This window comes from Ahaetulla prasina, chromosome 5, assembly GCF_028640845.1.
Source record: "Ahaetulla prasina isolate Xishuangbanna chromosome 5, ASM2864084v1, whole genome shotgun sequence".
NCBI lineage: Eukaryota > Metazoa > Chordata > Lepidosauria > Squamata > Colubridae > Ahaetulla > Ahaetulla prasina.
The window spans coordinates 50,721,367-51,009,724 of record NC_080543.1 but is presented as its reverse complement, the minus strand read 5'-3'; the positions used below and the strand labels follow the sequence as shown (position 1 = coordinate 51,009,724).

Sequence of the window (288,358 nt, the reverse complement as noted above, 5' to 3'; positions counted from 1 at the left end):
AAGATATATATTGGAATGGAGAAGATGGATTGACTATATTCAAAATGGATGCCAGACTAAGAAATACCAAATAGCTTTTGAATGAACAGTTTTCAAGAATTATGTTTATGTTTTTTCTGTGTAAAAGGAGAGTTAAGATTGTAGGGGGAGGATGGGAGTTTACAGATAGTTAGCATAATTTAGCTTATGATTGTTAGATTTAATACCCTGTATTTTGTTCCGGGAAGTCCTGGGGGGGAAGGGGGTTTGGGAGAGGGAGGGAGGGGGGAAGAGGGAGGCTGGGGAGGGGGGAGGGGGGAGGGGGAAGGAGGGGTAAATCTTTGTAAAACTTTTTCAATAATTTTTTTTAAAAAAAAATATTACAGGAAGAGGATTTCAGTGAATTTATTCTAATTAATTTGTTAATAGCATGTTTGTTTCAACTCCTATCCTCAAAACGATGCTATAGAACACTGTATACCAAGACAACTAGATACAAGAATAGTTTTTTCCTGAACACCATCACTCTGCTAAACAAATAATTCCCTCAACACTGTCAAATTATTCACGTTAGGCTGCATTACTATTGCTATTGGTCTTCTCGTCGTTCCTGTCACCCATCTCCTCCCACTTATGACTGCATGACTGTAACTTTGTTGCTTGTATCCTTGTGATTTATATTTATATTGTTTTCTAGTATGATTTGATTGGTTATTGTACGGTATGACTGTCATTGGGTATTGTGACCTGTGATTCTTGACAAGTGTATCTTGTCTTTTTATGTACACTGAGAGCATGTGCACCAAAGACAAATTCCTTGTGTGTCTAATCACACAGAAAGACCAATAAAGAATTCTATTCTATTCTATAAAGAAGTGTATTCTATTCTGTATGTTTGTTTCAAGACAATATCTGATGTTTAATGACCTAAATAAATGATCAAGAATACTGTTAAGATAAAGCAGTTTTTGAGAAGAAAAAGAAAAATGAGAATGAAATAGGAGGACTCCTCCTCCTCTTCCTAAACTATGTTTATAACTCATATTGATATTTATGCTTTTGGGATTTTATGGTTACAGTACAGTGATACATTTTACCTGTGTTTACAAGCCAATTTTCCATTTTACATAACTGTAGATATATTTCACTTGATAAAAATGTATTTGGTTCCTAAAGAAGGATAAGCTACTGGATTTTTCTGCAAGAGCTAGAGGTCTCTGTATATAATAGGACTGTTGCTATCATGTATAATATGAACAAGAATAAGAAACACAATACAGATAGGGAAAGATTCTAGGGAAACATTTTACTATCTTTGACCTGCAGGATTTTGAACAGGACTGTTTGTACAGACTAAAATCTGATTACGTATATCAGTTGAAAGGATATCAGAAATAAGCATAAGCAAAAGATGATAACTATACACTGAAGGCCTTATCATATCCCTAGAAGTCCAGATAGTGAAAGGTTTAGGTAAGGTGGAATGGCATTAACTTTGTGTCAAAAGCAACAATTACACACAACCAATTTGTCATTACGCAGTTGTACATTCTTCATCTGCACTTAAAAGTCCCAATTTATTGTAGCAAACTGAATAAGGGATATCTCCAACGTTAATACTAAAACAGAAAAATATTATCCAATGTTTACATTGTCCAAAATCTGACTTAACTTTGAGCAAAATATCAGAAACTTAACCATATAATTTACTACTAATAATAATAACAACAGAGTTGAAAGGGACCTTGGAGGCCTTCTAGTCCAACCCCCTGCCCAGGCAGAAAACCCTACACCATCTCAGACAGATGGTTATCCAACATTTTCTTAAAAATTTCCAGTGTTGGAGTATTTACAACTTCTACAGGCAAGTTGTTGCACTTACTAATTGTTATAACTGTCAGGAAATTTCTCCTTAGTTCTAAGTTGCTTCTTTCCTTGATTAGTTTCCACCCATTGTTCTTGTTCTACCCTTGGGTGCTTTGGAGAATAGCCCGATTCCCTCTTCTTTGTGGCAACCTCTGAGATATTGGAACACTGCTATCATGTCTCCCCTAGTCCTTCTTTTCATTAAACTAGACATACCCAGTTCCTACAACCGTTCTTCATATGTTTTAACCTCCAGTCCCCTAATCATCTTTGTTGCTCTTCTCTGCACTCTTTCTAGAGTCTCAGCATCTTTCTATATAAGAGCTTTACAAACATTAACTACTAACTCTGTCTTACACATACAATTCTAAAATGATTCCAACTAGTAATCACAGGATAACTTTTTTAAAGGGGGACTTCAAATGTAATAAAGTCATTTATTGCTTCTTTACCTTAAAGAACAGTCTACACTTAAAAGTTTAATTAAAATCTTTTCATAAAATGGTCTCAGCTAAACCTTCAAGGCTTGTATTTAATTGAAATACTACAGCATATTTTATGCAAATAGCCAGAAGGCATAAAAAATATAGTTTTAAAACTTAAAAGTTAAAGTAGGATATTACCTTTTGTAATTCTTTATTTTTCAAAAACTTTTTAACTTTGTTTTAATATTGTTTTAACTATGCTTTAAATGGTTTTATTGTCACTTAGGAGAGATGGGTAATGTAGAAATTTGATAAATAAATAAACAAAATGTATTTGCTTACAGGAGACTCATATATGAGGGGAAAAAAGATAAAAATAAGAAGACCAGTGAAAGCATGTTAGATAAAATGAACTGACTATGAATCTTGTGGAGATGGCTTTGTTAATCTTCTTGATTAGAGAAAAAATAATATTTATATTTATTGCTACCTGGAAACCCCTTACTTACTTTATACTTTTTTGTATAAAACAGGAAAAAAATACACCTATAATTTGTGGTTTTGTGAACTATGAAAAAATACTGGATAATAGGGACAAATGAACTTTATTTTATGATCATAGTGTAAAAAATATTTTTGTAATTATATTTACATGTATATTTGCTTCAAAGAAAATTGGAAGCTTCTTTCTATTTTTTGTACTCTTTTTTAATTTATCTGTCTTTCTTTTATTTTCTGTTTTTATTCTTTCTTTTGTTTGTTTTTATGTTCCTTGTCAAACTTTTAATAAAAACTTATATATTTTGAGTGTGTTTTACTTGTAAGAGGCAGTTGTCTTATAACAGACAGATGAAGTGTTTTATAGCCAGTAAGGCATTTTTTCCAACCACACCCCAAAAAGAAATTCTCTTGGCAATGGGCATTGTTATTGAGACAGAAAACTTAATTTATATTTAAATATAGTATCTGTAAAGACCCCAGAAATTGAGCTTGTCTTCTATTAGGTAGCACTATAAATCAGTGATTTCAATATTTTGGGTTTTCCTGTGTTTGTGTGACTACTGATTTCAGTTACTTTTTAAAAAGTAAAAAAATTGGAAGATTTTTAGAAATCTTAAACGTAGAAAAATATAGGATAGGAAAGTGGGAAGATGGTCAAATGAGGATTTTTCTATCAGAGTCTTAATAGTATGCAACCATTTGTACATACAACTTGTTATGAGACAGCTCTGGAACAAATGAAAATAGCTTTATAGACGGTCCTATGTCAACTCATATGTTATGAAAGAAGCACAGAAAGTAATTAAAAATGTGTTTCATGCTTAATTCCTTAGTTCTACTGCATTGGATAAAGTGGACTTTTTAGATCTAATCTGTAGTCATTTAAGAAGCCTAGACAATTTTTGGATTGTAGCCAATGTGCAATAAATCACTACAAAAGCTAATCAAAAAGGCAAACAAGAAAATATTTTGTTGGACAATAAACTGCAAAGCTTATGAAGTTGTAACCTGAGTATTTAGAATCCATCATGTGAACTTTAATTAAATAACAAAGATTTACTTTACTAATTCTACACAATAAGGTAACAGCATAAATACATTTTAATGTTAAAAAAAATCTGTAGTTTCTGCACTGAGGTGGCAGAAATACATTATGCATTATAGTTTTATTAACTTTCACTTTTTGATATTAATGGTATTTGCTTCAGTATTCCCTGAAAACTGTTGGGACTTGAATAGTGCCTTCTGCATTCATTCTGGTAATTGTTTCTGTTCTTATAATGATAGCTTCTCTAATTAAGAATAAGTTACTGCCCAAAAGTTATTACTTAGGTAAGGTTTACTATTCTGAAAAAAACAATACATAGTGTTTGATTAACAAGATAATTTAAATCCTAATCTACATAATACTAACTACAGCATTTATTTATGTTTTGCAAATCTTTAATATGCCAATTCAACTGTATTAATGTAAGGCATGAAAAATAATTCTACAAATCAATTTAGTAGTAAACAAATAAAATCAGGAATAAAGGTTATTTAATTTTTCTCTGTTTTACATTTTTTCTGGAAACAGATACTTTCCATAAGAAAGGATTGGGAACTTGCTGAACATTTGGAATTTAGAATAATTGCTGCCTTATCAAAGGGTTTCCATCTCATAGAAAAACCAATTATATTTTGCTGGAAGAGTGAGAGAAAATTCTCCACAGTAATAAACTGATTTGATGTGCATGAGTTAATAACAGCATGGGAATATATGAAATATATGTTGCATTTAAGCTGATTTAATTACATTGAGTGAAGGGTTGATATACGATAATATAAATTATTCCTATTGGTTGTTTTCATTCATTATATCTTTACTGCCACACACGAGCGACCACATGCTTGGGAGCTAGTTAATCACTTCCCACTAAACTTTATTTTAGTCCACAAAAATGTCAAAAGCATTTGACTAAGGTCTATATTTATCATATAAAAATTTGGGATCTTGGATTTCATTTATATATTCCATGTTAATATTACATCTTCCACCCATAAACTGCCAGTTTCTATTTCTGATTTCAATTTACCCTGAACTAGGAAAATTTAGTTATTCAGATAATCTTCATACATTCAAGCATGAATGAACAATGCAGTTAGGTAACACCTTTTATTTTCATGTCCTCATGAATTAAACTTTCCAACATTAAAGGTTTGTAACACCTACAGTGGTGGCCAAAATTGTGGAAACCTTTTGGGAAAAGTATATTTTTGAAATTTGATGGCTTATAATACCACTTTTTTTGGAGTAGTATCTTAAAATTATATATCAATGGAAAGATAATTTAATCAAGTTTATAATGCAACAATGTTTGTTTAATTATCTGTGTTCTATGAAAAGTTATAGTCAAATAACCAGAAAAAGGAAGCACACCTTTCTTAGGTTAATATCAGGTAGCTTTCCTTCATCTGATTGTAGCCAATGAACATGAGCGTTTAGAGAGCCAATCAGATGTCATCTTGTTTTGACAATGAGCCAATCAGATCACAATAGGATTCAGTTATTGATGTCATGTATTGAAGCTGAGAGGAGGACATTTGTCAGTGTGTTATTTGATCGCTATCAAGTTGGTTGGGGTTTTTTGTGTTCTTTCGTTTAGTGAGCTTGTAAAACAATAAAATTAAAGTAATGGTGCAAAGAGTTAACTGGTCACCCAGAAAACGATGTAAAATAGTATTATTATGTGAACAAGTCTACAATTATAAAGAAATTAGAAGAAAAATTGGTGGAAACTTAACCAAAGGTGGCATTTCTAAGTTTTTGAAGAGGTATAAGGAAACTCAGTCACTACAAAACCACACTGGTAAAGGCAGGAAAAGATGCACAACAGCAAGTGATGATAGAAGAATTAAGAGACTGTGCCTACGTGACAGAAGAAAATCATCTGGGTGTATACAAGATGAAATGGCGCAATGCAATGTGAAGTTGAGTGCAAGGACTGTTCAGCGCAGACTGCAGGAATTTGGCCTAAAATCTAGAATTCCATGAAAAAAGCCATTTTTATCTCTCAAGTCTTAAAAAGACTAAACTGGGTTAAAACCCATGTTACCTGGACATAGGAACAATGGGACAGTGTTATTTGGAGTGATGAGACCAAGATCTCTCTGTTTGGTAGTGATGGCATAAAATACGTAAGGAGAAGAATCAGAGAAGATTTGCATCCTGATTGCATTACATGTACCATGAAACACCCAGTCAGTGTTATGATCTGGGGTTGTATGACATCAAAAGGTTTGGGCAGAATTTGTGTGATTAATGGGAATATAAATGGCCAAAAAAGATTAATGAAATACTTGAGCCCAAACTGAAGCTTTCTGCACATGATCTTTTCCAAGACAATGAAGCATTTATATTTCAAAAGGATTCAGCTCCATGTCATGTTGCTGCTTTGTGCAAAAAGTGGTTTCAAGATAATCATATTACCTGCTGGAATGGCTTGGGAATAGCCCAGACCTTAACCCAATTGAAAATCTATGGAGCCGACTAAAGAAACTTGTTAATCAGAAGTGATCCAGCAATAAAACCCAGTTAATAGAAGCAATCATTCAACCTTGGTTTCACATTATAACAGTTGCAGAACTAAAAGACTTGGTTCACTTCAAGGGAAGACGTTGTAAGGCTACATTTCATGCTAAAGGTTACCCAACTAAGTATTAACTGACATGGTGATAATTTTTCATATCTTGTTTTTTTCCATGGTGATAATTTTTGTATATCTCACTTTTTCTACATGTTTCACTTTTCTTCTTTATACTGTAACTGCTATCTAATAGCAAATCCTTCATAAAAGTTATTGCATTACATTCTTGATTAAATTATCTTTCCATTGATATATAATTTTATGGTAGTACTCCAAGTAAAAGTAGTGTTATTAGCCACCAAACCTCAAAAATACATTTTTTCCCAAAAGGTTTCCACAATTTTGGCTAGTACACAATTTTGGCCACTACACAATGTCGCTTCACTAAGTTGTTTTATCTGCTTTACTGTAAGTATACAGTATCTGTATATCTGTGGGTAAGCATGACCAGAATTTACAGTGCTGATCATCAGAACTAGCCCAAGATATTTTGTTTCTTAATTGAAGGACAAAATAGTGCCATCTCAAAAACCTTGTCACTGTGTCTTTAGGATTTGTCATGGAACTTTGAGGCAATGTACTAATTAAAGAGTGTACTATTTGTACAAGTACAATTTGCACAGCATATTTCTCCTGAAAAATCTTGTTTTTGCCCCTCAGAATCTGTCCCCTGAGGCAACTGGGTCAATTCATCCACAGTTTATTTGAAGCAGATAACTTCTACATTTCAAAAGAGAGAATGGTCCATGTTGATATTCTTTCACAGGGACTTAATATAAAAGAGGGTTTTTCTCTACAAGAAAATAGCAGTTGAGTATTGACAGTCCAGGCAGTGTTTCATTCAGACAGCCTCATTTCTGTTTTACTAATTATGTAATATAGAAGAAATTATGTCTTTTGTTCATAAGATTCAGTACAGAACATTTAAAATAAGAAATTAGATACTATCTTGATAAATTATTTAAATGTCTCAGTTGGGAGACTTCAACGTGTCACCATCAGATTTGGTGAGTTTCATGCAGACCCGTTATTTTAGTTGCTCTGCAAATAATAAAATACATTAAAATTGTCTGTGAATTTCCAGATAATATGTATTAATGCAACCACATAATTGCAATTTTTTTTCTTTGCAAGAAAACAAACCTTCTTTGATTAATTCATCACTATTTATGATTCAGGTAAGAAATCATTGATTGTTTTTCCTTGAGTTATTATTTTAAAAGTCGATTTTGCAGATATAACTGAATTCCTATATTTTTTCCCAGACATATGAAGAGCAGACACTATTGCAAATTAGGACTGTGATGACCATTCCTTGCCACATATTATTTATGTCCATGATATTAAGACAAAATTGTAAATTGTAACCAAGAAGCCTGCATATCATAACGAGAAAGTGTTGTCTTTATACCCTTGAAATAAATAAAATCTCCCAAATGTGTTGAACACATTGCATGCAGTATACTCTTCACTTGAATGTTTTATATCTCATAAACAGCACATAAGTAAATTTAAAACATGTATGAATATTGTTATTCTCCATAGACTACTGCCTTCATTATATTTATTTATTTTATTTATTTACTAGCTGGATATTTGTGCTTCACTACAGAACTATGTTATTAGGCTTGATAAATTGAACTAACCAGTTCTGGATTAACACCTGGGTAGATTCCACAATGGATGTCCCTCTCATTGTCATCATCATCAATAAAGTATATTTGGAGAAATGAAGGCTGCTGCTGAGGCTCTGCCATGATACTCCTATCCTGTGGTAGACCTGCCCCTGCACTTTGAATGTTGGCATAAATTTCCCTCCTTCACCACTCTGGTTCCAAAAGACATCATTTGAAAGCATCCGTTGTACTTCCGGGCAGTAGAAAGAAAGTACTCTGCCATTGGATGCTTGTGGATGAGAAGGCTGTGTAAGGGTTCAGGGTAGGGCTCAAGGGGAGGTAGCTGGACTTTACTGCCACTGCAGCACATCCCAGGAGTCTCATCCTTCCACTTCAGGGCACGGCACCAGGCACAGGGTAACCTTGGTCTGAGATCAACAATCTTTTCCCTGGATTAATCAATCTGAGCTTCATATTTAAAATCAGACAAATACTTTTTAGTCCAAGGCATTGATCTGATTTTTGATATATTTTCATTGTATTTAGCTGTAGCTGACTGATTAACATATGGGTTATTAGATGCATACTTTTTACAGCCTCTCTATTGACTTCAGGATGATTTTGGAAATACTTTTTTGCAGCTTCCCTTACTTGTGTTTTCCTAGTTGCATCTTTAAATCTTTTCTTGTATTTTTCTCTCTTTTCCCTTGGTGTCACAGTAGAAGGAACAGATTCATATGAACTGAGGAGGTCAGTGTAAGAAGTGATTTGTGGCTGGGACACTATGCAGGAGAAATTCAATTTATAATCCATTGGCACAGTGGTGGTCGGTGATTGAAACTTATAAGGGAATATCTCTCCCAATGTCTTGAGTTCGGAAGCAGTTTTATAGTTGGAAGGCGTAGACATTTTGGTGAAGTAGCAACGTTTAGTACTGTAAGGAGTTCTAGACCGCTCCTGAGTGAAGGAGTGGAACATCTACCAGTTTGAACTGAGGTAACAGAATGTGAGGCAACTGGCAGTTGGGACAGAGTTTCTTTCAAGTGGGGAGGAGGAGTAGAACTTCTAACTTCTTAGCATCAGAGTGTGTGAATATAATACTGTATACCAAATACTAATGATCTGATTGTCATTTCAAAAAATCCTTTCTTAGCGAGCACCTAGAAGCCAAGAGGAACATATGTGCCAAATTTCAAATTTGTAGGCTTTACTGTTCTGGTGATTTCGTGATGAGTGAGTGGTATTTGGCTTTTAGATAGATAGATAGATAGATAGATAGATAGATAGATAGATAGATAGATAGATAGATAGATAGATAGATAGATAGATAGATAGATAGCTATGTCAGATTTCTTAACATCTATCTCCCTCATAGAGGGACTCTGAATATTTCTGAAGAGTCTGAATGTTTATAATTCTAGTTTGCAGTATTTATGCTTTTCAATGTGGCTGTTTTCAATATTTCTGCAGACAATAGGCAAACAAGGGTAAAAAAACCATAAGCTATTTTTTTTCATGTTATTCCTATGTACTTCTGCCCTATAGCTTTGGTAACCTGCAAAAAAAATATGCTGCATTTTTTTTCTAGGGAACTGTGTAAAATATTGAGATAGCGGATAGCAATAAAGAAAACAAAGATAATAGTGTCCTCACTCATATATTGTACTGTCCTTGTTTTGATCTATATTTTCACTGTAGTTCATATCAACACATTTTAGTAGAGCAATATACATTTAAAAAAATGAGAAAATACTTGAACCTTGTCTAAGTATGACCAAAGCACCTTTCTGTTATTTATTAAAGCAGCTTCTCTTTCTTCAGGCAACAAACAAACACACAAAAAAGTGCAGCTGCACTGGAAAGTCAATAAATTACCATGAATGTGACCATTAAAGTATCTGCACCTTCAAATTCATTTGATATTTGGATAAGTCACATCAGAAAGCAAATTATTTGGCTATATATCAGATAATAGACTACAGCTGTCGTTCATTCTTTGATAATAACATTAGAAATGGAATTAGAGCTCTGAGCTGAATAGATCTTGAAAATAATATCTTGTCATAAGGCAAAGACAATATTGGTTTCCATGGCAGCTACAAGACCACAATGCTGATACCTCTAATGTCAGTATTCACCTTATTTTATTCCCCTTCCCAGAAACAAATTTTGCCATAACTGTGAAACTGTTAACATTTATTAATACTTCAGTCCATGCTAAGCAGTTTTTAAAAAGTAAATATAAATTACAAAAAACATAATATAAATTCTTACAAATTTTGGAACAAAATCACAAGTTCTCCTTGTAGAATTCACTCTTTGAACTGAGAATGGTGTGGGTGTGCCTGTATTTTAATCAGTTTTGACAGGCTCAGCTCTTCACACAATTCTTTATCTTTTCTAATAAACATTGATTCCAGTGGATCTTCTACATTACCTTAAAATACCAAGTGTAAGGAACCAACACGTCTGCTCTAGTCTGACTGCGATGAAATATATTCCACAGAGCAGGAATAGTAACTGACCTTTCACTTGAATGCTATTATTTGAAGACTTTTTTTCCCCCCATTAAAGCTGCTAACAGGAAGGAAGTGTTGTTGGAAGCTGAAAAGGTTATTTGCTAAGGCATGTGAGACCCATTCTGAACAATGCCAGAATTAGACAACTGATAGGGGAAATAAATTTCAGCTCACTCTTTATTTAGATACATACAAGTATTTTGTTTATATTGTCAATATTGCAGCTTTGCTGTCTTGTGACATGCCCCTTCTTAAGGATTTTATTTCTTTGACTTTAATCATCACAGAGCAATTAGTAGAAGTTTTGATTCAGCAATGTCAGCGGAATCTTATTTATTTTGGCAATAATGATGAAAAGAAACATTACATTGATGTATAAAAGCAATAATATTATGCATACATAAAAAGGTAGGACTTGCATTATAATGGTACAAGGATGGTTTCGTGGTTTTGTTTTTCTTTTCCATTTTTTCATCAAATACTTTTCACAATAGCATTATGCATGATTGTATATTGCAATGTAGAATATCCATGAGAATGGCTTGGATGAGTCCAGAATCTGGAGGGTAAAATAGGTAAATGTTTGGTGCATGCTGGATCATACTGTATAAGCAGAGCACATCAAGCTGAATGGTTATGTTCTTGTATTTTGTTTTGCTAAACTGAGAAATTGGCTAGAAATTCTCTTTCATTCATAAAGAGATTTAAACATCCAGATGATGCTCTGAGTCATCCGGGAGAAGTGTTCATCATCACAGAGGTCATTCAAGATTTACAAGATGGGGGATCAGACTAAATACTATCCATTGAATAAAAAATGGCAATCTATTCTGATATTCTGCCAAGAAAACCATCTGGACATGCACAATTAGGACAGTGTCAACAAGTTATTTGGAAAACAGTCACCCAAGTGGGAGGATAGAAGAAAAATGTTAGTAGCCTTGGTTTTTGTAATGGTACTAGAGTAAAACTGAAAAAAATGTCCAGTTGATTATTTGGCCAGAGGCAAAAGCAAATGTGTTGTCCCATTTATCTTAGGATCTGTGCAATGCAGAGCCTGTTAGAAGAATTTGCCCTACCTACCTGATGTATTTCAAGGGTTCCCAGAGAGTGTTTGGGAAATTTCCAGCTGACTTGACAAGCAGATTCCGGTATACGTTGACTTGGACTGTCAAGGAAATTGTACCTGAGTGGCCTCTTTCTATGTAAAAATGCCAGAGTGTGACTTGCTTTAGTGAAGGGCTCCAGGAGATGAACCATCAAAAACAATCCCTAGAGCTCTGACAGAGAATGACCAGAGATACAAGCTAAAGTCTGAGGTTACATCTCAAAAATAAGGAAAGCAATTATCACTACTTCCTTATTACACTGGCAGGTTTATAGCTAGAATCCTGATAATTACTTCTTAGGGAAGCTTTTTGGAAAGTCTCAGCCAGGACTCATAGTTAGTTCTCCACTTGACTTCTCCTCCTTGCCTGGCTAGATGTTTCCCAACAGAAGCATAAGTAAAATCACCTGCCTGGCCGTTTTATTTAGTCAACAAGTTTAATCTGATTGGCTGAATGCTTTAAAAATCTGTTTGGCTGATCTTCTTTTGGTCAGCAGGCTCCAAGGGAATTGATAGAATATTTTTAGTATGGTTCATTTCAGTTGCAATCTTGAACCATGTCCCTTTTGGTTTTATTGAAAAAGATTATTGCAGGTAGTGCCATTCAACCTTATGAAGCCCCATCTAGATCCACCCATTTTGTATAGCTTTAGTCTTACATTTTCTCAGTTTAGAGATGTTTGTCAAACGTATGATGGTGCATAATTTGCAGGACATTGTAAAGGATGTGAATTATCTGGTCTTTTCAACCAGAATATGAACAGTGACAAAGTTTTGTTCTAATGGATGGCCTTTGTTGGAACTTCAATGGGAATAATAAACTAATTTTGTATGCCATATTAGAACTTTCAGCATTCTGAAGTGCAGTGACCTCTGAACTCTCTCATTGGAACTTGGTTCTCTCTCCCTTGCTTTTTTTAAATATCTATATGAAGCTACTGGGAGAGATCATGGCTTTGTACCAAGTATGACAAAGCAATTTCAGGAAGACATTAGAAGATTAGATTAGCAATCCCATAAGTGCTTTTTCAAGAGGCAACTGGACTTTCTGGTTTTCCTTTGAAGACATTTCACTTCTTTTCCAAGAAGCTTCTTCAGCTTTGATTTGATGGTGGGGAATGGAAGGATTTATACCCCTTGCAGACAGCTGGTCATTTGCATTCTTTTACAGCAGGGGTGTCAAACTCACGTCATCACAGCATCGGTATGTGATGTATTGGAACTTTTTACCATTGTTTACCAAATGTCTTTCTCTGACATAAGAAGCATAGGTTACAACCTCATCAGCTTTAGCCTTACAGATATAATTTTGTAATCTTTCTGTAAACAGAAAGTCCCAACTGAACCATCAAAAAATTCTCATATATGGAACTACGATCTCTATCTTTAAGCAATTCAATATGATGGCTATTTTAGAATGACGAGCCTGTTGCCATTCAATATATAGATTTCTTTCAATGCCAACTGTTTAATCAAGAAATGATTATATATTAAAAGGTAACTTGTATCCAGAAAATATACTAACTGCATTCCAATGGAAAAATTATGAGTTTTAGGACAAATAAAATATTTCTTCCTTCTTTACTTCCAGAAAATGTAATGATAGCTGACAACTTTAAAATGTGCTTAGACAGCCAAGCCTTAGGCCTCATGCAGAGGCATAAATACTATAGAGAAAAACCATAAGATGAATTATGAAATACATTTCAGAGATATCTCATGGTATTTAACCATGAGAGAAAATTCATCAATTATTTTCAGTTCCTATAAAAGGAAGCAATGATTACAATATTTAAAATACAACATAATTAATAATAATAAAGATGTGTCTAACTCACTGTGCTGGCACTGAGAGTTTGTAGAGCCAATATTCAATTTTTGAATTACATTCCAGAAGTTAGCATCTTTTCTTTATTGTAAAATGAAATGAAAGGTGTAGAATGGGAAAAGGCAGAGGAAGGGTGACCTACCTACCTTCCTTCCTTCCTTCCTTTCTTCCTTCCTTCCTTCCTTCCTTCCTTCCTTCCTCCCTTTCTTCCTTCCTTCAACATCTACAAAATAAATAAATACATATAACAACTATGATGATTAATCATCTAATAATAAAGCCAAGTAAGGGGGCCCTTAATACATTCTGAGATCCAGGCCTAGGTATATAGCCAGGGTTTCAAAGCTTTGCAAAAGGCCAACAGGGTTAGAGACAATCTAATCTCTTAGGGGAGAATATTCTATAAGGAACTACAGCAAAGAAAGCCCGTCTTCTAGTTCCCACCAATATAGTAATGCTTGTGGTGGATTGTACCAAATATTCTATATGCATTGAGATTTTTGAACCACAAGGAACATTTGGATCAGTATTATTCAGGCAATGAATCAAAGCCAGGTTTAATGAAAGAGTTAGATGGACATATCCCATTTCTGAGTAGAAAATAGATTTAAAAATTTAATGCATGTGAAAAGGGAGCCTAAATGAATCTCATAGACCAATTGTGAAAGTGGGAGAAGACATACAGTAAGCCAATCTCTAGAATCTCTAACATTTATAGCATGTGAGATGGTTCATCTCTTTTTCCATATTCTTTTTAGTTCAAGCAATCGATGGACAAAGCCATATCTGTTCAGTCTTCCCATACATCAAAGGTATCAAAATTGCCGCGTCACATTGCTGTCATGTGACATTTCATGACATTTTTCCCATTCACAGAGCTGAGGTGGACATGGCCTGCATGTGACGCATCCGGTCCATGGGCTGCCAGTTTGACAACCTTGCTGTAGATTAAGGAATATATGTCAGACAGCTTAAAGATTTGTGTAGGTTTATCAAAAGTCTTTAAAATGCATATACATGTAATCTGACAAATTGACTGAAGACTTTCAAAGTAGTAATGCTTTTTTTAAAAAAGAAATAATAATATTCATCACCTCTACTGGGTATATTTGTGGTAAGCATCTGAGAAACATATATAACGGAAAGACTTAAATTTCAATTTAAATTTGGCCACTCATGTGAATTGTTATAGGAATATTCTGTTTAAGAAATAAAGTGCTGTAACTGTACATGCAATATAGCTGGTTTCATAAATTAAATATATTTTCCCCTTGGGTTAACTACCATTTGCTTGAATTTAATCAGTTTAATTAAATGAAATAGCATTAGAATACCCTCAGGAAAAGTGTTGCACTTAAGAAGCATGTAGAAATATTCAAAATCTAAGGGTATTTTTTTCTTGAGCTATGAAGATATATTCAGGGGTAATGTCCTTTTAGATTAAATAATTTAGAACAATATATAAATGAATGCCTGTATTCACAAAGCTCACTGATTATGTAAAAATAATTTCATTCTTAGGTAAATAGATTATCTAAAAATATTGAAAACATGGGGTCATGGGGAAAGAGTTCTTGTGACAGATATCTTAATAAGCGCTCTCTTACAATCTCTCATAAGATCTCTCTTATGAAAAATTAAGATCTACTTTAACAAAACTTGCTGCAAACTTAGGTCCTATTGCAGGTTGGTCCAGCAAAAGCAAAAATAATTTGTATAACATTCCACTTTGCCTTGGAAAACCAGATTAACATTTTTTAAAAATGATACACGCATTAAAAAATGATACACACATACATACACACCTCAAGACCCAAATTTTGAGAACATCTTTTCTAGCAAACAGAGGAGTATGTATAAGGCTAGAAGTTGAAAAAAAAATGCTAGAAAAGTTAATAGAAATCCATTTTCATATTATTGCCAGGTAAGCTAAATGGACATGTCCATGAATCACCAACAACTGAGTTTGACTGAAGGCAACTTTCATTTTTAAGGCTTCAAGATAACCCAATTCTCATACTCACAGATCATCAATTCAATGCATCAATAATTTAAAAGTTGATGCCACTATATAAGAATATACTAGCGGCATTTTTGTAACCCATCAGAGGGAAAATAACTGCTTAACCCGACTTTTTATTCTAGTACTTTACTTGTGATTTAAAAGAGCTTAGTCAACTATGCATAAAACGCAACGGTAGTCATATTTTACTACATTGTCCCCTTTCTTGCTTGATCAGTTTGCTAAAGAAATTTATTTTATTCATTTATTTATTTATTTTATTTTTGTCGCACAGTATATATAAGCATAAGCGTGACACAAATGTACAATACATAAGCATATATATGAGTATGAGTATGCAATTACTATATTAATTGGATATAACGAAGGAAAACAATAGGACAGGAACGGTAGGCATGTTTGTGTTCTTATGCACGCCCCTTACAGACCTCTTAGGAATGGGGTGAGGTCAATAGTAGGCAGTTTTTGGTTGAAGATTTTGGGATTTTGGGAAGAGACCACAGAGTCAGTTAGTGTATTTCAAGCATTAACAACTCTGTTACTGAAGTCATATTTTCTGCAATCAAGATTGGAGTGGTTAACATTAAGCTTAAACCTACTGTGTGCTCATGTATTGTTGCAATTGAAGCTGAAGTAGTCTTTGACAGGAAGGACATTGTAATAGATGATTCTATGAGTTAAACTCAGGTCATGTCGAAGGCAGCGTAGTTCTAAATTTTCTAAACCCAGGATTTCAAGTCTGGTGGCATAAGGTATTTTGTTGTATTCAGAGGAGTGGAGTACTCTTCTTGTAAAATATTTCTGGACACATTCAATTGTATTGATGTCAGAAATGTGGTATGGGTTCCAAACAGTCGAGCTGTATTAAAGAATTGGTCTAGCAAATGTTTTATATGCTCTGATTAATAGTGTAGTGTTTCTGGAGAAGAAGCTATGCAAAATTAGGTTTACAACTTTTAAAGCCTTTTTTATGATTTAGTTACAGTGGGCTTTGACACTTCGATCATTTGATATGAAAACTCAAAGATCTTTAACAGGGTGGGGGTCATCAGTACGGTAATGTCCATCAAGCTTGTACTTAGTGTTTAGGTTCTTTTTTCCAATATGTAAAACTGAGCATTTGCTGATTGAGATTTGGAGTTGCCAAGTTTTAGACCATTCAGATAAGAAGTCCAGGTCTTTTTGGAGGAGAGCCATATTGTTGATGGTGTTAAATAGTTTGACATTGTCAGCAAAGAGAACATAATTACTTGTAATATGGTCACAGAGATCAATAATAATAATAATAATAATAATAATAACAACAACAACAACAACAACAACAACAACAACAACAATAATAATAATAATAATAATAATAATAATAATAATAATATCAGAGTTGGAAGGGACCTTGGAAGTCTTCTAATCCAACCCCCTGCCCAGGCAGGAAACCCTACACCATTTCAGACAAATGGCTATCCAACATTTTCTTAAAAATTTCCAGTGTTGGAGCATTTACAACTTCTGCAAGCAAGTTGTTCCACTGATTAATTGTTCTAACTGTCAGGAAATTTCTCCTTAGTTCTAGGTTGCTTCTCTCCTTGATTAGTTTCCACCCATTGCTTCTTGTTCTACTCTCAGGTGCTTTGGAGAACAGCCCGACTCCCTCTTCTTTGTGGCAACCCCTGAGATATTGGAACACTGCTATCATGTCTCCCCTAGTCCTTTTCATTAAACTAGGCATATCGAGTTCCTGCAACCGTTCTTCATATGTTTTGGTTTCCTGTCCCCTAATCATCTTTGTTGCTCTTCTCTGCACTCTTTCTAGAGTTTCAACATTCTTTTTACATTGTGGTGACCAAAACTGAATGTAATATTCCAAGTGTGGCCTTATAAAGTGTGGCTTTATAAAGTGGTATTAACACTTCACGTGATCTTGATTCTATCCCTCTGTTTATGCAGCCCAGAACTGTGTTGGCTTTTTTGGTAGCTGCTGCACACTGCTGGCTCATATCTAAATGGTTGTCCACTAGGACTCCAAGATCCCTCTCACAGTTACTACTATTGAGCAAGGTACCACATATACGGTACCTGTGCATCTAAATGTAGAACCTTACTTTTTTCACTGTTGAATTTCATTTTGTTAGATAGTGCCCAATGTTCAAGTCTGTCAAGATCTTTCTGTATCTTGAGCCTATCTTCTGGAGTGTTGGCTATTCCTGCCAGTTTGGTGTCATCTGCAAATTTGATGAGTTCCACATCTATCCCCTTGTCCAAGTCATTGATGAAGATGTTGAAGAGTACTGGGCCTAAAACAGAGCCTTGGGGTACTCCACTGCATACTTCCCTCCATGTGGATGTAGTTCCATTGAGGACTACATGTTGAGTGCGGTTGGTCAGCCAGTTACGAATCCATCTGGTGGTGGTGCTGTCTAACCCACATTTTTCTACTTTATCTAGTAATAGGTTATGGTCTACTTTATCAAATGCTTTACTGAAGTCCAAGTAAATTAAAGTAAAATTGACAGCATTCCTCTGGTCCACTAATTTTGTCACTTTGTCAAAGAATGTATAATCTGTATAATATAATTAATGTATAATATGAAGAGTGTTGGTCCAAGAATGCTGCCTTGGGGAACACCACTTTTAACAGGAACAGGGTTTGATAAAGCATTGCCAATTTTGACCACTTGTTGTCTGTTTGATAGAAAAGCTGTTATCCAATTGTGGAGGGGTCCTGAGATGCCGTAGGATTTTAGTTTTAGGAGAAGTTTATCATGTACTACTGAGTCGAAGGCTTTACAGAAGTCTATGTATATTGCATCTATTGCTTTGCCCTGATCAAGATTTGTAGTCCATATGTTTTTGCAGTGAAGAAGTTGTAAATTACATGATAATTTTTTCTGAAACCAAATTATTTATTAGAGAGTAGGTTGTTGGTTTCTAGATGGAGATGGAGATCTAGATGATTGTTTGTTTCTATATATACAGTTCAGTAGTATTATTTACTTCTGTCTCATAAACTACAGCTATAGCTATGTCATAAAGCATGATCCTAAGCCTTGTTTTTATGTTAAATTGCTATGTTAAAGAACAGTGAAAAAGGGAAACCAAGTAGGCCACAGGTGCTGTGTGGTTTTAGGTGCTTAACCTAATGCCTGATCAAAGTCAACAAAATAAATCATGTTCCACTTTGTCATATTATATAAAATTTATAGATATTGTTCTGGTATAGATACCAGGGATGTGTTATAAAACACACCTACTATTTCTCAGTGTAGAACTATAAGCCCTATTAAATCATTGCCGATCACTGTAACATTCTATGAAAATAAGCCCACTAAGGCAGCTGTGTGCATGGGGCAAGACTATCATATCACAAACATCTAACAACTTAATCTGCTACCCATCTTCATTAGGTTTATATGGCCATCAGTTATTTCTCTTAATAGCTGTCCTTGTAATAAATGCATTTGTAATTCAGGATTGATGCTGAATATATATAAAACTATGCCCATAATTCTTGGGTTAATATCAAAACATGAGAAAAGCATTTAATAATTAAGCAAGTTGTCAGGAATTAAAGGAAAACCCACTCTTCTATTGATTGTATTTACCTAAATGATTATAAGGTAACCCAACTCACAAAAACTCAGAATTGCTAATGTAAGATTGAAAAACAAAATCAGATAAACATCCTAAATAAAAGGAAGGCCAACAAAGATTGGTGCAGGAAGGCACCATGGCAAAGAAGTGGACGTGTTAGGACTCATTAGGTGAGATACTGTATTTTCTTTCTTTCTTTCTTTCTTTTTTAGATTTTTTTTATTTTTTACACATAAACAACAACATACAATGTATCTTTCCTGAACAAAATATCAGTCAGGTACATGTTTACATCTACTTCAGTTTTTTCCAACACCTCTTATATGCTTTTATCAATATATTTTCCTTCCCTGCTTTTTTTTAATTTTCCTATTTTCATTTGTCTTGAAAATTCAAATCTAACCCTCAATCCCCAATTTTAATCTTTAGCCAAAACTGTCCCTCCCCCCCTTTTTTCTTTTTCTTTTCCCATTTTTGTTAAAACCCTATATTTCCATTTACTAATTTCTTTCTTTTCAGTCTCCATAGCATCAGCTTCATTCATCTCTTTAAATTTCAATGACAATTCATAATCTTATAAAGAAAATAAGAAAAACAAGCAGGCATTTCCATCATTTCAAAGAATCCAATATTTATATATTCCCATCTCATTAATATTTCAACCTTTAATTTATTTCAATTCCCTTCTTTTTTCCCCTTAAAATTCCTTGCTCCCTTTGCTTGTCCTATATTTCCATCCATTCTCCTTTTTTCCTTTTCCCCCATTTTTTGTTTCTATCTATTGGTCCCTATGTGGCCCTTTGACTTTGTATTTTTTCCCTTCCCTTCTTTCTTCCCTTGTTCATTCCTTCCTACCTTGTTCTTTCCCCCCCCCTTCTTGTTTTCAGTATATTTTCATTTACTTTCATCAGCTTCTATGTGCTATTTCTCTTTTTATTTTCTTCCTTTCTGGAGGTTTCGCCTCTCCCCTTAAACTGTTTCAAAATTACACAATCACTTAATAGTTCACATCAGTATTTTTTTCTTCCTCTTCCAACGCCCTTTCTAGCTTCATGGATTCTTTGTTTGCTGTCAGTTCTGGAGCAGCTCTTGTTTCTTCTGGATCCTGTTTTCTATACGGTCTTGTGATTATTTCTTTTATTTCTTGCTTAAAAGTCATATGCATCTTTTTCATCATTTCAATTATTCCCTGTGCCATTTTTTGGAGTTGTAGTTCTTATTATCAAAGTCAAACAGTTTATTGACAAAATCGTCCCTTTAAATAAAACTACCAAACAGTATATGTAAGTTTTAAAGTTTGCCATTTGTGTCCAGCCTTTCATATGGCCTTCAAACATCTTTAGAAATACTTAATCTATCTCATAAAATGTGTTTTCTAGTTTAAAGATATTTAAATCATGTTTTTTCTACTTGGGGGGGGGGGCTATCACCATGTAATATGTAATAATACCATAGCCTGTTAATTATGATATTTCTTTTTGCATGTTCTTTGTTGATAACATTGTTTTATTTGATGTTTCATTGTAGTTACATTCATTTGAAGATTATAGCTTTATTTCTTTCAAACTCTTATCTGCATCAACAGTATGATTAGATACTTGGAGCTGTACAGTGTACTGTGGATTTTTATAATCCCAAATAAATGAATGATTTTTCCAGGCAAAAAATTTTATGCAGCCTCAAGGCTGCATAATGTGTTCTGATTAAAGTGTTGGATAAATTTTCTATAGCAGTATTTTTCCAGATATTCCTTTTGAGAATATGTGTATTGCAATACTGTTATATTTCATATTCACTTTCTTCTTCTTTAAAAAAAAACCTAATTACCATAAGCATTCACAGGAGGGTTCAAAATCTGCATTATAAAGGAGGCCACCTTCATGTTATACATGTATGCAATGATGCTGAATATATAAAAAGAACAAGGCTTCTCTCTGAATACTGTATCTGTTGTTGTACAGATTTTCAATTGACACCTATAAACATCAGTACTAATTGCCACTAAATATAGACAAAAACTTTTTAATTGAATTAGGATTCTGTTTACATATTTTATTCTTGTTAGGGATCAAAGCAATATTGGCTTACTATCTGGGTTATGTCTGCAAAAACTGTCTACAGTTTTTATATTTCCACTTAAAGGAAAGAGGATTAAATATTGCATTGAGAAGGTAAGGAGAGATTGTCATCTTTGAAGAAGACCCATTAATACCCAGTTGGTCCTGTAGGGCACCTGGGGCAATTCATTCAAAGCAGCGTTGGAAATGTGTATGCAAATGAGATACAGCTAAGAAAATAACAGAATGTTTTGTTTTGTTTTTAACCTTAAAGGTTTGGGGGTGAACTGAGCCACTGTTCTTGCTGATGAATGTCCATGGGTATTTAAATGATTGAATTTGAGTCTGATCATAATTCTTTAGCTCATCAAATGCTGCAGTAAGTAGAGCAGGGGTCTCTAAACTTGGCAACTTTAAGACTTGTGGACTTCAACTTCTGGAAGTCCCCAAGTCTTAAAGTTACCAAAGTTGGAGACCCCTGGAGTAGAGCATCCAGGGACACCCATTAATATTTTATGAACTTATAACTTAAGATCCTTTTATCCAATAGTTAGAGAGACAGAGTCTTCACTAGTTATATAATGGATGAGTGTGCCTTGACTTTCTTTTGGTCTTTGATTGATGTAAGTTTTTGATAAAACTATGACTCATTGGCCACAATAACAGTTGTGTTTTCCTTCCTGAGTTAGGTGTGGTGGTGAGGTAATATTTTCAGAATGGAAAGGTAATTTTCTGTCTCTGAAACACAAATTAAAATTATTCTGAGAAGAAAACTTATTTTATACACAAACACACACATACACACACATACAAAGCATAATGAATTTATAATATTCAGTGTCACTTTTATGTTAGTGATTTTTATTGAAAGGATTGGCATTTCCAATTAGACAGTAGATAACATTGCTCAAAGAATTAATATTTACAATTACCATAACTTGGGGATCAAGGGGAAGAACAACAAAAGAATGAAATAATCAAGTAAATGAACATGGTTTTCTGCTATATATTAATAAAGTTTTCAATACATTTAGATCTATATATATATATTCCCAGAGATTCCAACCAGTATGGTTGAGATCATGCTATCAGAAATTTTAAATCTTGTAAGTGCAAACATAACGGAATAATTCCAGATGGATCACGCTGTTTTCACACTATTTTCCATCATTTATGAATGTCCACTGACTTAATAATATTAATGTTAAACAATAACATTAGGGTAATCTTTGTGTACAGTATATTGTAAGCCACAATACTTTTTCAAAAGAAAATGATGCTCAGTAGCATCTCTATAACAGTGCATGTTAGAATTGGAGTAGAATTGGAGTAGAATTGTGATGTAAGGAGCACTGCTCTAGAACTCGTAATGTGCATTGCACTTTTGTTTTTCAGAAAGCCATAGCAATTGATATGGATAAGAACTACTGTTGGAGTAGAGCATCCAGGGACACCCATTAATATTTTATGAACTTATAACTTAAGATCCTTTTATCCAATAGTTAGAGAGACAGAGTCTTCACTAGTTATATAATGGATGAGTGTGCCTTGACTTTCTTTTGGTCTTTGATTGATGTAAGTTTTTGATAAAACTATGACTCATTGGCCACAATAACAGTTGTGTTTTCCTTCCTGAGTTAGGTGTGGTGGTGAGGTAATATTTTCAGAATGGAAAGGTAATTTTCTGTCTCTGAAACACAAATTAAAATTATTCTGAGAAGAAAACTTATTTTATACACAAACACACACATACACACACATACAAAGCATAATGAATTTATAATATTCAGTGTCACTTTTATGTTAGTGATTTTTATTGAAAGGATTGGCATTTCCAATTAGACAGTAGATAACATTGCTCAAAGAATTAATATTTACAATTACCATAACTTGGGGATCAAGGGGAAGAACAACAAAAGAATGAAATAATCAAGTAAATGAACATGGTTTTCTGCTATATATTAATAAAGTTTTCAATACATTTAGATCTATATATATATATTCCCAGAGATTCCAACCAGTATGGTTGAGATCATGCTATCAGAAATTTTAAATCTTGTAAGTGCAAACATAACGGAATAATTCCAGATGGATCACGCTGTTTTCACACTATTTTCCATCATTTATGAATGTCCACTGACTTAATAATATTAATGTTAAACAATAACATTAGGGTAATCTTTGTGTACAGTATATTGTAAGCCACAATACTTTTTCAAAAGAAAATGATGCTCAGTAGCATCTCTATAACAGTGCATGTTAGAATTGGAGTAGAATTGGAGTAGAATTGTGATGTAAGGAGCACTGCTCTAGAACTCGTAATGTGCATTGCACTTTTGTTTTTCAGAAAGCCATAGCAATTGATATGGATAAGAACTACTGTTGGAGTAAACAGTCAATATTGTGTCTGTTTTGGCTTATTAAAATGTGATAGCCCTATAGTTCAATAAAGAATTTGAGATACATTGAATGAAATGCTATTATATTTAGTAGAAGTTTTTTAATGTAATGATATATTGTTTTCGTAATAGTGATATATTGACACACTGAAAGAAAGGAAATTAAAATGATCTACAGATATGAATACGATGGAAAGCACTATGGTTATGCAAGTCACAGTTGGCCAATACACCTGCGAGAAAGACATAGACATAGAATCAATATTTTGATGGAGAGGTGAAATACCTCATCCCCTATATCTTAGTGATTTTTTAAAAAATGAGGGTTTTTTTACAAAACAAAGGGAGAAATCAAAACATAAAACTGGAAAAGAAATCTTAGGAAAATAGTGAATACCAAGGTAAGCAAGAAACTGGGGTTCCGTCTATTTTCCTAGCACCTTCAGAATTAACCTACATATTAGAATCCCTAATAAGTCCAAGCACAATCGAGACTGAGGAAATGCCTGTTCAATAAACAGGAAAAAGAGACAAAAATGCTTAGCTAGGAATTATGATAAGTTTAATATTTTATTAGGCTATGCAAAATATTTTTTTAATTTCTCTGAATAACATAATGAATTGTGTATTGATGAAATGATACGTCTATGGAGATTCTCAGTCACCCAGATCATGATTGTCCCGAAGGTCCTTTTTTTTTTTTTTTTTGAAGAGGCAACTGGACTTCCTGTTTTTTTCTTTGAAGACGTTTTGCTTCCTATCCAAGAAGCTTCTTCAGCTCTGGTTGAATGGTGAAATTATATTTCTGTAGACTTCTGAACTAATAAATTTGTTTCTGTTTAGTTTCCTTAGAACAAAGGTGTCAAACCTGATCGCTTCCCAGGCTGCATTGTGACACATCAGGATGTTTTTTGCCTTTGCGGCGTTGGGGTGTGTTATGTCCTGCACCGGCAGTGGCGGCCCCTAGTGGTGGAGATGGGTTCTTGTTCTGTTCTGATTGGCTCCCGCTTTTGGGGCTGAATATAAAGAGGGCTGTCAAAGCAGGCCTGGTCTGCTGGTTGTTGCTGGTCTCTGTGAGTTAAAATAAACGTTATGTGTGAACATCTGTGGAGCCTCAATTATTACGGAACCCACAGAATATAATACTGGCGACGAGGACTGAGGAAAGTACGTGAGTTGCTGAGCTGCTGAGCGAGTAGGAGCTACCTGTGGTGGCCAGGACTAGATAAAGACATAGAGGCCTGTGTGTCGGCCTGTCACCGGTGTCAGGAGACAAGACCGCTGCCGCCTAAGTCTCCCCCTAGAGAGTGGGAGGAGCCTAGGGGTCCTTGGTCCATATAGATTTTGCGGGGCCATACCAGGGGCAAGTATTCTTAGTGGTCGTCGATGCTTTCTCGAAGTGGGTGGAAATCACACTAATGCATTCCATCACTTCAGAAGCCGTCATTAGAATTTTGCGACGGTTGTTTGTAACCCATGGGTTACCCGACCTTGTGGTCTCGGACAACGGGCCACAGCTAACGTCCGCCCACTTTGAGTCATTCTTAGCGGGCCTAGGAATACGCCATGCTCTCATTTCCCCGTTTCATCCGGCCAGTAATGGCCGGGCAGAACGAGCAGTCCGGTCAGTGAAAGAGGCATTGGCCAGGTCGGGCCCAGGGGGCTGGCAGGAGAGGTTGGATGAGTACCTCCTGGGGCAGCATTCCACACCGTGCCCACTTACGAATAAGAGCCCAGCAGAGTTACTCATGGGCAGGCGTTTGAGGACCACACTTGATAGATTGCACCCCCAATACTCACCTAGTCAGCCATTGGACTCCATGGGGGCAAACAGGAGATTTGATTTGGGAGGCGGTGTATGCCGGAATTACAGCGGCCACCCCCTATGGTTCCCAGGAAAGATCGTGGGAATCACCGGCCCGTGCTCATACAGGGTCGAGTTAGATGAGGGTAGAGTGTGGCGCAGACATTGTGACCAGCTCAGGGCCCGGCGTCAGGTTGGGGATGGGCAGCTGCCAGAGTGGGGCACTCAGGAAGAGCCAGGAGGTAGCCCAACCCAATCATCCCGGGCAGAGGAGCTAAGCTACAAGGGAATAAGACGCCCAGCCCCTGTACCTGATAACCGAGAGGAAGCCTTGTCTGCTCTGCCGGTGGAGGGGCTAGGGGTCCCTGGGCCGGAGACGTCCCCCACAGAAGAGGCTGAGGAGTTGGGTCAGCCAGTGACCATGGCTACAACGGAGCCACGAAGGTCCAGCCGAATCAAGCGGCGCCCAGCGTATCTCCAGGATTACGATTGTGCAAGTTAGGGGGAAAGAAGTGTTATGTCCTGCACCGGCAGTGGTGGCCCCTAGTGGTGGAGATGGGTTCTTGTTCTGTTCTGATTGGCTCCCGCTTTTGGGGCTGAATATAAAGAGGGCTGTCAAAGCAGGCCTGGTCTGCTGGTTGTTGCTGGTCTCTGTGAGTTAAAATAAACGTTATGTGTGAACATCTGTGGAGCCTCAATTATTATGGAACCCACAGAATATAATAGGGTGGGCCTGGCCTGTGTGGGCCATATCCAGCCTGTGGGCTGCCAGTTTGACAGGCCTAAGAGACAAGCTTTTGGGGTTGTTGGTTTTTTTGTATTTTGTTCTAGACAAGCCCTATCTTTTGTCACATTCATTTTACCCTTAATTCAGTGGTTCTCAACCTTTATAGTGCTGCGACCCCTTTAATACAATTCCCCACGAGGTGGCGACCCCAACCGTAAAATTATTTTCGTTTTGAATTTATCACGCCTGAAGCTAGTGATCTGAACTGCTTGCGATTGCCTTGAGGACGGAGGCATTAAAGCAGAGACTCCTACCCTATTAAGTTTATCGCGCCTGAAGCCAGATTAGGCTAGCGATTGGGAGTGATTGCAGCTGGCTTGAGAGGGAGACATCAGAGCAAAGATTTCTCTCTTTTTTAATTCATCGTGCCTGAAGCCGAATTCGAAGAGCCTGCAGCTGGCTTGTGGAGTCAACCATTGGAGCGCGATTCTTCGACTCACAAGTATACTTCCCATATTTCCGATGGTCTTAGGCGACCCCGGCAAATCATCATTCGACCCCCAATGGGGTCGCAACCACAACCACAACCCTCAATCAAGATAGAGGTAACTACCAGCTCACTAAAACAAAGCAGAAGGTGGGACTAGAACGTGAAAACTTAAAGGATAGAAAAATAAGATTTGATTTATCCCCTCTTCTACCTTGGAGGTTTAATCATTCTTCCAGAAGCACCCAAGGATAGCAGATTCCGTATCATCTTAATCATAATCATGCCCTTGATCATGTTACAAGTGTGAGGCAAGACTTAGACTTAGAATAACTTTATTATCACTTTGAATGTACACTACTCAGCATACATTAAAATGAAATTTCATTGCATACAGCTCTCAACGGGTCACCACCTCCAATATACACTACATAAACATGACAAAATAAAAAAAATAAATACAAAATTATGCATATACTCACATATATTATATGTCACAGAGAAACAACCAAGTCTAGTTAGGATGTATGCATGTACATGGTGAGAAAAATGAATCTTGCAAGTTTACTAGATGGTTGGCATAGGGAACAAAGCTGCTATAGAATCTTGTAGTCCTGCTAGAAATACTTTGAAACCTCCTCCCAGAGAGGAGCAAGAGAAACAAACTGTAAAGTGGGGGTGTGGGGTCTCTAACAATGCTTTGAAATGTAAGCACATAGTGTTTATAAGAAGTATCCTGAATAACGGAAAGCAAACTTCCTATAATCTTCCAAATAGTGATGCAGTTTCTTAAAATGCTCTCAATTGTGCCTCTGTAAAAAGTGTCCAAGACAGAAGGAAAAAGATGTGTTCTCCTCATCCGAAGCAGGAAATGCAGAAGCTGGTTTGCATGCTTCTCTAAGAAGGTTGTGTGGAGAGACCAATTCAGATTATCTGCACACCCACCTCTACAGCTGCATCGGTTAAATGAAAAAGTTAATACTGTTGACCACCTCTACAGCTGCATCCTTGATACTGAGTATAGAATGACTACTGGCTCTTTCTAAAATCTACAATCTACAATGATCTGTCTGGTTTGGTTCTGCAACCCAAAAGACAGACACAGACTTCAGAGGATAATTAGAACTGCAGAAAAAACAATTGCTACCAACCTGCCTTCCATTGAGGACCTGCATGAGTCAAAAGGAGGGCTCTGAAAATATTTACAGACCCCTCGGATCCTGGACATAAATTGTTTTAACTCCTACCCTCAAAATGATGCTATAGAGCACTGCACATCAGAACAACTAGAAACACAAACAGTTTCTTTCCAAACACCATCACTCTGCTAAACAAATAATTCCTTCAACAATGTCAAACTATTTACTAAATCTGCACTACTATTAATCTTCTCATCATTCCCATCACCCATCTCCTTCCACTTACGACTGTATGACTGTAACTTTGTTGCTTGTATCCTTACGATTTATATTGATATTATTTCCTGATTGCTTATTTGTGCCCTATGACTATCATTAAGTGTTGTACCTTATGATTCTTGATGAAGGTATCTTTTCTTTTATGTACACTGAGAGCATGTACACCAAGACAAATTCCTTGTATGTCCAATCACACTTGGCCAATAAAAAAAATTATTATTCTATTCTGTTCTGTTCTGTTCTGTTCTGTTCTATTCTATTCTATTCTATTCTATTCTATCTCAATAAATCAGTTTACTGAGTCAGCATAAATAACACATTGAAAAAAAGATCCATGACACGATCTATGTCAATGGCCGCTCTGTCCACTATGGCATTAATGTCATTATGGTCTATAATATCATACAAAACTAATAACTCTCAATATAACACCACTGCTTTGAAAGATTATCATATAGCACACTAGATAGGGGCATGTATTTCTGTTAAACATATGGCCTAGATAATTTTGGTAATGTATATAATATTTTCCACAGCTTAATTATTTTAAATATTTTGTTTAGTTTTCCCAAAGCAAATTTAAATAAACTGGCTACATTACACATGGGTATGTCCATCTTGGAATTTGAGATATACAGAACAAGGGCAGCCCATACTTGTAGAATTATTCAGCAGAAGTACTTCGGACTCATTGGAATGCCACATCTCTTTATACTTTTAAATAGATGTAACTTTTTTCAGTCTTCTACATGAGTTTGGTGGGGGGGAAGGAAAATAGAACTCCTTAACACAGTAATATTTTTGCCCTCAGGTCATTTGGATGCTGAAAAAAGCTAATAAAATTTAATAAATAGCAGAGAAGTGCTATACTCAGGGGAATCCAAAACATTTTTTTTTAACTCATTTAATGCTTGCATAACCTTAATGCTCTGGACTACTATAACTTATAGCACAGATTTCAGGAGTTTATGATTTCATACCAGGATATATCACTTATCTTTGTCTTACCAAATTCTAATCATCGGTGTCCTTTGCCTGTTAATTTCTGGCTCCTAGAATATGGGAAAGTTAAGAAGATAAAATAAACCCCAAGATATGTTATATATTTTAGGTGTAAACTATCTGAAAAGAAGGCAAGATTTATTTTCACATTTAGGTCAGATTTGAAATTGGTAGGCTTTGAGAACTATCACAGTCTAACTTTTCAAAAAAAGATGATGTTTTGTCAATATTGATTCAGCTTTCTCGGTGTCAGTGGAGTAAAAGCTAATAAACATTGGTTTCTGGGAGGACATGAAGAAAATGTGTTTGATTGATTCTTCCATTATCAAATGACAGCTATTATAAAGCAGGGAATAAAAAGGACAATTAGATTCTTACATTAATAGAGTAGGAGAGGACAAGAGCAAAGGAAGTAGGATAATTTAGCAAGTTGAAAATACAACAACACCTAAATGTACAAAATAAAAACCAGAATAATAATTTATCAATAATAATGTTCAGAAGTGCAAAAATATCCTTAATTATTGATGGATAATCAGATCTGCCATCTACCAGTATTTAACACTGGTATTATGTCTAAAAGAAGTATCCTTACTGGGTTAGGGTTAGGTATGGTATAATTTTGTATGTATGAATGCCAAGTTGATAAGAAAAATACTCAATTAATTAATTTTATTCTTCTGTTCAATTTCTTAAGCTAGGGATAAAAGGACATTTTATACTTTTATTTGCTCTTTTGTATATAGTTCATAGCTTTAAAGAATACAAATAACACCTTTCTTTAATTATTCTTATAGAATTGTAAAATGGAAGAACAGAGTAGTGAATCTACTATTATATTTGCAGTCCTTTTACTCAAATGTCTCAAGTGAAAAACAGAAAAATAGAACTGTTCTAGATCCATTACAATGCCAAACCTAGTTAGTACAACCCATTCTGCAAGAGCAGAATTCAAAAAATCTGCCAGATATTATCATAAAGGTGTCATTTTTCACTTATGGAGCTTTCTGTCACTTAGCCAGTTAATTCATCTTCAGTCTTTTTTGTATCACATTTTGTCCTTTCAGTTTTCTTTCTTCTTGAACTTTTTCAGAACAGGAAATGATTCTATTCTGTCTCTATGGCAGTTCATCATTTAAGTTTCATTCCTTATTATAATTTACAATTTTTGCCCATATTATTTCTGCTTATGTACCATATTTTTGGGTATAAGACCCAAAAGTTGAACTGGTATTCTACCAGTTCGCACTGGTTCGGGTGAACCATTAGCTCTGACTTTCAGCCATGACTGAACTGGTTCCCTCCAATTTTGAAGTGGGCCCACCCACCTGCCCCTATGTTATACTTACCTATATTTCCATTTTCTGAAGCCCAGCTGATCGGCACAGCAGAGTGGATTGCCGCACGTCAGCTGTTTTCCTTGCCAGCAGCAGTGCAGAAGGTGAGTTTTCTGGAAACTGCACACACATGCTCAGCGAACTGGTTGTTAAATCGGTAGGATCCCACCACTGCTCCCACCCACCAGCCCCCACCCTTTGGCCTCTGCCTCCCAGCAATTTGCCTCCTTGCAGAAAACAGACTAGTCAGCATCAGTACAGCCTGATTTAGCCTGAGCAGCTGATTGGTGGTTGGATCTGCCTCCCAGAATACCACCTATCAGCTGTTCCAGGCTCTGGGGATCACCACTGCCCATCACTGCCGCTGTCGCTTATCGCTGCCTCTGTGTGCCCCATTTTCAGCATGTTCCAGGCAGAGGGGATAGGTGGCACCAACAATCCTGTGGCCTGGAATGGGCTGAAAATGGGATGCACGAAGGCAAAAAATGTGGCACATAAAGGTGGCGATAGGCAGCAGCAGCAATGGGTGGCGATGGTGGCGATGGGTGGTGGCTATCCCTGTAGCCTGGAACAGCTGATAGGTGGTATTCCGGGAGGCAGATCCAACCACCAATCAGCTGCTCGTGCTAAATCAGGCTATGCTGAAACTGACCAGGCTGTTTACTGTTTGCTGCGAGGAGGCAAATTGCTGGGAAGCAGAGGCAGAGGCTGATTTTTTTTCTTGTTTTCCTCCCCAAAAGCCAGGTGCATCTTATAATCTTGAGCATCTTATAGTCCGAAAAATACGATATTTCTCTCTCATTGTTTTAATGAAAAGTTTCTTATTTTGTTTTTTCACCAACAGTGTGTTTTTTTTATTCATTTCCATGTGTCCAGTTACTGTCATCCATCTAAATATGACCAAAAAAAGGCTTATGTGTTTTTTATTCTAATATTAAATCTTTGTTTTAATATTGTCTATTTTGTGATTCATGTATTACTTAGGTTGCAAGTAGAATAAAAAGGATAGCAATGCTAATTATAGGCTTCTATGATAAATAACAATGAAAGCAAATAGGTTTCTAAATTTCTTGAGATGGAAGGAGAATTGAAATTGCCTCCATAGAAGCATGTGTGTGTGTGCTCAAGCATATATGCGCCAGTATACATACAGAATACTGCATTACAAATAGCAAAATTTTGAAACTATTTTAAAAGATTACAAATAATGCACAGAAAGTTTAAAAGAAGCAGTTCCCGTTTCATTACGACTGGACCTTGAAATCCACATGACAGTTATCATCACATTCCTGTACTGCTACATTGTCTATGACTCACAAACTTCTATTTCCCTGAAAGATCACTCATTATGTTGAACTGATTGCAATGAGAGAGCGGGGGAGGGGGGAAGAACATGAAGATATATTTTGAATCCTATTAACTTAACTTACTTATGCAACTGGCTGGCACTTTAGATTTCTTTCATTACAGAAGAACAAAGGGAATAGTTTTAATTTTCAGCTCTGGTGGACTTACATGTCAAGAATTCATATTCTCTGTTTCTAAGGTTACCATTGTCAGCTTGTGTATTAATCAACTGTGTACTTCTGGAGCAAAATAAGATAGAAGATTACCTGCAAATAAAACGAACTGCAATAGTGCTGAATTACATTCTTTTGATCCCAAATGATAGCTTCATTGCAAGACACTATCAATCATTTCTTCTTTCAAGAGTTGATCAAATATAGAAGCTAAGACAGTAACTTCTTTACAAAGCTAGCTGTTTTTATACTTATATTCATTTTCTGAGGTTAGGGGAGGGGAGCACATACTCTAAGAAATGTCAAAACGATACTGCATTTATAATCTTAAACATAACCTAGAAATTTTTACTTCCTTTAGCATCAAGTGGCATTTATTATCTAGGCAGAGGTAACAAGGTGAAAGCCTGTCAAAGTGTGTGAAAATTGCTTGACCTGTGCATAGCTTTCAACTCCCTGTTCTTTATGGCATCTGACTGTGCAGGTGGCAGATAACAATTGAAAAGAAAGCAACTAAAAGTTACAATCAGTAACCCTACTCAGTGAAAAGTGAGTACTAAAATATCACAACTTTGAACAGTCACTAAATGAACTGTTGCAAGTTAAGGCCTACCTGTATTATGTTAGGAATAATAAGTATATACTAGGCATTGTGTTCAAGTATATACTAGGTATTGTACACTTTGTTGTATTGTTTGTTTATACTTTTTCTATTCCCAAAGAACTCTAAATGAAGAACACCCAAAATTAATATTAAACCCCAAATTAAAATGAGTACATTAAATCATGAAGAAATATAAAAGCTATATACTACACCAAATCAACTCTGGTTGGAAACCCACTGAAAATACAAAGAGGGTAGGACAGTCATATTCCTCTGAGTGGTTGACAGTGAAGGCTAGGAGTGAGAAGACCTACCAAAAAAAGAAAGCAGATAATTTGCTACAGGAAACTCATCCTCTATAAAATGTGGGGTGGGGGAGGAATCTCACATTCCTGGTAGGCAGGAATGTGGAATGTTTGGTTTTAGAATCAGAAATTGCTAGGTATGATAGAAAAATCAAAAGATACTGCAACATTTAAGTGATAGGATCAAAAAAACACAATGACATGTTGCTGTGCCACTGAACCATAGAAATTCCAGAACTTCTAGTTACATTATTAAACAAATCATTGCTGGTCATTAAGTGAGGTTGCCATGTAGAGGTCATTGAAACCCTGCCAGTTCCTCCACAGATATTATTTAAAGGAAGAAAGCAAAAAGGTTGCAAATGATAATTGTACGGCCATGGGACTCTTCCACACCATAATTGGAAGGACAGGTCACAAGTATCATTTCTTCAGTGCCATCATAAGTTTAAACAATTGTTGAATAGACAGTTATTAAGGAAGGACCATCATGTAAGGATATTCAAGTAAGCTGAGTAATGTTAATGTTAATCATATAAAAGGGAACAAAATAACAAAACTATGAAATAAATTAAGATATTTTTGTCCTTTTTATTGGTTTTAATGTATGAACAAACAGAAAATAAGCATTAAGAAAACGCAGGGGAAAATCATAAGCACAGATGGGCAGAAAAGAAAGAGAAATTAAAAACAAAGTAAAGGTGCACTTTGAAATAGATGAATAGAAAATGAAAACCTCAGTTCTTAAACAACAGATTAAGCTGTTTAATAGCAAACAAAATAACATTGATCAGACTTTCTGGAATCTCAATAAAAAGCTTTGCTTTCCAATCAGGGTTCAAATAGGTGTAGCAGCATCTTTCCATCAAACAATCCTTTCAATAGTATATATGAACAATAATTTCATATTTCTATATTGTTAAATGAATAGTATCTAAAAATAGATACTAATACAAATTGACATTCATTAGAATAGAATAGAATAGAATAGAATAGAATAGAATAGAATAGAATAGAATAGAATAGAATAGAATAGAATTTTATTGGCCAAGTGTGATTGGACACACAAGAAATTTGTCTTGGTGCATATGCTCTCAGTGTACATAAAAGAAAAGATACGTTCATCAAGGTACAACATTACTAGACTACCTCATTTAATCTTGTGTAGACTATTGAAGAAAAACCATCAAATATGTCCATATAAAGTGGATATTAATGTTTTTAATATCACAGTGAACTTTTTTTGTCAATGTTATTCTTTTCCAATACATTGCATCCATTTAACTAATCCAATAATTTTTGCCTCTGAGATAATACATCAGGTTCAGCAGTAAAACTGACAGTGGTAAATCTAAAAATACTGTTAAGGCTAAGGGTTTTCATCTAGCACTTGAAATGAGTAAAGTTAGAGTAAGAGAAAACTTGTTAAGGAAATTAATTATATATTTTTAACTTGCAATAGGTTCAATTTAAAATTGCTAATTCGTAAGAAATATATTTACAAAAACTATATCTTACTAAAAAGGGACGCGGTGGCTCAGAGGCTAAGATGCTGAGCTTGTTGATCAAACAAGCAGCAGTTTGAATCCCTAGTGCCGTGTAACAAAATGAGCCCCCGTTACTTGTCCCAGCTTCTGCCAACCTAGCAGATCGAAGGCACATAAAAAATGCAAGTAGAAAAATAGGGACCACCTTTGGTGGGAAGGTAACAGCGTTCTTTGTGCCTTTAGCATTTAGTCATGCCGGCCACATGACCATGGAGACGTCTTCTGACAGCGCTGGCTCTTCGGCTTTGAAATGGAGATGAGCACCACCTCCTAGAGTCGGGAACAACTAGCACATAGAGTTTTTTAAGAAGAAAAAATGCTGTTTGACATTTTTCTGAGAGTGACATATTCCAGCAGGGATCTTTTGTAAACATTATGCTTTAGAAAAAAAATCAACGTGTATCTATGGCAGACAGAAACATTAGTCATCTAAAAACAATGACACTCTCAAATTCTTTCTAAAAATGATGGAAGAATGATTCTTCCAATGAACGTGAAAGTTGTGACTGATTAGATGGAAAATACTTTTTTTTTGCATATATTATATTATTGCCTTTAAACATTACTTTACCAAAGTATCTTCTATACTTTGAGAAGAAATTTTAATGTGTTCTAATCACAGTGTCAAGTGTAGCAATTATATAAATAGTGTGGAATAGTGATCCTGCCAAAAATTATTTAAGAAAAGTGGGAATAAGAACTTGACAGGTTCAAAACACTCACTTTAGTACAAAATAAGCATTAACCTCTCACCCATCTACCCACTCATCCCACCCAAGCATTTATTCTGAGAGTGACTGAATGTATAATTTTGCCACTTAAACACCTTACTAGCTTCATTTTCTTCTTTAATCGTGATTGTCACCAGAAATATGTGTATGTATCAGTGTTATCCCAGTTTGCACCCAAGTAAACCAGATGTTTAGCCTGGGTTTGGCATTTTTATCCACTTATTGATTGCTTCCTGGGGATTTGGGATTGGAAGATATTGTTGCTTAATAATATTAAGGATATTGTCACAGTATGTAAAGTTATTTATAAATAATGTTATTTTTTGCAATTGACCTATGGTGGTCTGTCAATGCCAAGGGTGTTCTAATGGTGTTCCAAATATTTTGTAATTGCTTCCAAGGCATATATTACTATTTATACTACCTTTGCTGTTTTGCCATATTCATTCTACTTCTAATTGCAGATTTTACTTTTTGTGTTTTTCTCAATTCTTTTATGTTCAGCTGTCTCTAGGTATTACATTGCCCACTATCCAGATATTTTTTATCAACAATTGCTAAGTCTGGGGTGTTGTATAGAAGACACTTGTATGTTTGAATTCTAAAGTTCTAGAGCACTTTAGCATCTTCATTTTCTGTTACTTTGTCTGCTTTGTCGTCTCACCAGTTCTTGCTTTCAGGTAAAAGCTACTTCTTGCAGATATTCCAATGCACCATTGTTGCTACTTCATTGTATCATTGTTTATTGTCAGTCTGTATGATCTTTATCATTTGTATAATCCCTTTGCAGCAACTAATTAGATAGCCCACTGTTTTTTCAGCTTTTGTTGCTATTGTCTCAGTTCCGCTTTTGTGTGCATTTGTTCTTAAAACTTGATTTTATGCAGCCAGAATTAGCTTCTCTGTCTCTTTCTTCAGCTCTCCTGCTCTTAGCCATTGCAAGGTCTTAGTGTTATCTGCTTTGCCTGCTAGGTGTTGTGGTCCGCCAGCAGCCTGCAGAGCTGGCAACGGAGTCGGACAGCGATGAGACTGAGGTGGGGCCAGGGCCATCGGGGAGTGAGGTGCCGACTCAGAGCCTCCAGAGATTGATAGTAGTGAGGTAGAAGAACAGGATAAGCCAGTTCCTAATGCATGCATGAGAAGAGCTCCAGAAGGTAGTAGCAGCTCAGGCAAAGAGGACAACTCGGGAGAAGGCCAAGAGATGATTGGCCCCTCCCATAAGGCTTAAAACAGACCAGCAATGATATTTGGGCTTTGTTGGAAAACAATGTTGAAAGCTTCGTCTTCTTGCATTTATTTTTGTATCGGTGTCTTCTGAACATTTGCCAAGAAAGGCCTTTGGCAGTTTGCCTAATTGGATCAAGGCTGGTGATAGGAATTTGTGTTGGGAGGAATTTGCTTTAATTTAGTTGAACTACACTGAGAAAGAAGTAATTCTCAGCTGTTCAAATAAAGTTTGTTTTTTTTCCCCACTGGCTGCGTTTCCTACTACCTACTTGGGCCTAGGTCATAAGACTGGGGGGGCGGGGAGAGAGAAAGACAGAGAAACAGAGAGAGAGACAGAGAGGGGGGAGAGAGAGGAGATAGATGCATACATGTACACACAGAACATATACATATTCATTCACACACACACATATTGACCATCAATTGAATGCATCTTTTCTTTTATGTACACTGAGAGCATATGCACCAAGACAAATTCCTTGTGTGTCCAATCACACTTGGCCAATAAAAAATTCTATTCTATTCTATTCTAATATTGGGCATGTAATAGTTTAGCTTGACATGTCTCTTTTCTATTGATAATGTGGTCTTTCTTGTACACCAGTTTGCTTTCTTTGGTATTCAGTAAGACTTTATGTTATACTAACTTCAGCACATATTCTTCACATCAATATCTTCACAATTTATATTTATTTATTTTATTCATTTAACAGGTTTACATAGCCACCCATCTTTTGTTAGGGTAGCTTACAGAAACATAAGCCAGCTATAAACCAACCCATTTGTAACTGATTTTTTTTCTATAATTTCTCACTGCTACTTGAATACTTGCATTTCTTGACTTATATTCTGAAATTTTGTTACAAACATTGTCTGAAATTTATTCTTAGTATGCAATGCAGCAACTGAGTTCCTTCCTGTATGACTACAAATGTAGAATTCATACATTTGTACTGAAATATCTGCACTCATTCCCAAGTAAATGTTCAGGGTATATTTAACCACAGATCTCTGTCAGGCTGTTGCATTTTATGTCTGTTACAATGTAATTCCTTCCAAAGGATGATCATCATCATCATCATCATCATGATGACGACGACTTAGTAGGTGACTTCTAAGGCCATCCACTCACAAAATTATTGTGAGCAGCTTAAAACAAAACAAACAAACAAACAAACAAACAAACAAACCACAAAAGCATCACATTTAAAAGGAAGCATGGTGAGGAGAAAATTGACCTCAAACTTCCATTTCTTTGAGATTAGTGGCCAAGATTCTACTCTAGCTCAGATTGATTTTCACTAGTAAAAATTTTCCAGGTCTAAAAATAAGGCAATTGTGACATTCTGATTAAAATAAAATTTAAGATACATTTAATTTTAGTTTAGTTTACTCTTATTTATTGCCTCTATCTTCTATTCTCCTACACAATTTGTATCATTCCTTGGAATTGAGAGCTAGTTCAGTTGTGAAATAAAGAAAATCTCTATCTGATTCATCTTTTCATAAGGGAGAACCTAAACAACTTGGCTTATTGTAAAATACTTATTTGTAAACAACAAAGATTCATTGTTTATCAGAATTTTCCACATCAATATGTGGGAAAATTCATACTCATTTCATATGGTATTCTGCTTTCATAACATGTTGGAGAAAATCTCATTTCATGTCATTTGTACTTCACAATGGTCATAGATTAAATATTACCTGTACTGCAGTGTATTCCACATAGTAATACTTTTCAAACATCATTAGAAAATGCAAAAATTTAGCCCTTTGCTGATAGACAATATTGTGTTCACAGAGTGTTCTTTGACAACTGTATTCTGAATATTGTTTAGTTTTGATTGCTAAACTTCTAAATAGATTAAAGCCGGAATATCTGAATGTCTATTTACAAGTTCCTTGGGACTTGCCTTTACTCCAGTAAAAAGCATCTTTTATTTTTGTTTAGGAAAAGAAAGAGAACCATAATACTCAACAGAAGTTTTGAACTGATGTAGTAATCATTTTCGTATTTGTTCCAATAGCTTTACTGTTTTTTTCTCCTTCTGTTCTTTATATTAAATTTCACACCACCAGCCTTCTTGATTGCCTGGAATACAATGATTGATTATAAACTGAACGAATGAACAAACAAAAAAATAACGACTACGATGTAAAATCAAGCACACAGTATAGAGAAAGTGTGCATACATTTCTAAGGCTAAATGAACCATGTTACTTTGCATTTGTGTAGAACTGTATTCTAATAGCATAATCTGTGAATCCAGAGAAAAATTAATGTAGCTTTTTAATTTATTTGAAGCAAGGCAGACACTTTACCCTTACATCAATTCAAATTCCTGAACGAAATCCTATCTATAAAACAGTTTTGTTAGTTTAGCAAATAAAAGAGGTTCATTTTTTATGTTTCTTTGAGGATTCTTTGGGGGGGGGTGTCCTTTATAATAATTTAAAAATATTGATAATGGAATAAAATATTTATTTACATCATGAAAAGCATAGTTATAATTACCATCATCTTTAGTATCTTGGATTACCATCATGACACAACAATTTCAATCATTTTCAGAAGCCAGCACTATGGGGGCCAACAATATTTAGAATGCCAGGGTGAATATGCTATTAGGGCATGTCATTTAATGGGGTGAAAAATAATTTTTACAATCTTTTTCAATGAGGGGTTTTAAAAATGTGTTGTTACACCAAGAGTTCAGATTTGCCATTAATTTTACAACTGCACAATGTTTAGCTTGGCATGGTGAATCCACGTCTGATCATATATCTCACAAATACTGTTAACTTTATCTTCTCAGAATTACACCTTGTAGTACAAAAATTAAAGTTTTTTCTTCATGAATTTTATCTAGCTAAGCAAAAAATAATCCATGCAATCATAAACTAACATCAGAAAACAATTAACTGAGTTACAAAAATGTTTAAGTGAGTTTCATCAAGTTTTCTTTTGATTTGTTTTTTGACATCAGCTGCTGACTTGCTTCTTGGCTTTTGATATAACCCTCACATTTCTCATGTGTATACACTCTGCCTCTGTGACCTGTTTCACAGATCTCTGTATTGATTGGGCATGATAAGGCCACTGTGGTACTTGCATTGGTTCATCAATGGTATCCTGCTGCGCCGGCTGGAGGGATTGGGAGTGGGAGGCACCGTTTATCGGTGGTTCTCCTCCTATCTCTCCGACCGGTCGCAGTCGGTGTTGACAGGGGGGCAGAGGTCGACCCCGAGGCGCCTCACTTGTGGGGTGCCGCAGGGGTCGATCCTCTCGCCCCTTCTGTTTAACATCTACATGAAACCGCTGGGTGAGATCATCAGTGGTTTCGGCGTGAGGTATCAGCTGTATGCGGATGACACCCAGCTGTACCTTTCCACGCCGGACCACCCCAACGAAGCTATCGAAGTGTTGTCCCGGTGTCTGGAGGCTGTACGGGTCTGGATGGGGAGAAACAGGCTCAAGCTCAATCCCTCCAAGACAGAGTGGCTGTGGATGCCGGCATCCCGGTACAGTCAGCTAAATCCGCGGCTGACCATCGGTGGCGAGTCATTGGCCCCGATGGAGGGGGTGCGCAACTTAGGCGTCCTCCTGGATGAACGGCTGTCTTTGGAAGATCATTTGACGGCCGTCTCCAGGAGAGCGTTTTACCAGGTCCGCCTGGTGCGCCAGTTGCGCCCCTTTCTGGACCGAGATGCCCTGTGCACAGTCACCCACGCACTCGTGACGTCTCGCCTGGATTACTGCAATGCTGTCTACATGGGGCTCCCCTTGAAGGGCATCCGGAGGCTGCAGTTAGTCCAGAATGCGGCTGCGCGGGTGATAGAGGGAGCCCCTCGTGGCTCCCGTATAACACCCATCCTGCGCAGACTGCACTGGCTGCCTGTGGCCTTCCGGGTGCGCTTCAAGGTTTTGGTGACCACCTTTAAAGCGCTCCATGGCATAGGGCCGGGTTATCTACGGGACCGCCTACTGCTACCGAATACCTCTCACCGACCCGTGCGCTCTCACAGAGAGGGACTCCTCAGGGTGCCGTCAGCGAGGCAATGTCGTCTGGCGACGCCCAGGGGAAGGGCCTTCTCTGTGGGGGCTCCCACCCTCTGGAATGAACTGCCCCCAGGACTTCGTCAGCTTCCGGACCTTCGGACCTTCCGCCGCGAGCTTAAAACTTACCTATTTAACTGCGCAGGACTGGGTTAGATTTTAGTTTGTGGGTTTTATCTTGGGTTTTAATTTTTATATTTTTAATTATTAGGCTTTTGAATAAGTTTTTTAATTGTTTTTAGAATTGTATTTATTGCTTTTAAATGCCTGTAAACCGCCCTGAGTCCTTTGGGAGATAGGGCGGTATATAAATATAAACAATAATAATAATAATAATAATCAATGAACTTCTTTATTGCCGCTGTAGTCAGTTTGCATATCAAAGATGGCTCATGTGTACCTTCAGACCAGGGGTGAAATGTAAAATTTGTTACTATCAATTCTGTGGGCGTGGCATGGTGGGGGGACTAATGTGACTGGGTGGGCATGGCCAACTATTTTTTTTACTTTTAAAAGCATTTTTTCTACAAACTCTTCGGCCAAAGAGATTGTAGAAAAAATGCTTTTAAAAGGCTCCTCTGATGATTCCAGCTGAGTTGCCTGATCATTGGAGGCTTTTCTTTTCTTTTAAAAGCATTTTTTTTGCCTTTAAAACAAAAAAAGCCTCTGATGATCAGGCAACTCAGCTGGGATCGCCAGAGGAGCCTTTTAAAAGCATTTTTTCTACAACCTCTTCAGCTGAGGTTGAAATGCTTTCAAAAGCCTCTGATGATCCCAGCTGAGCCACGTGATCATCAGAGGCTTTTTTTTTACTTTTAAAAGCATTTTTTCAGCCGGCTCAGTTGGGCTTGGTGGGGGGCAGTGATTTTTGCTACCGGTTCTCCGAACCACCCACTGCCATCGCTACTGGATCGGGTGATCTGGTCCAAACTGGGAGCATTTCACCCCTGCTTCAGCCCAGTCAATCAGCTCCAGCAAAGTGGATGACCTGGCTTGACCTCTACCTAGTGCATGACACCACCTTCATACCCAGTATTAACTTTTGTAGAATCTCTTCCAATGGCCTTCAAGCTTTTGTCAGTGCCTTTACTCATGAAATACAGCAGATTATCTGCAATCGCTTGAGCAGGTTTTCCTGTTTTTGAGCCTTTATGTGGAGTGAAATGATAAAGATATCTTCCACCTGGCTCACTTCACACAGAATAATGTTCTTCTTTGATGGTATTGGGGAAATTCTGGTCTGAATTGTTTGCTGGGGAATTGCTGGTCTGAAAAGTAATTATATTTATATAGTTACTAACAAAGCACATCTAAATTACATTAAAGTAACAGTAAATATCTGTACAATCCCAAAAGCATATCACAACTTTTGAGCACCCCAAATGCTTGGAAATTGAAAAAGCTGACACACCTTAATATGCTATTTCTAAGCTTCCATGGTATTTATCTTAAGAAAATAGGTGATTGGAAATAGTTTCTCCCAGAATAAGAGCCAGTCAGGCTGCTTCCAGCTAGGAAGGCACTCCTCCAGATACTTCAGCCTGAAGGCATATTTACTTACAAGCTAGTTTACATATAAACTAGCTTGTAAAAAAAAGGGAAATATTGAGTTCAGATCTAGTCTAATGTTGCTTATATAGGATCACTTTGTCCTCTTTATTTCTGTATATTTTGCTAAAAAGGACTCACTTAAGGACATTTAAGGACTCATTTAAATTCCACGTATAATTTGAAAACGTGCATCAATATCTAACATATCTGGCATCCTTCATCTCTCTTAACGTATAAGTCCTGTCAATTCCATGCAATATGGCTAAAAGAAAAAGAAAAAGGTACTTTAGACACAGCATGGTTCAAATATTTTTGTACCAATTTCTATCAAACTTAATTTGCACCCTTAAAATGTTCTAATATCCAGACAAAATTGACACAAACACTTATTTGTGTTTCCCTTGATGGATCTTTGCTTTTTCTGCCCATGCTTATTATCTACTTAGAAAGGAGTTGGCAGCCACTGATCAGATGGAAAGCTTGTAGGCCTATTTTCAAAGCCAGTGGGGTATTAATTATATAGTACATATACTGGTTTCTGGATTATCTCTATTCCTTCTGACTGTAGTTCAATATCTAATATGAAATGGAAAATAACAATTGTATTCTCATTCCTAATGCCCTCTATATGTGTTAAAAACTATTACAGTGCTCTGAGGTATAAAATTAAGTTATGAGAATGAAAGAAGGAAATTGTGGTGCAGCTGCTTTAAGGATTAGTTTTAAAAAAAATAGGTCAACTTGCTTTGTAATTATAATGATGATGCTGTAAATTTACATAAAAGGATAAACACTGGTTTTAATATGATTCTCAGTTGAAGATAGTTAACTGTTTTGGTGAAAAAAAGAATGTTGTTGGTAGAAAACAGATTTTAGGACCAACATTTTACTCAAGTACAGTTCATTTTATCTGACAAACTAAGTGTATGTATGTATGCATGTATGCATGTATGTATGTATGTATGTATGTATGTACGTATGTATGTATTTTAAAAGTTCAGTTTTGAATGACATTTAGCCATAGGAATTGAATTAATCCTACAGATCTTTTGTTCCAAGCATAGTACATACCAATTAAAGCATGTTTAATTAGAAAATCTGCTTATGTGGAAGATGGTTCCTTAGGGAGGTTATTCAAGCTTCATGATTTTTAATAGAAATAACTGTTTCTTAATGGAGGTGGTAGCCAGCTACTAGTAATGCTTTTTTGGAAAAATCTTCAAGTAACTGAGCCGAGCTTTGACTGAAAATGTGTTTCAGATTTATTCTGACCATCTGCTTTGATAACAACAGAAGGGTGAAAATATGCACAATGTTTATTAATGTTAAAGTAGTTCCTGTGTTTTTGTACCAAAACTGGAAAATCATTAAAACATAGTTATAATTCATCCAAGGAAACTAATGGCTAACAGCATTTCATGTATAAAAATATATCGGGATTTTCAAAAATTCTGATTACTCAGTCTATGGCCTTAGTATTTTGTGGATAAGGTGAACACTGAAATGTGATTAGGTAAGTATAGAAGGTCCATCCATCTGAGATCTTCCTGATTGAGATGTTTAAGTGCCTCCTAAGCAATTATTACAAAAGCTTTAATAGCACTCATTCTTTGGCTGAATTTACCCTGCAAGAGAGCTAGTTTGGTATTGAGGTTGAGGCATCAGGCTAGAAACCAAGAGACTTAGTTCTAGTTCTACTACTTCTTCAGTAACAGAGTTGTTAATACTTGGAATATACTACCGAAGTTTCAACCAAAAACTGTCTACTATTGACCTCACCCCATTCCTAAGAGGTCTATAAGGGGCATGCATAAGAGCACAAGCATGCCTACGGTTCCTGTCCTATTGTTACCTTTCATTATATCCAATTAATATAGTTATTATATATTCATGCTTATATATATATGCTTATATAGTGTTTAGTTATTTCATGTTTATATTTATATATACTGTGTGACAAAATAAATAAAATAAAAAAATAAATAGTCCAACCTTAGGCACAAAATCAGCTGAGTTACCTTATGCCAGTTATTGTCTCTCAACCCTAGAAGCAGGCAATGTCAAACCACTTCTAAAATATTGCCAAGACTTGTCTAGGTAGTCACCAGTCTACATTAACTTGGAGGTACATCCAAAAAAGTCCTCTAAGTAACTACTGTATATATGAGGTCCTGTACATTAAGTTGGTGGTAGAAATAAATTGATGGGGCTGTTGGCATATTGCCTACCCTCTGCCAGCAGCATTCTCTGCTAAAGTTAATCAACTTTATCTCCATTCTGTGACTGATTCATCCTAGCTGGTAGCGCTCCTTACTTTGGAATTGGAATCAGAGACAGCTTGGGATTTTGTTGCTTTTATGATAACCACAGATATAGCCAAAGTTATTATTGCCCGGATGCACCCAAGAAGTCATAATGTCAATCCAGTTTTCAACTTGGAGCAGCTGCCATGTGATCTATTCATCAGTCCATCATGGACTGAACAATGGCTGGTCACTATGATTTTGATTGCTACCATAAACTCTCACAAAAGAGAGGGACTAAGTAGAATAACAGAGTTGGAAGGAAACTTGAAACATCACTTCTTACTAGGAAACAATGAGTTAGAGGCATCCAAGGTCACAGAAGCAATCCTTGGAGGACCATATTAAATAATCACCATAAATCCAAACAATTGTATTATTTTGGTGTTTGACAAAAACATTTTAATTAAAACGTATTTTTTAAAAAATAAATAAAATTGCAAACAAATCACTTTAAGCTACAGTATCACTGCATATATGAAGAGAGAGAAAGAGAAAGATGGTTCATAAACATATTGTAAACCTGCTACAATATTTTTTCCATCATGATTAATGAGTTATGGACATGGAAAATGCAGGCACTAACAAGTAGCCTTGTGTGAGCTTGTGTCACTTTGTCTTCCAGAAGCAAACTGAGGTTGATTGAAGGAGAGATTCAGTTCCAAAGCAGGTCCTTGAATGGAGAAAATAAGGCGCTCCATTTCAGTTCCATTACTAAAAAAAAGTCATGTTCTTTTCAGTCAGATACTTTACCAGAATTCTGTCAAATGACTATATCCAAATGACTTTGCATACCAAATTTGGTAAGAATGAAGCACTTCTTTGTTTTATAGAGGAATATTTAAAGGGATTGAGTTTTCAGTCAAAGGGTCCTACTACACTTCATTCTGCCCACTGGTTATAAAGATGGTTTCACATGGATCAATTCTCTTTAGTATTTCTTGAAATAAGGAATTTAAGTTATTGATGACTAACTGTCCCAAAGATGTTAATGGGTCAATTTTATGATTATAGAAACTGAAGATGTATGTTACACAGGAGAGAGAACATTACAAATAAAAAATGCTACCAAAATGAAAATGTAGATGAATTTCTAAAGTCATTGCTTTGTTTATTATTGTTGATTGAATAAATATGTAAATTCAAAACTCTAGAATGTTGCATTTACAATAATAATTGAAGAATGAATAGTTAATGAAAAATTACATGTTCTGTGTCCTCACATAATTAATCTTACAGAAATGTATAGTTACAGTTGTAATTAATTAATTAATTCTCACAGTGTTTCTTAAAGAACAGTATAATTTGGGGGCAGGACAGATGGCTAAAATAATTGAAATGTATTCCTGATTTCCAAAAATCAATGACTGATTAGGGTTGTTTGTCAACACAGTATTTATTTTTTTAGAAACTAAATGGGGAACAAAGAAAAGGTTCAAGCAATGTAGTTACAGTTTTTGCTGTTGTTTACTTTGCCACATCATTTTGCATGTCTTTTTTCCTTATTTTTTTATTGCCTTTTAATTTTTAATTATTATTTTTATTTTTTACAGATTTTTGTAGATATTACTTTTTCTTCTGTTAAATAGTTAATGTAATAACACTTATTATTTGTGGTTGAAGAATCTATTTTCTATTACTAGCAGTTGTTTCACCTTGACTTTTTCAAAACATTGTTTAGCTTCATCAATGTAATAGCTATTTTAATTGCTAATTATATATAAATTATGGAAGGTAGATATGACAGTTGTGACCATAAATCTTTCTTCTGTATTACACTAATTATACTTTTAGTTCATGATAATAGAATATAAATTATGTTCAGGATTAATGTCTAGCATTTAATATGTTTAGTTAGGTTAACCCATTTTTCAAAGGCAAAGAACTGTTCAAAATCATTTACCTGAGCTGTGCCCAAATGTTTGTGACACATACATTTCAGTTCTTTGATTCTAAGAAGAATGGATTCTTTTTCCATTCTTAAGAAGTTTATATACTTTCACATTCTGTCACTGCAGTCCTTTCAAACATATAGTTATGATTCTTGTCTATTCTTAATGTGCCATTGCAAGTTGACACTGCAAAGTTTTGAAAAATATATTTCACAATGTATAGAGGCATGGGAATCTTGTAATTTCTGTTTAACTGTCTTTTCATAAAAACAAAACTGAAACCTGGCCATTTTTAACCATAAGGACTTGTGGAATTTCCTTTCTTCCCCTTCCTGTAAACTACAATTTTTTTAAAAAAGATCCTGTAAATATAATCCAACAAACAATTATCACATATATATTTAAAAGTAATATAGCTTGGGTTTAAATAACATATTGTACTTTAAGCAAGTAGAACTTTTTCCAATACTTCCATTGCATCCAAAATTGTTCATAAATATATTCCAAATTTAAGGAATATAATGGCTTTAAATCTAATCTTTCTTAGTAAAGCTTTATTGACCATATCCTTTTGGACAAGCAAATAGGAATTCTAAATCAAGTGTATATTTATTGCATTTTCAGCATAGAACCATAATCTAAACAGCCTTTTTTAAACATCAGTTTCCCAATGAAAGTGCACACTTTTGGACATATTTGATCTGTCTGGTGCTTTAGACCTCTTAAACCAGTGGTAGTCAACCTGGTCCCTACTGTCCACTAGTGGGCGTTCCAGCTTTCATAGTGGGCGGTAGGGGTTTTGTCCGATACTGAAGTATTTTCCTTTTTTTTAATTTAATTGACTTTTTAAAAAAATTTCATAGCATTATTTAAAAACATTTTCATTAGGTTTTCATAAAAATCCCCGTGACAATTTAAATTTCTGAAAATATACTATTTGTATCGCCCGCACATAAGTTTAGTTCATGTTATGTAAGTGAAACTAAATGGCGCTATAGTGCGACCGCAAACAAAAGAGCCTCATCCCAGAATAGCTTGTGCATCTACCCACACACTACCCAGCTGTAACAGACAAGCAGAGCCGGTAGCCAGTGCCCCCCCCCCAACCCCAGCCCCAACCCACGATGCGTGAGAGGCATGCGCAGACAATGATACATGGTGCATTACTGTGGAACCAGTGGGCAGTTAGAAAACTTTACTACTAACAGAGATACAAAAGTGGGCAGTAGGTATAAAAAGGTTGACTAACCCTGTCTTAAACTATTGATTATGTATTTTTCTGGATTAACTGCAAGGTTTGGAAATCAGAGGCACTATTTTATACTGGCTCCTTTCATATTTGAGCTAGTGCTTCTATCATTGATCATAAGAGAACAGTACTCAAATACATTTCTCCAGTCTATATTATTAAATATTGCTATGAATAAATATCCCTACCACGTAATTAATCTTGCTCATAATCTTATTATGTTTTCTATGTTTTTAATTATTTCTTTCTTGGTTACAAATTCTCACTCCTTGGTCATCTTGGCCTTCTGAAAAGGTACTTTACATGAGAAAAAAAAAAGATCAGAGACTGAACAAAATACAAGTCTGTTCAAACTCTGGTATGATGGGTGCTGGTGCTAGAATTATGCGAAAGAAATCCCCTTAGATCAGTATTGGGTTGCTACCGGTTCGCCCCGATTGGGAAAACCAGTAGCGGCGGGAGGCTCTGCCCACCCACCCAGACCGATGAGCAAACAGGTAGTGACTGGTTTTGAAACCCGCCCCTACCTTAGATCCTGTCTCTGCATCTGTATTCTGACTCTAGGGTAGAAATTTGACTACTCAAGCCAAAAAACTTAAAGTCAAAGAAATGGTATTGAACTAATATGGATATATACGTTGTATCTTTCTTAATCAGTTTCACTGACATTAGAGTCAAGAGAAGCCAATCATTTGAAAATTGAGCAAAGTCCAACTGCATATAAAGTTATAACTTGATAAAGAAGAAATGGTTTTGGTTTGATTTAATTTTCCTCATTTGGGACCTTCCAGATGTGTCAAATATAATTCATGCAATTGTTAGTAAGCATTGGAGAAGATCCTTCAGTTATAGGTGATCATTTGGAACAGAGGTGGGTTTCAGCAAGTTCCAATCAGTTCTGGAGAACCGGTAGTGGAAATTTTGAGTAGTTTGGAGAACTGGTAGTAAAAATTCTGACTGGCCCCGCCCCCATCTATTCTCTGCCTCCCAAGTCCCAGCTGATCAGGAGAAAATGGGGATTTTGCAGTAATCTTCCCCTGGATTTGGGAGGGAATGGAGATTTTACAGTATCCTTCCCCTGCCACGCCCACCAAGCCACACCACAGAACCGGTAGTAAAAAATTTTTGAAACCCATCACTAATTTGGAACTAAAGTTAGTGTTTAACAGTAAGCAAAAACATGTGCAAATATTGGTGGGGATAAGTACAATCATAAAATTATCATTCATAATCAAACAAGGAATCCTTTCACACTCATTACTCCAATAATATTAATAACAATACAAGCCTAATATGAAATAATGATAATACAAATTGACTCAGTTATCTGGAGTTAACATAAGGACAAATAGCAAACTGATGCTGTTTCTCTGGCTTTGCTGAAGATTGATAATCATCATTGTGTGATAGATGCAAGTATGCTTTTACTGATGTAAAAATCTTATATGTTAATAAGTTTTGTACTTTTTAATCTTTTAAATGATTTATTCTTGGGCATTTTTGAAGGCAGTGTATCTCTTTTATAAAGGAACAGAATAAAAATGCAAATACTTCATACAATTCTTGAATGGTTTGTCTTTAAAGAAGTAGGAAATAATATATTGTAATGTATATGCTAATCTTCCTTCTTTATAGTTTGAAAAGTGAATATTTTGTGAATATATGACATATGTATGTTCAGTAACCCTTGGATAATAATAAGAAAAATTGTGAAAGGAAGCTTACGTAGCTCTTGCCTGAGCTAAAGTTCTTTTTAAAAAATAAGAAAATCTGGTTTGCTGTCATTTGAATGTCTTTCATGAGCCCAGCTGCAAAAAAATCCATTTAAATTTTTTTAGCTATAACTCATGTTTTGTCTCATGAGAACATACAGGAATATTATCCTTTTTATAAAGTTAGACACCTAAAAATGCAATTTGTCTGTGTAAAATCAGCTCTCTTATTATTAATTCTAGCTCAGTATATCTTCCATTCACTATTGATTCAACTGAGCACCAGTTTGTTGGTGTAATTTCACTGCTCTTGGTATTTTAGGTAAATTTCAAACATTTATAGGATTTTTCAGTGATCAGCCAATATAGTAGACTGTGAAAGGAAACTGGAAAAATAATTAATTTTTTTTAAAAAATGTTTTGCAAAGTCTGGTATTTTACTTAGGAGAACCTCCAATGAATTCAATTTAATTTCAGTATATATATTAAAAATATATCTTCTTCAATTAGACAATAGAGAAGAACTTTGTTTTTTGCAGATCTGCTTCGGATCAAGGAACTCATCCAGACCACAGTATCTCAAGAAGATATTATCTATGGTAGTTTATCTTTAGGTTCAAAATATGTTCTTCAAAACAGTTCAAGCTTACTTTCTATAGGCTACATCTTTTTCTTGAAAACATTCTGTACAAATGTGGATATTCAATATATCTTATTTTAAGAGGATTACAGTTCTTTATTCCAATATATTCTCAGGGTAGAATCATTCTATTGACATGGCTTTCTGACAGAACTTTTTCAAATAGAATTATTGTATTTAAATTAATAATTCAGACTCATTTTATATTGAAAAACTAGCAGAAATTTTCTGTTAACCCACAGTCAGTAACTCCTATCTGTGATGGTTGTAGCATCCCAGGGTCACGTGGTTGCTAATTGCAACTTTACCTCCCAGCTTCCCACAAGCAAAATCAGAGGAGAAGCCTGCAGGAATAATCACAAGAATAAGTCTCTTAGGCCTGGCAACAGTTGCCCAAAACCTTGCTGCACTTCTACTGTTTAGCACTATACCATCACATATCTTTCTTTTTTTTTTTTTTTTTTATTCAAAAAGTTTTACAAAAAAATTTTTTCCCCCTTTCCCCCCCTCCTCCCCTCCCTTCGCAACCCCTCCCCCGACTTCCCGGAACGAGCACAAGGTATAGTTAAAAGTAAAACAAACATATGCTAAAAGTTTTCGTCCCAACTTAATTATACCCCTACAATCATCAATTCCTAACTTCCCCAAAAGCAATCAAAATAATACATCATAATCATTCAAAACAGTCTGATAACTCTTAGTCTGATATCTACGTTGAATATAGTCAATCCATTTTTCCATTCCTTTAAGTATCTTTTCTTGCGTATTGTCTTTCAAAAGGCTGATATCTTCGCCATCTCAGCCAAATTGGCAACTTTCAATATCCATTCTTGTATTGTTGGTACTTCTTTTTCTTCCAATATTGTCCTATTAGTAATCTTGCTGCAGTTATTAGATTTAAAATCAATTTAGTCTCAATTACTGTACAATCCGTAATAATTCCCAACAAGAAAAATTGCGGCAGGAACTTTATCTTCTTTTCAGAACATTTTGTAAAATCCACCAAATTTTTATCCAAAAGGCCTTTATGTCCTTACAAGTCCACCAAATGTGAAAATATGTAGCGTCATCACAATTACATCTCCAACATTTTGCTTGCATTTCTGGATACATACACGATAAATTTTAGGATCTAGATGCCATCTATAAAACATTTTATAAAAATTTTCCCTCAGATTCTGTGCCTGCGTGAATTTAACATTTCTAACCCAAATTCTTTCCCACGTTTCCAATAATATTGGCTCCTGAAAATTTTGTGCCCACTTTATCATACAGTCCTTTACCAAGTCCCTTTCAGAATCTATTTCAAGTAACACATTATACAATCTCTTTATATGCTCCTGAGACTGATTTCTAATTTGCTTTACCAAATTTCCCTCTTTCTGCTCCATACCAATTTTTGATCTCCCTTCCATCTAGCATGTAATTGCTCATATTGAAACCAAGTATAATTTTTCCCTTCCTCTCTTAATACTTGCAGAGATTTTAACTGCAAATTACCTCTTTCAGTATACAAAAGATCTTTATATGTAATCATTTCCTGCTTCTGTTCTATGTTTATATTTTCTACTGTATGTCTAGGACATGCCCATATAGGAACCTTATAATTTAGTTTATAAGAGTATTTTTCCAAACACATGAAGGGCATTTCTTAGCACATGATTTTTAAAGGCCTTATCCACTTTTTGTCATAAATTAAATATGCATGCCATCCATATAACAAATCATAACCTTCTATATTCAAAATTCTGTCCTCTGTTAAATTAAACCAATCACTTATTGCAGAGAGCAGCTGCTTCATAATATAATTTAAAATTAGGCATTTTAAACCTCCCTTTCCGAGAATCTTGAATTATTTTCATTTTAACCCTGGCTTTTTTACCTTCCCATATAAATTTGTTAATTCCCTTCTGCCATTCCTCAAGATTCTTATCTTTCTTAATTATTGGTATCATCTGAAAGAGGAATAAAAATCTAGGTAAAACATTCATTTTAATAGCAGCAATTCTCCCAGCAAAGATAATTGCAATTTTTCCAAACAATCAACTCCTTCTGAACTTTTTGCCATAAAACCTCATAGTTATTCTTATACAATTTCACATTTGATGACGTAATATAAACCCCTAAATACTTAACCTTCTTTACAATTTCAAATCCTGTTACTTCCTCTAGTTTTTCTTTCTGTTGTCTGGCCATATTTTTATTATCACTTTTTGTCTTTTCTGATTTACCTTAAACCCTGAGACATTCCCATATTGATCAATTATTTCCAACAAAGATTTACTAGAATTTATAGGGTTTGTTAAAGTAATCACCAAATCATCTGCAAAAGCTCTTAACTTATATTCATACTGTCTAACTCTAATTCCTCTATCTCCTTTACTTCTCGTATTTTATCCAATAATGGTTCTAGAGTTAAAATAAACAATAATGGTGATAAAGGACATCCCTGTCTTGTTCCTTTCGCAATCTTAAAAGGTTCTGTTAAGCTACCATTGATTATAATCTGTGCTGTTTGCTCTCCATAAATTGCCCTAATTATTCTTAAAAAACCATCTCCAAATTGCATCTTTTCTATTAATTTAAATAAAAAATCCCAATGCAATCGATCAAAAGCTTTCTCTGCATCGAGAAAAATAAATGCTGCTGGAATAAAATTTTTCTTTTCTAAGTACTCCAGTAAATTAATAATCTGCCTAACATTATTCCTCATCTGTCTCCCTTTTATAAATCCAGATTGATCATTATGAATTCTTCGCTGCAGAATCAACATTAATCTATTAGCTATTATTTTAACAAAAATCTTATAATCATTATTTAAAAGTGAGATTGGCCTATAATTCCCAGTTTTAGAACAATCCTGTTCCTCTTTTGGTATCAATGAAATAAAAGAGGTTCTCCATGAGGGGGGAATTCCCCCTCCTAGTTGTATCTGATTAAATAATTCCTTAAGTGGACCTAACATCTCATCCTGTAAATTCCTATAATAACTAACTGTAAGCCCATCCGTACCAGGAGTTTTCCCCATTTTTAATTGTTTAATTACCAAAATAATTTCTTCCGAGGTTATAGGCCGATTCAATTCATCCGTTTGTTCTAAAGTTAAATTTTTAACCTTATATTCCTTCAAATACTTATCAATATCCCTATTCGATATATTATCTTTTTTATATTACCATCACATATCTTTCATTCATGTACCATCACTTCACTTTCCTGCAGCAGCCACATGCAGTACATCACACAAGGCTGTGCATGTATATATGCATATATAGGTAGAGTATATGTAAATATGAATATATGTATATATACATACATACATAAAGCTGGAGGCTATACTTCATGAGATATTCCAATATTTCTTAGCACTTAAGGTGCTTGGCTGTTACCCCAAGTTACTTTCTACAAGCATATCATTGATAGAGTATGCCACTGATAAGTCACTGATGTATTATCTTAATGTTAAAGTGATGTGAACTATCTTAGCTGGATGTGCTTGCACTGATTGTACCTTTTAAGTTGCTCTATTAAATCTAAAAAAAAACCACAGTTATTTAAGAAAGCTGGGACATTGAAAAGCAACAGAAATGTCTTCTGTTTTTTGTTTTGTTTTTGTTTGGTCTAATTATCCTGAACACAGATAACCAAACATCAGAATAGAAGGCAATTCCTGCTGTCTTCAAAAAGAAAATAACATTGAAAGAACTATTTATTTCTGCAAAAGGGAAAGGAGAAAAAATATTTTCAACTGGTGCAGTCTAAGAGGTCACTAACTTGCATACTTTGTGAATGATGTTCGGATTCCTTTAATTGGAATAAGCATTAGTTCTTGAAACACAATAAAGATGGAAATAACAAAAGCAGAAGAGAATAAACAAGCAAGGAACTGAACGAAAAGAACTGGCTTATTATTATTTTTACATTATTGAATTGTTTTCTGATGACTGGAGAATTATAGCTAATTTTGCTTCCAATTGTATTCTGAACTGAACAAATTTGAACAAGAAGTGAAATTATAGCAGCTTCTATTTTGTACTTTCAATGTAGTAGAAACTTAGCTTAGAATCATAGATGTTAAAAGATGGAAAGAACTTTAGAAATAATATTCTGTATATATAATATTCTGTATAGAAATCATTACAACAGAGCTGACATATGTCCATCAAGACTCTAATTAAAGTGCTTTACTGAAGGAGAAATTACCTTCCTGTAGGAGCTTGTTTCATTGACTGACAACTCATAAGTAATCATAAATAACCAGGAGGTGGAGTTACATTATATATACTAAAAATCACTATATATCACTACAGAAATACACAAAACCAGGGATGAAAACCTCCTAGAATCCATATGGGTCAATATAAAAGTTTTTTAAAATGATATTGCTATAAGCTTATACTAAAGGCTACCCAATCAAGCAGCAGAAACTGATGAACTCTTGCTAATCAATTAACAAATGTATGTAGGAAACATACCACAGTAGTAATAGGAGACTTTAACAACCATGTAATCAACTAGGAGACAAACTCTGCAGCAAGTGGGAGATCAAACAGATGCCTAACCAACTTAGCTATAACTTGGTCATCCAAAAGGTAAAGGAGGGAACCAGAGGAAAAACTATACTGGACCTAATTCTTAGTAATAGAGAAGAAGTGATAGAGGAAGTTGAATTTGGATAAGAGTGACTGGAATTCAATATAATGCAAACACAAGCAATAGAATATAATCCAACCGCTGTCTTAAATTTTAAAATCTGATTTTAACAAACTCAGAGAGATCCTAAAACAAATTCCATGAATTAAAAATCCTAAAGAGGAAAAACAACTCAAGAAGCATAGGAAACACTGAAAATATGATCATAAAAGCCCATTCCAACAAGATACCACTGAAAAAGAAAAACAAGAAATCCAAGAAGAAACCAGCATAAAGATCTCTCTGATAAACTGAAAGACAAAAAGGATAAGTACAACAAATGGAAAGAGGGACAAATAACTAACTATTAGCAGAGAGCTCGAATCTGCAAAGATGAAGTCAGAAAAGCAGAGACTCAGAATGAACAAAGGCTTGCAACAAAAGTCAAAGATAATAATAAAAAAAGTTTCTTTGATCATATAAATAACAAGAAAAAAAAGAGACAAGATGGCAAGGAAGTAACAGGCAATAGAGGGAAAACAGAGCTGCTTAAGTCATTCTTCGCATCAACCTTCACACAAAAAGAAACTATAGCCCAACCTACCAAAAACATAATTGTAAAAAACAGACTAGAACTGTCTGACCTTGATGAATATAAATCACCAGGACCTGATGAATTACATCCCAGGGTTCTGAAGGAGCTGGCAGATGTTATCTCAGAACCATTGTACCATCTTCAAAAATAAAAAAAAACAGACCCAGGAAACTGTGGGGTACCACAAGGTTCCGTCTTAGGCCCAATATTCTTCAATGTCTTTATAAATACTTAGATGAGCGAATAGAAAGGGAACTCATCAAATTTGCAGATGACACTAAACTGGCAGGATTAGACAACACCCAAGAAGACAAGCTCAGTATTCAAAAAGATCTTGACAGACTTGAACAATGGGCCCTATCCAACAACATGAAATATAATCTGGAGAAAAGCACCTAGGCAGGAAAATCCAAAGGTACAAGTACAGATTAGGCAAAGCCTGGGTCAAAAACAGTAACTGTGAGAGGGACCATGTAGTCCTTGTGGGCAATCACTTAAACATGATCGGCAGTATGTGTCAGCAGCCAAAAAAAATTAATACAATCCTTGGTTGTATAAACAGAGGATTTGCATAGAATCAAAATCACATGAAGCCACTCCTAACAATTTTCTCAGGTTTATTCAGTGCATTATTTTATTTTGATTTAATTCACCATATAATCTGTAACTGAAAGAAGCCCAAGAGAACTCACCATTTGGCAAAATTCTTGGTTTGTTTTAATGTTCATCTATGTTTATGTGGTACTGGTTTATGTTAAACCAGTATTGAAAACCTGGTTTAACAGTAGACAGTATTTGGTTAATCATAAATCCCACATATTTGTGATTATTATACTAAATAATAAATATAAATACTGAAAGTAAGAGCTGTGTAATTTGATTTGGTTGTTTTGTGAGAAGTTAAATAAGATCCTATATTTTTGTTTAAAATAGGCATTCATCTACACATTAAATTATGGAGAATATAAATCCCCAAACAATGCTGATAACCGTGTCTCTATCTTGGTGATAGGAGAAAGAAAAAAAAGAATACCAGGCTGCTGAAGTGATCTTGAATCTTTGTTTAAAAGAGATAAGTTTTAATCCACCACAGAACAGAAAAACAGACAAAAATAAAAGCCAAAGAATCATGTGTGTGATAAGGAAGATAGGGCCATGGTGTGAAAGTCAGATAACAGCTCAGAAAGCTGCCTATGGAGCTAATGTACTTCCAAGACACCCACAAATATGTCAAAGTATTGAAGTGTGTTCCTTAATTAATAAAACAATTCTTCCTGGAAGATAAATTTCATAGTTTGTAACTGAGAAATGAACCAAAAGGCATGCTTCCAAGTGCTGAAAAGAAAGGATAAAATGATTTCAGGGGGAATTGCAGTGAAGATTAAAATGATTCAAGCTTCAGTCTTTTCATCTCACAAATTCAAAGTGGTTAATAAACATTTTTACAGCATGTTGATATCGGAACTACCACTGAGATAACAAAAAGCTGTTGACGATGCATTAATTAAATCTTTTTTGAAATACAAGTTATTGTTTCACAACCATTTTTTTCATTCCCTTATATCCGTGCACTTTGACCAGTGCAGACAATGGTCAGGGTTACCTATGTTAAGTAAACACATATTCTACTGAGTTTAATATTTTATCAGAATTACTGCATCTCTAGTCAAATTTCTTCTAAAATTAAGCTTTTCCTTTGTTTTAATCTAGATCTTAAAATTATTTTATCTATTTTTGGAATTGTTATGCTTTAGAAAATAAATCTTATTTGCATCTTTCTTCACATATAAGAACTTACAACATGAATAGCAACTTGTAAAGACCCTGTTTTACCTACATTGTGCAAAAGAGCTTGTCAAAAGAAAGCGCTAAAAAAATCATTTGAAAACAAAACTTCAGATAGCTGTGTAGAAAAAAAAGCAGAGTTATGAACAAGTCAGCTTTCTACAAGGACTGAGCTTTCTACAAGGACTGGTTAAAGTATGGTTTCCTGTTTTAAACATCCATAATTTAGAAAGTAGCTATATGGGATTTTTAACTAACAAAATTAAGCAATACACTTGTTCCTAAGCAAGCATGTTATCTTTAATTTGGGTTTCAAATATATTAATTTGCAAAATTTGTATGCTAATAAAGAAGAGTAAGCCTGAAACACTTTCCAGGAGTTTTATTTCTACTCCACTGATCTTTTTGTAATGAGAATTACAAAATTACCCTTACAATTTCAAAATTAAAAATGGTATTTTTTTAAAAAGTAAACCTCAAATCCATTTCATTTTTCCCCTTCAGGGCTATAGTTTCTTCATATACCTGAGAACAAGTATTGATTCTTCTAAAATCTACAGTCTTGTTTATTTTGTTCTTTAGTGGGTCATGTTGTGAACTTATCCAGTAGAAACAATGATCAACTTGCCTGGCCAACTTCTCTGATCAATTTGTTATCCACAAGGTGTCGTTGCTACTGCTATATACTGTATAATTGATTGTTAAGGGAAATAGAGCTTCAAACTGGCTAGCTACATTTATCTTGACAAGCCCCTTAAGAAAATGAGTCCTTCACAATTTGCCCCTTTATTGCTTCTTCATTGGCAGCTGAAATTCAATACTATCTGGTGTGGTGCTTTGGGCCAATCAATTTCTATAATAGTTATATTTTCCATTTTTGCTTTTCAGCGATCTGCTACTGTCATCAACATTGGTTGCTATTCATGAACTTTGGAAGAAATTTATTCAAGGGGTTAAAGTGATTTAAATTTCACAGCAAGCAAATATTATCTTTAATGTGACTTAATTAAACCATGTGAAATTCAAAAGGGCACAAGACAAGGATGTCCTTTATCTCCTTTGCCGTTTATATTGGTGCTGGAAGTTTTGAACAGACATGTTAGATATATTGAGAAAATAACAGATATAAGTATTTAAAAGGAAGTTTGTAAATTGAAAGCATTGCTGATGATTTAGTTATATTTCTACATGACCCAAAACTGGTATAGAATACTTGATGAAGTTAAATGACTTTGGAGCTTTAGCTGTCTACAAAATAAACAAATAGAAACCCACAATGGTTGTTAAGAATATGGCTTTTCAAGATTATGAAATACTGACAACCAAGTTGGTATTCAAAGTAGGAAAATGGTTAAATATCTTGGGGTTACATTGACAAATACAAACTCTAAATTGTTTCAAATCAATGTTGTATCTGTGCAGAATTATATTTAAAAAGATGGGATAATTTGCAATTATACTTACTGGGTAGAATCTCTGTAATTAAGGTGAATGTTTTACCACAGATGTTATTTTTATTTCGGACTTTACCAATATTGACAACTGACATTTCATTTAAACAATGGCAAAATAACATTTCTAAATTTATATGGAGGAAAAAACCAAGAATTGGATACAAATTATTCCAAGATGCTAAATAAAGACAAGGTTTGTGTTTATCAGATTTGAAATTGTATTTTTATGCCTGCTGTTCGGTCTGGATGAAAGACCAAAGACCAAAACTAGAGTTTACTTGAATTAGAGACCCATGAATTAAGATTTGGATGGCACACCTATTTATGTTATGACAAAGTTAAAATAAATATTGTTTTGTAAGAATCACTTTGTTAGATGTGCCATTCTAAGGGTCTAAAACAAGACATAAGTATCTTTTGAAATTTCTCCTCAGCAAGAATTTTTCAGAAAAGAAATGATGGCAAGGACAGAATGGTGGACTTACAGTCAAATAATATGCTTTAATTAAAGTGAACCTACCCTCAAGTCCAAAGAAGAATTAGAGTCAGAAAGATTGGTTTACATATTTACAATTGAAAAGGAGGTTAAATTAGAGGAAAATAGGTACGTTTGATTCTGTAAAAAAATGAATTTGAAACGGCAATGTGTGGTAATAAGAAATGCTACATAATGGTATGGCCAAGGTTTATAAATTATTATTAAAATTTAATTTGAAGAGTTAATATGTGGAAGTTTTGCATAATTCAGTGGGCAAAATTCTTGCCCATTTGCTAATGGGTATAATGCAATGTTTGGTTAATGGGGAAATATGGATGGAGGGTTTAAAATTTACATTAAATTATAATTTAAAATAATTTTTAATAAATTATGTACCATTTGTAATTAATGCCCAATAAATTAACATAACATAACATCAGAGTTGGAAGGGACCTTGGAGGCCTTCTAGTCCAACCCCCTGCCCAGGCAGGAAACCCTACACCATCTCAGTCAGATGAATGAAATTATCAAAGATGAATTATTTTTAGACTGACCCGTACATTCCTAATCTAGATAAGCCATGGTGGCGCAGTGGTTAGAACACAGTATTGCAGGCCAACTCTGCCCACAGCCAACAGTTCAATCCTGACCAGTTCAAGGTTGACTCAACCTTCCATATTTCTGAGGTTGGTAAAATGAGGACCCAGATTGTTGGGGGCAATAGACTGATTTTGTAAACCATTCAGAGACTACTGTAAAACACTATCAAGTGATATATAAGCCTGTGTTATTGTTATTGCTATAAAATAGTGAAGAAATGTGTGAGTTCTATCTAAGAACAAACTTCTATGTGCTCACAAAAAAAGAATATTGTAATATAGTCCCTTCTAATCTGTGCCCTCCAGTGATAGTGGAGTAATCTTCTCATAAGCACTGTTAAACACTGACTGAGTTTTTAGTATAGCACATATGGAATCACATAGCATGATAGCCAAGGAAATTAAAAATGAATACCAACCCATTTAGAGCAGCATAGCAATCCAACTTTTCATCAGCAATTTTTCACTACATACTAGAATAATGTCAAACACATTATGTGATACTTGTCATCATATGCATAAAAAGCTGTGTTAGATAATCATCAGTATTCCAGTATGACACTAACTTGACATGGTTGTGGAGTAGTATGTTCTGAGGAAGATGACAGCTATGCTAGAGATTAAACCATAATGGACAAGACTCATCAGAAGAGCCAGATGAAGAGTGCAATCTCCCATAAATATATTGTGAGATGTAGAAACCTATACTAAATTGGTTGTTGCCCAAGTCAACAATGACTGTATTAGATATTGGAGTTCCTGGACATCTGGTGACAAGTGGATTATACGACTCAGGACTATTGGCTGAGCAACCAGGACCACCAGCTTCAGAAATACTGAAAGAAAAGTTATTTACTCATCACAAATATACAAAGACTGAAAACAAATAAATAATTATCTGTTACTACAAATCAAGCTGAACAGGATATCTCAAAAGAATATATTAATTCTGGAAAGAACAACATTCAGAATGAGAAACAATAGAACAAAGGCTCAGGTCAATGTCAATTTATAATATGAAATAAAGTATTCAGAGAAGGAGAATTGGAGAAACTGCAAAGGTCTATCCAGGGCAAAGAAATCGAAGCCTTACAGAAGTAGCTCAGATAATAGAAACATAGCAGGGGGGGAGTCGGTAGTAGAGAAAGCCAGTGACACTATTGAACCATTTTCATTCCCAAGCCAGGCACTTTCTCCACAATTTTTTCTTCAAAAAGAATGAATTCCTCTAACTAGAAAACAAGAAGAATTGGAACAAAAAATAAGTATCCAGACAACACAAAAATAAGGTTCCCTGTATTGAAGTTTGTTACAAAGAAACAGCTAGCACAAGTATTAAAACTTGCATATAATATTTACTGAAACAATAAATAGCAGAAGACAGCTACTATAAGGGATAGAGATGACATTAAAGTTTTTAAATGTTTTTTTTAAAAATATTCATTTAAATATACTGATAAATAATATTATTTTGATAAAGTAGTTAAGAAGACCCTTTTCACACTGCAAAAGAAAGTACTGTATCTTCTTCTTCTGCAACCAAGAATAGTGTGGGAGGGGAGTCTGTGAACTGAACTTTGCAGACTTTTGTTGTAACATCCTGTATATTTGAACAATGATTGTGCTTCAGCTAATGTAGCATGAAAATCATGAAAATCCTTTCCCCCTTATTGTTGGTATCGTGAAGCTTTTTTTGTACTATGGTTACCTGGTTCTTGCAGCAAAGCTATCAATGCTGGTTTATGTGTTTTGCTTAGCAGTTGGCTTGACCCTGACTTTCATGTTTCTTAGGGCTGATGTCATATTGCTAGCCCAAGGTCACACATCTCACCTCCATGCCTGAAAGAGAGCTCAGTCTGAGTCTCCTTGAACCACTGCAGCCTCTCAATCATTTTTCCATACTGGCTTTCATTAATCTTCCCCATTTGAATATCTATGATAGGTCAATATTCTCTTCTAGTGCATTTGCTAACAGTTACCATATTTTTTGGAGTATAAGACGCACTGGAGTATAAGACACAGCTTAGTTTTTGGGGAGAAAAATGCGGGGGATGGGAATCTGCCTACCAGGTATTCATCTGGTTTAGTCTGGTCAGCTTCAGCATATTAGTTTGCTGATTTTTATCCCCTGCTTGGAGATAAAAAACAGCTTCTAAAGCACAATTGATCTTTGGAGAGAGAAGCAACGAAAAAGCAGGCAAACTGTGCCCCTCATTAGGGCTGAAAAAAAGCTTCGAAAAAGCTACATTCAGAATATAAGACGCACCCAAATTTTCAGTCTCTTTTAGGAGGGAAAAAAGTGTGTGTTATACTCTGAAAAATATGGTACTCTTTTAAACTATACAATTTCACAAACATTTATTCTCTGCATTCATCAGCATCTAAATTACAGGAAAGTTTATATGAAAATTGAGGGTATACAAAAGTAGTTTTATAATATGTTGTGAAAAAATATATGAATCATCCAATCAAATACCTATGGTCTATCTGTTGTTTGGAAAGCATTTGTATATATTAATACATTCTTAAAATTTGATCAACAAAAAGAAAAGGGGTAATGCTTTTATATGGTACTTTCTTTGAATTCACACAGCTATAATGCATTATAATTTAACTATACAAATTATATAATTTTGAAAAATAATCATCTGGTTTAACATATGTTTTAATCTTCTCCTTGCTTTTGTGTGCAGAGCACAGTATTGCTTTTTTTCTATGCTACATGTGAATTCACTGATACTGGAAGGCATCCAAGGCAACATTATATTCAGTGACTAGGTACTTTGGGCTTCGATACCGGAATGTTAAATTCAATTCACTGTTTTGCTGAATTCCATTTTTATTGGGTAATCTTGTTTTGCCCTTTTGCAACATGATAGCCATTTGTCGACTAAAATCTTAAAAATTTTATCAAAAACAAAATCTGTATTATTTGCTATTTGTCACATTGGCATTATGTTTACTTTCGGACACCAAAAATATGATTTTCCCAAGCTAATAAACTATTAATTTCTTGGGTCAAAGGCATACTTTTTAAGAAGATGTTTTAAATATACCTTACTTTTCCACAGAGGAAAAACATACAACTTTATGAGCTTTCTGGGTTAAACCATAAAGAGACCAGTTTGATTGACATTCAACTCTCATGGGGAACAACATTTCTTTTATTTTTATGATGTAATGGCTACTATTTGCTCCAGGGCAAAACAACAGATGCAACCCTAGCCTACTAATATTTTTTCCTCTTGTTATTGTTTCTGGATATGCATTTGGTGGGTAACATCAGTTACCCTGATGCTGCAATATTATCTCCTGTGCCAATTTATTACAATAAAATGATAACATGTTCTACGCCAACTGGTTTTTTCCATAACAGTTCTGAAGATCAGCCAATCTTTGAAAGACTGCTTTATCTAGCATATTTATTCTTCAGATTATCCTTGACCCTGAAATGTTTTACTTCTGAGTAAACATATATTTAGAAACAACGTAAAAGCTTGTTTATGGAAGTCAATCTCTAGTAGCTGCACTGTAATTTCTCTCATCAAGCAAAAAAGCACATGTGTGGGAAATTCAAAAGAACATTAAAATACTATGTCAATTTTGTAAAACATTTGTTTTTATTGATTCATTCTTTTATAAATGCCTGGATGGTAGGAAATGGGAAGCAATCCTTCTGTTCCAAACATTATGTACCCCCAACAGCATAATTTCAATATTGTATTGACACAACAATAGCAAATTTACATTCTTAATAATGCTTATAAAATGCACCATATACTTTGCTTGAGCAATTTTGAAAATCCATGCAGTAAGAAGGCTAGAAGCTCATTATTTCAATTGACCTAAAACTATGAAACTGTGAAATTAATACAGGATGAAGAGAAGGAAAATCTCTGCAAAATGAATTAAAAATACATCTATGTTGTCATAGCATGTATTGTTTAGCATCCTCTAACTCTAGAATAGTGTCACTGTACTGTATCTTAGAAGCATATAAATATAAAAAATTGATAATAGAAAAAGACCTAATGGTCCATTGAGTCTGCCCTTCAAATCTTTTTTTTTCTTTTTAATTAATTTATCTATTTACTCATTTGTCACACATCTGTCACACAGATGTTCAGACTGGGTTTCTCATTGTTGTCTACCTATTGAATCCTTCCCAACAGCTTGGGATAGGCAGATGTGGATTTTTGATGGTGCTACAAATATCATCGCAGGATGTAAACTGTTCCAAGTAAAGCTGCCTTTTGCAATTGATTGATTGTGAATTTGTCAATTGTATTTATTTATTGTATTATCATTATTTTCATTATTGTTTCTATTTTTTATTTTTTTATTTTTGTTGGAAGATGGATATGTGTTTATTCCAATCATGTTTAAACTCAGGTACTGATGAATGACCCCCTAAGCCTTGGAAGTTGGTTCCAAGCTTCCACTATTCTGTCTATGAAATAATCTTATTTCAATCAGATTTCTATCTCTTATAGAAATGCCTGTAGAAATGCAAAGAAATGGAGCATGCTCTCTCCAGGGACTACTGTTGTTGCATCTAGTTTCCATAGCTTTATGCAAAGATTCATAAAAGTTATACATCGTGTGTGAAATCTCAAAAGCTAGAGAGATTGTCAAATAAAGTTTCCAGGAGTATTCTAGTCCCTTGATCAGTCCAAAACTCTATGCTTTACTGATTTTGCATTACTGACACATTTCTGTTGGTATCATAATAGTGTTTCTAAACATCAGATTTGAAATTTAAATTATATGTTTACCAAATTTAAATTATATGTTTAATATTTTAACCTATTGACCCTTTGAGCAGGGGAAGCCTTTGATAGTAACCAAGTTTAATTGCAGCGTGCCTAATTAGATTGGATTGAAAGTGTTCTAAGGTACAAATCAAGCATATCCATTCAGATATATTGAGGATGAATAACTAAAATAGATAAATAATGAATAAATATAATTTCCCTTTCATTGCTATATTGGTAGATTTCAATACTGTTTGTAGATGGTCACTGAACCATCTAATTACTTTTATTAATAAACCAGTATATATGGCTGTCCATCTAATAAACAAGTGACTCTGGGTAATGTAAAATGGATAATGCTACTTTGTCTCATGAAGAAGTAGCTAAGTAATTTGCATCATCCATTCATGATATTAAGATGTTGTAGTTATACTGGATAAACTTTGATTCAAGACAACAACACCCAAGAAGACTCACTGGATGATATTGGCCAAACCAAACAAATTTATAGAGTTATTGTTGCATGAGGAAATGAGAAGAAGTTACACAATTTCTGACATTTTGAGCTCCAGAAGGAACAAAAGGAGGAAGGACAAAAATCAAGGAAATGAATAAATACTTTTTTTCCTAGCTTGGATGAAAAGAACCTCTAAATATGTCATCATTTCACTGAGATGGTTAATATTTTCCTCACTCTCAACCCTCCATCACACAGCTCCTAGATCACAATAAAAGCCTCTTCACAATACAAAAGTACTTAATCTAACACAGGATAGTCCGGGAGCAGATTTATAAGAGGCTGGCAGGATGAAGTGGCCATGCAAAGTCTTCAGTAAACAAGAAACCAAACACCCTTCACAATGCACTGCTGGAGTCACTGGCAAGTCTATATTTACAATTTCCACTCTCTCCACCACCTACAAGAATCCAGGGCTTCCAAACCAGTAGTGGTTTTCACTTACCTTCACTACCGGTCAGAACTGTGAATGCACACACGTGCACACTCACTTCGCTGGCGCGTGGCATTTCTGTGCATGCACAGAACCTTCTGCACATGTGCAGCACCTTCTGCACATGTGCAGCTCATCCGTGATGACATCCAGGTGGGTGGGCGGAGCCTCCTACCACCACCGCTACCAGTTTGCCAGAACTGGGGCAAATCAGTAGAAACCCACCACTGTTCCAAACCTCAGGAACAAATAAAAAATCCAAACAGCGGCCTACCATTCTCCACACCAATAGGTCAAGCTGCCATTCCTGGCAGTCAGGGGAACTCCATGTCTCTGCCACCTCTCTTGCAATCATGTGATCAAGGCTATCTTAATCACACTGCAGTTTCACTCCTCTTGGGACTCAGAATAAATTCTTGGCTAGTATAAAATAATCCATATTTAGCCAAGTGAAAATGGAAACATTGGTGTTGCAGCTGCAGGAGTTCTCAGATGAACTAGATTATCTTGATCCTTTTAAGTCAAGATTTAGAACTGGATTTTGCATAGTCTTGATCAATGATCTAATTTTAAGGAAGAGATGGGATAGAGTGATCATATGATATTCTTGATCTGTATGAAGCTTTTGAGACCATTAAGCACAATGGCAGTTTATTAGAGTTTATGATGAAGCTGGAGATTAAAGTTGCCTCTTTATGATAATGATGAAAGTAACACAGCCTAGATCCATCCTTTTTGGAGTTATGAACAACCTTCAAGCCTTGGTTATGTTGTTAGCTTCAGGTTTCTAGACCTGTTTAGATATATCCACGTTGAAGTGGCCATTTTATATAGTTCCCTTTCTCTGGTTTGCATCTTTGCTTTTATGATATTTATTAAGAAGGGTTTTTAAACTGTACATGTTTTGTTTTTATTTTTATTTTTTTTATTTATTTATTCACTCTCCAGAGTCATCTTTGGTGAAATGAGGGGGTATGTGAACGTGATTAATAAAGTACTAAATTCTGGCACTTAATTTGGTTATGAGATGAGAGTGCCTTGCTTTTTAATTAGAAGTATCTTCCCAAGTATCTTTAGGTTTCAAATATCCAAGGACAGGTTTAGTATTAGAAAGGAAAAGCGGTCACAGAGGCTACAGAGTGATGGAGAAGGGAAGCAGGCAAATAAAAGTAAAGACGGAGATGGGAGAATCTGAAATGTGGAAAAAAAAAAAGCAAAATATTAATATTTCTTCCAATGTACATCCATAAAGTTACCTCAAAAATCACAATCTAAGGAAATTCAATGAAATGCTAAACCTTGTAGAGTGAGGTGAAAAAAACAAAGTTTCTTTGTTCTGAAAACCAAAGAGCATATGCAGACACATTGCTAACAAAGAAGATCAGAACTTAAAGGACTAGAAAAGGAAACAAAAAGAATCAGTTTTGTTCAGTTTTATTTTAACATTTGTTCTAACATTCTTTTTGAGAGCTACAAGCATGTTCCCTCCTTTTATCTCATTCTAAAGTACTCATTCCAATTCAAGGTTAAAAATTTATAATAAGTGCAAAGTTTATTGCCTTGTTGCCAACATTACAAACTACCTCACTGGCATGACTATTCCGTGTTACCATATTGTACTGAAGAAAGCTCTGTAAATAGAACTTGGTAAAATAAATACAGAAGCTGTCAGTTTACTGCTTCTCTTTTTTAAAGGAAATAAAAAATTCATACCTTACAAACGCTCTATAAAAATTTGTATAATAACCTGATGATATAAACACAATAGTGCAAAAGAAAAAGAAACACTTCTGAATGTCGAGCTGCTAAAGTTTCCATGTATGCATTCTATTTAAATCTATCTCAAGTTGTATTCTGATTTAAAGGAAAGATTTAATTTTGCTGAAACCCATAGTTATAAAAAAAAAAAGGCTTAAAAGAAAGATTAAAAGAAAGCAATATTAATTTACATTACAATGTGCATGTGTGTGTGCATGTGTGTGTGTGTATGTTGGTATGTATTTATGTATGTATTTGTTTGTTTCTTCGTTTCTTTGTTTATTTGCTGGATGGTATTTCCTCCAATAAATTGAATATCTTAAACTATGATGAAGTTTAGCTTAATGCATATTTCTATGAAGGCATTGTGATATAAATTACCCTGAAATTGGCCTATAAATTTTTATAAAGAAACAAATAAATAAATTTTAAGTTAGGATTTGGTAAAAGAGATTTGGTTTCCAGTCATAACTCACTACTATATATTTCAAGCAGCTATCTCTTTTATTACATATCTTTCCTACATCATATCTGCATTTTTTGTTGTTTTGTTGTTTATTTTTTATTTATTTGTTTTGTTTTTGATGCCTTTGTAATCCCATGTAAAAAACGAATTCTATTGAATAAAAAAATGTATATCCCATTAAACGTTATGCTTGCCGACGTTATCAACAGCCTCTCCAAAAATGCCCTGGAAACTAAATCTTTCTATAATGATATCCACCTGGTGACCACCTGGACATCTCCCACAATTTTTCTGGCGATATTTCAGAATGGACTTGCTATTGCCTACTTTCTAGGAATGTGAGAGAGAAACTGGCCTAAGATCACCCAATTGATTTCATGCCTAAAGTGGCACTAGAACTTACTGTTTTCAGGTGACTAGCCTGATTTCTTTAATCACTACACCAAATGGTTCTCATTTTAGGCCATATATTGAATTAGTTTTTTATATTGTTTTTAACCTGTGTTATATGTATTTTTTGTATTTTTATTGGCTGTGAACCGACCTGAGTTCTTCGGGAGAAGGGCGGTATACAAATCAAATCAAATCAATAAATAAATAAATAAATAAATAAATAAATAAATAAATAAATAAATAAATAAATATCTGTTTTAGTAATGTCTAATACTTGGTCTAAAATATTGTCCAGTGTTAAGAAATAAAATTCAGCCAACTTCTCTGCCATGTCTTCTTCTTCTTCTTCTTCTTCTTTTTTTTGCTGTAGGTCTTTGCATATACTTAGCACATTTCAAAATTGGATTGACAGATGACGGTAAGTGTTGTATTGGGTGAATGATGAGGCAAGAGGTGAGTGACTTGCAGTAACAGCTCTTTAATGTATAGTGAGCACCAGCAACTGGGACGTGGGGAAGCTCCCCTTTTATATCCTTTTGGCTATGGCACCAGCCAATCAACAACGTGCATTTTTCCCTCCAAAACTTCTCTCCAAAATTCAAATACTTAACAGTAAGTAGGGTAAGTATTAAACCTCAAGAGAAATATTTCATATCAAGGAATTCACTTCATTCCCCAAATGTAGTTTAGTAAATCAAAAAACGTAAAACACACAAACTCAAGCTGAGAAGAAGCAAGAGATTTTAAGTAGAATATCCCTATCTGTAGGATCATTTGTATAGTGTAGCAATTAGAATATTGAACTTGGACTAAGAAGGTTGAAAATCAAATCCATTAAAAAATCAAATTCACTCTGCAACTCTCTTTTTATCCTCAACTTGAATTTTTATCCAGGGAATAAAATTAAGGGAAGCTCCCGAGTATATCACTGGAGCTCCTAAATAAAATGCAGATTATAAAATCCATCCATGCATCCATAACACAATTATGTATGTGAGAAAAAAACTTTAACAACTCTTTCTCTTTTACTAATTTATTTCTTCTCAATATCAAGTCCCACTTATCAGATATGATTTTGTTCTCTGTTTCTTTCTAGAAGTCTGTTGCAGAAGAACTTTTACTTTGACAAACAGTTCATCTGGTCCAGCTGATAATATTATATACAAATATTATATACAAAGAAAAGGTATGAAAGTAACACACATACAATAAGAATCATTGTGACAATTTATTTTATGTTAGAAATAAAATAAAAATTGGACAAATATCCTATCTCTTTTGAAATGATTTTTTTTCTGAATAATGTAGAAATCATAAATCATCAATTTTATGCACTTATTAAATTCAAAGATGCAAAACATTGTTGATGTATTGAGTTTATATCTCCTTCTTCCCTCATTCCCAACAATGTAATAAAGGTCATGTTATGTAAACAGAAAATAGAGCCCTGAAGCTTATCTGTAATCCCATGTAAAAAAATAAATTCTATTGAATAAAAAAAATGTGTATCCCATTAAATGTTACGGTTGCAGATGTTATCAAGCAGCTCTCCAAAAATGCCCTGGAAACTAAATCCTTCTATAATCAACCTTTTCATTCAGTCCATTGAAATGCTTATATTGAAAGCCACCTTTATAATTTGTGCTGTTTTTTAGCACCACCTAGTGAATGCACCACTTGCCATTTATTCAAGGACTTCAATTTTACTCTAAATCATTCAACAATGTCATGTTATTTTTGCTATTTATGAACAAGGTTGGAAAAAAATCTTGGTTTGTGATCATTTCTGATGTATAAATAATTATTGAAACAGAATAAGAAAGCATAGAAATTAAAGTTATTTTTCTCCTAAGAAACAAGATCTAGGATGAATTAAAATCAGAAAAAAAATATTTGAGATGAAATTTACTTAAACCCTGACTATTGTAATTTTTTTAAAAAAAACTATTTTAAAATGCACCCCTCCATTGTACTTTTATAGATGAGCTTTTTCAGTGATCTGTAATGTGTTGTGCCAGCTACTGTATGGAAGCTTGAAAATTCAATAACATTGGGATATAAAGCATAATTTTAGTTGATCAATTTAAGAGACTGAAACTTGCCAGAAAAAAGTGCCAATTGTTTGTTGCAACTTGAAGTAAGACATATTTGCAATGCCTTACCTTGAACATCTCTTAGTTTCTTTTATTTTTCATGTTTTCCCATAGTCGTTTCTGAATTATTATGAAATTTAAATGCATTCTGATCTAAATTAAATCCTTTCCTGTAGATCCACTCTTTCTAAATATATATATATATATTTCCACCCCCAACCGCATTCAAACAAAGCAGGAAAATTAAAGTCTATTATACTTTTTTAACATCCCTCTGCAGTTGCACAGGAAGATCAATATTCATATGAAAAGAGATCTTAAAATCAGGATTACATTTCCTTTGCATTTTTTCCAGTGCACGTTAGGTCACCATATATTTCCTGCACAGTAAATGTATATAATAAAGTAATATAATAATAAATAAAATTTATAATTTATAAATAAATTTATAATAAATAAATATAATAAAAATAATATGAATAGATTCATTTATTTAATTCTAAGGGAACATGTCCACAAAAAGCTAGTGAGAGCGGAAAAAGACCAATATTTTGTCAAAAATGATTTCTGAGAATTGATTTTTTTTTCACCCTCCTTCAGAGGATGGAGAAAGAGTTGAGAGAAATAGTTAATTTGTTGTTACAATGCTGGAAGTATCAAAAATTTAAGTAAAATGAATAAATATTTGTTCATTTCTTAGGGTACAACTTATTTGTACTCTATGACTATCATTAAGTGTTGTACCTTATGATTCTTGATGAACGTATCTTTTCTTTTATATATACTGAAAGGATATGCACCAAGACTTGAGCAACTAATAGATTTAAACTTAATGTCAACCGCTTTAATCTAGATTGCAGAAAATATGACTTCTGTAACAGAATCATCAGTGCTTGGAATACTTTACCTGACTCTGTGGTCTCTTCCCATAATCCTAAAAGTTTTATCCAAAAACTTTCTACTATTTACCTCACCCCATTCCTAAGAGGACCATAAGGGGCGTGCATAAGCGCACAAACGTGCCTACCGTTCCTGTCCTATTGTGGCTTTTTTTGTTTGTTTGTTTTCTTTTCTTCTTCCTATATATATGCTTATACCTCCTTATATTTACTCATATATGTGTTTATATACTATATAATCTTTTGTATGATACCTACATATATTGTTGTGACAAAATAAAATAAATAAAAATAAATAAATAAAGACAAATTCCTTATGTGTCCAATCACACGTGGCCAATAAAAAATTCTATTCTAGTGTATTCTAGTCTATTCTAATCTAGTCTAAAATAGTGTTGGCGTTCTTGATTTTAAAAACGAAATATAATGTAATGTCTGAATGGAATCAAACCACTGTATTTGCTTTTAAAAAAATTAATAAAGTCAGAATATGATGTAATATTCTGTAGAAGGACAAGATAATGGAACCAATTTCTCAGAGAAGTGGCGGTATTCCCTTGTTAAGTCATATTCAAGTGGAATCTAGAGAGTAATCACATCACATTTTAATTTCGGGTATGTGTACTTCATAGACTAAAAGACTGTGAATTAATCTCCTATGTGAAAGATAGCATGCTGAACAACAAGGACAAAGTGGAATATGATAATGGGTAAAGCAATTAACTGTTGTATCTAAAAATAAACTGACTTGAACAGAAGAAATAATCAAGTCAACAGCATCTTAAAAGTAAATGAGTAAAATTTGCCTTATTTCAAACTTCTTAGAATCTTTTTGGCATGTTTTTTTTAAAAAAAGAAGAGGAGCACTGGTAAATAAAAAATCTTGAGAATCAGTAATAAGCGTCCTTTCTAAGAAAGAAACGCATTCAACAAGACTATTTGTTTATTTTTAAAATAGCTAACATAGTAGATAAACACCATTGCTTTGCCCGTTGAATGTTCATCTTCTGAGTGAAATTAAAGGTGCTAGTTATTGTTCATGACACAGATCAGGGTCATTTGCAGGGCAACCCATCTCCTATTATTTCTGCCCATGCCACAAGATCCAAAAATCAGGTAAGCTCAAGATTTCTTCTATGAAATAATGGCATATGATGGGAACCTGGAGATATGCTTTATCTGTCAGGATGAAACAGTCTACTCTCAAAATTTGAAAGACGGATTCTCCTGGTCTTTCATAAGGTGTTTAAAATGTGTTTTTTGTCTCAGACATTGAGCCAAGGTGCTAGATAAAACTCTCTTATGGATTTATTTTAGAACTGCCTCAAATGAATTATTTTTTTGTTCTTTTAGAATCTGTTTTTTATGTTACTATTATTGTTTAACCCAATATTAGCTACTCTAGCTCACATTTTGTAACTGAGTGCTGACTATAAACAATAATTCAACTACCTACTTGTATATCTTTTTAGCTGTCTATCTGCCTGTTCTTATTTTGTTTTTCTTGTCATAGCTTACATACCATAAAACAGGGGGGGGAAATCTGGCAAAAAAATTGTTCTGTCTCTCTCCCTTTTTATTCTGATGAATAGGTCCTGTCTGTGTTTCTGTATTTGTCATGGATTATCTCATTATCTGAATTCAACACTTAATGGAGAGGAGAAATTAAAAACCAAGCTTGTAGCAAGAAGCTAGCTAGAAAATATTTTGATTTCTTTCATCTCAGTGATTATATTTGCCATAATAATTTGTAGGAAAAAGTTTAGTTTCCTGCAGTGAAAATAAGAAAAACCCATGCAGTTAGAAAAATAATACACATGTAGTAAGGGAAATGTTTTTGAAGGTAGCTGTTATTTAGTCATTTAGTAATATGAGAATCAATGTGTATACATACAGTTTCAATTTAGCAATAGCAATAGCATTTAGTCTTATATACCACTCTATATTGCTTTACAGCCCTCTCTTGGTAGTTTACAATGTAGAAGCATTATTTGCATTTTGCCCCCCAACATTCTGGTCATTTCACTGACTATTAAAGGATGAAAGGGTGAGTCAACTTTCAGCCTCATCAGGATCGAAATCCAGGCTGTGGGTTGGATTTGCTTTTAACACTGCACTTTAACCCGTGGTGAAATCCAATTTTTTTTACTACCGGTTCTGTGGGCTTGCCTTGCTGGGCATGGTGTGGCTTGTTGGGTGTGGCAGGGGAAGGATACTGCAAAATCCCCATTCCCTCCCCACTCCTGGGGGAAGGATATTGCAAAATCTCCATTCCTACCCTACTCTGGGGCCAGCCAGAGGTGGCATTTGCCGGTTCTCCAAACTACTCAAAATTTCCACTACTGGTTCTCCAGAACCTGTCAGAACCTGCTGGATTTCACCCCTAACTTTAACCACTGTGCAACCAGTTCTACATTTAACTGAGACTTTCATTTTCATGTCTTTTGTGAATTATCTACTCTTTGCATACAATAAGATATTTATATGAAGCATTTTCTGTAATAGAAGATATGAGTTGTATTTTTTCTAGAACTGAGTAAATCTCTGGAATATGTTCCCTGTATACTTAAGGAAATGAATCTCTTTGTTAAAGGAGGCATCACCCAGCTACCAATGATTCTGGACAGTTTCAGCAACCCTAACAAGTAAATTTGAATTAGGTTCTTAGTGGGAAAGAAGAATTTTGATCCACATTGGGGCCTCATGTCTGCTATTATTTATTATTTAAAAACTAACCATGTGGTTCTCCTTAATAATATAAAGATAAATATTGGATTTTATAATCTATAGCAGGGATGTCAAACTCATGTGATCACAGCTGTGTAACATGATACCACTCTAATGGCAGAAAGCGAAGAGGAGTCTCTTGATGCGGGTGAAGGAGGAGAGTGCAAAAGTTGGCTTGAAACTCAACATTAAGAAAACTAAAATCATGGCATCCGTCCCTTTCAGTTCCTGGCAGATAGATGGTGAAGAAATTGAGGTAGTGACAGATTTTATTTTCCTGGGCTCCAAGATTACCGCAGATGGGGACTGCAGCCAAGAAATTAAATGATGCTTGCTCCTGGGGAGGAAAGCTATGGCAAATCTAGACAGCATACTAAAAAGCAGAGACATCACCCTGCCAACCAAAGTGCGTATAGTCAAAGCTATGTTTTCCCCGTTGCAATGTATGGCTGTGAAGGTTGGACCATAAGAAAGGCTGAGCGCCAAAGAATTGAGGCCTTTGAACTCTGGTGCTGGAGAAGACTCCTGCGAGTCCCTTGGACTGCAAGGTGAACAAACAAGTCAGTTCTAGAGGAGATCAACCCTGACTGCTCTTTAGAAGGTCAGATCCTGAAGATGAAACTGAAATACTTTGGCCACCTAATGAGAAAGAAGGACTCACTGGAGAAGAGCCTAATGCTGGGAAAGATTGAGGGCAAAAGAAGAAGGGGACGACAGAGAACGAGGTGGCTCGATGGAGTCACTGAAGCAGTAGGCATGAGTTTAAATGGACTCCAGAGGATGGTAGAGGACAGGAAGGCCTGGAGGAATGTTGTCCATGGGGTCGCGATGGGTCGGACACGACTTCGCAACTAACAACAACAACATGACATATCAGGACATTTCCCCCCCTTTGCTAAACTGGATGTGGTCATGGCCAGTGCGTGACACATCCAGCCCAAGGGCCGGGAGTTTGAAAGCCCTGATCTATTGGATTTCCATTTCTTGATCTTGTCCTCCACAAGACTTTTATACATTTTGGCATATCTCATCTGAAGAATCTGCATCAACAAATTGATTACCATCAGTAGTGGGTTCCACTTACCTTCGCTACATGTTCAGAACTGTGAGCATGTTCAGCGCTTCTGCACATGCGCAGAACCTTCTGTGTGTGCGCAGAGTGTCTGTAATGATGCCCGGGCGGGTAGGTGGAGCCTCCCACCGCCACCATTACCGGTTCGCTCGAAATGGGGCGAACCGGTAGAAACCCACCTGTTAAATACTGTAAGGCATGGGAGATATGAGGCGACAACAGAAGGAACAAAAGGCTTTATTGTTCAGCGCAACAGGCGCTGGCTGGCACAACGCTTGAACAAACAGGACAACGAAAACTGAGGGGTGAGCTCTGACAGCTCTGCTTAAACCCGAGCTGTCAGACAGCGGCTCCAATCGCCGCGCTGCTGGTTTCCCGCTCTTTTAGCCGCCCCGCGCCTTAGCCAATCAGCAGCCGTCTGCTGTTGGCAAGGCGCGAGCAGGCGTCGTAAGTCCGAGGACTCTACACCCCTTCCCTCCCAGTTAGCGCACGCGTAGTCAGCCAAGTGCGCGGGCGGCCGTCGACTCCGCCCAGATCTCCTGAGTACAGGGGCGGCTCCCGGCATAGGAGGAGGTGCCGAAACTCTGTCGGGTCTGGCCTGGGCGGCTCCCAGCCGAGAAGGAGGAGCCGAGGCTCTGTTGGGCCTGGCCTGGGACGCTGCCCTCGCCGCCGACTCCGGACCGGTCAACCGCTTGGAACCGTTTGCCTCAGGTAAGTCCCCCGCCAAGACCGCTCCGGGTTTTGAGGGTTGGAGTCCCTCCGGAACAGCTTGTGGGCCAGCCGGGGCCAGACTGAAGTCGGGCCCTGGACGGGGTGGGCCGTAATCTTGTAAATAGTCTCCGTTAGCTGCATGGCGCTGCCTAGGTTGTTGTTGGCTTGCCATGGGGGGCATTGGTGGACTTTGTCGTTGTTGGTGTCTAAAGGGGGGCGTTGATGGGCCTCGTAGTTGTTGGTCTGCAATAGGGGGCAATGATAGATCTTGAGGTTGCAGGTCTGCCTCCTGGGGCGAGGGAAGCCGCCGGCGGATTTGGTTTATGTGCCGCCTCCATTCTCGACCGTCTTCCAATCGGACCCTGTAAGAGCAGGGTCCGGTTACACTAACAATACGGCCGGTCACCCACTTGGGGTTTGACCCGTAATTCTGAGCAAAAATCAAATCCCCCACTGCAAAGGACCTGGTTCCACCCTCCCCGCTAGGGCATCTCTCTGGGCAGTACGATGGATGAAGCCGGTCCAGGTTAGTCCTGATCCGGCACCCCATTAATAGTTCTGAAGGGCTCAGGTTCGTAACTGGGCAGGGGGAAGCGTGCTGCGCCAGGAGATACTGGCATATTTTAGCGTGCCAATCGGTGGGCCCCAAACGGCCCAACGCCTCTTTTGCCGACCTTACTGCCCGTTCTGCCCGGCCGTTAGCGGCCGGGTGGAAGGGCGCCGTAGGGGCATGGCGAATGCCATGCTTGGCAAGGAAGGTTTGGAAGGGTGCTGACGTAAACTGGGGGCCGTTGTCCGATACTACGATGTCGGGCAACCCATGGGTTGCAAAAAGCCGTTCTAAAACCTTAATGGTCGCCTCCGCTGTGGTGGAGTGCATTCGTGCTAACTCCACCCAGCGGGAGTAGGCATCGACGATCACTAAAAAGGATTGGCCCTGGTATGGTCCCGTGAAATCCAAGTGGATTCGGGCCCAAGGCGACCTGGGGACTTCCCAGTCCCTGACAGGGGCGGCTGCCGGTGCTGGTCTGGAGGTTTGGCAGCGCTGGCATCGTCCGACCCACAGCTCTATGTCGCGGTCCAATTTGGGCCACCACACATAGCTGCGGGCCAAGGCCTTCATGCGTACGATGCCAGGATGGGCATCGTGAAGGCTATTCAAAATTGGCGCCCTAAACGCCTCGGGTACCACTACCCTATTTCCCCACAAGAGGCATCCTTTCAGCGCAGACAGCTCATGCTGTCTGCGCTGGAAAGGTAGGAACTCTGGAGGGACAGCCGAGGACGGCCACCCCCTGAGTACCCAGTTCATCACTCGGGATAGGGTAGGGTCGGAGGAAGTGCCTCTGGCAATGTCAGAGGCCGATACCGGCCCCTGCCACTCATCAATGAGTAGCACCGAGGAAACGGGAGCCGGGTCGACTACTGCCACCGGAAGCGGGCAGCGGCTCAAGGCGTCTGCATGGCTAATTTCCCGGCCCGGCCGGTATACTAGACGGTAATTGTATGCCACCAAGAACTCGGTCCACCTGGATAGGCGGGGCGACAGTATGGTCGGCGATTGGCGGTCACCGGCCAACAAGCCCAAAAGGGGCTTGTGGTCTGTGACCAACACGAAGAATCGTCCATAAACATACTCGTGGAATCTCCTGATTCCAGCCACAGCCGCCAATGCCTCCTTGTCCAATTGGCTATAATTCCGTTCGGGCGCGGAGAGCGTCCGGGAATAATAGGCAATTGGAGCCTCGGAGCCATTGGGAAGGATGTGGCTTAAAACGGCGTCGATCCCGTAGGGAGACGCGTCACAGGAAAGAGTGAGAGGCTGTAGCGGATCATACTGAACCAACACAGCTGATGAGGTGAGCAAGGACTTTACTTTTTTGAATGCCACTTCTGCGTCCCGCCCCCAGCGCCAAGGGGATTTAGCATCCAGGAGCCTATGCAAGGGCTCCGCTATAGATGCCTTGTGGGGCAAGAAGATGGCGTAAAAATTGAGCAGGCCTAGGAAGGCTTGCAGCTCGGTTTTATTAGTCGGAGTGGGGGCGTCCCTAATAGCTTCTATCTTAGAAGGAGTGGGGTGGATGCCCTGGGAGTCCACTAGGAATCCCAGGAACTCCACCTTGGGCACCCCTAATAGACACTTTTTTCGTTTGAGTTTTAAACCTGCCGCTCTAATTCGCAATAGGACGGCACGGAGCTTAGCGCACAGATCACTTTGGTTGGTGGCTGAGATGAGGATGTCGTCAAAATAGGGGACGACACCCTCGAGCCCGTGGAGCAACCGCTCCATAAGGCTTTGAAATAACCCGGGGGCCACGCAAACACCGAATTGGAGACGTTTGCACTTAAAAGCCCCCCTGTGCGTAACAATTGTTTGTGCCATGGCCGTTGCTTCATCGACCGGCAACTGTTGGTAAGCCTGCGCTAAATCTAGTTTGGCGAAGATGGAACCTTGCCCCAGCGAGTGCAACAGATGCTGCACCACTGGGACCGGGTATGGATTCGCTTGCAAGGCTTTATTGTTCAGCGCAACAGGCGCTGGCTGGCACAACGCTTGAACAAACAGGACAACGAAAACTGAGGGGTGAGCTCTGACAGCTCTGCTTAAACCCAAGCTGTCAGACAGCGGCTCCAATCGCCGCGCTGCTGGTTTCCCGCTCTTTTAGCCGGCTCGCGCCTTAGCCAATCAGCAGCCGTCTGCTGTTGGCAAGGCGCGAGCAGGTGTCGTAAGTCCGAGGACTCTACACCACCACTGATTACAATGCTAACATTCCATTGACTAAACAAAACCCTCATATGTATTGCAACTTTTAACTTTCTAGGAAAGAAAGGTCATGGACAGGGACAAAGCAGAGGCTGAAAGATTAATGCAATACAAAGCGTTGTTCACCTATCCCTGTTCCTTTGATTCATTTTCTGTTGAATTTACTTTTTCACCAACAAATGCTTATTTGAATGATTCAAAGTTACTATGACATTGTAACATTGTAACAGGTATAAAATAAATCCTTTTTGTTCACATAGCTGCAGCAACATAGAGAAAAGTTATAGCCATTCTTTAGAGCTATGATAGCACAGATTACCTTTTCCTGATATCTTCTTTCAGAATTATATCAAAAATTCTGACTCAAATCATACGTCTTAATTAATATCAATTATGTAATTGATGTGAAACATTTTGTCATCCCTGCCCCCAAAAAACATGGTAGCCCTAAAATGCCCAGTTGCTTTCTCTGCTTCAAACCCACCCAGGGATGTTTTGGGTATCAAATCTGTTCTAAAAAGCTGCCATTCATCTGTTCAGTTTAATATAGGCTCAGTGGGGAGCTGCTGTTATTGGCTAAAGGCAATGCCACTGTCACTTAAAAAATGAGAAAATGAAGGCAGCCCTGCCCAGGCTAAATGTGTCATTAACATTCTGTCCATCTACAATATATCAATAGTATGCCAGACTTAATCATGTTTTATATACCTGGCTGACCACAGCAAATAGCAATCAGTGATATTTATTCAAAAAGGAACAGTGTTTAGCCTTTGTGTGTTTGCTATTCTTCTCAACTCCCAAAACATAATATGCCAAGAATACCTATTAATCTTTTCCCCCACACACCACTTCAAAACTCTCTATTTTAAAAATGGTATTGGGGGAGAAAATTGAGAAGTCTTGGCATTTTGTCCAGAAATTAGAAAATCTAAGGTTCAACACCATAATGTATATTTTGGGAAACATTAATTCAGTGGGTCTTTTCTTCAGTAAAAGGGCATACACCTGCTTGAAAGGAATTAGCTCTGTCACAAGGGTGTAAAGTAATTTGGACTATCAGAGTGATTTAATTTCAATCCAATTTTTAAAGAGAAAACAGCAATTTGGTTGCCTAGCTTTTCCCCTACTCTCTGACAATCATGGCTAATTAAAATATATTTGTCTAACTTTGTTTAATTTCTCACTTTTACCTCCAAATCCATTGTCACTGAGGATTAAGTTTTTTTAAATAATCTAAACACCTATTATCATTAATATAATTCTTCCCTAATCTGATGCTTAGAGAAATTGGACTTCAATATATTCATTTGAGAGGTGGTATTCAGCAGGTTTTGACCAGTTCTGGAGAACTGGTAACGGAAATTTTGAGTAGTTCGGAAAACTGGTAAATACCACCTCTGACTGGCTCCGCCCACATCTATTCTCTGCTACCCGAGTCCCAGCTGATCAGGAGGAAATGGGGATTTTGCTGTAACCTTCTCTGCAGTGGGGTGGGAATGGAGATTTTACAGTATCCTTCCCCTGCCACGTCCATCAAGCCATGCCACACCCACCAAACCATGCCATACCCACCAAGCCACACCCACAGAATCAGTAGTAAAAAAATTTGAATCCCACCACTGATACATTCCCCAGAGATATTATTTTTGAGAAATTGGATGTCTGGAAATTAAAGAATTTGACACCAATAAATTGAAAATATATGCTCATAGAAACAAATTAGAGTCATAATTACGGTATACTCCCACAAATGATTCAATACTGTATTGTTCACCTTACCCTAAAATAGCTTCATAACTGCAGATATATATTTGAAACTAAAGCAGAAATACTTCAAATCATTGCTAAAACAAAGTAACATCACTGCAGTGAAAGTCTCCACCCCTTAAAACTCTAAAAATAAAATTCCAGAAGTGTTTGTGCTTCACGAAACTGTTTCTCAATGTGATCATTATTATTATTTTACTTAAACTTTAACCCATCAGGTTTTGGGCCTTCTAGTTCAGTGCCACTTGAACTATTAGCATGTTTATTTAAATATGAAGCCAATGTTTCCAACATTACTATAGTATAAAACTCATTATATAGATATAAAATCATGCTGTGCGATGGAGAATAGCAAGACAAAATAGTTTGTTCTATTTTTTGTGCTGAGAACCATGGCATGGATTTTTTCCTTGAAATGAGTACTATACTTTTTTAAAAAATGACCAAAAAAGTAGATCTTAGTAACTGCCAGATGGAATTTTTTATTCTACAGAAAGGTCCCTGAGGATTTTGGTCTGTGTCCTATTATCTTCTAATGGAAGTGGAATCTGTATAGTGTGTGTAAACTGTATCTTATCTGGCACAGTAGCAGAGAGTAAAAGATATTGATTGGAAGCTATGCTTGAGGGACTGACATTTGCAGTACAATGGATTAAATTTAATGACAGAGTTTTCTATTTCTCAGCAGAAGATTTAGACATATCCCCCTGTTGATTGGGCATCGTTCTGCAAAATAAACTCAGATATATTAAATGATTTTCTGACCACCTATAAATACCTTGAAAAAGAATTTTCCCCAAATACAAAAATTGATGTCAACATTCAACATAAAAGTTCTATGTATCCTGTAAAATAAGATGCATAAAACATGGTTTTGCAAAAGAGATGGTTTAAGGGAAGAAAATCTTGACTTAAAGTATCAAGTGGTACTCTAGGATTTAAACAGACAAACACTTGTCATAAAACACCCAAGATGTAACAATTGTTGATAAGTGTGGACAGTAGACTCTGCAGTATCTGGAGACAGCAGAACAGAAGTGAAAGAACTGGAGAAAAATAACAAATTATAAAGATCACTACATAGAACTAGAATGACTGTGGCAAAAGAAAACAAAGATAGTACCAATCGTAATAGGCTTCTGGGAGCAATCTCAAAACAACTGGAGTATCACTTGAACATCATTGGCATCAATAAAATCACTCTCAGTCAATTGCAAAAGGCAGCTGTACCTGGAACAGCTTACATTTTATAAATATACCTTTAAAACTTAAATAACATCTGCCTAGGCCCCCAGGTCCTTGGGAAGAATTCAATAGGTAAATAAACGTGTCATATCCAGTATGGCCAACTATAATAAATAAAGTTATATCAAGAGGTTTGTATAAGTAGAGGCTCTGTTCTTTTTAAATCATGCTAGCTCTATATTACAGAGAAAGACGGCTCTTTTAAACTGCTATCTGCTATGAATTCATGTACAAATAATCTACAATTTGTATCATCCACAAATTATTAAATTATTAAATTAAATCTCTTCAGAATAATTGTTTTGCCCACTTGCATAATTAGGCAGTTTCATCTAATATGGGATCATTTTTCCTTTTCTGCTACTTCTATGACAAAGCCAAGGAAGCTGTAATGGAGATGATGGAAAGGCAATTTTAACTTCTTACATTTTCCCTAATAAAGTAAATACTGCAGTATTTTAATGCCTAAAATTATTGCACTGAAGATAGATATGCTGAAACATTTAAAAATTTCCAAATAATATTAGAACTTAATAGAAATAACTGTGATCAGTCATCATGGAAATCTGCATGGCTTTAACTGTACTGTACCTTAGTTAAAATAGTTGGAAGACCCTAGAACAGAGGTCTTCAAACTTGGCAGCTTTAAACTTGTGGACTTCAACTCCCAGAATTCTCCAGCCGGCATAGTCCACAAGTCTTAAAGCTGCCAAATATGGGGACCCCTGCCCTAGAATGTAGTGATGATGTGTGAGATGAAATAACCTTGGATTTGGCCAATAAAAAATGTCTCAAGTCAATAAAGAGGTATAACAGAATAGCAGAGTTAGAAGGGACCTTGGATATCTTCTAGTCCAACTCCCTGTTCAGGCAGGAGATTCTATACCATTCCCAATAAATGGTTGTCCAATCTCTTCTTAAAAACTTCCAGTGATGGACCACCCATAACTTCTAGAGGCAAGGTTAATTATTCTCATTGTCAGAAAATTTCTCCTTAGTTCTAGGTTGGTTCTCTCCTTGATTAGTATTCATCCATTGCTTCTTGTTCTGCCTTCAGGTGCTTTGGAGAATAGAGCTACATTCTCAGGGTTATGTGAAGCTTTAACTTGATGATTTGATTTGAAACATTTTTTTTTCCAACTCAAGATGACCTTACAAAATGGATCTTCATTTAGGTCATTTGGAATTGGCATACAAATGCCCTCTTAAATAGCAAACTAAAACTCCTTTCCCCAAAAGCCCAAAAGGAAAAAATATAAATAAGAATACCTGCTGTTTTGTTGAGAGAATGTAGTAGATCATCTACACTGACCCTTCCCATCACTTGCTGTTCAACATAATCGGATAATTATGCCTTTCAGCATAATCCCTTAATTAAAGGAATTTTAATATATTTTCATGCAATAAATATTATCTCAAATCACCCAATAATATATTTGGATTAGAATGTGATGAAAACACATCTCAAAGTAGTGCTAGCTTCATCTGTTGCAGTCTCAGCAGTGAGCAGCAGTTCCTATGGTTAGGTATAAATTATGCAGATCACAATCATCCAGTATGATTCAGCTGATAAATTGTATTATTCCCTGCCACTTTAATTATATCTTTTTACATAAAGGAGTTGGCTGAACACTTTGCTAATTAATCTTGTAACATATGACCTAATAGCCTTTTCCAAAGAGCTTGCACAATTGCTGCAGTCCAAAACAGCATTCATTTAATTAAAAGGTAGGTTGAAAATAATACAAATACAGAGTATAGTCCATTCCTGCATCATTTAAAACCAATATGTAGGGAAATATTTTCATATGTTTGTTAATGGTATCTGATCAATTCTTTGAACTTTATTGCAATACTAGTATGAGGACATAGCTTTATAATATTTCTGTAACACCAATTGGCTGGCCTGTCCTATGTATCCCAAACACACACACACACACACACACACACAAATGCACACAAAAATACAACATAATGTCAGAACAATAAGCTAAATTAATCAGTAGCAATGTGCAAAGATGAAATCTAAAATGATTGGTTTCCTTTTTTCCCTTCATCCTTTTCATCCTTATTTCACTCTAAAGCATGAGGTCACAGCACTGCAACAATTTGCACGCCATAAAACCTGGATGTCCTTCCCAATGAGCTATGCCAAACTACTGTCTCACAGTGCCAGGTCATTATCTGCATCATGCCAAGGTTTGTCAATAAATACTTTTTGCCAGTCATTCCCAATAAGGGTTTCCCTTCTCAGTCAGCTGCTCCAAGGAGCCTGCCAGCCTGAAAAGTCAATAACCTCACAGTAATCACCTTGCTAGGTTGCTAAGCACTTTACAAAGTGCTGTGTTACACTCTCCTCATTTCTGCTTTCCCCATCTCTTTTGAAAAAAATACAAGGAATAATTCAAAATGTATTGTGGCTTGAAACTATCTAGTGATAAAAGGTCACACTTTGCTCCTTGTTCTCAGGGATCTGAGGTTAGCAGAAGTGAAGAGCATTATGAATCATGTTGAAATGTTTGAAGGAATAGGGGGGAAGCAGTCACAGTGTGAATACTCTTACAGAGTTTCTCTGATTTTTTTTATTTTTTGTCAACCATATATAAGATAACAGGTAAAAGTATAAACATAATTTGGATACATGAAAAGAGTAAGTAAAAAGGACAGGGACGATAGGCATGCAGGTGCACTTATGCACGCCCCTTATTTCCTCCATGTATGTATTTGTTTTTCATTACATTAATTTCCTACTGAATCAAATTATAACCTGTGGTTAATTCAATGTTGAATATAAAAACCCCAGGCTGAAATATTATAGTAGGAATAAGTTTATCTTAAAATAAAAATAATGTAACAATAAATTAGAACTCAAGAATAAAAATCTTTTAAAAGATAAAATAAAGATGGCACTATCTAATTTGAAAGCCTGCAGAACCCTTCCCTTTTCAATATTTTTTCAAAGCAGCCAGAGAAGGACTCAGTCTGATTTCCATAGAGCACGGGTGACAAACTTGATCACGTCACAGGCCTGATCATGATATATCACGATGTTTTTTGCCTTTGTCACACTTTTTTGCCTTTGTCACACTTGGCCTATGCATGACATAGGCCAGTCCGCAGGCCAGTTTGACAGGCCTGCAGAGAGACAAATCTAGCCCTACTGTAGTGAAAAACGATGGTTCCTGGTCTCAGCTTCTTTTATCTCACAATACTTGGGCACTAGTATCCCTTTCCCTCTAATGAATCAAAATACATTGAGAGATTTAACAAAAGAAGGGAATTATTTTTCCCTAAGTGGTCATCAATGAGAACAACTAATTTCTTCTTTATATAATAATAGCAGATGCTCTGTAGTTGATCTGCCACCACTATCTCAACAACCTTTCCAGAAATAAAAATTGGAATCTAGATGATTTCTTCTAACCGGCTGGACCACAATTTTTTAAAGAAGAATAGAAAAGAAACATTCACAATTTCTTGATTGTTATACAAGTATTACCGTGGACCACGGAATTGCTAGATTAGGCATGTATCAACCTCACAAGTTGCAAAAGATTGAAATCACTATATTTATTTCTTTGGCATATAAAGGCCAGAATCACAAGTAACATAATAAGATGATACTTTTGTCACAAACACAGATTCCATCTATGAGGAATCAAGGTTTTGGTGAATGTGAATACATTTATTGGGTAAATGCCATGCAAATTGGTCATAGTATCATGGTGGGAAACCTAGGTATTGACTTTTCCATAAAAGAAAAGTAGTTACCTAAACAAGACATTATCACTAATTCAATGAGGGAACAAAACCAAAGTTGCTATTCCTTTCTTATCACCAAGTATACCCAGTGCTCAATCCAAATTGCTTATAATATATCTTCACTAGCACTTTAGGCACGATTGCTGTTGCTTCATTTCTAAAGATCTTCAATAAAACAAGGACACAATCAGAATTGGCTTGCAGCAAAAAGCTTCTTGAGAATGATCTCATGTAGCACTTGGCAAGAGGGGACATAGATTTATTTAGGTAATACGACCATCTGGACTGCAATATTTTAATATTTCTGACAAAGCTTTAACTAAAAACTGTCTACTATTGACTTCACCCCATTCATAAGAGGTCTGTAAGGGGCATGCATAAGAGCACAAGCATGCCTACCGTTCCTGCCCTATTGTTTCCTTTCATTAACTTATGCTTATATTTATTTATTTATTTATTTATTTTGTCACAACAGTATATATAAGCATGAAAATAACTTTAAATATATAAGCATATATATAAGCATAAGTATGTAATAATTATATTAATTGGATATAATTGGATATAATTGGATATAATGAAAGTAAACAATAGGACAGGAACGGTAGGCACGTTTGTGCTCTTATGCTCTTACAGACCTCTTAGGAATGGGTGAGGTCAATAGTAGACAGTTTTTGGTTAAAGCTTTGGGGATTTTGAGAAGAGACCACAGAGTCAGGTAGTGTGTTCCAAGTATTAATAACTCTGTTACAGAAGTCATATTTTCTGCAATGAAGATTGAAGTGGTTAATATTAAGTTTAAATCTTTGTTTGCTCTTGTATTGTTGTGATTGAAGCTGAAGTAGTCTTTAACCGGAAGGACATTGCAATAGATGAGTTAAACACAGGTCCTGTCGAAGGCGGCGGAGTTCTAAATTTTCTAAACCCAAGATTTCAAGTCTGGTGGCATAAGGTATTTTGTTGTATTCAGAGGAGTGGAGAACTCTTCTTGTAAAATATTTCTGGACACGTTCAATTGTATTGATGTCTGAAATGTGGTATGGGTTCCAGAAAGGCGAGCTGTATTCAAGAATTGGTCTAGCAAATGTTTTATAAGCTCTGGTTAGTAGTGTAGTGTTTCTGGAGAAGAAGCTACATAAGATTAGGTTTACAACTCTTAAAACCTTTTTTGCGATGTAGTTGCAGTGGACTTTGACACTTAGATCATTGGATATGAAAACTCCAAGGTATTTAACAGGGTGGTGGTCATCGGTAAGGTAATGTCCATCGAGTTTGTATTTAGTTTTTAGATTCTTTTTTCCAATGTGTGTGTGTATATATATATATATATGTATGTATGTATGTATATGCTTATATATTGTATAGTTATTTCATGCTTATGCTTATATATACTGTTGTGACAAATAAATAAATAATTTATTTATAAATAAATAAATAAATATTTATTTATTTATAAATAAATAAATAAATAAAATAAAAAATAAATAAACAAGGGCTACCTATCAAGCCACTAAGAATTTGGGAGAATCATCTCTTATACTTTAACTTAGCAATTCCATATGTCAGTTCAGGAAAACTGTACAGAATAGGATCTTCTGAGTTAGGCCCTTGCAACTGTAGGAAGTTAGCACCCATCCTAGGAAAATGAAATTCTAGGAAATATTAAAAAGGCAGAATATTATATTTCCCTGGATGAGAAATGGAGAAGCATGTTTTTAGGCAGGAAACAGACTCATTCTTAATAGCCCCCACCATCCTCAACAGCCCACAGCAGATGTCTACACTTAAGAGATAAAGAGATTGCTAGGTCTATTCATAGGCAAATGCCCTCACCCAAGATCCAGCAAAGGTAGGATTAGCCTTCTACCCATCTAGCAACAGAACTCACCATATGGCACCTTGTCAGATTACATTGCCCAGCAAGGCTCAACCAAGCTTGGGACTCAGGACAGCCTACAAAGTTAGCTAAGATCCCCAACCCCTGACCACCAATAAGAATACATTTCTTATACAGGAACAAGAAGCTCTAAGGTGGGGCCCAGAGAGGGCATAAAACCAAGGCGCTCTCAACACCTCAGCCCTTTTTTCTGCTCAGGAACTCAAGAAATGTGATTCTGCTCAGGAACTCAAGCCATGTGATCCTGTTCATCAATGAACCTTCTTTCCAAGCAACTTCCATGAATCCAGTGTTTTTTTCCCCACTTGGAACTAAATCCAGAAGGATATTTCTTCCAACACAACTATAATTGTTTGCCAATGGAAAGTTGGCTAACTTAAAATTTACATTATATAGAATGCAAAACATACAAAAAATAGAGAATTATTTGTAAATTACCTATTTACTTACTTCAAGCCATCATTGTCAAGTTGTTACAATTTAATATTTTACAGATGTTTGAATTATTTTGAACAAGCAACTTAAGAATGTAATGAGCAAGTTGTCAGCTTAAACAGAATATTTCCCCCTTTTCCTATATTGTCCTTTTATAACAATGATTGTTTTAAGAGCATCACTTAAAAGTGACATACTTCCATTTTCTACATATTTTTAATTGATTTTGGACATACAATAAATGTTTCCTATAAAATGACAAGCTACTTACTTATACAACTTCCCTTCCCTTTATAAATAGCAAAGTAAAATATTTTCTATAATAAAAGCAAGATAAGCTACCATTTGCATTAAGGGTTTATTGTGGGGTATTTCAATTATTTTCCAGTGCATAGAAAGTAATATAATATAATGATTGGATTCATAAAAAGGTGTAGCAATATATTCATGGAACCGTTTATCAGTTATGTCCAACAAATGTAAACTACAGCTATTGCAATGTTAATAAACTGATCACAATCCATTCTTTATCCACGCTTATCTCTTTATTATTCATTCTCATTATGGAGAATGGAGTCCAGCCATGATTTCTGAATTTATGATTTGAAAGATAATCAATGATTTTGCAGTACATTGAACTGAAATGAACATGGCAACTAGTCAAATAAGCAAATTCTCCTGAGACCTGAATATACTTTAGAGCAAGATACTATATAGATCCTAAAATCCTGTGGGACTTCCCAATTTACATAGACATGAAACCAGATATCAACCAGATAGTAGTTGACATGGACCAGGAGTCAGTGGTGGTGATAAATGTAGTGGTACCAAGTGACAACAATGTCAGAAAGAAGTATAAGAAACTGAAGAAGTACCAAGGCCTGAAGGAGGAACGAGAAAGGATGTGAAAAATGAATTCCAAAGTGCTCCTACTAGTGGTAGCACAGCTTTAACTCCTAAGCTGGGAAAATGTCTCCAACAGATTCTAGGAACAACATCAGAGTTTTATCTATTCAGACAAATGTGGTGCTGGGAATAGTTAAGATACTGAGTAGGACCCTTAAACTCCAGGCCTATGATAGAGGATCCAAGATTGAGGAAGACATATACTACCCATAGGAATAAGAAGTAAAATTTTATATGGTTTCTTCCTTTAATTTGTTTACATTGTTTTCTTCATTTATTATTGCATTCATTTGAATGTTTGTGGAGATATTAGCTGTTTTGAAAGAAGAACATTATTATGGGCCTTTTTGCCTTGAATCCAGAAGATTTAATTTCTTATTACAGCTATTTCCTATTCACCAACCAAAAATGGGGAAACTGTAGATAAATAGAAATACTACCAGCAATATACTTACTACAAAATTTAGTTGATTTCATAGCTCACAGTTGACATTATGTCATTTTATGGTTTCTTCTCTGAGCCAAAGACTATTATATTTAAGAATACAAAATTTTGACATGATATTTTGAACTTAAATGACAGTTCAACCAATTGATGTTGAAAAATATGATTTCTTTGCTCCTTTGCTTTTATTTATTTGTTATATGTGACACCATGGTTCTTGAAAGAATATGGAACTGCAGATATGTTTCTCTAGAGCCCTTATGATTTTCATATAAATGTAGCTAAGATAAAATGACCCAAGTATTCTAAGTAGTTTTATTTTAGCTTTGTTTTCCCTTTCAATATTTATTTGTATTTTATTTTTCTATACTCCATAGTAGTAGCCAATATACCAAGCTATTGCAATATAGCCAATAAACTGGTCAAATCCCCATAAGTGCCACAACTGCAGAGTACTAGTAAAGAGAAAACATGTTTCTCTTGATAAATCTGATTCATTAAAATTGTTTTTGTACAGATTCATCTAAGAGTTATGAATAAGGAATTCTTTAATCTATAATTGCAAAAACTAGATAAAAATAAGTTCTTCTGTCTGATGACTTGCACGTTCTGATACTATATGTTTCTTACCATGGTAATTGTTCCCTTCCAATTTATAATTCTCAGTTAAATTGAATTATTGCCTAATAATCACTGCCTCACTGAAGACATACTTGCACATTAGCTATTGTAAGGTTCTTTTAGTATAATCACGAATGCAGAAAAATTTGGTTATACCTGAGAATTTAGGAAGGACAAAGAGCTCTTTAAACAAAGCTGCAATTGGAATAGCTCTTTCTAAGTTACTGTCTGAGACCCTCTCGTTTCAACCATTCCCCAGCCTTAATGGACTACCTATTCACTATGAATCATCATGAAACCACAGAGTTGCTAGCAGAAGGCTTTTAGCTTAATGGCTAGTTCAAAATATTGTTAAGGTATAATGAGATTTTTACATTTACATTAGGTCAGTTTAGTTTAATGTTAATTCCTAGAGATGATTAGTTCCAAATTGCAGTGGGAGCTTTGGAATAACCAATAATCCAAATAACCAAACAGAGCAACTTCTGATTTACACTACAGGATTGGATATTAGCTGCATGTCACTTATATTTAATAATATTGAAGGCTTATTTTACTTTTGGCTATTATGGTAATAATTCAAAGACTTCTTGCAGTTGCTTGATATTAAGGCGAATGAGTGAACTTACACTTCCTATATGTACCAAATGTTAATAGGCAGTAGAATTTGTTAAGATATAAGTACTTCTTGTATATTGTTGGATTTCTGAATAATTAAAAGTTGAGCAGGCCATATTTGTAATTAGCAATATGCTCACATTTGGATTTCAATATTTTTGCTTATTAAGAACAAGAGTACTTATACTGTTTTATTAAGAAAAATACATGCAGTCTAGTTTTACATACAGTTCAATGGACTTTAAGTATTAGTTCCCCAATTTCATCAGAATGGCCAATTTACATTGATGGCTGTGTAACTCTAGATGGTTACCAGTTGTCTTTGGAAATAATTGCTATTTAGGTTTATAAAGCATTCATTAAATGTCTACTTAAATTACATAAAGATCATAATAGGCATTTAATGGATGCTTTTTAAAGTGAACTACAAATTACTTTGGATTATAAGTAACAGTAGGTTTATAAAGCTATCATTATGTGTCTATTAAGATCATTTAACTTAAGTGTTCTATAATTAGACAAGAGCTAGAATTTTAATTGCACATTTGCAAACTGTTAGCTGGGGTTTCTAAATTGAGCCCTCATTTTGCTCACTATAGAAAGGTCTTTTTTGTACAGTCATGTCCTGTTATATTGAATGTGGCTATGTGAATTTTTTTTGGAAGGGGTATAAAACAGAGAGAGAGAGAGAGAGGGAGAGGGAGAGGAAGGGAGAGAGAGAGAATGTATTTGTATTTTAATTTGACAACATTTACACTTGAATATATAATGTGCCTCACCTTATCTGGAAAATATTAATAATATTTAAGATGGATAATCATTGACCTATGGAAATAGGATTTGATCCAATATAGAGCTTGGAAAACACCTGAAAGTCATAGTTTAATGAACATTTGGCTTAGTTCCAACTTTTATACAGATGTCCATGCAATGATAATACTAAATTAATTGGTTCTTTTATAGACAGTCTCAGAAGACATGATAAAGACATTATCATCAAGGAGATACTAACCTATTCACTGATCCCAAAGTGTTCATACATTTACCAATGATGTAGTATGTTCATTAAACCACAAGGAGATACTCACATCTGTGCTATATTTCTCTTTTCTCTATGTTATGGACATAACTTTAAAAGGTTCCTCACCACTGCTATAATTTACTGTAAGAAATAATTTTTGTCAGAAATTTATATCTATAAATTCTGGATTTCTTCTCAAAAACTGTCTGGTGATGTAATTCATGTTGTTCTTTTTTATGGTTGACCTTCAGATATAGCTATTAGACATTTGTGCTTGTAAAATGTTTTAAAATAGGGTTTTACTCCAATTTATTTATTTGGTTGGTTGCTTACTTATTTACGTTATTTCTGCATTGCATTGCATTGCATCTCATATTAACTCTTAGTGGTATACAATAAATAAATAAAATACAATAAAATAGTTATTAATAGTTTGTTTTATTAGTATCATTGAATGGTAAAGTCTTCTACCAACATTGCAAATAATAAGACTCAATGCCATGATTTCAATAAATATGATAAATCCTTACGGTTAATTACATGGTTAAGAACAAAGAATGAACCCCAAAGTTTTTTCCCAGTTTTGTGAGTTTTTGTTCCAGTGAGAGCACCAACAGAAATATCCTTTCCATAGGTATATGCAAAAATTGGGGTTTCTCTTATTTGAATTCTTTTATGCACTTGTAAATAATTATTTTAAAGAAAGTGTAATATATTTACACTTTACTGACTTTTAACTTTATCATTAGGGATATAATTTTGTTTCAATTTCTTTATGGAATACAAGAGATCAAGTCAAAAAATATAGGTATATTTGTCTATTAAAGTTTACTTTAACTATTAAAAAAAACTCCTAAACACATATTTTCTCACAGTTATGTACTTTGCTCCATTAATAATCTTCAGTCATTCACTTTATTTTTTATGGGCTTTAAACATTAATGTAAATTGTTCTTGCATAATTTCTTATATATTATTATTAGATATGTGAAACATTGTCATCCTGACATAAAATACTCCATGCGTAATACCAGAAGCACTGGGAGAAAGATCTAGAAAATAATTGTACCGTACAATGCTTACTGTGTTGTTATGATTTGTGACAAAGTATAAATATATTCTTCAAAAGGTCTTTGACATTAAGCTGCATGATGCTGTTCAGATTGGAATAATTTAGCATTTTTGGGAAGAGAAGTAAGGTCTGCGATTGGTTTCAGATGGGTTAATGATTCATCTTATTTCTGTCACATCCTTCATTGAAGTTTTATCTCTTTTACAGAAAGAACTAACACTCTATGGGATTCCATTCCCAGTCAAACCAAGCAACTCCTGCATTCTAAGGGCAAATCTGCTCAACATCCTAAAGCTGTTCCTATCCCATGAACATGCCTATCCTTGCTTATATAGAGGCTTAAGAAAATATAGTTTATCCGGCGTGTCCAGACTGTGAACTTTTTTTCTAAAAGTTTGGATTGCAGCTATCATACTGTTGAACAATTCTGCTATTGCTGGCCTCCCATCTTTCTATTTCGGGAAACCAATGGCTAATAACTACCCTTCCTATGGGAGAGTTTTCCTGGACATACAGTATATGCCTTTATTTGTGTTTAATATATAAGCATGTATGTACTATACATGATGTGAAATATAAATATACAGGAAAAATTATATTTATATATTCACAGTTTCTGCATAGATCATAACCATCTTTAAGATCTATATTTACCTTTAATTCTAAAATAGCATTGCTTTCTGAAATTAAGGGTTATTCTTTGAAAAACCCAGCAGAAGCCTTCAAAAATTATGAATGTTCTTATTTTGAGCAACTTTTCCCTGGGCATTTTTGAAGTTATTTTTTCAGTCACTTGATAACAACACCATCTAATTATCTCAAGTTTATTTGGCTGATACTATACAGAAAATAATTATTCTGGTTAATTATAATTATGTGACTGACAGCCATCAATATCTCTCTATACCCCCTGTAAAAAAAAATTGTCTAAATACTTTCTGATCTTCTAACAAGTTTGTTCCAATTTATTATCCTATGCTGGAGACAAACAGGACTTCCATTCTTACTGGCAGAAAGTTTAATATTGTCTTATTAGAAGACAATTTGAAGCATTCAAAATAACTTCAAAACCATATGTTTGTTTAGTTGTTTCTCATCTTCAGAAATGCATAATGACAAAATAAACCATAGCGAATTGTTTACTATTCATAACTCTTCTCAAATTAAAGTCTTTATTTACTGTTTTTTTCAATGAACAATAACTTTTGTTATTGCAGGATTAAAACTTCAAAGCAATATTAAACACACTGTTACGAGATTGAATTTCCCAACAGAAAGACATTTTTTCAATTAACTCTGTATATTTAGATAACAGATGGTATATAACCTATTAATCTAATCGTAATGAAAAATATATTCAGAAGATATCTTAGGATGGGGATATAGCTTATATATTGTTGTCTTGTTAAAAACTTAACATTAATCAATTAAGCAAAAAAATTGTCTAAATACTTTCTGATCTTCTAACAAGTTTGTTCCAATTTATTATCCTATGCTGGAGACAAACAGGACTTCCATTCTTACTGGCAGAAAGTTTAATATTGTCTTATTAGAAGACAATTTGAAGCATTCAAAATAACTTCAAAACCATATGTTTGTTTAGTTGTTTCTCATCTTCAGAAATGCATAATGACAAAATAAACCATAGCGAATTGTTTACTATTCATAACTCTTCTCAAATTAAAGTCTTTATTTACTGTTTTTTTCAATGAACAATAACTTTTGTTATTGCAGGATTAAAACTTCAAAGCAATATTAAACACACTGTTACGAGATTGAATTTCCCAACAGAAAGACATTTCTTCAATTAACTCTGTATATTTAGATAACAGATGGTATATAACCTATTAATCTAATCGTAATGAAAAATATATTCAGAATATATCTTAGGATGGGGATATAGCTTATATATTGTTGTCTTGTTAAAAACTTAACATTAATCAATTAAGCAAAAAAAATTCATTGTGAATCAGTGTGTTATATTTTGTGTTATATTTAATGGTGAGAAATAAATTCTTCCTTTTGCAGGTTCAGAATAAAATATATTATTTACTTTCCATGAATAGCACACTCATAGCATGCAGAATTTTCTTATAATACTGAATACCAAACTAAGAAAAAGCCTATAGAAATGTATAAGGAAATTAAATTTTTTACATGGGTAAAACATTATAATTGGGGTGGGGGGGGGGAATACATGGACACAGGTTCAATTCCCAAATTTCTTGTTGCTTTTAAAAAAATTCTTATGCATGGCCAGGCAGTCGATTGGCTGTTTCTTTGTGGAGAGGAGGCCTTGGAAAAGCTCCTCGGGACTGCGGCGTATCTTGGAATGTCCTCAGGATGCTCTGTCATTTCAAGGTGACCCAATTAAAACCCCAGAGTCCTTTCAGATGCAAATTATGTGAATAATTGCTCAGTGATGTAGTCCTTGACTTACGACCAGTTGTTTAATGACTACTCAAAGTTATGATAGCCTCAGAAAGGGTGCTGCCATTAGCCCATAAAAGCCCTTACTGACATTGTAAAAGATCACTCTGCATTTGGGATGCTTGGCCAAAACATTCACGGTCTGTTTGCAAAGGCCCTGCAATCAGATGATCACAATTTGCAATCTACTCTGCCAATTTCAACAGAAAGTCAATGGGGAATCTAGCAGAAAGGATGCAAACAGAGAAGATGGAAGATTTGCTCCAGAAATTTAAAAGAATCTTAAGCCATCTACTAACTTCCAATTCAATCCTTTTTAAAAGTTTCAAAATGTTTAGAAATTTATTTGGATATACTGCATAAAGCCCCAAACATTTATCATAATTAAAAACTATTTATTTACATAATATTGATATCTATTGATATATTAAGGCCTAGAGAAGCAATAAGTAAATATGTTTTAACACAGCTACGGGTTAAATGTTAACTTTTTTTTTAAGAAAAAACATATCAGAATACTTTTTAAAAATCTAACGTACACCGTTTATACCATTAGGTAAAGAAATAGGATACTAATCTAAAATTGCCTAAATATCATCAGCGTAGAGAAATAATTCATACTCACACTATGCCAATGTAATACCTTAACATCTAAAAATTACCTTATTGTGGTGTCCAAGAATTTAAGAATCAAATAAAATAGTAAGGTAGAAAGTGAACAGCCCTGCTATTGTAATTGAAAAGACACAAGGCTGCAGACCATAAATATCAATCCAATGAACGAACGGCTACGAAAGATTTTATCTAATAAACACCTGCTTTAAAAACTATACTTTACTGAATAGACTGCAATCCTAGGCCTGATGGTGCAGAAATTTCCATAGCATCACTCAGATGTTCTTCTGAAACTAGAGGGACACTTCTAATCAAGGAAAAGAAAATGTGGCACAAGAGTTTTACTCTTACTTTTCTTTCCCCTTCGTATTTGTTGCTGGTTGCTTTCAAATTAGGTACTCTATCCCAGAAACACTGATAGAAATAGTCAAGGATGCAGGAGCTTAGAATCCTCTGGTTTCCTACCTTCACTAGTTCTCAGATGTAAATATTATTTACCTCCTATTGCAGTCAATGGAGAATAAATAATATTCCATCTACCAGCTACCAGTTCCCTGGTGAAAATGTTATTTCATCCTGTTGCAGGCAATGGGAAAGAGTGTAAAAAACAAATTTAAAGAAAAAATAGGCAGAGAGATGAAAATATTTCTTCACTTCCAGTTCTTACTTGCTGGAATTAATAGTGATTAATAATAAACCATATCCATATATACATGGTATTTGATTCTTTTTACAGGAACGCAGTGCAGTGCCACTGTGGACTTTCATCCTGCTGTTGATCTGCAGTAATTTATGTGATTTATTTTGCACAATTTAGCAATAATCATTAAAGTTCATTAGATTGGAGGGAAAACCACTGTCACACTGACATCTGGATGCATGAACTAATTTTGCTGGTGACGCTTTGAGTTTTAATTATACAAGTCTATTTTTGCTCCTTTGCATTACTTACTTCTAATGAAGTGCTCAACAGAGCTTGAATATTCAACACTTTAACATTACACATTTTTCATACCAAAACCCACTAAGCTATGTAGAAATATATATGTAAACACCCACACATACACACAGTAGCTGTTCAGACTGATATATGACACTACTTCAGATTTTGACATGAAAAGTTACAGTATTAACTCACAAAGAACTATTCTGAGATCTATTTAAATACATAGCCTTGCAGTGGCCAATATGAGCTTTCCCTTCCCTTCATTTTCTCTCCTTGGATTTTAAGGTAACCTTTAGAGCATGTCCAACCTGCTGCTCATGGCCCACATGCACTCAAGCAATCCCTCTTCAGTCAATGTGTCCCACGCAAGCAAAAGCATGTATAACCATGCTGTAGAGCAGGAGTCTCCAACCTTGGTCCCTTTAAGACTTGTGGACTTCAATTCCCAGAGTTCCTCAGCCAGCTTTGTTGGCTGAGGGACTCTGGGAGTTGAAGTCCACAAGTCTTAAAGGGACCAAGGTTGGAGACCCCTGCTGTAGAGCATTGCACCACACATGGTTTCCTATTATGAAAGAAAATGCTGACAGAACCACAGCATGCATATGTTAGAGGAATATTTTATTGTATTAGATGAGCAAAAAGGAGAAATTTGCAGGCAATGGAATGGAGCAGCCATCAGGAAAACCAGCTGTTGATGTTGAAGGACTTAATGTTGGTATAGAATAATACAGCATACGCAGACTAATAGGTATAAATAATGTATAAAAGTATAAATAATGAAGTTTGTAATAGTAATGAGAGTAATTATATCTCATTACTAACTTACTTTCATTTAAAAACTTAGAAAGGATCATAGGTTTAGACTTTACTGTGATTTGGGGATTCCTAAATCACATGAGAGTCCATATAAACTGCTATGAGTTTCTTGAGGAAAAAAATAAAATTACTTAAATCAGTTTTCCACAATCTATTACATTCCAAGTTAATTGAAAAGTCACTGCCACTAAATAGAAATAAGTATGGCCAGTGAATCTATTGGTTAGGGACTTGTAATGAGACACATCTAGAAAACATTAATTAGGACAAAGATTGTCAATCTGTTGTTCCAAGACTTAGACTATTTTTATCATTTTTGCCATAGAAAGATGAAACATCTTTTTCATCAAATGAACATGAGTTGATTTCTTTTATTGCTCTTTTGACAGAAACAAACTGCTTACATGAATTTTCTTGAGATGATTCTACATTTGTGGCACACTATACCCCACAATACATTACATGATGTTACATGTTTATTGTCTTCCAGACAGGACTATATAATTGTATAGCTAACTCACACCTTTCAGGACAGCAGATTTTAATCACTGCTTTCAGCCAATTAACAAAATACATTTGTTAAGAAACAGATAAGTTACTTCAAAATAAAATAAAGTTATCGGGAAGTCAAATGTTTAGGATACTAGAAAAACAAGTTCAGTTTGAGCCATTGATAACAAACTCTCATATAAAGAGAACGGATGATGTAGATCACACTTGCTAACTTAAAATTAATCATGTATGCAACCGTTCCACAGTATTAAAATATTGACTAACTAGAAAAGCTAGTGACAATCCTTTGGAGTAATCCTTCTTATCAACATCTCATATTCATTGTATTATGACTAAATGATAGTTCTATGTAACAGGAAGGAAGATTTTATTAATATTCAAGTATTCCATAATTCAGCTAACACTAATAAAAATGATGTATTTCCTTGTTTTCACAATTTTCCAACCTTTGTATTTCATGAGGAAAAGTTTTTTTTCCTATTACTCCAAGGGACAGTGTGGGAGCAAACAATAAAAAATGTGAAGTTGCAGGAAATTACTGGTAAAGTTTTGAATTTTAATGCTACAAGGCTTATTATTTATTTAGCCCAAGAACTTATACTGATTCAAAATGTGGATGTTTACTGGATAATAGTTGTAGGGAGAGCCATGCAAGGTTAAAAAATATTTCAACTAGGATAGTGAATATCTATATTTTGCTTAAGATATATCAGTACAAGTCTTGATATATCTGTGGGGATAATGACATATCTTATCTTGAAAATATAATTTTTGCATAGTCTTAGAACAAAAGGCAAATTAAAGATAAATCATTCTGGAGAGCCTCTATGTGACAACTAAAGATGGACATCAATTTGGAGATACTAATTTCTTAATCACAATCACTTTTTCCCTCCTATATGAACCAGCCAGATTTCACAGAAGTAGCAACACAATTTTAGATCTACTAAACTTTTTCTCCTCCTATTCCTAACACTAATTTGTAACTCATTATAGATATTCTTTATCCCAAACATTCATGAGTAAATGCTTTTAGAAACAATGTAGTTCATAGTTTAAGAGCTGGTGTTACTAGACAATAATTTATAAGAAGAACATAGAATAATAGAGTTGGAAAGTCTTCTAATCCAACTGTCTGCTTGATCAGGAGACATATATCATTTCAGACAAATGGTTGTCCAGTCTCTTTTTGGAAGCCTTCAGTGATGGAGCACCCACAACTTCTGAAGGTAAGCTATTCTATTGGTTAATTGCTCTCACCATTAGGAAATTTCTCTTTAGTTCTAGGTTGCTTCTCTGCTTGGTGAGTTTCCAACCTCAGCTTCTTGTCTTGCCTTTTGCTGCTTTGCAAATAGTTTAACCTCTTAATCTTTGTAGATCCTTTCAAATATTGGAACAGTGCTATTATGTTGAATTTTGTTTTGCTGGTGGTATATACATAAACACTTTTCATTAATGATTATTCTTAATTTCAGCCTCATAATTTAGGAACACTTCCATCGAGATCTCATATTAATGTAAATGCATATTTGATGGAAACTAACAATTTCAATTCAAATGCTAGAAATCTAAATGATTGTGGACCACATATGATTAAATTTCTAGCAATTTGTGACTATTCAGAATAATGTAAACACTATGTCCTGGGCCTTGAGTGAACTATTACAATATTGCCACAGAACATTAGGGTTCATGTATAATTGAATGAGTAATTTGATTCTTCTGACTAAGTCACTGCTTCCCAAGTGACTATTTAGCAATAGAATAATAAGCAGCAGATGCTTCAACAGCAGGACTTCAATGAAGAGTGTCAGTTAGGTCTAGCCAAAGTCATTGCTTATGCATCATTCTGTCTTAACATTAACGTCTGGTGTATTAACTGTGAATTTCACATGCTGGCTAAATTACTCTTTTGATCATCCAAAATACCGTCTTTTGTCTAAAAAAGGGATTATTTCTTTTTTGATCAGCCCAGTCAAGGACCAGTTTTGCCTGGTTAATTACAAATATTTTCATAAGCAACTAGACCTGGTATATTTTATATGCATATCTTAAAGACACATAAATTTAATCCTGAAAATACTACATTATAAATTTTGGACATTTGGTTCCTTTGTTTAAAAAATGTTTATTATTATTACAATTGATATTTTAATAGTTTTTGTAAAAATAAGGAAACTATTCTTGCACAATAAAAAATAAACTAGTATTTTCAGACCATGGACTGACTATAACAGCAATTCACTGTTCAAAACAAGAAGCAATGGATGGAAACTAATCAAGGAGTGCACCAATCTAGAACTAAGGACATGTTTCCTGACAGAACAATTAATCAGTGGAACAACTTGCTTCCAGAAGAAATTGGACAACCATTTTTCTGAAATGTTATAGGCTTTCCTGCTTGAGCAAGGGATTGGCCCAGAAGATCTCAAGGTCCTTTCCAACTCTGTTATTCTGTTATTTTGTTAAGTAAGGAATATCATCTAATGTACCTTAGATGTAGAAATGGGTACTGTGTGATGTTTCTGTTGATTCCTCTTGTTTAATCTTCATTGAATCAGTTACTATCTATTGCTTATTGATCTTATTGAACCGCCCTGAGTCCTTCGGGAGATAGGGCGGTATATAAATTTGAATAATAAATTTGAATAATAAAATCTTTAGCATTCCAAATTGAGGTTGGAACCTCCTTCTGAATTCAGAATTCCTTTAGAAGATTTTCCTTGTTTTTCTAGGACTAGTTTAGTGTCTTTACGATGTTGTAACATTGTTTTTTTGCTTTTTTGCTCTATTGATCTTTTTCTTCACTTTTTAGTTATTTTTACTTTGTTCTAAAATACAGTTAGCTTTCTTCTGTTTCTTTATCTTTCACTTTTTCTCCTTAAGAAAAATACTTGTTCTGCCTTGAAATCGTGAGGATTACTCCAAATTTCATGAGTGGAACCCAATTAAGTAAAGAGGGAGGCCATATTTCTTATCTTACTTTCCACCAACCAGATGTTCAATGAATGTACAAATGGCATTGAACTTGCTCACATATGTAGGTGCTGTGTAAAGGTATGTAGGAATAATCTTAGAGATTGGGCCCAGGGAGGCGCTCTAGGGACCATTCTGGGTAATGGTTGGCGCAAGACGTTCAGAAGAGACCCTCCCTAATTTCCAAGGGTAAAGGAAATGGGAGGAGAATAGTACTTTCAGACATGCAAGCTTCTATTAATGTAATCTAACAATAAAGCAGAATTAGATGATCTGATCATATTTCATATCAGGTCCACCTGGGGATGCTGACAGACTGGTATTTTGGCTAGAGACTTTAGGAAGATTTGAGGGGAAAAAAGACTTTTTACATAGAAATTGAAGAAAAGCATATGGTATTACAGTTTATTTATTTTCAATAAATTAAGTAAAAAGCATTTTAGTTTCTCTTACTAAATCTACATGTGTCACTCCTGCTGTTTATATGACATAAACTCAAAAGCAGATGGCTAAGTTTCTAAATGGCATTTTTCTTGAGTCCATATAAAATCAGGATGATGTGTCTGCTCTTACTGTTTTATCCTTCTGGTTTTCAGGGGTTTTTAAGAGCTTCTGTATAGAAAATAAACTTTTAAATCTTGCTGGCATGATGGTACAGTGTATGCAGCTTTTATGGAACTTGTTTACTGGACCCATGTTCCAAAGAGACATAAAATCTGTTCTTGGAAAAATCCAAGAAACAAATGGTCAACGTTGATATTGTTTATAAGATAAACCTATATTCTTTTTTTAAAAAGTTTTTTTTTATTTCACATAAACATATTATAAATGTACAGTCTCTTATCCATTCTTAATCATATATATATTCTTTACATTTTGATTTTAATTCATTCATCATCCTAAGAAAAAAAATGTTTTGATATAATTATACACCCCCCACACACATATTTGGAGCTGCTCTTCTACCAATTTTTCCTCACTTGTTTTACAGCAATCCTTCTTTTCCTTCTTCTCTTTTTCCCTTCTCTCCCTTCTTCCTTTTCTACTTTCTTCTTTCCTCCTCTCCTTCCTCTTCTCTCCTTCCCCTTCCTATCCCCCACTCCTCACTTCTTCCCCCATTTCTAACCTTCTCTCAGGTAAACCTATATTCAAATGTGTATGATAGACAGGATAATGTTCCTGCTATGACTTCTTGCTATTACTGAGATTCATTGACTATTTGGCATTGACTATTTGGCAGGTAAACCTGGTAAATTTTGAAGTATAACCTTGCTGTAAATAAAATTTGGCCCAAACACATTCCTATCTCATTTCATTATGTTACCAATAGGTTTCATCTATCATTTTGTTGTTTTAGTAAATGATTGACTGTCATAATTATTGCTAAATTACCTTTATTGCTAAATTACCTTGAATACAATCCAGCTTAATCAAAATACTAATGAACCATTATTGTTCATTTATTTCAATATTGTTCACAGCTATAATATAGAAGTTTATGAAAAGATTTCCAAATTCCTTTTTGATATTTAATATTTTAACTTATCACATTGTCTGCATTGTTAGATAGACATATGTGATTAGTATACAGTACTACAAATAACTTACCCTTCAGATTAATAAAAATAAATTCTCCACTACCCAGATAAATCAACAAACTGATGTACTGTGGAATATTAGATTACTTGGGAGTAATCTAAACTAAATGTCCATACTGCAGTTTAACTGCATATCCTACAAATGACAATTTATCAATATAAATCAATAATGGCCATAGTCATGGGTGAATTCAGAGTTTTCAAAGCCAGATTAAAACATGGATAAATGAAGAGATTTAATGGAAAGGTTGAACTATACTTCAATTTAAGGCTATTTAACTGAACATTTTTCAGACATTGGGACAGTCCAACTTTAAATACTAGGTAAATGGAAGCAATAATGGAAAAGAAGGATGGGCTTTCTAGATGCTCCAGCTGGTGATAAAGTAAAAGAGAACTCTGGCTAGGTAGGCCTTGGCTTATTTGGGATTTTCTCATGTTCTCATGGGTATCTTAGATGAGGAAAAAGTGCATTTCAATAAATTCAGAGCAATTAAAACATAGAAATAGGACAGCAAAAATAGTTATTGGAGATCTAAAAACAAAGATACATGTAATAATAATAACAACAGAGTTGGAAGGGACCTTGGAGGCCTTCTAGTCCAACCCCCTGCCCAGGCAGGATGTGGACAAGTCTCAAATCAGGCACAGAACTGCACTGTTGATGTTAACAAAGAGAGGACCTGAATGGCTGAAGTTGGTGAGGGAGGCTAAGAACACAATATTCTTTACATATTATCATAATGAATAGATAAGAAAAAGAAGTATGCTAACTGCTCTGTGAAGGCTGCACTATTTAATTTGGTTATTTATTTAGTTATTTATTAAACATTAAGCATTAGCCACCCACTTCATTAATGTGACTATAGGAGGTTTATAACTATTAAAACTATTTAAAAATAAAACAAAATAAATAAGATAATAGAAATAGATTACAGGAGAACACTCATCTAAACAGAATATAATCACCTTCCAGATTCCTCATGGGATCACCAAGGATGCTGGAAGAACTTTACATTTTCAGAGCCTTTTGAAAGATGCTTTTAACTTCACATCTATGGTGGAAAAATGTTTTAGAAGGTGAGAGTCACAGTAGAAAAGGCAAGTTATTTTGCTACCATCAGATGAAGCTGTTTATCTGATGGGTCTGCAACATATCCCTCAACCTGGATTATGGAATAGAAAAATGTGATCAGGAACAGGAAAAGTCAAATAATCTGGAGCTACACCATTTAAAGATCAAAACCAGCACCTTGAATTGCAATAGAAAGCAAACTGACAGTTAAGGAAATTCACAGAACAGAGGTATAACATGTGCCATTCTAGAGGCAGACATAACTGTGAGTGTAGCATCATTCTGCACTAATTTCCGGATACCCTTCAAGGACAGAGTACATTACAGTAACCCACACAGGAGGTGACTAGGGAATGAGTGAGTTCTCCAATCCAGGAATTATTAAACAACACAAAGCTGTGTAAAGGCTCTCCTAGCCACCACGGCTATCTGCTGCTACGATATGAATGATATGAAACTGGGCCACTGAAGACTAAGCTTTTTTTTCAACCCATTTTTACACTTTTACACTTTGTTTCAGGTAACAGAAAATGGGTGCTAGGAAATGCATATAGATCAGTCACATTGCAAATATTCTATGGATCCAGTTATTGCTATTGCTGTCAGAATTATGAATATCTCTAAGATTAACTAATTAAAATGTTCTAAATTCAGCAGTTATTCAGCAATGTGCGATTTACTTTTCTAAAGAAAAATGACTATCTGAAAATGCAAAGAGTCTACTTGACTATGTTTTGCTTATTTTAGTGGAATATTAACCTACAAATTTTATTTCAGGACTCAAAGACAAAGTAATATCAGAGCCTTTTAACCTCCAATAATACTCTATGGCAGACCTCAGTGACCATTTTGGAAAATAGCATAATTGAGCAAGAAATTGCTGAACTCAAATACATCAAAAGGTTTCAGGCAATTTCATAAGGTCTCAACAATGGTCTTAAACACATTACAATTGTTAATTGACAAGGTTTTTATAATCTGTTTTATATTAAATTCACTTCTGCAAAATATCATGTTTTCCTCTCACTGACATCCTCGCTATTTAAATTCTGTATCAGTCTAACTGTTTTTAAAACCCTAACAGTTTTAAAACTTGTTCTACTTTACTTCCAGACATTCTTTTCTAATATATCTTAATTCTTATAGTTAGACTTCCACTTTTGACCATGAATTTCTCTCTTTATGAATTTGCATCTAGTCAAACAATGAATTTTTCCATTCACTTTTGTTCTAACTCTTTCTTTATTATCTTTCTCTTTACAATATTCTTTTGCAGTTGTTCTGCTTAACTTTGACACTTTATTTTATTATCTCTTCCAATCATCCTCCCTCTTTCTTCCCAAGTTCACTTCTTTGCTACTTTCAGCATCTTCTTTCTAGTGTTTGGGCATTGAGTTCAATTGCACTAAACATAAAAGTAGTTTGCCATCTTCCTTTAGAAAATGATTTCATATGTTCCATGATGGACTTCCTGATGGACTTAATTAGAATTATCTTCCTCTAACATTGATACCTTCTATGTGTTATTACTTTCCAGAATTGGCTTTGTGTGAATACTGTCTCTTTTTATTCATTCACTGTTGAGCCCACTAAATTGCTTTATGGTTGTCTTTTCTAACTTCCCAAAACTGCCACAACTCTTGATTCTTCATAAAAAGTGTATAGACACTAAAACATTGCTTCCATTTTCCAACTGCTTTTGTTTTCCAGGTGAGCTATCCTGAAACATTTGAGACTGATGATTGTTTTTTTTTAATACTTTTTCTGCTTCTGAAAATTAAAACGGAAAGCAAAATGCGCTTGTTCCATTTCGGTCATCATGTGCTCAGTTTTCTTTTTATTTACATTTATATCCCAGTGAGCCTTGTTCCTATGAGTTTGTGTGTTGCATATGCTTCCTTTACATAAATGTGCTGAAAACAGTGGGCAATTGCATCTAGAGTTAAAACAGTATTTTACCTTTCCTCTTGATGGTAATTGACATGACTGTGTAAGTATATAAAAATCATGGCCATTTTGGTGGCCCTTAGATTACACAATACACACCAGAGAATTGCATTATAAGAATAAGACAAATAATCTATTGGTTTGAAAGCTATTATTATGTTTTTATTTTGAAGTATTTATTCTCTGAAGCAATTTTCTTGCAGTTCAATTTCAATCATAGTTCTATTCTTTGAAAGAGATGATTTTCACAGTCACAGGGGTTTAAATGCATATCATTCTATTTGGCCAAATATATTATTTCCATTAACTTTATTTTATAGAATCTGCACTAGTTTCCCTGGAGACATGGCAACTTAAATATATAGTAGTTCATAATTTTTTTCCTTATAATGCTCATTTTATTAGGAATGGTGCCAGATATTCCAATAATCATGAGAATAAAGGTCTATCATTTAGGGGAAATATCTTATTAAGTATGAAACGTTCCTTATCCAATTCATTTTCTTGATGGTGGTGGTAGTCTGAGGTCATTCAGGCAACTAAATTAAATACATAATATTATGCATGGTTCAATTGCTTTATCACAGGAGGGTTATCTTAGTCAGGGGAAAGAGCTAGCAATGATTGCAGTATTGTTATCTCCAATGAAAGTATTTCAGGTTGCAGTTTTCTATATAACAGTCCTTCGAATTAACACTGGATGGAGTCAATAAATTCTGACTTGCACAGTGTAGCTTTATAAACTCACATAGAAAAATAACTGAATAATCTGTTGTGGTTATAGTAAGAGTTTCAAACTTCCAGAACTGCTCATGTTTCTTAATCTAAAACTGCCCTATTTGAAGAATACTTTCATGATACCTTTCCATATAGAGATAAATAGATGATATATAGATAGATAGATAGATGATATAATTTAAATTGATTCTAAAATAAGAATTCTTGAAAATCACATTAAAAATATAAGAACCATAATACATTTTCAAAATGAACAGTACTTATATGAAAGACCTAACTATGGGATATTTAATATATTTTTAATTGAATCGTATTTCTGCTCAACATTATTACTTTTCTCAAAGAAAAGAAAACCAGAATAAATAGATATGTATCCTTTGGGAAAGGGATATGGTGGCTCAGGGGCTAGGATGCTGAGCTTGTCGATCAAAAGGTCGGCAGCTCGGCGGTTCGAATCCCTAATGCTGCCGTGTAACGGGGTGAGATCCCGTTATTTGTCCCAGCTTCTGCCAACCTAGCAGTTTCGAAAGCACATAAAAATGCAAGTAGAAAAAAATAGTGACCACCTTGGTGGGAAGGTAACAGCGTTCCGTGCGCCTTTGGCATTGAGTCATACTGGCCACATGACCATGAAGATGTCTTCGGACAGCACTGGCTCTTTGGCTTTGAAACGGAGATGAGCACCGCCCCTAGAGTCAGCAACGACTAGCACGTATGTGCAATGGGAACCTTTACTTTACCTTATCCTTTGGGAAAATGCATCTATGAATTGGGGGGAAACAATGTACATTACGCTCATTTAATGTTCAACTGTGTGTATTGTAGGATTTCATCATTGCTCTATCCACCGAGTTTTTTAATAAATATTTTATACATGAAGCAAAGGTAATTGATTAATAGATATAAGTGCAGTGCTCTGATAGATACCTTGATATAAATATCCCTAGCCTAAACCTGAGATCCTAATTTTGAAAATGATTTATATTATCTCTTCCTTATATTATGTTGATTTTCATTCTCATTACTTCTTTAATTCCCTAGATATTTTTATAAAATTAATAGAAATGTTATTTGCCTATAGTGTATATGGTTGTTTGGGTTTATACAATGAATTAAAATTCACCATTCAGATGTAGCAACAAATGGCCATGGTCATCTATTTTACTATCATATTAGTCATTTTAGTTTGACTTCACTAGAATATAATTTTTGTGTGTACCATACTTTTCTGAAAATAACCTACTGAAACCTAACCATTTTTCACTAAATGGGCATCCAATTGTGAATACCACATGTATTTTCCCCATTGTTGTATAACAATCAAAGAAAATTTTATTCAAGATTCACACACTCTGCCTGAATATTAGAAATAACAATTTTTATTATATGTATTCTTTTGCTGTGTCAATGGATTGCAAAGGGAAGATTGTTTTTACTATTTACGGATATTTACTTGTTCCAATTTTAGTTCTTTTCTAATCTTTGTGGAAATGCTTTGTTAAACTGATTGTTGTTATCAGGGATGCTAGCAAGTTTGTATATGAGTGAATTATTTGCACTAATAAGCTAATAATCTTTGTCTCCTTTTCAAAAAAACAAAACAAAACTCAAGGGTCATGAAGAGAAAATCAAACCTTTCATTGCCTGCCCTTTGAGATAACTTAGCGATAAACATTTGTAAGTCTAGCAGCAGTGATATATTCATATTACCATTAGATGCAATTAAATCAAATTTCATTATCTGACCAGAAATCTTTTAGACAACAGTTCCAAAGTTGTTAGCATCTCGCTTAGGTCTGTTGATGGGAGCCTTTCCTTACAAATTCAAGCAAAATCAGCTTGACTGACCTTTTTTCTTATTTCCAGTTCAGCTAGAATGAAATCCTGTTGTCTAGGTTTGTTTTTGGTTATTTCCTGGAAAGATGGAAGTTTTTATTCTGTGCAGAACAACATACCTTTAAAGCTATTTGCCTACTTATGCTGGTCCCTCCGTTTTTGTTTATCAACACTGCAGTTGCTTAGGAATGCAGCAATTCTCTTTTTCTGCGCTACTTGTGGAACAGTGAAAGCTGTTAAGGGAGGATCTTTTGTTTCCTTTCCTGCTGTATCACAATTACAATTAAGAGCCATCATTTGTCAGGACTGATTTGTTTACCAAGTTCTGTAGGAATTAAAGAAGAGGAACATAACAGCAAGCTACCATGTAGTGATTTTTGTTTTAGAGTGTGTGTTGCTGTAGAAATATTTTAGGAATTGTTGAAAATAATTTCTGAAACACTGCTTATTCTCAGCATCTTGCTAAGCAAAGGAATACATTTTCTTTTGTTTTTCAAATAAAGAAAGTGTGAAAAAAATCCAGACAAAATGTTAAAATTCCAGACAAATGCTCAGGCAATGATGTTCCTCTCTGCATTCTTTCATGTATTCCATATATTCAATGGAATTTAGCTTCTATATTAAGAAAATATTAATAAAATGGTAGAAAATAGGGATGAAAATTGGATACCTTTTTTTGGGCAATAATAATAGCAATAGCACATAGACTTATTTACTACATCTGAATGGTTTACAGTGTGAACATATTGCCCTCAAAAATCTGGGTGTTCATTTTACAGACCTCTGAAGGCTGTGAGCAGAGTTAATCTGCAATACTGCATTCTAACCATTGTGCTATCATGGTTACTATTAAATGACATTGTATAATGCAAGCAAGTATCTGTCATTTTATTAAAAGACTGCAATGGAAATTGTTGATCATTTGATAGAAGAAGCCAATGGCAAACCAGTTTGTATTATCACCAAGAAAGCTACATGGATGTGTCCAAGAAATTACTAGAAATCAAACCCACCTTGAAAGAGTCTTTAATCTCTTTGAAATAATGTCTAATATTACTACATTTATCTAATATAAATGCAATACATGAGTGATTAAAATGTATGTATTTATGAATGATTTGTAATTCTTCTGAATAGTATAGCATGTTACAAATGCCAGAACGAAAGGGAAGGAGGGAGGAATTGTACTTACTAATTCTGAATTTATTTTTAAAGATTGCATCAAATAGAATTTAAGTGGGTGTTGTTATTTTAAATACACACACACACACATGTATACATGTATACATACATACATACATATTTTTAATAACAGAGCAGTGGTGCCACCAACAGGGCATTCTGAAGATTTAAAATACTTTTGATGCTAACAAATTTGTACAAGAAAACTTACTTTATAGATGGAAATGAAATTGAATTATGTGATGTAATCTGAAAACATTATGCTGACTCTCTCACTCTTACTTTTGGTCTTGCTCTGAGGGAGGGAGGGAGGGAAGAAGAGAGAGAGAGAGAGATAGTCAATGTTTTATTGCTGCCAGTTTAGAATAAAGAACAGCTAATGACCTTTTAAATAAATCCTTTTAGAAGCTCATTTATTGTGAAATCAAATCATTCTTCAACATAACGTTCTCAGATTTAATTTCCCTCCAAACGTTCCCCTAGAAAAGAACTATTTTTAAAGGAAGAAAACTAGGGTTTTATTAGAATATTGTGTTTGCGGATTATGCATTTCATTACTTTAAATTGCACAGAGTCCCTGAGAATGGTTAGAATAAAATTTCATTTAAGAGAGGGAGGATAGAAAGAGAGAGGAAAACAAAGTAGTTGAACACTTTGGCAATCCTAGATTTGCACAGAACTATTTCTGTGCAGATTTAATCTATCTAGATTTATTTCTTCTCTACTTCCAGAATTCTCCACCACCAAGACCAAATTTGTGAAAATTTGTCAAAACACTAACCATTTGGGAATTAAGTACATAAGAGTGGTATCAAAGTGTTTTCATGACTTTTTTGTTTTATAATTTTATACTGCTTTTTTTCATACTCAATTCAACAAGGCAAACATATTGATACTTCCTCTACCTCCTATTTTCCCCCTTGAGGTGAGCTGGGCTAAGAGAGAGTGACTGACCCAAAACCAGGCAATTTTTTTTCATGCCTGGCATGCAGTGGTGAAATCCAAATTTTTTTACTACCGGTTCTGTGGGCATGGTATGGCTTGGTGGGTGTGACAGGGGAAAGATACTGCAAAATCTCCATTCCACTCCACTTTGGGGCCAGCCAAAGGTGATTTTTGCTGGTTCTTCGAACTACTCAAAATTTCTGCTACCGGTTCTCCGAACTGTTCAAAATTTCCACTACCGGTTCTCCAGAACCTCTCAGAACCTGCTGGATTTCACCCTTGCTGGTGTGGGAATAAAACCTATAGTGGTTTGGTTTCTGGGCGCCTTATTTATTTATTTATTATTTATTATTTATTTATTTGTCACAACAGTATATATAAACATAAGCATGAAATAACTATACAATATATAAGCATAAATATAATCATAAGTATGTGATAACTATATGAAATTGGATACAATCAAAGGGAACATTAGGACAGGAACGGTAGGCATGCTGGTGCTCTTATGCACGCCCCTTACAGACCTCTTAGGAATGGGGTGAGGTCAATAGTAGATAGTTTTTGGTTAAAGCTTTAGGGATTTTGGGAAAAGACCACAGAGTCTGGTAGTGCATTCCAGGCATTGACAACTGTTACTGAAGTCATATTTTCTGCAATCAAGATTGGAGCGGATAACATTAAGCTTAAATCTATCGTGTGCTCGTGTATTGTTGTGATTGAAGTTGAAGTAGTCTTCAACAGGAAGGATGTTGTAGCAGATGATTCTATGAGTTAAACTCAGGTCATGTCGAAGGCGGCGGAATTCTAAATTTTCTAAACCCAGGATTTCAAGTCTGGTGGCATAAGGTATTTTGTTGTAATCAGAGGAGTGGAGAACTCTTCTCGTAAAATAGTTCAGGACACGTTCAATTGTATTGATGTCCGAAATGAGGCATGGGTTCCAGACAGGTGAGCTGTATTCTAGAATTGGTCTAGCAAATGTTTTATATGCTCTGGTTAGCAGTGTAGTGTTTCTGGAGAAGAAGCTACACAAGATTAAGTTTACAACTTTTAAAACCTTTTTTGAGATGTAGTTGCAGTGGGCTTTGGCACTTAGATCATTTGATATGAAAACTCCAAAGTCTTTAATGGGGTGGGGGTCATCTACAAGGTAATGTCCATCGAGCTTGTATTTAGTGTTCAGATTCTTTTTTCCAGTAAGACCGAGCATTTGCTGGTTGAGATTTGGAGTTGCCAAGTTTTTGACCATTCCGACATAAAGTCAAGGTCTTTTTGAAGGGTAGCTGTATTGTTGGTAGTGTTAAATAGTTAGCATCATCAGAAAAGAGAACACAATTACTTATAATATGGTCACAGAGATCATTAATGTATAATATGAAGAGTGTTGGTCCAAGAACGCTGCCTTGGGGAATGCCACTATTGACAGGAACAAGATTTGATAGGGCACCGCCTATTTTGACCACTTAACTAACATTGGAACTAACTAACACTGTAACCATTATACAAACCTGGCTCTTCTTTACTTATTTGCATTAGAACTGGTCCTTAGATATGTTGGTTGCTTTAATAATTTGAAATCAAGGATAAAATCAAGATTAACCCTGAGCCAGGGGAGAAATCCAATAGGCTCTGACAGGTTCTGGAGAATTGGTAGCGGAAATTTTGAGCAGTTTGGAGAACCAGTAGTGGAAATTTTGAGTATTTCGGGTACCAGCAAATGCCACCTCTGGCTGGCCCCACACTTGTGTGGGAATGGAGATTTTACAATATCTTTCCCCCAGGAGTGGGGAGGGAATGGGGATTTTGCAGTATCGTTCCTCTGCCATGCCCACCAAGCCACACCACACCCACCAAACAACGCTCACAGAACCGGTAGTAAAAAAATCACCACTGCCCTGAGCCCCTTATTGCTAATTCTATACAGATATTTGCCCCTTATCTATTGAGTTCTAGCACCTATAAAAATTAAAAAGTGGAAATTGTGGTTGAAATAATTGACAGAATCTCTAAAATGGTACCACCCAATGCTGGTAAGATTCATCTTTCTAAAGAAAAGAAATGCTTTATATATAGATGCTATAAATTCTTTGTAAATGCCACATATATCTTCTTTTGTGTCCCTTTCTGTTGAAGTACAGATAATCAGTCAGGTTCTTGAAATGATACTCTGAAAATACAGTTTTATTCATTTAGCTTCTTTCAGGAGATTCGTAACTTCTGAGATCTGAGAGAATGCTGCATTTTACCACTTTTATTTTTTATTTTTGTCTTCCCAATCTTTGATATAACTGTGTGACTTTTCTTTTTTTTTAGCTAAAAGAAGTTCACAAATGATTCCCAAGGTAGAAAACAACTTTCAAAGTAATCTTTGGAATTTCAGCAGGTTATATGAAATATGGTAGCCTATAGTAGTACTTAATGACTAGAAATTTTGTTCTACCCTAGTCATTAATAAACTACGTAGATTTTATATATTTTGTCAAAGTAGTCCATATTTCTTACTCTCAGCTTTCTGAGAATGCATGTAAATAATAAATATGCTAGTCTATCTAAGAAAAAAACTTAATCATCTCTGAAACATCTTCAGTCACCTTTGGGAGATTTTGACAATAGCTGTTACATGGTTTGTTTCACTACTTTAACCTCTTTGAGCACCTTGGCCAATTCAGAAATGCTGTTATATTATCACCTCTCTTTTTTCATTCTTAAGGCACTTAAACTATTCAAGAATCAATGTACCATGGAACCTTGGTACTTGACTACTTTGAAACTCATCAAATTTGGTACTCAACTTATTTTGATACAAAAATTTTGTCCCAGTGCTCCTCATTTGTTTAGTACTCAATGCACAAGGTAGACTTGTCAGTGTTGGCTACCTTGTGACTCACTACATTATTCCTTATGGGGAAAATGTGTTTGGTACTCTTCATTTTTTGTATTCATCACACTTCCCAGAACCAATTAATTATGAATACTGAGGTAGCACTGTACTAAAATTCCCTGCTAAAATGCTTAGTAAAAAAATGAATGTAATTATCAGAGAATATCTGTCTGTCTGTCTGTCTGTCTGTCTATTTATCTACAGTATCTATCTATCTATCTATCTATCTATCTATCTATCTATCTATCTATCTATCTATCATCTATCATCTATCTTTACTGTTTCCTGAAATTTGTCTTATATAAATAATTTTTATTTCCATTTTCCAACATCATATTTATATGCAAACTATTATCCATCATTAATCATTAATTTTCATTTATTACTGATTCAGGCCTGCCCGATTGCCACTTCCTTTCTTCACAACCTCCCTCTCTATCCTCTACTACTTTCACATCCTTCATCTCCTTCACTTTACTACTTCCTCTCCTCCTTCTCCACTCCTCCCTTCTTACCCTATCTAACCTTCTTATTCCCCTCCTCCTTCTCTACTCTTTCCTACCTACTTTCTTCCCTCCTTCTACTTCTCTCTCCTTTTCTTTCTGAAATGGCAGTCGAGCATCCCCAATATCATTTTAAATTTTATTTCCATATCTTCAAAAATTACTGTACATTAATAATCAATCCATGTATCATTTTCACCCCTTTCCCCCCCCTCCCCCTTCCCTCACCCCCAGACTTCCCAGAGCAAATACCAGGTATTATGACCAACAATCACAGGCTAAAGTATACAAAATATACATAACCTCCCACCTTTAAAAATTTAAAACTTTAGATCCCCTCACAATAAAAATACAGAACAAATCAAATAACAGAACTATAGTTAACATTGACTCAGGAGAACTATAGTGTCTTAAAATTTTGAATCTTTGATCAAAATCTTTCTATCAAGCCTTTTTTACAATTTTATATTGCTGTCATACCATCTTTTTCTTTAATTCTTCTTCAGCAGTCTGGTCTCATTACATTAACTCACTGGTGCAATTCAACTTTAATGGAGTGAAATACCAGCAAAAAGTATTTTCAACATATTTCTTCTGATCTGGGCTGAACAGATTTTACAGTCTTTTTCTGCCACAAGCAATATCATGGTTCTTTTGCAGCCTGAAAGAGATCTAATGACCTGTTACTTAATTGTGTGCTTGGAAGTAAAATATACAACCAATCTCCTGAATTTACATATTTGCACAGTCTGCAATAGAGGACACAGAGGTTAAAGTGCAGATTAATAATGAGACCATCAAAACAGTAAAGGATTTTATCCTTCTGGGCTCCAAAATCGACCAATATGGTGATTACAGCCCTGAGATCTTAAAAGAACTGTAATATCTGGCATGAATAACATCTGGAAGAGTAAAGATTAGGCCTCTCAACCAAATACAGATTAATTAACAAAATAGTTTTCCAATTAGTACTTATGGCTGCAAAATTTGGACTCTGAAAGAGGCAGTTAAGAGAAGGGTGGATGCCTTAGAACTAAAGTACTGAAGATGACTATTATGCATCCCATGTACTGCAAAAATAACAAAGGAGTCCTAGACCAACATCACCAAAAATATCACATGGAGAATGCTGATCCATAGAGTGGCCAAGACTCAGACAGGACTGAATGATTGAAAAAGATGAAGTAATTTGTCCAAATCATGTTCTAGATATGAGACAACAATTTATGTATAAACCCTGCATTACTCATAATCTCACAAATTACCCACACAGGATATTTTTAAAAACTATAGAAACTATTGATTTGATATTAATATAAACAAGCATGTGGGAAGAGATTATTAGGTCAGGTTTTCCACCCTTAAAATAACGGATTTTGCAATAAAATTATATTCATAAACACAATAGATGAAAATTGGAAGCGTCTCTATTGAAGAATAAAATAAATAGAGACTCAAGAGCCAGCATTATAATATATCTTTTGGAGTTTTTGACATATGTGATTATATGTGAAATATATTACAAAAAGAAATGCCATTTGATTGTGTCATTAGGCCATGAATAATCTGGATGTCTGGAATTCACCAATTAGTATTCATATTCTTCATTTAAATATATTTATTTATATTTTACATTTATATATTTCATATCATGTATAATCAGAAATGTGATGCAAAATCATGATGATCTTTATTAGCTTGTCACAAAACAAGATGTCATGTTTTATCTGTAATGGCACAGATTTATCATTTAGTGTTTAGCAAAAATAAATCCAAAGCAGTTAATTTGATATAATTTTATTTAAATTTTTAAGAAACAAAGGTAAAAAATAATGCAAGCTAACATAAAAGGGAAAAAAGAAAAATGGTGCAAAAAATAATACTAAACATCAAGAAGAAAAAAGAAGGTAGAAGAAAAATGGAAAAGAAAGCAAAACAGATGCAAGGAAAATTTTAAAATGTTTTAAACTTCATATCTTTGTGTTTTATTTTCTTCTGCTCTAGTTGGAAAATATTTTATATAACAACAGAATAAAGCAAAGTAAGCAAAACCTGAAAATATTTCTAAAATAATAGCGGCTAAACTAATGAAGTGCACATTAATTGCCTAGATTGATTCTTTTGTCAATAAATGCAATATTGAGAAGGTCTGTAATATAGAGGCTTAATCATATATGCACAAATATTACTTGTGACAGTGAGAGGTTTGCTTTTTAGTAAATAGTAGTAATTTAGTAATAAGATATTAAATGCCTCTTTTAAGAAGTGTGTAAGTGAACAGCTCTGCCTGGCTGCTTGAACTATGATACTATTTTCCCAGTCATTACAACACTGACATCAACAAACACAGAAGATGTGAACTTTTTCTAATCTTGGTAATGACATATTTGAAGCTTTGCATTCTTTTCAACAATCCATTCAATGCTGTGAAATGTTAGCAATATATACCCTTTTTTAAAGATGCTTTGTATCTTACATTTCCTCTCCTGCTCCCTCTTCCTCAGGTTTGCTGAAGAGCAAAAGTGGTACCCGTATATGTTTTCAATAGCTTGGTATCGACACAACTGAATGCATTTTGCAATATTGAAAACTCAAGGAGAGGCAATTACAATGGTTCTATGCATTTTAATCGGCTATAAATATCCTCGGCATACATTTAATACACACACTTACGCACAAGGAATGTATACATGGATATACAACCTCATCATCCTGAGCCGACAGTACGTAGCATAAAATCACTGTCAGTTGAAAAGAGAGGACATAGCCACTGAGAGTTCTGTCAGCCTTGAGCTTTTGAGCAAGTCATGTTTATTGCCTGGTTAAATATTAATATGATGAGAGTTCATGCTCTTTTCTGAAATCCCATTAGCAGACTGCATGCCAGCAGGAAAAAACATCCACATTCAGCGCTATTTGTAATATGCTCTGTTTAGAAGTGCATGACTAAAAGCCACCAAAAAAAAACCAGTCTGAGTTCTTCCTAATACTGAAAACATATTCTATAACTTTCCTCATGTCGAAAATGTTTTGCTAAAGATAGTTTTTTCCCCTTACGTTCTCACAATTGTTTAATCATTAAAAACAAAGTTTTAGGGTGACAATCTTGCTATATTATAATAGGAAGAATTGAACTAACCTGCAAATGCACAAACCAGCTATTTTTTATGAATAAACTCCGAGATCTGCTGACAATCCTCAATCTGATAGCTCTAGCTGTCTGATCCTATGTAAGAAGATATGGAGCAAAATCTATTACTAACACAGAGAGCTTCCTAGCATACATGACATTCCATTGCCTCAGTCCATCTTCTGGTTTAATCTGGGTCTCATTTTGGCTCCTTATTCCAAGTATCATCACTGTGGGACCATGGAGGTAAGCCTTTTCTGTTTTTGCTCCTTTCTTTTGAAGAGCACCATCATGGAGGTTAGATTATCCCAAAGCCTTCTACTGGTATATTCCAGAAAGTCAGTAAAACCAGGCTGTGGGATCTTTAGGAACAGATTGGAGTTTTGGATTCCTTACTCAGCAAGACAATTAGTAAAATTTCTTCTGTTGTTTGAAAAGATATGACTGAACTGCAGAAAAAACAATTGCTACCAACCTGCCTTTCGTTGAGGACCTGTATACTGCACGAGTCAAAAAGATGGTTGTGAAAATATTTACAGACCCCTCACATTCTGGACATAAATTGTTTCAAGTCCTCCCCCTCAAAACGACGCTATAGACCACTTCACACCAGAACAACTAGACACAAGAACAGTTTTTCCCCCGAATACCATCATTCTGCTAAACAAATAATTCCCTCAACACTGTCAAACTATTCACTAAGTCTGCATTACTATTAATCTTCTCATTGTTCCTATCACCCATCTCCTCCCACTTATGATTGTATGACTGTAACTTGTTGCTGTATCCTTATGATTTATATTGTTTCCTAGTATGATTTGATTGCTTATTTGTACCCTATGACTATCATTAAGTGTTGTACCTTATGATTCTTAATGAATGTATCTTTTCTTTTTCTGTACACTGAGAACATATGCACCAAAGGCAAATTGCCTGTGTGTCCAATCATACTTGGCCAATAAAAAATTGTATTGTATTGCATTGTATTGCATTTATTTTGTATAGCAGGCATGTCATTCCACAATACTTTTTAAACACTGCTTCCAATGATTTTTGTTGTTGTCAACTCACTATAAGAATGTATTTTCATTTGAACACAACAACAATGACATTCTGGCCTATCTCATATTGAGATGCCCCTGGTCCCAAAATCTCAATAATATTTAAGGGGACCTACTTGATTCTTGGATCATAGATAATTCCAAAGATACAGGGCAATTGTGATGGCTTGAATAATTGGCTCATTGCTCTTATTATGACAGTAGATTTCATTTCCAGCCATTTTGATCAAGATTCTAACACAGGAAGTTCTATAAAGTCCTATAAAGGCAATATGGCTTCTTGGTCACTTTGCAGGAGGACATAGAAGCTGTTGGGAGTTTTTATGTTATTGTTTTCTTTTGAGTAGCCTGGACTGTACTTTCACCCGTTACCAAACATAATTTTTAGCCAGAGCTATTGTGTGAATTATTCTGGCAGATGCTTCATTCAATGTTGTTAAAATAATTCAATACTTCCTTTCTGGGGAAGAGGGGAAGAATATGATTTCTATATTACAAGAGCCCTCCATGTTGGCAGCTCTTAAATGCCTTAACGTCTTCCAGAAAACTGTCAGCTGATTTCCCCTTCAATAATCAGTTTTATATGCATGCCAATTTGGGATACCAACATCCAATTTCAGTGGATGGATCTGGAAAAGCTTCCAGCATTAATATTTCATGTGATAGTAAATGGTTTGATATGGTACACAAATCAGAGCATCCGAAATAGCTAATGTTTATCCTGGTTTATAGGCAAGTGTTATATCATAAGTGTTAAACAAGAAAATTCAGTATACTTTTAGAGAGCGATATTAAGGCTGTGTACTGGCTGTATAAAACAAAGTAAAAAGTCAATAGAGAAGGCAGAAAGAAGAAAAGGAGAAAATATATATATATACTTCATATTATAAAAAATTCCCCCAAAAAATAAACTCACATACAATATAATTTCAAAAGTATTGCCATAGAGAAAGTTATGTAACGTGTTTCCTCTGTAATAATATTAAGGGTCTCTTTGTCAACTGGCGTTTAGTTCCTTTCATAGAAGATATGGTCCTAGAATAGGAAGCAACTAGTGTCTCAGGGCCATTTAACAATTTGTTACAATATGCAACACCACCATGTAGAGAAGCTTCAATTATCAACAACAGTAGGTTTCTTATCTAGAATTAAAATCACCCTTTTTAATCAACTCAAGCTGCAGAAACCTGGAGAAAATCTCAGCAGTTTCCTTTCCAGAAGCATCAATAATTATACTGATGTGTATAGTTTTTTCTATCATCTCTACAAAAATAATTTTATTAAGGTGAATTCTCATCTTCAAAAGGGGAAGACAACAGGAGAGGGCATTAGAGTTGAACAAATTGCTTTTTATGTGTAGTTGACATTATTTCACTTCCAAAATATACCTCAATTGTAAAACCTAATTTAAAATAGTATAGATAAGATTCTGCTTACCATTTAATAAACCAGGCAGGCTGTCTCAGGCTGAAAATATTTTCTCCATTGCTTCACCATGGTAAAGCCCAAAAGTCTTGGCTACCATGTTGCCCAGCTGAACTGGAAGTCTTACACATTACTTTTTTAGTTGACCAATATCAATGGTTTATTTATTTTATTTATTTATTTATGTATTTATTTATTTATTTTGTCACACAGTATATATAAGCATAAGTATGAAATAACTATACAATATATAAGCATATATATGAGTATGACTATGTAATAACTATATTAATTGGATATATCAAAAGGAAACAATAGGACAGGAACAGTAGGCACGTTTATCCTCTTATGTACGCCCCTTACAGACCTCTTAGGAATGGGGTGAGGTCAATAGTAGACAGTTTTTGGTTGAAGCTTTGGGGATTTTGGGAAGAGACCACAGAATCAGGTAGTATATTCCAAGCATTAACAATTCTATTACTGAAGTCATATTTTCTGCAATCAAGATTGGAGCGGATAACATTAAGCTTAAATCTATTGTGTGCTCGTGTATTACTGCAATTGAAGCTGAAGTAGTCTTCGACAGGAAGGACTTTGTAATAGATGATTCTATGAGTTAAACTCAGGTCATGTCGAAGGCGGCGTAGTTCTAAATTTTCTAAACCCAGGATTTCAAGTCTGGTGGCATAAGGTATTTTGTTGTATTCAGAGGACTGGAGAACTCTTCTTGTAAAATAGTTCTGGACACATTCAATTGTATTGATGTCAGAAATGTGGTACGGGTTCCAGACAGACGAGCTGTATTCAAGAATTGGTCTAGCAAATGTTTTATATGCTCTGATTAATAGTGTAGTGTTTTTGGAGAAGAAACTACGCATGATGAGGTTTACAACTCTTAAGGCCTTTGTTGTGATGTAGTTACAGTGGGCTTTGGCACTTAGCTCATTTGATATGAAAACTCCAAGATCTTTAATAGGGTGGGGGTCATCTCTAAGGTAATGTCCATCAAGCTTGTACTTAGTGTTTAGGTTCTTTTTTCCAATATGTAAGACTGAGCATTTGCTGGTTGAGATTTGGAGTTGCCAAGTTTTAGACCATTCAGATACAAAGTCAAGGTCTTTTTGGAGGATAGCAGTATTGTTGGTAATGTTAAATAGTTTGACATTGTCAGCAAAGAGAACACAATTACTTGTAATATGGTCACAGAGATCATTAATGTATAATATGAAGAGTGTTGGTCCAAGAACGCTGCCTTGGAGAACTCCACTTTTTTTTTTTTTTATTCAAAACATTTTACAAAAAAAAAAAAATTTTCCCCCTTTCCCCCCCAACCCCCCTCCCTTCACTAATCCCTTCCCTTTCCCCCCTGACTTCCCGGATGAAGCACAAGGTATAGATAAAAATAAAACAAACATATGCTAAGAAGATTTCCCCCCAAAACTATTATACCAATTTTCCCTCTCTAGCTCTGACTTCCTCCTAACACAACCAAAATCCTTCAAGAAGAAAAAAAATAAAAAAATAAAAAAATTAACAATTAAGAATAACAAAATATGTAAATCAATAAAACAAATTAATCCTAAAGTATTTAAAACCAACTAAAACATAAAAATCCAATCCAATTCAAAGAATATCTCCCTTATAGCTTCTATAACCATATAATTTTCCCCCCAGGTCTTTCTTACATAAACTCTTTCAAAAATATTCTATTCAAAATACAATACAACTCATTATAAAATTTCAATACCAAGAATTACAGTAGCTATTCAAATTTAGTCCATCCTCGTCAAAATCCAGTATAAATCCAAATACCTAGTCTTTTATAATAGATATAAAACATATAATCAACCCATTTCTTCCAGATCTTCCTCACTTGTCTTTCAGGGACAGTAATATTTTTGTCTGTTAATAATTCAAAGGATAGTACTTTTGTCTCTTGCCATTTTTTTTGATGCATTAATCTCTGTCTTTCCTTCATTTCTCCTTTTGAAAAGTCAGTCACAATATTACCTAATAGATCCTTATGTTCAAAAATCCACAAATTACTACCATATATTCCATCAATCCAAAGAAAGAATTCTTGAAAAGCATTAAGCCTGTAAATTTTTTCAGTTTGGGAGATAGCCTCCTGTAGCACAAATTCTGACATTTCATCCAAACTATTTAAAGGAAACTTCTTTACATCAACTTGTTTATTCAGGATCATATCTTCATATTTATCCATTTTTATTTGTATCTCATCCATTGCATTTAAGTCCTGTTTGAATTCGTATTTTTGAATAATTAAATACATTCTTTCTGTGTAATCCTGTATAAAGTCACGAATCCATTCTTCTGAAAAAACCTTCATGGCAAAGTTCTTACTGAAAATCCCCTTATGAAATACTTAAACAACGTAATATAATCCAACAATCCAGAATCCAACACAATATGATGAAGTCTCCATTCAGTTTCGATTTCGTAGCAAGGCTGATCTATTTGCAGTTAGTCTAAAACACCATTTTAAGAGAAGGAAAAAAAAATAATTTTTCTCTCTTTAAAAAAGGAGGAAGTCAGGAAATCAACAGTACTTGCAAACCAATAATTGTTCACTCATGCTTCTTCTGCCTGCTTATAGAAATCCACAAAAAGAAATCAATTGTTAGCAGAACTTGGACACCTTCCTCTTTTCCTGCTGTTGCAGGAGACGCACTGGATAATGGAGTGTAGAAGGAATTCAAAGGGATTCGACCGTTCGGGACTTTGAATAACAAAAACAAAGCCCCTAGGGGAATCTACCTCTCTCCCCCCTTGCTCTTTCCCCTGCTCTCTCAACCAGAGAGGGAAAATTAAGTCGGGAACAGCTGTTCGAAGCTATTTACACCAGCTTTTACAATATCCAGTGCGGAGTGCCATAAATTAGCACTCAGCGAGAAAGGTGGCGCCAAGCGGAAGTCGAGAACTCCACTTTTAAGAAGAACAGGATTTGATAGAGCATTGCCAATTTTGAACACTTGTTGTCTGTTTGATAGAAAAGCTGTTATCCAATTGTGGAGGGGTCCTGAGATGCCGTAGGATTTTAGTTTTAGGAGAAGTTTATCATGTACTACTGAGTCGAAAGCTTTACAGAAGTCTATGTAGATTGCATCTATTGCTTTGCCCTGATCAAGATTTGTAGTCCATATGTTTTTGCAGTGAAGAAGTTGTAAATTACATGATAATTTTTTTCTGAAACCAAATTGTTTATTAGAGAGTAGGTTGTTTGTTTCTAGGTGGAGGGTAATGGATTGGTTGATGATAGATTCCATTACTTTGCAGGTGACACAGCATAGAGAGATTGGTCTGTAATTTTCAACTAGGCTGGGGTCTCCTTTTTTGAAGACAGGGATGACCGTGGCAAGTGACCAAAGTTTGGGAAGGGAACTGGTCATGAAAACTTTTTCAAAAATTATGCTTAGGGGTTCTGCTATATTAGTGGAAAGTTTTTTTAAGAAGTATGCACATAGTCCATCAGGTCCAATAGATAGGGATGGTTTCAGTTTGCGAAGAGCTTTTTCAACATTATCTTCTGTGAAATCTATATGTGTTAGGTCATTGTACTCATTTTTGGTTGGTTGTTCTTGGCTAATGACTCATCACTTCTTTTCTGAAATATATATTTACTTCAATTTTTCTAACTAGCAATGAACACTTTGTTCCAGGGTTCAATTAGATCAATGAGCAACAGAGAAAAACTATGGCATAAACTATTTGGGAAGAAACTCCTATGAAGTTATGCAACTGATGATCCAGACCTGGAACCTAATTCCAAGTCATACTTCTGATCTTAATTAGCAGTGTTATAAGGATTATATCATTCCAATGTATGAACAGTCACTTTCATGTTAAGTTACCAAAGATGATTTGACTCTTTTACAGTTCCTTGATTTCATACTAGTGGTATTTAAGCAGCATACTCACTCAGAGTGGCCATTTTTGTACAACACTTATACTCCACATCTGTGATTCTGTACCTTGAACAAAAAATTGTATGACAGTGACTACCAACATTGTAGAGAATTTATTTATTTAGTTTAAACTGTTCAAAATTCTCAGGCTTTTTGGTCTGAATGGTATTTGCATTAGTTGCTCTCTCTTCAAAAACTAGAAGTTTTTCTATGACTTCTAGTAATGCAGTTTTTAATGGATAATACTCTTTATTTGATCTACTGTAAATGTCAATTTTAATCCAGGTAAGAGCCTCCATTGGACTATTTCCTCATAAACTTCATGTTAAAGGTGTTTTTTTCAAGATATATTTTTATTGTTTACATGTGAATATATTGAATATTGAATTGTACTGGCATTCCACTTACCATAAGACAAAAGTAAAAAACAGACTAACTTATATTGTTGTGGAAAGATGAGACACAAGCCAGCTCTTCTGGGAAGCTCTGGTCATAGCTCTGTGCTATAATATACTATTTTAAACAGTTATAGTGTTGTACAATAGTTTCTGACCATTATATTCTAGTATGTCAACTTATCTATCATTCTAATATTTACATTCATATATCGATATTAAAAATAATATCTCTTTCCATGTCCACCTAACCTGTTTCTTTTGCATTCCAACTTCTACCTCGTATTTCTAACCATTGATAGAATCTATTCCATGTTGGATAGTATTCTGTATCTCCTTTACATTTTATTTTTAGCGTTAGTCTGTCCATTTCTGCACAGTCTAATATCTTCCTTATCATCTCATCCTCTGAAGGGGTGTTTTCATTCTTCCACTGCTGCATATATACAATTCTTGCTGCGGTCAAGATATGTAATATTAGATATATTATCCCTTTGTCATAGCCATCTGATATAATGCCAAATAAAAACAATTCTGGCTTAAAATCTGTATGTTGTCTGATCATTTTTTCTAACCACATATGGATTTTTGTTCAAAATTTCCTTGCCTTTATGCAAGTCCATCACATGTGGTAATATGTGCCAGGTTTTTTTTTATATTTCCAACAGTTTGGGGATATATTGTTGAACATTTTAGCCAATCTTGCTGGGGGCAGATGCCACCTATAGAACATTTTATAGAGATTTTTTTAAAATGATGTGGCCATTGTCAATTTCTGGTTCCTATCCCAAAGCTTTTTCCATTTATCCAAATCTATATTATATCCAAAGTTTTTGGCCCATACTATTATCGTCTCTTTAACTTGTTCTTCTTCCATTTTACAATTTAGTAAATAATTGTGTAGTATCCTTATCAATTTGTCATCAGCTCCCGCTAATATCTTGTCCAACTTTGCTAGTTCTCTATAAAAGCCACATGTTTTCACATCTTTCACATAACACGACTTTATATGCAGGTATGACCACCACTCTAGTTCCACCCCTTGGTTTTTTAGTTCTAGTCTAGTTTTCAATTCACCATTCTCATTTAATATATCTTTATAAGAAACAATTTTTTCCATATTTGTAAAATTTGGCTGTATGAATGCTTCTAAGGTAAGCTGACCAGACATCCCGCTTTTGGCGGGACAGTCCCGCTTTTGGCAAATTTGCCCCATGTCCCGCAGCGTTTTAAAAAAGCCCCGCTTTTTCCTGCGGAGGCAACAACTTTCAAGACACGTGGACTTCAACTCCCAGGATTCCCAGCCACGGCTTCCCGTGCTGCACCACGATTGGCTCCCTCTGGCCTCCTCTCAAAAAGAGAGATTTGCCATTGGTTGTGCAGACGGGGCACGCTGGCAATTGGGCATTGCTAGGGAGACGGAGGCGTGTTCCTGCTCCGCCCGGGCCCCATTAGACTCTCTTGGCACCGGCGGACGAAGTTCCCTCAAGCCAAGCCCGTCCCAAAGGCGGGGAGCAGCCGAGCCCTCATAGCAAGGTGGGTGCGTGGGAAGGCCCGAGGGTGTCGCTCGGTTCCCGCAGGAGGAGGAAGGTCTCTGCGCCTGGACTGGGCTGCGAAGCGTGTGTCAATCGCCTTGGCCTGCTGTCCACCCATCAGGACTGTCCTGCGGCCGCCTCCCACCCACGCAGCACCAGCCTACCCTAACCCATCTGGAGAAAGAGTGATGATGGAGAAAGAGAGGGGGACAGAAAATGATGAAGGAGAGAAAGAGAGATGAAGGAGAGAAAGAGAGGGAGGGAGAAAGAGAGATTGAGGAGAGAAAGATGGAGAGAAAAATGAAGGAGAGAAAGAGAGATGAAGGATAGAAGGAGAAAGATGAAGATGAGAAAGGGGGGAGAAAGAGAAGGAGGGAGAAAGAGAGATTAAGGAGAGAAAGATTGAGAGAAAGAGAGGGAGGGAGAAAGAGATTAAGGAGGGAAAGAGAGAAAGAGGGAGAAAGAGATGGAGAGAAAGAGGGAGGGAGAATGGATTTGTTCTGGTAATTGGTTTAACAAGCATGGCACTGAAAAAGTGACTTATGACTGTTTTTTCACACTTAAGAACATTGCAGCAAACAGTCATTAGGGCAAAGAAGCTATGTCACATGACCACCTGGACATGCCCACCCAGTCACATGAAGCACTGCAGTTGTGACATGAGTGACATGGTTATTAAAAATGCTGCAACAGGGATAAATGATGACCGATCAAAAGTGTGAGGACTGGTCAAAAGTGTGAGAACCTGTCAGAAATCACTTTTTTCAGGGATAGGGACTACCCAGACGGCTGAAAAAAGTGATTTCTGACAGGTTCTCACACTTTTGACCAGTCCTCACACTGATGACCGGTCATCATTTATCCCTGTTGCAGCATTTTGTGCGTAGGGACTACTCGGAGGACTGAAAAAGTTATTTTTCACTGTCCTCACACTTTTGACTGGTCCTCACACCTACAACTGTCCTCACATTTTACATTTTTCACCCTATCTTGTAACCGTGGTGAAAAGAAGCAGTTGTGAAATAAGTGACATGGTTGTTAAAAATGTTGCAATGGGCATAAATGTGAGGATGGTCATAAGTGCGAGGACCAGTCAGAAATTACTTTTTTTAGCCCTCTGAGTAGTTTCTATTATTATTATTATTATTATTATTATTATTATTATTATTATTATTATTATTATTATTATTATTATTATTATTATTATTATTATTATTATTATTATTATTATTATTATTATTATTTGCATTTATATCCCGCCCTTCTCCGAAGACTCAGGGTGGCTTACATTGTGTTAAGCAATAGTCTTCATCCATTTGTATATTATATACAAAGTCAACTTTTATTACCCCCAACAATCTGGGTCCTCATTTTACCTACCTTATAAAGGATGGAAGGCTGAGTCAACCTTGGGCCTGGTGGGGCTTGAACCTGCAGTAATTGCAGGCAGGCAGCTGCTGTTAATAACAGACTGTCTTACCAGTCTGAGCCACAGAGGCTATGCCTTAGCCAGGGCCACCCGGTCACATGAGCAACTAGCCACGCCCACCCAGTCACATGACCACCAAGCCACACCCCAAAATAAGCCACGCCCACAGAACCGGTACTAAAAAAATTTAGAACACCCCCCGCCCCCTCGGTCAATGGTGTCCCACTTTACCAATGTTAAAATCTGGTCACTATATTCTAAGGTGGAGAGCCAGACTATAGTTTTGCTGTTTAATTTTGTCCCACACTAATAGTAGTGCATTTCTCCCATACCAGAGAAATGCATGCCACACTAGTTGAAGGTCATGACCCTCCAATAATAGTCTTCTATTCCTCAAAGTTATCCACTCTTTTACCCACATGAGTGTAGCTGCTTGGTAATACAGTTCCCAGTCTGGCAGACCAAAACCTCCTTTCCTTTTGATTCTTGCAGTAGTTTCAGTTTTATTCTCATTTTGTGTCCTTGCCAAATGAATTTTAACATAATTTTATTCAACTCATCAAAGTATATTTTCTCTAGTTTTATTGATATTGTTTGGAATAAGAAAAGTATCTTCGGTAGTATGTTCATCTTTATTGTGGCTATTTTACCCATCATAGAGAGTTGCAAGCTTTTCCATCTCTCCATATCCAGCTTAATTTGATGCATTAATTTTGTATAGTTATCCTTTTTAATTGTTGTACATTTTGCTGTTAGATAGATTCCTAAATATTTCACTATCTGGATATCCATTTTCTTTATTAATTCATCCCTCTGTTTTATTTGTAAGGTTTTTAACTATCATTTTGGTTTTTTTCCTTATTTATTTTTAATCCAGCACCCTCTCCATATTCCTCTAATTTCTCTATAAGTCTCAGGCCTTATTCTAATGGTTCCTCTAAAACGAAAGCTAAATCATCTGCAAAAGCTTGTAGTTTGTACTTTTCTCTTTTGATTTCCATTCATTTGATTTGCTCATCTTGCCTGATATTCCTGGTAAGTACTTCCAGTGTTAAGATAAATAGCAATGGAGATCATGGACAGTCTTGCCTTTTACCTTTTCATATTGAAAATTTTTCAGTTACCTCACCATTCATAATCACTTTGCCTTTCTGATTTGTATATATTGCCTTGAACATATTTATAAATTTATCTCCAAAATCCATATGTCTTACTTGATATAACATGAATTGCCAATTCACATTGTCAAACGCCTTTGGGGCATCTAGAAACAACAGTGCCAATTGCTTTTCACTATGTGCTTCGTAGTATTCCAACATATCTAATATTATTCTCATATTATTTCTTATCTGCCTTTTGGATAGGAAGCCATTTTGGTCAGGGTGTTAAACTCCTTCAAATATCTCTTCAGTCTTTCTGCTACTATTGAGGTGAATATTTTGTAATCAGCATTCAGTAGGGATATGGGTCTGTAGTTCTTGATTTGCGTTAAATCAGAATCCTCTTTCGGTATCAAAGTAATATTAGCTTCCACCGTGATGGTGGTATCTTCATTTCAGATAGAATTACATTGTATACCACTAATAATGATTGGCCCAGAGTATCTTGTAGCTCTTTATATATTTCTATCAGTAGCCCATCTGGGCCAGGTTTTTTTGTTTTTTTGTTTGTTTTTTAATTGCCTCTGCTTGTTCTGTCATTGTTATCCTCTCATTCAGCATAGATTTCATTGCTTCTGGAACTTAGCTTTTTCCAAATGTTGTAATATTTTCTCTTCTGGATGTTTCTCTTCCTCATCATAGTGTTTCCTATAACAACCCTGGATAACATTCTTTTTTTCTTCAATTTGGCAACATAGAGTTCCATCTTTATATTGCAATTTACTTATCCATTTTTTCTCTTTCTCCTTTTTCAGTTTGTAGGTAGTCATCTCCCTGGTTTGTTTGCATTCTCAAAAAAGTTTTGTTTCATTCTTTTTATATATTGCGCCAGTTCTTTTTCGAGGATATTCAATTTATGTTTAATTAGCTCCATTTGCTGTTTTAAATTTATTTTTTGTGGTTCCTTTTGTAATTCTGCTTTGAATCTTTTTTATTCTTCTTCTAAAGTTCTTTGTTGTTGCTTCTTCTTTTTATTTTTCTTGGCTATAAAGACTATAACAACTCCTCTCATGTATGCTTTTGTTGTGTCCCATAGGTTTTGTAATGACATGTCTTCTTTCCTATTTTCTTTAAGAAGAATCCCATTTGTTTTTCCAGTGTCTGCCTAAATTCTATATCTTTTAATATCGATCGGTTCAGAATCCATCTTATACTTTTCTTTCATCCTTTCCAGCTGATTCTCATTGGATTATGATCTGCCCATAGATTTGTACCTATTTCTACCACATATACATTAGTATTTAATTCCATCGACATCCATACCATGTCTATTCTAGACCAATATTGGTATCTATTTGAATAGAATGTGTATTGGTTCCCCCCCCCCCCGGTTCCTCTCTCTCCATGCATCTTGTATGTGTAACTCTTCTGTCATTTTAAAGAAACTTGTAGGTAGAAGCCTTCTTACTCCTTTCCTTGTTCTGTTATTTTTATAGTCCAATTTTTTGTCTATTTTTGCATTGAAGTCTCCTAGGAAATAAAGATTATCACACTCCATATCACCTATAGTATTATGTAGTTTTGTATAAAATTGTTCTTATCCACTATTTGGTGCATAGATTGCAACTAGGAGTACCTGCTTTTGATTTAATGTAACTTCCACAATCAGGATCCTTCCATCTTCATCATTATATATTTGGTTAGTCTGAATTGTTTCTTTAACATATAACACTACTTCTCTTTTCTTTTGTTGTGATAACAACACAAATAGTTTCCCCAATTTAGGATATTCTAGTAGTTTATGTTTTTCTTTTATATGGACTTCTTGTAGTGATTTTATGTCTAATTTAATCTTTGTAATTTATTGAAAATTTTCTTCCTTTTCATGGATGAGTTCAATTCATTGATGTTTAGTGATAGTATCTTAAGTTCTTCTTGCATTGCTCTATCTATATCTGGGTCTTATACTCCCGGTTGCTCTTATTTCTCTCAGTTCTTTGGGTCTTACTCCATTGCTCTCTGTTCAGTCCCTTTTCTCTTTTTCACTTTTCTTTTGCTGCAGTATCGTTTCTTCTGTAGCAAACATTCCTTGATCTCTATCTTCTATTGCTTCCCTCTCCTCTGGTTACTCTTCGGTATCAAAATGCTGATTGTAGAACTCCACTGCTTTCTCCAATGAGTCCAATCTATGTCTCTTTTCACGCCATGTGACCAATATTCTTTCTGGGGGTCAGCCATCTGAAATTTACGTTACACTTAGTGAACAACGTAGTTAAAAATTGGTACTGCTTCTGCAACTCTCTAACTCTTCTTGGGACCTGCTTCAGAACTACCAGTTGTTTCCCTTTATACTATATTGGCTCATCTCTTGTTGAGCACTTCATCCCTCATTGATTTCTTCACGAATATTAGATGCACCTCCTTTGGTAGTTTGTGTCTCCTTCCATAGTTCGTATTATTCTATATGTTTCATCGATTCTATCAGCATCTCTTCTTTCTCTGTCCCTAGTGCTTTTGCTAGTAACTCTGCCATAACATCCAGTAAGTCTTCTCCTTTCTCCTCTTTCATATTCTGGAATCTCAGATAACTGCTTTCTAACTGCTTTTTCTGTCTCAAACAATATTACTGTGATTTCTAACTCTTTATTTTCCTGGCTTAGTCTATTGTTTATTTAATCTACTCTTTTTTTTCTTCTTTCTCCATCCTCTCTTCTATTTCCTGTATTTTCTGTTTGTTTTTTGTGAACAGTTGCTGGAAATTTTCAAACTTTTCATCCATCTTTTGTATCTTTTATTTTAATTCTCCAATATCGTTGCTCACTTGTCCTATTTCCCTCTTCATTTCATCGTTGTTTTTTTTGTCATATTCTCCTGCAATTCCTTAAATGAGTTTGATTTATCCATTTGTAACATATCCTCTGTTGACCTTTGATTGGATGGGCTTGAGGTGGCCAATGATGGTGTGGAGACAGGTTTCCTTCCTACCCATATCTTTGTTAGGTTTGTAGTGCTTGTCATGGTCAATAATTTTACCTCAGATTTTTTTAAAATATTCAACACCTCCAATCATCTTTTAACATGTATATATCCCTCCAACACCCCAAATCTCACTTCACCTATAGTTATAGAAAGAGAAGTAAACATCTTTCAGATCCAATCCCACTTCAATCCTCCCTTTAGACCATTCTTTTTGTACATGCAATTGGAAGAGAAAATGATGATGATGACGATGATGATCCCAGGATAAGAAGAAGTTTGTAATCCAAGAAGTATCATTATACTTGTCCTTAACATTCTGCTTTATCTGTCCAATAATATTATGAATTTGTCAAGAGTGTTTATAATCCACAGTGCCTATTTAATCGCCAATCTCCAATACCTCAGTATTCCAAAAAGATGGAGATAGGCAGCACTTAGCCTTTAGTCCATGTTATTTGTAATCCACCACTATTCAGCCAAGATTATAGGTTATATGATATCTAGGAAAAGAGAAAGGAAAAAAAGGAGTGTTTGTCACTTCCACAATCCTTCAGTTTTATATCCTCTTTGCCCAGTAGGTGTCCTCCTTGCTCCTTTCTTATGTCAACGCAAGGGGGGGAAGGCAGTTTATTTTCCCTATTTTAGAACAATGTTCAGGAAGTTGACTCAATATAATTGCAAACTGTCTGTTTCCAAAGTTACCTCAGTCCAAATCTTTTGTAAAGTCCAGTCCAGTCAGGTCCAGTCTCTCTGGGTTTTTTTTAACAACTCTCCCTTCACTCTTTCCTAATTATTATGGCTCTGTAACTGCTCTGCATTTTTCTTCACCACTTCAAAGGTAGCGGAAGTGGGAAGAAATTCCATTCCCTCCTTCTCTCTGGAGTCCCTCTTTTTTATTAAATCAGCATAGGGAAATTCACTCACTTTGGTGGAAGTTGGAAAGAAACTTCATCCGGATCCAATCCACTGCTTTCTTCTGCTTTCTCAATGCTTACTCCAACCAGCTGTCACCACTTCGGTTCAGCCATTAATGGCCGTCTTCTTCTCGTCTTCTTTCAGGAAGGATTACTCTTGAACAGCAAAATGGACCGCCACTTGTTTGTGATCAATGGAGCACCCTTCTTCTCCCATCACCCCTACAGGGTGACTTCAGCTCCAAGGAGCCCCTCAGATGGGCAGAAACTGGCTGTGCTTTGCAGAAATCCCACTTGCACACCCATTCATGACAACACTAGCTGGCTCCTACATGAGAAGATGCTCTATTATATTTTGCTCATATTATGCTCTAGAGGCATATGTTAGCATCAATTCTACCAAAACTCCAAAATTGCAATGTTGAGAAACATTATTCACCTCTCTCTTTTGGACTTTTTGTGTAAAAAGGAAAGAAAATATGAAGTTATGATGTATGGTTTTGATGATTAATTAGGATAGCTTATAGAAAGTAGAGGGTCATATGAATTTACAGAAAGAGATAAATTTATAGTTGTATTTATAACTGCTGTAAAGATTAGAAGTCACTTCTTTGCATCTTTTTTCTTTATTTTCTATTTTTCTCTTACTCTTTTTCTTTTTGGATCTTTAGTTTTTTCTTTCATTTTTTCCTCTTCTTTGCTTTATTTTAATTTATATTCATCTTATTCTTGTATTTCAAATTTTCATTAAATAGTTATGCCATCCCCAGGTTGCTGAATTCAGCTTAGAAATTTAAATATATGTACAATAAGTGATGATGTGGGTGAGAAATAACATTTCAGTAATCTCATAGTTTATCAGATGCTTTGAACTCTGATAAGGCAGGAGCAGTGAATACTGTCTGGACCCCACATATAGTCAGTTGGTTAAGCCTTTTCTGATCAGGGCTAGATAATTTGTTTCCTTTTTGATAAAAGAGAAACCACTCTGCATATGAATCCCAGGAAGCAGTCTGATGAATATCAAACATGTCAGTGTGTCCTAAAGCCTTTTTTCCACAGTCAGTGTCTCTTCAGACTTCCAATTGAAGATTAGTTTTGACTGCAATTGAATGTTAAACCCCCTTCCTGCTCATTTTTGGTTTTCAGTAAATCCTACTTCCATTCCTCAAATTTAGAATTGTGTATCAGGAACAGAAATAGCACACCTGGGTTCAAAGCAACTCTTTGTATGAACAAACAATTAAGCTTCCTGACAAAACTCTGCCCAACACCTTTCTGAAATGGCATGACCTGTAAACTACTAAAAGCTACTATTAATGCACAATGACATCAACATACATTAAAAAAATGCCACTGATTCAGTTAGTAGAGGTAGACAATGGTTCTGAACTTGTAGGGTAAATAAATTCATCTTCACAGGGTAATGGCTTTTTGTTACTTTTTTAACATTATATATTTATTTGATTCGCTCAATTTATCCAGATATTCACATATTCCTTTTTCACACAACTCATTATTTTAATCTTTTCTATCATAATCTTTAACCTATTTGTGAAGCTGGCAGGGGAAAAAAACCTACATAAAAATCTTTATTTTTACTTTACTTTAAAAAATTATGTAGACTCTTCATGTCCAAAACCAAGTCCAACTTGTTGACATATATGGAATATATTTATGGACACAGTAGCTGTTAAAAGTTTATTTCCATTTAGTAGAATATTTATACAACATGTTCAACTGACTTCACGGAACACAGAAACTAAACATATTATAATATTGTTTAACACATATTGTAAATTGTGACATTGGTATGCTTACTTTTTGTGTTTTACATAAATTCTAACAAAATACTTTCTATTGATATCAATAGTTTTGTGATGTCATAGCACAAATTGTATGGAATATCATGATATAAATATGAAAGTGTGGAACTTTTGTCATGATGTTGTAAAACACAATTTATCAGTTTAGCATTTTTGTAATAAGAATAAACACTTAATTTCTACAATTATTTGAAAATTCAGAATAAATTCTCAAAGGTCCTAGGAATTCTATGGAAAAAATACGCTAGGGAATGGGGATTAAATTGTGAATTAAATGGGCCATCCTAAGAAGATAGTGGAGAAAAGAAGAGCATTTTTAAACTTTCATACATCATTCGACTAGTAAAATATATAAAGATAGAGAATGTAAGAATGACGCTACAATTATAACTCATTACAGCACATCATAAAATTAAAATCTTTAGTTTGAATTGCTTCTTTTATTGTATTACCTCGTTGTTAACTACATTTATTTAAAATAGATTTAGCATGCCCTTTCTCACCTGCATTCAGAATTTCTGTGCATTCATATCTATGGTATATCCAGTGGTAGGATTCAAGTAATTTAACAACCGGTTCTCTGCCCTAATGATTTCTTCCAACAACCAATTTGCCAAACTGCTCAGAAAGTTAACAATCAGTTCTCCCGAAGTGGTACGAACTGGCTGAATCCCACCACTGTGTGTGTGTGTGTGTGTGTGTGTGTGTGTGTGTGTGTGCAAACCCACATCCCATATACTTTTTGCATCAAATGCCTCAATTTCAAATTGTCTGCTTTCTTATTAGGTTATCTATTATTTACTACATTTAATTAGATCATGATTATCTGTATGATAAAGATGGTCAAAAGAAATGTAATAATTTAAAGCACAGTCCTGCTTGTATTAACTTCAGATGCATATGAATTATGATGTTTCTTGACACATAACTTAAGGTATCATTAAGGTTAAATTTATCCTAACAGCATACCTGTGTATCCAGAGCTGTATTGAACTCTAGATACTATACTGACTACTCGATGTATAATTTCATTTTATGAGAGCTCACATTAAAAATTATCTCTAGTTCAACAGTTAGAAACCATCTAACGCAATAGCCTTATATACTTTTATTGTTCTATGTTTGTTTGTTGCTAACAAGGACATAAAACAGATATTTGGGTAGACTGGCAATATACAATCAGTCATGAATCAAACTGCAGAGGGTTTTTATAGCACTACCCCAACTCAGCCTCACCAATTACTTTTCATTTCTTTTTAGCTCTAGGTGCTACAGAGCTTTTCTTCTGACTAAGCTAGAGGAGTTTCCTTAGTTGTTATTGAGGTACCTAGCCTGAAACTTTGCTACCATTGTAACTCAAAGGAAATACAGCATAGGTCACTTTTTTTCATACCTTTACAGGGACCTATAGTATATGCCATCCTATTTTCACTTTTCCAGAAATATCTACCATAACACATCCGTTCTTTATGTATTTATGTTAACAGGTAACAACTGTTAACTCTAGAAGGTCAACCAAATCAAGAAACAGACATCACAAAGGTCTAAAACAATTTTTATTAGAATGGCTATAGTCAAAGAATCTTGGAAAGCTGAATATACTGCTCTTCTTCTCTCTTTTATCTTCTTGAGAATTAGTGGAGGGATTTTTATGGAGATTCTCAATCATCCAAGTCAGGGTTGTCCCAAAGGTGTTTTTTTACAAAAGGCAAGTGGACTTTCTTGGTTTGTTTTTTTTCTTTGAAGACATTTTGCATCTCATCCAAGAAGCTTCTTCAGTAGGGGTGGTGGTGACATATCTGTCTGAAACGTTTTCTAATAGAAGCCAAAATAAGTAGCTCGTGCTTGAACTGTGGAGTCCTTTTCATGGATTTATTTTTACCTTTGGGTTTAAGCCATCCTTATCTCTTTGTTACCTTGATAATGAATCTACATTTTCTGCTATTTATTTATTTTGTCAAATACGTATTAAATAATATATATAAGTATAAGCATGAATTGAATACATAAAATGAATACAATGAAATACATACATACATACATACATAAGTACAATAAAGTGAACATTAGGACAGGGACGGTAGCCACACTGGTGCTCTTATGCACGCCCGTTACAGACCTCTTAGGAATGGGGTGAGGTCAACAGTAGATAGTCTTTGGTTAAAGCTTTGGGTATTTTGGGAAGAGACCACGGAGTCAGGTAGTGCATTCCAGGCATTAACAACTTTGTTACTGAAGTTATATTTTCTGCAATTGAGATTGGAGTGGTTCACTTTAAGTTTGAATCTATTGTGTGCTCATGTATTGTTGTAGTTGAAGCTGAAGTAGTCATTGACAGGAAGGACATTATAGCAGATGATTTTATGAGCTATACTCAGGTCATACTGAAGGGTTTTTTAAACCCAGAATTTCAAGTCTGGTGGCATAAGGTATTTTCTTGTGAACAGAGGAGTGGAGGACTCTTCTTGTGAAATATTTCTGGACGCGCTCAATTGTATTAATATTAATTGTATTAATATGCAGTGTGGGTTCCAGACAGATGAGCTGTATTCGAGAATTGGTCTAGCAAATGTTTTGTATGCTTTGGTTAGTAGTGTAATCTTACCGGAGAAGAAGCTACACAAGATTAGGTTTACAACTCTTAATGCCTTTTTGGTGATGTTGTGACAGTGGGCTTTGGCACTTAAATCATTTGATATGAGTACTCCAAGGTCCTTGACAGAGTGAGGGTCATCTACAAGGTCATGTCCACCTATTTTGTGTTCTGATTCTTTTTGCCAATGTGTAAGACAGAGCATTTGTTGGTTGAGATTTGGAGTTGCCAATTTTTTGACCATTCTGACACAAAGTCAAGGACTTTTTGAAAGGTAGCAGCATTGTTGGTAGTGTTAAATAGTTTAACATCATTGGCGAAGAGAACACAGTTATTTATAATGTGACCACTGAGGTCATTTATGTATAATATGCTAAGGTTAGCTTAACTCTATACTCTTCACAGGAGCACTTAATCAACCTTGTCCAGATCTGGAAGCCAATCAGGGTCAGATCTAGTTAATATTTGGAAACTTCCAATACCTGAGCTATGGACCAAACTGGGAGACCAAAACCCATTATGGAATAAGTAATGTGTAATGACAAACACAACAAGGGATGCAGTGGCTCAGTGGCTAAGACGCTGAGCTTGTCAATCAGAAAGGTCGGCAGTTTGACGGTTCGAATCCCTAGTGCCGCATAACCAAGTGAGCTCCTGTTACTTGTCCCAGCTTCTGCCAACCTAGCAGTTCGAAAGCATGTAAAAATGCAAGTAGAAAAATAGGGACCACCTTTGGTGGGAAGGTAACAGCATTCCGTGCGCCTTTGGCGTTTAGTTATGCCGGCCACATGACCACGGAGTCATCTTTGGACAGCGCTGGCTCTACGGCTTTGAAACTGAGATGAGCACCATCCCCTAGAGTTGGGAACAACTAGCACATATGCGTGAGGGGAACCTTTAATGACAAACACTGTATTTTTCTGTCTGTATTTCTGACAAGAAAACTACTGCATCTATGAAAGCATCAGCAATTAACATGCAGAAGACTTTATCTTTATTGTTACCTCTATTAAGGGAAATTCTTTTATTAAATAATCCTTAAATAAACCTTCATGCTGATTTTTTTTAAATAACTTGTAGATGCAAAGATGAAATGAACTGAGAAATAGAAAGTCAAAAAACCGTAATTGAGATACTCACCCATTCCTAAACAAAGCATGTGTTCCTTGTTAACTTCAAGTACTAGTCTAAGCTTTCCTAAACAGAGAATTGCACAAGAAATAAAAATATTGGCACTGCATATTATGCTATAGAAGATGAAATAAAAGATTGCAGATGTTTATATTTCTTCTTAGCAAAGCATCCAGAAAAAAAGAAAAAAGAAAAATTCTGATGCAGAGCAGCAGTGCACCCCAGTGGTGAGTTACCTATTCATTCTAAGAATTTGGCATTTTTCTAAATTTGTTTTGCTTTGCAGTTTAAAAGATAACTTACCTGTTCAGCATATGGAATATCCATCAATAACTTTTCTTCTTCTATAGTGTAAAATATATTATGTACCAATATCAAAACATCATACACTTCAAGAATAAAAAGCATGCAGTAAATATCAGCTTAACAGTTACTATTCAAGTTTATGATGCATGACTTATCTTTTCAATATGCTTTTTAATAAATGTATATTATTAATTTAAAAAAGACATCCAAATTAATACATATTAATATGATTTCACACAGGAAAAATATCTTAAGATTGTTTCCAGCAAACTGGTACAGATCCTCCTATATTTTTCATTGGACTGCATTGACTGCATTGTCAGTCTGTCCGTCTGTCTGGGGGGAGAGAGAGAGAGAGAGAGAGAGAGAGAGAGAGAGAGAGAGAGAGAGAGAGAGAGAGAGAGAGACTGTTCTGTATGTATACATATATAGAAAAACTGTACTAAATATAAAGAAATTACTATTTAGAATTACTGTCTAAAAAATCTATCACTATGATAGAAGATTAAGTTTCCTAAAACAAAAGCAAATTCTGAAATCAAAGCCTGACTAAATTTGTATTATTTCTTTATTACTATAATATTAATAGTTGGATTTCAATTAATACATTATAAAATACAAATTGACAATTTATTGTAAGGATTCTATGAAAGGAAAGGAAATTCTGAATAATTGACAGGCAGATAATTGTCTAAAGCTTATTATAAGATTGCCAAATGATCCATTAGAAGTATGGAGATAAAGTAGGTTTACTTGTGATAATGTTTTTTTCAGGCCACTAGTCAGAAAATGTTATTTTTCCATTCTTACCCCACCTCCCACCCACCAATATAGCTTAAATAAAGATATGCTCTTACCAGATTTCTCTTTGAAGCTTTGTAATAAGAAACAGTTCTATGATAATAAAATAAAACATTGAAAAATATTGTTGCAAAAAGCTGGTCTGATCTTACCGAGCAGTAACAAGTCACTGCTAATTAACCTGTTGAGTCAATGAATTTTTTTATTATAAAATAAAAGTTAGACTAAGCTGATTAAGAGATCATGCTGAATTTTTTATTATAAAATACAAATTGACAATTTATTGTAAGGATTCTATGAAAGGAAAGGAAATTCTTTTATTAAATAATCCTTAAATAAACCTTCATGCTGATTTTTTTTAAATAACTTGTAGATGCAAAGATGAAATGAACTGAGAAATAGAAAGTCAAAAAACCGTAATTGAGATACTCACCCATTCCTAAACAAAGCATGTGTTCCTTGTTAACTTCAAGTACTAGTCTAAGCTTTCCTAAACAGAGAATTGCACAAGAAATAAAAATATTGGCACTGCATATTATGCTATAGAAGATGAAATAAAAGATTGCAGATGTTTATATTTCTTCTTAGCAAAGCATCCAGAAAAAAGAAAAATTCTGATGCAGAGCAGCAGTGCACCCCAGTGGTGAGTTACCTATTCATTCTAAGAATTTGGCATTTTTCTAAATTTGTTTTGCTTTGCAGTTTAAAAGATAACTTACCTGTTCAGCATATGGAATATCCATCAATAACTTTTCTTCTTCTATAGTGTAAAATATATTATGTACCAATATCAAAACATCATACACTTCAAGAATAAAAAGCATGCAGTAAATATCAGCTTAACAGTTACTATTCAAGTTTATGATGCATGACTTATCTTTTCAATATGCTTTTTAATAAATGTATATTATTAATTTAAAAAAGACATCCAAATTAATACATATTAATATGATTTCACACAGGAAAAATATCTTAAGATTGTTTCCAGCAAACTGGTACAGATCCTCCTATATTTTTCATTGGACTGCATTGACTGCATTGTCAGTCTGTCCGTCTGTCTGGGGGGGGGAGAGAGAGAGAGAGAGAGAGAGAGAGAGAGAGAGAGAGAGAGAGAGAGAGAGAGAGAGACTGTTCTGTATGTATACATATATAGAAAAACTGTACTAAATATAAAGAAATTACTATTTAGAATTACTGTCTAAAAAATCTATCACTATGATAGAAGATTAAGTTTCCTAAAACAAAAGCAATTCTGAAATCAAAGCCTGACTAAATTTGTATTATTTCTTTATTACTATAATATTAATAGTTGGATTTCAATTAATACATTATAAAATACAAATTGACAATTTATTGTAAGGATTCTATGAAAGGAAAGGAAATTCTGAATAATTGACAGGCAGATAATTGTCTAAAGCTTATTATAAGATTGCCAAATGATCCATTAGAAGTATGGAGATAAAGTAGGTTTACTTGTGATAATGTTTTTTTCAGGCCACTAGTCAGAAAATGTTATTTTTCCATTCTTACCCCACCTCCCACCCACCAATATAGCTTAAATAAAGATATGCTCTTACCAGATTTCTCTTTGAAGCTTTGTAATAAGAAACAGTTCTATGATAATAAAATAAAACATTGAAAAATATTGTTGCAAAAAGCTGGTCTGATCTTACCGAGCAGTAACAAGTCACTGCTAATTAACCTGTTGAGTCAATGAATTTTTTTATTATAAAATAAAAGTTAGACTAAGCTGATTAAGAGATCATGCTGAATTTTTTTTAAAAAGTCAATTAAATTAAAAAAAAGGAAAGTGTTTCAGTATCAGACAAAACCCCTACCACCCACAATGAAAGCTGGAATGCCCACTAGTGGGCGGTAGGGACCAGGTTGACTACCACTGTTCTAAACATTACTCAAAAGCCTACATATCAGCCAGGAAAGGAAGTTGACATTACCACTGTTAGAAAGATTATAAAAGTTGGGCCAGTAGCATGGCTTTCTGCTGCTACGTCTGGAATATTTGCCTCCTGAGGGGAGGTTAGTCTTCACACATTATCCTTTGGGAAGTTGGTAAAAGCAATTCTTTTCCTCGGGGAATTTGGTGAGAGATATGTTCACTGAACACTACAAGAAATACAATTTTAAGGTTTTAATCTATTGATTTTGATAGTGCTTTCATTCAGGTATAGTACAAATTGCCTCGGGTCATTCAACTAAACAATATTATAAATAATAAGTAGATAAAATAAAGCTGATTCAAACCTTATTCCTATCTTACATGAATCAGAGGAAGAAAGGGCAAAAAAAAAAGATCAAGGAGCTTGTATACTGCAAAAGATTTAGACATTTCTTTTTGCAGTAAACAAATTGAAATGATTATTCCCCTTTTCCCCAAAGGACACTGCTGTGGAATGAAGTATAGTCATTGGTATGCAGCAAGGCTTGGCCACCCAGGAATTCAAGTAAAAGTGTAGGCCACAAGAGCAAAGATTTTAAACAGCATGACTGCAGTTCTTTTATCTTTACTTCTTTTTTCCATTATTAAAATAGCTTAGGGATATGGCTCTTCCCTAGGTGCATGCGTATAATTCTCATTAGCACTAATGGGAATTATGCATTCAAAAGAGAATATAACCCTAAATTGAACATTTACAATACAACTTTCTTCCTGCATTATACTTGAACATGAACCATAAAACTAGGACAAGCACAATGAAGCAAGGCTGGAATCAAAAACAGAAATGAAAATTTTCTTTCTAGAAGGGAAATCATTGTTCTATTGTTGTCGCTGAGCAGCATTGGTTATCTTTTTTTTTTTTTTAGCTTCCAGAAGCTTATTGTTGAAATCTTAAGTCAACTAAATTTTCCAAATAGCAGAACACATCGAGTGATCATGCTAGTAATGGACATTGTAATTCCATATACCTAAAAGGTATCAGAATACCTTAAAAATATATTCCTTAAAAATATAGACTGATCATTACTATTCTTCTGAACTGCAGTAGTAAGCAAGTGTTGTTCACTCTTAAAAACCTGATATTATGCTTGATTATAATGACCATTTCAAGAACCTGAACTAATGACAATGTTTGTGAACTTCAGCAGAATTATCTAAGCTATATAAATTACAGAGGAGGTTGGTGTAGATTGAAAAATCAGCATGAAAAGTATTCCTTGCAGCAAACCAACTTAGAAACCTTACTTTTTAATAAATAGGACAGAGCCATTGGGCTATATTTCCTGACTCCATAATTTATGTTGAGCAATTCATAGAGTACTGAATAAAACACATTTTATGGTGTTTGCTCAGCCATAAACTTGGTTTGCAAATCACAGTGGGTTGTAAGCTAGTCTGCTGAGAATTCATGATCAGCTTCCTACACAGATTATCTACTGGGCCATTTTTGAAACTTGCATGTATGCAATAATAATTAGGACAATATAACTTGTGGCATTTGAAAGAGACATTATTTTAAACACCCAAGCTTCTATGAAACTGCTCAAGGTTTTGATAATAGTGTAATGTTATTTAAAAAGGTTTTCTGGCACAAACGTCAGACCTTGTCAAAATCATAAAGACAAAGCACAAAGTAAAACTTTCCAACTCTCCAAAGTCAAGTACTTACAAATAGTAAAAGATTGTTTGATTTAAGACTCTGAAAGGATACAGAAGAACAGAGAACAGAAATGGCCAGTAAAAAAATTATAGTGGTTTATTTTCCGGTGTTATCTTTCCCAGTTCAGCAGTAGCAGATTTCTGTATTTTAGAATTAAACAGGAATGTTCTGCTTAAAATATATCTGACAAAATAACTGCATTTTCAGGATTGCAAATGGCGTGCTTGCTCAAATCCATTATTTGCCATAATGGATTTTAATAAAAATTAACAATTTTTTTGTGGGAAAAATATCTATTTACAGCATTTTACTTGGGGTTCACTAAGGAGTCCCATGGGGCTTATGTGTCCTGAAGCCCCTTCCTTGCCTTTCAATTAACTTTTAACATTGATTTTTTTTGTTTTGTTTACATTTATACCCCGCCCTTCTCCGAAGACTCAGGGCGGCTTACAATGTATAAGGCAATAGTCTCATTCTATTTGTATATTTTTTTTACAAAGTCAACTTATTGCCCCCCCAACAATCTGGGTCCTCATTTTACCTACCTTATAAAGGGTGGAAGGCTGAGTCAACCTTGGGCCGGGCTCGAACCTGCAGTAATTGCAAGCTCTGTGTTCTAATAACAGGCTTCTCTACTGCCTGAGCTATCCCGGCCCCTAATTTTAACTATCTTAGTCTCTTATTTAGAATTAATATTCAGTTTTTATGTTTTTAATTTTTATTTGTATACTCTCCCTGAGTGCGTCTGTGAGGGAGATGGGTGGTTTTTAAATTTGATAAATAAAAAATAATGAATATTTCAATACATTTATTGGCTTTGAATGAAGATGGAAATGAAATGCACATTTTTATTTCATTTGAAGTATCCTGCCATATATAGTGCAGAGGGTGATAAAAGACTCCAAGGCTTTATCTGTACTTTATCACAGGCATTTATTACTAGCCAGGATAATGCCAATATGTTGGCATATATATTATGATGTCACGTCAGCTTTTATTGCAGTTTCTTTGCTTCTTTGCCACTACAGATTCTGCTGCTGCTACTGAGGTTTCACAGATAGGGACTCATTCTCTCTAAATTTTAGATCTTCTGCCTCTGTCTGCCTTGTATTTTAATTAGATAGAGTTATAATTGTGTTTGCATAATATCTTAGTTTGGTTTTTGTCTTGATCTCATTGTTTTGATCTAATTTTGTTTTGATCGAATAGGAATTAATAGGAATTACAGTGTGTTGATTTAATTTGTCATGCTAGCATATAACATAATATAATTATATTATATAGCATATATATATAATATAATAGGCAAAGCAATTGATGCAATCTACATAGACTTCTGTAAAGCTTTTGACTCAGTAGTACATGATAAACTTCTCCTGAAACTAAAATCCTATGGTATTTCAGGACCCCTCCACAATTGGATATCTGCTTTCCTATCAAACAGACAACAAGTGGTCAAAATTGGCAATGCTCTATCAAATCCTGTCAAAAGTGGCGGTCCCCAAGGCAGCGTTCTTGGACCAACGCTCTTCATTTTATACATCAACGATCTCTGCGACCATATCACAAGTAATTGTTTCTCTTTGCTGACGATGTCAAACTATTTAACAGCAACAACAACACAACCACCCTTCAAAAAGACCTTGACTTTGTATCTGAATGGTCTAAAACTTGGCAACTCCAAATCTCAACCAGCAAATGCTCAGTCTTACATATTGGAAAAAAGAACCCAAACACTAAGTACAAGCTTGATAGACATTACCTTACAGATGACCCCCACCCTGTTAAAGACCTTGGAGTTTTCATATCAAATGATCTAAGTGCCAAAGCCCACTGCAACTACATCACAAAAAAGGCTCTAAGAGTTGTAAACCTAATCATCTTACGTAGCTTCTTTTCCAAAAACACTACACTACTAACCAGAGCATATAAAAAATTTGCTAGGCCAATTCTTGATTACAGCTCGCCTGTTTGGAACCCATACCACATTTCTGATATCAACACAATTGAACGTGTCCAGAAATCTTTTACAAGAAGAATTCTCCACTCCTCCAAATATAATAAAATACCTTATGCCACCAGACTTGAAATCCTGGGTTTAGAAAATTTAGAACTCCGCTGCCTTCGACAGGACCTGTGTTTAACTCTTAGAATCATCTATTGCAATGTTCTTCCTGCTGAAAACTTCTTCAGCTTCAATCACAATACAAGAGCAAACAATAGATTTAAACTGTTAATGTTAATGTTAATCACTTCAGTCTTGATTGCAGAAAATATGACTTCTGTAACAGAGTTATTAATGCTAGGAACACATTACCTGACTCTGTGGTCTCTTCTCAAAATCCCAAAATCTTTAACCAAAAACTATCTACTATTGACCTCACCCCATTCCTAAGAGGTCTATAAGGGACGTGCATAAGAGCGCAAACGTGCCTACCATTCCCTGTCCTATTGTTCCTCTTCATTATATCCAATTAATATAGTTATTACATACTTATGCTCATATATATGCTTATATATTATATAGTTATTTCATGTTAAAGCTTATATATATACTGTTATGACAGAATAAATAAAAATAAAAAAATAATACAGTGAAATACTCTGATTCCACTGATATCAATTTCCTTTTAGAATCTATCAGTCTAATTAACTAGAGATATTAGAGGGATGAGCAATGACGTATAAAATCAGAGAATGTCGAGGGGCGTGGCCATGATCGTGGTGGGGTAAGGACCTTTCCTTCACTTCACAGGGCTTATTAATGAAGATTTATGAGAATTTATGCCGTTTGGAATGCACTGTTATGGACGAAAGTTAATAAATCATGAACTGAAAGTGTTAACAGCCCAGCAGATTGAATTTAAAACTGGTAGGTCATTTGAAACGGCTTGAATTAAGGAGTTTCTACAGCGTGGATTGACCGAGCCGGCAGACAGGATAAGTTGGAATAAATTACTGTGTTCTGTTTTTTCAAAATTAACTATCTTGTTCTGTGTTAAAAAATTTTTATTTTACTGCTGAGGCTAAGTGAAGGACTGAATTTGATAATGAGAAGATTTTTTTTTTGAGCCTTCGGAAGTTCAGCCAAGAAGAATTTATCTGCTTTGCTGTCGTGGAGGAAAAATGGCGCTGATTAATGTTAGCTGTGAAGTTTTGTGTTTCTTTGTGGAGTAATAAATCATGAACTGAAAGTGTTAACAGCCCAGCAGATTGAATTTAAAACTGGTAGGTCATCTGAAACGGCTTGAATTAAGGAGTTTCTACAGCGTGGGTTGACCGAAGCCGGCAGACAAGATAAGTAAGTTGGAATAAATTGCTGTGTTTTGTTTTTCCAAAATTAACTATCCTGTTCTGTGTTAAAAAAAATTTTTTTCTATTGCTGAGGCTAAGTGAAGGACTGAATTTGATAATGAGAAGATTTTTTTTTTTTTTGAGCCTTCCGGAAGTTCAGCCAAGAAGAATTTAATTGAAGAGAAGAGAAACTGATTTTTTATTGGATTGTTTGGTAGTAAGAGGATTTTACTGAGCTAATTTTTTCTTTATTTTTTTTCTCTGAGAGCAAATTAATAGTTTGTTTATATTACAAAAAAATATGGATTTTGCTTCGTTTAAGTTGGTTTGTTTTCCTTTCTGCTTTGCTGCCGTGGAGGAAAAATGGCGCTGATTAATGTTAGCTGTGAAGTTTTGTGTTTCTTTGTGGAGAATCCTTGAACTTGAGAGATAACAGTGCAAATAAGCCGCTTCGCTTCAATTAAAAGACAGTCGTCCTTTGATCTTCACTAAGACCCTCTGTAAAATTGGTTTGGAATCCTAGTTTGGGAAATTTTTTGGTTTTTTTCAAAATGACTCAACAACTTTCAGAAACGCAGCAACTTGCTGCAGCTTTAAATAAAATTGGGGAAAAAATAGCAGGACTATCAGAGCGTATAGATAATTTGACATTGAAACTGACATCTGAAATGCAGAATTTAAAGCAAGAGATGAATGAAAACTTTGCAAAACAAAAGAGGAAATGATAATGATTAAAGATGAAATGGAGCAGATGCATGTGCATGAAGTAAAAGTAGATCGGCAAATTGGTAAAATATTTTATAAAATGAGCAGCAAGATAAGAGAATCTGTCTTTTGGAAGAAGAGATGAGGAAATATAATTTAGTTATCAGAGGAATCTCAGAAGAAAAGGAGGATAAATTGAAACAGCGGGTTTTGAAATGGATTAATGATTTGGATACGCAACTTACGTTCACAATAGCAGACCTGGCAAGTGTTTTTAGAATTGGATATAGAAGGCAAAATGGTTCTAACAGGAACGTGCTTGTCAGGTTCGCAAATCTTGGTGATAAGTTGGAAGTTATGGCCAAGGTGAGAGAGTTGGGAGATGCTTTGAAGTTCGAAGGGAAGACTATTCAAGTCTTCCCGGATATATCAAGAGAAGAAAGGGCATGGAGATTTTTTTTAAAACCAATCACAAAAGTTTTGAGGGATAATGGAATTAAATACAATTGGAGGCCACCACAACAATTGAAATTTTTTTATAAAGGAAGGATGCGATAATCACCCCAGATATAGATGCATTATTATATTTACGGGAGCTTGGACTGATTGAGATGGAGGATTTAATGGAGATAAAAGATCAAATGCTTCAGATGGGTGGAACATACGCGGAAACATCAATCCCAGAAGAAGAAAAAGGGGCTATTGGAGGGCAAGACTCCAAAGGGTTAAAGAGGAAAGAAATATCACCTGTGTTGGTTGAACAGAAGAAGAGTCGTGAGGATACAGTAAGAGAAGAAGCAGATAAGAGTCTTGGAAAATACGAAGCTGAATGCGGGTCATCGTTATCTTTTTTTTTGAGTGATGAATTTAAATAGACAGCCCGAAAGAAGTGGCCCGGGCATTGGCACGTCCCCTCTCCCCCATTCTCTTTATAGAGGCGAAATCGATGAGGATGTGGGGGAAGAAGATTGTTTGTACTTTATTGTTTGTTTTGTTTTTTGTTTTTTTTCTGTTTTCTTATTGTTGTTTATATGTTAAATATGGTAGTTTAATGTCGGGTGGTGGGCACAGAAAGGAAGATGCGGGGATAGGATTAAAAAATTTATATTTTAAATGGGAGTTATAAAAATAATGTCATGGAATGTGAAGGGTACAGGAATCAGATTAAAGAAGAAGATTGGAGCTTAAGATTAAAAGGGATTTGCCAGACATTTTATTTTTACAAGAAACCCATCAGAAATCTGAAGATTCAAATAGAATGTATATAAAAGGTATGCAAATATATGAAAAAGCATTTGGATCTTCAAAAGCTAGAGGAGTTGCAACACTGATATCAGATAGGGTGTACTTTGAAAACATAAGGTAATTTTGGATGAAGATGGAAGATATGTAATAATTGTTGGAAATCTTAATGAGGAAAAAGTGACACTTGTTAATTTATATTTACCGAATGAAAACAAAGAGAATTTCTTGAAAAATAACAAAATTTTGGAGAATGAAAGTGTAGGAAAGTAATTGTGGCTGGGGATTTTAATTTAATCAGAGATAAAATAGATAGTACTAATCCCACCCGCTGTGGAGGAGCAAATAAAATGGGGATTTTAAATATGTGGATGCTTGAAATGGCGTGGTTGATGTGTGGAGAGAGGTTAAAGGAATTGAGAGAGTATACACTTTTTTCTAAGATATATAATACATATTCTAGAATTGATTATATTTTTCTTTCTAAAGATTTGTTGAATAATGTGGATAAGGTAGATGTGGGAATTTTAAAGATTCTGATCATGCAGAAGTTATGGTGGACTTAGATTTTAATTTTGAGAAAAAAGAAGCTATTGGAGATATGACGAGAAATTGTATAAAATGAAAAGGATAAAAATGGATACTTAAAAACTGGAGGAAAGTTGGAGATTAAATGATAACGGGAGGTTAAATTTGAAATTGTTTGGGATGCGATGAAAGCGGTGTTTAGAGGAGAGTATTAAATTATCAAGTAGGAAATATAAAAATTATAAAATTAAAATGGAAAGAGATAAAATCAGATTAAAGAATTGGAAAATCAATTTTGCTTACTAAAGAAAAAAATTCTTCAGGAGCTTAATATGTTAAGAAATAAAATGATAGAAGAAGATACAGAGTTAGTAAAAAGAAATTTGAGATTTTAAATAGGAATTTTTTTGAATTTAGTAATAGAAATTCTAAATTATTGGCAAAGATGGCGAAAGATAAAAGAGAGAAGAGAGAAATTGGAGTTTTGATAGATGATAGAGGTATAAGATGTTATAAAAAATTAGAGAAATGTGAAGTGGTTAGAAATTTTTTTCAGAATCTATATTCAAAGAAACCAATTAATCGGGGAAAATTGCAAAGCTATTTAGAAAAGTATGTGGTGAAAATTGATCAAACATATAAGGAATTGATGGAAGAAGATATAACACAAGATGAGATTAATGGAATAATACAAAAATTAAAATTAGGGAAAGCTCCAGGTGAGGATGGATTACCTATTGAGTTTTATAAAGAATTTAAAGAATTAATAATACCAAGATTGCAAAAATTATTTAATGGAATATTACATGGTGGGGAAGTACCTTCGTCATGGAATAGAACGGTGATATCCCTAATTCCTAAACCAGATAAAGATTTAGAAAGGATTGAGTCCTATCGGCCCATTTCTTTAATTAATCAGGATGCAAAGATATTTACTGCTATTATAAGTAATAGATTAAATAGATTTATAGATAGATATATAAGTTATAATCAAGTAGGTTTTGTGAAGGGTAGATACATGAGTGATATTGTTAGAAGAGTATTAAATATTATAGATGTAGCTGAATATAATGGTGATAAAATTGGTATAGTATCATTGGATATTTTTAAAGCTTTTGATTCTGTACAATGGGAAACAATTAAAGTAATTGTGGAGGCTTTAGGCTTTGGTAATAAGTTTATACATGTTATTTCAAAATTATACCAAAAGAGCAGTGCAAGAGTGAAGGTGAATGGAATATTAACTGAAGAGATAAAATTAGAAGCTGGTACGAGACAAGGATGTCCCTGTCCCCAACATTATTTTTATTGGCTATGGAAATATTGACAAAATGATAGAAAAGATGAAGAATTAGAAGGATATAAGGGTATAAGATAAATTTGTATGGATGATACTTTAATTATTTTGAAAATGTAGAGAAAGATTTGAAAAGATATATAAGCATTTGATAGAATTTGAAGAAATGACAGGATTGAAAGTAAATTGGTCAAAGTCAGAATTATTGATGGATAGTAATGGTAATGAGTCTGAGAATATGCAAGAGCAATTTGGGATAAGGATTAAAACACATTGAAATATTTGGGTATAGTGCTTTCACTTAAGGTTAAAGAATTGAAAAAACTTAATTATGATGTGGTGATTAACGAAATTGAGAAGAAGATAGATAAATATAAAATTTTAAAGTTGTCTTGGTTTGGTAGAATTGCAATGTGTAAGATGATGTTGCTGCCCAAGTTCAACTTTTTATTCGAGATGCTACCACTAAATTTGACAGAGAAAGATATTGAAGGATATCAGAAAAAACTGGATAAATTTTGCAATGGTGGCAAAAGACCCAGATTAGTGAAGAAAATGTGGTATCAAAATCAAAAGGAAGGTGGATTAGGAATCCCCAAATTACTTAATTATTACTGTGCGTATGGTATCCGGATAGTGGTAAAAATACTTAAAGGTGAAGATAATTATTGGAGAGATTTAGAGTTAAGGGATATAGAGAAATTTGGATCAAGGTGGTTTTTAGATAAAGCAAATTTAAAATGTGTAAGTAGAAGTTATTGGTTAAAGGGATTAAGTAAAAATGTGGAACAAATTTGTTAAAATTTTAATTCGGATATAATCTTTTGGGGAGACAACTGAATTTGGCCAATTAAAAATAATATAAAACGTAATGAAGTGATTAAAGAGGAAAATATAGAAATTATTAGAGATTGGATAAAAGTTATGGGAAATGAAAGGAGGAATAAAGAAATTATTGAAAAATTAGGGTTAAGTTGGTTTGAAAAAATACAGATAGAAAATGGACAAAAAAACTAAAGGAAAATTATTCAATAAATAGATGTGAAACTGAATTTGAATATTTAGTATCTCGGATTATGAAAGATGAAATTGGGCTAAAGGGACTCGTTAGTAGGGTTTATAAGATTATAAATTCTGATGAAAAATTACAAAGAGTGATGAGGACAAATTGGGAAAAAGATCTTAATATTGAAATACCAGAATCAGATTGGAATGTGAATTGGAAGAGTAGAATTATGAGAACTTTATCTATAAGGATTAAAGAGCACAATTATAAAGTTGTTTGGAAATGGTATTTGACTCCAGTAAGATTGTCACAAATGGATAAAAAACTAGTAAAAATGTTGGAGATGTGAGATGGAATTGGGGACTTATGAACATATGTGGTATAATTGTGATAAGGTTAAAAGTTTTGGCAACAATTGGAGAAAATGATATTTGAAATGATGGGGAAAGTAATAACATTGAGAGTGGAAACTATATTATTGTTGGTAATTAAGGAAATAGAATTAACAAAATATGAAAAAGAATTGATTAGAATTATGATTATAATAGGTAGAATTATAATAGCTAGATATTGGAAACTAGATGTGATTTTTAGAATAGAAGAGTGGAATTCTGAAATGTGGAAATTAGCTTTAAATGATAAAATGACATGTGATATTAAAATTAGAAGTGGTGTGTATAAAGAAGATATTTTCTGGAAGACTTGGAAACCATTTGTGGACTTTGCGCTTGGAACATTGGACGCTTCAGTACCTGTACCTCGAGAACGTGGATTTTGGCAATCATGAGGATATATCCGAAGACCCAAATCTTCCTTTTATGTATAGCACAAGGGTGTAATAATGTATTTTTTTTGTTTGTTTGTTGTAAAAAAAGTAATAAAAAATAAAATAAAAAAAAATCAGAGAATGTCAAGTAGCTATGATTTGTCCCCTAAAAGACAACATATAAAATATAACAAATAATCCACTTAATGTTTTTCAGTTCAGATTTATGTTATTTGAGCATAAATGGGTAGTTTATTAATAGTTCATTAATAAATAGAACTTATGAGCTAGAAAGAATCCAACACCATTCTCAGCTCATAGAATCTGAAAAAAAAAAGCATGCATTATCTGTTGTATATAGATGCAAGCATTTAAGCAGCATTAACAACTGTGCCTTTTCTTCTCTGTAACATTTTCACATTAGTATCAGTGGTGGGTTGCTACTGGTTCAGCCCGGTTCGGGACAGCCAGTAGCGGAGATGGTGAGGCAAGAGCAAACTGGTTTGCTCCGACTGTGAGCTGGGCCCTCCCATCCGCCCCATTATACCTATCTATATTCATTCATTTTTAGCCCAGCTGATAGGTGCGGTAGAGCAGATTGCTGCACCTCAGCTGTTCTGAAATGTAATGCGTTTGCACATAGCGCAAGTTTGGTGTGCAAATTGCACACAAAGCATGTGCGTGAAGCGAACCGGTGGTAACACCGGTTGAAATCCAACACTGATTAGTATATTTTTGGAGGAAATATCCTTCTAGTTCTGTTCCAAGCTGGGAGAAAGACACTGGGAACATGGAGGCTGATTGGAAAGATGGTTTATTGATGAAGCAGAACCACATTCTGGGCAACTGACAAAATGGACTTGAGAGTGCATGGGTTTTTATACCTTCTTTGAGCTTTGTATTTGAGTTTCCTTTTCCCGTGCAGGAACATGTCCTTTAATATTTTATTGGCTGTTGTCAGATTCCTATGGCGTCAGGTAGGGGTCATAGCTGGCACTATAGGCAAAAAAAGAAATGCAAATCCTAAATGCTTATCTGAGCTAATCTGGTCAACCTCTGGTTTATTGTTTATCTGAGCTCCCAGGTTTCTGCAAGTTTGAAGTTTGCTGCTGGGGGCCTGCTTCTAATCCTATCACTCAGCATTTGTTAGGTGTCAAACTTTGCCACAAGCAGTTTTGAAATGTCCTGTCTTGAATGGATTTCTGCCTGCAGTATTTGCTTTGCTTATGAATAGTTGGCTTCTTCCTTCAATAAGCTCTTTATCTCCTTAATTGTTGGCATCTGCTGTGGGCTATTAAGAAAAAGTGGAGTGCTGCTTCCTGAATTTCTCCATTTCTCCTTTATGGAAATATAATATTCTGCTTTTTAATATTTCCCAAAATATTTCATTCTTCTGGAGGGTTTTGACTTTCTACAACATGCCCTAAAAATTTTTTTAATCCCTCTCTAGTACACTAATAGCTGCTTCTGGCAAGAGCAGACAAATACATCATGTAGTAACTTTAGGGAAATTATCTTACCTAGTTTTCTAAATGCAACTCAATGATTTGAGAAACATGATGACTCAGAATTTCCTATGATCAAAAGGCTCATTGTGCCAGTCCTTCATATTTATTTCTCATTCGTCTTGTCAATTATCCACTGTGAAGTGCTAATTAGGAGCAAGAAGTTAATTGGATTATCAAGGAAGTATATCTGGAATACCATTTCCCATGAGATTTTTAAAAGGTATCTTTCCTTCAACAGTTTCCCTGATGACTGTAGATTTAACAAAGAAGAAAATAGTAAATGTGACAGAGCAATTGGAAAATCCCAAAAATTTTCTTCTGTAAAATTGTTCTCTCAATTATCAAGGGACATAACACAGTTTGTAAGCAATATTGTTATCCATTCATCAGTAAAAAAAAATATGTAATAGATCAATAGGGAAAGCAAGAACATTTCTTTTTACATGAGCGTTGTTTTCCCTTTCTCCTTGTTGATTGTGTATAAAAAAGGATTATATATCTATATCTATATATATATACATACACACACATACACACACACACAGAGAGAGATGAAATTTATCTTCCCCTAAACCACTTATTGCCAATTACAAGCGTAATTTTTTTAAAAAAAGACCTAATGTAATCTATAAAGCCTGAAGGGAATATAATATCTGAAACATTGCCTTGAACCAAATAATACAACTGAGATGTGCAGTTTTCATCTAAAGTTCTTCTCCATGTTTGCCCACAGTTGATGTTTGATGAGCAGCAAGAACTTTTGTTGCTTCAGCAAACTATCTGTTGCCTATCACGCCAGAGAATTTGATCCAACAGAATATTTGTTGTTTCAGTAGCAAGTGAATAACTTTTTATTTGCTAAGGCATTTTAGCATGTCATTTAATTTGCCTTGGGTTTAGTTTTACTTGCTCTGCTGAATTTGATGACTGCTTTAATTACATTTTCTGCTGTGATATTCTTGTAACCTTTTATGTACAGGATATCATTGTTTTATAATTTACTTTATACCACCCAGAAAGCTTTCATTTAAAAATAGATCAAACTTCTTACAAATAAATGATATATTATTAAAAAAAAAAAAAAAAAGCTAAAAACAAGCATATACAAATAATAATGTATTCATGTCAAAACTACATTAGGTTCATCGTTTTCTAAAAGAAGGGGAATATTCATGGCATTAATTCTGCAGTGAGAGGAGACTTCATCATTTTATATAGGTACAGTAGTAATAAATCTGAATATCTGGCTGGTTGAAATTGAGAATAGAATATATTAAAGGTAAAAATCACGTTTTTCTGGGGAAAAGGCTATTTCAATGTTCTCTTTTGGTGAATATATTTATGAAATGTATTTTTTATATTTCTTATGTGCTGTATTATATATAATCTTAATTACTTAGTTGATTATACAGTTTCCACCCAAGAAATACTTAAGGTGGCTTACATATTAACCTGTTACATAAATAGCTTATTAATAATTATACCTATTAACGTACACTAAATGTGTTTTAATTATACAGCAAATAAAGCAGAACTCGTAATGACATAAACATATGTTAAAATATGCAGGTGATCTTTTTTTAATGGCAGGTATAAGACTTTGCCCATCACTAACTTATAATTAACTCATTGATCTTCTCATTAACCATAAACATGCACAGTGGCACCAGTATTACTTCACTGCCCTTTTTATCTTCCTGAAGTGCTCACCTTTGGTACTACTAATATTATCAGTACAGATACAAAACTGATCCAATTCCAGTCGTATCACAAAACTTTAACTTTGAAAGAAAGGACTTTGGCACATCTGATGTATATTTATACAACATATGATACTCATTTTCTAAACACAATTTAACTCAACACAATTAAAATTAACCCATTAATTCTCCATGTCTGCCTCCATTTCATTTATCTAAAAGACCAGTGCCAAAATAATCTTCAATGCTGTGATTTTTGATTTAGAAATGACAACAGGCTAAGGACTATAGAAACCTGGTCAAAATGTAATATTTTTAGTGCTGCTCCAGGAAAAAGAGCATAATTATATATATATTCAATTATTTATATATTTAATATATTTTACTATTCCAATTTCCCCCCCCCAAAAAAAACAATTGATGAATTGGATACTAACAGGATAACAGTATCATCTTTCATACCCCAATATCATGTTTCGATAATTATAACATTAAGAAACCACTTTTGCCATTTACATAGCAACAACAGATTTATTAAGTGTGGTACCATATATCTATCCTAAAGTGTTTTTCCTTTTTATATTTTATGAATGGGAGAGTACAATCACTAGTTATAGCAAATAAAATTAAGAAATTAAAAACATAGCAAAATAATTAATTAAAGATTAATTAATTAAAGATATGTGACGATAAAAAAACCTGTAAAATAGTGGGAGCAATGTTGCTATCATGTCCCTGCCCGTTTTTGTTTATATGACCTTGACATATGGATGTCTAAGGCTTAACATTTATAGGTTCTTTCATGTTAACAAATTATTCGTAAACTTCTCTTTTATGGTCTTTAAAATAGAAAGGAATTGGAGGAATTGGAGGAAGAGTTTTGAACTATTGACATTTCAATAGCAAAACCACTTAAATTTATATACCACCCCATAATGCTTTACAACACTTTCTGGACAATTTATAATGTCAGCATATTGCTCCCAGCAATCATTTTACCAACCTCTGAAGGATGGAAGGCTAATTCAACCTTGACTCCCATCAGGTTCAAACTCCAGGCTGTGGGCAGAGTTAGCCTGCAATACTGCATTCTAACCACTGAATCACCACAGTTCTTTATGCTCCAACTCCACTATTTACATCACACAACTCATAAAGTAGACATCATAATTTTATTTGAATTATAGTTGATTTTTAAATTGTAAATTATTTTGTGACATGCATGTTGGTCCTCATTTGAAAACTCAATATATTTTTATAAGTTATTACAATGAAACTACTCTGCCTCATAATTCATGTGCTCTCTATAGGAAGCTTAGTGATCAATTATTAACATCACAACGTAGCACTTGAAAATTCCTAAATAAAACTATGAAGAGTATCTTGACAATGCTACTTATTTGTTTATTGTATTATATTTATTAAATTTAACATGCCTTCCCCATCTCACTACAAGATGATAGCTGATCCATCTGTCTTATTCAAAAGAAGGGAAATGGAAGGGAATACTATATATTGGAGCATTTGTGTCAAGCATTCTTTCAAGGCTGACTGATAGTTTGCATATTTTTGCTGAAAGAGATGATTATGGGTAAGAAGTAGGGCTTCAAAACTCAGATGAGTATTAGGTAACAAAGAAATAAGGGGTAAAATCCAATCACAATCCAGGAACATCTCTTTTGACATTTTAACAGGACGTCATGCTGATTTAAGTTGTTATCAAATATTATCAACATTTTTTTCCAGGTTTCCTGCATATAAATGATTCAAATATGGATAGCTTCTCTTAATGTAGCATCAGCAACATCTTTTTCTAGATTTTTATTGCAGATCTGTCAGTGTACTTTATCCACTTACTTTTGCAGCAGCCAGCATTGCAGAATGGACCAATTATTTAACATAGCTGCCACAGAAAAGCTGACTCTGATTTCATCTTGCTAATGAAGGGCAATCCTGTGCACATAACCAAGTCATTTTCTCACAAATAACTTAGAAAAATGCCAAGTCCTGCCTTCTTTTTCTTTTCATAGATTTTAGCACTAGAATGCTTCTTAAAGAAATGCAACCACAATGAGCCAAAAACACCAAAGCAAAACCGCACATAGTGCTGATATAGCAGTTATTTCATTACAATAGAGATCTCCAGGGTTACTGCATCAGATATCAAACTGGTGCCTTGGAAAAAAGCAAATCAGCATCCTGGCCTGGCTAATACTTAGAGAAAACATTTAGATAATGTTAAATAAAAATACTATATTTAAAGAAAAGTAAGTTAAAGTGAGATTTCCTTTCTGCCCATAACCAGTATAAAGGTTAATAGCCTACTAATTTGATCACAGTATGGGATATTAGAATCCTAGGCAGCTATGAGGAAGTAAAGAGCATAAATGATGACCATTGGTGGTAAGATGGTATCTCGATTTCTACACTTCAATCAGGTATTCAAGCACGTTGAACTGAAGCATTTTATGCTATTACATTATCACAAACACAGGGTCATTTTTGCCTAATTGCAATTTGCTGCAGAAACTACTGATCAGAAATTTGGAATAAAATAATAATAAAATAAAATTGGAATAAAACCTATACAGTGGTACCTTGCTGCTTGACTGCTTCAAAATTCATTGAATTTGGTACTCGGTGCTGCAAAAGGAAGCAGGGGTCAGCCACAGAGGGCAGACAGTCACTAAGGTTGTTAACATAGAAAAAGAGACCGATAGGAATTTCTTCCTGGCCAAAACAAAGGGTCAAGTGATAAGTCATATAGTTTGTTTGGTACTCATCCTTTTTGTAATTGTTGTGCCTCCCCGAACCAATTAAGGATGACTACTGAGATACCATTGTAGTTGAAAACTGCATTTTGGAATGTCTAGAAAGATTCTCTTTCATTCAGATCATGGTGGTCCCATAGCTGTCTAACTGGACTCAGTTAGAACTGAAGAAGCTTCTTGGATAAGCAAAATGTTTTCAAAAGGAAAAAAAAACAAGAAAGCCCAGTTGCCTTTTGGAAAAAGCACCTTTGATTTCAGGATGCTTTAAAAATAAATCAGAAATCCTTAAATAAAATAGCACGTACTTAAACTCCCTCCAGGAAGTGCCTCCAGGATGGTATGGCTTCCAAAGCTGACACTTGAAATAAATATGAGATCAGTAAAATACAAAGCCTAAAGAGGAATTATTATTTTATTACTGGGAGGATAAATTCAGTGTTTGATATCAGGTGTCTACCTAGTAAGTAAAAAAAAATATTTTGAGGCTGTACCACAATCCACCTAATGAGTCTCCACAAATTCTACATAGCCATCACTATTTTTTTTTACTTGTAGATATGTTTTCCAGAAACTTTATTATATTGTTCTTAAGTCCCAATATATCACAGTTGAGCTATAGCAAATTATAGGATTTTGTCCATTCTACCTTGTATTTTAAAACATAAGAAGCATTCTCCATTTATGAAAAAGGATTGAGATAAGTGACTTAGTAATTCTGAAAGCAATTTGAATTTATTTTTAAATATAATGTTATCCTGAATTATTTTGAATTATACAAATATTTCCTTTAATTGTAAAGTATGACATTTGTACACTACAAAGCAAAGTATATATCTATCTATCTCTGTATATATTCTATATCTATCTATCTCTGGACAAAACAGTATGCAAAATATTGGCAATTTAATAGAGAGATAACTTTGGATTTTCAAGTCCCCCTATAGATTGATATATATATGATATATGTATGATATATGAAAGTAGGGGCAGTCAACACAGGTTATGTAGACAGTAAACACAAGATCAATCCAAATGGACTCAAATGTCTATACACCAATGCACAGAGTATGAGGAATAAACAGGGTGAATTAGAAATCCAAGTAAATGAGGGTAGATATGATATTGTTGCCATTACGGAAACTTGGTGGGATGAAACTGACAAATGGAACATACAGCTAGAGGGATATAAATTATTTAAAAGAAATAGACCAAATAAAAGAGGAGGTGGAGTTGCACTATATATAAGAAATAACTACATCTCTACAGAAATAGAGCACAACAATGATGAAAATCATCTTGAATGTATATGGGTCAATATAAAAGGGGTGAAAAACGATATTGCCATAGGTCTATACTATAGGCCACCCAACCAAACAGAGGAAGTAGATGAACTTTTTGCTAGTCAGCTAACTAAGGTATGTAGGAAGCACATCACAGTAGTAATGGGGGATTTTAACTACCCTGACATCAACTGGGAAACAAACTCTGCACCAAGTGGAAAATCCAACAGGTTCCTAACAAACCTAGCAGACAACTTTGTTTCCCAAAAATAGAGAAGGCGACAAGGATCAGCCATATTGGACTTAATTCTCACTAACAGAGATGAAATGATAGAAGGTGTTGAAGCTACAGGAACCTTGGGGCAAGTGACCACGCAATATTGGAATTCAACATTAAGCAAATACAAGTAGTAGAACAAAGTCAAACTAGAGTCTTGGACTTTAAGAGCTAATTTCAATAAACTTAGAGAGATCTTGAGAAGGATTCAATGGATGAGAATCCTCAGGGGGAAAACAACTCAAGAAGCTTGGGAAATTTTGAAAAGTGAGATTATAAAAGCACAGTCTAACACAATACCAATGAAGAAGAAAATAGTAGATCACAAAAGAAACCAGCATGGATGCATAAAGAACTATCTGACAAATTGAAAGACAAAAGGACAAATATAAAAAGTGGAAAGAGGGCAAATAACTAAGGCAGAATATCAGCAACAGCCCGAGCCTGTAAAGATGAAGTGAGGAAAGCTAAGGCTCACAATGAACAAAGGCTAGCGACAAAAGTAAAAATAATAAAAAGCTTCTTCCAACATGTTAAAAACAAGAAAAAGTCAAGGAAACAATTGGCCCATTGCTGGGAGAAAGTGGAAAGAAGATGACAAGCAACAGGAGAAAGCAGATCTACTTAACTCATATTTTGCATCTGTCTTTACACAAAAGGAAAAACAATCCAACCTATCAAAACAGCACTACAAAAACAGATTAGAAACACAAGTTAAAATAGGGAAGAAAATGGTAAGTGAACACCTGTCTACCCTAGACGAGTTCAAATCACCAGGACCGGATGGATTACACCCCAAGGTTCTGAAGGAACTGGCAGACGTGATCTCAGAACCACTGAACTATATCTTTCAAAGATCCTGGAGCACAGGGAGCTGCCAGAGGACTGGAAAAGAGCTGATGTAGTTCCCATCTTCAAAAAGGAAAAAACAGATCCAGGAAACTACAGACCTATCAGTCTGACCTCAATACCGGGAAGATTCTGGAAAAGATAATCAAGCAACGAATCACCGAACACCTAGAAGCAAACAAAGTAATAACCAAAAGCCAACATGGGTTTGTCAAAACAGATCATGCCAGACTAATCTTATCGCATTCTTTGACAAAATGACAAAATTAGTAGACCAGAGCAATGCTGTTGATATAATTTACTTGGACTTCAGTAAAGCATTTGATAAAGTAGACCATTACCTACTACTAGATAAAGTAGAAAATTGTGGGATAGACAGCACCACCACCAGATGGATTCGTAACTGGCTGACCAACCGCACTTAACGTGTAGTTCACAACGCAACTACATCCACATGGAGGGAAGTATGCAGTGGAGTACCCCAAGGCTCTGTTTTAGGCCCAGTACTCTTCAACATCTTCATCAATGACTTGGACGAGGGGATAGATGGGGAACTGATCAAATTTGCAGATGACACCAAGCTGGCAGGAATAGCCAACACTCCAGAAGATAGGCTCAAGTTACAGAAAGATCTTGACAGACTTGAACATTGGGCGCTATCTAACAAAATGAAATTCAACAGTGAAAAAAGTAAGGTTCTACATTTAGGCCAAAAAAACAAAAAGCACCAGTACCGTATATGTGGTACCTTGCTCAATAGTAGTACCTGTGAGGGGGGTCTTGGAGTCCTAGTGGATAACCATCTAGATATGAGCCAGCAGTGTGCAGCAGCTGTTAAAAAAGCCAACACAGTTCTGGGCTGCATAAACAGAGGGATAGAATCAAGATCACGTGAAGTGCTAGTACCACTTTATAATGCCTTGGTAAGGCCACACTTGGAATATTGCATCCAGTTTTGGTCGCCACGATGTAAAAAAGATGTTGAGACTCTAGAAAGAGTGCAGAGAAGAGCAACAAAGATGATTGGGGACTGGAGGATAAAACATATGAAGAACGGTTGCAGGAACTGGGTATGTCTAGTTTAACAAAAAGAAGGACCAGGGGAGACATGATAGCAGTGTTCCAATATCTCAGGGGCTGCCACAGAGAAGTGGGAGTTGGGCTGTTCTCCAGAGCACCTGAGGGTAGAACAAGAAGCAATGGGTGGAAACTGATCAAGGAAAGAAGCAACTTAGAACTAAGGAGAAATTTCCTGACAGTTAGAACAATTAATAAGTGGAACGACTTGCCTTCAGAAGTTGTGAATGCTCCAACACTGGAAATTTTTAAGAAAATGTTGGATAACCATCTGACTGAGATGGTGTAGGGTTTCCTGCCTGGGCAGGGGGTTGGACTAGAAGGCCTCCAAGGTCCCTTCCAACTCTGATGTTATGTTATGTTATGTTAAATTTTAATCACATGACAATGAGGATGTACTTTATAAAGTTTACCATGATTTCTAATTTAGTCCTTTACAGTTTTATGTTGCAGATGCTCAGCAGTTCTAGAAAAGAAAGGAAATGCTCCCAATTATATTAGTTGCCATGATTTTCCTATGTCATGAAAAAGTTTATGCTCTAGCATTCGGTGAAATTGTAGAATAAAAGGTGTTATTTTTTAAGTTATTTCTCAATAAACAAATAATGTAGAAATGATTCAAACAACAGGACAGGTTGTATTTCCGTTTGAAACTTCATTACACTGTGTAAGCTAGACAAATAGTAAAAACCTTCCCCATGATTTATTTATACTTTATAGAACTGCATGCTCAGTTTATTTCATATGCACTGCCCTATTAGGGTTGATGAGTGGTTTTACTGGTAATATTATTATAGCTTTTTTCAAAATGGAATGGTGTGTTAGTTCTAACCTCTGTCACCACTGACTGCTGTTGTCCCTAAAATGTAAGAAAAATCTGTGAGGCAGGAGACATTCTGTGTTTATCTCTTTAGTCAACTGAAGACTCTACATGTGAAACTATAGGAGTGTAAAAAGACTCCCTGTTGCAAGCTATTGTTTACACCTTGTGGAATAAAATGAGATGTTTCTCCAAGTATGTTTTTGATTGCAATGAAAAATAATGTGGCATCAATTCCTCATGCTACGTATGGAAAGACATGTAAGTATGTCTTTAATATTGTTGTTGAGATACCATTTCTGCTATACTTGAAACCAGCAGGAGAGTTTGGTGATCAGAATAAGTTATATGATATAACGTATCTACTATAGCTCTCATTAGAGGGAACAGTCAGTCACTATGAATGTCCAGAGTTTGCCAGCGAAGCAGGGGTGGTATTCACTTACCTTTGCTACTGGATCACAAATCTGTATGTGTGAGAGAGAGAGCGCTCGCTTCGCTCACACGCAACACATCTGGCCATGAGCAGGACCTTCTGTGCATGCACAGAGGGTCAAAAATGGGATGTGATGGTGCCCAGGCGGGTGGGCAGAGCCTCTCTTAGCCACTGCTGCCAGTTTGCCTGAACCAGATAGAACCAGTTGAATACCACCACTGCAGCTAAGGTAGCTGTCTTAAGGTACAATTTGGTAGGACTGATTATGAAAAAACATAGTAAGGAACTAGTATAGCATATTCATCTTCACTGTTCCCTCTTACATGTGCATTTTTCATGTCTAAATACCTTTTTTTCCAGCTACATAAAAGGGCAGGTTTTCACTTCATGGAAACAGGTGGTCCTCAGTTTACTTTTGCATACCTTAGAACTTCAATCATAATTTATAAAAACTGAAAGCTTATTTTTGTTAAGGGTAATCTGGATTCACAACCAAGATTGTGCACTGTTGAGCAGAGTACCCTACGCATGAAAACGACTGAGACTGGTTGTATACAATAACAGTCACTTGCAGACAAACTGGGGTTTGATATTCCTTTACTTTTAGGGAAAAGGCAAAGTCATAGTCCAAAAACAATTCCAGGTCATACACATATAAAGTCAGTCAGTCAGTCAGTCTTCTTACCAATGTAGACTTGTACAACAAACAAGCAAGGTCTTCTTTCAGTTCAGCAAAACACAGTTCAATACACAACAGTCAGTATCTTGAGGATCAGTAACTAGCCATGATCAAGCAACGATCATAAAGCTCACATATACAGTTGCAGCATGTCTTCAGCTTACAATGCTGTAGTGTCTCTGTAGATTCCCCAACAAGCTATAATTTAGTTTTCCTTTTATACATTGGCTACAGAGCTCAACCAATCAGGATGCTTGCATGATGCAGCACAGCCTTAAAGCAATATCATGCCTTTCTATAAACATACATAGTTAGTTTATATATTGCCTGGCCAAATAGTTAGGCAAATAACAATTTCCTGACATACTCCCCTTTGGACAGGTCAATATATAAATGGCTTATAATCTTAGCCCATAACTCTCACAACATGTTTTATGTTTGATCGCAGCCTGCAGTTTTGTAAAATTATCGGCGATATTATTTTCTGACATACAATACTTCAGTTGTATCATATTACCCTGTATACATTGCCTTACATTTAGGTATCTAATGTCAGTATATTTAGATCTTGTTTTAACAGCTATATTAGTTGCCATTTTAATAGCAGCTTGATTATCTTCAAAAACAACAATTGGATTATGTACACTTAAACCTATATCTAACATCAACTGTCTATAGTAGATTAATTCTGTGCACAATAAAGACAAACAGGAAAATTCAGCTTCCATTGTTGACTAATTTATGTGCTTTTGCCTGATAGATTTCCACCCAATTAATGTATTTCCTAACATTATTGCGATATCTGATGTAGATTTTCTCATTGCTAAATCAGTAGCAAAACTAGCATCAGCATATGCAGTCAGTATAAGATCACAGTTAGGTTCTAGATATAAGACGTAATGCATTGTTAGCTTCAGAATCTCAGTATCCGTTTTGCAGCTTGCCAATGCCTCTCAGTTGGTTCTGCATTATATCTAGCTAACTGGTTAACACAATAAGAAATATCAGGTCTAGACCAATTGCTAATGTAAGATAAACTACCTATCAATCTCCCTGCTGAATACAGGACTTTGTATATCACCGTTGTTAAAATCCTGACTCATAGGTGTTTTTGTTGGTTTACATAGTTCCATATTGTAACATACTATATACTATATATAATATATAGTACGCATTATATACGTATATACTATAGTGTGTGTGTGTGTGTGTGTATATATATATATATATATATATACACATACATACTATATATGTACTATATACTATATACGTACTATATACTATATACTATATATACCATACTACACTATACAACACGGTTACAGACCTAGGTCTTGAACAACTAGTAACTAACAATACAAGACTCAACAACTGCCTTGACCTCACCTTTTGCAATAACACAAACTCAATTTATGGACTACAAATAAAAGAACCCTTTTCCAACAGTGACCACTGCATGATAGACTTTTGTCTCAATATACACCCTCACATAAATCGTCATAATAATAGTACTCCTAACTACAATTTCAAAAAAGCCAACTATGACCTTATAAACAACAACCTCTCATATCTTGACTGGAAAAATCTATTCTCAACCTGTATCACTGCTGAAGACCACTACAGAGTTTTCCTACTTGAAATCAATAGAATCATCAAACAATATGTACCACAAATCACCACCAAAATAAAAAAAAAACAAATTACCCATATCAATAAAGAAGCTTCAATCCAAAAAAAAATCCCTCTGGAGAAGAAACAAAAAGGGCCATGTAGCAAACTTCAAAAAACGCTACAGAAATATATGCAACCAAATAAAAACTGAATGCACCATTTACCATACAAAGCAAGAAGAAGATTTTCTGCGCACAAATTCCAATCGTGCTTTCTATAATTTTGTTAACAATAAACTTAAAGAATCAAGATCCATCCCACCACTAAGAGAATCTAACAGCAATGAATATAACAATGAAACAGTTAAAGCAAACCTCTTTAACACATTCTTTGGCTCAGTTTTTGTTAACAGTGATTAAGAAGAAGGAACTCAGGGGCTTTTTAAAATCACTTTTTAAAGGGTTTTTAAGGGGAGGGAAGGGGAGGATGGGTTCGGGGGGAAACCCACCAGGGATAGGGATACAGACATGGCCAGACCCTGCGAGGGCTTGCGGCATAGACATTATAGGTTCGGAGGCAAAGTTGGAGGCTGGTGCCCGATTCCATGAGGGCCATCAGCACGGTAATTGGGAGGGGCAGATATGGTGGAAGCGGGGGACCATATCATGTTCGGGGAGTGCATGAGCGTTATTTGCGAACGATCTTGCACTCCGGTCCCTCTGACTTTTCCCGTTCCCCGGGTGGCCGGGATCCTCAGAGCCTGGACCTTCAGCTGATGTGTAATTCCAGGTCCGTTGTGAATAAAGCCCCCCTTATTTTTGATCTCATACAAGAGGGGGGTACGGACCTGATGGGCATCTCAGAGACCTGGATGGGCACAGAAGGGGGGGTGCCCCTTGTTGAAATGTGCCCACAGGCTTCCGTGCATTTCATCAGCCGAGGGCCCAGGGTAGGGGTGGAGGGATGGCGGTTATTATTAATGAGGGTCTGGGACTGAGGCAGGTGACTGTACCACAGATAGCCGGATGTGAATCTCTCTTTGTGAAGTGGGGTCAGGGGATACAGGTGGGTTTGCTGATTACGTACCTGGCTCCTTGCGGCGTGACAGCAGCCCTGCCTGAACTGCTGGATGTGATAGCTGGGATGGCGGCTGATACCCCTAGACTTATGGTTATGGGGGATTTCAACCTGCCATCGGTCGGTGAAGCATCTGTTGCAGCTCAGGAGTTCATGGCTTCCATGACGGCCTTGGACCTGACCCAGTTAGTTGATAGTCCCACTCACATTGGGGAAAACACTCTGGACTTGATTTTTGTCTCTGGACAGTGGTTGAATGATCTAGAATTAGGGGATTTAGTTATTCAACCCTTGTCATGGTCTGATCATTCACTCCTTCGGCTGGACTTTCGAACCGCCAACCCACACCACAGGAAGACGGAACCGACTCGTTGGTTCCGTCCCAGGTGCCTGATGGACCCAGAGAGGATTCTGACGGAGCTTGGGCCATTTTCTGAGGACCTAGCTCATGGCACGGCTGAAGAACTCATCGCTGCCTGGGAAAGGGCGGCAGCGGGGGCCTTGGACCGTGTCGTGCCTTTGCAGCCTCTGACTCGGCGCCGATCTCGACCGGCTTCTTGGTATTCTGAGGAGCTGAGAGAGATGAAGTGCCGGAAAAGAAGCCTAGAGAGTGGTTGGAGGACCAGCCATTCTGAATCTGATCGAACACTAGTAAGGTCTCATATTCAGACCTACTTAGTGGCGATAAGAGCGGTGAAACGTGAGTATTTTTCCACTCTTATTGCATCGGCAGATAATTGCCCAGCCACCCTGTTTAGGGTGACCCACTCCCCTCTTACTCAGGGAGCTAGGGAGGACCCCTTGCGAGGACTTGCTGAGAATTTTGGACAATATCTGCACGATAAAGTTGCTCAGATCTGGGATGGGCTGGACTCAGATTGGGTAGATTCGGGCGGGATGACGGAGGTGGATCTTGAGGATGTCATCTGAGAGGAGTTCGATACTGTGGCTCCCGAGGACATGGACAGGATACTGAGGAGGCTGAACGCAACCATGTTTACTGGACCCGTGTCCCTCCTGGTTGGTACTGGCCACACAGGAGGTTACACGAGGCTGGCTTCAGGGAATTGTTAACGCTTCTTTGAGGGAGCGTGTCTTCCCTACCGCCTTGAAAGAGGCAGTGGTGAGACCTCTCCTCAAGAAGCCCTCCCTGGATCCAGCTGTTTTAGCAAACTATCATCTGGTCTCCAACCTTCATTTTGTGGTGAACGTTGTTGAGAGTGTGGTAGCGCATCAGCTCCCTCGGTACCTGGATGAAACTGTCTATCTGGACCCGTCCCAGTCCAGTTTCTGGCCTGGGTACAGCACAGAGACGGCATTGGTCGCGTTGGTGGATGATCTTTGGAGGACCCAGGACAGGGGTTGTCCCTCTGCCCTGGTCCTACTAGATCTCTCAGCGGCTTTTGATACCATCGACCATGGTATCTTGCTGTGACGGCTGGAGGGGTTAGGAGTGGGGGGCACTGTTTTTCGGTGGTTCTCCTCCTTCCTTTCTGACCGGTCACAGATGGTGTTGGCAGGGGGCAGAGATCGGCCGCAAGGCACCTCTTATGTGGGTGCCACAGGGGTCGGTTCTCTCACCTTTCCTGTTCAACATCTATATGAAGCCGCTGGGCAAGATCATCCGTGGTTTTGGGGTGTGGTGTCACCTGTACGCTGATGATACACAGCTGTACATTTCCACCCCAACGAAGCCGTTGAAGTGATGTCCTGGTGTCTGGAGGCCGTGCGGGTCTGGATGGGGAAAAACAGGCTCTGACTCAACCCTTCCAAGACCGAGTGGCTGTGGATGCCAGCATCCCGGTACAGCCAGCTGATTCCATCGCTGGCTGTAGGGGGATGAGTCATTGGCCCCCACGGAGAGGGTCCGCAATCTGGGCGTCCTTCTGGATGCACGGCTGTCGTTAGAAGAGCATATGACAGCCGTCACCAGAGGAGCTTTTTATCAGGTTCGCCTGATACGCCAGTTGCGTCCCTTCTTAGACCGGGATTCCCTATGCACAGTCACTCATGCCCTCGTCACTTCCCGCCTGGACTACTGCAACGGTCTCTACATCGGGCTCCCCTTGAAGAGCACCCGGAGGCTCCAACTGGTTCAGTATGCGGCCACGCGGGTGATAGAGGGTGCAACTCGAGGCTCCCATATAACACCTCTCCTGCGCAGGCTGCACTGGCTTCCAGTGGTCTTCCGGGTGCAATTCAAGGTGTTGGTTACCACCTTTAAAGCGCTCCATGGCATAGGACCGGGCTATTTATGGGACTGCCTGCTGCTACCGGTGGCCTTCCATCGACCAGTGCACTCCCATAAGAAGGGTCTCCTCAGGGTGCTGTCGGCTAGACAATATTGGCTGGCGACCCCCAGGGGGAGGGCCTTCTCTGTGGGGGCTCCAGCCCTCTGGAACGAACTACCTTCAGGGATCCGCCAACTTCCTGACCTCCGGACCTTCCGACGTGAGCTGAAGACATTTTTGTTCCATCGCGCAGGACTGGCCTAATAGTTTTTAAATGGGGTTTTTATTGGATTTTTATAGTTCTTAGCCAAATTTGAATTAGTCTTTAAAATTTGTTTTTAATTTTTGTATTTGTTGTTTTATTCTGGCTGTAAACCGCCCTGAGTCCTTTGGGAGAAGGGTGGTATAGAAATTAAAATAATAAATAAATTAAATAAATAAACAGTGATGGCTCATATCCGACATTCCCCAATCGTACTAACAATGATTACAACTTAACTCATATAGACTTCAAAGGAAATTATGTTGAAAAAACTCTTCGCAAACTGAAACCATCTTTATCTATTGGGCCTGATGGACTATGTGCATACTTCTTAAAAAAACTTTCCACTAATATAGCAGAACTCCTAAGCATAATCTTTGAAAAAGCTTTCATGACTGGTTCCCTTCCCAAACTTTGGTCTCTAGCCACAGTCATCCCTATCTTCAAAAAAGGAGATCCCAGCCTAGTTGAAAATTACAGACTAATCTCTCTATGCTGTGTCACCTGCAAAGTAATGGAATCTATCATCAACCAATCCATTACCCTCCACCTAGAAACAAACAACCTACTCTCTAATAAACAATTTGGTTTCAGAAAAAAATTATCATGTAACTTACAACTTCTCCACTGCAAAAACATATGGACTACTAATCTTGATCAAGGCAAAGCAATAGATGCAATCTACATAGACTTCTGCAAAGCTTTTGACTCAGTAGTACATGTTAAACTTCTCCTAAAACTAAAATCCTACGGCATTTCAGGACCTCTTCACAATTGGATAACTGCTTTCCTATCAAACAGACAACAAGTGGTCAAAATTGGCAATGCTCTATCAAATCCTGTCCCTGTCAAAAGTGGCGTTCATCAAGGTAGCGTTCTTGGACCAACGCTCTTCATACTATACATAAATGATCTCTGTGACCATATCTCAAGTTATTGTGTTCTCTTTGCTGACGATGTCAAACTATTTAACACCACCAACAATAGTACTACCCTTCAAAAAGACCTTGATTTTGTATCCGATTGGTCTAAAACTTGGCAACTCCAAATCTCAACCAGCAAATGCTCAGTCTTACATATTGGAAAAAAGAACCCAAACACTAAGTACATGCTTAATGGACATTATCTTACAGATGACCCCCACCCTGTTAAGGACCTTGGAGTTTTCATATCAAATGATCTAAGTGCCAAAGCCCACTGCAACTATATAGCAAAAAAGGCTCTAAGAGTTGTAAACCTAATTCTGCATAGCTTCTTTTCCAAAACCTCTACACTACTAACCAGAGCATTCAAAACATTTGCCAGACCCATTCTTTTAATTCAAAAAGTTTTACAAAAATTTTCCCCCCTTTCCCCCCCTCCTCTCCCCTCCCTTCACAACCACCCCCCCCCCCGACTTCCCGGAACGGGCACAAGGTATAGTTAAAAATAAAACAAACATATGCTAAAAAATTTTCATCCCAACTTAATTATACCCCTACAATCATCAATTCCTAACTTCCCCCCAAAACAATCAAGAATAATACATCATAATCATTCAAAAACAGTCTGATAACTCTTAGTCTGATATCTACGTTGAATATAGTCAATCCATTTTTTCCATTCCTTTAAGTATCTTTCTTGTGTATTATCTTTCAAAAAGGCTGATATCTTCGCCATCTCAGCCAAATTGGCAACCTTCAATATCCATTCTTCTATTGTAGGTACTTCTTTTTTCTTCCAGTATTGTCCTATTAATAATCTTGCTGCTGTTATTAGGTTTAAAATCAATTTAGTCTCAATTACTGTACAATCCGTAATAATTCCCAACAAACAAATTGCAGGAACTTTATCTTCTTTTTCAAAACATTTTGTAAAATCCACCAAATTTTTATCCAAAAGGCCTTTATGTCCTTACAAGTCCACCAAATGTGAAAATATGTAGCGTCATCACAATTACATCTCCAACATTTTGCTTGCATATCTGGATACATACACGATAATTTTTTAGGATCTAAATGCCATCTATAAAACATTTTATAAAAATTTTCCCTCAGATTCTGTGCCTGCGTGAATTTAACATTTCTAACCCAAAGTTTTTCCCAAGTTTCCAATAATATTGGCTCCTGAAAATTTTGTGCCCACTTTATCATACAGTCCTTTGCCAGACCCATTCTTGAATACAGCTCATCCGTCTGGAACCCATATCACATCTCTGACATTAATACAATTGAACGAGTCCAAAAATATTTTACAAGAAGAGTTCTCCACTCCTCTGTAAACAACAAAATACCTTATACCACCAGACTTGAAATCCTGGGATTAGAAAATTTAGAACTCCGCCGACTCCAACAAGACCTGTGTTTAACACACAGAATCATCTATTGCAATGTCCTTCCTGTTAAAGACTTCTTCAGCTTCAATAGCAATAATACAAGAGCAAACAATAGATTCAAACTTAATGTCAACCGCTTCAATCTTGATTGCAGAAAATATGACTTCAGTAACAGAGTTGTTAATGCTTGGAATACAGTGCCTGACTCTGTGGTCTCCTCTCCAACTCCTAAAAGCTTTAACCAAAAACTGTCTACCATTGACTCACCCCATTCCTAAGAGGACTATAAGGGGCGTGCATAAGTGCACAAAAGTGCCTGCTGTTCCTGTCCTATTGTTTCCTTTCAATATATGTTCCTGTATATAATGTTATGACAAAATAAAATTTAAAAAAAAACCGTTTCAGTAATTGGCTAATTTTACTAGATTGGGGCAGTTTGTATCCTCTAGTTGTTTTCTCAATATCGAGACCTAAATATTGTTTAATATTGCCAAGATTTCATATTTTGAATTTCTTCTGCAACAAAAGAACAAGTTCTCTTGCTTCCTGTTCAGTTTTAGTTATAATGGCAATATCGTCTGTAAACAACAAAATACCTTATACCACCAGACTTGAAATCCTGGGATTAGAAAATTTAGAACTCCGCCGACTCCAACAAGACCTGTGTTTAACACACAGAATCATCTATTGCAATGTCCTTCCTGTTAAAGACTTCTTCAGCTTCAATAGCAATAATACAAGAGCAAACAATAGATTCAAACTTAATGTCAACCGCTTCAATCTTGATTGCAGAAAATATGACTTCAGTAACAGAGTTGTTAATGCTTGGAATACAGTGCCTGACTCTGTGGTCTCCTCTCCAACTCCTAAAAGCTTTAACCAAAAACTGTCTACCATTGACCTCACCCCATTCCTAAGAGGACTATAAGGGGCGTGCATAAGTGCACAAAAGTGCCTGCTGTTCCTGTCCTATTGTTTCCTTTCAATATATGTTCCTGTATATAATGTTATGACAAAATAAAATTTAAAAAAAAATCGTTTCAGTAATTGGTTAATTTTACTAGATTGGGGCAGTTTGTATCCTCTAGTTGTTTTCTCAATATCGAGACCTAAATATTGTTTAATATTGCCAAGATTTCATATTTTGAATTTCTTCTGCAACAAAAGAACAAGTTCTCTTGCTTCCTGTTCAGTTTTAGTTATAATGGCAATATCGTCTGTAAACAAGAGTAAAAATGAAGCCAAACCATCTTTCTCTCGTTTAAAGAGAGATTAGTCCGCTATACTTGCTTTAAAACCTATGGCATTTAATTCTTTCACTATACATTTATTCCATTCAAACCCTGATTGCTTCAGACTATAAAGACTCTTTTTTTAATTTCCAGCAATCAGTTCGCCCATCTGTTCTAATACCTAATGGTTTCTTCATATAGATATCATGATGCAAAGGTGCATGTAAATATGCTGTCTCAACATCTATATGAGTTATCTGATATTCATTTTTCGCTGCCCACACCAACATTACTCTCAATGTGGTTGCTCTCAAACTGGGAGCAAAAACTTCATCATAATCTTTATCAGACTGAGCAAAATCCTGAGCAACTAATCGTGCTTTATGGGTTACAGTTCCATCAGCACAGGTCTTTAATTTATAAATCCATCTACAACCAATTAACCGTTCTCCTGGTGGTAATTTAACATTTTCATACACACCTAACACCCAAAATCTAAATGATCTGTGATTAGATTCATACCCAACAAAAAACATTTTCCTTACTCTTGGTTGTCCTTTTCGCCTTAATTGCGATGGTATATAAGGCGAACAAACAAGTCAGTTCTAGAGGAGATCAACCCTGACTGCTCTTTAGAAGGCCAGATCCTGAAGATGAAACTGAAATACTTTGGCCACCTAATGAGAAAAAAGGACTCACTGGAAAAGAGCCTAATGCTGGGAAAGATTGAGGGCAAAAGAAGAAGGGGACGACAGAGAACGAGGTGGCTGGATGGAGTCACTGAAGCAATAGGCATGAGTTTAAATGGACTCCAGAGGATGGTAGAGGACAGGAAGGCCTGGAGGAATGTTGTCCATGGGGTCGCGATGGATCGGACACGACTTCGCAACTAACAACAACAACAACAACAAAATGAATCCAAGCAGGAGCACCAAATGTATATAGGTAGCTAAGATTTGGTTTTTTACCATGCCAAAGTGTAAATGGTAATTCACCAGTAGATGAATTCACTATATTGTGAATTACTATGGTTAGCACACATTATGGCTTCACCCAAAGTGATTCTGCTAACATAGATCTAGCCATGGCTTGCAGTTTTTGACCTCTGCGCTCTACATAAGAGTTATGTTGTGGTCTATAAGGGGCAGAACATTTATGTTCAATACCTTCCTCCTGCAACATGTTCTCTAATCTAAGATTAGTAAACTCAGTACCATTGTCTGTTACTAAGCAAACTACCTTGTGTTTCTGTTTCCTCTTGACTAATTTCAGCCAGTTTGCCATACGCTGAAATGTTTCAGATTTTGTTTTCATTAAGTAACAGAAACCATACCTAGAGAAATGATCAGCTAAGCTCAGTATATAGCAGGCTCCCCCTAAACTGGGTTTTTTAGGTCCAATTAGGTCTGCAACTACTACCTCTAGTGGTTGTTTAGTTTTGAATCCGTTCATTCGGTTTGCTGGGGTTACTTTGCTTTTTTTCTTGATTGCAAGCATTACAATTGAGGTACTTAGTACATGGTTTCAACCTTATTCCCTCAGATAATGCTACTGTTTTTGCAATGCTTTGAAATTTGTATGGCCTAAGCGTCAATGAAGGAGATGAATACATTCATCATGTGGCTTCTTATTATCATAAACTGAGTTAGCATTAGCCACTACAGCTGGATTCTCCTTCAGTATGAATAAATCCTTTTCTAATTTTGCGGTAACACATTTACCTTCCTTTTCTATTAGGCATTTATCTCCCCTAAAGGTTACTACAAATCCAGCTTGTCCTAAGGCTTTAACAGATAAGAAGTTGTATTTTAGTTTCGGTATATATAACATTGGCAACTGCTCATTGATAAATGGACAATGTGCAATACCTTCACCAGCCACTTTCATTTTCCACCCATTTGCTAATGTTATGTATTGTTTGCTATTATTCAGTTTCACAAACCTTTCTTTTCTCCTAGTAATTGATTGAGATGCTCCACTATCAACTACCCATAAATCATTGTTTCCAGGAGCAGACCCTGAGATAGCTAGAGTAACATCATTTTTAGACCTTCTTTGGGTATGAGTAGGCATTTTCTTACCCCTATTGCAGTATTTGGCTATATGACCCTTAGCCCCACAAGAAAAACATTTTCTAACAATATAAACAGATGAAGACAGTTTTTCTTCTTATGGTTGTTTCTCTCTTAATTGTTCTCTTTCCTGCCTTCTTCTGGACTCTTCCAGCAATCTTCCGGTTATGCCAGACAATGTTAGTTCATCTCTGGTCAGAACCTCCAGTGAAGAAACATAGTTGTCATAACTGTCATCCAAAGAGGAAAGAATAATGTACACCTGTTGTAACTCAGAAAAAATGAGTTCCTTCTCATGTAGCTCTAGGAAAATTTTTGTCATAAACTCCAAATCAGCCAACATATCTCCCCCTTTCAGAAACCGAGTTTGAAACAATTTACGTGTAAGGTGTATGTGTGCACCCACACTATCTCGAACATAAATCCTCCTCAAATTGTTCCAACACCTAGCAGCAGACTCTTCACCATGAATATGGACAAGCGGCTGGTCATTCAGTGTCAGCCCAATTATGCAAAGAGCCTGTTCGTTATCCCTGTTGAATTTGGCTATTTTCTTTTCATCCTCCTCATTGTTTAGATCCCATGCATTTACATCCAGTGGATTATTAACCACGCCACATAGTCCTTCCTTACGTAGAAGTAGATTACACTTCACAGACCAGGATGCATAGTTTGATCCATCCAACCGGGTTATCAGGGATATGCTGGACAACTGTTCTTGTGCCATCTTCACCTGGACTATTTATATCAAACACAGCTGTCTGAATCATATTACTGTATAGTCACAGCCACTCTAAGTGTTCTGGGCCCATAACCAATGTTAAGGGTAATCTGGGTTCACAACCAAGATTGTGCACTGTTGAGCAAAGTATCCTACGCATGAAAATGACTGAGACTGGTTGTATACAATAATAGTCACTTGCAGACAAACTGGGGTTTGATATTCCTTTACTTTTAGGAAAAAGGCAAAGTCATAGTCCAAAAACAATTCCAGGTCATGCATATATAAAGTCAGTCAGTCAGTCTTCTTACCAATGTAGACTTGTACAAACAAGCAAGGTCTTCTTTCAGTTCAGCAAAACACAGTTCAATACACAACAGTCAGTATCTTGAGGAATCAGTAACTAGCCATGATCAAGCAATGATCATAAAGCTCACATATACAGTTGCAGCATGTCTTCAGCTTACAATGCTGTAGCGTCTCTGTAGATTCCCCAACAAGCTATAATTTAGTTTTCCTTTTATACATTGGCTACAGAGCTCAACCAATCAGGATGCTTGCATGATGCAGCACAGCCTTAAGGCAATATCATGCCTTTCTATAAACATACATAGTTAGTTTATATATTGCCTGGCCAACTAGTTAGGCAAATAACAATTTCCTGACAATTTTAATTCCATTTTGAGTTGTGAAATGCATAACTGCATTACACATAATAAAATATGAAACTTCTAAAAAGAATTCTCCTTAAAATTTCCTTGTCCTCGTGTGTGAAGGTCCTCTAACCAATTTGCATCTCACAGGCTCCCAAAATAGGTTAGGTGTGTTTCTTGTCCAGCAGATTTCCCATTGCTGCTTTACATTTTGATTTATCTCTTGTCAAATGCAAAGGTAAATTGAGCCATAATTTCCAGAACTTGAAAGTAACTATAAACCAAGCAACTGAAAGTATCAATGTGCAATATCATTGCAATTTTGCTAGTAGCACATCAAAAAATAATGCAAAGTTGAAGATTAACATTTACAGCCCTGGTTGTTGAATATGTACATATGTTATCTTGAAAAATATTTCCTTTGAACAGGAGTTATACAATCCTATCATTAGTACTTTTTCTTTGGGTATAAAGTCTACTAAATGACAGAACCTAGAAATGAAATTACTAAATACATTATGATTAAAGCCTTTTGTTTTTTTATGTCTTATGATGTAAACCTCTGGAATCATTGAGTCCAGTGGTATATAAAAATAAATAATTAACGAGAATCATCTCAACTATATAACTGTGCTCAAATTATCATTATTTGATAATAGTTACAGGGATCTGACAGCAATTTCAATTCCCTGATCAAAATGAATAAAAAAAAAGAGTTCAAGAAGACAAACGTCCCTTTTAACAGCTATGAACTTTTGCTCACTGTTCTATTCATAATCTCTCTATGTATTTGTATTGTTTTATTAATATTTCTATGGCTGTTCAACCAGACAACTGAACAAGGTAAGAAACTACAAACTTTGCAATCACTTCTATGTTAAAACTGAATAGTCTTAAATTGCTGTTGATATATACCATATTTAATTGCTTGTTTTGTTTGGTGTTGTAATGACTACTGCTTCTTTGGGGAAAAATATATATTAAAAGCAGACATTCTACCCTGGAAACATTCTTTAATCTCTAAACTATATGTTCTATGAAATAAAGGCAGCAAGGAACTGACTCAATTGAAAGTTTATATGAAAATAATTTTGTACTCTTATATCTTTGTGAAAATTCCTTTCATTTAAATGTTTGAGAAATTATTATAATCAAATCATGTAATCAAATGTTATTGTTATATAGAATGAAATGACAAATGGAAATAAAAAGAACTCACTGCTCCCAACTTTAGTATTGTTGTGATATATTCTTGCTGTTGTGAGAACTGGTGGTCTAATGGATATTAAAGTTCTTAAGAAAGTAACATAATTTTTCATAAGAATTGAACTGTAGCACATTATTTATTTTAATGTTAAATTTGCATAGGTTATTTCAGCTTAGTTATTTTGTGAATGAGCATTTCCCAGTGTTGTGCTGTTGGTCACCCTACTTTTGTTTTTTTACTTCTTAAAAGTATATTTGTGTTTAAAGTTAGCTGGCAAAGTTATACAAAGTTTCCCATGGTTACATTATTTTAAAATATACCCAAACAATTTGTTTTTTCCTTGTCATAGTGGCTCCATGAATTAAAAATGTATTTTTTAAAAAATACAAGGAAGTACCAAGTATTCTTCTTTTGTTTTCTTTGTACTTTAACAATAAAGTACAATGCAAATCTTGACTCAAAAGGCCAGACAATTAATAGATGATTTAATAGATACAATCTATGGTTGAGATTTATAAGATCTCTATGCTATTGCATTATATACCTTTTCCAAAATTTCTTACCGAGGTGGAATTGATGAAGACAATAAAAATAAAACTTTTCCCACAAATGCAATAATTTCTTGTAACTCAAACATTTTCAAATTTTTTGATGCAGTTTTTGGAACAGAAAAGTAAACAGTCATACATTTTGGAAGAGTGTGCACTTGAATTCTTAAACGGATAAAGTAAAAATTCTATTATTGAAAACTTGTCATCAAGGTTATTTATATTTGGAAAACTATATAATATAAATATAAAGATATTGGCTAATTAAGAAATACGGCTGATTAGAATTTAATTAGGAAAAAATAATAAATTGAGCATAATTACCCTGGCTTTACCTTTATTGCTCATTTATTATAATGAATATGGTCCTTTATGCATAATCTTTCCTTTGGCTGTCATTCCATTAGGGATTTCTCTATTTCTGCTAATAACTCATTAATCTATAAGAGTGTTCTATGGGGGAGGGGAGAGAATGTAGATTAAATTTGGAACAAAAGTATTACTCCTGAATTTCACAGCTGTCACAATTATAGAATTCCAAAAGTTATCAAACTGTATTTTGTAATAGCATGAAATATTTATAACATGAGATGTTTATTAATATATACCTGAGAAATGAATACTACATTTAATTTATTTTAAACAAATTTTAAATCTATGTTCTAATTATCAGTTTTTGTAACATTGTCCCTGTATACCAATCAATGGTAAACTGCAAGAGTCTTTTTCCAAAACTATTTATAAGAAAACTGTTTCATGCTCAAGAGAAGTGTTAATCTTTGTTTCTTATAATACTCTGAAAGTTATCACTTCCTAACAACATACATCATACTAAATAAATTTGTCTGCCTATTATTGCTCCCTCACTAGTATCTCAGCAATTTTAATCCAACCTGAAACTATTGATTTCTATGACTAAAGCCACCTACATCTGTTTTTATATGTATTACATCAGTTTTTTATGTTTTTACTAGTCTGAATTAAAAACAACTCTAAGCCTCTTCTTAAGTCCAAAATGGTCTATGTAATTCATTAAAGAAAATAAAACAATACAGCAAGATTGATAAAATCTAAATTAATAGTTCATTATAACTTACATCATATATTCATCAGCACTATATTATAAAGGAGTCTAATATAAAGAAGGCCTTTTATCTTATAGTAAAGCAGTAATATAAGGCTCAGTATGTGAATAAGGTTGGATGACCATATCTTTAGATCTGCTATAATACAACACTTTTCCCGAAACATGGATCTGAGTTTTCCCAATTTGTATCAAATCCAAGTGAACTTCCAAACATCAGTCTTAGCTTTTCAAAAAATACATACTCTCCCACAGTGGTGAAATCCACTTGTTGTGCCTCGCTGCCCCCCCACTGCAGCCGGGCCCTTCTCATCTCCTGCCAGACACTGATAGTACAGGAGAATGTCCTGGCATGCCTCCAGCCCCCAGTCCTGGCACCATGCCCGGAGAAACTGAGCAAACAAACCTCCCTCCGATAGCATGTGTGCCTGAAGCCAGCCACGAGCTGGGATTACCGGCAGCTGGGGACGAAATGATGCAGTGGACAGATCCTCGCTTCCAGAGAACGGAGAGGCGATGTCAGCAAAAGGAAGGGAGAGACAGGCCTGGATAAGTGCTGAGTCATGGAGCCACACCCTATGGCCTATATAAAGGATCTGCTTTCTGGCATTCTCTGAGTCAGGCAAAGTCTAATCTGGATTGCTGAAGTCACACCTTGGATTCCTGCCTGCTCTGAGGACTCTGATAGGACCCGGCCGTCAGAGGAGGAGTGGGACACGACACCACTGAAAACTACCGGTTCTGTGGGTGTGGCTTGGTGGGAGGTGTGGCTTGGTGGGTGTGACAAAATCTCCATTCCCACCCCACTCCAGGGGAAAGATTCTGCAAAATCTCCATTCCCACCCCATTCTGGGGCCAGCCAGAGGTGGTATTTGCTGGTTCTTCAAACTACTCAAAATTTCCGCTATCAGTTCTCCAAACTGCTCAAAATTTCCACTACTGGTTCTTCAAAACCTGTCAGAACCTGCTGGATTTCACCCCTGCTGTCCCACAACCACATCGTGTTCTTCAACTGTAGCATCATTAGTACAACATAGTTCAGTTGTTATTTATGTTCTGTCTCAGCTAAGGATAGTCCTGGAGTTTCTGCTTGCCCTGTTGTCAGAATGGACCATCCATTGTTTCCCGAAAACAGAAAAAATATGATGTCATTCTTTATCAGCTCCCATGTTTTGAATTGTTTTGTGTTCTAAATTGTCTTAAGCCCTTTAAAGTATAGGGTTTCTGATCTAGCAAGAATCTATCTGATTGATTACAGCATTTGCCAAAACTCCCTTGCCTCCTATAGCTGATCATTAATCTGTGTAGCCATTTCACTCTGGCCAGCCAGGATCCTATGTTCTCTGCTTTTTTTTTTTAATGATTTTTTTTACAGTTCTTCCAGTGATTGTTTATTAATGAACTTTCTCTGACTCAGGTTTTCTCACCCTTTCTAAAGGCTCATTACTGCATTTAACTCTTACATTTCCAATGGGCATCCTTTTAGTTTTGTATACAAGTTTGGAAAAGTACATTTGCATTACTTCAATGCTAGAAATAGAATGAAAACTGATTATAATGAAAATATATACAATTGAATATTTATTCCATCTCTACTTGCATGAATTCATAGATTTTAAAAAATGCAAAAAGTCTAAACCAACAGAATGAGAGAAACAATTTGCTTTCTCACTTTTATACTCTTTTTTTTAATCAGGAGCAAAATGCCATGAAACAAAGGGAATATTTACAATAAAATCAGGAGCATTGTTCACCCCTGCTTTGCAAAATAAATCCTCGGTAGACTTCAAAGTTCTTGCCTTTGATGTTCAGCAAATGGTAAAGATAAACTGATTTTTACTGGATTATTTCTGTATTTCCACATTCCCTTTTTTGTTTAAACATGTCAATGTCCTATTAATATATGTGAATGTGTGAGAGAGAAGAATATAAAAAAAATAACACTTATATACTGCTTCACAGTGCTTTACAGCCCTCTCTAAGAGGTTTACAGAGTCAGCATATTTATTTATTTATTTTATTTTATTTATTTGTCACAACAGTATATATAAGCATAAGCAAGAAATAACTATACGATATATAAGCCAGGGGTGAAATGCTACTGAATCGGACCGGATAGGGCGAGTAGGTAGCGGAGATTGGTTCTGGTTCGCCAATCCAATAGCAATCGCTGGCTGGCCACACCCCCAAACCAGTCCACGGCCCGCAGTCCAGCCTTCGCAAGCTGGACACTGGAACACCGGGAAGGCAACTCACCACCTGCTCGCCCTTCAGTCAGGGGCCAGGGGCCATTCCCCGAGGCCCTGGAGCTGCCACCTGCCCCAACCGGGTCAGGGAATGCACCATTCCCCAACTCTGGCCTTTCCCCGGAGCTGCCGCCCACTCTTCCTTCGTCCACTTGCTGCCCGCTCGCTGCCTGTTCGCCCTTTGCCTTTGGTCAGGGCCCAGGGATACCTCATTCCCCTGAGACCCTGGAGCCACCCCCTGCTCGCCGCCTGCTTCAACTGGGTCAGAGAATGCACCATTCCCCGACACCAGCCTTGTCCCGGAGCTGCCGCCCACTCTTCCTTCGCCACGCAGCATATACTTACTTTCTTCCAGTGGCTGGCTGCCAGGAAAGGCAAGAGTCCAAAAGTTACTGGAGTCCCTCTCCTTGAATATGCCACTGCCATTGCTGCTTGTTCCATGCACCGACTGCGCAAGCGCACACCATTTATTTCATTTATTTATCAGTGGCAGGTTGGGTGTGTGCTTGCGCAGCCGGCGCATAGAACAAGGCATTTAAGTTCTGCAGTGGTTGGTGTAGAGGAAATAAGGGGCTTGCTTACCTAGCTTTGGATGACAGTTGGTTGGAAGTTCTGTTTGACGGATGGTTGGAAGTTCTGTACAATGGATGGTTGGATGTTTTGGGTGATGGGGGGTTAGATGTTGGTCAATTGACTGTAGGTTTTTCTTTTTCTGCAGTCAGCACAATAGTCAGCATATAGGTTGGTTTTGCCTTCGTCTTGCCATTGTTTGAGTTCTGTGCGGAGTTCACGGGAGCAAATCCGCTGCAGAAATGATAGATCAGGCCTTGATCTAAGTTTGCTGTGGATGGGGTTGGTTCTGGCAACTGAGTTTATAACATAAATTAACTTTCGTTTGCTGGTCTCATTTATACAGACGACTCTACAGAATCTAGGCACCACTGAGCCATCACTGTTTTTGTATTCTGGTCCATCTCTGGAGATTTCGATTATTTTGTCAGGGGAGATGGTGGTTGAATTATAATTTTTAATGATGTTACGAACCTTTGTGATATCTGGTTCATTGGTGTTATCTAATCCAAATAATATAGCATTTTGATGTTTTTGTTCTCTCTCAATGATATCTTTTACTAATATGGCTATGTTGATTGGTTGGTTGGCAGATATTTGTGGTTTAGGTTGTGGATTAGATAGTGTTTGTTGGATTGGGAAAAGATTTTGATCTGCTGGGTTTTCATTTTTTTGTGTTGTAATTTTTTTTTCAAGATTTGTGAAACATGGTTCAAGACATGCTAGTATTCTTTTTTCTAAGGTTGCTTCAATGAGGTCGATGATAGTTTGTTGTGACTTTATAGTTGTTTCCAAGATATGGACCCTGTCAGACATGGCAATAATGTGGTCAAATTTTGGGTAACAAGATGAACATATGTGGATAAATGTAGGATCTGATTGTAGAAAATTGACTATCGTTTCATTTATTTTCAAGCAGTGTGGTAGGCATAATTGGTACATAATTGGCATTTCTTGGATTCATCACATTCATCTATGGATTTGTTACATTTATAGCATATTCTGGAGTCATTTGGGCCATTGTTTGTAGTGAAAACTTTTGTTTGAGGGTGTTTGGCAAATCTGTTGGAGTTTTTGCCTGGCATGGTCAATGTTCCGTAAGTATTTTACAAAATTAATTATAATATCAGTAGTGAAATAGTAACTAGCAAGTAATTAATCAGATAACAAATTAATGATAAAGTCACACATCACTTCTTATCATAAGCTTCTTTCCATTTCCAAGACAGTGTTAAAGGTCCATCTATTTTCATCTTTTATACAATTCTCCAATTTAAGTTCACTATCACCACTAGACAGCAGTGCCGCTTATTTAAAAGCCCTTCTTCACTTTTACAGAAGTGGGGGGTGGTTTAATTCTCTGCCTCCTCCTTCTTCCTCCCCCTTCCTATTTGCTGTAAGTTTTCAAGAGATTTTTTAAAGTTTGGGAGATAGAAATGTAAAAAGAATCTTGTTTTCAGTTGTCTGATGATCGCTTTATCTCTCTTTCTTTCTTCCTTCTGTATGGCAGCTCAGGCTTCCAACAGCTCCTAATGGCTGTCTTCCTCCACTGCCTATTAGGAGGCAAATACCGGCACTCCAGGGAATTTGCGATTTCCCTGATCACATCAGCCTATGCCTCCTTACTTTGCTGTATCTTCAAGGCAGCTATGATTCACTAGGAATCTTCTAAACAGCCCCCAACAATCTAGGTCCTCATTTTACTGACCTTGGAAGGAGGAAAGCCTGAGTCAACCTTGAGCCGATGACAATCGAACTGCTGACAGTAAGCAGAATTAGCCTGCAATACTGTATTGTAACCACTGTGCCACCACACAGTGGTTATATATGTGAATGCATAAGTATGTCCATAAGAGATGGCAAGTTCTGTGTTCCATCAATTAAAGGTAATCCCTTCCCTATTGTAGTGACTTCTCTATTATTTGCCCCCAATGTCACACTCATGGACGCAAACATGACATCTTTTAAAAAGGTTTTAAATATCTAGATGTTCCCATAGGTATTGAATTAGATTGACATATAAGCCCACTTTAAAGGTAAATATATAATGCTGCTGATAAGGTATGTATTTAATTTTTATATTACTGCTTTTGTATTTTGATTTTTAAACCTTTTATCTGTTCAAAGTCTCTCTACAAGCGAGAGTATTGCAGTATAATGGCAATATACTGCATGTTAAATAGTTACATAGAACTACAGTATAGATAGAGAAGTTTAGAAAGAAAGCAAATTCAAAAATACTATATTACAATGCTAAGAACAAAAACATAGAAAACAGCCATGTCTGTCTGGAGAAGGAAACCATGCAAGCTAATCAACGAACATTCCTATAAGAGATTTGCCACCTACCCTAATTCAAGGCCTGAAGAAAAAGTCAGGTTTTCAAACATTTTTGAAATAAGAGTCACGAGGGGGGGCATAAGACCCACTTCCTAAGGCCCATTAGGTGACATTGGTTGTAGAACTCAGAACATGAGCACTTGTCCAAGTCCACATGTCATAAGTTTAGAGTCCTTTGCATTGCCACAAGAGATCCAAATCCAGTCCCGTTGAATTCCGTTGATGCTAATCTACTGCCAGTTTAGTGCTGACCATTGATTAGATTCACATAGGCTTGAATAAACCTTCTATGTTGAAATCATACAAATGGTCCTGATTCTTTGCCCCTGACAGTCAACTGATGTAAATCAATTTGTGTATACATATGTATGTGTGTATTCTTTTCCTTCATGGTCATTATTTTTGAGCAGAAAGATGTAACAGCTGAATTGACCAAAGTTTGTCTGTCTTTCTGTCAGATCAGCTTTCTTTTCTTTTCTATATCTCTACATCAACAAAAGCCATGGTATTGTTTCCTTTATAGAAAGAAAGGTTCAGGGTCTTTTTTTTTCAGATGATATCACTTTTTAGAATAGAATTCTTTATTGGCCAAGTGTGATTGGACACAGAAGGAATTTGTCTTTGGTGTATATGCTCTCAGTGTACATAAGGAGAATAAAATACTTATTCTTCATCAAGAATAAAAAGATACAACACTTAGTGATAGTCAAGGTTACTAGTAAGCTATCAAATTGTACTAGGAAACAAATAAAAACACTATAATTGAAAGATACAAGCAACATGGTTATAATAATAAGTGGGAAGAGATAGATACTAGTAAGAAAGAGAAGATTAATATTAATACAGTCTTAGTAAATTATTTGACAGCGTTGTAGGAATTAGTTGTTAAGCAGAGTGATGGCGTTTGGGAAAAAACTGTCCTTGTGTCTAGTTGTTCTGGTTGTTATATTTTCTACATTAGAAAATATATTCTACGTATGTTTTATATTGCTCATCTTTGTATATCTAGGTAGATGATATCTTACATGCAAGTGAAGTTCAAAATGAATATAAGGGAAGTAAAGTTACACAGTTTAGGTAAGTTAATTTTTAATAAAATATATTAGGATGGACATTATGTACTCATGCTTGAAATATTACTGAAATCATAGGATTTTTTACACTAGAATTATGTTTATTCCTCTTCATCTGCTTCTAAGGCTACAATTTTAAAATTCCTACATGGTTGTCTTATCCTCAGTATAGATCCTGTTCTATGCTCTATAGGAAAATTGGAGTAAAATTTCCTTATTTAAGGTCTTAATGAAAGAGTAGTAATAAAATTAAAGGAAAATGAAGGAAAGAAATCAAAAGTACGGAGAAAGTTCCTTTGCTTTCCGTTTATCAGACCAAAGTAATTCACTCCTGGATGAAGTATACTTATAAATTATGGGCTATAATACAAGTGATCCTCAACCTACAATTGAGACTAGAACTTCCACCATTAAGTGATGCAGTCATTAAGACGCACTTGATTTTATGCCATGATTTTTGCCATGGTTGTTAACTCATTAAATGAATTATGCCATCATTAAATGAATGCCGTTTCTGCCTTTGAATTTGCTTGTCAGAAGCCCCTGTAAAGGTCATAAAAGGTGATCACGAGGCCTCGGGGCTCTGCAACTATCATAAATACATGCCAATTGCAAGTACACAAATTCTGATCACATAAACTTTGTGCAATGACCATAAATGGGAGGACTGCTCATAAATCAATGTTCAGCATGGTGTAACTTCAAACAGTCATTAAATGAATGATCATAACTTGAGAACTACCCATAAAACCATACTGGTCTGGTACAATTTGGTAAAAAGATATTTTATTACTTTTCACTCTAGAGGCGAAAGAAAAAGTGACTGATCCCAAATCTCCCAAACTAATGAGCTTTATCCTCCATAACAGAGAACTGGTTATCTCAGTTCATAACCAATCTTTTTACCTATCATAAAACTATCGAGGAAGAATTGGTCCAGGAATCACTTTCTTTAGTCCATATCCTAATCAGATCTGTTAAGAAATAAGATGCATTTCTCATTATTAATTTTAACAATTGTAGAATACTTTTACTAATGTTATTAAAATATAGAATCACGATTCTCAAGTTCAGTAGTTCTAACTGCCGAGTTATATTACATATACTATAAATTAAATAAGAGGGGAAATGTTTGGCTTTAATAAAAATGAAAGTATGTATTTGCTAATGTTTCACCAACCAAGATCATCATTCTCAAATTCCACAGCATTAGCTATCACATTATATTAATAAAAAGTTAAATAAGAGGAAATCTTCTACTTCAATAAGAATGAAGATTTACTGTATACAGACAAACATCGCCACAGCAATATCCATTTTAATATTCCAAAACACTCATTCATAGTCTAGTACAGAATTCTAGCATTTCTAATGGAATCTTGTCCAAATCATAGCCAGTCTCAAGTCTGTTTAGCTTTTAAGGTTAGACAATCTCAGCCCGGTTTTATATTCCTCATTTCAATGGATTATTGTGATAATATTCTAAATCCATGTAATTTGTCATAGACCAAAAACATGATTTTAAATATGAGAATAGAAATCATATTGTGCATATAATTTGTAGAGGCTTTTATCTTTCACCTCAAAAGTTATGATATGATGTACATGAAATCTTTCTTCATACATAGTATTTAAGATAAAATTTTAAAAAAGGAGTGTACCCTCATACACTTGACATATAATCCTGTGTAGTTTAGTTCAGGTTTCAATTTAGTTCAGGGCCCTGGTGGCTCAGGCTGTAAGATAGCCTGTTATTAAAACACAGCAGCCTGCAATTACTGCAGTCCCACCAGGCCCAAGGTTGACTCAGCCTTCCATCCTTTATAAGGTAGGTAAAATGAGGACCCAGATTGTTGGGGGAGCAATAAGTTGACTTTGTAAATATACAAATAGAATGAGATTATTGCCTTACACACTGTAAGCTGCCCTGAGTCTTCGGGGAAGGGCGGGATATAAATGTAAATAAAACAAAAAAATTAGCTTTGTTAAGTGTGTAAACATTGATACAGAGCAAAGTACTAAAATCAAGTTAATTTTAATACAGAAAATTGAACTTTCTAGTGTACTAGCCAGAAGTACTAACATGCTCATTAGTACTTAGGCTACTATATGCAAAAAGGTTGACAGGTTTGAATAACTTATAATATTGTGCTGAAAACAACAAACAAGCAACTCTATTTTGCTCTTTTCCAAATGTAAATCATCATCACAATAATCCACTGAAATAAGTAAAGTATTTTTAATATATTTATATTAACAGATTAATCTAAGGGACAATTAATATGGAATATAATTAAGCTCTGACATAGTCTGCTGGTTAATGTGGCTTGTTTGGCTTTAGTTTAGCCTGCTGTGTGTATCTTGCCTTTGCATTCTTAAAGTCCTAATGTGCAAACCTCTCTGTTTGTAAACCATGGGTTAACAAAGTGAGGTTTAATTATGAAATGTGAACCCATAGAATGTCTGCTTGATATTCATACTTAAGCAGTTTTTGTTGAATTGATTTAAAAACAAACCTGTCGAACTTGTAGAACTTTGATTTCATTCCTTTTTTTCTGTATTCTTTTAATTTAAAGGACATTTCCTTGCAATTTTTCTATAAAAGACGTGCATTGTATTACAATGTTCTTTGTTGCAATCTGATTTCATATTTGAAATTCTGGTAAGTCAGAAAGATAGCATAGAAATAATTGCCCAAAGCATTACAGTATATGAATCATTTAAGAAATTAAAGGAAAAGTCTTTGAATATACTGTAGCCTCTGCTTTGACCTTAAAAGAATTAATCAACTTAGTCATTGCTGCTTCAGTGACAAAATGCTGATCTAGGTCTTTAAAAAGACTAAAGGTCACTTGCTCTGTAACTAAAACTAATGTTTCTTTACATCAACAGAAAAAATTATATAGTCACCACTATTCTCAGTCCTAATCTTGTTACAGAAATTGATACAGAGAATAACTGACAATAAGAAAACTAAATTTCCCAATGAGTAAAACAAAAAATTAGCTTTGTTAAGTGTGTAAACATTGATACAGAGCAAAGTACTAAAATCAAGTTAATTTTAATACAGAAAATTGAACTTTCTAGTGTACTAGCCAGAAGTACTAACATGCTCATTAGTACTTAGGCTACTATCTGCAAAAAAGTCACCTATTGATAGGTTTGAATAACTTATAATATTGTGCTGAAAACAACAAACAAGTAACTCTATTTTGCTCTTTTCCAAATGTAAAATCATCATCACAATAATCCACTGAAATAAGTAAGGTATTTTTAATATATTTATATTAACAGATTAATCTAAGGGACAATTAATATGGGATATAATTAAGCTCTGACATAGTCTGCTGGTTAATGTGGCTTGTTTGGCTTTAGTTTAGCCTGCTGTGTGCACCTTGCCTTTGCATTCTTAAAGTTATAATGTGCAAACCTCTCTGTTTGTAATTTAGTCAGTAAACCATGGGTTAACAAAGTGAGGTTTAATTGTGAAATGTGAACCTATAGAATGTCTGCTTGATATTCATACTTAAGCAGTTTTTGTTGAATTGATTTCAAAACAAACCATGTAGAACTTTGATTTCATTCCCTTTTTCTGTATTCTTTTAATTTAAAGGACATTTCCTTGCAATTTTTCTATAAAAGACGTGCATTGTATTACAATGTTCTTTGTTGCAATCTGATTTCATATTTGAAATTCTGATAAGTCAGAAAGATAGCATAGAAATAATTGCCCAAAGCATTACAGTATATGAATCATTTAAGAAATTAAAGGAAAAGTCTTTGAATATACTGTAGCCTCCGCTTTGACCTTAAAAGAATTAATCAACTTAGTCATTGCTGCTTCAGTGACAAAATGCTGATCTAGGTCTTTAAAAAGACTAAAGGTCACTTGCTCTGTAACTAAAACTAATGTTTTTTTACATCAACAGAAAAAATTATATAGTCACCACTATTCTCAGTCCTAATCTTGTTACAGAAATTGATACAGAGAATAACTGACAATAAGAAAAACTAAATTTCCCAATGAGTAAAAACAAAAAAAACACTGTGGCAAATCACTAAAGGAGAAAATTTGTAGCTCAAGGATGAAAAGGAGGTTGGTCAATAGATGGTGTTAACTAGTTTAGATAATCTGCAAGATAGTTTGGATAGTCTGTAAGAAAAAAAAAACCAAGCTCAGAAGATAGCAAGGACCCCCCCATTTGTGGAAAATGCCAATGTTTCAGTTAAAGGATAGAAGAAAGAAAAAAATTATGTCACATATAATAATATATAGAGAGAGAAACTCAGATAAAATTTACTGTATTTTTGGGATTCTCAGAAACTAAGTGGATTTATCTCAGGGTAATTAACTCTTTTGGCAACTTCAATGAATCATATTTTAAATAGCATCCCTTGACCATTTTATTTCTTGGCTGAACTGGATAATATTTTTAAAGATTAATAAGATATGATAAAATAAAATACAAAACAATTTATTTCATTTAAAATGATGCCACATAGTCAAGATAATGCTATAAGCCAGGAGAGTCCAACCATGTGGGGTCACAGATAGTATGTTAACGTAACAGTCTTCAAGAATATCATATATAATTTAATCATATCATATATAATTTACCTGGTGCTAATCATGTGGACTGGCAGCATGATTCAAAAAAGTTATTTTATAGTTCTATGGTACAACTCCTTCAGAAAATGTATTTTCAATGAAAATAAAGGTGAGGTATTGAGCAGTTATGTTAAAACCCCACATGTCTTTAGAAAAATTGATTTTGCTAATGTCAAATTATCAATGGACATACATTTTAAAATTTAATTTTTAAAAAAATTAAAGTTCAAGTTTAAATTGTAAAGTGTAATTTAAATTATTTTAAAGTTAAATTTAAAAATTATTCCTTACTGAGTATCTATATGAATGTATACAGGAAACAGGGCAAGTAATAACTGATCATCATTCTGGATTCTGTGGATTTATCTGTATCTAATTTTTAAATTTATTTTTTTACTTATGCTCATAATTTCCTCATTGGTCTTAGATTGGTTAAGCAGATCGTTAAACTTACAATATTTTCAATATTAATCAGTCCATTTATTAATATCATTGTCTGATTGCAAACATGGTTTGTTATCTATGTAAGACAGATGTCCGATTCCATTTCTTTTTAATTAATATGTTTAAGAAAATTCAAAGCTATTATATTGATATGAGCCATTATCCTATTTATCTCCCTGTGATCTCCCAATTGGGAGTAGCTCGCCCACTCATTCCAACCAAAGGAGTTGCTATGGGTCCCATCTGCTGAAGAATTCCAGCAGGTGGGTTCTAGGAGAAGAGCCTTTTCTGCTGTGACCCCATGTCTGTGGAATACTCTACTACTGGAGGCACGGACTACTCCCACCATTTTGGCCTTCTGGAACAGTATTAAAACATGGCTTCGCCAATGGGAAGGGCCCAATAAACAAACTGGCTCTCCAAGTTAATCAATGTATGATGTTATAAAAAAGGAAGGAAATTCAAGCCATTAAGAATCATGCAAGTTTAGTGCCAAGATTCTGGTTATTCGTCTGTTGTTCAATACAAATTAATCTATGTTTGCATACTAATTTTTGTTGTTGTTTATCTCTGCCAGAAAGGGTAGTGTAATTGTACTCTTCAAACTTTTCTTTGTACGGTGGGTGTCTGAAGTAAAGATAAAGGATGCATTGGTCTATGGCATCGAAGAGAATAAAAGTGAACTTTTACAGACTTTTAACATTGATGTGAACAGCATAGAAATAACAGGTAATCCACATTTTTTAAAATACAGGTAAGTGTTATTCAATTGGTTATTTTCTGCTGATTCTTGCTTTGATTCTGGCATCTTCACTAGTGTATTTATGTTTATATCAACAACACTTTCTATTGTTTTCAGAATTAACCATTCTAAAATATTTATGATCACCATATGCATACAACTGCATGCATATATATATATACATGTATACACCCACCCACACACACACACACACACACACACACACATACAATGTTACCAAAATAATACCAAGAAGCAGATGCAGTGAAAAATGAAAATTATGTCAAGTTTCAAAACTCATGATTGGCTAGAAGGTGAAATATTTTTTCCAGCAAGAAGGAAATATTAATAATATGGTCTCATGTGGCAATCCCCAAGTCCCAGATTCACATAGTCATATAGTCATGTGAGACCATATTCAATAAAATGGCTTTAAAGATGTTTACAAAGTATTTTTTTCATATTTTAAAAATAGTGCTGAGCCTTAAAATTTTGATCCAAATGTTATTTATGTGAAACACTTAGGTAATTTATTTAGTACATAACATATATACAAAATTTTCTCTATTTTGTAATCAGTGATTTTACCTAGTTTGGGTAATGAAATGTCGGCAAGAAAACAAGCAAGCTCAGAGAGTATCAAGAAATCCTCATTTGAACCCTAGCTACAAATATTTTCCCTTATTTTGTAATCCATGCACTTTCCAAAAATCTATTGCATAACTTACATTGCGTAGGAATATTTAAAGTAGCATACTTTATAGTCAAAAATTGGACTCCAAACTGAAATTACTTGGAAAAAAATCCATCACTTGGAATAAATTTCCTCCTTACTTGTCTTTGGTTCCTATATATGAATTGCATTCTTAACAGTTTATCTCAATGGCTGAAGTTGTTTTAGTTGATGATACAGAAACATTTCCAATTGTTTTACCAACTTAACTTAGAAGACCAAATTCTAAACGTTGTGTATGATTCAACTGTCAGTTAGGAATTTAACAATATAAAGATGTAATAACATATAATCTATTGAAGGAATATAAAGTCAGGAAGCTGAACAAAATTACAATCACATCGCACTACCAAACCAAAAAAAACATTTTATATTGAGTTTTGAACAGATTGAAACATTTTATTTAGAAATAATTGTGCAGGGGGGCTGCTGTTCATATGCTATATTTTCTGTTTCACTAATTTTGGAATATTTCTGTTACTAAAGCAAGCCTTTAGTAACACCTAATAAGAACAAGATTTATTTGCATAAGAAATAAGAAAAGAGAGGCCTGCAAAATTCATTCTCTTTTTGCATTATTGTGTAAAGTGACAATAATAAATACAAATTAATTTAGAAACATAAAGCAGAATTTTTATGGGTTTTTTAAAAAGTCTGTTTGGTTCATTTTGCAGATTTGGAAATATCTACTACAAGCAGTCCTTTGCCAACATCTGGTTAGTCAATACTAAATGCATATTATTGTTTTAATAATTAATGAAAACCCCTTGAGAAAATTATCCTTTTTTCCTTTATTTTGATTGATTTATTTTACAGATTTGGAAATATTTAGTACAAGCAGTCCTTCAACAACTTCTGGTTAGTAAATATAGAATGTATCATTGCACAGAAGAACTTTTCATTCTATTAATTAATAAAAACAGCTTTTAAAAAATTAACTTTTTGTTTGTTTTTTGATTCACTTTCCAGGATTGGGAATAACTAGTACAACTATTTCAACAAAACCTGGTTAGTAAACACAAAAACTTAGGTACAATATATGGAATCTCCCAACTTTTTAAAATAAAATTGCTTTGTGAAACAATTTCCATATTAGTATTAGTTTTGTAATTGAATTACAACTGAATTAGTTTTGTAATTTCCAAGCTAAGGACAATAAATACAAGTTCTGATTTTATTTAAGTTAATATATAGATTGTGACATGATAAAAAAATAAAACACATTAAAAATTCTGGGTAAAACAAATCGTATTTTATTTAATTTTACAACTCAAACTTTCGTAGCTAATTTTTTAAAAAGTATACTAATATTCTTCTATTTTTTTATAACAAAAATAATCTGTGTTTAGAATGTATCTATTTCTAGATATAATTACAAACAGTTTATTTTAATTATTTTATATCACATTCAAATACTGGATTCAAGAACATTACTCTTTTTCTGTGATAGTGAATTGATTTCCATCTATTTTAGTAATTGGAACATATAACAATTGGTACATATTCAGATAAATAAGCCTCATTTTTAAATTTACATTTGAACATGAGTTTGAATCTCCCTCCCTCCCTCCCTCCCTCCCTCCCTCCCTCTCTGTGTGTGTGTGTGTGTGTGTGTGTGTGTGTGTGTGTGTTCTCTCTGTGTATAGAAAACATTTCCAATGGATTCATTTTCCTTCTCCAGTAGGTGGCATTGTTGTTTAGTTTTCAGAAGAACAAATAAGAAATAAAGGAAATAAAATAAAGAAATAACTCTGTTGTTGACATCAGCAAAAAATTGTTCTGGAATTTGATAATTTTTGCCACTGGAAATAATCAAGGCTGAACTTTTTCACTTAACTTAAGTTAACTTAATAGAGGATTAAGTTTCCAGAATAATGAGAAACATCCCATTAAAAAAAGGCATAGCTCAGCTATTTTATCTATTTCTAAAAATTCTAAACATTTATTGTCAGTTTATTACGTGCATTTAAATTCTTCAATACAAAAATCTCAGTAAAAAGCCACTAGAAAGCAAGCACATTTTTACTGTCAGTGCTAGATAACAACAGAGAGAAAATCCAATCTAAAGCCACTTCAAAAGTTTTATTTCAGTCTTACTTTATACTACATCAATCTTCATTGCATATTCACATCACAGAGTACAGTATATGATAACGTGAAACAGAAATTTCATATGGAATTTTTTGTTACATTTTAAGAAGTCCCTTGAATTGACTATTTCTGAAAATATGTCTTTCGAATCTAAGATAATTGGATAGCTTCTTGATTATATTCTATGGGTAGAATGTTTTCTATTCTGGAATAGAAAAATTAACCATGTATTCTATGTTATTTTCTTTTTGAAACATATGTTAGGTAAATGTTTGCCTTCATATGATCTTTGTGCTGATGATGAAAGCTGCATCAGAAAAGAATTATTTTGTGATGGAATACCACATTGTCCAGATGGCTCAGATGAAAACAATTGTGGTAAGAATTTAAACTTTTGTAATTACCAGAATTTGCAGAGGTATGTTTAATATGAATGTTTAAAATATAAAAATAAATTGTCAAGCAGGGTTGCCATTTGTTTTGTTTCACTTTTCAGATATATATTCTTCAAACTTTTATTAATTTTTTTTCTCTTCTAAGGATATTAATAGATATTTTATTGTGGTTGTCAATACCGTATGACAGTGATTAGGGTGCCAGTCTATAAACCAGGAGAACATGAGTTCCAGTCCTCCCTAAACTATAAAGCCAATTGGCAATGTTGGGCAGTCAACCTTTCTAGGTTGACTCCCTAGGAAGCAGCCAATGGCAATCCACTTTAGAAATATTGTCAAGAAAACTGGACAGACTGGTCCAGGTTGTCACCAGGAGACTGACATTCTGCCCATCTCTCTGTCTCTGTCTCTCTCTCTCTCACACACACACACCATAAAAATAATTATAGTCTACAAAGGAGTCTTATATTATTATGTGCATATTTAACTTTTATGCTAAACAACATGTATATTTGATATTGCCTCACTTATGTTTATGGTAATACAATTAAGCACTGGATCTGGCTAAATCCTAAATGAAATTGAGAGTCTTCAAGCGGATTCTATGATTCCCCCATGTGAAGGGAAATGCTTATAAAAAGCAATCTGAATTGAACCTTTGGAAGACTTTGTGTATAATTTGAAGCCTGTCATCTGCCAATGTCCCTTCTACGTAATCCCATAAAAGGATAAAAAGGAGACAGGTACTGGATGTCTGGATCATGCATGGTCTTCCTTTCTTATTAATGGAAATGATATGTTTTTGATTACTTTTCCTTTATTTATCTCCCTTATCCTTGAAAAATTCCATTTTCCCATCTGGCAAAAAAGACAGAAAGGTTGCACTCACTCTCTGAGAATATAAGCAGTTTTTGATCTGAAAGGTTTCCTGAGAAAGGCATATAAAGAGAATGTAACATAACATAACATAACATAACAACAGAGTTGAAGGGACCTTGGAGGCCTTCTAGTCCTGCCTAGGCAGGAACCCTACACCATCTCAGTCAGATGGTTATCCAACATTTTCTTAAAAATTTCCAGTGTTGGAGCATTCACAACTTCTGCAGGCAAGTCGTTCCACTTATTAATTGTTCTAACTGTCAGGAAATTTCTCCTTAGTTCTAAGTTGCTTCTTTCTTTGATCAGTTTCCACCCATTGCTTCTTGTTCTACTCTCAGGTGCTTTGGAGAACAGCCCGACTCCCTCTTCTTTGTGGCAACCCCTGAGATATTGGAACACAGCTATCATGTCTCCCCTAGTCCTTCTTTTTATTAAACTAGACATACCCAGTTCCTGCAACCGTTCTTCATATGTTTTAGCCTCCAGTCCTCTAATCATCTTTGTTGCTCTTCTCTGCACTCTTTCTAGAGTCTCAACATCTTTTTTACATCGTGGAGTATAGCATGCATATAGAGTGCTTGCATATGGAATGCATTTGTCACTTTCATCGTATTCTTCTCTATGTTCAAGTATTTAGCTTTGTCTACACAATATAGCGTTTTAAAAAATGTAATATTTTCTTATAATTAAGGTTATCTCAAAGTTCAGGTTTCAATATATAACAAAAGAATTATAGATATTTGAAAATGGTCTTCTGGTTGTCTATAAAATATTTATTTAATCACCTTATTGGTGACATTTAAGCCATTCAAACGAAAAGTAGAGGAGATGGTGTTCCTTCTTCACTGGTCATCAACAAGGAAACCGCAATGAATATATGCAAATTGTAGAAACATTTTAGAGAGATACAAAGGTCCCTCTTTTCAATTTTCTAGTCATGAAATTCATTAACTTATCCACTAATGAGACTCACTGAAAAATCCAGCTAACTGAGAAATTACGTTTAGCTGATTATTCTCATTGTCTCATTGTACCGTTTAACTTGTACAAACTATGAGTTGCAGGCTTCATTTTTGTCTACTTAAATTAACTCAAAAATTTCTACCAAGAACAACTTATTACTTACTTAGAGAAGATCACTTCCATTACTAAAAGTACAGTTAACATTAATGTCCTTATATTGAGGTTCCAATAATAATTGTACATAGTCAAGATGTTAAGTTCCATTTTCTCATACCACTTAGTGTCCATAAAGTGCAGGATGATAGACTTCTGGCAGGAAAGCAATTTAATGTTTTGATTATTAGTCATAATATTCAGAGCTATAAATAGAAAAATTGAAGGGCCTAGAAAAACTCTGTATGGAGAATTCACAAAGAGCAGAAATAAGAAATTTGCAAAATCATAGTGCATTATAACACCAAAACACCAAGTATCTGCTTCACTTCTATAGCACATGAAATTGTGTAGAGAATGGATGTGTGTATATTAGTAATGTACACTGCACTAATATTTTGCCCAGAAAATAATATATCAGTAGAGTTCAGTGTATGATAGGGATATAAAGCCAGGAGCCAGTTTGGTTTAGTGGTTAAGACACCAGGCTAGAAAGCAGGAGACCGTGATTTCAAGTCCTACCTTAGTCATGAAAGCTAGCTTTCATGACTAAGGTAGGACTTGAAAGCACTCTCTCTCGACTCAGCCCACCCCACAGAATTATTGTTATGGAGAAAATAGGAGGGAGAAGATGTGTTATATATGTTTTCTGCCTTGAGTTATTTGTAATAATAATAATAACAGTGGGATACAAATTAATTAATTAGTTAAAGGACAGTGCATGAAAGGTATAATTTTAATAGTTTCAATAAATGCCCATCTGCAATAAGTTCGAATCTCAGCTAAAATATAGGTAATGAATAACCCAAGAAGCCGTCCTTTCATAAAATTAAGCAACTCTTTAATTCAGCTTTCAAAATACTGTAAGTACTACTGATGTACTGAAATATGAATAATAGCATTTTCTGAAAATCCAGAGTTATGCAAGTTCTTTTATTTATTTATTTTTTTAAGTATAGAGTGTGTAATTTTTTTTAAAAAAGATATTGGCTCAGAATGATTCAACTCTTTGAACAATCTTTGTAGTTTCAAATAATGTTTTGAAGTATTATTTTGGAATGGTATTTTTTTGTTGCTGATGATGATGATTGTTTAATATTTTTTGTTATTTTTAAATAGTTTTTCTAAGCTTAGGATTTCATGTGAACCATGCAGAATCTGTTTCTAGATAATACAAATAAATTAAAGCTCCTGAATTCTGTTTTGTAATCAATGACATTATTTTTTGAGTGGAAATGTTTTTACCATTGTCAATGTTTACTCAATCAAAAACAAAATACTTTGAAATACAATCAGATTGTTTTATTTTCATCATATGCTGAAATCATTTTTATCATCCTGCATTTACAGCTACACCCTGTAATGGAAAATTCATTCTAGATGGCTTGTCCGGATCTTTCCATTCTAGTCATTATCCAGAGCCCTATACCTCAAATCTTGTTTGTCGATGGATAATAAAGTAAGTAATAACATTCTAAATCTTAATTGGACACTTTGTGTAATCAAAATGACCTTTTCCCCTTATTTTAATACTTTAACTGTTTAATTTATGCAATCTAGCCAATATTTATCACGATGCTTCTTATAAATCTGTTTTCCTAATAATGTTTTCCTAATAATGCAATGCCTATCTGACTTTAAGTCATAACAAAACATTCTCTGGTATAATTTTAAACTCCTATCCTGGTACTGTTACCTGAAAGTCCTTCCAGCTATCTCATGTGAACCATTTCCTTATTTATTTAATTATTTCATTTTTAAGCTACTTCCAAGCAATTATAGGCAAAAATATAACAAAAAATATAGAAAAATAGTAACATCAGAGAATATTATCTACTACTATATACACAATATGTGACCAAAGAACAAAATACTAACACCAGTGTGGTCCCAATCAATGTGCCATAGGGTTTGACAACAAGATTGAAGCTGTATAGTTTGTTATCTATTCATCTACCTGGTCCATATTAACTGATTGCCTAAAGATTTTAACAGAATATCTTTTAGTGGCCTTGAGACTCCAATTTACCATTTTTTTCTGGGTTTAAATATTAAAATGTGTAAGAAAGAAACTATTCCAATTCATCGAGTAAGAAACTGTGCTTGTGTGGATATTAATGAAATATTAATTGAATATTTCTGTATCTTTTTTGGTATTTTTCAGTCCTCCCATGATGATATAAACAAATATGTCAAATTGCACATAATATTATCATCATCTGCTTTTGGAGGAATTAATAACAACAACAACAATAACAAAACCCAACATTTCAGTTTCTTAGTGAAGCTGAGAATTTTTTTTTTATCCTTGCTATTTATACTAGCTTTGTTTTTATGATGGCATTACTGTTTATTCATTAAATTTTATATTTCTTTCTGAACCATGTAATATTCTTTTAATATACTGATAAAAAATTGACTTATTGTTGTTAAATGACATCTTATGAAACTTAACAAATGTGCTTTACTAAGTTGTATTTCCGAAAGTTTTATTGTGTTTCTTTTTGTCAAATATAATTTTAAGATTATTTTCCCATCTGCATAAGTACTATGAAGGAATGAACAGAAAGAATTATAGATCACATAGATCAATGCTTGGTTTCTGTTTCCAGACTGACTCTGACAAGCATGTTGAAATTATTGTGGTCAAACATATATTTTTTATGTCTTTTGGGAACTGTAACTGTTACTAAAATTAAAATAGTTTGCCATTTCGCATTTTCATGCTTGCATCCCGAGTATTTAAAATCATTGTGCTTATATAACAGAAACTATAACATAGCAGTGTAATTAAGCTATGTTTGTAATATAATGCAACTGCCATGCTTAATAATTATTATAGTTTGTGATCAATCCTATGGTCCCTGGGGTAAAGTTCTAAAATTATAGAATATTTCTATATCTTTGTCCAAATTCTCTTAGGACTTACAGCCTAAATAAAGAAAATACGAAATATGTTTTGCCTTCTGTATCAGATAACCATAGATAGTTGTTTTGAAAATTAGAAATCTATGACCTTAGAAAATTACATTACATTAAAAAAATGTTATATAGAGCAGGGGTCACCAACCTTTCGGACCTCAGGGACCACTAGATTCATAATTTTAAATCCTATGGACCACTGATGTGATCTGCCTAATGACCGGATGGGTGGGTGTGGCTATGTGGTCATGTGGCTGGGTGGGCGTGGTCAACTCAATGTCACTCATTTTCGAGGGATGCCTCGCCGGCCTCAACTCGGCCCTCTCCTCCCAGCCACTCCTCTCCTCCCCATCTAGGCTCCTTAGGGCCCCAACAGGAAGCAGTTGTTGGAGCTAAGCAGCCACCACAAGAAAGAGTTGGCAAAACAGCTGGCTTGGATCAAATTGGATCTGACTGAGAAGGAGGCTCAACAGAAGCACCTCACTGAGGACTACAAGCATAGGCTTTCCAAGCAGAGGGAAGGCCTGCAGAAGTGTAAGGCCAGGTACTGGTGCCTGGAGGCTCAGCAGGCTGCGATGGTCAGCCAGTTCCAGGCCATGATGCTGTCCCACTGGAACAAGGCCCTCCGGTTCTTTGCCACCTGCAGCATTTCCCTCCAGCCTTCTTTCTGCCTACTTTCACCAGATATTGCTGTGGAATTTTTCCTGAAGGAAGCAATTTGAAACTGTTTGGTGGTGGTGTGGTAATTGATAACAATAGCAATAGCACTTAGACTTATATACCGCTTTACAGTGCTTTGCAGCCCACTCTAAGTGGTTTCCAGAGTCAGCATATTGTCCCCAACACTTTGGGCCATGATGATGATGATGATGATGATGATGAAGATGATGATGTGCTGCATATTGCTCTTCTTCCATTCATTCTAAAAATGTTCCAGAAAGAATCATAGGACTTGGCTGAATAGATAGACAAGGACAGGGAAAGAGTTCTTCCTTCTTTGTTGAAATGCTTCCTAACCTGTTCTATTCAGCAGAGCACCCTGACTTTCAGAAGTATTTTCAGATAAGGTGAGATTTTTTTTCCCAAGAAAGTGATTTTTTCCCTACTTTCTGTCGCAGGTACATCACTAAAAATAACCAGTAGTAACAAAAATTTCACTTCGCATTATCGCAAGTGCAATACAGCTGTGATTTCCTAATCATTAATAGGGCATCTTTCATGATGTTTTTCTTTTAGTATGGAGAAGCACCTATCTATCAAAATTAACTTCACTGCTTTTGAGACAGAAGAGTTTAAGGATATTCTAAGTATTTATGAAGGTATAGGTCCAACAAAGATACTAAGAGGTAAGATGCCTTTTTAATTAAATGTTAAAAATAAATGAACCCTATGATTTGAATAGAAATAGGTATTTTAAGGACTTTGAAGAAGCGGGATAGAAAGAGTATTTGGTATTGGACAGGTCTGAGATTATCCTGAAAAGTCAAGAAAACTAATATTGGAAGATCAATCCAGAGTTCTTATTCAAAGTGTAAATGGCTAGGCACATTATATGAAAATCTAGTTCTCCTGAAAAGTTTATAATGCTGGAAAACATGGAAGAAAATAGAGTAGGATTACCAGCATCAAGATCACTGGACTGGACAGAAAAGTGCACTATTGGAAGACATGTAGCAACAGGTTAGGACAGATCATCCTCAAGAAGCTCTGTATGGTTGCTAAAACTTGACACTGACTTCATGGGACATAATTATTAATCAGATGTTCATTTAGGCTTTGCAACATGTTTATACTATCCTGAGCTTTTTATCTACTTACTCATTCAACTGAGTGTAAGACAAAACACATTCAGTTTTTATTGCCCTATATGACAAGTGCAGGTATTGAAGCATAAGGGTTTTTTTGGGTGGCGGAGGGATTTAACATTTTCTTTTTTGTTTACATATTTCAAGAGTTTTAGAAAAATAATAATTACTACACTGTCAGGCCCAGCACAGAATGACATAGAACAAGCCAACCAAATTTCAACTCTTTATTTGCCAGAAATAAATCTTGCCAGATGAAACCTATACCACTCTTATCCTAACAGATACACCTAGGAAAATTCTAGGGAGTGACTATCCTACATCTCTTCCTCTGACTCCAATCCAGCACCAGGTTGTGTTGCCCCCTTCTGCTCCCTTTGTCCTGAAAAAATGATACTTCACTGTAGTCCATCACACCACCTAAACCTTCATAGACAAAATCCATCACACACATTTTATGAAATATTTTCTTTGCACGGAAGGATAGCTATGGAAAACCAATAGACATAATAAGTCCTCAGTCTTTTGTGTGAAAATGACAGAGTTTACTTATATATTTACAAAATGATTTGCTTATTTTTAAGTTCATTAAATTAGCTGCAATTGACTGTTGTGACTAGAATCCTATTCAAAGTTCAGATACATTTGATTTAAATTGTTACTAAAATGCATAAACATTAATGAAAGGATGTTTATATACTGAAAGAAGTATAGTTTTGTATCAACTTTCCACAGAACAAAATCAACTAATTCACTTTTACTTGAATAGGTATAATATTATTCCATTCTGATATTTTTTTCCATTATGTTTTTTGTTCTTAGCTCATATCTCAGGTTCTAATCCTGCAACAGTTTATATTTTTTCTGATAAAGCCACTGTAGAATTTGTCACGGATTTAAATGAAAACCTTAAAGGTTTTAATGCAACTTACACTGCATTCAACACAAGTGAGCTAACCAGTAAGTATACTTGCAATTTATATTTAAGCACTACAGCAAAATAGAGCTATGGCTACTGTTTAACATAACATACTGTAATAACAGAGTTGGAAGGGACCTTGGAGGTCTTCTAGTCCAACCCCCTGCCCAGGAAGGAAACCCTACACCATTTCAGACAGATGGCTATCCAACATTTTTTAAAAAATTTCCAGTGTTGGAGCATTCACAACTTCTGCAGGCAAGTTGTTCCACTTATTGATTGTTCTAACTGTCAGGAAATTTCTCCTTAGTTCTAAGTTGTTTCCTTGATTAGTTTCCACCCATTGCTTCTTGTCCTGCCTTCAGGTGCTTTGGAGAATAGCTTGACTCCCTCTTCTTTGTGGCAGCCCCTGAGATATTGGAACACTGCCATCATGTCTCCCCTAGTCCTTCTTTTCATTAAACTAGACATACCCAGTTCCTGCAACCGTTCTTCATATGTTCTAGCCTCCAGTCCCCTAATCATCTTTGTTGCTCTTCTCTGCACTCTTTCTAGAGTCTCAACACTTTTTTACATCGTGGCGACCAAAACTGAATGCAGTATTCAAAGTGTGGCCTTGCCAAGGCATTATAAAGTGGTATTAACACTTCACGTGATCTTGATTCTATCCCTCTGTTTATGCAGCCCAGAACTGTGTTAGCTTTTTTGGCAGCTGCTGCACACTGCTGGCTCATATCTAAATGGTTAACCACTAGGACTCCAAGATCCCTCTCACAGTTACTACTATTGAGCAAGTTACCACATATATGGCACCTGTGCATTTTGGGTTTTTTTGCCTAAATGTAGAACCTTACTTTTTTCACTGTTGAATTTCAGTTTGTTAGATAGTGCCCAATGTTCAAGTCTGTCAAGATCCTTCTGTATCTTGAGCCTATCTTCTGGAGTGTTGGCTATTCCTGCCAGCTTGGTGTCCTCTACAAATTTAATGAGTTCCCCATCTATCCCCTTTTGTTTGTTTGTTTGAAAAATATAATTATAGCATACAGCTTCCTTGGTGTGCAACAGCTGATCAACTGTGTAATTTAAAATTACAAAGGAACAGATCCTTTTTTATCCCATACAACTATTGAGATCTCTATCATCACTTCCTTATTGCTATCTGGTTTCTGTAATTTTCTTCTTAATCAAATGCTTCAGCTCATTGGTGGTAATATCACATGAAAACCAGTATGGTAGACTGGAGTCCTGGATCATGTTCCCTTCAATAAGGTAATATATTGAACAATTAGGCTAGTTATTAATGTGTCTCAGACTCACAGGGTTGCTACTTTAAAAATAAAAATGCATCATCTTGACTTCCTGAGAGGAAAGTCAGCTATAGATACATATGGTTTATGTGATGTCTGCTTTACTTCATGGCTTAAGCTCTCTGCCTTTTGCTCACCTGACAAGTCTTTTTCCAGCAGTGTTGGCTGTGAGAAAAGTAAATAAATAAGACAAGCAAATATCACTGTGCATAGTTTACACAGTGCATGGCTAGGTGTTTTATATGGAATAGCCATTGCTTAAGAAGGCTGTCCAACTCATTGTAATATTAGTACCAAATGCTGTCATTCTGTCTGTATCAGTTGTTACATAAATGCTATGGATATGGAAACCTAACAATTCATCATACATATATGTGTTCTATCATATATCCAAATATTTTTTTTTCAAAATATCATTTAAACTAATTTCAAAGCGGGACTTTTCACAGAGAAAGCACCGTAGTAAAAATATTTTGTGAGCAATATCAAAATATAATAATCAGGATTTTTTTTCTTTTTCTGATGCTGTAATCCCTTGATTCTGGGTATAATTAGGATATGCATTATAAAAGTTCAGTGTTTGTTTACTTTATTATTTTTATTCCACCTTTGTTTGAAGACAATGAAAAAATCAACTGTACTTTTGAAGATGGATTTTGTTACTGGATTCAACATATAATGGATGAAAATGAATGGGAGAGAGTTAAAGGCCCTACCTTTCCTCCTATGTCTGGTCCAGATTATGATCATACCTTTGGCAATTTATCAGGTAAGAAATACTGTGTACAAAAGCAATTATTGTTATTGATTTCCATTTTAATGTATTTTGGAGACAATAGAAGTATTGTATATTCTTTCTTTTGTTTAAATTGAATATATCAAAGAATCAGAATAGAGCTGGAAGGGACCTTGGAGGACTTCTAGTCCAGCCCCCTGCTTAAGCAGGAGATCCTATACCATTTCAGGCAAGTGACTGGCCAGTCTCTTCTTAAAAACCTCCAGTGATGAAGCACCCACGAAGTGTGAAGGCAAGCTGTTCCATTGGTTAATTGTCCTCACTGTTTCTCCTCAATTCCAGGTTGCTTCTCTTCTTGACTAGTTTTCATCCATTGTTTCTTGTTCTGTTTTTTGCTGCTTTGGAAAATAAATTGACCCCCTCTTCTTTGTGGCAGCCTCTCAAATACTGAAATATTGCTATTATGTCTTTGCTAGTCCTTCTTTTCTCTAGACTAGCCAAGCCGAAATCCTCCAACCATTTTTCATATGTTTTAGCCTCCAGGCCTTTAATCATTTTAATTGCTCTTTCCACTTTTTCCAAAGTCTCAACATCTTTTCTGTAATGTGGTGACCAAAACTGGATGCAGTATTCCAGTGTGGTCTTACCAAGGCTTTATAAAGTGGTACTTTACATGATTTTGATTATATGCTTCTGTTTATACAACCAAGGATTATATTAACTTTTCTGGATGCTGCTGCACACTGCTGACTCATGTTTAAGTGATCATCCACTAAGACTCCAAGGTCCCAGTCACAGTTACTGTTTTGGAGGCAGGTTTCACCTAATCTGTACTTGTACCTTTGGTTTTTTCCTGCCAGGTGTAAAACTGCTTTTCTCCACATTAAATTTCATTTTGTTGGATAGGGCCCATTGTTCAAGTCTGTCAAGATCTTTTTTGATCTTAAGCTTGTCTTCTGGGGTGTTGGCTGTTCCTGCCAGTTTAGTGTCATCTGAAAATTTGTATTCTTCTTGTTCTTCTTGTATTCCCTCATCTAAATCATTTATGAAGATATTGAAGAATACTGGGCCTAAGACAGAACCTTGCAGTACCCCACTGCTTACTTCCCTCCATGTGGATGTGATACCATTAAGGACTACTCATTGAATACGGTTTGTCAGCCAGTTACAAATCCATCTGGTGGTGATGCTGTCTATCCCACATTTTTCTATCTTAGCAAGAACTAGGTTGTGGTCTACTTTGTTAAATGCCTTGCTGAAGTCTAAATATACTATGTCCACAGCATTTCTCTGGTCTACTAATTTAGTGACTTTATCAAAGAATGAAATAAGATTGGTTTGGCATGGTCTGTTTTTAACAAATTCATGCTGGCTACTAGTTAAAATTTTATTTGTTTCTAGATGTTCACAGATCTATTTTTGGATTATTTTTGTCAGTATCTTCCCAGATATTGATGTTAGGTTGATTTGTCTGCAGTTTCCTGGGTTTATTTGGTTTTTCCCTTTTTTTGAGGATGGGACTTTCCAGTCAACTCTTTTCCAGTCCTCTGGTAGTTCCCCAGTGCTCCGAGATGTTTTTAAAGCTATGATACAATGGTTCTAAAATAACATCTGCCAGTTCTTTTAGAACTCTAGGATGCAATCCATCAGGTCCCGGGGATTTATATTCATCAAGGTCAGACAGGTGTTCTCTTACCATTTTCTTACTTATTTTAATTTTTATTTCTAGTCTGTCTTTTACAGTTATGTTTTTTGGTAGGTTGGGCAATAGTTTCCTTTGTGTGAAGACTGAAGCAAACAATGAGTTATGCAGCTCTGCTTTCACTCTACTGCCTGTTACTTCCTTGCTATCTTCACTCTTTAGTGGACTGACTGTTTCCTGGATTTTTTTCTTGTTATTTATATATTGAAAGAAACTTTTTTGTCTTTTGACTTTTGTCTTTGACTTTTGTTGCAAGTGTTTGTTTATTCTGAGTTTTTGCTTTCCTGACTTCATCTTTGCAGATTCGGGCTGATATTCTGCCTTACTTATGTGTCCCTCTTTCCATTTTTTGTACTTATCCTTTTTCTCTTTCAGTGTATCAGAGAGATATTTATGCAACCATGCTTTTTTCTTCTTGGATTTCTTGGGTTTTTTTTAGTGGTATTGTGTTGGACAGGGCTTCTATAATCATATTTTTCAGTGTTTCCAATGCTTTTTGAGTTGTTTTGCCCTTTGGATTTTTAATCCATGAGATTTGTCTTAGGCTCTCTCGGAGTTTGTTAAAATCAGATCTTTTAAAATTTAAGACAGAAGTTGGATTATATTCTATTGCTTGTGTTTGCATTTTATTGAATTCTAGTAGGACATAGTTTTTCCTCTAGTTCCCTTTTCTACCTTTTGGATGACAAAGTTGTCAGCTAAGTTGGTTAGGAATCTGTTAAATCTGCCACTTGCTGCTGAATTTGTCTACCAGTTGATATCAGGGTAGTTAAAGTCTTCCATTACTATTGTGGTATGTTTTCTACATACATTTGTTAATTGATTTGCAAAGAGTTCATCTATTTCTTCCACTTGGCTGGGTGGCATGTACTATACTCCCTTAGCAATGTCATTTTTCTTTCCTTTTATATTGACCCTTATATTGACCCTTATATTTATATTGACCCTTAGTTTCCTGCCTGGGCAGGGGGTTGGACTAGAAGGCCTCCAAGGTCCCTTCCAACTCTGTTGTTATGTTATGTTATGTTATGTTATGTTATGTTATGTTATGTTATGTTATGTTATGTTATGTTATGTTATGTTATGTTATGTTATGTTATGTTATGTTATGTTATGTTATGTTATGTTATGTTATGTTATGTTATGGATTCTAAGAGGTTTTCATACTTGGTTTTGTGTATTTCTGTAGAGATGTAATGATCTTTTATATATAACACAATGCCATCTCTTCTTTTGTTAGGTCTGTTTCTTTGGAATAGTTTGTATCCTTCTATCAGTACATTCCAGTCATGAGTTTCATCCCATCAAGTTTCAGTATTTATTTATTATTTTATTTTATTTTATTTTATTTTATTTTATTTTATTTTATTTTATTTTATTTTATTTTATTTTATTTTATTTTATTTTATTTTATTTTATTTTATTTTATTTTTATACCACCCTTCTCCCGAAAGACTCAGGGCGGTTTACAGCCAACATAAAATAATTTTATAAATAGAATTAAAAAATCTTAAAAATCTTATTCAATTTGGCCAACCCCATTTAAAACTATAATATGAAATAATAAAAACCCCAATTAAAAATCGTAGTGTGTTAAGCCAGCCCTGCGTGGTGAAACAGAAATGTCTTGAATTCACGGCGGAAGGTCCAGAGGTCAGGGAGTAATCGTAACCCCAGAGGAAGGTCATTCCAGAGGGTAGGTGCTCCCACAGAGAAGGCTCTCCCCCTGGGGGTCGCCAGCCGACATTGTTTGGCTGACGGCACCCTGAGGAGACCCTCCCTGTGTGAGCGCACAGATCGGTGGGAGGCTATCGGTGGCAGCAGGCGGTCCCATGAATAACCTGGTCCAATGCCATGGAGCGCTTTAAAGGTGGTAACCAACACCTTGAATTGCACCCGGAAGACCACCGGCAACCAGTGCAGCTTGCATAGGAGAGGTATTGTATGGGAGCCACGAGTAGCTCCCTCTATCACCCGCGCAGCCACATTCTGGACCAGTTGGAGCCTCCGGGTGCTCTTCAAGGGGAGCCCCATGTAGAGACCGTTACAGTAGTCCAGGTGGGAAGTGATGAGGGCATGAGTGACCGTGCATAGGGAATCCCGGTCTATGAAGGGGCGCAACTGGCGTATCATGAGCACCTGATAAAAAGCTCCCCTGGTGACGGCCGTCATGTGTTCTTCTAACAACAGCCGAGCGTCCAGGAGAACGCCCAAGTTGCGAACCCTCTCCATAGGGGCCAATGACTCGGCTCCAACAGTCAGCGATGGAACTAGCTGGCTGTACCAGGATGCCGGCATCCACAGCCACTCAGTCTTGGAGGGATTGAGTCAAAGCCTGTTGCTCCCCTTCCAGACCCACATGGCCTCCAGACACCAGGACATCACTTCAATGGCCTCATTGGGGTGGTCAGGGGTGGAGATATACAGCTGAGTGTCATCAGCGTACTGATGGTACTGCACCCCAAAACCATGGATGATCTCACCCAGCAGCTTCATATAGATGTTGAACAGGAGAGGCAAGAGAACCGACCCCTGCGGCACCCCACACGTGAGGTGCCTCGCGGCCGATCTCTGCCCCCAGTAATGGCAACTATATCATATCTGCCTTTATGTATTAATATTTCATGTTCACCATGTTTGTTCCTTAAACTTTGAGGAGCGCAAAGCAGTGTACACATTTGGAGGATCAACCCCACTAAAATCAGGGCTTCAATCTATAAAAATAGCTCCAAGTAGCTTTTTCTTGCCTTATTACTCTAATACAGTTATGATGTGATGATAATAATATTGAAAAACACAGGCATCAAAATATTTTAAATACATCTAAAATTATCTAAATAATTTCTTTTCTGCAGTATGCTAGGCAGGTGAACCTATGGACTAAAATAGAAAAATGCATGTCTCTTAAAGAAATTCAGTATAGAAATTCACTAATTATTTCACTTGATTTAATTTGTATGGCCATCCAGCATGAGTATTTTTTTATTAATCATAGTTTTAATTTAATGATGCTTGATATATTCCAACTATAAAATATCCAGACTCTTGTAAGCTACATCCTGATGGCCGCTCATGATTTGACCATTCAGCATTTCAATTCCATTACTAATTGGGATTTGTTTCCCCCTCACTTTATTTCTATTGCAACACATTTTTCTAGACCACATTTTGTCACCTAGGATCCTGAACTAGGCTATGATTCAAGATGAAAAATTGGTTAAATACATAAATATATATTTAGGCTTGGAACCATTTCAAAATAGAACAACACTGAGTTGACAATAATAAAAAATAATAAGAAAAATAAAAATAAAGTCTCTCACCTTTAGTCCTGCTGGCAACGGCTGATTAAAATTGACATTTATCTATAGTGACTTCTCTAGAAACCCTGGCAAACATGTACTTCATAAAGATATTACTTAAGTGTATGTGTGCATTTATAAGTGCATATACTTTCTCTCTTTCTTTCTCTCTTTATTTAATTGCTTTCCTTCCTGTTACCAGTAGGCTTAAAAAATAAGCTGACCGAAATAAAAAGGTGGGATAAAAGTAAAATCAGCAGCAGCATTACCATCACTGACTTCATGTCTAAATTAGAAGAATGCTTTCTTAACTTATCAAGAATCAGAAATCCATATTATATCTCTCATTAAGTGCACATACACTTATATATTTTTACTTTGATTTTTTTCCCCAGGATACTATATTTCGACACCAATAATTCGTGCAAGCAGACTACTGAAAGCTCAAATGTTTAGCTTACCCTTAGATCCTATTTCAGATGCGTACTGCCTAAGTTTCTGGTAGAGTAAATATTTTGTTTATATAATAAGAAATTATTATGATTTGTAGAAATAGTCATTCTTTAAAAGCTTGGGGAAGAAGAAAATGTTTTTACAATGAGTACTGAGGATACCCAAAGCCCATAGAAAGATTCTGTGGAAGAGGAAGAAGTCTCCTTGCCTAAATAAATGGATGGAATGCTGAACAAGCACATCCTATCTGCAGCTTGATAACTTTTAGAAAACAAGATGTATTTGAAAACCAATCCCTAAATTTATTATGCAAATGTTTTCTATATTATGTGAATATAGACGCATGTAGAGTGCGTGGCTATAGTTCTACATTATGAAAGGATCTTAAACGTTTGTGAGACAAGGTAAACAAAATTTGTTTGTAGATAGAGTTTACCGAACCCTATTAGACATTTCTGAGCAAAAAAATTTCTGATATCTGAAGCTGAAATAAGAAGAGGTCTGACCAACTAACCAATTAAATAAATAAATGGTGGAAGATCCTGGTATGGTCAGGGAAAGCAGGACCTAGATATAATAAGGACATTAAGTGTTCTAACATTTGCCCAGACTGGGGTCCAATTTAGAACAAAAATCACATCTGCCTATGTGAATTCACTCATAAAAGCTATTTCTTCCCCAATTCCATCTACTACTGACAGAGCATGTTCTTCTGAAGTTAGATTGATACTCACTGGGTAGATTTAACTTTAATAAGATATTATATAATTTATGAAATTTGTTTTTCATTTAGGTATCACATGTATGGTACTAATGTGTACCGCCTAAATATTAAAATTATATATGATAACAGTCAAAAGATCATCTTCCACAAAGAAGGAAATTATGGAAATAATTGGAATTATGGACAAATAACATTAAATGAAACATCTAAATTTAAAGTATGTTAATATATTCATGTTCAGCAGAGTTTGTAATTATGATTGTCTTCATTTTGTTATCATTTCTCTTCTTCTTTCAGCATTCATACACAAACACACAAACACACATTCACAATTATATCACTAAAATAATAATATCAGATAGCATGCATATATATTATCCTGTATTTTTGACAACTAAAATTATTATTGGAATGTTTTTTTTCTGCCTTTGGCAGTTGTCTCACTAATTGAGAATTAGATGGAGTAATTAGCTAGAGTAATGAACTGAATATACAATTGAAATTAATTTGATGTGCATTCAATAATTTCCTCTGACACCCAGCTTTTTGGTGTCATAGAAGGATTTTATATCCCAAACTAATACTTCTAGCCTTGTTAAACTTGGCTTCTAAAGGGAATGGTTTATAAATTATTGCCCAAATGTGATTGATAAATCATCAGCATCCTCTACAGGAGAATTTTTTCTTCATCTTCTGTGTACTGAACAATTGAGTTAGCCCAAATGTTTTCAGAACGCATATCTCAGCTTCCCAACATTTCTGGTAACAGTGCTGTCAGCAAGAAAAAAAGAGTTCCAAACAATATCTGAATCTGAATTTTTATTAGATGTGTTTAAGGGAAGTAGAATTCCCTTACAAAGCAATTCTAAAATTAGTAACTTATGGCTGCATTAATATCAGAAAGACAAATGTTCTGGATCAATAGAGATAATTAGAATTTTATAACCATGTCAAAATATTTCAACATAATAGGAGTCAGAGTACAAAGAACCAGTTGCAAACATCCCTTCTGGCAAGTTGATAATAGAATAGAATAGAATAGAATAGAATAGAATAGAATAGAATAGAATAGAATAGAATAGAATAAGATGGCACATACTCAGACTTTCTGCCTATTCTTTCTTTGATCTTTTTAAAAAATTTTCATATAGATCAGGAATTTTTGATCACCTAGCATCTTTATTTTTTATGAATGCTGAGAAGTCTATTTATAAAAGAATTAAGATATCAACAAGGAGTGATATTCTGTTTCACAATATGCCAAACACATTTGTTTTAATTAAAATAAAATGAGAAAGAGAAGGAAAAATTGCCTATACCTGAATTTCATTTAGAAATATAATCTAAAATATCTTAACTCAAACATCAGCTAACTTGAATTCGGTGGAACATATTATTTGATATAAATTATTGTTGCTGAGTCATAATAAAAATAAGTTTGTAATGCTCTGATAATATACACCATCAATTTTACTTATATGCATTCATATTTTACAAAGTTATCATAGGTTAATGAAGCTGTCAATCATTTTCAGATATAAAATAATAATCCAATATTAATAGTTCATTCTCTTTACAATCTTTAATTCCAATTTAATACATATTTTTGTCATTTAATATGCAGATGCTAAATAAATAGAATCCCAACATTGTTCTAATAGCTGCAAAAATATAGAATGATTAACTGTCTAATTTACTTCTTAAATGTCTCAATCTTTTTCACATAAAAATTTTTTCAGCATGAGTACTTAAAGTATATATGACTGGCAAGAGTCCCAAAACCTGTTCTGATGCAGAATATTCAGTAGATTGTGTAAATCATCATAAGAGTGCAAAATGTTTACAGGTGAAAAAAAATCAGCAAATATACAAAGATCAAGATCTATGTTCTTGGGCAAATCTATAGATAATGAAACAACGTAGGAGATATTCACATATCAGATATTTACAGATAATGTAGGATGTACATATTCAATACACCTTCTATTTCCCACATCATTAATCATGCAAGATGTTGGATTAAAAAATGGTATCTGGCTGAACTAAGTGCCCTTTCTTATAAAAGGTGTTAGAAATATAAAGAATTATTCTTTTTCGTTATGCATTTTTATAGGTTTAATATTTCAGATTTTAGTGGTTAGGAAATGAATTAAAACAACCAAAAATGGGTAAGAGCAATATATTTGCATTTTTAAATGGAATTTTCCCTAGAAAATAAGTTATACAAAATAACCATTGTGGGAAAGAAATCAAATTGATCTACTTCATAGCATGATTGAGTTGATTATTGAAATAGCCACTGAATAAAAATATGCAGGATCAATCAAAGGAGAATAGATATTAATGCTTTGTTTCTGCATTCTCATACATCCTCCAACAGTTCCAAATAGTGTACAGATCAGTTCATTTCTTTTTCAACATGAAACATCAAATGATATCAATAGCAAAAACATAATCATCAATAGCATAGAAGGAATAAAAGCTACTTAAAAGTGCTAATATTAGTAACATTAATAAAATAATTACTTCTACAAATTTTAAAGGTTTTTTTAAATGATTAGAAAAATAAAAAAATGTCTAACTAAGATACTGGATGAACTTAACATGAAATGGGCGGTAATAAAAATCTGATTAATGAACACATTTCTTCTCTCAATTTTCTTTCTAATAATGTATCTGGATTTATCACTAAATTTAAAATAGAATAAGCAAATGCTTTTCAGCAGTCAAGGCCATTTTTTAAAGCCAATATTTACACCACTTAACTTTTTCCAAATTTCGAAAAGCACTAACTTATCAAGCTTCACTGCAATCCCCACACCAGTTTTGGTGAGCCAATATTAAAAGATCCCTCTGAGTTGCAATTGTAGCCCTATGAACAAGATGCTGTTTAGCAGTGGTAGGTTTCAAAAAATTTTTACTACCGATTCTGTGGATATGGCTTGGTGAGCGTGGTGTGGTTTGGTGGGTGTGACAGGGGAAGGATACTGCAAAATCCCATTTCCTCCCCATCAGCTGGGACTTGGGAGGCAGAGAATAGATGGGGGTGGGGCCAGTCAGAATTTTTACTACCGGTTCTCCAAACTACTCAAAATTTCCGCTATCGGTTCTCCAGAACTGGTCAGAACCTGCTGAAACCCACCTCTGCTGTTGAGACTGCAGCTCATATACTGCTATACTTTCACAATTTAAGGAGTCAAGGGCTCACCTTATAATTCCTCACCTGGTAAAATACCTGGAAAACACCTATACAGTTGCTATCAGATCAGTATGATTTAATCTATTTGAATATGGCTAAATTTTGCTACACTGCCTGTAAAATTAGGCAAGCTTTTTTATCCATTGATGAACCCACCACCAATTGTAATATTTTATCTTGTTTTGTTTTTATTTCATTCTGATTTTTAATGTCAGTGGCCATAATAAAAATATTCATTCATTATTGTTTTCTCACTACATAACATTTGTTTATAGGTTGCTTTTGAAGCCTTTAAAAGACCAGGTTGGTATGATATTGCCATTGATGATATAGGGCTTTTAAATGGAGCCTGTGCTGAAAGCATTTATCCAGAACCCACTTTGGTCCCTACAATTCCTACAACACCTCTGCTACCAAGTAAGTCATTATTATTTCTAAGTTATATTATCATCAATGTATGTTGAAGTCAACATTAGGATTCCTATCGAACTATTTTCTAAGACTGTATTACTATTATTCTTCTCATCCTTCCTATTACCTATCTCCTCCTACTTATGACTATAATCTTGTTGCTTGTATCTTTACGATTTATATTGTTTTATTTGGTTTCCTAATATGTTTTGATTGCTTATTTACTATCCTATGACTATCACTAAGTGCTTTATCTTATGTTTCTTGATGAATGTATTTTTAATGTACACTGAAAGCATATACACCAAATACAAATACCTTGTGTGTCCAATCACACTTGGCCAATAAAGAATTCTGTTCTGTTCTGTTCTGTTCTGTTCTGTTCTGTTCTGTTCTGTTCTATTCCTATTCCCATTCCCATTCCCATTCCCATTCCCATTCTTATTCTTATTCCTACTCCTATTCCTATTCCATTCCATTCCATTAATTTACCCTCATCACTTACTGCATAACAGATTTCCAGTAAAGGGGAAAAGCAATAAAATATTTAGTATTTGTTCTTCATATATTCCTATGTTGTCCTGTTCTGATTGAGTCTTTCATATTTGCGTCAAGGAAATGATTTATTTTATAAAGCAGTAAGCAAACATGAGTCTCATTAGCATTACAAGTAGACCTTGACTTATGTTACCATTTAACATTATTTGAAGTTATAATGAAGCTTGCACTTAACTGTAGCAACATTACCATGGTCACATGATCAAAATTTGGATACTTGGCAATTGGAATATAACAACCCAGAGTTGCATGATCTCTATTTATGACTTGCTCAGGAGGCTTCCTCAGAACAAAACCAATATTATTAAAGATTATAAAACCAATTATATTAAAGATTATAAAAGTATTCTTGACTCTAAATTTTGAATGATATTTTTGCCCAGGTTTTAATTCTTAGCTTCATTTCACATTTTGAACTTATTGCTTTATTTTACCTTTTTGCATTCAGGGTGATATGCAAAATGTTATGCTACTATCAGTAGTAGTTTGGTGATCAGAACTATTTTTTCATCAATAAGTGGCACTTGCTAGATGTTTTTATAGAAAGTCTTGCAGTTTTAGTTTATGTCATCTTTATATCCTAGGCCATGAATAGTATTCTTCCACCTAAACTGCTTACAATAATTAAGTCATTCACAATTCACAACACAACAGTCCTTATCCCAATTTCATAAAATGTTAAATAAGCCTTGATTCCACTGGCGCTGTTAATATTCAGATATCCAACTAACATCACATACTGACGAAAATCTATATATTGCATTATTTTGTAGATGTAGATCACTGATTTAAATATTATGACACACAGCAGATGATTTATGCAAAGAACTAAGGAGCCTTAATTAAATTCATTCATTTCCATATTTGACTACTGCAGTACTTAATGTTGAAAGACACATAACTGATGATGCATAGACCTAATGCTATCAATTTTAGGAGAGGATATTAAACTTATCTAATAAATGCACAGTCAATTAGCAAATAGAAGTAAGGTTAGAAAGCACAAAAGGGCAAAAGGTCAGGCGTGTATGATCATGAAGCTGCTAATGAAGTTCAGAAGCAGATCAACTTCTTTGTATTCTTTGCTAACCCTAATTTATATGCTGCAAAGATTGACTATATCTAGTTTTATTATCTTCTTTCTACAGCTAAACATTTTTCCCATATTAAAATATTAGAAATTTAGTGTATCATTAAACTGAATAACTAATTTCTCATATTTTATAAAGCGATACTAAGTCTGTCTCAATAAAAGAGTCAATAAAAACAATCTGAATTCAATCTAGACTATCTGAATAGATATTGATGGTAATATACTAACCGCCAATACTTGCTTATCAAAAACTTAATTAACTTGTGTTAATCTTGTAATATAGGCATCTGAAAAATTTGCCATATTTCTCCACACATTCATTATCAAAACTATGTCCTTTTTCACTTTCTATTCTATTTTAGTTTTGTTGACTTTTAGTACAGGTTAATACTATATAAATGAAATGGAAATATTCAGTTCATGGAATATATTTTCATAATTTATTCCTTTTAAGTTCATCAGAGTCAGTTTTATAGTTTATTTATTTTTATTTTTATTTTATTTATTTATTTTGTCACAACAGTATATATAAGCATAAACATGAAAATAACTATTTAACGTATAAGCATATATATAAGCATAAGTATGTAATAACTATATTAATTGGCTATAATGAAAGGAAACAATAGGACAGGAATGGTAGGCACGTTTGTGCTCTTACAGACCTCTTAGGAATGGGGTGAGGTCAATGGTAGACATTTTTTGGTTAAAGCTTTGGGGATTTTGAGAAGAGACCACAGAGTCAGGTAGTGTGTTCCAAGCATTAATAACTCTATTACAGAAGTCATATTTTGTGCAATCAAGATTGAAGCGGTTAGCAAGTTTAAATCTATTGTTTGCTCTTGTATTGTTGTGATTGAAGCTGAAGTAGTCTTCAACAGGAAGGACATTGCAATAGATGATTCTATGAGTTAAACACAGGTCCTTTCGAAGGCGGCGGAGTTCTAAGTTTTCTAAGCCCAAGATTTCAAATCTGGTGGCATAAGGTATTTTGTTGTATTCAGAGGAGTGGAGAACTTTTCCTGTAAAATATTTCTGGACACATTCAATTGTATTTATGTTTGAAATGTGGTATGGGTTCCAGACAGTCGAGCTGTATTCTACCAATTTGCTAGAATTGGTCTAGTAAATGTTTTATATGCTCTGGTTAGTAGTGTAGTGTTTCTGGAGAAGAAGCTACGTAAGATTAGGTTTACCACTCTTAAAGCCTTTTTTGTGATCTAGTTGCAGTGGGCTTTGGCACTTAGATCATTGGATATGAAAACTCCAAGGTATTTAACAGGGTGAGGGTCATCTGTAAGGTAATGTCCATCGAGTTTGTATTTAGTGTTTAGATTCTTTTTTCCAATATGTAAGACAGAGCATTTGCTAGTTGAGATTTGAAGTTGCCAAGTTTTTGACCATTCTGACACAAAGTCGAGGTCCTTTTGAATTGTGGATGTATTGTCAGTGGTGTTGAAAAGTTTGACATCGTCAGCGAAAAGAACACAATTACTTTTAATATGGTCACAAAGATCATTAATGTATAATATGAAGAGTGTTGGTCCAAGAACACTGCCTTGGGGAACGCTGCTGTTGACAGGAACAGGATTTGATAGGGCACTGCCTATTTTGACCATTTGTTGTCTGTTTGACAGGAAAGCTGTTATCCAATTGTGGAAGAGTCCTGAGATGCCATAGGATTTTAGTTTAAAGAGAAGTTTGTCCTGTACCACTGAGTCAAAAGCTTTACAGAAGTCTATGTAAATTTCATCTATTGTTTTGCCTTGATCAAGATTTGTAGTCCATGTTTTTGCAGTGAAGAAGTTGCAAGTTACATGATAATTTTTTTCTGAAACCAAATTGTTTATTAGAGAGTAGATTGTTTGTTTCTAGGTGGAGGGTAATGGATTGGTTGATGATAGATAACTTGTAACTAACAGTACAAGACTAAAAAACTGCCTTGACCTCATCTTCTGCAACAACACCAATACCATTTATGGACTACAAATAAGAGAACCCTTTTCCAACAGTGATCATTGCATGATTGACTTCTGTCTTAATATACGTCGTCACTTAAATCGTCATAGCAATAGCATTCCCATCTACAACTTCAAAAAAGCCAACTATGACCTTATAAACAATGATCTTTTATCTCTGGACTGGCAAAATCTGTTCTCAACCTGTATAACTGCTGAAGACCGCTATAGAGTTTTCCTACTCGAAATCAATAGAGTCATCAAACTATACGTACCACAAACTACCACCAAGATCAGGAAAAGCAAACTACCCATATCAATAAAAAAGCTTCAATCTAAAAAAAAGATCCCTCTGGAAAAGAAACAAAAAGGGCTATGTAGCAAATTTTAAAAATCGCTACAGAACTATTTGCAACCAAATAAAAACCGAATGCGCAAATTACCACACCAAGCAAGAAGAGGAACTTCTGCGCACTAATTCCAGTCATGCCTTCTATAATTTTGTCAACAACAAGCTTAAAGACTCTAGATCCATGCCACCACTAAAAGATTCTAAAGGCAATGAATACAATAACGAAGTAACTAAAGCAAACCTCTTTAACAAATTCTTTGGCTCAGTTTTTGTCAACAGTGATGGCACATATCCCACATTCCCAAATCGTACAAGCAATGAGTATGATGACTTAACAAATATAGATTTTACAGAAGAAAATGTTGGAAAAGCTCTTTGTAACTTGAAACCATCTCTATCCATTGGACCTGATGGACTTTGTGCTTACTTCTTAAAAAAAACACTCTAGTAATTTAGCAGAGCACCTAAGTATAATCTTTAATAAAACTTTCACAACCAGTTCCCTTCCCAATCTCTGGTCACTAGCCACAGTCATTCCAGTTTTCAAAAAAGGCGACCCCAGCTTAGTTGATAATTATAGACCAATCTCCCTATGCTGCGTCGCCTGCAAAGTAATGGAATCCATCATCAACCAATCCATTACCTTGCACTTAGAATTACACAACCTTCTCTCAAACAATTTGGCTTCAGAAAAAAATAATCATGCAATTTACAACTTCTCCACTGTAAAAACCTATGGACTACAAATCTTGATCTAGGTAAATCAATAGATGCAATATACATAGACTTCTTTAAAGCTTTTGACTCAGTAGTACATGATAAACTTCTCCTAAAATTAAAATCCTATGGCATTTCGGGACCCTTACACAACTGGATATCTGCTTTTCTATCAAACAGACAACAAGTAGTTAAAATTGTTAATGCTCTATCAAATCCTGTTCCTGTCAAGAGTGGTGTTCCTCAAGGTAGCGTTCTTGGACCAACTCTCTTTATAATATACATAAATGATCTTTGTGATCATATCTCAAGTAACTGTGTTCTCTTTGTTGGTGACGTCAAACTTTTCAACACCACTGACAATACATCCACAATTCAAAAGGACCTTGATCATCTAACTGCTTGGTCTAAAATTTGGCAACTACAAATCTCAACCAGTAAATGCTCAGTCTTGCATATTGGAAGAAAGAACCCAATCACAAAGTACATGTTTGATGGACATTACCTCACAGATGATCCCCACCCTGTCAAAGACCTTGGAGTTTTTATATCTAACGATCTAAGTGCCAAAGCCCACTGCAACTATATAGTAAAAAAGGCTCTAAGAGTTGTTAACTTAATTCTACATAGCTTCTTTTCAAAAAACACCACGCTACTGACCAGAGCATATAAAACATTTGCTAGGCCAATTCTTGATTACTGCTCGCCTGTCTGGAACCCATACCATATATCTGATATCAATACAGTTGAGCGTCTCCAAAGGTATTTTACGAGAAGAGTTCTCCACTCCTCTGAAACCAATAAAATACCTTATTCCACCAGACTTGATATCCTGGGTCTAGAAAACTTGGAACTTCATCGCCTTCGACAGGACCTGGGTTTAGCTCATAAAATCATCCGTTCTAATGTCCTTCCTGTCAATGACTTCTTCAGTTTCAATAACAATAACACAAGAGCTACCAACAGATTTAAACTCAATGTCAACCGCTCCAGTTTAGATTGCAGAAAACACGATTTCTGTAACAGAATTATATATGCTTGGAATGCATTACCTGACTCTGTGGTCTCTTCTCATACACCCAAAAGCTTTACTCAAAATCTATCCACGGTTGACCTCACCACATTCCTAAGAGGACTCTAAGGGGCGTGCATAAGAGCACAAATGTGCCTACCATTCCTGTCCTATTGTTTCTTTCCATATATATATATATATATATATATATATATATATATATATATATGGAAATATATATATATAGGGAAATATATATATATAGGGAAATATATATATATAGAAAAAAAGAGAAGTACTAACAATCACTACAAAATAGCTTCATTAGGAAATGTGTTTTTTCGCAAAATGGCTGCTGTGGTGATAGTAATAATATTTTCTTGGAAAAAATAAAAGCTGAATTTGAGAAAGGTCAAATCTGAAGGAAGTTAATAATTTTTTTAAAATGGTTTATAACTTTGCTTTGCAGAAGCAAAACCAAAAAATAAATCTAAGAGGCAGCTTTCTGAACAAGAACTGTCTTTTATAACAAAACATGTATGGTCATTGTGGCTAAGGTGGATGCATTCAGGCCCATCTACAGTTTCTAGAAAAATAAACTAATTTGTCAGAAATCTTTCTTTGTGCCCCCCACCACCTTTCTACAAAAATATGATGCTAGAACATGCAGCTTTGCCTTGCAGTATGTCATACCCTTAGACTCTGTTTTTGCAGTGTGACAATTCCCAAACTATACAATATCCAAGAGTTCAGAGACCATTTCATTCTTATATATAAATATAGCATGTCTGTGTCTGCACACTTTCTAGTCAGTGTTGATTTCTAGTGCCTCCCTGGACAAGACTCTGCAGTTTCTTGGCAAGAATTTTCGGAAGTTGTTTGCCATTTTCTGTTTCTAAATGCTGAGAAAGGTGACTGGCCCAAGGTGACCCAGTTGGTTTGTGCCTTTGGAAGGACTAGAAATCAGAGTTCCTGGTTTCTAGCCTGATGCCTCACTCAATAGACTAAACATCTCAAATATACATTAGTAACTAATTACGTTGCTATTTTCTAAAGGTAAAAATAATAATATTATAGAAGAACAAACTAAAAAGCATGATGATCCATACTCTGTTCTTTGTATAGGATCACAAATTAAAATCAAACAAAAATAAAGACTTTTGCAATGTAGTCAATATAGCTTATAACTGCTGATTCTTTGATACATCACATTTGTTATCTGTAATACAAAATACTGAACAAGGTTGATTTTATCTTTGTCACTCTGTATTTTTAATCAGTTTTTCTTTAAAAAGAAAATTGAAATGTTAATAACATACACATTCACCAATCAGCAAATTACCTTGAGACATACAGAAACATACCTCTGAAAGCACTAAAACATGAAGCTCTTCCACTCACTTCTGTCTTGTCACATCAGAGTTTTTAAAGCTGAATGCTCTACAGCAGGGGTCTCCAAACTTGGCAACTTTAAGACTTGTGGACTTCAACTCCCAGAATTCTTCAGCCAGCTTTGCAGAAAAGCTGCAGTTTTGCAGAATGCAGCTTTGCTGGCTGAGGAATTCTGGGAGTTGAAGTCCACAAGTCTTAAAGGTGCCAAGTTTGGAGACCCCTGCTCGACAGGAAGCTTCATTGTAGAAATGAATAAGCAACTCTCAATCTTTCTTCATTACATGATATTCTGCAGCTGAGACAACATTGCCTAAGAGTATAATGGGCTGCATGAAGCACTATTATAACAGAAAATCTTTTCCACCCAGACTCGTCAAATTATCATTAGATTTAATGGCAGCATTATAAGTGTAATGGCAGATCCTACTTCTTTCAGTACTTCTTTCAGCCCATCTGTATCTCAATTGCTGCTAATATATTTTGTTAGAGCAAGAATAAAAAGATGCCATGCTCAGTGAGCTGTTTAATGTAAAATTATACTTCAAAATTATCTTAAAACATAGTTCATTTTTAAGATAATGATAAGCTATTCTATTTGGTATATAGATAGCAGAAAGTCTAGTAATTTTGCTTAGCTCATTACTGTTGTGACCCTAGTTCATTTTTTTCCCTAGAACCATTCTTGCCCTCTTAAGATAACTAGCTTTCTTTTGTAGATACCTAGTTTCTGCTTCTATATTTTAAAAATATGTCATTTGATGCTTCCATGTTGCTATGTATTCTGAAATGCTAATAATAACCTTCTAGTATTATACATAAATAGTAGAAATTATACAATTAGACAATGTAGCTCTTTCCCTAGTTTAAAAAAACCCCCTAATTTTAATTTATTATTTCCATTAACAGTCAACAGTCATCATGCTTTCTATAAAACTGTTCATTTGTTTAATTTGGATTTCCATTTTTTTGGGTGGGGGGACAACTGGAGACGTTTTCAAATTTATAAAGTATGTTGTACGCATTGATTACGAAATGCCTTAGCAAAATGTTTAATTAATTATATAGTGTCTACTACGTTGAAGGGTCACCTGCTCTAAAGCAGCTGCATATCAAAACATATCATAGTACCTTCAAAGAACAAATACAAGCTTCAAAAGCAAGGAGCTGCAATACAAAAAGCTTTTTTTTATAGACATACAAGAAATACAGTGATAACTGGTCTCTCAGCTAATGCTTTGTTTCTTCATTCTCATACATCCACCAACAGTATACACATCAGTTCATTTCTTTTTTGACATGAAACATAAATGATATCAAAGGCAAAAGCATTCCAAAAGATCATCAATAGCATAGTAGGAATAAAAGCTACTTAAAAATGCTAACAGTAGTAATATTAATAAAATAATTATTTCTATAAATTATATATCTATATATACATTTATATATACACACACATGCATGCATACATATGCACACACCAAACCTGGGTATTCTGCTTCCTTTAGGGAAAGAATTGTTGATCTGTCACAATAAAATTATATAAAAGTAAAAAGGATGTTATAAGGATCTGCAGGCTCACAAAAGGACTTTTATATATTGGTTACATGAAAGAATGTTCATATAACTACAAAGTAATGCAATAGTATAGATCATTTTTAATATAAACTACATATGCAGAATATTTTACTCCCAACAAGCTGATCTGGTGATTCACTACCTCCTCAAACAGAATTCATATATTGTTGAATTTGGAAATATTTAACAGCAAATCAGGAATGTCGTCACAAACATGAGTGTATACATTTTTAAATACTTATAGGCGAAATGATACATAAGGGCTATTACCTATACTAGAAACATTCAAAAGATGAGATAAGTACATCTGAAGTATATATTGTATGTAGATAGGAGGATGAGGATTTAGGTTAAAACATTGTGACTTAATTTTTAATTCAATAAGCAACTGACCTATGCAGATCTCTGGCTATCCAAAAATCAATGGTTTGCCATCTCTGATCTACTTTGTTTCTTCTAGCTGATTGTGGAGGTCCATATTCTTTGTGGGAACCAACCAGTTCATTTACTTCAATGAACTACCCAAACAACTACCCCAATAAAGCGTTCTGTAAGTTACATGTCTTCAAACCTTTTGACAAGTGTGTTTAAAAATATGAAACACACCTTATGGCCATGAACAGAATTAATGAAGATCATACTGAGGTTCATTAGAAGCTTTTGACTTCAGCTTCAATAAATTTTTAATAAAACTTTTTAAAAAAATAGAGATTATACTTTTTATTATTTTTTAAGGGAGCACATGTAAAAATGTAAGAAAAATCTCACTATGTCTCATTTTCTGATCTGATCTGCTGTTGTAACTGTTGTAATAACTAGAGCCTAAAAAAGCAAACTTTCGACAAAGCTAGATCCCCATTCTCATGTAACTAGGATTCAATGATACAGGCAGCTTATCATATCCACCAACAAATGGGAAATGGATGTGCTCTTTTTATCCACACATCTGGCATTATAAAGCAAAATGATTCAGTGATCTAGCTCCAGAAAGAGACAATTGGACCAGAAGGAGAGAATCTTACAAAACTATAGGTACCCTTTTTTCAAGGCAGTCCACCCAATTACCCATTCCCTTGGCAATTACAAGGCAACAGCTTTATTAGACTCCATAGCCTCCTCTGACCTAATCTCAGTAGGAGCTACAACCCCACCCTATACCATGAAACCCACTCCTGTTTACTTCATAATATCATGCAAACACTACCTATCAATCACTACCTGGTAAGTCTCCATTGGACACCCCCTATAAAGCTTTACTGCTACTAGAATCTTGGTATATCACACTTTGTATATTTTACTCCAGCATAAAATTTGTTGATTAGAATTATACCCACATAAAAGTATTAAAAAATGAAAAGAAAAAGAAAAATCTTTTCTGTCAGAAAAAAAGTCTATGTAAGGATTCCAGTCTTTTTAAAAAGTCTGTTGACTTCATTTACTGTGTTGTGACCCAGGCCCAAGTAGGTAGTAGGAAACTCAGTCAGTGTAAAAACAAACAAACTTTATTATAACAGCTGAGAATTAACTCATTCTCAGCGTACTTCAACTAAACGAAAGCAAATTCCTCCCAACACAATTCCTCAGTCCTATCACCAACCTTGGTCCAATTAGGCAAACTGCCAAAGGCCTTTCTTGGCAAAAGTTCAGAAGACACCAATACAAAACAAATGCAACAAGACAAAGCTATCAATATTGTTTTCCGGCAAACAGCCCAAACACCATTGCTGGTCTTTTAAGCCTTATGGGAGGGGCCAATCATCTCTTGCCCTACTCCCGAGTCGTTTTCTTTGCTTGAGCTGCTCTTGCCTTCTGGCAGCTCTTCTCATGCATGCATTAGGAACAGGCTCTTCCTGTTCCTATGCCTCACTACTCTCAGTCTCTGGAGCAGTGGTGAAATGTAAAATTTGTTACTACTGGTTCTGTGGGCATGGCTTGGGGGGGTGTAATGTGACTGGATGGGCGTGGCCAACTGTTTTTTTTTTACTTTTAAAATCAGCCAAAGAAAAAATGCTTTTAAAAGTAAAAAAAAACCTCTGATGATCGCACACCTCAGCTGGGCATGGGGGGGGGCGCAGGGATTTTTGCTACTGGTTCTCCAAACCACCCACCGCCATCGCTAACGGATCAGACGATCTGGTCCAAAACAGGAGCATTTCACCCCTGCTCTGGAGGCTCTGGAGTCTGCACCTCACTCTCCAATGGCCCTGGCCTCATCTCTGCCTCTGATGCAGAGCCCTCATCCGGGCCTTCCCCAGCCTCTAGGACTGGCCCATGTTCTTCCTCAGCCTCATTGCTGTCTGACTCCATTGTCAGCTCTGCAGGCTGCTGGCGGACCACAACACAGAGTGGGTACACACAGTAGTGAGCAGAAAAACAACCTGTGTCATATCTCATGCAACCCCTATCTCTAATCTTGGTCCCTTGATTATCCAATTGCTCACCAAAATCACATCATTCTGCATCCTTTTCCGATCAAGCATCATCAAGTACTACACAGTCTCTCAGTCCTCCTCATTTCTCACTGTCACATATTTCATCCCATACTTTTTGTTTCCACAGTAGCAGAGTTAAAAACTTGGAGTGGGGAAGGAGGCTGAAAATCTGAGAGTAAACATATAGGAAAGGTAGATAGGAAAGGAGTAATTAAGTCTTCAGTGTCATCCAAATTTGTCTCTTTCTATGAACTTGTTATATAGAAGTATATATTTGTGTAATGTGTTATACTTTGTGTTATACTTCTGTGTAATGGAATATTTGGTTTGTTTGTTTTTCAAGAAGCCTATCGCCTTACACACCTAATATTAAAAATAATTATTTTTTTAAAAAATCAGAACATCATTTCAAATCAACCTCCCCTGAATTTGCTCAAAAGTTGTAGAATATATTAATAATATATTAATAAAAGTTAATTTAAAATTTTCAGAATATATTAAAGAAGTCTGATTTGAATAAATACATTAGTGAGAAATAATAATAATAGTAACATAATAATAGTGATAATATCTTTGGCTAGTTGTGGCCATTGTGCCTCTGGTGAACTTGGAATCCCAGAATATGTTTTTTAAGGTACATATGCTAAGAAGAATCTCAACTAAATCATTGCTCAACCACCCATCAATGGTTAAATTATTACGGTTATCTTCCTGAAATTCTCTTTTTAAATACTAAGTTCTATGCCTTAATCATAAAGCTATGTCATATTGAGAATTGTTAACAGAAGTATTAAACTGTTGTAATGCCATTATACTTTGGGGTTGTATTGGAAGTGTTTTAACATATTAAAACTGGAACTTAATAAAAAATGATGATGATGGCTAACTATGCAACCTGCTTATTTATGGAAACTATTGTCAGATCAGTATTTTTGGTTTTGTTTCCTTCTTAAATTTTATAATTCTAGGTGTATTTTATTTGAATGCAGAAAAAGGAAAAAATATTCAACTTCATTTCCAGTATTTTAATTTAGAGGATATTCATGATGTTGTAGAAGTCAGAGATGGTAAAGGAGCTGAGTCTTTATTATTAGGCAAGTATATAAAATATATCAATATGTGTGAAAAATTATACTGAATTAGAATACTTCTCTAATTATGCTGTACTTTTAAAAAGAGTACACACTGAAAGATATACAGTATACAGTGTTTTTAATAATTCCAGAAATCTGTAAATTCCATGAGTTGAATGTGACAATATCATTTTCATTCATAAAAATGTTCAATAGCAATAGTATTGCAGTTAAAATGTGATATACTTTCACATATATAATTAAACTTTAATGTTGATTGATATAATTTAATTTAAGTTAATAAAATTGCAATATTGGAGAAATTAAGAAGATTCTGCTGTGAATATTTTCTTTATTTCTTTATTTTCGTCTATTGTTGCATCATTGTGTCATTTGCCATATGATATGGCAAAGATTCCTGGAAGTTGTGATAAATTCTCAGAGAGAACTCTAATAGAAAATCAATCTTTCTGATATATTATACAGCCTGGATCCAGTCCAGATAAATTTCCCATCTATAAAGCAAGTGCATATTTTAAGTTACACTACATTCAATATCATCTATGAATAAAGAACATGTAAGGTTTAGCATTTGTCAAAATATTTCAAGATTTAATCAGTATTTGTTTGTTCATTTGTTTTTTCTAGATTAAGCTTTGAAGATCATCCTTCTAAATATGGATGAAAAAAGTAGAAGTAGATCTTTTTCTCTCCTATATGTGTTTTATTTTCTATCATTCTGATGTGTAACAAAATTATATTAGTCTTTGGAGTAATGATATACTTTTCCTTGCTATGAAGCTGTATATACTGGAAAATCCCCATTGCCAGATGTATTCTCTACAACTCACCAAATGACTGTGCTCTTCATTTCGGACAAATCTGTAACCAGAAAAGGATTTGTAGCCAATTTTACTACAGGTTACCATCTTGGCATGCCAGGTGAGTTTCCCATATACCCCATACCGCACAAAAGCATAGGAAACAAAGAACAGAGAAAAAATATATTATTCAATTCCTGTGATTTCTGTTTGATACATTCTTGTTTATAAGTTATGCATTAGCAGTTATACAGCAGTTATATAAGTTATATATCAGTCAGTGATAAATTTTCACCTGCAGTATAATCTTGATTACTTATTGATTAATTTGTTGATTTTACTACATTAGGGTATACCTCCCTAATCAAAGCTTATTTGTATAAATTATAAAGAGAAAGCAGAAAATAATATACCAAACATTTTAAAGAAGCTATGTAGAAAATAAACTTATTAAAAACAGTAAAAAATATGGAGCTCACTATTATTTAATGGAGAAGTATGATTAGCAACCAGGAAGCAGTAGATTAATAATTTCTTTGTTGGCTTTAGATCCCACTAAATTACTCCATGATATATGCGGTGCAATAGCTGTGGAACAGTTCTTCAATTCTGCATACTGCATTGTGCAATTGAGACAATTATGGTTTTTCAATAGATGATGATTAAATAAATCATGGCTTAGAGCAATCTAAGAACTCTGTCTATCGTTACTTCATAAATGTGTTTTTCTAATTCCAAAATTTCTTGGAAGTAGCTTTTCAAAGACAAAGGAGCATGAGAGCAGGGTTGAATTGAAACATCTTTCTCGCTACTTTTCTTCACTACAAAGTAAGAAGAACAAAGATAGTTAACTTTAGGGTTATTGGTGGCCCAAGTATTTTTGGTCTTTAGCGTGATCCCTCTAAAAGATTTCTGTATTAATTGCAGTTTATATTTAGTCTCATGGTTCATCTCTTGAAATTACTTGGCTATGTGTATCAGGAGTAATATATAAGATATGTGAAATATTTTACCTTGTACATAAAATATGAGAAATGTGCTCTGTGTTATAAAAAACATTAAAACTACTGATTTATCAACTAATTTTCATGGACCACAGTATCTATGTCTTCTTTATTAACAGTTTCATGCGGACTGAATTATTATCAGTGTGGAAGTGGAGAATGTATACCCCAGGCTCACATTTGTGATCAATTCCAGCACTGTAAAGATAATTCTGATGAAGCAGATTGTGGTAAATATTTATACATTAAAAAAAATAAAATTCTAATCCCAAATTCAGGGAAGGTAACTATTTTCAAAGGAAGCCCTTTGACAGTCCGCTGTACAGTAAAGTAAAATCCCAAATGTACCTTCGGTTCTGTATGTAAAAGAAGAAAAGAAAGACGTGTGAATGAATGGTAAAGTTCTGAATAAAAGAATAGGAATGTAAAAGAAAGAAAAGAAAAACCAACACATTCTAGCAACCAGATGCTGGCAAGCTGCTATTCTGAAGTGGGCAGGAAAGGTTTTTGAGGAGTAACGGATCCCTTTTAGAGAGGGGACCTAATCTTTTAGAAAAGAGGCTATCCAACCCAACCATCTCACTAAAAAAACCCAAAATCTGTACAGAGTTTTCTTTCACCTGCTTGTGTGCCTCTCCTTTTCTAATAAAGGAGAATACTTGTAGCTCAGGGTTGAAATGTGGGGTCCTTGCTGCTCTCTGAGCTTGGTTGTCTTCTTGCAAACATTTCATTATCCAAACTAGGTAACTTCATCAGCATCAAGAACCCCTCTCTTTTTCAATGCAGTGAAAAGAGAAAATATTAGTAAGTGAGGACTTCAGCCTAATACTTTGAAACCAAAATATATTTCTTTTGTTTTTGGGCCTCTTTAGGCTGCTTCTGCCAGTGCAGACTTATATATATTCTGCTCAGCACATCCAAAAAAGCATCCTTAATCTTCTTTTCAGGGAAATTTAGGACCAAATGTAAGCCCAGTAAAAGTGTTTGACAGGAGTATAAAACAGCTGTGACAAGCCACATTTCAACTATTTCACAACACAGATGCAGGGTACTTTGACAACAATGACAGTTGTTGTCACAGCACCATCTGTGAAGGTAGTTATTTACAAAATTAAGTGTTCTGTGCTTAGCTCTGCTTTACATAAACTAAAAATAATAGACTGCACAACGTTTTATATGCAGATCCAATGATAGAATGATGCTGAGGGCTGGGGAGAAAAAGGGGGATGGCTGTAACAGTTAATCATCTGTAAGAACTGACAATGGTTTGTGTGGATAGATGCTTAAATTTATAGGCATAGTTCTTTGCCTCACATTGGATATATCTTAAGTCTTAAGACATTTCTTGTCAGGTATATTCACTTGTTATTTTGTCTCCCACTGTATTTGTTGAAGAGGGAGAAAATATTATTGTTGCTTTTCATAACAGATCCTTAATCAAAGCTCACCAAGTATATGCTGTTTAAAAACTGGGAACATTTTACAACATTTTCTTAGCAGGTTAAATACATGAAATACAGATCCAATAGGCTTATGGTTAGATAGTAGTGTTTGTAACATTCATACTCAAGTTAAAGATATAATCCTCATTTAAACATATGGTCGTATGTCTAATCATGCGAGCTTTTCTAAGTGTTCTTTACTAGTCCTGTCAGCAGTGAAGATTTTGTGGAGATCTGCAAGTTACTTAATGAAATTTCTGCCTATATCACCATACTTACAGTACAGTACAATACAATATAAATTATAGGTTACAAACATCTAGAATTAGAGTGTCAAACTCGCATCAAACTGGGTGTGGGTGTGGCCAGCATGTGACACATCCGGCCCACAGGCTGTGAGTTTGACAGCCCTGATCTATCGCAATGCTTCTCAACCTCATGCTAACTGAGGAATTGTGGAAGTTGAAATTCATATATTTTAAAATTGCTGAGGTTGAGAAGCACTAATCTACAGGGCTAAAGACTTCTTCCTATGGATTATCTAAGTCAGGGGTATCAAACTCAATTTAATTGAGAAATTCATTCATTCACAACTATAGGGTTGCATTTGACCTTGGGGGCCGGGGTGAGCATGGCGAGCTTGACATCACTCGTGTCAGAGACTCCTATGGCTCAGAGCCCTCTGCCAGCAAAAACAAGCTCCCAAGCTCTGATTTCCATTGCGACAGCCTCCTGCAACCCACTGCCAGTGATAACAAAGCTTGGAAGAGCCATGTGCAGCCCTCCCAGGCTCTGTTTTCAGCTGTAACTGAAGCAGGACCCCAATGCTTTATAATACAAGTGCTTTATGTTTATTTGTTAGGATTATAACAAGATGTATTAGAGATAGAAGTCAATGTGTCACATAAAAGCGGAAGTATATTGCTTGGCAGAGATATGGTGTTGCAAGCTTTCTGTAAAGCACAGGAATATTTCTACATGCTGTTCTTTGTAACCTGTTCCAGTAACTATATGTGGTAAGAAAGGGGCATCGATAGCAACGTATGCATCAACATATGTATCCAGATGGTGTATGATAATGGTAGTCCATATATGGGTTTTTGTCTGTGACAACCAATTAGGATAATTTCTTCTTTTTCTTATGTGATATCTGTAACCAAAGGTATAAAAGATTATGCTTGAGCCTTGCTCGAGGCTCAGACCTTTGTTTTTCACGTGAGTAGGGGTCTGTGTCCTATTTGTGCAAATAATAAATTAATTCTTGTTTCTCAAATCCTTTGTGGTCTTGTCTCCTCACTTTAAGATGAAAGTTTTCTATTACATAACAACCTCCTGCAGCCCTCTGGAGCTCGGGGAGGCAAGCTGCAGGAGGCAAGCTGCCTCCCCACGTTCCATTTTCACTGGCAGAGCATTGTAGGAGGCAGCTGCAGCCAAAACTTTATAAGGTTTATAAGGTAGGTAAAATGAGGACCCAGATTGTTGGGGGGCAATAAGTTGACTTTGTATATAGTATACAAATGGATGAAGACTATTGCTTGACATAGTGTAAGCCGCCCTGAGTCTTCGGAGAAGGGCGGGATATAAATGCAAAAAAAAAAAAAAGGGAGCCTTTTCCCCCCTCTTGATTCATTTTCACTGGCAGAGGAACCAAAGGCTATTCCTTCACTGTTTCCATTGCAGCCCTGTGGGCCAGATCTCAGCGCTCTGCAAGCCAGATCCGGCCTTGAGTTTGACACCCCTGATCTAAGTGTTTCTAAATGTACTATATAAGGTGTTCATCATCCAAAGGCCCATAAGTCCTCAATTGGTAAATACACTATTTAAATGGATTCCAAGTAATTCACGAACAATTCACGAACAACTATGGAACAATGAGCACTAAACACATCAATGTGAGCCAGAAAAAATGGTGCATTTAAAAAACAACAACAATGTTTATTTCAAATCTAGTTTTATTACAGCATTTGACTTGGATTTGGAAGGGAAAAACAGGAAGATTTCAAATCATACCTTTTCACATCTGCTAAATTTGAACTTGATTATACGCAGTTTGCTATGAATAAAACTAATCCTCAATCTGTGTTATAATATTAAAACTTATTTTTACGGCAGTGCGCTTGATCAATGGTTCTCTCAGCTCCAATGGGTTAGTCCAATTCAAAATTGAGAAGCTATGGTTTACAGCTTGTGCTAATGAGTGGACAGAAGAATCATCAACCAGTATCTGCAATCTGCTAAAACTAGGGTAAGTAAAGTTTTTGATTATATTTTCTTTCAGAGCTAATTCTTCCACTAATACTTCATATGACAGGTATAATACTGGCTTGGAAGTTTGGAAGAAAGAGCAGGTATAAAGCTCTAATGTTCTGCATAATGTATTTTGCAGTGGCATTTTCAGCAGCAGAAACTTTCTTCAAGGACTAAGGCATGTCTGCTTAATGTCAATTTGATTACACTTTAGTCAGTGGTGGGATTCAGCCAGTTCACACCAGTTCGGGAGAACCGGTTGTTAACTTTCTGAGCAGTTTGGTGAACTGGTTGTTGGAAGAAATCATTAGGGCAGAGAACCAATTGTTAAATTATTTGAATCCCACCACTGACTTTAGTCAGGGAAAAAAATGTTTATATGGAAGACAATTTGGCTGTTTATCAGCACATGCTGCATGTTGTTATTATTATTGTAGCATAAGATATGTTAAATTATGCATTTAGTTGTTCTTTTGTTAGTCGTGTAATATTAAAGCTATAATTGCCATTCACTGGAAATACAGATTTTATAAAATAAGTAAAGATTTATTACACATGATTGAAATTTACCTGCCAAATCTAGAATGGATTTGAAAACTTGGAAATCTCCCTTACTTCTACTATTTAAAATATCTCTTTTAAAAATAACAAAAGTGTCAATAATGCTAGCAATAATATTTTTAAGAACAAACACATACACACACACACACACAAAAATCCCTGTAGAAAATAAAAGAAGGAAAATGAAGGAAACGAATAGCTTCCAAATACTGGTTTATTAATCATTAGTATTTTCATAGTTGTTTTATCTAGTTCCCAGGATATCTCATCAATTTTTAATGACTTCTATTAAATTTATTCTGACATTCAGTACAGAATTTGGTCTATATTTTCATTTCCTCAATATGCAAGAATAAAACATGAAGCTCTATATGTAGTAAGTACTATAACTTTGTATATTAATATTAAATAATTACAGTGGTAACTGAAAATCTAAATTATAACAATTTACCTTCTCTCCCCTATAACTTTCTCCCCTACCACCATACCAGCATTTTTATATTGGAACCCAGCTTGCAGATTATGTTTTTGTTCATTTATAAACACATGTATAGTTTGATTATTATGCACACTTCTTAATTACATGTAAATGGCTACAATATTTCTATGTCTGCATCAGACAGATGGATTCAGAAATGCAAATTCTTAATTTGATATAGGGGGAGCAATATCAACAAACTAACTAACTCTATTTCAGCCATCAGTTTGGGAAATTTGTAGCCCAAATCCAAAGTAAGTTCCAAACTGTAGTAAATGCCAGGTTTCTCTTTCTGATTCCTTGTGTAGGTGGTAGAAGTATTGGCATATTTTGATTGCTCAGTTTAGCATATTTCTTCATAAGAGTAATCATTTCCAAACATGCTATGAAATATGTTTAATAACTAATTTCTTTATCTTATTAAACCACAAATAACACAGCACAATAATTTCTATATTTTTATTATAATTAAAAGGATATGCTTTAAGCAAAGTTTTTCCTTTTAGAAGTGTGAAAGAGTCATCTCCTGTCTTGCTTACTGGGGCAGGTCCATTTGTAGAAGTCAAAAAAGTAACTAACAGCAACTTCACACTAACATCAAGGTAAGGCTTTATAAATGACAGTTAAAAATAGTGAATAAGTAAATCATTGAAAATGTGGTAAGTGGGAATTTCTATTTTTCTCCCTTTTTCTTTTCTTTTCTTTTCTTTCTTTTATTTTCTTTTTCTTTTTTTTTGCTCCTTAATTCTCTTATTATTTATGAGTAAAAATTGTCAAAAGGTATGGAGATTTTCATATAAACTAACAAACATTTATAGAATGTTAGGGCCGGATAGCTCAGGCTGGTAATAGCCTGTTATTAAGAACACAAAGCCTGTAATTATTGCAGGTTCGAGCCCGGCCCAAGGTTGACTCAGCCTTCCATCCTTTATAAGGTAGGTAAAATGAGGACCCAGATTGTTGGGGGGGCAATAAGTTGACTTTGTAAAAATATACAAATAGAATGAGACTATTGCCTTATACATTGTAAGCCGCCCTGAGTCTTCGGAGAAGGGCGGGGTATAAATGTAAACAAAAAAAAAAAAAAAAAGAATAAAAAACATTTATTTGTTTGTTTGTTTATTATTTATTTATTTATTAAATTTATATTGCTGCCCATCGTGACTCAAGGCAGATTACAGAATATAAAACCATATTTAAAACAATAAAAACTAGCAAAAAGAAGCAAATAAATTAATATAGTACAATATAATAAACTCACTTCCCACCTCCCACCCTGGTGACAGCAGATCACACGAGCCCTTTAATGGGCTCCATCCTGTTCTGGGTTCCCCAGACCCGCTGGCAGAACCAGGTCTTCAGTGCCTTCTAGAAGAGTATTAGAGTGGGGGCCATTCTAATCTCTGGGAGAATGAGAGGGAGCCACCACAGAAAAGGCCCTTCTTCTGGGTCCTACCAGGTGTATCTCCCTCGGGAATGGGACCCACAACATTCCCTGTCTCCCTGCTTGGATGGGCCAGGTAGATGTGACTGGCAAGAGACAGTCCCTCAGATAACCTGGTCCCAGTGGTGGGATTCAAGTAATTTAACAACCGGTTCTCTGCCCTAATGATTTCTTCCAACAACCAGTTTGCCAAACTGCTCAGAAAATTAACAACCGGTTCTCCCGAACTGGTGCGAACTGGCTGAATCCCACCACTGCCTGGTCCCAAGCCATGAAGGGCTTTAAAAGTGACAACCAGCACCACGAATTGCACCTGGAAGCAAATCGGCAACCAATGTAGCTCCCGCAGGAGAAGTGATACATGTGCACACCAGGGTCTGCACAAACAATGTGGCCCGCTGCATTTTGCACTAACTGGAGCTTTTGGATGTTCTTCAAGGGCATCCCCATGTAGAGTTCATTGCAATAGGCAAAACAGGACGTGACTAGTGCATGAGTGACTGTGAGTAGGGACTGTTGGTCCAGGAAAGGACATAACTGGTGCACAACTTGCAGTTGCACAAGGGCCCTCCTGGCCATGATCACCACCTGCTCTTTGAGCAGGAGTCGTGAGTCCAGTAAAATCTCTAGATTACACACATGGTCTGTTTGGGGTAGTGCCATCCCATCCAAGACCAAAGGTAGCAATTCTCCCTGGGCCAACAAACCCCAAACCCAAAGCCATTCGGTCTTGCAAGGGTTTAGTTTCGACCCGTTGTTCCCCATCCAGCCCCTAACAGCCTCTAGGCACTGCAAGAGGGAGGATATGCCATCACTTAACTCAGCACAGGATGAGACATACAGCTGAGTATCATCAGCATATTGGTGATACCTCAGTCCATGGTGATGGATGATCTCACCCAGTGGCTTCATATAAATGTTGAACAGGAGGGGAAAGAACCGAGCCCTGCAGAACCCCATAAAGCAGTCAGCAAGGGCTGGCTGTCTCCCTTCCTATCAAAACTGAGAGCAGTTGCAGAGGAAGGAAGTGAACCAGGATAGCACAAGGCCTCCCACTTCTATTCCTTGAAGCTGCCCCAGCAAAATACCATAGTTGATAGTATCAAAAGCCACTGAGAGTTCAAGTAGAGCAAGGATGGATACACTACCCCCATCCTGTTCCTGCCAGGAATCATCCAAAAGTGCGACCAATGCCATTTTTGTCCCAAATCCAGGCCTGAATCCTAACTGGTAGGGGTTGAGATAATCCGTTTCATCCAGAAACATCTGGAGCTGCCACACGATCACCTTCTCAACAACCTTGCCAAAAAAGGAAGATTGGAGATAGGTTAGAAATTATCCAACTGGGTGGAATCCAGTGATGGCTTCTTAAGAAGTACCTGTATTTAGGACAAACAGTCTCCTCACTAACATCAACTGATATGAGTCAAAATAATCAGTTTTTGTAACCATTTAATATTCTGATATTAATAATCAGTTGTTGTAATAGAATTTACAACAAGTAACTATGGCTATGGCAACAATGTAGAATCTGCCTGCCACTTTCCTTCTTCTGCAAAGCCTTTTGTTTACCCCATACCCAATTCTCCATCTAAACACCAACCCTTGAATTTCCTAACAATCATTTCCAGAGTAAATCCTTGATGTTTGAGATCAGCCAAGTTAGTTATGTGTTGTCTTCTATCTTTACATATGAAGAGTTGCCAGCTGTAAGATTTCTGTTGAGCAAGAGACTGGAGAAGACCTCCAAGATCTGGTCCAATTCTACTGTTCTATGTTGTATTAATATAGGATTTGGTATACTGTATATAGGAGTATAATTTTTATGTTATTAAAGCAAGAGTAGTAGGGCATATTTTAAAACATTTCAATTTATCAAAGAGCTTTGCATATATATTTTTTTCAACTTTCCCTCCACTATAGTTTTTGAAAGAAAAAAATGGGGGAGTATTTGAAAAAGAAGATAGCACTTGATTGAAAAAGGCATTTCAATCAAGAACATATCTTACAAACAATAGAACTGCCAATTCATTTCATTCCCATAGAGAAAAATCATTTTGACAAGCTCAAATGAAAAATATGTCCCTATATGCAACTTTTATTTTGTTTTTGTTCTTTTAGTCATCCCAGAAATCTAATAGAAACTAGAAATTTAGTTTTATAATCAATATGGTAAAATAAAAGTTTTAAAGCTAGGCATGTTTATTGGTATTGAACAGTTAAAAGTGAATTAAAAGTGCCTCAGACTTAAAGATTGGATAGTGAGATAATAATATTTAGTATTAAGTTAGTACATCTCATAAAGAAATAAACAGACTTATATTTTACTTGTAAGAAAAGTAACACAAGTTATTGCGAGCCTCATTTGTGCTTGTATTAAACAATACATTATATACATCAAGAATTCATTTTGCAACAGTATTTATTTCAATAATTGTATTTATAAGAATGTTATTTATTTAAAAACATATATTGCTTACAATCAAATGTAAAACAATAATAAAGCAACAATAGTTAATATAAAACATGTTACATTAAAATGGGAGAATGTAAAAAAAAAGCTATTATTTACACAGGAACAATGAAAACAATAGCTCTGAGGTGCCTAAATAATATAGTAGTAAGTGACCCTTAAATGTGAAGATTATTCCAAAATGGAGGTTCCATCTCCAAGAATTGTGAGATCACCATTCATAGTCCTGCAGTAGGAGCTCATTGCTTAATCATAGCAATGTTGTATCTATAATAGAAGGTCATATAGAACATATCCCGGCATTAAAGATTCATATGTTAAAAATAAATGAATTTAATATCTAATTGAGGTTAATCTATGGTGTCTTAGTGACAGTAGGTGACTGACCTTGACTGGAACAAGAAACTAAAAAGTGCAGTGCCTGATCAGTACATGGGTGGGAAATGTAATTGGATGCCAGGACTCTAGGCTAGATTAAAAAGTTTTTAAAAAATCCTTCTCAAGAAAAGAACAGTGGCAAACCATTTTGAATTGTAATCATAAAACTAAAGAATTATGTCCATGAAGTCATATATGCAAATCAGGGACTTGATCTGGATTTTTTTTTAATCCATGGAATACAAGAATACAGTGCAGATCTATGAGGTATTAATTTTTAGCAAAGTCTCTGTAGTTCTTCTAAAAATCTTTATTGTATCTCAGAAATGCTGGACTCAGTCTGACCCAAGGGATCTATATTTCTTACCAAGTCATATTTTTATAATCGTTTTCATGTTTGTTTATCCCAACAAGCTCTAGAACATAGCATATACTGCAAGTGAATTGAAGTCCACATATCTTAAAGTTGCTGTGGTTGAGAAACCCTGATCTAGATGGTTAAAGATTTCCTCCTCTGGATTACCTAACTCATGGGTGTCCAATCTTGGCAACTTTAAGACTTTTATGTAGACTGGCAAATTCTGGGAATTGAAGTTCACAAGTCTTAAATTTGCCAAGGTTGGACACCAGATCTAAATGCTTCTGATTGATTTCTCTACTATGAGATGGCATCTATAGTGAGGCAAAACACAATGCCTGTCATGACATCATAGTACAAATTATGAGATTTACATTCTTTTGTCAGTTGTTATCAGTTATGCATATGTCAGCATTTTGACATAATTGTTTGCTACTGATAACCATGTTCTAACTCCAGCTAGTACAGGTGAAGTTAGCGCAAAGCTCTGCTATTCTTTTTCTTTCTCTCCCCCTCTTTTTCTTTCTCTCTTGGACTTTAATCTTCTTGACCAATGAAAGATTCTAAGACATTTGAAAGCTTGTAGTGATCGTAAAAGGTCAGTTGATTATGTCTGGCCTATTGTGTCTTTTAATTTTTACCTCTCTTTACACTCAACATTGTGTCTCCTTTGGTCAGTTTCTGAACTTTTATGAAGAGGATTATATATGTAAAAGTAGTATTGTTTTCCATCAAGCTGTTTAAAAAATGGGTCATAGCAACAAGCATATAAAGTGATTGTTAATTATCAGCCAGATAATTCTAAAATCTATCCTTTTCTAGGATTAATTACTATGGATAACTATATTGGAAATAATTGGCTTTTTAAAAACATAATCATTCATCATCATAGAGAAGTCAAATGATATTTTAGAGTATTTACGCAGCTTTACAATTTCCATTGATAAATGCAATATTGTCTTTGATTTAAAAAAATATACATTATATCTTGGACTTTATTACCTGATTTGTATTAAATATGCTCTCTTTCTAGGGTAAAGTGTTTGAATAATTTGGTGATTCATTTGCAATGCAGTGGTAAAGGTAAGTTTACGAAAAATCAAAAATTCAATATAAAAAGGTAATTGTTTATGTTTTTTCCCAATACATTACATTTTCTATTTACATTGTCGGCTTCTTTCCTGCTCAAAAAAATATTTATTCATGTACTTACGTTTTTAAGAATATAGTATTTTTGCACTATTTTTTTCCATTACTTTATGTATTTCTAAATGTATTAACATGATCAAAAAATACAGGTAGCATTTAACATCAGGAAGGGAGGTGAGAGGAAGAACAAAACAGATTTTATTGTATTTTTTCATGTTGCTGTTATAATAGTCTGCCATTTGTCAATTGGACAGAAATCCAGATAGATCTATTTCATACAATTCAAATCTTTATTGTCAGTGTACAACCTATGTACAATGAGATTGGTTGAGCTCCCTCGGTGCACCCCCCAATACAATACAACTCACAGTGAAGACAGAAAATCCCTAACCCAATAAATCATATTAACAAAACATAGTGCAAAAGATATATTATATAATTTGCTGCAATCTTTTGTTGTTGTTGCTAAAACTTCACTACTTTTTATTTCATTTTTAAAATATTTTGAATTTGATTAGTATTTTGTTGACATTTTTTACTTTAAATACTTTTAAATCATTTCAGAAGGTATATTGATATTGTTTATTTTACAAAGCTCTTTATTTCATTGTTTCATAAGAATGGTTTAAATGTGAAGTCACTGAACTATGTAAAACAAGGAAGGACAAAAATCACTGCAGTGTGGATTATACAATGAAAGTTAGAATATCTGTAAATTCCCTCAAAAACTATACTAATTTTTCATCTAACCATGATAATTTTCACTTTTTCTAATACCTTGAAATTCTACAGTGGAATTTATTTTCCATTAGTGAATAGGAATTGCAATAATAACAGAAACAATTTATAACAAAAATATTATTTACCCAGCAATAGTTTTCAAAAAAATAATACACAGTAAATATCATCTTAAAATAATTCCAAAAATTAGATGATAGTATTGAGTTATGAGAAGTCTTTAACATTAAGGATTAACTGTCATAAATATTTAATAAAAATGTTACTTTGAGCATTGTATCTATCCAGATATGTGTGTACATGGCTTAAATATGTTTAAGATCTCCATATATTTCTATATTGATCTAAGAAAAAGTTTTGTATAGTTCTGAACTTATGACAGCTGAGCCCAAAATTTATATTGTTAAGTGAGACATTTGTTAAGTGAATTTTGCATTTTGCAACCTTTCTTGCCACAGTTGTTAAGTGAATCACTCCAGTTAAATTAATAACATGGTTGTTAAGTGAATTTGACTTTGCTTGTCAGAAGGTTGCAAAAGGTGATCATATGACCTCGGGTCATTGCAATCGTCATAAATATGAATCAGTTGCCAAGCATCTGAATTTTGATCACATGACCATAGGGATACGCACCAATCAAAAGTGTGAAAAAAGGTCATAAGTCACTTTTTTAGTGCTGCTGTAACTTTGAAAGTCACTAAACAAACTGTTGTAAGTCAAGGACTACCTGTATTCAAGATAATATTCAAAACTCTATTACAGAGTAGGCGAAATTACCGTATCTGATTACTGTATTTTTCACTCCATAAGACGTTCCTGACCATAAAATGCACCTAGATTTATGGGGGAAAACAAGAAAAAAAATATCTGCCTCTGCCTCCCAGTGTCCATCTGGCTAGTGTCCTTGTAGCAAACAGCAAACAGGCTCGCTCGTCCATGTATGCTGCCACTGTCGGGGAATGCTGGAGTCTTCACCTCCAAGCAGCTGATTGGCGGTTGGATCAGCTTCCAGGAATATCGCCGATCAGCTGTTCCAGGCGGCGGCTTGTTGCCACCGTTCGCCGCTGCTGCCTGTTGTCCATATTCACTCCAAATGTCTCTTTCACAGACATTTCCATCCACTTTTGGGAGGAAAAAAAGTGTGTCTTATGGAGCAAAAAATACTGTATTTCTCAGAATGCATACTTTTCACTTTTTATTTTCCTTACCCATAGCTTGTGGGAAAAGGATGATTTCCCAGAATTCTCAACCAAAAATTGTTGGTGGTTCTGATGCTCAAGAAGGTGCTTGGCCTTGGATAGTCTCACTGTTTTTCGATTACAATCCCACCTGTGGTGCTTCTCTTATCAACAATGAATGGCTACTCTCAGCTGCACATTGTGTCTATGGGTAACTTTATTTCCAGAATTCAACAGTTCTTACATTCCATATCTTCATGTATTCTTCTTTTTTAAAAAAATGTGGATGGCAGTATTTACCTGACCTTTCATGGAGAGTTAAAAGATAAAGTAAAGACAAGGTACATATAGCTCTTGCTTCTGTAATAATATAAATACAGCATCATATCTCATATTATAGTAAAGAGAAGATCAGCAACAGAGATGCACAGGAATTTAAACTTATATCAATCAATTCCTCACAGAGTTCACTTGAATACCTACTATAATTATTAATAAATGTAATTTTTTTCCCAAAGTATACAAAATGAATAAAAAACACCATCATAAAAAAGATTTTACCTTAAACAGTGCTTAAGAAAAGCACCAGTACTATGAGTGATACTTATTCAATAAAACCCATTACTAGGCTGCAAAAATATGAAGCACTATGAAAAAGACAGGAAAGAATTGGAGTATTATATATCTCTTTGCTGTCATCTGATAGAACTGATTTTTGCAAACTAGATGAGGTACCACTACATGAAATGGAACATATGCACCAGTCCTTTCCTTAAATAATCTAGTTCACATTTCAACTTGAGCCAATGGCCTTACCATCACCAATCTCTTTCCACTTATGACTGTATGACTATAACTTGTTGCTGGCAATCCTTATGATTTATATTGACATATTGACCATCAATTGTTGTACCTTGATGAACGTATCTTTTCTTTTATGTACACTGAGAGCATATGCACCAAGACAAATTCCTTGTGTGTCCAATCACACTTGGCCAATAAAATTCTATTCTATTCTATTCTATTTGCTTGAATCTAATTATCAGATCTTGGATTCTGATAAAAGCAATCATATAATCTTATATTAATTAAATTTTCGTCCTGCCTTTATTACTTTATAGGTAACTCAAAGTAGTGAACACAGGGGTGAAATGCTCTTAGATCGGACTGGATTGCATGATCCGGTAGCAATTGTGGCCAGTAGTTTGCAATCCAGTAGCGATGGCAGAGTGAAGCTCCGCCCACCCGCCCGGGTGCCGTTGCTTCCTGGTTTTAACCAGGAAGTAGTGTTTTTTGCCTTCTGTACATGCACAGGTTTTGTGCATGCACAGAAGGTCTGTGTGTGCATGTGATGTGCGCGGCACATGCACTTTCAAACTGGTAAGAAGGTAAGTAGATTTCACCCCTGGGTGAACACATACCTAATACTCCTTCCTCTTACTTCTATTTTTCTCACAGTAACAACCCTATCTGATTATTTTATATTAATTCTGGTACATGTGAATGTGTTGGGTTGATAGAATATATAAAATTTATAAGAACAAGATATCTGAATTAGAACAATTTCAAGGAACTTATTTATCTTTATACATCTAATATTTGTCATAGGAGACAATGAACTATGGCAAATTTCTGAGAGGAATGTAATGAACACTCTTATTCCAGAAGAAGAAGCAATTTCTTGTAAATATCTGGTTTATAGAAAGGCAAACAGGACAATCTTGGTGGTCAGAATTTATTAAATGGTTCTGCATCAAAAAAGAGGCCCACCTCTGAATATTAAAATATGATACCCATATTTTAAGGAATGCATCTTAAGAGCTATAAGAACTATTACTCCTAATGCTTTTAAAACATTAATTGGGAGTTAGTTGGAAAATTTTTTTGACTCCATCAGCACTGTTCACATTATGCATTGCAGAAGCTGTCTATAGCATATTAAAATGTGAACTTTTTCTTGTAATGTTACTAATACATTCAAAGCATTTCATTACTAAAAATAGAATCCAAGGGTGGTGATTCTTCAATTACTTTCAATATTACATCTCGTTAGTTACAATACAGTTATAAGTAAATCAAGAATGATTTAATGTAGTATCTGCATTATAAAGGCTATACTAGCCTAAGTGTTCCATTTTAAATACAATCAATTGTATTCTTCTGAAGTTGTGCCAAATATGTGATTAAAGAATGTCTTATAGGAAATACAGCTTAACCATCCATATGAAACACATCTAAGTAAATATGAATAATAAATGTTCATATTTGTCTCATAAGAATTTGCAATATTTGTTATCAGTAACACTGGTACTCAGGCTTGTGCTGAGTATGATGCTTATACAAGCATCTATGATTCTTGTATAATTGTCTATCATAATCTGAGCTGCTCCTGTCCTAATAAAGGCCATTAGCTTCTCTCTCTTCAGAGCTATCTTGTTGCATATGTATTAGATTTCTGCACTGTCTCATCTACATCAATGCTGGCATATCATTGCTCAATAACAAGACACATTTTTCATAATCAAACAGTTCATCTTATTCTTCATCTTATACTTACTCACCACATTTTGAGACATTATCTCCCTGAGGATGCAATATGATTCAACACAGTAATATACATGGACATGAAGCAATAAACTTGGAAACAGTGTTCAAATTGTGATACCTATGCCGACAAATTAATGTGGGTTCTTTAATCTATATTTTGTTCAATTCTACAGTGTATTACAAACATGACAGATTTTGTGTAAAAATGTGAGTACTTTATTAAATGTGGCAAATATATTGATTTCACAGAAAGTAATATCATGTAAGCAACATTGGCTAATTTGAGAAATTTTTCAGATCTAATAAACAGATGGAGAAGTTATCCTTAAGAAATTCAAGAATTATAGGCTACAATGAGATTAAAAAAAATTATGAACTTCCATATTGCTGATAAGTAATATAGATGGAAGTGACAATAAAATCTTTGGGAATGAAGCTTGACTCAAAGGAGTGTTTGACTTAATAATGTTGGTAGCATGTCTAAGCAATTTCACATATAATTTTGAGTTTGGCATATTTTAACATTTGTTAAAAGGAATATATGAAATGGATAAAAATCAGTATTGATAAACTGCTGTTCTTAATATTGAGTCAGCATATATCTATTTTAATATAATAATGCATATTATATCCCTATGATCAGAGGTGAAATCCAGCAGGTTCTGACAGGTTCTGGAGAACCGATAGCAAAATTTTGAGCCATTCAGAGAACTGGGACTGGAAATTTTGAGTAGTTCATAGAACCAGCAAATATCACCTCTGGCTGGCCCTAGAGTGGAGTGGGAATGAAGATTTTGCAATATCGTTCTCCCAAGAGTGGGGTGGGAATAGAGATTTTGCAGTATCTGTCCCCTGCCACACCCACCAAGCCACACCCACACCCACCAAGCCACGCCCACAGAACTGGTAGTAAAAAAATTTGGATTTCACCACTGCCTATGATCAGTATATATCGTCTTAAATATATCATACTAGTGACGTGGATGATTGACAAAAGAGAAAGTAAAATAGAATATTGCTAATATTGGACAGTCACACAGTTGAAAGGATAGGCTCCTCACCCATTTTTGTGAGAACTGATCAAAAATAATTTCTAATTTTAAATCGTTTACAAAAACCTACTCTTAGTTGCCAGAAATTTGGGAACATTAGATGTAAGACAGGAATAAGTAATTTGAGGATTCTTAAAAGTTTGATCCCCAACATACATGACCGGTGGAAAGAGATTGTGAATTAGTATCCAAAATATCTGGAGGTTTAAGCCTATCCCTGACTCCCAGTAGTACTGAAATCAGTAAAAGTTGTGTTTGAACATATTGTGTCATTGTGTTTCAAATGTTAAAATATACAAAAATTACATCTTACAAGCTATTTCAAGCCATAATTTAAGCATATGTTATTTTGATTTAGGAGGAATTTAAAACTATCTCGGTGGAAAGCCGTTCTTGGGCTGCACACAAATCTCAATCTATCATATCCTCAAACAGTGAGCCGAGAGATTGATCAGATCATTATAAACCCTCACTATAATAAGCGAACAAAAGACAGTGACATTGCTTTGATGCATCTCCAATTTAGAGTGAATTACACAGGTAAAATGATTTTGTGCTGCAGTTTTGCCTTTAGGTTATTAACAGATTAGGGTCTAAATCTAAGAGATATTTTAAAAAAATTAAGTATAATTTCCAATAATCAACATCATAAAAGTGGTAACCCTGCTAAATTTCTCTGAAGCTTATTTTTCAGCAAAACAATGTGTGCAATGTTATTATTAAAGACTGGAGAGTGCAGGTATAATTGTTCATTTCTTTTACACAGATTATATTCAACCCATTTGCTTCCCAGAAAAAAATAAACAATTTTTGCCAGGCACTAAATGCTCTATTGCTGGCTGGGGAAGAACCACACAGGAAGGTATGTCACTGTAGTGTTAAATCTTTTTCTTCAATTTATTATATTTTCCTGATGCAATCACTATAACTTAAGAGTATAAAAACATTTCTCTTTCAGATGTATCAACTGTCATAATATTAGAGTACATTTTATGAAACAGATCCATTGAAGCTTTATATTAATTTTCCAGCCACAGTAATGGTTGGGAAAATGTACATAAGTGTTTTTTTCCAAAAACAAACTTTGATTTTTTTAAAAAATATTGTGTAGATATTACATTAAAAGTAGGAAAAGAAAACCATTAAAATTGTTGGCTTCTCATATAAAATGATAAACTAATCATAAAGAGGTAAAGATTCCCACGCAAAAGCAGTTTTTAATGATTAAACAGAAAATAAATAGGATTAAAACAGATATTACCATAGAAAATTCATTTTTTTATTTTAATAAAGGCATCTTGAATAACCAGATATTAAGTGAACTACATAAAGAATACATATTATTGACAATAAATTAGATTTAGACTAGAAATACATTTCAAACAACGGAAGCCACCACTGAGAAGTCCTTATTCATTATTCATAATTGTAACTCATATTACACATAGCCAAGGAACATGGAACATGGCCTTAAATGAGCAAGTAGATTGCAGGAAACATAGAAACATATAGAAAGGTGATCCTTGGTACCTCCAAGTGGTTTAAATTTAGCCACACAAAAAAAATCTGACAAAGAATGCAGCTAAACAGCTAAAACTTGTTTGCTAAATAGCACAATGCCTTAGAATGGTTGTTTTTCAGTTATGCATAGATCTTCCCTATAGCATATTCCTTGGTCCCCTAGTAGGATTTGCAGTTAAAAACGCATATATTTATTCTGCAATTGCAAAGCACAGAAACTTTTCTAAATTGGGGTCCATGAACTCAAACTACAGCATAATATGAAAAATACACATAATGTCACTTAGGTCCCAAGCTATCAAGCTGACCATGTACAATAAATGTCTTTTGCAGAACAATATTTAAAGGTACTAATAAATAAGGGAAAAACAAGCATCATGCAGCGCTTTCAAGACTAGATTTATTATGGCATAAATGGTAATGGACTAGAGCAAAAGTCTTCAAACTTGGCAGCTTTAAGACTTGAGGACTTCAACTCCCAGAATTCTCCAGCCAGCTGGCTGGAGAATTCTGGGAGTTGAAGTCCACAAGTCTTAAAGCTGCCAAGTTTGAAGACCTCTGGACTAGAGCCTACCTCATGAAAGGAATACAGTGATGCACAAAATGTTGTGCTCCATTGTTACTACACACATGGGTGCAGAGAATAAAAATTATAAACAATGTATCTATGCCATAATCAATCTGTTTCACTTTAAGGATGCCACAACTATCAGCTATTCTATTCTTCCAGCTGGAGCGTACTTATGTCAGAAACACTGAATGACAGAGCTTTTCTATAAAAAAAATAGCAGAAGTGAGAAACAGATATTTACTTCTAACTTCTATATGTATTGTATTATTATGATTCTCTGCAATTACAAATTCAAAGGTCAACCCTGTAAGTCAGAGATGGAATGTCACACCACCTAATCAAGCACTTTTTTTGGAACTAATAACTTTTTGATCTTGACAAGCAAAAATAGATAAGGGAGGGAGGAGCAGTTGTTAGAACAAGCTGAAAGCTAGAAAACTGTAAGAGCTTCTTATCTGTGCCATTCTGTGAGCTCTCACTAATTTGCTCCTATAATCCATTCTGGATTTTGTTTACATTTGTACTGAATTACAACTGTGCTGTGCATGAATAGAATCTCCATCTGGTTTTCTGTGCAGCTTGGAAAACTGCACGGAAACCTTTTCCATCTCTTGCAAATGGAAGCTTGAGCTGGAAGGTGAAGATAAAAAGTGGTAAGAGAGCCACATTACTTACATGAGATGTAGCTTTGGGGGAATGAAAATACAATGGGGCTTGCATGGGCCTGCTCTGAAGATAAGTCATAGAGTATAGGAATGACTGAATACTGTATATTATTTGACTTACATGATATGTATCATTTTATCAGTTAAACAATACATATACTTCTGGTTTTCAAATAGATTCAATCTCAAGTATATTGCAAGAAGCAGAAGTCCCTCTTATAACACATCAGAAATGCAAGGAACTGATGCCAGAGTACAATATTACTGAAAACATGATATGTGCTGGGTATGACAAAGGTGGAGTTGATTCTTGTAAGGTAAATGGTAACAGTGTTTGCATTGTCATAGTATAGTCAATAAATTATTCATCAGTTTTTCTGATTCTTTTTTAGAATAGCGATAGCACTGCTTCACAGTGCTTTTACAGCTCTAAGTGGTTTACAGAGTCATCATACTGCCCCCAACAATCTGGGTCCTCATTTTACCCCCTTCGGAAGGATGGTCAACCTTGAGCCTCGTGAGATTCGATCTGCCAAATTGCAGTCAGCCAGCAGTCAGCAGAAGTATCTTGCAGTACTGCTTTCTAACTACTGTGCCACCATGGCTCTTAAAGCAATAAATAATATAAACTTTATATATAGAATAGAATAGAATAGAATTTTATTGGCCAAGTGTGATAGATACTAATGAGATAAAAGTAAAATTATAAGGATTTTTTAATCATAATTACATCACTGCTATTACATTCTGCTTTCATTTATTACTGTATGTTACTTTGAATTAGTTTGAAGAAAGTATTTTGAACATTTAGAACTCCATCCATCAAGGAAATAATAAAATAATCCTTACTAGTACAAGTGATGTACTGTTACAAAGGCAGTGAACTTTGAGCTATGTTCAGCAAAAGGCTTTCCATAAACTGTTTTCTCCTGTACTGAAATCAACTGGACATGAAGCTAGTTTAATACTTTTAATAGCCACAGTCGCAGTTGTTAGAATGCAGTATTGCAGGCTACTTCTGCTGATCACCGGCTGCCAACAGTTTGGCCAATTGAATCTTACCAGGCTTCCACACTTCCGAGGTGGGTAAAATGAGGACCCAGACTGTTGGGTGCAATATGCTGACTCTGTAAACTGCTTAGAAAGGGCTGTAAAGCGGTATATAAGTCTAAGCGCTATTGCTATTGGTATTTCTGCTCAGATTCAAATCCATTATTCAAGCTTGGCAATGCTGCTGGCCAGGTGTTCTGTCTGGATAATGGTTACCAATTGATGAATTCCTTGTTCTGCATATGTTTGGAAAGGAAGCCATCACTTTTTTTCTCTTGGGGCGGGAAGGTGCATCTTTGAGGTCATGTAGTTTTCACTGGTAGACTCCTTGCATGAGTCTTGTTACCTTGATACCTCTCCCCTCGCCTCTTTATGCTTAAGTCTTTTCCATCTGGCATATCTCCAAGTATGGCAGCAGAGAAATATTACCTTTTTTCTAATCATTTTGGCTGAAAGGAAAAAAATCGTAGTACTAGTGTCAACTTAACAAGGGAGAGAGGTAGGGAAGGAATGAAGTTTCATTCAAAATTTCACTAGTCCATCAAAGAACCTATTCAAAAAAAGCCTAGCCTAACTATTGAAATCCAATAGATCACTTGTTCTCCTTGACCAGCTATAATTAGTGCTTCAGAAATTATCAGAAAAAATAAATTATACATATAATCCCTGTTATTAGCATTATAAAATATTATCAAGCACCAAGGGATTAAGGCTTCTGTGTATGTGTTCTTCTCCTCATATATAGAATCCTCAAAAAAGCTACAGAGAGAAGTAAGTGACTAAAGGGAATGGGCCATGCCACCCTTCTTGCAAGCAATTAACAGAAATAGCAAAAACACTTAGACTTATATACCGCTTCATAGTGCTTTACAGTCCTCTCTAAACTGTTTACAGAGTCAGCAGATTTCCCTCAACAATCTGGGTCCTCATTTTACTGACCTCAGAAGGATGGAAGGCTGAGTCAACCTTGAGCTAGTGAGACTCAAACTGCCAAACTACTGGCATCCGGCAGTCAGCAGAAGTAGCCTGCAGTATTGCATTCTAACCATTGTGCCGCCATGATTCTTACATAAAAATACATAAATTACAGAGACTGAGTTGACATAACAGCAAAGAAACAGCATGGCCAGATCCATATAGGCACAAGTAATAGGCATAACCTTTGGAGCAGAGCATCAAAATATGGTTGAAGGTTGCCTCAATGCCAAGACAGAAGCAGGGTGATAGATAAATTCATTTCAGTGAATTTATCTTACTGAAGCATTTCTTGCCCATGGTTAACAGATTGGGTAAGGGATCTTTATGAAAGGTATTTCTTTCTTCAATACTTATATGAACATCATGACATAACTTTTACACAGATCAAGTATGTTTCATTTAAACTTATGATTTACAGAGAAACTTGCAGAAATATTAGATAAAACTGACGGTGATCTTATTAAACAGTTACGTTCATAGTAATAATATCAACAATAACAATATTTTAATTTTTCTTTGTCATTTCAGGGAGATTCCGGTGGGCCTCTGATGTGTCAAGAGAATAAAAAGTGGTTTCTAGCTGGTGTAACATCCTTTGGCTATAAGTGTGCACTTCCAAATCGCCCTGGAATTTATGTAAACGTTTTTAAATTTGTAGACTGGATAAAACGTACCATTAATTATTAGCAGTTTTTTAAAAACTAGAAAGAATGTAGGATTGAAAAAGAATGTGATTATAGCATCTATGCAATAAAGTTTGGCAGAATCAGGCAAAAATTAATAATTCAAATTATGTCCAAGTTTGTGTTAGAAGTGATCTGAACAAGTACTTGACGTTTCACTGATATTTACCCAGAAGTTGCAATGTTTTTCTTCCAGCTACTATCTTAATGCTTCAATAAGAAAAGAGAAGGGTAGCTCAGATACATACTGATTTGTTGAAAATACAATTCTCAGTAAAACTGTGCCTTTACACTTATTGAGAAGAGCAGTTGACGACGTCATGAATTAAACTCTTATACAGAATCTACTGCAGATAGGCTGTGAATACATTTAAATAATAAGTATTTTTCTTTTGTAAGAGATTTGCAAATGACTGCTTTTTTCAAACAGTAATGATATTTCAGTATATATGTCATTGCTAAGGCTCCAATCAGAAAACCTTAGTGATATACCTCCCCAATGATTTCCTATTAACTCAGTTTATTAAGAAAGTAGTCAATGCAAAGTGTATGTTTAGTTTATGCAAAAATTCAGGATACAGTACTGATCAGCAGTACTCATGAAATTCTCATGTCTAGTCAAATGAACTAGAAAAATACTATGGATCTAATCATTCAATTCAAGTAGGTAACTTTTTATTCTCAATTTAATTAATTTTAGATTTTTTTTCCTGAGGTGCATGATAGAATAACCAAACAACTACTGCATTTACTATAAGATGGAAATCTTTGAAAAATAACTCATAGCTATAAAAACCAGCTTTCTATTGAAATCAATGGGATATGCTTTTATACTATTTTTGTGAAATAACATATGCATATATTTCATTCATTTTAAATCATACTGTCAGAATGTGTTCAAGACATTCCTGTATTTTAAATGAAATAACATTAATCTAAATTTAGATAAGAAATATTACAAATTCAGAAAGAAGAGCCAAACTTATAACTGTAATGAGAAAAATGGATCTTAGGATTTAACAATTTATAATTTATAATTCTCAAATCATAGAATTTTAGAACAGAAATTTGAGAATGGATTCAATATGTATATTTCAGTCTCAGTTCCATTGCAGCTAATGTACAAGTATGTCTGCTATTAATACATGCTTCCATGTTGGTCAAGAGTCAGAAAAATTCCAGCATCATTTTCTTATTTTTAGGAAATGACCAGCACAATAGCATCAGACTCAACTTTTGGTGATTTCATAGATATCTCTATGTCATTTTCTTGGTAGCAATATGGAAGTAATATTGCTATTGTCTTTTATTTTTTGAGGGAAGAAGGGAGGCAAGGGCATACTTGTTTACATCCAAGTTTATCCTACAGCCATGATATTTCCTGGAAGTCTTTGATATAACACAATCATTAGGATAAGGAATATCTTTCAATAACCCAACATGCATAAGGGAGGTATATTAGATCAAATTGATAAAACATCTGTATGATGGAAGTTGAAAATGGCATCTTTAGCAAATCTGAATGCGTACAGTTGTTTACAGATTCTTAATATAGAATTGTGTGCAGTTATTTACAAACACAAAGTGTGTGCGTATGTACTGGTATGTATGTATGTATGTATACACACACACACACACACACACACACACACACACTTTTGTATATATTCTCTAGCAATCTTTTCATACTTATCACTGTCATATAAACAATGCCATACTGAGGATCTATTTTGCAGATCTGAGCAGTTCTGAGGCAGTTTCACAAATACTTTTCTTGGTCTTCAAATCTAGACTTTTGCAAATAGGAACAAAAATCCCAAAAGAATAAAAAGACTCTTAGCTGTCTGCAGGAAATATTTGCAAACTGTTATTTGTATCAAAGGAAATATTACAAGAAAGATATTCTAGCCTTTGAATTCTATTTTCATTGTTTTCTTATCTTGAATCTATTAAAAAAAACCTGTACACAATTTCTTTATATATTCAAGTATGCATAAAGTGATGCTATACAGGAGTGGTGTCAACCTCTGTCAGTCAGGGACAGGAACACGGGAGGGAGGGAGGGAGGGAGGGAGGGAGGAAGGAAGGAAGGAAACTCTATGAGTGTGTACATTTCATGATTTTTAAGTGTATAAGAGATAGCATTTCTGAGTGGCATCAAGGCGACTTCTCTTTCTCACAATTTAAAAACAAAACAACAAAAACAGAACAGAACAAGATACTAGTATGGAATAAGCTGTCAACCATACATTTCTGTCATTGCTTGTTCCAATAGTAAAGCAAACATAGGAAAAGCTACTTTCTCTTTCAGCTTATTTTCAGGGAATTGAATGTACTAATTCTACTGTTTTTGTACTAATTAATATGACCTGAGTAGAATAATTTGTGCTAACATTGGACAAGCATTATCAAAAATAGATGGTAGCAAAGAATAATCAAGTACTGTGCATCATTTTCTTTGCCTTGAAAAAAATCTCATCACTCAAATTAACACTGATAAATATTTTTACATATATGAGATTACAATAACTCATATTCTAGTCTAGAATTTTTTTATGCAAAGATAAATCATCTTAATACACCGTAAATTCATATTAGCTGGAATTACAGTCCATCCATTAGCGAGAAACAATACAATATATATGAAATTAATAATGGAAATAAATGTTAAAGGTTAAATTAGAAATATTTGTTCTACAATTGACATGTGGAATGAATTCAAAATGTTCTGTCTATCTCATTAGTATTTGTAACCAAGTTACTTTCCTTAGCAAAATAATCATATTCTTATTTTCTTTTAGCTGGCCAAGTTTGCTATGGGATTAAAAACCAAAAATCATGTATAAAAAATGATCCAAGCAATAGCCTCAAGGGGGAGCTTCCACTTCATTCTGTTGATCTGTTGCAATTTCAAGCCATTCCAAACTAATATTTAACAAGACAATCTAAGAGATCCTGAAAAGTATCATTCCTGCTTTCTTTTCAGCCAGTTTTCTATACTTCCAGGTTACTGTCCTTTCTTGGGTTCTTAGAAATCCACAGTGTTGACTGGTCAGGACTGGTTTTTGTTCTTCCTTTACTGGAAAATTAAAAACACAAATCCATGGCTATACATTTGGTTCACATAATTTTACATATTCAATTAGAAACTCTGCAATAAAGGAGGGTGGTAAAGAATAAATTATAAAAAAAATACCTGAATGTTTGTATTAGGAATATTGCTTTGTTTACCCTGGTTCAAAAGCACTACATACATATAGCATAAAACTGATCTTAGATTTAAGGAAGAGAGCCGAACAGCCTATAAATCTTGTGCAATATTTAACACTCAAGGCCTATACCAATTAGCTTATCGATGACTTAGTGCCAATTAAGTTTTGATAAATAACTATAATTAAAGCAAAAAAACAAAATATTAGCAAGAAGAAAACAGCAACAAAACTGAAGAAATCTGAGGAAACGGCTAAAGATTTTATAAAAGTGGGAAATCTTCCAGTGAAACAAGCACCTGGCCAGGTAAGTACTTGAAGACCTTCTTAGCCAGTGGCTTCAAATTCTATTGGCATAGGACAGTGTTTCCTAACTTGGAAAATTCTCCAGAATGTGAAATTTTACTCCTAAGGCTAGCTGGGGAATTTTGGGAGTGGAAGTGTAGACTAGTTGCGATTGCCCAGGTTGGGAAACATTGCTGTAAGACAAGGCAATATCAATGTAGCAGTCCATATTGAATGAAACGACTGTTTTAATGCCAACCTCTGAACAAAAATTGCAAGCTGTTTGACAGCGAGGGCTGCGTTTGGAGTGCTGCGCCATGGACTATATTCCCCAAAGGAGGGCAGCATAGAAAGTAACCTTTTATTATTCTTTGTATATTGAAAACTTTTACTTCTTTCACATTAACAATTGCAACTCAATGGCAATTTTTTTTTTGATTGGCTGCAATCCTATAGGTTTTGGATGATGATGGTGGTGGTAGTGATGATTCATTTGATTTGCTTCCCATTTTTCTTCTGAAAAGGCATTCAAAATGGTTGTTTTAAATATTACAGCAGCATGGAGGGAAGCCAAATAAAGCTATTAACGTTGCTGCTGATTTTAAAGGATTTCCTCTGAACAAATGTGGCAAGAACATATTCCCCAAACTATTGTTCAGTAGGAACACTGCTAACTTTCCATGAGTTTATAAGAGTTTATCATAATTTCAGGACTGTCAAAGCTCAAAGTATACAACGTTTTTTAATTTTTTAGAAGAATACTGGGTAGCTTAGACACTGACATTCTGCCTTCAAAACAGAATCAAAAAATGACCTTAGAAACTGAGCAATGTACCAAGTTAGAATCTAAATGTTCTGTAAGGGATTCAGATGATAATGGAGATGAATCATTGAAGCAGTTTCTCCTTGCTTCCCTAGAAGAAAGAAAGGGAAAGCCTCTAAGCATGAATGGTTTGCCATAAAGCACAGGAGAAATGCTTGGTTCCTAATATGATGAGTTAATATCTGCATGTCCAATATTGTTTTCTTCTTTATAACCAAATATTTATTCAGTATTGCTAACCTACATTCTCTAAATATTAGATTTAACTTCCTTAATTCCTCGCTAACATATCACACATTTGGGAGGCAAGAAAGAATTCTTTGCTGCTACATTTTTTTTCCTGGAGCTCATAAATATAAATATTTATATATGGAATTTCTACTAAAATTGCAACTTTGTATCAACTCCTTCCTCTTGAAACATTTCATTAACCCTCCTGTGTTTCTTACCCATGTTTCCGGTTGTATGTCATACACCCTGTTCAGTGGCAGAGAGTAAGCCTGTTACCTTGTTGGAAACTGAATGTCATAATTACCATATAATTATTTACATGCATTCTTCGCAATCACCATTGACGTTTTGGGGAACAGTTTGCAAATTGATTACATAAATACTGCAAAAGATTGTGCAAAAAGCTCTAACAGGACATCTTGTGAGTTCTTTGGACCTAGTAGATGGCAGTTTGCAAATTGATTACATAAATACTGCAAAAGATTGTGCAAAAAGCTCTAACAGGACATCTTGTGAGTTCTTTGGACCTAGTAGATGGCCTTGATTTTTTATTATTATTTATTATTTATTTATTATTTAGACTTTTATACCGCCCTTCTCCCGAAGGACTCAGGGCGGTGTACAGCCAAATTAAAAATATACAGTATACAATATTAAAACAACAAATTAAAATAACATATTATATAATGGCCGAAAAATTTAAAAGTTTAAATGTAAAACCGTCAAATTGACCCCAATAAAACACACCCGGGAGGTTACATGAGGCTGGCTCCAGGAAGTTACCAACGCTTCTTTGTTGGAGGGTGTTTTCCCTGCTGCTTTGAAAGAGGCGGTGGTGAGGCCCCTCCTTAAGAAGCCCTCCCTGGACCCGGCTATTTTAGCGAACTATCGTCCAGTCTCCAACCTTCGCTTTTTAGCGAAGGTTGTTGAGAGTGTGGTGGCATATCAGCTTCCTCAGCACCTGGAGGAATCTGTCTATCTGGACCCGTTCCAGTCCGGTTTCAGGCCCGGTTACAGCACCGAGACGGCTTTGGTCGCGTTGGTGGATGACCTCTGGAGAGCCCGGGACAGGGGTTGTTCCTCTGTCCTGGTTCTTTTAGATCTCTCAGCGGCTTTTGATACCATCGACCATGGTATCCTGCTGCGACGGTTGGAGGGATTGGGGGTGGGAGGCACCGTTTATCGGTGGTTCTCCTCCTATCTCTCTGACCGCTCGCAGACGGTGTTGGCAGGGGGGCTTCCTCCAGGATTACGACAACTACCTGACCTCCGAACCTTCAGACGTGAACTGAAGACTCTATTATTTCAGTGTGCGGGACTAGCCTAAGATAAAATGTTTTAGCATATTTTAATGGGGTTTTTATTGGTTTCTATTGTTTTAGTGATCAGGCCATGATAATATTTAGTTTTAACTGGGTCTTAATGTTTATTTATTATATTGTTTTAATATGCCTGTGAACCGCCCTGAGTCCTACGGGAGATGGTGCGGTATATAAGTTTGATAAATAAATAAATAAATAAAGTACCCCAATTTAAAATTATTAAAATTCAAATTTCAGAATTTAAAAATTAAAAGTTAAAAATTAAGCCAGTCCTGCTTGGATGAACAAGTACGTTTTCAATTCACGGCGAAAGGTCCGAAGGTCAGGTAGTTGATGCAAACCAGGGGGAAGTTCGTTCCAGAGGGTAGATGCTCCTACAGAGAAGGCCCTTCCCCTGGGGGCCACCAGCCAACATTGCTTGGCGGACAGCACCCTGAGAAGACCCTCTCTGTGTGAGCGTATGGGTCGGTGGGAGGCATAGGGTAACAGCAGGCGGTCCCGTAAGTACCCGGGCCCTAAGCCATGGAGCACTTTAAAGGTGGTAACCAACACCTTGAAGCGCACCCGAAAGACCACAGGTAGCCAGTGCAAACTGCGCAGGAGCGGTGTTACCCGGGAGCAGCGTGTGGCTCCCTCAATCACCCGTGCAGCTGCATTCTGGACTAACTGAAGCCTCTGAGTGCACTTCAGGGGTAGCCCCATGTAGAGAGCATTACAATAATCCAGACAGGAAGTGACTAGAGCGTGAGTGACCGTGCATAAGGCATCCTGGTCAAGAAAGGGGCGCAACTGGCGAACCAGGCGAACCTGGTAAAAAGCTCTCCTGGAGACGGCCACCAAATGATCTTCAAACGACAGCCGTCCATCCAGGAGAACGCCCAAGTTGCGCACCCTTTCTGATGGGGCCAGTGACTCGCCCCCAACAGTCAGCTGCGGTTGCAGCTGACTGTACCGGGGTGCCGGCATCCACAGCCACTCCGTCTTGGATGGATTGAGCCTGAGTCTGTTTTTCCCCATCCAGACCCGTACGGCTTCCAGGCACCGGGACAGCACTTCAACAGCTTCGTTGGGGTGGCCCGGGGTGGAAAAGTACAGCTGAGTTGTCATCAGCGTACAGCTGGTAACTCACCCCAAAGCCACTGATGACCTCGCCTAACGGCTTCATATAGATGTTGAACAGGAGAGGTGAAAGGATCGACCCCTGAGGCACCCCACAAGTAAGGGGCCTCGCAGTTGATCTCTGCCCTCTTCTCAACACTGTCTGCGACCGGTCAGAGAGATAGGAGGAGAACCACCGATAAACAGTGCCTCCCACTCCCAAACTCTCCAACCGGTGCAGCAGGATACCATGGTCAATGGTATCAAAAGCCGCTGAGAGATCTAACAGGACCAGGGCAGAGGAACAACCCCTATCCCTGGCCCTCCAGAGGTCATCCACCAACGCGACCAAAGCTGTCTCAGTGCTATATCCAGACCGGAAGCCGGACTGGAACGGGTCCAGATAGACAGCTTCATTCAGGTACCGGGGAAGCTGCCATGCCACCACACTCTCTACAACCTTCGCCAGAAAGCAAAGGTTGGAGACTGGACGATAATTACCCAAAACAGCTGGGTCCAAGGAGGGCTTCTTAAGGAGGGGTCTCACCACCGCCTCTTTCAAGGCGGCGGGGAAAACCCCTTCCAACAATGAAGTATTTATAATTTCCTGGAGCCAGCCTCGTGTCACCTCCTGAGTGGCCAGCACCAGCCAGGAGGGACACGGGTCCAGTAAACATGTAGTGGCATGTAATCTCCCCAGCAACCTGTCCACGTCCTCGAGAGCCACAGAATCAAACTCATCCCAAACAACATCAACAAGACGCGCCTCCGTCATCCCATCTGGATCATCACAATTTTGGTCCAAACTATCTCGAAGCTGAGCGATTTTATCGTATAGATAACCACTAAACTCCTCGGCACGTCCCTGCAAGGGGTCATCCCGCTCCTCCTGATGTAGGAGAGAGCGGGTCACCCGAAACAGGGCGGCCGGGCGGTTATCTGCCGACGCAATGAGGGTGGAAACGTAAAAACATTTCGCATCCCTCAGTGCCACTAGGTAGGTCTTCGAAAAAGACCTAACTAGTGTCCGATCAGCCTCGGAATGGCTGGACCTCCAGGTACTCTCTAGGCGTCTTCTCTGGCGTTTCATCTCTCTGAGCTCCTCAGAAAACCAAGGAGCCAATTGAGATCTGCGCCGGGTCAGAGGCCACAAAGGCACAACACGGTCCAAAGCCCCAGCCGCAGCCTGTTCCCAGGCCGCAACTAGTTCTTCGGTCGTGCCGTGGGCAAGATCTTCAGGAAATGGCCCAAGCTCCGTCAGGAACCTCGCGGGGTCCATCAGGCGCCTGGGATGGAACCAGCGCATTCGTTCCATCTCCCTGCGGTGGTGAGCGGCGGTCTGAAAGTCTAGGCAGAGGAGAAAATGATCTGTCCATGACACAGGGACCGTCACTAACTCTCTTTTTGTTAGTTTGTTTTAGGACACAGCCGTTCTTAGTATATTTGAGAGGTCCTGCATTGCCATGAAAATTGGGAAATTCTACATTAAAGTAAGATTAAATATTATAAAAATAAGTGGATAGAAAGTTCCGCACTGGAGCATTGTTTAACTTTTCTTCTGCAACAGCATTCCCACTTCATAAAACAAAATGAACAGTGGCCATAATATTCCAAGAGGAGATGGAAAATGGAATGATCCATCTTTGGAAAATATTTCATTTGAATATTTCCAAAGCAGGAAATACTATTGAGCATAATTACTTTTGCTTAAAGCAGAATATATAATAGAATATATTGTTTCATATTGCAAAGCTTATATGCTTTATTTTGATGTTAGACTGAAATGCTACTTTTCTAATGAAGTTATACATAAGTAACAAGCTTATCTATATTGGTTTAATAATACTATTTGATCTATGACAGGGCCACAACTAACTCCCTCTATTTATGCTGCACATTTTATCTTTGAGTAGTATCTTTATCTTTTAAATACGTTCTTCTACAATACATCCACTATGCAATATTATGGATGTCATTCAGGATGACTAGTTTTGTATTTTATGTAGACTGGACTTGAATATGAGTAAGTGACAGATGGAAACATATATTCCAAAGTATACAAATCACAGATACAAATTGTCATGTTTGATAAAACACTGAATTACCTTTTATGAAGCATCTGGAAACAGCAAGTCCCAAAAGCCACTAATATCAACAACAACAGTGGTATGGTTGGTATAACAACATAAATTAAATTAGGAATTAGACCTGCAAGAAAAAAAATATTACACTTTAAAATATAGAAGGATTAGCTTTGTGTACTAAAATAATAAATATTTAAATATTTTACTTGCTTGGTGTTGACACCATGCAAACCAAGGACTCTGAAAACAGGGATTATATGTAACTAAATATTTTAATCCTGAAATTTCTTTAAAGCACTAATGGCAAAAATAATTTTTCCCTATAATATACAACCAAGAGAAAGTTTCAAAATGTATTTTAAAGTTGCTTATTCTAGTAATTTATCCACCAATGGGATAGCAATAGCATAGACTTATATACCGCTTCATATTAGCCTCAATAATTTAGGCCCTCATTTTACTAACCTCAAAAGGACGGAAGTCTGAATCAACTTTCTGCCAGTCAGAATCAAACTTCTGACAGTGAACAGAGTTAGCCTGCAAAGCTGTATCTAACCACTGCACCACCATTGCTCCTTTGGTTATACAAAAAATATAACCAAAAATCTGAATGAAGCAGAGTACAGAGGTCCAAATTTTGGTTTACCCGGGCTTCAATGTGAAGAGAAATTGTCTTGGCCCACATATAAAATATATATTTAATGCAGCCATATACTCCGTTTCTCAGCTTGACACATAGGGGGTAGGAAGGAGCTCTGGAATGCCAGACCAGACATCAACAACTTATTATCTTGTGGGAACCAAGATCATCCCAACAGGTGTTGACCAGAGACTGAAAAGTTACCAAGGAGATGCCAGTAAAACGTATATGGACAATGTGACCTGTGACAAGGAGGGAAGGGGCTGACTATTATTTTACTCTACTGAAAGTGCAGGAAATAACTAGAGCTGGTTTTGCATTTCAAAAGTGTTGATATGATGTACTCAATAAAGCAATTCTTTGAGAAGGCTGAAAGTCTCAGAGGTGATAGATTGGTTGGGTTCATTACTCGGAACCTTGAAATAATGTTTATAAATCACATAATAATGTTAAAAGTTTACAATCTTGTGGGGCCACATTACAACTGTCCAGGCCACATACAGCTCATAGGCCACAATTGGACACAACTGTCTTAGAACATGTGAAACAATATATTTTTTTCATGAACAGAGTTCCAAGGTTTACATGAAATTTGTTTCGATGTATATTCAAATTCATATTTTTTAATCTGAACATTTCAGCCAGAGAACACATTTTAAAGGTAGTGTAGAAACCAATTTATAGTTTTAGTTGTTATGTATGGTACAGCTACAAACTGAGCCAACCTGAATTCAGTTTAATAAATAACATTCCTTAAATACTATGTTCTGTATCTTAACAAACTTGGAGAGACTCTTTATTTCCCAAATATCTTATTTCTTATTCATGAATACATTAATACACAAAATTTAAAATCTTCATCTGCCATAAATAATTCCCTTCCTTCTGACTCCCTTACCTATAGCATTCATTCATTATAGTTTTCCTAAATCCCAATCAAATTGTCTTTTGATTCTTTATCTGTTTATCTTCAAATTAAATGAATCTATCATATCAGTCATATGGGGTTGGGAAGCCTGTTGCAAGAACACCAACAAAAATGGTAGTAATGGTAATGGAGAATAGAAAACCATGAATGCAATTCTGCAGAAGTCTTCTCACTGTTAATTATCATAACGTCATTTAACATTTATAATCACTTTACTCTCTTTAGTTTAGTTTAAGGAAAGATCATTGCTGACAACTACCTAAAAACCACCTTCAGAATTCCATATTGCTAACAGAGGGAGAAAAAAAGCAAAAGGTCTCTCATTACTTTCTTAAACAATATGCACACAAGAATGTAAGGCAAATTTTCATTGAACTTTTTTAACATGGGTGGAGGGGGACTGGTGAAGTAGTTCACTAGAAAATGGGCTAGAATTGACTTCCATTATGTAGCATTTATTAAACAGAGCTGAATTCAGTGTATCTAATTTAATATATTCAATTTAGACACCAACCAAATCCAAATTGAATCTTGCAACATACAATAAAACCAAATGAAATAGAAAATATAATAAAAGTTATAAAAAGAGAAAGGATAAGAAAATGAATATAGAAGAAGAACAGATTGTGAGTCCACTAATAACATTCATGCTCCCAAACTTATCTAATAGGATTTCCCTAGCCTGGGTGAACAGCCAGGGTTTTAAGACTTTCTGGAATGCCATCAGCATGGGTGTCAGATGAATATCGGAGAAACCCCAATCCATATGGCAAATCCCATCACAGAGATGTCATCCTGCATCCTAACAGATGGCAAACTTTAATTGAAGGAATTATAAAAATTACAACCCCAAGCAAAGCCTCCAAGTCCAGAATAGAAACAATTGGTGCACAAGATGAATCTGTACAAAGGCCCCCGCCTTCAACAGGAGCTGTGAATCTAGAAAGATCCCCAAACTGTGCGCCTGCTCTGTGCCACTCCATCTAGAGCCAAAGATGATATGTCACCAGAACCTACAGTGCTTAAAATCCAAAGCCACTCTATCTTGCCAGGATTAAATTGGAGCCAGTTTCTTCCAGTTTCCATGCATTGTCATTGCAGCACATCACCCAGAGTAATACATGGTATTATTGGCATACTGAAGATGCTGCACATCATGAATGACCTCCCCCAGGAGTTTCACATAGATATTAAAGAAGAGTGGTCAAAAACCTGAACCCACCCCTTACAACAGGAGCTAGGGTTAGAGATATCCTCATCCCAACAACACTTACATGTCATAATCATCAACTTGAATCTTCAGTCTTGCTGATTGTATTACATAGTATCACACAGGCATACCAAGGCATGCCACTGCATTCTGGATCAACTGAAGCTCCAAGTAGTACTTAGGAGCAGACCCATGCATATGGCAACAGTCAAGCCTGAGATAATAAATGCATGAATGATCCTCTGTGCTCCTTATCCAGAAAGGAATATAGCTGGTGAATCAGTTGGAGCTGTACCAAGGCCTTCCTTGCCACAACATCTTTCTGCTTCCTTATTGATCCTGAAGATGCACTAGGATTTAGGGAAGCAAAACATTCACCATGCAAGCATATGGCACAAAGCATAAAAGTTATCATGTGATTTATCAGCAACTGTGTATATTTCTAAGATGCTAGCTTTGGGATTTCCAAGTTTCCACACATGCATAAGAGCAAACTTGCTACAATACACCATGTTCTTGTTGTCATGGCCAATAGGGCCACTTTATTTTTTATTTATTTATTTCATGAGCTGCCATTTGTAAAAACTGAATTAAGAAAAATGTTAATTGCAAAAATTCAAATTTCAAGTATTTGTTCACTTGCCAACATTTTATTGGATTTTATTTTTATTGCTGTCCATTTCGCTTGCATTCATTTATGGTTTTTTTTTTTAATTATTTGAATTTATATCCCGCCCTTCTCCGAAGACTCAGGGCGGTTTATATTGTGTTAAGCAATAGTCTCATCCATTTGTATATTATATTCAAAGTCAACTTTTATTGCCCCCAACAATCTGGGTCCTCATGTTCAATTGGCATTTCCAGAAAATTATACTTGAAATTCCTTATCTCACTGCAATTTACTTTCTGTTAAATGTAGGATGTCTATCCCAATATAAATGTTATATCATTTTTCCTTCAAAATGCTAAGTGCATCTAATTGGACTTTCAAAATAGCATTCTGAAATGTGATCTAAAAACTAAATATATCAATTACCACCAGTTTCAGTAACGACCAATGGAAAATCATCTTCTGACTTGCTTGGATCATTAGGCTTCACGGCTGGCACTGTTGCTTGAACTTCTGAAAAAACAGTTTTTTGGGGGGGAAAAGAATAATAAAGTTGTTTTCTATGTTTTTGCATCTGCTTTTGTGATTATACTTAGACAAGGTAACAAAATTCTACAGCGAATCATTTTTAAAGTAAAGTGTGGGTGATAAATTCTGGCTACAGGCTTTATTGCAACATTGGAATCACATCTGGAATAAAAGTTACCAAAATATGCTATAAAACACACAACTGGATATTTTCTGAATTGCAATGATAGTTCAAATGTTCCAACTTAGCCTGCTTTTTTAATCTGTCTGATTGTTTCAATTTCAAAAATAATTCAGATTTTATTTCTCGACATCACAATTCGGTCCAAAATGTTCTTACCATGATGTGAATCTGTTTTGTCTCCTGATTCTTTTTCTACAAGGTCTTCTGTGAAATCAATAAGAAACATTTATGTTTACTGTTTTGTATGCAACATCAAAAATAACTGTAATAAGCTTTTTCAGTCTTTATAACTACCCTTCCCCAGACTACTTTCATTTGGAAAACCAAATTGAATACTCATTCAGTTCATTTTTCAAATTAATTGGACTTGTTGCTGTAACTTTCAAGCCTCAAGAGGCACTAAATTGTGGAAAACTCATTGAAACATGAATATGAAGCACTGTATTTCATGGAATGATATTTAGGTAAAAACAAGCTCCAGAACTTTTTTTAAAAATTCTATTTTTAACCCATTCTTATTTCAAAGATCATGTGATATATATGTGTCCTGTTTTCACAGAATACCCAAAAGTAAAAACAGTGAAGGATGTATATATGAACTATATATAGTAGAACAGATCATAAATTAATACATTCTTCTATACAAATATTTTATGAAGCACATTGATCTTACTTGGTTATTATTTTGAACACATTATCTGACCTAGTTATGAGACTAGTTAGGTGAGCTTAACTGTGCTTCTATAGCTCAATATCAAATCTATAAAATCTATTAGATTGCTATTGCACTGAATGATTTAGCAGCCTAAATGTCATCAGTATGAAAAATTCAGAAGACAAACACAAAGGCAGTAACATTATTTAACAGTAAACTATATTATTCAGGGTTTCTTCCTTAGTTCTGAGTCTAGTTTGCAAGGAAAGTGCCACTGCTGATTTATCTGTGCTTCAAAATTAAAAGATTGCATCAAGAACTTGGTTTATCATGCCCTACCTGACTTATACTTGCAGATGAAATTGTGCTTCATGTTACATCTGTCGTCATTCCATTGATAAAGATAAGGTCCTCCTAAACCTGGATTTGCAGTTGGCTGGTGATACATCACAACACAAGCTTCACTCCCACAGGAAGGCTCATCAGTATACCAATTTCTATAAAGCAGAAATATAACAAATGCAAAATATAACTTTTGAATCTTTATTATTCTGTTAAATAGGTTTTTTTTTCTTCCTTTAGGTTTTCCCATATTCCCAAGTTAGCTGAGAGTTGTACTTTGTGCAACTCCTTTATTACATTTTTCCATGTCAAATAAGCATCAGTTGTGGCAAAGATCTATTGCAGAATTTATACTAAAGTTACCAAAAAAACCCTAAATAGAAATTGTTGGCTTCCAAACCCATCATGGAAGGGAAAACTATTGTATATGTAATGGTCTGTAAAAAATATGTTTGGAAACATTATTGAATGATAGTGCAGAATATGGGAAGAAAGAAATATGTTATCCAAGATTCAGTAACAAGTGAAGCTAAAAGTCATATTCCACTATATTTGATGGGCAATTCTTGGTAGGAAACTACCTATCATCTCACTAACACAGTAAAGTATTATATATGAATAAAGCAGAATGCAAAATAATGGTATAAGAATAATGATGAAAACCCATGCTGATGTGGGAAAGCAATAGAAAACTACAGTATGAAACTCACAACTGTCTGATAAAACCAAGATAATGCAAGAATGGCCTCTCAACACAATCCTCAAGTTGGAGGAGATTTTTTTTGCTTCTAGCTCCATATACATCTTGGTCTTCTATTGCTAGGAGTTTTGGAATAAAATATTAAGAGCATTTACCTGAAGAGGGAACTGCTTCCATCTGTCCATTTGTAAAGATCAGGACAGGCACTGGATATGGTTTGTCCCTCTCCATTTCTCCATAGACCAATCCAGAAATCTCCATCAGAAATCCCAGGACCTGATTTTGTGAGATTCTGTAGCATATTTTCTATCAGTTTCTGTTCTGTTTCACTTTCTAGACTGAGAAGTACTCCACCACCCATTTCACAAGCTTGGCGAGCCTCCTGAAAACCCACACGCCGAGACATGTCTTGGAAATAGGCAATCTTGTAGCAGGGATGTGCTGAATCACCATAGCATATCTTTTGACCTAAAAAAAGAAAATACCACAAAATAACACTGAATAATTTCTTTTAGTCATATCCATAGATTTCAGCTACATCTTTTATTATATTAGAACTCATTTATGTTCAGACAATATTGTTTCTCCCTCTTTATTATTACAATTAAAATTTTAAAAGGAAAGACACAATGCATGCATAATGCTTGGTACGTTTGGAATTACCCATTTGGAAGCATTTTTATTTCACCCAACCAGTGATGAAATCCAAATTTTTTAACTACCGGTTCTGTGGACATGGCTTGGTGGGTTTGGTGTGGCTTGGTGGGCATGGCAGGGGAAGAATACTGCAAAATCTCCATTCCCACTCCACTCTGGGGCCAGCCAGAGGTGGCATTTGCCGGTTCTCTGAACTACTCAAAATTTCTGCTACTGGTTTTCCAAATAGTTCCAAATTTCCACTCCCAGTTCTCTAGAACCTGTCAGACCTGCTGGATTTCACCCCTGCATATATATGACATGAAGAAGGCAAAGAAAAGAAAACATAGGTCTACTTCCTTTTATCTGTGTATATGAAAATTAAAGTATTATGAATCCACTAAACAAGCTAGTAAATTGTTCACATGTTATAGTTTCATTCTAAACTGTATTATTGCCCATTTTGGGCTTTGATGGAAAGCTATTATATATTTCTTTTGCAGTCATGGAAAGTTCTTGAAACAACATACATGAAAAGGCGTTTTATTTCCAGGAGGTGGCTTTCCAGAAATGTTTCAGCTTATTCGTTCTTACAATTTGAGCATGGGTTGGATTGTAATGTAGCCAAAAACATGACTTTATGCTTACTTCATAATTTTTCTATCAAAAATATTCAAATTTAAATCTTGGGTTTTAACCATTCAATATACTTGCTCCACCACTGAATATATCACATGTCATTATTTGACATTCTAAAGGCTTTCTTTCTCTCTCAACAGAGGGGAAGGGATATCTCCTGGAGAAACAGGGTTTTTTGCTTGTGGATATTTAATATGTTATTATGTGAGATAATAGAAATGCAAAACTGGAAAGGCATTCTAGCTACCAGAATGTGCAGTAATGACTTATAACCCATTTTCAAATTGTAATCACACACAAGCCTAGGTACATATGTGCTACCTGTTCCCAACTCTAGGGGGCGGTGCCAGTGGTGAGATTCAAATAATTTAAGAAATCTAATGATTTCTTCCAACAACCAGTTCACCAAACTTCTCAGAAAGTTAACGACCGGTTCTCCCGAAGTGGTGTGAACTGGCTGAATCCCACCACTGGGCGGTGCTCATCTCAGTTTTAAAGCTGAAGAGCCAGCACTGTCTGAAGACGTCTCTGTGGTCATGTGGCTGGTATGACTAAATGCCAAAGGCGCATGGAACGTTGTTACCTTCCCACCAAAGGTGGTCCCTTGTTTTCTATTTGGATTTTTAACGTGCTTTCGAACTGCTAGGTTGGCAGAAATGTCTAGAGAACTTGGTAAAATGGAAATAATTTTTATCTCTTAAAAATTATCTACCTTAAAATAGATATCAAAGTCAGGTGTGAATAAACGAGACAAATTAAAGAGCAATGGTTTCTTAAAGATCCGATGGTCTCCAGCAACAAATCAATACTAGGCCCAGACAAATTAAATAATCTATTCCTGCCTAATATATACATGTAACTGGTTTGTGCTGTATGTTTCTTTTTTCTCTCTTTGCAATTTATATGAAACACCAATGATTACACACAATATCAATTGTTCTATAAAGAAGAATTTTATTTCTTTTCTTTGGATAACCTCTCAGTGAAATTATAATTTCACTAGATATGGGCAGAGACTAATTGCTTATTAACTACTGTGCTGTGGAGTCTTTAATTGCCAATGCCATAAGATGGGCCATTATGCTGAAGCAAGCTGGCAATAGTTGGAGGAAAATCAAAGGTTATGACTGAGTGGTGAAGAAATAAGATCTGATGAAGGACCAAGACTCTGTATTTCATAACAATCTCCTAGAAAATACCTGAAGATCAGAATTGAAGATAGAACTGGGATTCATGTTATGCAGTTCTACTGAAAATCCAAGCAGGGAGCAAAGCTCAGAAGACGTCCAGGAATTAATCTCCCTGGAAGAACTTCAGCAACTAATCTTGGAAATATCCTGAAAACCAGAATCAAAGTAGGAGATTGACATAGGATCTAATCGCTAATCTCTTCTTCATCAACTAAGAAGATGAAAAAGAAATGTAGACTAAAATGTAAAGTTAATTAAAATGTATTAAACTGAAGAGTAACAAGAAACATAATGAACCTGAAAATGACCCATTGAAGCTATTTTATTAATTTAGTTTCTAAAAGTATTTAATTCACTATGAAAATAATTAATCCCTTGTTCATTTACCTTCTCAACCTATAATGTAATACATGCTAGCTAACCAACAATGTTTTTTGGCTTTCCAGAGGAGAAGCAGATCAGTCTCTGTAGAAAAATAAATAAACAAACAACTGATCTCATACCAACAACTGCAATATTCAGGAAGAAATGACAAAATATTTCAATATTCAAAGATAGTACATTGATGACCCCCAGGTTACATTCTCCAAAATAGAAATTTCATTGAGAAACTTCAGAAGAATCAGAACTAATGAAGAGTTTATTCCATTCATTTTTGCTTGAATAAATACAAATGCTTCTCAGTTCTACTACAGGTGTTGATTAACATAGCAAAACTGAGATTGCCACCAATTACAGATGTTATGAATTTGTACTTTTATATTTTATTGCATTCAGAATGATTTCCAATCTTTGTGCATTTATATGAGTTTATAGAAAATTGGAGATACAGGCACCAGTTCAGAAGAATATTTCATGTGCCTGCTTTCCACAAAAGCTTTGTATGGCATAGTAATGGTGTAGCATTAGTAATTTTCTATGGCATAGTAATTTTCTCACACTAAAATTGGAAGCAACTAACAAAGCATGGAAGTCATCACAAGATTCCTGCTATTCAATTATGGTTAGAGAATAAGAAAGAATAAGGATAAAATATGATTGCATGGATAAAAAAGGGGTTTTTATTTAAAATATTTGTATGCCTACCCATCTTAAAGACAAATGTGGATGGCTCACAAGATAATGCCTGTTTCTCTTAAATTATTTGTCATGTCTCCTGTTCTCATTTGCAGTAATTTCTTTAGTTTGTAATATATCTGCTTCTCTAATATGGTCTTTGGCATATTATTTTACCACTTAAATTAGGTCTCCTGGAGTCACAGCAAGGAGTGGTCCATCCATAATCTATCATATGATTATCAATCATCCTATTTTACCATTTTGTAAGAACGTTAATCTGTTGATTAATTAAATTAAGCATTACAAATGTTTTACTGCAGTGTTTTCTTTTGTACTGTCAGTGTAACTTAATTAGAAATAGAATCACATTATATTATGACGCTCCAAAAGCAGCTGCTGGGGCATAATTTCATAACTGTACTCTGCATATTGTTAGAAACAGAAACATATATAATTTAAGTACTTTTTTTGCTGGCCAAGCACATTTTCCTGGTTTAACATTCCAAGTAATCTTTTATTTTTCTGTTTAGAAATGATTTTATATCAGGTTCTTACAAATACAATCCACTGATTGTATTAGTTACTGATTAGTCATTAGTTACTGATACCTTGTGATTCTGAACAAGTGTTCAGTAATAATAGAAGAACTATCTAATTAATTACATTAAAGATTAAAACACAAGTAAAACAAATATTCTAAGATAAAAATATTAAATATCTATTTAAAAAGAAAGATCTCTTATCTTTCTTAAATGGCAATTAGGATGGAGGGGCCAGCAGTATATCCCATAGTGCAAGACAACCATCAAAAACATCTCCCTCTTCTCCAATCTCCTCTTATCTCACAGCTTGATATTTAGCAGACCCTCTCTAGGTGCCTTCATAAGACAAGGAACATATTGGCTAAGTTATTCCTGTTTATTCTAGAAAATACTGTATTCTAGATGACACTGTAACTACACCTAAAAAAGTTTCCCATATAGACTTATCTCACCACCACTTGGTGGTGAGGCTAGAGTTCTTCCAATATCACTTAAGAGTCAATACAAGAAATAGTATGAAAGTGTTCCACTTTCTTTTACCTTACTGTTGCTTTGGAAGCATTTTTTCATTTTTATGACTTCACTATTTTCTCTGTCAATATTTTCTTAGCTTCTTGTCAAAGAACAATGTCTTTAAATAAATGTATCACCCAAGACCTTTGAAAAGTGGCTTAGGGATCAGTATAACAGTAGGGATCAGTATAACAGTATAACAGATATATTAACAGTAGGGATCAGTAGGGATCAGTATAACAGATATATTAAAAAGTATTGTTATTTGTAGCTTGTAATGTTTCAGGTATTTCCCCAATTCTTTCCACTAGTCATATACATGGAAATCAAGTGATGTACATTTGTATACTGTATACATTTACTAGGTTTAATGTAAAGCAATATAGTAATTTTAACTTCATCCTGATGAAAAAATCTGGGTATATCCATAAAAAAATTCCCTTAAGAGGTCCTGGGTAGTTTAAAATATTTAATATGTACTATGAATGGAATAATTAAGAACTGTTCCGTATTTGCAGAAATACACCTTTGAAATGGAAACAGCATGTGTACGATCAAAATTTGTATGTATATCTTACTCAGCAATGTTTTAATATTCATAAATTTCCAAAAGATATACTGGCCTTGTTATACAAGGGAAAAGTTTCTTCAATTACTAAATAAATATGTTTAAGACAGAAAGTGAAACTATTTTTAGATATTTAGACACTTCTTAAGAACAGAAAATACAGGTAATCCTTCACTTACAATAGTTCATTTAGTGACCCTTCAAAGTTACAATGGCACTGAAAAAAGTAACTTATGACCATTTTTCACACTTATGACCATTGATGCATCTCCATGGTTATGTGATCAAAATTCGGATGCTTGGCAACTGAGTCACATTTATGACAGTGGCAATGTCCTGGGGTCTTTTAATCACCTTTTGTGACCTTTAGACAAACAAAGTCAATGGAGAAACCAGATTCATTTAACAACTATGATATTAATTAAACAATCGCAGTGATTCACTTAATAAATGTAGCAAGAAAAGTCATAACATTGGGTAAAACTCACTTAAAAATTTATTACTTAGCAACATATATTTTGTGCTCAGTTGTGGTCATACATTGAGGACTACCTGTATATTATTTTCTTACAGCATTTGTGCACCAAATTATTAATTATGACTATTACTATTTTCTATATAAGTGGCAAGTATCAATATTGGCATTAGTTCTCATCCATAAATTTAAGACAATATACAACAAAAGAGTGAAATACATTTATTATTTGTTTACCTAACTGAGCCTTATTTACTATTCCTTGATCATATAGAACTTCAACTTTAAATAATGTAATTAAAATTATGTTTTTTAAATTTTAAATTATTTTAAATTATGCTGGCAACCAATGTGAAGATATCTCTCAAGAATACGCCAACAGTCTGCTCATCGCAAATTGACAATACCAGTGTCTTGCAGAGATCTATGGTAGCCTCCTGCCCATTGGGCTATCTGAGTGTAGATGTGCATTACTTTCTCTGAGGTGGACACCAAATACTACTTTGAGAAATCACAAAGGAACAGATATTTTCAGTTGACAGAAGCAGTACAATTTTGAAAACAGAGGCTGAAAAATATTTATTTTCCAAACCTAGTCTTACTCATCAATTTTATCTGCAATATCTAAAATGATATTGAAATATAGTATATCTGAATGCTGAACAATAGACCAAAATATGTGATTTATGGGATTACCTAATTTCTGAGACTTGCACAATGCACTAACCATAAGCTAATTATACTGACTGGGTTCACATAATTGGTTGTTATGTGGTTACCTAATCTATGGTTCAATGCATCATGCAACTCTAGCCAAAGATTTAAGAGTGCTACTCAGATTACACTGTTTAGCTTCTCAAGGGATTCAGACAGCACATAAAAGACATGAAGTATTGCCAAGCATTGCTTTGTTTGGCAACCCTCATTTTGCAAATGGTATAATATAATTTTATAAACATATTCAACACCACCAATCTTGTTTTGCCTTAAGGATTTGAGCTATATAAGCTTATCCCTCAGAAAAGTAACAAATTAAAATTTGACAGCAACAGAAAGTATTTAATGTATGACATGTATACAGATACACTGAGCTATATCCTAGTAAAAAGTTACTGTGTGGTCTTGGGAAAATGTCTGACTTTCAACTGAACCTTTTAAAAAAATGTGGATGTAATATACCATGCAATAAAATCAGCTGAAAGGTGGTGGTGGTTTTTTACCTATCATCTTGAACAGAGGCAGGGGGAATGTAAGTCTGATAAAATCCAATGGAGTACATGGTCAGACAGCACTCAAGATTGTAAAAAAGAAAAACAATTCCTTACTGGCTTATTATAAGCATGTTTCAATTTTAATTTCAAATTGAAAATCTTCCCGAAGACCATTAGACTACATCTTTAATTAATTATTTTAAGCATAGCTCAGATGGCTACCTGCACCATGCATTTAGCACAGCTGCAAGGCCTCTTTTTTGAAAAATATTCAATAATAATAATTGTTGTTGTTATTTCCATAAAGTGGAAAAGTTATAGAAAATGAGAAGGTGAAGATCTTGAGGACTTTCGAATACAGACGGATTATCACTTGGAACACAACACGCCAGATATCACAATTGTATGAATAAAGTAAATGATGATAGTGGTGGTGGTTGTTTACCTATCATCTTGAACAGAGACAGGAGAAATGTAAGTCTGATAAAATTCAATGGAGTACATGGTCAGACAATACTCAAGATTGTAAAAAGAAAAACAATTCCTTACTGGCTTATTATAAGCATGTTTCAATTTTAATTTCAAATTGAAAATCTTCCAAGACCATTAGACTACATCTTTAATTAATTATTTTAAATTATGCTGGCAACCAATGTGAAGATATCTCTCAAGAATACGCCAACAGTCTGCTCATCGCAAATTGACAATACCAGTGTCTTGCAGAGATCTATGGTAGCCTCCTGCCCATTGGGCTATCTGAGTGTAGATGTGCATTACTTTCTCTGAGGTGGACACCAAATACTACTTTGAGAAATCACAAAGGAACAGATATTTTCAGTTGACAGAAGCAGTACAATTTTGAAAACAGAGGCTGAAAAATATTTATTTTCCAAACCTAGTCTTACTCATCAATTTTATCTGCAATATCTAAAATGATATTGAAATATAGTATATCTGAATGCTGAACAATAGACCAAAATATGTGATTTATGGGATTACCTAATTTCTGAGACTTGCACAATGCACTAACCATAAGCTAATTATACTGACTGGGTTCACATAATTGGTTGTTATGTGGTTACCTAATCTATGGTTCAATGCATCATGCAACTCTAGCCAAAGATTTAAGAGTGCTACTCAGATTACACTGTTTAGCTTCTCAAGGGATTCAGACAGCACATAAAAGACATGAAGTATTGCCAAGCATTGCTTTGTTTGGCAACCCTCATTTTGCAAATGGTATAATATAATTTTATAAACATATTCAACACCACCAATCTTGTTTTGCCTTAAGGATTTGAGCTATATAAGCTTATCCCTCAGAAAAGTAACAAATTAAAATTTGACAGCAACAGACAGTATTTAATGTATGACATGTATACAGATACACTGAGCTATATCCTAGTAATAAGTTACTGTGTGGTCTTGGGAAAATGTCTGACTTTCAACTGAACCTTTTAAAAAAATGTGGATGTAATATACCATGCAATAAAATCAGCTGAAAGGTGGTGGTGGTTGTTTACCTATCATCTTGAACAGAGACAGGAGAAATGTAAGTCTGATAAAATTCAATGGAGTACATGGTCAGACAATACTCAAGATTGTAAAAAAGAAAAACAATTCCTTACTGGCTTATTATAAGCATGTTTCAATTTTAATTTCAAATTGAAAATCTTCCCGAAGACCATTAGACTACATCTTTAATTAATTATTTTAAGCATAGCTCAGATGGCTACCTGCACCATTCATTTAGCACAGCTGCAAGGCCTCTTTTTTGAAAAATATTCAATAATAATAATAATAATAATAATAATAATAATAATAATAATAATAATAATAATAATAATAATAATAATAATTGTTGTTGTTGTTGTTGTTATTTCCATAAAGTGGAAAAAGTTATAGAAAATGAGAAGGTGAAGATCTTGTGGGACTTTCAAATACAGACAGATTGAAATATTGCAACCTGGCCATCGAAACTACATGGCTATGGATAAAACATGTAACAGTGATACCTATTATCATCGGGGCTCTTGGTACCATGTCCAAGAATTTTATAAGATACATCAACAAACTGCAGCATCCTGCAATAACACCAGCGGAACTGCAAAAAACTGTGCTACTTGGAACATCGTACATCTTAAGAAGGTACTTGGTTGATACCTAGGAGGCTGGCAGCAACCTGTACCAACCATTAGCACCAGTCAATGGTATTTGTGATGCATTTTTGAATGTTCAGTTGACTGAGTTTCATATTTAATGTTAATGTACCACGAATATGTACCATGCTTTACATCCATGAAGGGACATCAACAGGTTGTACCTGCCAAGAAAAAAAGGGGGCAGAGGACTACTGCAAATCCATCAAACTGTAGAAGAAGAAAAACGAAGTGAACCAAAGTACAGAAAAATTGCTGCAGGCTGTGAAAACGGAGAACATTATAAAAACAGCAGAAACAAAGGCACAATATAAGGAAAAACAGCTGGATGACAGATTAAATAGATGGAAAACCAAAACTTTGTATGGACAGCACTTGAAAAACATTGAAGGAAAATGTTTACATGGTTTAAGATGGAAATCAACAAGAAAGAAACGGAAGGTTTAATACTCACTGCTTAAGAACAAGCACTACAAACTAATGCCATGAAAGCAAAGATACAAAAATCCATTGACAATCCAAACTGTTGACTTTGCAACAACAAAGTCGAAACTGTTTCACATTTAATATGTGAATGCGGCAAAATCGCACAACCTGATTACAAAGTTAGATACGACCGAGTTGCTAAATTAACCCACTGGTCATTATGTAAAAAATACAACTTACCTGTATCCAAAAGGTTATGGGAACATAAAGTGGAAAAAGTTATAGAAAATGAGAAGGTGAAGATCTTGAGGGACTTTCGAATACAGACGGATTATCACTTGGAACACAACACGCCAGATATCACAATTGTATGAATAAAGTAAATGATGATAGTGGTGGTGGTGGTGGTGATGATGATGGAAGATGTCAACTAAGCATGTGTAGCCTTACTGGAATTTCACAATGTTACACTGTAGTTTGTGTGTGTGTGTGTGTGTGTGTGTATGTGTGATACACATTGGAAGTAGCTATTGATGCCAGAATTTAATTGTGAGTTTCAGTCTATTTCTCTTAATCAAAATACTTAGAATGTTATTTCTATCTTCTAGGTATTAACTACCTCATTCAGTTTTGTGGCATCTGCAAATATAGTGGCCATTCTCACTAACTCATAACTAAAGTATTAATTAAAATATTGAAGAATAAAATACCTAGATCTTACCCTTGTGGCATCCCTCTAAATCTCTCTCCAATATGATGGACAATTTATGCTGCTCTTTGACCGTAATAAAGGTTGATTGATTGATGCAGGATTATTAAAGAGCACTCTTTGAGCCTAATCTTCAAGACAGCTATATATCCACTTAATTGTCATGCCATCCAGCCCACATTCAACTAGCTAGCTAATCATCATGCCGTAGGGTACTCTGTCAAATATTTGGCTGAAGTCAAAATATATTAAAGTTACAACATCTATTCAGGAAGATACCTGATCAAAAAATGAGATAGTCTGGCAACATTTGTTCATAATAAAACTATGCTGCTTTCTGATAATTATCACATTGTTTTCCAGGGGCCTATATATCACTGTCCTTATTATCTTCTCTAGAAATTTCTGTGATATCAGTGTCACAATGTCTGGTCTCATAGTAGTCATTCATGGAAAAGTAAAACTCACAAAGCTAAAATAATATGAAGAGAGGCATTATTGCATTGCTTAGTTTCCAGACAGGAAAGGAAGATAACTATTACTATATTCTAAATTCCCTGGGATATAGATTGATATATATATCTTTTATTTTCTGCTTGTATAATGTAGAAGTGTAGTTATTAGTTGAACATTATTAGCTTTATTGAAATTCTGCCCTGGATTGTGCCATTCTTTAGTACAGTTGTTGAATATCAATTGTCTTCATTTTATGTCTGTTTCATTACTGAATAGATTTCAATATTCCACTCTTCTACTTCAGTATGTAAATGCAGTCATGTACATTGACACTGCAGAAAGAATCTCCAATAAAAACAAAATGAAAAACAAAAATAAACTGACAGCAAACAACAGTCCTTAAGGAATAATGGCTTTGATTAATATATTGGTTGTTAAGTGGCAACTAATAAGATTAACTCTCTTCTCTCTTGCCCAGCAGTTACTTAAAGTAATTGCATTTTTGGAAAACTGTATTATCATCATTTTGTGCTATGTGATGTCATAGAAACAACAGTGTGGGTCATATACCATTCAGCAAATGTTCCTGACTTTGTCATCACAACTTTTTAAAGTTCAACACTTCTGCCAGCTGAAGATATTTTAACCTATTGTGTTTTAAACAATAAGCATAGAGCATACACAATAATTAGTGATAATTATATGAATTTATACCAGGGGTGAAATGCTCCCAGTTCAGGGGATCCGGCAGTGATGGGGGTGGGTAGTTTGGGGAACTGCCCCCCCCGGCCATGCCCACCCAATCACCCGTGTCCCCACTTGCCTAGTTGGCAACATGCTGCTTCTTTCAGGCACGCTCCTGCCTTGCTTCGGCTGCTGCAATCAACTGCATCAGCTAGCAACTCAATCTGTCTGCCTGCACTCCATCTCATGGTGAGCAATTCAATCTGCCTGCCTTGTCCCTTGAACTGGGTAAGTAACTGGGGGTTTTTTGGGCGGGGAAAACTAAAAAAAAAATAGTTAATTGGTTTTTTTTAGGAGTTTTACTTTTTTTTAGACATAGCAATTTAAAGATAAGGAAGTTTTAAATTTAGCTGCTTTCATCTAAAAATATAAATAAAATAAAATAATAAAATAAAATATTTGTGCAGCTTTCTGAGATTTGGTGTGTTTCTGTAGTATTTCACTCTAACTATACAAACACATAAAATCTCATAAAGCTGTATGTGGCATTGTGTGTGTTTGTGTGTGTGTGTCAGTTGTGTTGTGGTGTGTGGGTGTGTGTGTGTGTAAAGTGTGAAAGTTGGTTTTTGAGCTTTTTGTTGCTATGTGAGGTTCCTGCTTGTTGCAGGGGCCATTTGGGGTGAAGTGCAGCTGTTTTTACATTGTGTGTGAGTCAGTTGTGGTGTGTTGTGTGGTGTGTGTGTAAAGTGTGAAAGTTGGTTTTTAATACCTCTTATTGTTTTGTGTCCTTTTTATTTTTATTATTTATTGTTATTGGCCACATCCACCCCGTCACCTGACCACCAAGCGACGCCCACCAATTAAGCCACGCCTACAAAACCAGTAAGGAAAAGTTTTAGATTTCACACCTGATCTATACCCTGCTTACAAAGTATTATTTCAAATCATGATTCAGAATGTCTCTGCAATGTAGAAAATAGGCATAAGGCACTTAGGAGTAGATGAGATTAAATAGAACAACTTGTAAAGTTCAGTAAACTTCATGTTATGAAAGAGTCTGAACAGTAAAAGGTAGACTAAGTAATAAAGATCAGGACTAGTGTATGGAACTCATGATAAAAATTCTGAAAACTCAAAGTATCTTTTTTGAAGTTCATTTTAGAGGTAAAACTGAATAAATGATAGAATTGCCCATTGTGTTTGATAATGCAAAGCAATTTGCCTTCAGGGTTTGATTGTACTTAAAAAACGGGAAAGAGGGGAAAGTAACCACTCAGAAAAGATTGAGTGCACCTCTAAACTGAACCCTTAATCTACTCCTCTCCTGTACTCATAAATAAGAAAATCCTGGCTGTGAAAGTTTGGCAAGAGTTGTGACTACATGCTACTATGTCCTCCTCCGCTGGACAACTACCTTGCTACTGTGCCCTCACACTTTCTTTTTCCAGGAAAACACCTGCCAATCATTTTTCTTCCTATAGAGAAAAATTACATATATGCACAGAAATATGTGTGTATAAAAACATTTGCAAAGTCCAGTTAAATTTATATATATATACAAAGTTAAGGCATATATATGATCCATGATGACACAATGGTTAGAATGCAGTATTGCAGGCTAACTCTCTCTGAGCTTGCTTGTTTTCTTGCAGATTTTTCATTACCCAAACTAGGTAACGTCATCAGTGCTAGTGATGATGTTACCTAGTTTGGGTAACGAAAGGTCTGCAAGAAAACAAGCAAGCTCAGAGAGCAACAAGGACCCTCAGCTATAAATATTCTCTTTTATCAGGTTAACTCTGCCCACAGTCAGGAGTTTGATCCTGACCAGTTCAGCTTAATTCACCCTTCCATCCTTCAGTTAGTAAAAGGAGGACCCAGATTGTTGGAGGCAATATGCTGAAACTGGTATAAAGCCCTATGGAGTGGTATATTAGTCTACATGATATTGCTATATATTCAAACATAAAGACCATCTTTCAGAAGAAAAAATCTTTTCTTGACACCCTGTTGTATTCTACTGTCTTCTAGGGCACGGGTCTCTAACCTTGGCAACTTTAAGCCTGGAGAACTTCAACTCCCAGAATTCCCCAGCCAGCAAAGCTGGGGAATTCTGGGAGTTGAAGTCCTTGAGGCTTAAAGTTGCCAAGGATGGAGATCCCTGTTCTAGGGCAAAGTAGAGTTGAAATAGGAATGCATCATTTCATTGATTTTCCAGACTCTTGAGGTTGTTGTTGTTTTTAAATTCCCATAGAAAAACCTAGGGGAAAAATCGGCTAGCTCAGGAAAAGAAAAATATTAATTACAAATGTTTTGCCAGATTTCAAACCAAATCTGGCTTCATTTGCTAAATGAAGGTAATAGCAGCTCTTCTATTTCAGTCCTTTGTTTTAAAAAAGCTCCAATAATCGTTAGAGATGTAGAAGGGCAGCTGTAGACCCAGCTGTGGTTGTATTTCTTCCTCTACAAAGTAACTTCTGACCTGCTTATAAATTTATAGTATATAAGTAAAGCACTCCATCAAAACAGAGAAGTCAAGATGACATGAGAAAACAATATGTTAAATTCACAACAGACTAATGTATACATAAATCGCTTATCTAGTAAAAGTGAATACAGGGTAATATTGCTTGCTTCTTCCTTCAAATAATGGTTATAGATCTATTTTTTTTTCATTTTAAATGTGTATAGATTTAATTTCTTTTAAAGCATAAGGAATCTAGAGTTTGATCCTGACCAGTTCAGCTTAATTCACCCTTCCATCCTTCAGTTAGTAAAAGGAGGACCCAGATTGTTGGAGGCAATATGCTGAAACTGGTATAAAGCCTTATGGAGTGGTATATAAGTCTACGTGATATTGCTATATATTCAAACATAAAGGCCATCTTTCAGAAGAAAAAATCTTTTCTTGACACCCTGTTGTACTCTACTGTCTTCTAGGGCACGGGTCTCCAACCTTGGCAACTTTAAGCCTGGAGGACTTCAACTCCCAGAATTCCCCAGCCAGCAAAGCTGGGGAATTCTGGGAGTTGAAGACCTCGAGGCTTAAAGTTGCCAAGGATGGAGATCCCTGTTCTAGGGCAAAGTAGAGTTGAAATAGGAATGCATCATTTCATTGATTTTCCAGACTCTTGAGGTTGTTGTTGTTTTTAAATTCCCATAGAAAAGCCTAGGGAAAAAATTGGCTAGCTCAGGAAAAGAAAAATATTAATTACAAATGTTTTGCCAGATTTCAAACCAAATCTGGCTTCATTTGCTAAATGAAGGTAAAAGCAGCTCTTCTATTTCAGTCCTTTGTTTTAAAAAAGCTCCAAAAATCGTTAGAGATGTAGAAGGGCAGCTGTAGACCCAGCTGTGGTTGTATTTCTTCCTCTACAAAGTAACTTCTGACCTGCTTATAAATTTATAGTATATAAGTAAAGCACTCCATCAAAACAGAGAAGTCAAGATGACATGAGAAAACAATATGTTAAATTCACAACAGACTAATGTATACATAAATCGCTTATCTAGTAAAAGTGAATACAGGGTAATATTGCTTGCTTCTTCCTTCAAATAATGGTTATAGATCTATTTTTTTCATTTTAAATGTGTATAGATTTAATTTCTTTTAAAGCATAAGGAATCTAGAGTTCCATCCCCTGATGATTCTTCCAAAAAGAACACTTTTGTATAAAATAGGCCTAAATAGCATACTTTGTCCCTGAATTTACAAACTATTAATATTAGAAGCTATCATTTGCTTAAGGGGCTATGCCTTTTATGGAAACGTAACTTATTAAAAACATTTGATGTAATTTCTGCTACCTCTGATTACTAATATAACACTATTGAAGTCTTTAGACAACTATCAAAGAAGAAGAATTCATTTAGATTGCTAATAGAAAAACAATATTTACAATATACCAGTAGATAGGACAGAAATGTGATATGTAATTGCTAAGACCAAAGATATCTGAGGAGCCATCTCTTTCCAATGGAACTAGCTAACCAACTCATGCCAATGGAAGAGACCTACTACAAATCCCATCTGCTAAGGAATTCTGGCAGGAAGGGTCAAGAAGAGCCTTTTCCACTGTGGCCCTGTCCATGTGGAATACTTTATCACCAGAGGTGAGAACTCTGGTGATAAAGTATTCCAAAGGAGGTGGCTGACAGAGTAAGAGGACCTCATCCCCATGCTGTCTGTCTCTTTGTGTTTGTGTTTCATATAATTTTAACTTTTTAACTTAAAATCGGAATCATAGATAAAAATGCATCTCAGTTTATGCTGTTTGCCTTGGCATTTTTTTAGTATTTCTAAAATGTAAGGACTGGCAACCAGTGGTTTTAATATATGATAAACAAGATACATAAAGTACCCAATCCCAAACCACAAATAAAGCTAAACATTAATGAGAGAGAATTAATATTTTTATAAATGACAACCTGTCATTTCCTAGATCTATCCCATGAGCAGCACAACAGAGTTTCCAATATGTTTCAAAAGCAAGCATATCTAACAAATCTGAATGCTATGTAGATCATTTTGGATCCACAAGGTAAAAGCAGAATGAATTTTCATCTTAACTGATTGAATTTCGTTGGCATTCATCTAGTTATTTACTAATCCAGACATCAGTTTAGTACTCCATTTAACTAAATCAGATGGCAATGACTACAGATGGATGTCAGCAAACATCAGCAATATCTTGTTCCAAATCTTGAAATCATCTTATTCTCCCAAAGGATATTGCCATATATTTGTCCAGACAATGTATCAGCTTCCCATAGTACTGATTTATCTGTGTCTCTTGAAATGCTTTTACAGAATCAAGACTACATGATTGTACCTCCTGCACTCCAAAAAAGATCTATTTCTTCTCTTTCACATTTATTGGACCAGCATTAACTACAGGTAGGCATATAGACTAATGGATCCATACAACAATAAATCTACTAATGCCACCATTGTCTAGTGTCTCATTTCTGTGGAATATTTCAAAATCCTTAAATTAGGGACATGTGATGCCTTAACAATCTGCATATACAAAAGAGGATTTGGAATATGAATTATGATTACCTATTAATCCTCCACAGAAACAATTCTTTTCTGGCAGAAATGTCACCGGGAAAATTCTTTTTACTGTTTCAATTTAAGTTCAAGCTATTGTGAGATATCTGGGGACAACTTTTCCATAAGTGAATGTATTTCCTTTCCACTGTGACCATGATCACTGATTTCTTTCCTGCTCATGACACAACCAACACTTCTGTCTAGATTGAAATGCCATCTCTTCTCATTCAGAAGATTAAAAGGCAACAGTAAATAACAAGTAGATTGATCAGAAATGCTAGTTCTTACAGAAACATTCCATCACATCAGTAGTTGAAAGGGATAAGGGTTTGTTATATATCAGCTGAGTATCATACTTAAGAGAATCCATTAAAATGTGTAAAGGTAGACTTTTTTTTCTAGTGTTTTTCTTGTATCCTGTTTTTTAACTTTTCTTTTACCTGTAACGTCATGAGAACTAAATCCAAAAATGGGGCCAGTACAATTGATTTGAAGATAAATTGACTTTCTAATTCAATTATCAAATCAAATCAGATCTTTATCGATTAACTGGGTGACTTAAAGGGTATTAGCATAGCCCCCCCCCCTTTTTCCCCCCCAAATGAATTAACCATCTTAATCCAATCACCTCAGTTGGACAATGTGATAATGGCTTTTTGAATTCACTTAATTTTTCAAAATTGAATCAACAATTTTAAATGGATTGGATCTAATTTGCACAGGCCTATTAACGCATACTGCTTAGAACTGGAAGCCATGTAATGTGCTTCTCACCATCTGTTCAAATATAAGTCTACAGGTATTCTCAATATAGGAAAAGGAAATATCTTATATTTCAAATATCTGTATATTTTATGTGAAATAAAGGCTGATGTCAAAGAAATTGTATTCACCTTTAACAAGGCTGAACAAATCTTTCAAGGAGTACTTTCCTCTGACAAAGATGTGTATAACTGCATACCACTTTCACTATGAGATTACCAGAATGAATCTGCTCATTTGGGAAGGGCCTGCTGAATATCCCATCTCTGAAAGCGCTCCATCCACAAAGAATCCATACCACAGCTTTCTCAATGGTGGCATCCATTTATGAAGTAAGAAACATAGAGCTATCATAATTCATGAATAACAAAATGATACACAGGATGGTTAAAAATTGTAGGTATAAAATGGTTCCGCCTTATTGGATAATATTTGCTGCTGCAACCTCATAACTAATGGGGAAAATTTGGCAACATTATAGTTAGTAATGACTATTCAGTCTGCCAGAAGAACCAGGCAGTCTTCATTCATCATCTGGATCAGCCAGGCCTTTCACTGGGGTCTAACTAACACAGAACATTTGCAGTCATAAAATTCACAATAGAAAGGTATGCTATGCATTTTCTATAGTCAAGAGGATCACATGGGTACTTATTAATGGTAAACAGCTTTCATTATGTACTTTCAGTAAGGAAAGACGAGGGACCATAATTAGGGTAAATCAACAGCAGGGTATGTTAAAAATTGTCAGCCCTTTAAAAAGACAGCTGGTTCTCATGTATGGGACCAGCTGTTAAAGGGCTGTCTAATTTGCCCTCGTGTATAAGAACTGCCTCCCTGCTAACAAGTATCCATAGAAAAGTAAAATGTGTCTCCTTTGGATATTAGATTAGATTAGATCTATTTCTGCTGATGGGTGCCATTACCATGTTTAAAATTGTCATGTTTTTTCGCAAAATCCACATCAAAAGACAAATGGCATTCACAGATTGGAGCATGTTGCTTCTGTGACACAAAGTACTTCCACATAGTGCACCATATTTGTCCTGTCTAACCTAATCTTTTGTATGTCACTAATTTGTTTCTATATACCATGAATAGAATACTTGTGACCTTCCTGATATTGAATTTGTCCCAACCCAATCTTCTGGGACAACAAGGAACAACTGGAGGGACAGAGATTACTTATTTCTATGTACTATGCAAGTTTACATACAACTATACTCAATTTAAACTTTTTTTCAAGTTGAATGCAGCACATAGTCACATCAAGATTAGTATCTCCATTGTGAATTCTTGGCCCTCCCAAGAGCTTCCCCATTATACTTATTTGCAGTGGCATGACATGGATGAGAAAATCCATTATGTAATGTCTCAGAAAAATGTAGGATCCTTGGTGCTCTTTTCTTGCAAATGTTTCATTATCCAAACTAGGTAACATCATCAGGACTCTTCATTTCAACCCGCAGCTACAAATATTCTCCTGATATTGGTATCAGAAAAATGCCTGCTCTGCTTTGTAACAATTCTGTATCCAGAACTAGCCAGTTATAACATTAATGGAGACAGTAGATTGAACTTTATTGCATAACAAAAAAAATGTAAGTCAAACGTGTAATGTGAGATTCTTGTGAAAAAAGTGAGGTGTTTTTTGTTTTGTTTTTAAAGGTTTAATGAATATCCTTAGAAAATATGGATATATCTTCTTATAAACAAATACACAGTCTATGATGTTGTTAGACATTAGTTTACAAGGAAATAGATATTTAGGTAAGCCAAGCCAACCCCCAGTGCTATTATTCTCTAAATATATATTCCAAAATGACTAACTTGAAATTGGTTGCCCATTTTCTATTTTAGTGAACCATTTTCATACAAGTAACTAGTAATATGTAGCAAATAGTTGTAAGACAACTTCTGATAAGTGATACAGTCTGCTTCAAATATTATGTGGTTTGGACATATGAGAATATTTCAGGATAGAAAAACATCTTCATTTGCTCAATCATTGGTATATTTCCCTTTAGGTATTCATAATGTAAAAAAGAAAGGCTTATACTTCTGTTTATAGAGACACTGAGCTGTTCTCAAAACCTGAGCTTTCTCAACCACACTATCAATCAGAGGCTATAATCATATTTGAACCTTAGATGTATCCAAAGGATGCTTCCTACAATTTACTCTTTTGTACCCTGGGGGCAGAGTAGGATGGGAAATGATTGCAGAATATATAGCCTTGGTGGAGGAAGGATGAATACTTTTCTTGACATTAATTGAAATTAAAGTTTGGTGGATGCTTTGGGAACAAAAAGACTAACTACAGATTAGAATAATTACTTGGAACATAAGCCAAACATTTGGAAAATACATTTTCATTATATCAAAATTACTATTAGTTGTATCATTAAAGAGAGTCATTCCATCATAACTGTTACATAATTTTGAGTATTTGCGCTGTGAGGGCAACATATTGTGATATTTAATGGACATACCATTATTAGCAGAAAAAGCCAGATAAAGCAAAAATATTTCAAAGTAAGTGGGAGGAGATGGAGTGAGGAGGCAAACATGCTTGTAAACATCAGAAGACTGAAGGATGCAGATGTAGCCTCCCAGCAGTGTTCATGTCTAAATCTAAGCGTTTAATTCTCCCACATAATGTCATCTAAACTCTGTTTCAATGGGCATTGCTCATCTCCTGGGGCGTACAAAACTAGACACCGATTACTTCTAGATATCCTTATAATGCACCTACCTTATCATTAAATAATTACAATGAACGTGGGATTAGGAGAAGTGTCGGAGAATTTTCTCTTTCGAAACTTTTAGCCATTGTTCAAAGGACCGCTAACAGCTCTTGGTCAGCTGCAGCAGGAAACAAGCGGAGGATAATAAAGAACAGCTCTACAGATTAAAACGGGACGTCCTGAAGCAGCTGAATCCACGGATGAACTTTTTATCCCAAACTGGAATAAATTGGATGCGTCTTCCCTTTACTCACCACTCAAGAGGCGCTGGGAGAAGCAGCTCTGCGCCCACAGCAACCAGGCGACCACCACCACCAGCAGCGGGATGGGAGCTCGACCCTGGAAAGGGAGCATAGCAGCGAGCGGCTCAGGGAACGTCTCACCAAGCCTCAGGAATAGCAGAAGACAGCCTGCAGCAGCAGCAGTGCCGACACCTCCCAGGGAACAAGTCACCGAAGGGTCTCTGCGCTGGGGGCGTAGTAAAAGCACTAAGCCGCGGCAGCTGCAGCAGCCAAGGCTTCCCGAGACCCCGCCTCCGGTCTGGCTGTGACCCTTCCACTCATCTCCTGCTCCAAGAAACGCAACGCCTTCGCTGGTCAACTCCAGCCCCCCAGCCCGACTTGTCCGTTGGGACGAAGAGGCTTACTGCGGAGCCCGCAGCTCGGCTTTGCCCTGTCTACTAATGCTGGAAGCCGGGGAGTGGGAAAGCTTTAGCTGCTCTCTGCTGGTTATATAGGCCTTTTGCCAACCGGGAGCCTCGGCTGGGGGAAAGCCGTCCCCATTTTATTGATCTCTAGTCTGAATTGAAGCAGTGGAGCTTTCAGAGGGGGGAGGTGGGGGCATTCGAAAATAGCGGATTCAGCAAGTCCCCCCCATTCCCGAGCTGGTTGTTGCAGGGGCTATTAAAAGCGGTTGCCAAAATTCATCTGGCCAAGGAAAGCCAAGCCGTCATCATCGATCTTTCCCAGTGCTCAGGTTTCCTTGAGGGCTCTCACTCTATATTTGTAATTTATTTATTTGTCATAACAGCATACATAAGCATAAGCATGAAGTATCTGTACAACATATAAGTATATATATATGAGTATAAGCATGCAATAACTACATAAATTGTATATAATGAAAGGAAACAGTAGGACAGGAACGTGCTCTTATGCACGCCCCTTATAGACCTCTTAGAAAAGGGGTGAGGTCAATAGTAGACAGCTTTTGGTTAAAGCTTTGGGGACTTTGAGAAGAGACCACAGAGTCAAGTAGTGTATTCTGCCCCACCCCACCCCCAAGTGGGGCTTTGTTTTGAGAAAACATACAGTATGTAGTTTTATTCTTCTGGGTTGTTAAACTCCCGTTCTTTTATCTGCATGCATATTTCAGTCTGACAACCTCTATCTTAATCCAGATATTTTTGCAAATTTGGTATTTGGTGTGGATGCTTAAAAAGTAATTAATGGGCATGCACAGAGTGCCTTTCCCATAGCAATGAGTAAATAAAGACATATAGCACGTGCACCCCCCACCCTTAATGAATAGAATAGAATAGAATAGAATTTTATTGGCCAAGTGTGATTGGACACACAAGGAATTTGTCTTGGTGCATATGCTCTCAGCGTACATAAAAGAAAAGATACGTTCATCAAGGTACAACATTTACAACACAATTGATGGTCAATATATCAATATAAATCATAAGGATTGCCAGCAACAAGTTATAGTCATACAGTCATAAATGGAAAGAGATTGGTGATGGGAACTATGAGAAGATTAATAGTAGTGCAGATTCAGTAAATAGTTTGACAGTGTTGATGGAATTATTTGTTTAGCAGAGTGATGGCCTTCGGGAAAAAACTGTTCTTGTGTCTAGTTGTTCTGGTGTGCAGTGCTCTATATAATGTGAGGTAATTTAGAACAAGCACCTCTTTCTTTTTATCCCATTGAATCACAAATGGCACAGAGTCAAATAATGAATCTTGTCAGATTAGTGACCCAGGTGAACTATAAGGCAACATACTGCATTACATTTTTAGAGTATAAATGATCACATATATTACAACATTTTGTTACAAAGGTCAGTTTTACTGTTGCAGATCAAAAGCAAGTCACAGTAAACCGCCGTGTAATTGGTAACTGGCTGAATAAATTGTGAGAAATCGGATTCCTACATTGCTTTAAGACATGGTTGTTTAAACTATTGCCTGCTGTATAAGACTCACTCCATGGCTGGATTCACACATTAGGTTAAGCCAAAATCCCCAAACTCCACATTATGGCTTGCATAATGAACAGAGGCAGCCAATACTGCTGGGGATTATATTCTATTATTTTAAATGGGCATTTAATCCATTACGTTATATCAGGGCTCTCCAACCGTGACAACTTAAGACTTGTGGACTTCAACTCCCAGAGTCCCTCAGCCAGCTTTGCTGGCTGAGGAATTCTGGGAGTTGAAGTCCACAAGTCTTAAAGTTGCCAAGGTTGGAGACATCTGCATTATATATAGTATAGATAGTCCTCGACTTACAACAGTTTACTGATTGTTCAAAGTTACAATAGTCCTGGAAAAAGTGACTTATGACCGTTTTTCACATTTATGACTGTTGCAGCATCCCCACAGTCACGTGATCAAAATTCAGAAGCTTGGCAACTGACTGTTATGATGGTTGTAGTGCCCACGTTCATGTGATTCCCTTTTGGTGGCCTTCAAAATCAATGGGGAAGCCAGGTTCACTTAACAACCATATCACTAATTTAACAACTGCAATGATTCACTTAACAACTGTGGCAAGAAAGGGCATAAAATGGGTAAAACTCACTTAACAAATGTCTCACTTGACAACAGACATGTTGGCCTCAATTGTGGTCATAAGTTGAGGACTACCTATAGTAAATACTTTCACAAGAGCAGCAAAATATATATTTCTTCCGTTTGAATCAGAGGTGGGTTTCAGCAGGTTCTGACCAGTTCTGGAGAACCGGTAGCGGAAATTTTGAGTAGTTTGGAGAACCGGTAGTAAAAATTCTGACTGGCCTCGCCCCCATCTATTCTCTGCCTCACAAGTCCCAGCTGATCGGGAGGAAATGGGGATTTTGCAGTATCCTTCCCCTGCCACACCCACCAAGCCACACCACACCCATCAAGTCACATCCATAGAACCAGTAGTAAAAAAATTTGAAACCCACCATTGGTTTGAATGTACTATTGAACAAAAGGTATACTAGTGGTTGGTTTTCGCTCTCTCTCTGGTAAAAGCAGAAGCATCTTTGTCAATGTACCAACCAGCCATTGAAAACAAGGGCAAGTACCAAATTCACTTAGCAAAAAACATGGGTCAGACTCTGCCCATCAACATTTTTTCCTATAAAATTAATAAAGCAAAGAAAGAAGTTGGTCCTGACAGTGTTTCTTCTTTGTCTAGAGCAGATCTCTGATAACTTTCACTAGTGTCTTGGCCAAGCCTGGGGTGGGGTTTTTTTGTGGGGTGGGGAGGGGGGTTTAGATGTGATTGTATGTAAGAATGGCATATTCCTAAGAACAACAATACAGTATTATTACAGGGTGGATTCTATATGAACCCCTATTTCTGTAATACTTGCAGACTGGAAATTTTACATAAAAATCTAACTCTTAAAATTAATTGTTTGATCTAATTATTCTTATCTAGAATTATTTATTCCTTCTAAGGCTAAATCATCTATTTTGCCTAGCACAAAAATGGCCTACTAACTATTTCACAAGCACGTTTGCATGCTTCCACCTATTATTAAACCTTCTCCCTCAGGCTGAGATGTCCTGTGGACAGATTCTGTATTTTTAAGTGTTGGTTCCCCCCCCCACAATATCCTGATATATATGCTGTGTTTAGGAATATATGGTGGACTGAAGTAGATTGAGGAGTTGGCCTGTTCCATGCCAGCAATGTTCCATGCCAGGAATCTTTTGGTTCCAGTTATTCAGCCACTTGCTTGTGATACAAACCTTTTATTCTGCTTCCTGATCCCTTCACCCATCTTTTAGTTCATTTCCTGCCTGCAAAGGAAATCCAGTTCTGTGATGGCTTTTCTTAAAAAAGGTTTGATTGATTCACTAGCCCAGTGATAAACCCTGAAAGTAAAAGCCAGGAAAGTGGGCAGGTCATGTATGCTATAATTGAAAGTGTAACTGAAAGGAACTTGGCAGTCTGCTTGATAGAAAATTACAGTCTGTTACTTCCAGCAGGAGTTGGCTGTAGGGATTCATAGTTTAGATGAATATGAAGTAGATTCTGTTAGTTTACAGCAAATCCTCTTTGTCAAGGTTCCAAGTAACACCCCCAATGAAAGAAAACTCCGAGGCTTGAAGTTCCTCAGAGTTCCATTTTATTAGAGATGTCATATTAGCACATCTGGGAAAACCCAAATCTGAAAGCTTCCAGGTTTTCCCCACCCAAAAGAAAGTCCAAGTCCCTGCCCAGCACCCACGTGTGCATCACATAGTCCAATCAAAGCACCAACCCAAGTGGAGATGTGTCCCAGTCACACCCCTCCAGGTGCAGGGCAAGATTTCCTTGACTCTCTGAGAAAGAAATGTTGTTATGACTACATATCACCCATTCTCCATACAATCCTGCCTCCCAGTTTCCCAGAGCAATAAATGTGGCACACCTGAAGGCCCAATGCAAAAGATGGCTTCCAGGCCTGACATTCTTTTTCTAATGCTAGCTCTTAGCAGGACATATCCACTGGCTGCATCTTGGCTGCACAGTTCTAGATGATGCCTAGATGGCAATCGAGATCTCAAAGCATCTGTTGGCTGATAGCTTGAATAGTTGAATGGTTGACCAATACTTTCAAGGAGGAATAAAAATAATGTTATTTTTTGAGGGATGCCAGTTCAAACATGTGAAAAATAATCAATCAGTCAATGATGTTTGGAACAAGAAAAAAATAAAAAAATTCTTCCGATGCCTACAGGACAATGTTGGATGGACCTGGAATTTTAGCAGAAGAAATCACCAGTCATGACACTTACATTAAAGCTGTACGAGCAGAAACACATGCACACTGTTCCATGTGTGCAGTAAGGCACACTGGTTGAGCAGCCAGATTTGAAAGATCTTGATTTCCTACTGCTCCAAGAGGAGAATGGCAAAATAGCTGTGTCAGCATCTAAGTGAATTACAGTATAATGAATCTGATGTACGTGCCACAAGTTCTCAGGCAGTTCTTTCTTCCCATGTCCATATATACATGTTCATTGAATTTCATGTATGGATTTGAATTGGGTGGGTTCTACTTACCTTTACTACTGGTTCGCATCGTGCCCGCGCCCATGCACTCGCTCCACTCATGTGCACATGCATTCTTCTGCACATGCACAGAAGAGTTTTGATAATGTTTGGGTCAGTGGGCGGAGCCTCCCAACAGTTTTACTACTGGTTCTATAGAACCGGTCTGAACTGGAGGCAACCCACCACTGATTTGAATGCAAGATAGCACTGGGGACAGTGCGAAAGCTCATAAAGCTTAATAAAATTTATATCAGGGGTGTTAAACTCATGACCCGTAGCCCTGACGCATCACATGCTGGCCACACCCACACCTGGTTTAGTGAAAGTCACGATATATCACGTGACGATGACATGATGATGTGAATTTGACACCCCTGATTTATACAACAAAGAGCAACAAAAATATAAGCAACACTAAATGGGATTGAAGCAACGAACCAAATTTTTCAACATATGACTATAATTTGCACAGTTCAGATACATTTTCTATCTCAAATTCATATTAACAATCTTTCCAAAAATACTTTGGGGGAAAAAATTAAATGCTAGCTTGTTCTTTATAGTTCCATGGGTAGATTGAGATAATGAGCAGCTATAGCAAATCAACAGAATTAATCAAACCATTTGGAGACTGAAATCTTCATCAACCTCATTGCCATGTCTGAATACCCAGGATGGTGCTTTCAAGATAAAGCAAGAATCCAACCAAGTAATTAAAAGGAAACTGCTGGCTCTTTGGCACTCATTGTATGATTAACAATCTGGAAACAAAGTACTACATTTGTACTCTATTTTCCAAAAACAGCTCCTCTTATGACACAGAGAGGATAGAGTAGAGCAGCCTTAAAAAGAAAAAAAAAAGCAAAGCAAAACTTCTACAAGCACATGACCCAAATATAAATTCATCTCCATCATGAGTCTACAGTTTTACAGGTAAGTGACAACATAAGAAGTGGCTAGAAGAATTACACTAAGGGTGTATAGCCTGATGGTTCATAGTATCATGATGTTCCCACAAAGTTTTGGTGCAGTATACAGACACCACCACAAGTTGTATAATCTGTAATATAATAGAAAATGGAAATAGTTAACAATATGCATAGCAATTTGTTCAGGTTTAATTGTAGGAAAATGTGCTTTGGATTTCAATATAGTTTTGTTCTAACTTCATCTTCCTTTTTTAACGGTTTTGGCATCATTTATTTATTTAAAATGTGGTCCCAACTATCCCTCAAAGACCAACTGGGCGCATATCAAAAAAGGCTAACCTTTGACTAAAATTTGGTTTAGACCAAAGACCCAACTCATTTATTTTTAACAACTTTGTAGCCCCCAGATATGCTGGACAGTAACTCTAATGTTGCCTGGCCAAATTAGTAATGGAAATATAGAATTGTAATTTTATATATAAGAACGGCAAAAGGGGGATATAGATTGTTGTTCTACTGTTCTAGGTCAATATCCTCTTTCCCATAGTTTGAAGTACAGAAGAAAAAAAATGAAAGCAATTATTTCTCTCCTTTTTCTTGAAAATATTCTATTCCTTGACAGAAATTTCTCCTGAATTTCTAAGTCTCTACTACTGCTTAGCTTAAAGCAGTATTACTCAACCTTAGCAGCTTTAATGTATGGGGGCTTCAGCATTTTGGCTGGGGAATTTTGGGAATTGAAGATCATACAGCTTAAAATTGCTGAGATTCAGAAACTATGGCTTGGAGCACGGCTGTTCAATACAGTATATCTCCCAGTATTCTTCCTAATTGACTCATACAGCTATAAAGTATCATGTTTCAGATAATCTGCAAGATCACACAATATTAAAGCTTCATTGAACTTGCAAAATTCAATTTATTTGTTATGATGTATTAAATAAGTCAATTATGTCTGTGAATCATGCAGAGCTGGATTCTGAAAAACTAACCCTGGACTACTGCGGCGTTGTCATATGTTCTTGACCTAGGCATAATTCTGGATTACCATGCAAGATTGCTATAATTCACAAACTGTCAAGACATTTTCCTACTTTTATCTCTATCTAGCTATATGATGAGTTTAAATGTTTTAATGCTTTAAAAAAAAGCTTGGAAGCTTAGAGAAACTACTTATTTTAAGAAGCAAGACCTGTATTAGAAATATTACAAAATTCTGTCTTTACGTGTTCCTTTTAGTTTTGAGTAAATAGATTATATATCAGCCCTTGATT

The 288,358-nt window shown here is 35.4% G+C and overlaps 2 protein-coding genes across 3 annotated transcripts; one reads left to right on the top strand and one right to left on the bottom strand.

The window, feature by feature from the left end:
* Positions 1-172,596: 172,596 nt before the first annotated feature.
* Positions 172,597-246,246, top strand: TMPRSS15 (transmembrane serine protease 15). Its single transcript, XM_058186213.1, has 28 exons — positions 172,597-172,605; positions 173,984-173,996; positions 177,689-177,810; positions 182,158-182,225; positions 187,852-188,003; positions 189,424-189,465; positions 189,566-189,607; positions 191,105-191,218; positions 194,581-194,689; positions 197,389-197,498; positions 198,780-198,917; positions 200,803-200,952; positions 206,319-206,424; positions 207,170-207,317; positions 210,575-210,716; positions 219,828-219,917; positions 222,768-222,893; positions 223,674-223,814; positions 224,817-224,927; positions 228,252-228,384; positions 229,932-230,027; positions 235,112-235,161; positions 237,180-237,354; positions 241,101-241,282; positions 241,509-241,604; positions 242,222-242,224; positions 243,677-243,816; positions 246,056-246,246. Exons 1-28 carry the CDS (start codon positions 172,597-172,599, stop codon positions 246,212-246,214), a joined length of 2,967 nt encoding a protein of 988 aa, XP_058042196.1. The 3' UTR covers positions 246,215-246,246.
* Positions 246,247-248,250: 2,004 nt separating this feature from the next.
* CHODL (chondrolectin) lies at positions 248,251-281,473 on the bottom strand. 2 transcript variants are annotated; one of them, XM_058186401.1, is made up of 8 exons: positions 281,146-281,473; positions 261,215-261,527; positions 260,357-260,514; positions 259,519-259,566; positions 259,077-259,163; positions 255,284-255,386; positions 250,540-250,618; positions 249,180-249,289 (listed from the first exon to the last, which is right to left on the bottom strand). In XM_058186401.1, the coding sequence occupies exons 1-8, from the start codon at positions 281,243-281,245 to the stop codon at positions 249,287-249,289; spliced, it is 891 nt and encodes a 296-aa protein (XP_058042384.1). In that variant the 5' UTR covers positions 281,246-281,473; the 3' UTR covers positions 249,180-249,286. The 2 variants fall into 2 exon arrangements, with proteins under 2 accessions (XP_058042383.1, XP_058042384.1); XM_058186400.1 differs by lacking the exon at positions 250,540-250,618 and having other exon boundaries at positions 248,251-249,289; positions 281,146-281,470.
* Between the last annotated feature and the right edge of the window lie 6,885 nt (positions 281,474-288,358).

What these genes read in the sequence shown, in the direction of transcription:
- TMPRSS15 (XM_058186213.1), top strand. An exon ending in CTCAGATGAAAACAATTGTG is followed by an intron (nt 191,219 to 194,580) that starts GTAAGAATTTAA and finishes CTGCATTTACAG; the next exon opens with CTACACCCTGTAATGGAAAA. An exon ending in GCGTACTGCCTAAGTTTCTG is followed by an intron (nt 206,425 to 207,169) that starts GTAGAGTAAATA and finishes TTTTTCATTTAG; the next exon opens with GTATCACATGTATGGTACTA.
- CHODL (XM_058186400.1), bottom strand. Translation starts at nt 281,245, where the DNA reads ATGCTCCCTTTCCAGGGTCGAGCTCCCATCCCGCTGCTGGTGGTGGTG. An exon ending in GGAAGCAGTTCCCTCTTCAG is followed by an intron (nt 260,515 to 261,214) that starts GTAAATGCTCTT and finishes TCTGCTTTATAG; the next exon opens with AAATTGGTATACTGATGAGC. An exon ending in TTCCAGATGCTTCATAAAAG is followed by an intron (nt 249,290 to 255,283) that starts GTAATTCAGTGT and finishes TTAATTTTCCAG; the next exon opens with TAAAGGAAGAACAAAAACCA.